Below are 212,622 nucleotides of genomic sequence, written 5' to 3'. Positions count from 1 at the left end.
CAAACTTGGTGTGGCATAACATGACTGTATGAAGAACATATATGACTAGTCACACACATGAAAATCATGACATGTATGTCATGAATGTCATGATTTACATTTCATGGTCCTGCAGCTCTTGCGGTGGTTTCGTTCACATGGCATGTCCCAAATATGGTATGGCATGAGTGCATGGCGAACACAAGCGGCAGACGCTTACATAAAAATCATGACATGCGTGTCATGTAACAACATGACTACATGCCACGCTCATGATGCGCTGGCGGCTGTTTCGCTAGCTTCACTTATACCAAATTTGGTATACGGGACGTGAATAAATGACGAAGGTGTGATACTGGTGCAAACATAATAAACATGATGCATGTCATGTAACAACATGCCTACATGCCACGCTCATGATGCGCTCGTGGGCGTTTCGCTAGCTTCACATGCACCAAACTCGGTATTACGTGATGCGAACGGACTACATAGGTAAATGACACATCCAGACATGATAATCACGAGATGCGCATCTTGTAAACACATGACTACATGACACCTGATAATGCGCTCACAGCTGTTACGCTAGCTTTACATATGCCAAATTTGGAATTACGTGATGTCAATGGATGACAAAGGTATGTTGCTGGTGCGAACATGATAATCATAAGGTGCGTGTCATGTGAGAACATGACTGCATGCCACAGTGAAAACGCCAATATATTTCGACGTGACGCGGTGCGCGTGCTCGCCGGCGTCCATTTCGCCGGTCACGCCGGTGTTGCTACGCCAGGCACCGGTCCTCGCCGGCGCGCGCCACGCTGCGTTGCTTTGACGCATGCGCGTTTCAGCGCGTCCGGCGTCCCTCCGTCGCGTAAAGAGGGAGACGCAGTGTTGTCTGGGTTAGGGAGCCTACATGAACGGCCGTTTTTAGGGTGGAGACATCTTAATAAGTGCCTTCAAGAAACTCAGCCAAAACCAGCGGGCAACGGGGCACGCTGTTGCCAGCTTCCACCAAATTCAGCATATTTTTCTGTGCGCCGCCATTTTGAAGCCAGCCGCCGCTTCCTCCAGCTACGCGAAGTACGGCGCAACAAAAAGGAGCCGACCGAGTGAGAGCGGCGGTTCTTGTTCTCAAAGTGAGCGCACGGAGAAATTCGCAGCCCACACACAAACACTTGCGACATAATACTGAGGTTACGCTGACACGAACGCAAGCGTGGCAACAGCTCAGACTAGCGAGCGCGTCTCCGTACGAACGCGCGGACGCTTCCCGTTTGTGGGCTTCCTACTCGCAATGCGTGGACGCAGCAACGACAACTTCGGTTATATACTCATTCGCGAACACCGCGAAACACATATACGTGTGCCGCAGGAAAAAACAGTGAACGAAATACGCAGTACTCACAGAGCAAATACGAGACGCACTGGTGGGCTCCCAGCCGTCTCGCTTCAGTTGAGCCAGCCATAGTTGTCGTCGGCCAGGGCTCGCTGGGAAGCGGAACATTCGCACCCCCTTTCTGTTGTGGTTAGTGCAGAGCGGTACGCAGCATCCAGGCATTCTAAGGCTTCACCGGCAGCGTTTAACACGCTACCGCAACGTTCGACGCCGTATTATTTAGAACTAGATGCAACCGGGCGTAGACGCAGTGCGGGCACCAAGATGAGGCGACAGCGCGGCGTTGCTGTCTGGCAACATTGTGTTTTGGCGGGCGGCGGTGCGTTGGTGGCATGTAGTGGGTCAAAGGCTGACATCACCCTAAAAACGGCCGTTCATTTAGGCTCCCTGGTCTGGGTAATGCATCGGCGGAAATGCAGCATGTCGCATTTCGCGCCGGTTGCTGTCGGGCCGCGCCGACGGACGCTGGTCGCGCGTGGCGTCAGTCTATATAGTGCTCGCGTTTTGCTAACATAGCGTCGCTGTGTCCAGCGTGCGTGCGCGTCAACACTACATTGGAGTATATTGGGCCCTTCGTGATGCACTAGCGGGCGTTTTGCTACCCCACATATATCAAATTTGGTGTTACGTGACGTCAATTGATGACGAAAGTATATCAATGGTGCAAACATAATAATCTTGGTGCGCGTGTCATGTAAGAAGATGACAACATACCATGCTCATAGCGTGCTCGCGGCCGTTTCGCTAGCTCCAAATATGCCAAATTCGGTATTACGTGACGTCAATGGATCACAAAAGTATGTAAGTGGGGCAAACATGATAATCATGAGATGCCTGTCATGTGAGAACATGACTACATGCCACAGTAAAGGCGCCAATACATTTGGAGGTGACGCGGTGCGCGTGCTCATTGGCGTTCATTTCGTCGCGTCACGCCGGCGTTGCCACGTCAGGCGCCGGTTCTGCAGGCGCGCGCCGCGCTACGTTGCTTTGACGCATACACGTCTCAGCGCGTCCAGTCCCCTGCGTCACGAAAGAGGGAGCGCATCGGCGCGAAATGCAGCATGTTGCATTTCGCGCCAGTTTCCGTCGGGCCGCGCCTACGGACGTTTGTCGCGCCTGGCGTCAGACTGTAGAGTGCTCGCGTTTTGCTAACGTTGCATCCCTGTGCCCAGTGTGCACGCGCTTCAACACTACATTGCATGCAGTATATTAGGTCCTTCATGATGCGCTCGCGGCCGTTTTGCTAGCTCCACATATACCAAATTTGGCGTTACGTGACGTCAATGGAGGACGAAATATATGACTGGTGCAAACATGATAATCCTGACACGCGTGTCATCGAAGAACATGACAACGTACCACGCTTACAGCGTGCTCGCGGCTGTTTTGCTAGCTCCACATTGACTAAATTTGGTATCACGTGACGTGAATAGATGACGAAGGTAAACAACACATCCAAACATGATAATCATGACACGGAAGTCATGTACTACATCATGTACCTCCAACTCGTAACGTTGTGCAAATTTAAAGTGACATATCAACATTTCTCATTTGTGCTTCGCATATCATCGATTCCCACTGTACGTGGGATCTGCGGATTTTTTCGCATTGTAAACTCAGCGCTGATATTAGTAATCTACCGTAGAGTACTATAGTTTTCATGAAGTTGCAAAAATAATGACTGCTAGATTACTGGTGGTGAGTTAGAAGTACCCGGGCGTCCCGGAAGTGTAAACGCCATATAACTTTATGATCAACGCAGCACGATTCAAGACTGATTTTTGATAGCACTTAGCGCACTGAAGCTTTTGTGTTTCAGGCATGAAAACAGACACGATGAGCCCCTTCGAGCTTGCGCAAAGAAGCTTTATTGTGTGCTAACATATCTCAGGTGGACATGACCTGCTCTTTGCGCAAATTGTGCATCCTCATCATCAGCTCTCCGTCAATGTTAAAATCATGGCACGCTAAAGATGTAATGAGGTGTTTTGTATGAAGAAGGCCACAAATAGTCTCAGTGCTCTACTGATTCCGCAGCTTTGTTTTCATGTTGTTGACGGTAGAAAACACTCATTCAGCAGCCGCACTGGAATGTTGCAAACACAGTACAGCCGACACGAATTCTGTCAATGCCGGAAAGGCGGCGCTTCTATCACAGTGTTTCTGAGTGAACACTGTTCCCCAGAACTCGTCAATCGAAGATTCCTTCCTTGCAGGGATACCAGCATCCCTGCAAGGAATTGGAAGTATGTACCACGTTATAGCCAATCTCCCATTGTGTTGCAATGCTGTCCCATTAAAAACATTTGTGCACAGAATTATTTTCTCCCTCTACGTCCATACACCCCTCCACATTCCAGGGAGAGCTGCCTTAGAGCCATAGAGGCTTTTCGAAAAGCGCTGCCTGAATGTCACACCAGTGAGCGAGTTCTGTTAATTTTGTGTACTCAGAAAATGAGAGAAGATAAAGAGAGGAAAAACAGGGGAGCCTAGCACAAAAAAAAGTCTGTTCTATTAGTCCGTGGTCTAAGGCTGCTCGTTTGCAAAACTTCATTTGCTCACAAATATGCAGTAAAATTCTTGCGAAATGTCAGTGCGATTCCAAAAACCTGCCAGTGACTTTCCTGCAAGAATACTTCACACACACAAACACTGGCTCACAGGCTGGTTTAGCGCTCTAAACTTGTTTAGTGCTTGTTTGAACCTTCCGCATTCCAGCGAAGGTAGCGCATACAAGTGCTTGCTTTTTAATGTCACTGCGGGATCGTACAGAGCAAAAGTAAAGGTAGGGACGCGTGTTGATGAAAAAAAAATATTTTTTTTCCGCTATTCCATCGCCCAAGCTGTTCGTTCGGAAAATATACTTGCGGCATGCATTCCTAGCAAGCATTTGTCTTTTGAGCGAGCTGGTTGCTTTCCCTCTTCTTTTGTTCGTCGCCACATGGCACCACGTCAAACCAAACTCTATGCTGAAAAAGTAGTAGCTTTTGCGATCCTTTCTGTAGAATAGGCAGAAAGTCAATAGATTCGGACACTTTATCACTAAATCAGCAGAAAATTCAAAAAATCAGTAGATGTACTGACAGTTCAGCAGCCGTGGCAACACAGGGTGCAGCCAGAATTTTTTTCGAAGGTGGGTGGAAGAGTTTGCAACCTTACTTTACGTATGTTTATTGTGTGTGCGTTTGTACGAGTGCGTCTATATACATATACGCAAGCACAATTGAAAATTTGGGGGGGGGGGGTTGAACCACGTTGAAGTCCCCCGCACCCCACCACTCCTTGGCTACGTCCATTGGATTGGATAAACTTTTATTTTTATTGGATAAACTTTTATTTTGGCTACGTCCATGGCTCGCAAAATATAGATTTTATCATCACACGGGTTGCACAGATGCCACAACCGGGAACGAGAGGACTGAAAGTCTATCGCATGCAGTCGAGAGCTTTTCAACGGCGAGACGTATTCTTCGGACGTGCCACCGGCTTCTTAATTCTTAACTATTCGCGCTATTTTCAGATACTGAACAAGAAGCGGAACTTCTTATTCGAAAAACAAGGCAGAGCCACGCGTTAAAATGTGTACCTTGCCCGCGATTATAATAAACCAGTGCGTGCGAAAAAAGATCGATCTCCGAAAAGCACCATACCTCTTGGCTTGCACGCATTAATGAAACACATGCGTTGCTGCAGTCTTCACTTCATCATTTTCAAGATATGTCCAGGTTTAACACGTTTAATTACTGACGTGATTACGTCACTCCTCCAGAATTCAGCCTAGATATTCACAGCGATGCACAGGCGAGATTTTCCCCTTGAATAAACGCGTCTTGAGTTGCTAAGTTTGGCCTAATGGTACAAAATATGCGAAGGTGTTCTCGTTAATTTAATTAACGACGCGAACCCAGACTGAGCATCGAGCTAGCTGCTGGGCCACGGCATTATGGCCGAGCTACTGCCGGAGCAACTGTACGTTTCCACCGCTGTAAAAAAGCGATGAAAGAGAAAAATGAACGCCGTTGCAGCTGGCACACCGTCTACGGAACCTGGAAGGGGGTGCAAAAGGGGCATTTACGCCTCAACAACACTAACACTTCCCCCCCCCCCCCCCACCGCGATGCAACGCGAATTCGCACCCTTCAAGACTAACTCCTGTCGACGCATGTGCGTCTGAACAAATACGACGTTTTACTTCGACCATACTTGTCCTAGGAAGCAAAACAAAACAAGCTTCGATGGTAATCTGAAATAACGTCACTCATTTTGCTTAGAACAACTACACGCTGCGATATAGAAGCTACTTTGATTCTAAGCTTTCCTTCCTACCGCTATTGAATAAGTAGCGGTGGCCGTCCAACGACTTGCAATCCCCGCCTGTTTAAGCGTGACGTGACTTGCTGGAAGCACCAAATAATTCACGAGGTTGCCGAGTGTCAAAGCAGGCAGCAGATCGACATTCAGTGCTTGCGTAGTTGCCATTGCGCAGATCGCCACGGTCGATGCTATCAACGTACTCGAATCTGCCCCACAAGCTTTTCAAAGTACGGTGGTCAAATCTCCTGAACGTTTCATTTCGCCAAGTCACGCAGAATAAATCGAACGATGCCGACAAGATCCGACGAGGTGGTAAGCTGCATGCGCAGCACAACTCAGTGTTTCTAATATGGCATTCAATTGCTTTGCAAGCCGGAAATGACGTCACGGGCAATCCATGTATACTACCTCTCCCTTACCATTATTTCCCTTTATTACCCTATACTGTTCACCACTCGCCTGTCTGCTAGCTAAGCAGTTGATGTAAACTGCTTCAGGATGGCTATTTAGTTTCTGGTAGAACAACCCTTGCTGAACACAAGCTTGCAAGCAAAAGCACTGTCGGTGTTAAATTGCACAAGTCATTTTATTTGAAAAACGCTAAGCACTTAACATCTCATATGTTGTACTGACACTACAGACCCTATTTGGACCCAACATGCGCCGTAAACTCTTGCGCACGTATGTGAATGTGCCCAGCCTAAGCACGAGAGCGACAACAGCCTGTTTACTCCACCAGAATCATGTACATGATAATATAGTAATGCAATGAGTTTGTTTACACTATTAGGCACTATATGCATGCCACAAAAGCAGCCGTGGTTACAAAAGTGCCCATCCTTTTTACTGAACGCTAGTACTGAATGCAATGCTTTAAAACTCCCACAGCGCGCGCGTGCGTGGAAGGTTTGCGCAGAGAGTGTACACACACACACACACACACACACACACACACAGACACACACACACATGCGCGCGCATGCGTGTGTGTGTGTGTGCACTTGCAAGAGAGAGAGACTACGCGCTGAAACCACTCTAAATCGTAGACGGCCTAACAGAGATTAGTGGCGAGTAAAAACACACACACGCACGCACATGTGTGCGAGCATGTACGGAGAGAAGTGTCGGGTAACGCTAATTCCCGCACCTCGGGCCTTCTTCCGGACGTTGCCAAAACATCCGTGACGTCGGACTCTTGGGGCTTCAAATATCTTGTTCTGGCAAGTAAGGATTGCTGCGTCTTTCAGTAAATCCCCAACGACAGTTCGCCGCTTCTCTGCATCCTCTGCCTACCGGATCTGTTGATATTCGCTGTCCAGCAAGTGCAAAATTCGTCTGCATACATCTGACAATTTTCTTGTTCTAGCCTCTCTAGCCGGATGTTAAGTCACAACAGCCGTCTCGTTTTCTTTTCTTGAAATCTGACCCTTCGTCCTTCTCCGTAAGCAAACAAAACAACAAATGTCTGCGCAGTTCGGAAAACAACACACACACACACACACACACACACACACACACACACACACACACACACACACACACACACACACACACACACACACACACACACACACACGCACGCAAGTGTACCGAAGCAACATTTCAAAGTTAAAAAGCAACGGTAATGATGTAGATCCGTTAATCATCGTTACTCCTTTGGCTATAAACCTGGAATGAATATGTAATGAATGTGTAAGCCTTATTAGTACAGTAAGTTCTTCCAGGTGTTAACGTGAATTTCGACAATTTGATAGTTTATTGCAAAGGACGCAGAGTGTCTCTGTTACTACGACATACCTACACTACATGGTAGAACAGTTTTCATAGCAGATAACAGTAGCGCGCAGTGTTCACTGTTAAATATGAATCAGACAAGCGCCCACTGTGATTACGAGATACTATGAATAGGACATATGTTTGTAATGTTTAAAATGATATATTTTGTCTTCGCTACCAAGCTACTCTTTATGAGCTCCATTAGATGTAAGGAAATATGTGGGTATACGTCACTGATCGCGGCAAAAAAGAAAGTGACGTTCCGAGAGCCATGCAGAATTAGTTTTGTCTATTTCTTAACAATCAAAATATAGCTTTTCTATCACAAGAAGATTACATATTGAGAGCCTTTTTCACTGAAAGAGCTGAAGTAAAATAATTGAACGTTTACCATGAAACGTAATCCGCAAACTTGTATATACAATGTTACTATCTTTCACTGTAAAGCTGCTTTTGCTGCGCGCAGCCTAAAAAAGCGGAAAAGCCAATACTCCGGTTCTTTTGCCCTTAGAGTTATAGCTCGAAATGACTTAGGTATTTTAGTGGTTTAACAGAAAAAAATCATGCATTTCAATAATGCCATTAGTGGAGTCCTGGTCCCAAAAGCTTGATGACTTGGGGAAATAAGCAAACTGTTAAGCTAAGAGGCGTTTCAATTCTTCTTAACGCCGTGTTTTTTATTCAGTTGCGTAGTCAGAAAGTGGTAAACCGGGCCTGCCCCCCCCCCCCCCCCCCGATTTGTTTCCCCATTACATGCATAACCCGTTATGACCATGTGCTCCTTGGGAGGAACTGCCTTTCCTCCCCACCCCCCTCAAGAAAAAGTCTGCCTACGCCTCTGTTTGTTATATATTACTCCGTGGAAGCTCCCTTGGTACATAATGCCATGTGATAGGGCTCATTCCGATGTCTAGGAACTGCTTTTAGACGTTTTTTATAAGGGATTATTTTTAGTAGACGTATCATATTCTTACAAGAAAACGTATATTTACAGATATTTACAACGATTACACGCGATGACAATGCCTGGCGCACTGGCGGGCTGGAACCAGTCTCTATCCACTTCGTAGTCTTTTCTTTCAGCCTGGGACCCTCTACCGCTTTATGCCCCGATCCCACTACTGCCTTGTGGCACTACCCCGCGGCATTAAAGCGCCGACCCGGCGCTTGTCACGAAAGGGGAGTGTTGGGTGACACATAAGGCTTCAGTCTGACGACGTGCACAAGAGTGGATGGTGGTGGCATTGAGTGCGCTTCGTCGACGACTCGCTGTATCTCGTAGGTGAGGTTGGTGATCTTGCGAAGGACTTTGTATGGTCCGTCATAGCGAAATAAAAGTTTTTCTGAGAGGCCGATGTGACGACATGGGGTCCACAAGAGTACGAGAGAACCTGGTGCATACGAAACTTCACGGTGGTGACGATCGTATCGATCTTTCTGAGAGGCTTGAGAAAGCATGAGTCGTTCTCGGGCAATCTGTCGTGCTGCGTCGGCTCGCTCTATGGCATCGTGGACGTATGTGACAGGGGAGCTTGAACCAGCGGGAAGGAGTGTATCAAGAGGCAGAGAGGGTTCCCGTCCATAAAGAAGGTAGAACGGGGAATAGCCTGCGGTGTCATGTCTGGAGGAGTTGTAAGCGAAGGTGACGTAGGGTAACGTTGCGTCCCAGTCACGGTGGTCTGGAGAAACATACATTGACAACATGTCCGTGATAGTGCGATTCAGGCGCTCTGTAAGTCCATTAGTTTGTGGATGGTATGCCGTTGTGAACTTGTGGTTCGTGGAACAGGAACGTACGATATCCTGGACGACGCGAGATAAAAAGTATCGGCCTTGATCAGTAACGAGCTGTCGAGGAGCGCCGTGATGCAATATGATGTCATGTAGCAGAAAGTCGGCGACATCGGTAGCGCAGCTGGTTGGAAGAGCGCGGGTGATCGCGTAACGTGTCGCGTAGTCGGTCGCCACGGCAACCCATTTGTTCCCGGATGCAGAAGTGGGAAATGGCCCGAGAAGGTCGAGCCCTACGCGGTAGGATGGTTCAGCAGGGATCTCAATAGGGTTAAGAAGGCCAGCTGGAAGCCATGTTGGTCGTTTTCGACGTTGACAAAGGTCGCAGCTGGCGACATACTTTTGCACAGAGCGATATAGGCGTGGCCAGAAAAAACGGCGCCGGACGCGATCATAAGTGCGGGTGACTCCCAGGTGACCAGCGGCAGGTTCATCGTGAAGCTGTCGGAGCACATCTACACGCAAATGGGAAGGCACGACGAGAAGGCGGTCAGGACCATTAGGGCGCATGTTGTGGCGGTAGAGAACTCCTTCATGAAGGAAATACAAGTTCAGAGAAGTGGGTGGAGTAGCGGAACTCAGGCTTTCTATGATGGGAAGTAAATCCGGGTCGCGCCGTTGCTCAGAAGCGATATCAAGAAAGTCTGATATTGATAAGACGCAAGCCTCCGTAGCTCTCTCTGTGGCGTCTGGTGGATCCACTGGATACCGTGACAGGCAGTCGGCGTCTTGATGGAGGTGACCAGATTTATAGACGACCGAGAAGGTGTATTCTTGTAGGCGTAGAGACCAACGACCGAGAAGTCCCGTGGGATCCTTTAGCGAGGAAAGCCAGCAGAGTGCATGATGATCAGTTACAACCGTAAAACTGCGGCCGAAGAGGTACGGGCGAAATTTAGCGACAGCCCAAACAAGAGCAAGACACTCTCTTTCGGTGATGGAATAGTTCCTCTCGGCAGGGGATAAAAGGCGGCTGGCGTAGGCGATGACACAGTCACGTCCATGCTGACACTGAGCTAAAACAGCACCAATTCCGTGGCCACTCGCGTCCGTACGAACTTCTGTCGGGGCAGTCTGATCGAAGTGGGCTAATATTGGCGTAGTCGTGAGGACTTCAATGAGCGCCGAAAATGCAGCACTCTGAGGCGAATTCCAAGTAAATGGGACGTCTTTGTTAAGAATCTCGGTGAGAGGCCGCGCAATATCAGTGAAATTTCGGATGAAGCGGCGGAAATAGGAGCACAAACCAAGGACGCTCCGGACATCCTTATGATAAGAGGGCATGGGAAATTGAGTCAATGCGCGAATTTTGTCCGGATTGGGCTGTACCCCAGATGTGTTAACGAGGTGACCAAGTACAGTTATTTCGCGACGGCCGAAACGGCATTTGGAAGAGTTCAGCTGGAGACCAGCGTCGCGAAATACTTGGAGAATACTGGACAGTCGCTCTAGATGGCTTGCGAACGACGGTGAAAAAACAATTATATCATCTAAGTAGCATAAGCAAGTGGACCATTTGAAGCCGCGCAGAAGGGAGTCCATCATGCGCTCAAAGGTGGCCGGCGCATTATAAAGCCCAAACGGCATTACTTTAAATTGGTATAACCCATCGGGGGTTACAAACGCTGTTTTTTCTCGGTCCCGTGGGTCAACAGCGATCTGCCAATAACCAGATCGAAGATCAATGGACGAGAAAAACTTTGCGCCATGAAGGCAGTCAAGGGCGTCATCTATTCTTGGTAAAGGGTAAACGTCCTTCTTAGTGACCTTGTTGAGATGTCTATAGTCGACGCAAAACCGCCATGTGTTGTCCTTCTTCTTGACAAGCACGACCGGGGATGCCCACGGACTAGATGAGTGTTCGACGACGCCTTTGGTGAGCATTTTCTCGACCTCTTTCTGGATGACAGAGCGTTCGGCAGCGGAGACGTGGTAAGGGCGGCGATGAATTGGGTTGGCATCGCCGGTGTTGATGTGATGGGTCACAACTGATGTCTGGCCTAAAGGGCGGTTGTCAAGACCGAATATGTCCGCATAGGATGTCAACAGACGGTGGAGGTCTTGTGCTTCGGAGGGCGAAAGATCTGGTGCTATCATTTTGGCAATGTCAATGCTTGACAGGTTGGGCGCAGTAAGCAAGTTGACGTGCGGAGTAGGTTGCTGAGCCGACAGTTCAGAAATATCACACTCTTGCAGCGACGACATGACGCCTAGTTTAATACCAGCAGGCAGCACATGCGTGGAGAAACCAAAGCTCAAAAGAGACAGATGGGTCTGATTGTGGCATACTCTCACCACAGTGTGCGGGACAGCAATGGAGTGCTTTAGCACAACGTCGGTAATAGGTGAAACGACATATTCACCATCGCGCACAGGCGGATCACACACGAGCTGCACGTAAGTCGCGGCTTGCGGCGGAAGATGCAGGAACTCGGTGGCACAAAGGCGACTTTGAGCGTCATGGGCAACAGCGGCGTCAAAAGGCAGTTCCAACTGAAGAAGACCCGTCGAGCAGTCGATAAGGGCGGAGTGCGCAGAGAGAAAGTCGAGGCCAAGAATCACGTCATGTGGGCACTGCTCAAGCACGGTGAACAATACGACGGTCTGGCGCCCAGCAATACACACGCGAGAGGTACACATGCCGAGAACGGCAGATGTGCTCCCATCGGCAAGCATTACTGCACACTTAATAGGAGGCGTGATCACTTTTCGCAGTTTAATACAGAGTGCAGCGCTCATGACTGAAATGTGTGCACCAGTGTCTATGAGGGCTGTAACGGTAACGTCATCCACCAAAAGGTCCAAAATATTGCGGCGTGTAGGAATCGTCAACAGAGGATTTGCAGAATGGGTCGTTAATGCAGCGTCACCTCCGGGAGCTGCATGGTCTAGTTTCCCGAGGTTGAGGGCCCAGGTCGTGCAGGGGACCTGGATCGAGAAATCATCGGCGAGAGAGATCGGTGGCCTTGGGGTGATGGTGACCGGCTGAACCTTCGGCCCTGAACGTTAGTAGGAGCAGGCTGTGGATCGTATGGAGTAGAAAAGCGGCGAGAACTGCCTTCAAAGCGACGCCATGTCCCAGTGTTCCAAGATGAATTGGATGACCAACGATTGCGACAGTAGCGTGCAATGTGGCCGGCGCGAGAGCAGTGAAAGCAGATCGGTCTATCATCCGACGTTCTCCATTCAGCAGGGTTCCGGTAGCGGGCAGGGTAGCGTGAAGGGTACACCGGAATCTGGTTAACAGAAGCCGAGCTCTCGGTGGTGCGAACGGCGCAAACAGGTGTGATGCCGAGATTTGCTATTTCTTGGTGAACGACGGCTTGGATGAGGGAGACGGTGGATGCGTTGTCTTGAGGACCGTCAGAGGCGATGGCTGCAGGAGCCATTGCTTCGAGTTCACGACGAACGATTCGGGTGACATTTTCGGACGATGTAGCTTGCGTGAACTTGGGGCTGTCCTCACAGGTCGAAGTGGCTGCAGTATTAGGCAGACGCGCAAACTGGCGGGTTATGCGACGGTTCTTGGCGTGCTCGAAGCGCTGACACTCCTTCAAAACCGCGTCGACGGTGGCGCAATCTTTAACGATCAACAAATTGAAGGCGTCATCGGCAATTCCCTTCAATATGTGAGCGATTTTGTCAGTTTCGCTCATGTTATCGTCCACCTTTCGACAGAGGCCCAATACGTCCTGTATGTAGGATACATATGATTCTGTCGATGTCTGCACGCGACATTCTAGGTCTTTCCTCGCGGCCTGCTGTCGCCCAAATGGCCTGCTGAATAACTCGAGAAGCTTCAACTTGCAAACGTCCCAGCTGGTCAACTCCGACTCATGCGTCTCATACCAGGTGAGCGCCGTATCCCGCAAGTAAAATACAACGTTGGCCAGCATCAACGTAGGGTCCCACTTATAGTATTCGCTCACGCGCTCGTACAAAGCGACCCAATCTTCAACATTCACCTTGTCCTTGCCTGTGCCCGAGAAGGTTCCGGGGTCTCGTGGAAGCAGGAGAATCAGAGGAGGCAGCTGGTGCTGCTGCAGCTGCGGCTGCTGTTGCTCTTGTGGGTGGGCCTGTTGAGCCATTGCAGGAAAATGAAGGTGGCGACCACTCCGAAGTTCCGTGTTGGTTTGCCGGAAAAGCCAGGTAGGCGTACCCAGCACCTCCACCAATAATCTTACAAGAAAACGTATATTTACAGATATTTACAACGATTACACGCGATGACAATGCCTGGCGCACTGGCGGGCTGGAACCAGTCTCTATCCACTTCGTAGTCTTTTCTTTCAGCCTGGGACCCTCTACCGCTTTATGCCCCAATCCCACTACTGCCTTGTGGCAATATAAGGGCTTATTAACAGCGCGAGTAAACAAACTAATCAAGGTTCGACGTGCATTGGTCTTTTTGTATGCGCGACTATACGTCCTGCCGCTCCTGCAGAGGGCCAGACTCGGGTGTCCTCAACGTTGACACGAGCAACAAGCTGCTATATACTAACGTACGCGCTGCATGAGTCAGGGTTTGAAACATGGTGGCGCCAAAGACAGCCGTTAAGATTTACTAACCTTTTGCAAAGGGTAAAGGCACCCTAAAGTGAAACAAATAATAAATTTAAGCTGATAAATTGTTCCTTCGAAAACCATACTCTCATTTATTTCCCCAACATGCGTTTATTAATAGCAGAGGAAAGTAACTATCTGGGCCGAAGTCTCTGCTCATGAATGTCACAAAGTATCTGCTGGATGATGTCACAAATTCTAAAACGATTTTCTCTCTCTCTTCTTTTTGACATTTTGGCCACAATGATTAATCAAAAATGTTTGTGACTTTCTTGGTACGCAAGTTCCCTGGCCGCCTAGGAGGACAACGTACTTCATTTTCGTCGATTAAAAGTAACGTAGGCCGTAGAAACGTACTATGCCGCAGCGAGTTGGGGAAGAAACTTGGAGATGACATAGCCACAGGTATTTTTGTTGCGCGTTTTTTCCCTTACCAAGCGTCCTTTCGAGGCGACAGTTGTGATTTTGAAATTGCGAACGGGTAAAATACTACTGCTAAATTTTTTTTCTAGAAACCATTTCAATTTTACTAGAGCGTCCAATAACGAAGTTGTACAGCATTCTATAAAGAGAAAACACCGAACTTGCGCTGAACGCGCTGCAGTCAAAGCAAAAGCTGGGAGAGTGGCTTTTTCAGGGCCCTTTGCAAACTTCACTGGGCCTATAGTAATACAAGTAAACGCGCAAGGTGTCCACTACACTATAAATCTTAATTTTTGTGATGTGGGGAAGCATTCACTAAGCCATTTTTTTTAGATGCGGAGCATCTAATACTCGAGGCTTGTAGTGCGGCGCCGTCCGCAAGCTTCCTCCTCCTTCTTCCACCATCTGTGCATCCCTTCCTCCTCTACACACCGCGCGCGCTTCACTCCTCCACCATCTGTGCACCCTTCCTCCTCTACACACCGCGTGCGCTTCTCCTCTTCACGAACATTCGCTAGCTGTATAATGTAGCGCGCATGCGCCGTCACACTTCGAGAACATCGGCAGCTGACGCGCGCGCATGCGCCGTCGCGCTTCGAGAACATCGGCAGCTGACGCGCGCGCATGCGCCGTTGCGCTTCTCCCCCTTCTCGAACATTCGACAGCTGACAGTGCATGCGCCGTCGCTCTGTATATATACTCAAGGTCGGCGCTCGCTCGCTCAGTTGCCGCTCGTCGGTTGGTTTGTACGGCGCGTCGACGTCCAAGGTCGCGGTGAAATGAATTCCAACGAATCCACAAACACAATGATCGACGTCCCTTCGACCAGCGCCGCCCTTTCGCATACGTGTGTACGTGTTCACTCATTCAACACCCCCTCCTACAACCACGTTAACCAATTTAGCCATCGACCCAAGTAAGTCGCAATTTAACACCCCATTTTACAACCACGTAACCAATTTAGCCATCGACCCAAGTAAGTCGCACTTTAACACCACGTTAACCAATTATATGCTCCGCATCCTCCTCAGTGTTCCCCCGAGGGAAGCTGCGGGCAATTTTTTTGCGGATAAGAGAGCCACCGTCTACACTTGTGTAAGATGTTATGTGCCCTTTGTTGATACTGCGTGTGGTCGATGATGACGAAGAATTTTGGCGGAGCACTTCGAAATGGGTTGAAACCTTTAAACCACGCGCTCGTTGCGCAATTAGCATTGCGTGACGCTTGGTTGTTATTTTATACTGTAGGAACGTGCTTCTGCGTAATACAAAATAAGCTTTGCCCCCGTTTACTAAATACAGCTCACCAGGTCGCAAGAAGAGAAATAAAACAGACTATCCGTTGAACTCGTCATGACCCTGCTTCTCTCGGGCATACCGCGCTTGACGGAAAGAGAGAAGAATTAATCCGCTTGCCTGCATAGGTTGGTGGGGTGATAGGCATGGTGCGCGTGTAACTTAGGGCGCTGTGCAGTCAGTGACCGAACTTAATGATTCTTCAGAGTTCATTATCTTCTGGCTGCTTATCACTATATTGTTGATCATTCTGCATGTATTTTTGTTTTGGCACTACCAGACAGAATGATTGATAGCCTGTATTAATTAACGCATTGTTATTGTTTATTTATTTATTTCTAAAAGCAATTACTTACTTAATTAATTAATAACTATTTGTTCGTTTATTCCAGCTGCCTGAAGCTGCATGGGGCTATTGCAGCAGCACGGACAATACACCATCAACGAACACAAGCCAATGCAAAAGTAAATGGATCTACTCATAAGTGAGTATATATACTTTTGATCTAGGGATTCGTTATATCATGCTTTGAAATGTCGATCGGGTCATGTCTGTGCAGGGTACACATCACATATGCGGATTGCGACATTTGGTAAACGCTTTCACCAAGAGCGAGATGGCCCCTCACTGTGGCAGCAGGCTGTGCAAATTACACATAATTTACAAACTTGCCAATGTTCTTTTCTGTTGAGCTTTATCAGTATTCGCGCGACACGAGAACTTACAGTATGCATCTGGCGACACAGTGACGTCATTCATTTGCAATGTCACTTCCTCTCGACAGAAAAGCACTCATTCTGCCACGGGCTACCATCCACCAACGCAAAAAGGAAGCGACCTCGCGAAACCTGGCTTATCGGTTACTCATCTAACGATGCCGTATATAAGTGCACACACTGATTGAGCAACGCGAGGTTCCAAAGTTGAAACTTGCTGTTGCAACGCTGCGGCCATGGAAACAAAAACGCACTGGAAGAATGAGTTCACACTTGCGTCACAAGTTCGATCGTCTGTAATGACGGCGTCGTTTGTCCTGTCTCTTGATAAACGTAAACCTGCATACTCCTCACGCTGGTACACGCGTGCTGACGTTCTGAGCCCGCTGAAAAAGCTGAGCTGCTTGCGTCGTGAACCATTAGTGTCATGAACAAAGTACACAGCAATATTTTATCAACAACGGTGTGGTCAAGACACGTTTTAGCATACAAAAAAATTGTGAACAGAGAGCTACAAATTCAAAACATCTGTGATTAAAACGCAGAGTTGAACCATAGCAGACCCTCCAGTGCCCCTTTGGCTTATGGGCTTGTCGCACTAGCGGTCAGTATCAACATCGGTTATTTTAGATCGCCTTTCAATCGACCCGCCACGGTTGTCTAGTGGTCATCATAACCACTAGGTAACCTCGGTTGTTGACCCTCAGGTAGCGGGATCGAATTCCGGCCTTATGGCAGCCGCATTTTTGGTGGAAGCTAGATATCTTGAAGCCGGTGCGCTGAGGTTGAGAGGCAAGTTAAATAACGCCAGCTGGTCAAAATTTCCGGAGCCTATAACTGCGGCATCTCTAATAATCATGCGGTGGTTTGGAGACGTTAAATTGCAGCAACTATACTAATAGTCGCTTGTTGGTCTACAGTCGAAGATGGTCGCTCGACGTCAGTCAGTCGAAGGTGTGGATCAGTAAGAGAGTACGTTCTAGAGATAACGTGGCAGAATAAGTTTTCCTGTGTATCTGTTGTTGCGCTTAAAGAAAAATAAAAAAAAATTTGATGGGGACTATCGTTGTTGACAATTGATATCTATTTCACAGCACACACTTCATAAAGGGCGTTTCTTTTTTAATCCCATAGAAGTGAAGAGGATTGACATTTTTAAAAATATTTATTGGTGGGTTCATTTACTTCGAGCTCTAAAGCGGTAACGCAGAGAAATAATATTAATTATTGGTGTTCAACGTCCCAAAACCATGATGCAAATATGAGGGACACGGTAGAGGAAGGTTCTAATTTTGAACAGCTGCGGATCTTTATGGCACACCTGAATCTAAGTACATGGGCCTCAGGTATTGTCGCCTCCATCGAAAATGCTGCGGCTGCGACCGGGTTCACATCCCACGACTTTCAGGTCAGCAGTCCCGTATCATAACCATTAGTCCACCGTAGCGGGTTAGGCAGAGAAACCGACTTGCGCAGTTTGGAGACACTGCTGTATTTAATACTGCAACGGTGAAAATTGTTCCGTAATGTTTGGTAAGGGAGTAGTATGCAATGCTGAAAGTACAGGAGAAACTGACTCAGCCAATGTGCCGGTGTTTCTTAAGTGTGAGACATGGCCTCTGTGAATTCTCTTTAGCCTAAAAAAAAACGAGAAACACGTCGCAGAAATTTCGGCGTTGTAGTCGGCTCTAACGCGGAAAGCGTGTTCGACATTGCATGCTGCCAGTGCTAACATACGGAGGTGTAACATGGGGGGATTACAGATAAACTCGGGAAATAGTTGGGGACTACGCATCTTGCCATGGAACAGAAAATAGGAGTGACAATAAGAGGTCAGGAGACCGGAAACTGGATTATAGAACAGAGGTATTCTAGCGGAGGTATTGGGATTAAGTGGGAAAAAAATTGGACTGTAGTATAGTCACATAACGCGTAGGACAGACATTCGACAATCAGTCGAAGAAACAGAATGAATACCAAGAAATGGGTAGCATATTCGACGAGAGGAGAAGAGTAAGTGGAATGACGAAGTGTATGAAGAATGAAATTGAGGCCGCTCACGAAATAGAGGATCAGTTTGAGGTCTTCAAGGAAGACGTGTGCGTAGCAGGCGACATGATATAGACTGATGATGATAATGAGGATGACGATGATGATGTGGTTGCTCATAAAGCTACCTAATCAAGGAAGTGTATACTGCGAATACGTGGAGCAGAATTAACCCTGAGGTCGAGCGCTCAGTGCTTTGCAAACGCAAAACCTCTTGGCCGCGTTCAGAATGTTACCACGAATAAGTGGCTAACTTCTATATCATCGAGGGTTTAAAACATATCAAAAAAAGAAGAAAATGTGCAGTTATAAGATGTCTAGGCACGGCCGCTTGACAGTCCTCGCTTCTGAAGCTTGTGAGTGGATATGTCATTTGTCACCCGCACAATACCGAAACGACGACGTGGCGTCCCGGAACCAAAGTGCAAGACGATTCGAATTTTGTAATTCTGTTATTCATAGAGACGACGAACAAGGGAAGAGAAAAGGGAAAATAAAAATATAGCGCTTCCTTTTGACTGATGGCGACTTCACGGCCTTTCAGTGTCGGCTTTTTTTTCCCCTTTTTGTCTAGCCTCTCTGTGCCACCTTTATCTCTTCCTCCCTTTATTATTTCTCTCTCTCTCTCTTCTTAAGTTGTCTTCCATTCATATACACAGTTTTAAGGTATTCATAATGTATGTTTTTACCTAAATATTTTCTCCTAATTTTTTTTATATTAAGTTTTTTTATTTTCTCTTACTTCACTGATTACTCAGTCTTCTTTTTTTCCCTGATTTACTCCTTCCTCTCTTACTTCTTTTCATACCTCTGCCACTTTCTTACATGCTCAACGTCAGCAATATGGCACCATTTCAGCTTTTTCTTTATTTATTTTTCCCTAGCAGTCCAGGGCTATGCGAGCAGAACGGAATGCGCCTGCACGCTTTTTGCCACGACAGCACTATACCCGTATACCGCCTGCATCTGCATTTTCTTTCTTTTTTGTGGGTGGGGGGGGGGGGGTATTTTGTGAATTCCGCAACTGTGAAACAATGAACACGCACGTTAGTCACTGGAATTTCATTTTGCCACCTTCCAGATATTCTTTAGCAAGGTTCTCGTAGCAAGGACGGAACTCCAAGGTTTATGGAAGATGCGCACCATCGTCATTTACATCGTCTGCGTATTGGAGCTATATGACAGGGCCTCCTCCTATTTATACCTTCTTAAAGGGCCACTCACCACACCGCGATTATAGACGAGTAGGTGATTTTCTCCTCTCCTTCATACACACGATGCATCCTCCTCGCCACTTAGTTCTTGAATGAACGTGAACAATATCAGCACCGAGCGCTAGAGCCTGTCAGTTGTAAACACAAAAAAATGAAGTTTGATCGGTTGATTGTGGACGATATTCATGTGAGAAAAAGAAGAACGGATGGGCGGCTACATGGCAAACCAGTGCAGGAGACAAGTCACGTGTGATATTTCGTGTATATCAACGAATCGAGAACATGTACGCTATAGACGTCACGGGATCTACTGTCTACGTCACAGTAGTGCACCAAGAGGGACGAGAAATATGAAGAAGAAATATTGCGCCCCTTTATTGTATATTAGGATTCTGGTGAGTGGCCCTAGATGTGGACGTTATCTCGGCTTCAACGTAAGGAATATCGGTGGGACAGCACCACAAGCACTGCGCTTCAAACTTACAGCTCCGAAAGAGTTCAGTAGTCAGGTGTTGCCAAGTCAGGAACCAATATGATGGGCAGTCATGGATTAAAATAAAGAAAGCACATGTACTTTCTTTATTATAATAGACTTTAAAAGGCCGCTCTTCTATAGCTTTAGCTGAGACTGCAGTCACAGCGAAAGCTATAGAAGAGCGGCCTTTCAAAGCCTTTTCTAAACACTCATTGGGTAACTACTGCAAGCACACTTGATTTATACCCACTACAGCATTAATAATAAAAACTTCAGTGTAGTGGGCCAGCATTCGCTATACGCTATTTTTCGTCATTCTTTTGAGAAGCGTGGTATACGCTAAACACTTGCAAAGACTATTGTGTCAATTGTTGATGCAGTGGCTAATAATGATGAGCAATTGTGCCTGCAGTGAGTATGCGCCACAGTTGATAGCTGGACAAGAACAAGCTCAGAGTAATGGGTTGGAGCATTGGACGACACACTCGTTACGCTATTCGCATTGTGTGACGACTGGTTTTTCTTTCGTTGTTTTAAAGCGCTTTATAGGTCTAATTAACGCGATTGATTTCCCGACATTAAGCCTGCCTAAGGCAAGCTTGCCAACAAGTCCCGAGCACCAGCATGGCTCAGTGGTAGAATGCTGTGCTGGCACACAGCGGACCCGGGCTCGAGCCCCAGTGTGCCATGGTACTGGGTTTAATTTCGTGCGATGTGGTTATGGACACAGGCGGCGGCGGTGAACAACCACGCGTGACCAGAGTTGTGATCTCATGACACCTTTCGCTGTAAAAATAGTTAACGTTTGCCACCGAAGTCGCTGAGCTGTGCCACCTGTACTAAGTTATAAACAAAAATAAATAAAGAAACACCGCGAAAAATCTGCTTCATACTTCGTTCGAGAAAGGACACCACATTCACGATATTTCAGCCGTGGCCGAGTGATCGTGGTAGGATCAGTCAAGACAAGCTCGAGACAATACCACTATCAAGGACGGGTGCTGCTAGCCGACTTCGAGTGGCCGTACAAGAAGTATACATATCTTTCTCCACTTGGAATACAGCGAATAGACGCCGCAACCAGCGCCACCGCTGCTCAAACACTTGTCGCCTTCAGACACCTATACTCGGCAACGTCGAAAAGATAAAAAAAGATGCCGCTCTACTTTGCCGCTTACGGCAAAGAGTGGCTTTCACGAAGTCATTCTCCTTTCGAATCGGAAGGACTAACAACCGCTTTTTGTATCAACTGTGGTAGCGATGAGACCATTACAGCACATCCTTCTGCGACTGTCCTCGGTACAATGCGCAGAGAAAATCACTTGCGGTCGCTCTATAGGTCGCACAGATGACATAACAATGACGGTGGAAACCATTTTGCAATGTTGTCCAGAGCGGTGATTATGGAAGAAGAGGACGAAGGTACTGCAAAAGTTTTTGAATGCATCAGACTTGCACCGGCAGTTACACACCAATGGCGTTATCATGGTTGTGGGGTGCACGATAGTGTGTGTATGCTCTTCTCTCTCTCCAGCTTTATAACTCCCTCATCTCTTTCCTCAGTGTAAGGCAGCATACTCTTCTGTTCCTTCTTTCCTATAACAAGAACACTGTAGGTCATCGCTAGAGGCATACAATAAATTAGTATGATTTATTACAAATCAGACCTTTGATGGCAACCGTAACCCTGAACGAAAATATGCGCCGTAATAAAGTTATTCAGTGTAAATTTTTCCTGTTCTACACTCATCTTCGCAGTGTTTGTTTAGGGCTCGATTCGCCCACGAATAACTACTGCGTGATGGACATCATTTCTGCAGACAAGCCACTTCTCTAGGGATACTGACAAATCTAACACGATAGTATGTCGATTTATTAGTTTCTTAATATTCTGAATTATCAAATAATGTTTAATTATAGTTGTTATTTTGTTTCAACAGGCACGACAACGAGCAATATGAGGCATATTTACCAATGTAGTACGTCACCTCTCAAGCAAGAACTGCGATCAAGGCTGCTCCCGAGATACATGATCACCTTTGACAACATTTTGGTAGACTTTCATGTTTTGTGTAGACATTTCAGTTGCGTGATTGCTTGTGTGTTTACAAATTCTGCGTGCTGTGGACAGATTTTTGTATTGAAAAACTTGGACTCAGTGCGTAAGCGTTGTGTTTTGTACCAATGTATAGCCTTGTGTTCGTTATATAATATGCGATGTCGGCTGTTGTGCAACAGCAGAGGAGTACTCGGTGCCAAGGAACCTCTTCTTGTATACAATTAATAAGAAAATTATTTGATAAGGCTGAGTTGGTCCATTGCAGGAGAAACACGACGCAAAAAGAAGATATGGACTATGCAAACCCGGCACACTTGAAAAGCTACTTCTCAACATCTTGAGTGAGATACATGGTTCTTTCACTCCTGCCTCCCAGGTCAATCCATATCAGAAACGTGACTCGTCGAAACCCGTGTGCACACCTTTCACAGTCACCCCTGACAGAAATAAATCTCAAACTCTAAGTACGCAATGTACGGCTGAGAATAATTTCTGTTTGGAAATTAACTTTCACTCCAGATACTTAGCACCTCCAAATGGCATGCACTCTAAGAAAACAAAAAAAAAAAGAAGCTGTGCGACTCTTTTCGGAGGATCCTGACTAGCGATGCATGTGACTGCCGTTAAAGAGACACGGCAAGGCTCTCGTGGGTCACATGACTCTCAGAAAAGAGCACAATGATCTACAAGAAGAGTTGACTTGTCTCTTCAAAGGGAGTCGTATACGTTTTCGAAAGGACTCCAATGACCCCTTTCGGAAAGTTCTTCGATTTGTTCCTTCCTCAAAGCCGTGAACAGTTTGCCATCGCAGAGTGGTGCCGGCTACTTCTTTTAGAAAGCCATTAACAGAAAGGAAAGCAAAATACGAAATAAGTACGTCATAGCTTGCTTTGGAAACATCATGCGACTACTACGAACCAGTAGTGCTTTGACCGGCAGTTCACTTTTGCGAGCGGCCGGCTGTTATAGGAACTCTGGTATTTTGCGCGGGGACAATTATAGTAGCCACTGCATGTTTCCAGAGCAGGCTATGGCGTGGTTAACTCTGCCGGCTATTAACTCTGCCCGCGCAAAGTGCCTGCGAATTCTTCGCTTTTTGACGACAGCCGCGCGCGAAACAGAGCTGCCGGTCAAACTGCTACTGACGGGCAAATAGCTGTACCGGTTTGCACTTCACGGGTGCTCGCGTAAAGAACAGCTGGCAAAGCGTGTTTTGCTACATGAAGCCGCAGAAACAACCCTACCCGCAGCAGGGCACAGCCACGTAGTAAGACTTTCGCTCTTCAACTTCTCGCTATAATCTTATGCCGCATTCCTTGAGACGTGTCTACATAAGATCATTCACTGCGAAGACTCGTTTAGCTTTGAAGAAACACTGTGATTCGACGCCAAAGTCCAGAAACGTGACCACAGCGTTTACGGTAGTGCTTCTGCGCTACGAGCGACGAACCATTTTTCAAAACAAAACGATATTGAGAGAACGAAAACCTACTGCGTGCGCTGACGTTTTGGTCACGTGTTGGGCCGACTTGGTGGGCTTCAATCGCGTTGCGCAACACTCCCTCTTGTATGTTTTCTTCCTCCATGCAGAAGAACGCGAATAAGCGTCTCAGTTGTTACTTCACTGTGCCTGAAAAGCGCGCCCTTTTTGCAAACGGAGGCTGTGCAACGACTGCAGTGGCCTTTATGTGAACGGTAACTACAACAGAATTGTTCCGACGAAACCCAAAGGCTAGCCAAGACGTACGATTCTCCCCACTGCAAGATAAGGGCGTGCGATCGAGCGTGCACCCCCTTATTATCTACGCGGGCCAATGTACGCGTGAGAGAGCCACCGCGCGCTTACTGCGCCATCTTGCAGATAATGCTGAAAACACGATAGTCCCCCACCCCCGAGATGCCCGCCAACAGCGGTAAGTGGCAAGTATGAATAGCTTGCCGTTTGAACGTACAACGAGGTACCTCTCGGTGGCTCAGTGGCTAACGCCTCGCATCCACGACGCGGACGTCCCACGTTCGATTTTCAGGGATTTTCTATCTTTCTTGCGTTTTCATATATACAGATACGTGTACATATACGGTGCATGACATCGACGCCAGCGGCGAAATCTAGCCGAGAGTCTCCATATAATTGAATAAAAATGTGATAGACACTAAGGTTTGCACGAACATTCGCGATGTGCTTGCAAGTTCAACCACGCGAAAACGCTGCTCGTGGTCACACCTTTCGTCGCGCCTCCTGTTCGTAATAAGAAACAAAACGAAACAGTCGCAAATAGTTTCTCGGCTTTGACAATCCACAACTGTCCAGCAGTTTTGTCCTTTTGTCGTTCGCGGCTCCTTTCCCTCAAAGCTCCCGGTGATGTTCTCTTCAGGCGCGCAACAGCGTGCTCTGACGCCTTTCTCTTCCCCTCGGGGTGCTACAAAACGTAGGCGGCCGCGGCGGGAGAGAGAGAGGCACCTGGCTTTCCATCAGCAGTGTGCGGTGGGGGGAAGACGCCCCTCCGGTGCGCGCAGGAGAAGCGCACCCGCGCGCTCCCTCGCGCACCGGGCCGTCGAGCTCGCGACCAATGGGAGGCGGCGCGGGACGGGACGGGACGGCGGCCCCATTCGAAGCGGCCGGCAAACAGCGGCCGCGGCAGGCAGTATGAGGAGCGCGCCGAGAGCGCGGCACGCCGCTTGTCTCCTGTGAATGGGGGCCCCCACCACGACGCTCGTGTCCGGCGGCGGCCCGCCGCTGGCCCTGCTCCTTGTCCTGGCGCTGGCGGCCACGGCAACCGCGAGGGCCGCTTCTTCGTCGGCCTTCCTCAGTTCCATGTTCGCCGCGCAGACGCAGCAGGACCCGTGTTTCGACGAGATGAACAACCCGCGCCGGTGCATCCCGGACTTCGTTAACGCCGCGTTTGGAAAAGAGGTGCGCGTCAGCTCCGAGTGTGGCAACCCGCCGTCGCGCTACTGCGCCACGGCCACCGACGAGAAAGGCGAGATCGTGCGCAATTGCCAGATCTGCGATGCCGGCAACCCGAAGCGCCGGCACCCGGCCGCCTACCTGACAGACCTGAACAACCCAAACAACGTCACCTGTTGGATGTCCGAGCCATTCCAGCAGCCGCTGCACAACGTGTCCCTGGTTCTGAGCCTGGGCAAGAAGTACGAATTGACCTACGTGAGCCTGCAGTTCTGCGGCGCCAAGCCGGACTCCCTGGCCATCTTCAAGAGCACCGACCACGGCCGCTCCTGGCAGCCGTTCCAGTTCTACTCGTCGCAGTGCCGCAAGATGTACGGCCGTCCGAACCGCGCGTTAATCACGAAGGCCAACGAGCAGGAGCCGCTCTGCAGCGACCCGCAGTCGAGCACCGAGCAGCTCTCCGGGGCTCGCATCGCCTTCTCGACGCTCGAAGGACGGCCGTCGGCCTACGAGTTCGACAGCAGCCCCGTGCTTCAGGAGTGGGTCACCGCCACAGACGTCAAGGTGGTCTTCAACCGACTCACCAACTGGGCGCTGCCGGAACCCACCGACAACGAGACCCTGGTGCCGGTGCGCGACGCCTCCTACTACTACGCCGTCTCCGACTTCGCCGTGGGCGGCCGCTGCAAGTGCAACGGCCATGGCTCGCGTTGCGTACAGAACAGGGACGGCCAGCTGGCCTGCGAGTGCAAGCACAACACCGCGGGCCGTGACTGCGAGAAGTGCAAGCCCTTCTACTACGACCGGCCGTGGGGGAGGGCCACGGCGCACGATGCCCACGAGTGCGTCCGTAAGTAAATACAGCAGCATGACTTAATCCAAAGCACCTTTTCTCAATACGTCTCCTTTCCAGATAAATGTATTCTGCCGTTTAAGACGTTTGCACCACAGAATACTTGGGCGTGAGCTCTCGGACTCATCCACACAGGAGCTCTTCCTGGCGTGCGTGGTATACGGTGCACGTGTGATCGAGTGAGCTGTCATGTTGGTATGTTGCATCGTACGACGTGTATGAGAGATGAATAATACGATGATGCTCGTGTAATACACGAAAAAACACACTATTGCAATCTTATCGCGTTCACGTGGGACCGGTGTGCGAACCTGATAACGCGAGCACGAGAAGGAACCTTGTCTTTCCGTTTTGGTGGTTGGATTGCCGACTCACTGGTTACTTCTCCACCATCTCACCGCGATTTGTATGCAGATTGTGCGCTATCGTTACTTTGACTCTTAAGCATATGTTTACCAAGGCACGTGCTACAACAGTCGTGCGCGTGCACTGCGTGTGAACATCCTCATCCACCCACTCGCACATCGCGTACGTGCCCAGGTCAAAATGTCTTCCTCTATATACAGAGTATTTCTTACGACATGTACAGCCTACACGCTTGCAAAGATAATGATACACTTAGACTTAATATTCGCTACAGTTAAACTGATAACAAAAGGAAAAAAGGACGCTTTCCACCAGTGACGTCTACGTCTATTTTTTATGCTAGTGCGCGTTTTCTGCGAACCCAAACACATAAACAAATGTAGGTGCTATATTTTCAGGCACGTTCTATGCAGTGCAGGGCCCCTCGAAAATTCCCAAGCCGCGCTGCCTTAGCAATGGATGGGATAGGGGCCTGGGAATTTTTGACGGCCCGTGTACATCTTTAGAAACCAAGCCGGATATATGTATGTCAGCAGTCTTCAATCTTACTACCACTGTCGGAACTAGTAAATATATAATTTTGTTTTCTAGCCCTAATCACAGTTGTCGGATTCGTGCTACAGCGTTGCATGCATGCAGCTGCGCGCTTTTAATTATTACAATTGTATGTTCTAGAATTTTATGGGACAGAACTGTGACATACTTATGAATTACGCCGTTGTGGGATATTTCAGATTACTTTCGACCCCCTGGAGATGAGTGTGTTTTCTCGCATTAGCACCCATTCAACAAGGCGCTGTGGCGGGGAATCCAACTCACGTCCTCCGTCTCAGCATGTACATAGCAGCTAAGTTGTCATGGTAGTTGTGTGACGGTTCAGTTTATTAACACGATAGCGTTGAAGAGCTCGTATCGCATAAATTCCGGCGTCGGTGTCGGCGTGCCTGGTGACGAGCGAAACTTGCATCATCTTGTCTGGTACCGAAAAAAATCGCAGCATATCCACGGAGTGCATGATGATGAGTGGGGTGAAGCGTCCGCACCTCCATCCGTCTGTTCGTTCTTGCTTCCGGCCGCCCATTCGTCCGTCTCTGCGTCCGTCCGTGCGTTCGTACGTGCGTCCGTCTGTGCGTTTGTGCATCTGTCTGTCCGTCAGTGCGTCCGTCCGTCCATCCGTCCGTCCGTTCATGTAGTTAACACTCCAAGTACCACCATCTCGCATCTTTTCATCATACATTCGTCATATATAAGTACCGCTATCCAGCGGACATTCCATCGACTAAACGAGAGGTGGTACGACCGGCACGCATGCGCGCTCTTGCGGCCTGCGCTTCGTGTCTAGTTCCCACCTTTCACCGCCGCTAGTTCGTGGCACTGCGGCCTAACCTCGCTAAACCTTGTTAAAACCGAGAAGGTTACGCCCAGCGAGTTTAACGTGGCAATTTATTCTGGTCAGATAGTGGTCAAAGTGCGACCTTCTGTTACTAGTTTTTCTTTTTGGGTAAGCATCAAACTCAAGGCGAATTTTATTAGAGATTAAGTCACCGATACTAGTCTCGGTAGGTTAGTCCATCAGTAACAACTATACTTTAATTTTTGATTAACTCGCGTGGGTTTTCTCCTCGATTCAAAAGAGTGCGCTGGCCGATCCCCTAGTCCGGCTGTGGAGGTGGGTACCTCCTACTATGACGATGACTACTACTACTACTACTTCTACTACTACTACTACTACTACTACTACTACTACTACTACTACTACTACTACTACTACTACTACTACTACCGTCCCATACATCGCGAACGCACGACCTGCGGCTTGAGGAGCTTCGCCCCTAAAATTGAGAAACAATCAAATAAAGCATCATTTTCGGTTCAAAGTGAAAATCGAGCCCACGCCGTCTGCGTGGCAAACAAGTGTGCTGCCAGAGCCACTTCATTGCTTCGAATTGCTCCGACAAAAAAATAAAAAAAAAACTACGTGGATGTCAATCAGTGGAACAAGCCTTGTTAACGCATGTAACATTGCCTGGAAGAATCCTATATATAGAACCGCACCAGGCGTCAAAACATGTGAATTGCTCAACTGGTGGTTCAAAGCTGCCCACACATTACAAAGTGGGCTGGTACGCACACGTGGCAGCTTATGGACGAGTAGTGGAATTGTGACGCAGCAGGCATTTAACAAATGCACATCAGGGGGGGGGGGGGTGAATCTTAAAGAAAGAGAAAAGTGAGCCTTGTAACTGTCTCTCAGGGAAAGGACACTCCAACAGTAGCTCACGAGGGAAGGGGTAAGGAGGGATTAAAAGGATATGATTAAATGGTATAGAGATAGAGACAGAGGAAGGAGAGAGCGAGGCGCAGGGACAGCCACATACGGATGTAAGGAGAAGATAGGAAAGATGGACACGGTCGCAGGAGTCCGAGGACGGGGCACCACTCGGCGAGTGCTCTTGTCCGCGTCAGGAGATGGCGTAGGGCGAGCCCATGCAGTAGGCCAGAGCTGCGCTGTCGTCGGAGATCGCGGTGGCACAACCGGTCGGCACGAAATCCAGTGAGCGAGTCCACATCTACTAGATATACTTAAATAGTTTGGAACGGCGAATGTTACGTGCCCAAACGTTATTATCTCTGTACGGTTGAAGGTGACATGCGCGAGGCCCAAATACGCTACCACGTTCTGCACTTCAAGGCGAAGCTGAAGCGTTAACCAAGCTTTTTTCACAGTAATCATTGTGTTTCTATTGCTTTGTCCTGGATTTTTGTTCACTTGACTCATATAGTTGCCTGTCATTCACCTGACCAGCTTTAAGCATACGCACCATGCTAGAGCTGTCCTCGGCAATATTGAATATCTTTTTGAAAGTTTATACTCCTGATATACTTGTGAAGCTGCATCAAAAAGAGATTGACATGTTATCCACGGATACACGCTTAAAGCACACGAAATACGTAAAATGTTAACTGGGCCAAAGAGTGCCGTTTAACCGGACAACGGCACCAACACTTGTATAATAATTAATATAGAGCAAACCGTAGCTTAAGATACGGCGGGTGGCGTTAAGGTATTAACGAATTTAATTTACTTTGCGTGTTTTACGAAGCAGATTACAAGCTGTTGTAATGATAAGAAACAGGGCCACCAGATAACTGAATTGAACTGTGCCTTACATTATTTCTGTCAGTATACACCAACGCGTCGAGCTTTTTGGTTTTTAAGTGTATATGTTTACCATAAAACATGCTCCGTTTTTCCCAATTTGTCTTCTGAGTGCCTTGAGCGTTGATTGGAAACACTAATGGATTGTTGCTCGGAGTATGACTGATGACTTTGGGACACTTGCGCGAAATGGATCACCGGCATTCATCTTGTTGGGACAGCTTAGAATTGCAGCCGGCATAAGCGAAAACTTCATGGCTTCAAACACCTGGCACGGTTCAGCATTAATTGGATAAACCTGTCGCAATCACCAAAGCTAATTAACGAAAGCAGATCGCATTCAATGTATTTTATTCATCGTGCAAACACCTTGCACCTATTTCGTGACGATGGTCGCACCATTTAATAAGCAATTAAGAATACATACTGAAGCACGTGAAGAATCGCCTGCCCCACACGCGAAATAACCGACTTGTAATGGTTGAGCAACATGCTTTTCAGAGCTCAACAGGTAGCGTTCACATTCCTTTAAAGAAACCCGATAAAATTGATATAAAGAAAGATAATAATTAAGGAAGCTGATGAGACTTCAGTATCAAGACACGTAAGTGCGGTATAATGCGCAAGATACAGTAGGTAAATAAATTTCGGATAAGCTAAGAGTTACTCTGTTTCTTTGTATTTGCTAAACGTGTATTGACATTTGTCAAAGGGTGTCAATTTTCGTTTGTCTGCACACTTTTTAAAACAAAACAAAACAAAAAATTCGTCTTTTCGATTTCAGTGTATATGATCCATGGATGGCTTTGCGCGATTGTTCTTTATTTTTTACTAAACTGGCAGCGGCAAAACTTCAGGGAAGTTTGCTCTACCATTAATGCTTACCATTAATTGTTTTACCATTAATTCAAATTCATCCCTTTTGAAATATGAAGTTGCTCTACTACAAACAAGGTGTTTGGTCTCAGCACTACCCTATTGCATTTGTACGCGTTAATGCTCTCTCTCTCTCTCTCTCTCTCTCTCTCTCTCTCTCTCTCTCTCTCTCTCTATATATATATATATATATATATATATATATATATATATATATATATATATATATATATATATATATATGCATTCACCTACCTTTAACTAAACCAACTTCAGCCTCCGCTTGAAACGCAGCTGCCGGCAGAGTTTCTGTAAATGTATACGGCTCACTTAACTTTACGCGAGGTGAATTAGTGAGTAGCACACGACAAATACAACGCGAGAAATATTCCCCGAAGCAATCCGCACACTGTTCAGTCTTTGTATTTTGTAAACCTTCATCGCCGACTAATAATACTACGCAGACATTTGAAGGGGACTCTATCAAGGGCTCGTTTTGCTTTGTTAGACTCAACCTAATGGAGCTATAAAAAGTACAGAGGACGTTATTTGTATTTTTTTTACTGAACAGTAATTACAATAATATAAATGTAAAGAACTTAAAGTGGACGAAGACAAAATGCTGCCGGTATGCGTGAAGAGAAAATGTATACAACCTCCGTAATGTGTACCTATAAGGGTGGTTGTCCTCTCATACACGTTATTGGGTATTTATATGGATAAAAAAATCTGGTTGTGTTAGTGCCTCTCGTAGCTATACGACCAGTCTGTAAAAATCTTTGATACTATTTGGCGCCACGTGATCATTCCTACGAGCTCTCTTTTCATGCTCTTCAGTTTCTTTGCATTTATACTCACACTACAGTAAAGTTAAAGAACTTCAAATAACTCGTCCTATATACTTTCCTCCGCTTCGTTATCTGTTAGTTTAATTAGATTAAGCGTGGATATACATAACTCACAGTTATTATCCTCATAATATCCAGCTCTGCAGCCAGCGACATATGTTCAGTGAAGCTTCTTAGCGGATTATCCTTAAGAATACTTTATTTCATCGATGCTGCTAAAGGGTGCACGGTGAGAACGAAAGAGTCAAAATGGTCACCATCAGCACTACCCGGAGCAGCGCGACAAGTCCTTCCATGAAGTCGTGTGAGAACGTGGTTACGTTCGTCGTCCGTAAAGATAAATCACTCATGGCCAAGCCGCTTCCTCGTGGAGTACATATATACCACAAGAGAATACTGTCCTTTCTTGGCCTTGGGTGTCATTTGTTTCTGCCGTTTTATGACTCGCTACTGAGAGTCAGAAGTATGAGTCACAAACCACGGCGCCTTCATCACCGAGTGTATTTCTCTTTTTATTGCTGTCTTCGTCGACATTTCTTTCCTTTTTCGCCAGAACATCATCGCAGTGCCGCGCTGCCTCTGGGCAGATAACGAATAGTATATGTGGTGCCAAGTTTACGAGCAGCAACAGCAACTCGCCCATTGTCTCTTTCGGGCAGAAGCACTCGTAAGTCAGAGAACACCGCGATGAAACTGCGGAACCATAGGAAATTTTTCCTACTACTGCGCGGGCGGGAATTGTCTGGCATCTCCCATAATCTATATAAAAAACTATTCGGCCGGCGTTCTGATATCCCTCCTCCACCTACACACCTCTGACTCCCTTTCTTTTGCGTTTCATAAGTCAACTCAGAAATGGTCATTGCAGCCTAGTCAGAGTGTCAGCTATATAGCGGAATATACGAGACGAAGCGCGCGGGCCAAGCGAGGCGCGAAAGCACGAGTGAAGTGAGGTGCAGGTACCCAGGGTTTTGCAACATATCTCCCCGAACAAGGCTTGTTTGGTTGCTGTTCTCTGATGCCCCTCTTGTATGAGACCGATGATTGGCTGCAAAACAGCGGCGGGTGAAAGCTGATTGGTCGTAACCTTCTCGTATACTTCTTTTTTTTTTTTCATGTACTTGTATGCCAGTGGAACCGAATAAGTTTATGATTGCTACAAGAACGCAATGGCGGTGCCTTTGCGTGTACATCGCGAATTGTAAAACCAGTAATGCAGATACACGCACTGAACATAACGGAGGGGGAGGGGGGGGGGGGGGAGGGTGATAAGGTGGTTTAGAAGTCACAGGCTTCAATCACACAGGCACAAACAAAAAAAAAAGGCTGGGAAAGTGGCGTTTTAAAAGCTATGACGAAGGAACAAGTTCTCGGGAGTTAGACATTATGCTTATGTAAATCGATATCGTTTTTTTTTTAATAAAACGATCGGTCGCAAAATCTTATAGCTGTTTCTGAAACGCCTAATTTCTAGTGAGGAGCAGTGGGAGGCTGCCTTGCGCAGCTCGAGGCCCGCTATCCAGGAGGCCATCCTGGAGTGGGCTGAGAGGGTAGAGGAGGACTACTTCAAGTAGTTCATCCCCACCACACCCTTTCCTGTTGCCCCCTTCCCTTTAACAAGGGATAAATAAAGTTGTTCATTCATTCATTCATTATAGCTGTATATTCACTGAATGTGTGCTGTTCGTATTTCTAGTGTGCGTACTAGGTTGAAAAAGCTGCATTCTCTTAATCGATTGTATAGCTGCTAAATATTTATGCTTCTTTATACTGTTGTTATGCTTGACTATATTTGCTATGGCACTACTGCTAAACTTGCGCTAATTTGCATTCCGAAATTAAGTAAACTTTCGAATAAAATACCTTCCCATCTCGTTTACATGTACACTGCTGCAGTGGTGCCTCACCGCACTGGATATAACTTGTATTTGCCCGTAACCGCTGCTTCACTGATTATCTTTGCAACACTCTTACGAGGCAGCCGAAGGGGGACGAGAATTCTCGTTCGCAATCACCTGTTCGCGTCTCCGCATCCATTTACGGCAGCACTGTGAGTCCACCTCCGGGCCTGCCTGATGCTTGCAGGAGCAGTGGGCTTACAGAGACATCTTTCTTGGCCCGTCTAGCCCTCTTCCTTCCCCACCACCACACACAACGCGCTCACGCTCGGAGATACTATAAAGTAAGTTTACAAGCGCGACTTGGTTCGGAGTAACCAGCCGGCCAACCCAGAAGAGCAAGTAACCTCGAAGCGGCCTTGCCCGTCCTCCAACTTTGGAGTGTATACGCACACTGCAGCCACGCGAGGCAGCGTAAAGCCGGTTTAGCCGCGCACCAAAAAAATAATAATAATAAAAAGAAGCGCACTCACGCGCTGTTGTGCGATCGGCACTAAGCAATTGAGCGGAGCCCGGACCAACCAAGTGGCCGGGCTTTTAATGATACTGTCGTGGTTTGTACGTACCCCCCCCCCCCCCCCCAATCCCTGCCCTTCCCTTTTTTTACCCTCCATCACTTTCTTTTCCTACATCTTTGTAATACCTTCTCTCTCCCCTTCTTCTTCTTTTTTTTTTTTTGCTTTTATGTGAGGCCCTGTTCTAGGCTGTTACACCTGCACGAGCGGTGCAGGCCGTGACGGCCACTTATCCAGGAGGGAGCGCTCAGAGTGCCTTAAATATCTAGCCGGCTTAAGCGGGAGGGAGGTGCCGTTTTCATCTGTTTCCGGAGAGGAGGATTGTATCAGAGAGTGAGAGAGAAGGACCCGATGCTACGCTGCTTCGCAAGTGCGTTTTGCACGGTTGATCCTCTAACGACGACCGCGGTGCTGGATTGTTGCCCTCACCGGCCGCGTGTTCAACGCCGAGCGTAGGCAGCGGTCTCGGCGTAGCACAATGACGGATTCGGAAAGATGAATGGTCCAAGCCGCCCATGCTGTTGTTCCCTTCGAGCAGTTGCTTCCTAGCACTTATTTTTTTTTTTTTTTTGAATGAGAGAGGCCAAGCGCTAACGGGTAGTGCGTGGGGGACTCGTGTTCGCGATTTCGCGCGCGCGCGCTTCGCGTTCAGGTGAATGAAGGGCTGGCGTTATTATACGCCGTAGCGAAACAGTTGCCTCTTGTTTTTGTTTTTTATGATGTTTATTATGCCCAAATATAGGATATGACCGCGATGTGAGTTGGCGTTTAGCCGAGCTGTGTGTGTTCTCTCGCAGCTTAATAGAAGAGCGTGCGCGCGCATCTTGTGTGGGATGATGACCACCGGAATTCTGTCCTGGAGAGATGAAACCGCGACTCACTCTGACCAGATAATGAAGTCTAGAGGACAGACACTGTAATATGACATTGATTCCGCATTCGACTCTATTGAAACGGCTACAGTTGTTTAAGTGTGTCTGTAATGGTCATCTTTTCTTTCTGCGAGTGTGGCCTTCGAAGATACTTTCTGCCCGAAAATATCAGAGAGAGGAAAAGGCGAATGAGAGGGAGCGAAGAACAACCGGGTTGTACGTGGTTCACTAGCTTGCTCCTCTCTAGTAACCTTGAGCATTACGCCTCTCCTGGATTCACGTTTATACTCACGTCTACTCATACGTAGGTATTCCAAAGCGCCGTCGTTCATACACGATTCCTATGTTTATTGATAAGAGGCGTAAATTACATAGTGGGTGCTTTGACCTCCTCCTCTTCGACCAACTCTTCCAGGGAAGCTCTTCATAAATTTATCTTATGCTATCATATCTCCCAAGAAAAAATTATCTTGCTCATATTCAAGCCCTCCGAACTGGTGGCCGAATATACTATGCCAAACGGCATCAAGGAGAGTACCGATTGCGTGAGATATTGGTGTTAAAGGACATTGGTACCATGCTCGAAGAAGGTAATTAATTCTGGACCAGCGGAGTCAACTGACTTGGCTTCACTCAGACTCGCATCGAGCCTGCAGTCTGTGCCTAAGTGAGCCTGAGTGAGTAATGTTTCGGTGAGTTTGCGTCCGAGTGAGTCTGGTTGGAGAAAATTTCCGTGAGTGTGAGTTCGGCTCAGGAAAATTTTTCCTGTCTAAGTCCGAGCGAGTCCCAAGCTCAAAATATATTTCTTGAGTGAATATATGAGTGAGCTCCACCTGCTTTGCCGCTATGGCTTACTCAGGGAAATGGGAAAGCGACCATGACTTTACCTCTCAATAGGCCCTTGTTTACATACATACATACATACATACATACATACATACATACATACATACATACATACATACATACATACATACATACATACATACATACATACATACATACATACATACATACATACGCGCGCGACACATTAACGGGGAACATTTAGGTAAAATAAGCTTCGTGTTCCCCGCGCCGGGGATGCGGAGAGCTCGAGTTCTCGTTTTCCGAACGGCTCGGTTTCTTTCTTGCCGACTGCGACAAGGAGGGAAGTCCCCACGCCGCCCCTCCGGGTCTCACTTTCCCCGAACGCGGCAGGCAGCAGCACGCCGTGATGCCTGCAGAGAAGGATCGAACAAAAGATGCGATTCAGGTGCACTCTGTAGGCGGCGGCGGCGCACCCGTCAAGGACGGTACGTCCCCGTTGCGATGAGTCAGCCCGCGCGAGGAACGGGAGGAGAGCGGAGGTTCTCCACTTCGCGACGCCGCTGGCTGCCCCGGCTCTAGAGGAGAGGACTTCAGCCTTCTCCCGCGTCACTCACTACTGTCTAGCCAGCGGTGGCACGGTGTCCCTTTCGCCTAGCCACGCGGCGACGGTCGCTGCGAAAGCGCGTCCAAAGGTAGCAGAACGTGTTAAAAAGGGCGACCGGCACGTGCCCTGCTGGGCGCTACCGTTTTGGAGTGGCGCCAGCCGAGTCGCCGGGCGTGTGATTGCTTCTGGCGAGCTCGCCGAACCGGCTCAACTTTCTCGGGCACTGCGCGATCATAAATAGGCAGGTGCCGGCTTTTCTTACGACTCAAGGATCACCCTTACCGCATTCCCCTACTTAATTGGTTTTACTTCTCAACACATTTTCCTCACGCAGCGTATCACTCGCTTCTGAATCCTACACTCTTAGAGCCGTTTGTCTGCTCATAAGGCTGCGACTGTTGGGAATAACTTCACGCGAGATCCCAGGGCAAGTTTCCATAGTTTATTTATACAGTTAAAGACCTATTTCCGTTTTGCACCTTGAATACTTCTCGCAGCTGAGTGACCTTTTACAGAGAGGAGGCAGCTTGCAATAGTTTTCATAGATGAGAAAGAGATCAAAATAACATGGATAAAAAAACATTAAAAAATGAAGCCTGCTTCGCAGTATTGGTTCAAAGCCTGAAGAAAGTGAGGAGCGGGGTGACCTTCTTCACTTCTTTCTATCTTCATCTCTCGCTTTTCTTCGCCCTCTGTAGTAATTCTCTGCCTTTCTTGTCAGTCTATTCCTTTATTTTCTATCTAATACTTCTTTCTGTTTTTTTATCGTGCTTTGGCTCTTTTCTCTTTCTTTTTCTCTCTCTATTTCCCGCTTCCTCTTCTTTCCATCTCGTTCTCTTTCTTCCCCTGGTTATTTTCATATGCGCCTTTGTGTCTCTATCTGTCTTTCTATTCTCTCTTTCTCTCTCTCTCTGTCTCTACTTCTCTGTCTATGCCATGCTTTACTCTATGCCCATATCCTTTGACTACTTCCTCACCACCACTTTCCTTTGCCAGCCCCTTGCTACACTACACTATACAAGGCAATCGGTGCAACTCTCAAGGAAGAAGCTCAAGGGCCCCGCAATTTTCGTCTTGGTTTTCGCGCGCGAAGCGCGAGAATTGCTGGGCTGGGGTGCCTGGATAGACGAGTGGGTGTATTTTCTCGTGAAGAATTTTTTACGTCATTTTTTTTATTTCGAGCTCCGTGTTCCTCTTCACTCCTTCTCCCGACCATCCGAGTTTTTGCATCCCACGCAGGACAAATTCACACAGCTGGAGAAAACTGTCCGGCTTCACATGTTAGGGGAGTGCAGCCGAAGATGGTGAAAAAAACAAACTAAAATAGCACGCGCATGCCTATTGCGTTTTACGCGCTAGGAGGGTAGATTACATTAATGATAATGATGGTTTATGCGAACGCGTAACGGCTTAATGAAAGGTATAACAGCTCCGCTGTAAAAAGGCAGACGATATGGGTTTCAAGACCTCAAATAGGTAGAGTATAAGGCACGAATAACAAAGATAGAGACGCACACAACCCAGCGCAGCGCTTGTGCTGTCTACGCATCTGTCTTTCGTATCCGCTTTTTATGCGCTATTCATTCGAATTTATGAATCTTTACCAACTTGGCGCACGTAATGGAAGTTTTCGAATCAACTAACAAGTTAATTAGTAGCATGGATTAGTACAGCTGGAAAGTGTATTCCACACACTCAAACAACTTCTTTTTGTTTTATATTAATTCTTGCTTGTTATCGTACAAGTTTGCAAAGGCAATAACCATCGCTTCATTGTTTATTGCCACGTTCAGCTGATTTGGATCTACAGTTACATCGATCTAACTGGAAGTGCAGTGAACCTACAACTGCGCGAAATAATATGCAGCATGCAGAACTCACCGCACGCAAGTAGCTAAAAAATTAACAAAGACACGTAATTCGAACTGCATCTACTGCATCATTCGTTGCGCACCGATATGAGTTACTTGGCAGGGCAGAAAAAAAACGCAGTTAATTCGAAACGACGCGAGTGATTCAGCGCTCAATTTTACGAGCGCTTTCACGAACGGTTGTATTCTTACGTGCTTCTGTAGTCTCAGAGGAAACGTTGTTCCGTACGAGCAGCATGGGCCGCATCCATATAGGGCCCTGCCATATATGGCTCGCCATAGATCGTGCCATATACGCCACCCGAATTGATGACATGCACGGGTCGTGTTCCGGCTGCTACGTGGCACCACCGTCGTCGGGGCTCGGGCTTCATAATTCAGGAGGTGCGCGGACAAACGACACGACACGCGCGAGTATATACGAACATACGTCCGGAAATGCAAACGATGCGGGGCTAAACTCTAGCGCCGCTGCGGATCGCTAAAGAAAGAAAGAACACGCGTGAACGTCCATGTTGCACTTAGACAAACACGCTCACATATACACAAACAACACGCACGTCGCGCTAAACAAATACGCGGCGTGAAATGTGCATATCAGAGAGGGAACAAGCAAAGGGGAAGGGATCCCCTGCAGCCGGCTAGAGCGCAACGGGACACCCTCGCACGCAGGTAAATCAGTAAGAGGACTACGGCGCCTGCTGTAAACACAATCAGTGGTAATGAGCCACGCGGGGTATACGAGTCGGCTTTGCCCCATAAGTCAGCCGGCCGCGACAACAACGGCACGAGGACGCTCCATTTGCATGTACTGCGCGCCGGAGCAGCTTCCTTACGCGAGCGACGGCCGCATGGGGGCGCGTGCGAGCGGAGGCATGGCGGGAAGCACGCGATACCCTTCCTCTCAGCCCGACCTGTTGCGATGGCCCTTAAATTCCCATCACACTTTTCACGAAGCCTCCTTGTTTTGCTTTGTTGCGTGCATCAACCTTCATCAATTACAGCTCGCACTCGCGCGTACTCTTGCATGCCCGGGCGACATCTGCTGCAGTGGCGCTCACACATTCGTTGCATCTCCTCTTTCTGTCTCACTCTCTCTCTCATCATTTTCATTTTTCCTACGCTCGGCGTGTCGACGTGTGCAGTGGTACTCCATGTCCCACTTAATCCATAGCTAGTACAAAGAGAATACTTTTTTGCCAACAAAGAGGCTAACTGCAATAGTGTATATATATATATATATATATATATATATATATATATATATATATATATATATATATATATATATATATTTGTGTGTGTGTGAATTGCGTTTATGTGGCCGTGGCCATACACGGTACTGAGTCTACATGAGCAATGTTACTTATTTCGATGGCCTATAATTGAGCTTCATTTTCCTCGATTCTGGCTGTAGAGAACAGTGTAGATGGTCTCCTATGTGACGTTGTATGACGTTGGGGCGTTCGTGCGTATGTATGTGTGTGTGTGTGTGTGAGAGAGAGAGAGAGAGGCCAAATGGTACTGTCTCTGGTACTGCAACTGTACAATGCCCATTTCCAATTGCTTCCTTATGAGCACTATACGCTGTCTTTGCCCTTGAAACCGGATTGTACGTCTCCTACAACCCCTCCCCCCCTCCCCCCGCCTCTCCATGATGCATTAATTTCTTCTATATCTGCATTACGACTCTTCGCGCGAGCTAACGATTTTGTCCCTGGCAGTTCTGCAGTACGACCGTCTACACAAGCAGCCGGCAGGCGTCTCTCTCGCGCGCATGCCTGCATGGATCGCCGAAAAGTCCGAGGCCGTAAAAAAGAAGTCACTGCACGCCGATCTCGCCGTTTCCACGTGCGCACCCCATCGCGCGCCGACTGGCAGTGCACGCTTCCGCAGTGGGAAGTATAAAACTGTCTCGCCAGCAACGGGAGTGTAGTGCGTGAAGCTAGAGATTCTCCCCGCCCTTGCACACACCGTACAACGATACTTACGCTCACATTTATTACAGACGCACATAAGTTTCCTAGTCGTTTGGGTATGTGATAGCCTGCACACATACCTTCAAACTGCCTCCCTTTATCTTGTCTGCCGGACGGAAAAGCATACGATAAGAAGAAACGAATGATTGAAGGGGTCTTTCTCCGCTCTATAAGGGCAGACCGGCCGCCGATTCATGGCTTTACCCGCGAAAGCTCGAATTAACGTATAAATGTAAAGCGAATTCCGGCGTGGGAGCAGACATGGGCAAAACTTCCTAGAGCGTTTTGCTATGGGGCTCTCTTATGCTCATGCGGCGAAATTTACGACTCGGTCCATTCGGCAAACGGCGGCCGAACGAGCGACAAGCCCATGACGCGAGATATCCGCCGCCGCGCAGAAGCGTGTTTCCGGCTGTTGCAGTGAGCAACGTATATCATGTACTGCGTGAGGTATGTCTAGTAGAGTTTTCGGAAATTCTTGCACATCACTTGCGTGCGCACTGCAGCGCTTGCAGCACTGAGCCTCCTTTTTTTCTCCATCGTGCATTTCGGCTACCGCATGTGCGGAGATTTTTTTACGCCTACCGCCGTTCTGGGTGTTGGACACGGCGAGTAAGGCAATCGCGAAGATTCCCAGTGCAAACAGACAAGCGTTTTGTTCAGTAGGCGTGACTTCACTGCCCAAACAGACGCGTGTTATCAGTGTCCGTGTGCACGCAAAGCTTCTCTTATGCGGAAACGTTTCCTTGCTGGCTGGATGCCCCGGAACTCGTGTTGCGAGCGGCATTGTAATGAGATTATCCCCGCGTTGAAAGGCAATCCCGCACGACATTCGCGTATTAAAGACTTTTTTTTGTGACTCCGTAGACGTCTTGCATGTCAACGAAACCTTGGAAACCTGTCGGCGTCTCTATACTGGATTTCAGATACAGATTGAATATGACCCATTCAAGGGGTAGAGCATCAAACCTTATAAAGGAACAAAAGGATTCGTTCAATGTTTCACAGTGCATGTAAAGAGTACGAACAAGCAAGAGACACCCACAGCGACACACACTCGTCTTTGTTTGTGCTCGTTTGCATGCGCTGTGAAACATTGAATTATGCTGCACCAACTAGCACAACGCTCAACGTTAGTAAAGATGATTCGAAGATTAGTTTCATGAAAACGTGTGTGTGTGTGTGTGTGTGTGTGTGTGTGTGTGTGTGTGTGTGTGTGTGTGTGTGTGTGTGTGTGTGTGTGTGTGTGTGTGTGTGTGTGTGTGTGTGTGTGTTTACTTATCTCCAACGCTTTCCTTTCATCATTCTCACTGTTCAAAAAAATCAAAGCATTACGCGTCAGAGAGTGAAAACTAGAGAAAAAACTGTGAGGTTAACCAAATATAACGTCCGGTTTGCTGCCCCGTACCTGGAAAAAGAAAACGGGGCGACAGAGAATGCAAGAGAAGCCAGTCCACGACATGATTATAATACACGTCGTTGTGGCGTGCTCTGGATAAATCTTGACCCCGTGAGGTAATTCTGTTTCGAGAACTTATATATAAACATACTCGTGTTTTTGCTTTCCGCTCCAATCGAAATGCGGCCACCTTAACTGGAATCGTGCTCGCGTCATTGTGAAGCAGGGTGATGCCTTTTCGATGTGGTGGGTTTGTTTCACACTCTCTGATCCTCTAACCCTCTAATTTTCAGCAGAAACTAGTGTACATCCACAAAGAGCACTGCTGCAGGCGAGGCAGTACTCGCCCGTGATAGCGCCTATATAAATGAATCGTGTGATTTTTTTATGCATTAATCCGAAAGGCGCTCAGGTAATGATAATAGCCTTAAGGTGCAGCGAATCGTCAGGTGAGACTGCTTGCAAGGTAGTGGAGACGGTAAGGAAATGGGATGGGTTGGGAAACGTACACACAAAAAAGAAACAAATGCAAAAAGTAACAGGCAACGCGCGATGGGGAATGAATGTGAGGCAGTAGCCGACTGCAAAGTGTAATACGAGCTCGCTAAAATTCGTTGGGGGCCTGAAGTATACTACAGTGGGGCACCGGCCCCAAATGGAGCTCCAAGTCGTTAAGACAGCTATGAGAGCGAAATGTACGATTTTATTTTGCACCTTTCAAAAAACCACTAACGGCCTCGTGGCGGGTGAGTTGGAAATGTGTTCGTTGATGACTGAATAACCAGGTCGCGGCGCGTATCCGGTGGCCATTCCTCGAATAAGCCATGAACGTTAACCTTGGGATAAAACATTTCGGACTATCATTTCGTGCTTGATCATTATTCTTTTTTTGGTGTTTCATAAAAAAGTTTTTTTTTCCTAGCCTTTTCGCCATACTGTGCAAGTATAATGAAGGACCTGTTTGTTCTGTAAAAAAAATTACTCCATGAGATCGCTACATAAATAAATCGTGAGGCTTGCTGGCTTGATACAGCGAAGCTGGCCAATTTGAAATTTGGCGTGGTTTTTTGTTTGGTTTAGTTAGGTTACGCTACAGGTCTCAATTGGCATAGTGGTGCCAAGCTCGAAGAAATAGCGCAGGGGAGAAGGAGCGGCCTTTGTTGTTTTTCTTTATTTGTTCTCTTTACCTCTTTGTTTCTTGTATCTTTCTGCATTTATTTCTTTTTCTACCTCCATCTATTGTTTTCTCGTTGTCGCTGTTTGTATATTTATTTCTCTTTTTCGCCTTTCTCTGTATTTCTCTCTCTCTGTCTGGCTCTGTGTTTTCCCAATCACTTTTCGAGTCTGTTTCTCGTTTCTTTCCTGATATTTCTTTTTCTTTCAATTATTTACGATTTTTATTTCCTCTCCGTCTAGTTTTTCTCTCTTTCGCTTTATTTGCTATCTTTATTTCCTCTCCATCTAAGTGTGTTGTTTCGTTATCTTTTTACACCTTCATTCAATTTTTTTCTCTTAGTTTCCTCCTCTTCTTGCTTCCCCCATCTCTCTCTCTATTTTCTATCTCAATTTTTCTCTATATATATGTTTTCTATCTCGATCTCTCTCTCTATTTTCTATCTCTATCTTTCTCTCTCTATCTATTTTCTATCTCAATCTTTCTCCCCCCCCTCTCTCTCTCTCTTCCACGTGTTGGTTTTCGTTTGACACCCGTGTCTGCTGTATACACGTCAGTGGGGTTTTGCCAATTTTTCTTGGCGCATACCTACCGGAAAAGTTTGGCACGACAGAGCATCACTCAGCGACAAATTGCCCAGTTTCACTCTGAAGAAAATGGAGAGAGTGCGGGTCGGCTCGTGATGATATTTTTCATGACGTAGCACTAGTTACCGACACCCGAAACAGCATATTTGCGCTTACATATGAGGCTGCATGAAAGAGTGCGATATTACTGGAAGCCTATAGAGTGAGCTTTTCTAAAGTAATCATTTTTTGACAAATAAGCATTGTACTCGCTATTTTCATGTATCCTGTATCCTATATTCATCCCAAAAGCCTTTCACAGTGTGAACTTCTGTTTAAATTTACTCCTCTCAAAGATTTTGACATGACCTGTATTCTAAATCTCAGATTGGATTCCTGCCAAGAGATGACAATTCTCGTCAACGGTGCTTGGTTCAAGAACTAATATAAAATGGGGATTGAGGGAAGAGATAATAGACATGATTTTCTCCGTACAGGGCGCTTAATCGCTGTCAGTATGCTCCGTCGCATGTTTATTAAACAAAACTCAGCTGTCGTCATATCGCTGTCGGGTCGCCAAAATTAAGACTAGAGAGTGTCGCTCTGTTTACAAAAGTTCCAATGCAGAGACCCACCCTGTATTGCTCCTTGAGGAGTGAGAGGTTTCAGCCTCACTACTCAACCTGCCTTGGCAGTCAGCCTGACTGAGCTGTCTCTTTCCTGCTGAAAAAAAAGAAAATAAATAGAACGCAGTCTTCCGGCCTAGGCTTCAACCGCCTCTTCTCCACCCTCCTCTCCATAGCTGCTGCCACTAAATTAATTCTCGCACCGCTGGACCGTGCCGGCTTCCTCGACGAAAACATTATTAAGCGCGCGCAATGGGTACTTACGCGAATATAGAAAAAAGTATACATATAAACACAGGTGATGGGGGAGGTGGCACGAAGAAGATGCGGGCCTGAACGAACGACACGACGTTGCCCCACACCGTCGCATGCTTGTTTCTCTGTCGGACAGGGACCGAGGAGGAAGAGAGGAGTGAGAGAGAGCGTTGGGTCGTAGTTCAGCAGAGCCGGCCATAGTACACGTCGTTTGTAACGTTTAAAAGATTAAGACGTGTCAGTGCGTGGACGGCGACCGGCGGCGCGCTATGAGGGGTGTTGAGGACGAGAGGGAGCGCACGGTATGATAAGAGGCGGGAGCAGCTCGGACCGACAGGCAGCCAGCGGATGTTCGGATGCTGCCCACCCTCCCCTCTATATAGTTGCTGCTGCTGTTTTAAGAGCCGTCGCGGAGGTGGCACGGTGAAGAAGGCCGCGGCCTATCCTGGCCCCCGTGTCGCTTTGGCGTGCCCCGCTCTGGTGTCTGCGAGCGGAGGCCCCATGGGTGGTCCCCACGCGCCTGCATTTGTGCGAGCTTTCTCGGACCGCATAAACGCAGTGCGTGTAAGGGCCGCCGCGTGACGGCGTCTTTGGTTCGGGACGAGCCGCTGGCCCGCACACCGATCTCGCCTCCCAAGGAGCTGGCTCCTCCAGGACTGACGCGATGAGTTTCGATACGGCACGCTTCTTTCACTTATCGTCATCGTTCTTTGAATTATTTCTAAGGCAAAAGCGACCAGCAAAGCTTGCATTCTCTTTGGAGATGTTGAGCCATAAGAAGAAGAGAATGAGAGGAAGTACCCCAGCCCGTGCCGCAAGTGTACCGGGCTCATGCCTCGTAGACAAAACTTGAAAATACGTTGCCGAGAAAGCAGATTCAAGGCACGTTTGAGATGCGACACAAAAGTCCCCTTAGGTCTGCTTTCTGGCTGCTGTGAAAACGTGGGTAAAATTGTATCGCGCGGTATCTCTGCTAAAAAGGCAAGATAGCGTCTGAGAATGCTCCACAGGGGATTATCTCGTGCTTCTGAAATATTATATTGCTGGCGGCTGCGACACTGAACGTCTTAGAGCGTTGTCTTGCGCATGTTGCAATGAGCAAAACGGATAACGCTTATAGCGATTGCGGTCCGCGAGAGAATTCATCGTTGCGCCTTTCTCGGTATCCTGGCTTTGGAGCATGTGTCCGCCTGTTATGTGGGGTGTCCTGTTTCTTATCACCATGTTCTAGATTTAAAAGCGTGACTGGACTTCTAGAGCTTCCATCAATGCTAGATGAAAGTCGAACATGAACGGCTGAACGCAGTGTCCTGCTAGAACTGGGAAGTGGAGGACTCATTCGTACTGCTGTTTGTTTAATTTAGAGGGCAAAAGGAATGAGAAAGTCCAGAGGTCGAGCTGCAATTGGCTGCCATGTCGTGACATCTGAACTCTCGGCTTCGCTTATAATCGCTTTCTAAATGTATTTCACAGCGCCCGAAGTGGCATGCATGTTGATGCTTAGATAATGATTGAGACGTGCTCGTTGTGGTATACGAGGGTATACAAAAACACAGATTATCTATCAAGTGTCGAAAATGACAAAAGGATTATTTAAAAAGATTGACTCTGTGCAAGGAGATGCTAGTGCCTTGTTTGCACTGGCTCCTAATCTTTGCAGGTCAAATAAACTACTGAGAAAAATAGAGTTACAATAGATCTTTCCGATTTATGAGATATTCAATTCTCTGTAAATTCGGCACAAGAATGACCAGCTAGGTGGAATTCCACCAGGTTTTCTTTTTATTTTTTCGAGCATGTGTTTTATTACTCTGGGCTATGTGAATATTCACTGACATTCTCCTCTTTTACAAAAAAAAAACAGATTGTCGAATTGGAAAACAAACAAAAACAACATAGGCAAATGTTTTGCCTGATATGGTGACAGCAGAATGCTTTTTTAAATACCCTTTCACAAATCGGCTATTTTACGTGGAATCAGCTCTCCCTACTCCCTGTTTCTCATTGCAGGGTAGCAAGCCGTATGCGCGTCTGGCCCACTTCCCTGCCTTCTCTTTTTATCGCCCCTCTCTCTTGTCCTCTACGTATACTATCAATGTATGAACACGGAGAGGTTGTACTAACCACTGAATACCGAAGAAACTACAGGTACATGTCGAAGTTGCTACTAAATGTGATCAGAGATTGGTTAACCTCATGGACCACATGCGTTCTCGGCTTCTGTGTGATGGAGAAAAAAATGCAACAAGTTGCACCTAAAGAGATCAAGACGCAGAAAGTTTGCATGAAAACTATTACGTAGTAAATATTTGCGTGTTACGTCACTCCTCTACAGCGTCACCACAGTACGTGGACGGTGGGGTCCCTACCCTCACAGAGAGTAGGGAGAGCAGACTCGTGTCACACGAGGCACATACATCGGCTCGTGGAAGTCTGGAAGAGACATACGTTCCGCACAACAAAATTGGCGCTCTTCCGAGACTACACACACAAAAAATAGAGTAAGGGGGGGAAGAAAAACGCCTGACAAATTTTTTGTCAGACGGGCGTCGCTGAGACAAAGGGGAGCTCCTGCACGGGGCATCCGTCTTCGGGATCTTCGCTTTCGCGGTCGCCCGAGTACGTTCCTCTTCTTCCTTAGCTTCATCTCCATTTTATTTTGATCTTTGAAGCACTACATCCAACGCTACAAACGCGACGTTCACTCTACCTCACTAAAACAGTGCAGTACAGTGCTGCAGACGTCGTAGCGCTCCATACCATACGAAGGGCTGAGTTCATGGAACATTTTAACGCAAGCGATCTTTCTGACTTATTAAAGGCATACTGTTTCGTGGAATCGAGAAGGGCATTCCTATGCTACGAGTACTCAACACCCGTGAGTGGATGATGAACTGTTCATTAAGCGAAAGTATGCTACGTAAGTTTTGCTTGTGGTCCGCTATGATACGCTGGGCTTCCACAATATTGCACCCTTTTCACGAGTGAGAGAGCCGGGGTATAAACGTCCCCCGCGAGCTTTCCTTTTTGCTCTGCAATGCCTCGTGCGCACGTCGAGGCAATCTTCAACGGAACAGGACATCCATGGAAGGCGGCCTCGCGTTGGCTGTTTCGCGGAACAATTGTGCAAGGTTTTTCGTTCACGTCATTAAAGGACACCGAGAAAAGAAAAGCCGTGAGCCGCAAACCCTTTGGTTTTGCTTCTTTAGAGAGGATGATACGCACACAAAGGGGGGATTCCCGGGTCGTTCACGCCTGAGCCGTTCGGTTCTGCAGGTATTTCACGCTCCCTTAGTTTCAATACTGCGAAGCGAATCAAAGCAGAAAAGTGGGAGGCACGCGCGCGCAAGGCGAAAACGGTGAGAATAGCGGCTTCCGAGAATCGTGGTGCGATTCAGACAGGCTGAATAAGTTAGCCAGGAATTTAAATTTACCAAACAGGTAAATTACCCGGGCACCACATGAAGGGCTAAAAAATTTACAGAAGATCCGCAAATGAGTGCCCGCTTATGGTGGCAGAAAATGATATTACTATAGAAAATGGAATGTCGCGGACAATGAGAGAAGGGGAGCTACTCATATGAAGCGCCTATGCACGCCACTCATTACTTGCTGACGGCTTCTGCTTTACAACGTTTTGCATAATGAAAGGTCGAGTTAACTAACGTTCGTCCTCTAGTGTCGCAGGAATCCGGGGTTGAATGTTTTGTTTTAACATGACAGCGGAATCGTTAACCAACGGTTAACCAGGGTCGTTCGCGCTTGACCGATCGACGCTAAAAATAGTTTTTCGGTGTTTTTTTTTTTAATAACGGACTGTAGATGGCAGGGCTACGCTTCTATAAACATCAAAATAATATCTGCCGAGGTGCTGCTGCTTGGACCGACGTGGCAATTGCCTCGTCTTTCATCCGTTAACCACTCCCCTCCTCCTTGCATCCCTCTCGCTCTTTATTTTTTCTCTTTAAATAAGAAGCTCTCTGTTGTAAGTCCCCCTTTCAAAGCCGAGTCGTGTCGCTTTGCGATGCAAATTGTGCATAAGAAAAAGAAAGCTAAGGGCACCGAATTTGCAGTGCCTGAAAAATGTGACACGACACTCAGTCATTTTTCAAGTTTACAATTGATCAGTCCATGCAACGAATATTTAGGCTGAAGAATACAGTACGCACGGAATAGGCGTGTACGTACAGAGTAGTGTACCATTAGTACGTTTCTCTTACCGGAAGTTCCCCTTTGTTTGCTTCCTTCCACACTGAATTTCTCCCGCGCTTGTGCAGCCTTTCCGCCTTCTCGCCGTCAATGCGTCGAGCGGTCTCGCGTAGCGAGTGCTACGCGCGTTTCGAGGAATGAAAAGAGCGCACAACGAAGCACACAACCCGGTGCAGAAGCTTGTAGAGAGAATTTCGCGTCGCATCCGAACATTCCATCACAGCGATTCGATTCATCACCGGCAGTGACCGATGCTACAACCCGCATTCTTCAAGAGACTGTGATTCTGCACTGCCTCTCGGAGTAATAACACGAAAAGAAAGCAGCTTTTTCGCGAAGCATCGGACCCGCCACGTAACTTCAGCAAAGATTCTTGGGAAAAAGGCGACGTTCGCTCGCGATCTATGGCCACGTATAGCCGAGTTGACGTATATAGGGTGCGGCCGCCGCCGCCGCATCTCATCGGCCCTCTTTTCTCCGGCCGCGCGCCCGACTTATTTCGACGAACTGTGAGAGAATTCCAGCGTCCGTGCGGCAGGTCTGGTGTGTTTAACAAGTGCGCGGGACGATGGAATCTCGTCCGGCTGTGTCGAGCCACAACCGCGGACTGAGTGCATACCCGTATAGAAACAGTGGGCTCCGTCGAATCGGCGAAATCCCGCCGCCATCTTCCAATGAGACGAAGACGCTGTGAGCTTGGTGAGCTGAGATGATCCCGAGTTACATATATAAATTGCTCTTGCGGGAGAATAATACCCGTGCCATATGGGCACATGAAATGGCATTCAGTAGTCCCCGACCGGCTTTTTTTTTTCTTCTTTTTTTTTTCAGCAAAGGTGCCTTGCGTCTGCACATAAGGGCATTTTGCCGGATAATGTCGATGATAGTGACTTTTGAAATCAGTATTAATAAGAGCTAACCGACATCATTACCAGGGGAAGTATAGGGAATGTTAATACAAGCATTTGTAACGTAATTGGAAGGAAAGAAAACTGGAGGAAAAGATAAATCGCCACCGGCAGGATCCGAACATACGACCATAGAGAGTCTTCTTCTTTCTCTATGATACGACCCCGAAAGCTACTGTATACTCATTAAAAAAAGTGAATTATTGGGAACGTTTCTTGTTTTTTTTTTGTTAGACACAACATTACTGAGAACTATCAGACAATAATGCAGGACAACAGACAACTTGCCACCGGAAGTATCCGAACCTGAGACCTTCGAGGGTTCGGTGCATATGGTGCCAGCTTTACTATCAGCTTTATTTGCTTCTATTAGCTTTATTTCGTTTCTGCCTTTCACAACGTTGAAACTGATGACAGAAACTCCAGCCATTGCAAGTTGAATCCGAAGCCCGGATTCCCACATTGTGCCGGTCATGACGAATAGTTGCGATTCCGAAGAGAATGTCGCTCAAGTGCAACTAGGAAATAATGCGCGTTTTTAAATGCGGTGCATCTCTTAGACGCATTATGTCGCAGGTCTGGTGGTGGCAGCGCCGTCCACACCCGCACTGCGCTTGCTAGCGTCTCGTGCCAACTCTCGCTCCCCAACCCCCCCTTTCTAGCCTAGCAATATCGACGCGGGCAGCGTCTGCTAGTAAAAAAAGAAAAAGAGAGAGAGAAAGAGAAAAAGAAAGAAAGAAAATTGAACACTGAATGCATCACTTTGCGGCAACATGAAAAATCGCAGAATATCCACGGATAGAATGATGAGTGGGGCGGAGCGTCCATCAGTCCGTCCCTGCTTCCGTCTGTCCGTTCGTTCTTCCTTCCGTCCGTGCGTCCGCCCTTCCATCTTTCCATTCGTGCGTCCAACCGTCCATGCGTCCGTCTGTGTTTTCGTCCATCCGTCCGTGCGTCCGTCTCTCCGCGCATCTGTCTGTCTGTCCGTCCGTCCGTTCACGTGTCCGTCCATCCGTACGTCTGCTTGTCTGTCCGTTCACGTGTCCGTTCATCCGTACGTCTGCTTGTCTGTCCGTTCGTGCGTCCATCTGTACATCCATCTAGGGAACACTCCAAGTACCCATATAGAAAGGGCAGCGCAAAAACTCGGGAAAAAAGAATGACAGAGACAGAGCGCTGACTAACAACTGAAATTTTATTGCCATCACCTGTGCATAAATATGTGCCTAAAATGTGATTGAGAGGACGTTTAGAAGCAAGAAAAGAAGGCCGGTTTTAACCAGCGATAAAACTGCAAACTATACTATCTTCAAAGGAACTCGCGCAATCGTGATGAGTGAAAGCATCAGGTCCTGATAAAGCAAACGACACGGAAAATCAAGGCAAGCCTCTAAGATAACTAATTTCAGCGTCAGACAAGGGTATGGAAGGCCTGCTCACGTCATTGTCACCTGCTTCATGAATGAAGAAAGCCTCAACAATCTCGCGCTCTATCTTATCCCTCCCCATTAAAAAAAAAACGAGTACTATGAAAGACAGGAGAGCAGCCACAACGCCTGCAATGATCAGCCAGAAAACCATGGCTGTATTGGTCGTATTGCGTACATTATAGTCATGCTCCTTCGCCCTTTCAATAAAACACCTGCCAGTCTGACCAATGTACACAAGTCTACGACTTAAAAGAAACCTATAAACTACATTGGAAATGCAATCTGTGAACCTGTTCCTGTATTGGTGGTGCACCCAGGGCGTTTTCCTCTGTAGGCCATGCCATTTGTAGGGCGCGGACAGTACAACTTGCACGTCATGCTTCGATTCGATTCTCTAAAAGTTAGGCGAGAATTTGTGAACATATGGGATAACTTGCACATGCTTCTTTTTTTTTCTACCATCTTTTTCTTTTGTTTGATCACGTTTCATGTTCCGTAGCAGGGTCTCACACACCGCAGAAATTAATTCAGGAGGGTAACGCGCCTGCTTCAATCTGGTAACCTGTGCATTAAAGCTAGATGAAATGACATGTACACACGACTTATTCAGGGCTGAATGCAGGCAGTTCACTGCAATGCCTCGCTTAACAAGCTTCGAATGGGCGCTGTCATGACGCAACAAGGGTTTCTTGGATCTATGATTATATTTCCAACAGATGTGATTATCGCCAAAAAGCAAGCCAATGTCAAAAAATTGCAACGCTCGTTTATCAGGCTTTTCATACGTAAATTTCAGGCCCTGGATTTTACTCTGAAACACATGCAAAACGTCATGGATGACTATGTCAAGGTCATCAACGTCATTAAATATTGCAAGAAAATCATCCACATACGTAAAGATCTTGACAACCTGTGGTACTTGCAATTTATCCTGAATGCGGCAACCAACTACCGACAAGAAAAGATCACACAGCACAGGAGCCACAGCTGAACCAATGCATATGCCCTTTCTTTGAACATAAACTTATCATCAAAATTCACAACTGTAGAAGACAACTAGAACTCTAAGAGTCTAACAAAGTCATCAGCAGAAACACCTGCTTCACCTGAAAATTGAAGTTCACCATATTCCTGAACCCTATCTCGAAAAGCCTGCAGCATGTCTTTCATGTGGCACAGAATAATAAAGTTCTTCAATGTCGACCCAAAAGCCGTTAAAGGAGCCAGATTTCAAACTTTGTAAATGCAGTATGAAGTCCTCAGACTTACCAAAGTACTTCTCGAGCAAATTTCTTATACAATGGGCCCTTCCCTGTCTACTACTACTACTACTACTACTACTACTACTACTACTACTACTACTACTACTACTACTACTACTACTACTACTACTACTACTACTTATATTGTGGACGCACGACCCACTGAATAAAGAGCTATGCCCCTAATAACCGACTGCGCGCGCTGCACACCGATTCACTGGCCACCCCGTATATGTAAGCCATGGCCTTTGAGTTTGCGGGCGCGCGGCGTCGTTCAACCGACGCGCGCCCGCACTCTCGGAGGCCATGTTTAAGTTCATTAAAGGGCGTTTTTACTTGACTTTCGCATCATTTGACGCGTTGGTTGATTCGAGATGACGCGATGGAAGCAAGAGTACATTCAACCAGTAGTGGGGCACAAGCAAGTATCAGCGTCCCACCACTCGTTGAAGGCAAGGCTTCTCCTTGATTCAATGAATAACGAAGACAAACACAAAATAACAATTAAGCATTCCCAAACCATACCTAACTACGCAACGTTCACGTGATACCCCCACCAGTCTGCGACGCATTTACTCGAAGTCGTACCGTGAGAAGATGACGTTTTTTTTTTAGCAATCATGTATAAAAGAATTTGACGTGATTAATACTATCTAAAATGTTTCATGCATTCTGCAGCGAGCAAGTTCTGAGTTTTGAAAGCAGGCACTTCTTAGCCAAATGGGTTCTAGTGAAGACATTAGGTGATGAATTGCATTAAGGCGTATGTCATTTGATTTGCCCATAGGGCATCACGCACATGGCGTTTCATGGCATTCGGGCGTTAATGCCGTTTTCGGCACTCATGTGACACGTGTATAGTGCTGCTAAGTATATCGAGAAATGAAACTAAAACGATTCGTCCTATGTCTGATGTCGCAGCGAAGTTTATGAGTGCCAAAGCTTTAGATGCAATTTCGAATGGGAAAATTCACCGTAGGCGTCCAGTGGCGTCAGCATGAACGAGTGATGCAAACAAACAAACAGAATTGGCAGATCCAACGTACAGTGGGAATCGATGACATGCGAAGCACGAATGAGGAAGGTTGATTTGTCACTTTAAAGTGAGCACAACGTTACGAGGCAGAGGTGATTTAAGCCGTACATGACGTCCATGTCATGACTATATCATATTTGGACGTGTCACTTACCTTCATCATCTATTCACATCATCTGATACGAAATTGTACATATGTTGAACTAGTGGAATGGCCATGAGCACGTTATGTGTGTAGCGTGTAGTCGTGCTTTACATGAAACGCATATCATAATTATTATGTTTGGACGCGTAATTTACCTTCTTCGTCCATTCACGTCACGTGCTACCAAATATGGTATATGAGGAGCTAGTGAAACGCTCGCGAGCGCATCACGAGCGTGGTATGTTGTCATGTTCTTAGATGGTACGCGTGTCATGATTATTATGCCGGCACCAGTCATATACCTTCGTCATTCATCGACGTCGCGTAGCACCAAATTCGGTATAAGCTAGCGAAAATTCCGCGAGCGCATCATGAAGGGTACAGTATACTACGTCGTAACATTGACGAGCGCGCACGCTGGGTGCAGCTATGGTACGCTAGCAAAACGCGAGAACTCTTTAGTGTGACGCCAAGCGTGACCGGCGCAACCGGCGTCCGTCGGCGCAGCCCGGCGGCGAGTGGCTCGAAATGCAACATACTGAATTTCGCGCAGATGACGTTACCCAGCTCTACCCAGACCATAGAGTTTCCTGCAATACTTACTAGAGGGAACTCTTGTGGCGCTAGTGTCCATGGGAGTTGCAACACACGGCGCTTCAACGAGCATGGGAATGATGGGTAGTACACACATTTGACTAATTTTCGTACTTATGTCCTGCTTTTGGCTCCGCGTGTGTGTTCGTGTGGCTTGGAGCTGTTTTTTCACGAAAACATAAATTAGCAAATGTTCACCGTTTGCGCTTCACAACCTTATTCTTTTAAGCTTACTATTTTGAATCAAGTCCCTAGGTTCAAAAGGGTTCGTTCTTTCTTTCAAAACAAAACCGTAACCAGTAATAAGAGAAGCCGCGAGTACAATTCGCCGCCCGCAAGTACGAAGACTAGGGAAATTTGTGTACTACCCATCATTCCCATGGTCGCTGAACGATCGCAGCGCCAGAGTGCCCTCTAGTTAATTTTGGGAAACTCTATGACCCAGACTGTCTCTCTTCGTGATGGAGAGACGCCCGGCGCGCTCAAACGCGCATGCGTCAAAGCAACGCAAGCGCGGCTATATAGACAAGCCGATCGGCGCCTGGCGTTGCATCGCCGGGTGTGACGCGACGAGATGAACGCCGGCACGCGTGCGCTCTGGGTCACGTCGAAGTGTATTGGCGCCTTGGGTGTGGCATGTAGTCATGTTCTCACATGACACGCAACTCATGATTATCAGCTTCCCACCACTCACATACCTTCGTCATCCATTCACGTGACGTAATACCAAATTTGGCACATTTGAAGCTCGTGATACGGCCGCGAGTTCGCCATGTGTGTGACATGTAGTCATGTTGTTACACGGCACGCATGCCATGATTTTAATTTTCGAACGTGTCATTTACCTATGCCATCCGTTCGCGTCACGTAATACCAAATTTGGCGCATGTGAAGCTAGCGAAGCGGCCGCGAGCGCATCATAAGCGTGGCATGCACCTTACATGATGCATGACAAGCACCTTTTCATTATTATGTTTACACGAGTCGCATACCTTCGTCATCCATTGGCGTCTCATAGTATAAAATTTGGCATAAGTGAAGCTAGCGAGACGGCCGCGAGCGCGTCATCAGCGTGGTATAGTCATGTTGTCACATAACATGCATCTCATGATTATGATGTTTGCACCAGTCACATACCTTCGTGATCCATTCAAGTCCCGTAATGCCAAATTTGGTATATGTGAAGTTAACGAAACGGTCAAGAGCGCATCATGATCCCGGCATGTAATCGTGTTTTTACAAGATCCGCATGTGACGATTTTTCATGTTGGGGTCTGTCGCTTGTGTTCGCCATGCGCTTCAGTCATTTCATATAATATCAGTTTTGCAACATTTCGTTTGAACGAAACCACCGCAAGAGCAGCAAGACCATGAAATGTAAATCATGACATTAATCACAAACATGTCATGTTTTTCATGTTATGACCAGTCATTCATGCTCATCATACAGTATAATGTAGCATACCCAGTTTGGTATGGATACCATCATCGAAACGGCCAGGAGAGCTAACAGTCGTATAAGCGGCTAGATAGATATATATACGCTCAAAGCCGCCGAAGTTCACCAAGAAATGCTTCGCATTAAAAAAAATTTAGTAGATAAAGAGCTAGCGAAACGGCCGCGAGCACACTATGAGTGTGGTAGGTTGTCATGTTCTTACATGACACGCGTTTAGGGATTATCATGTTTGCACCAGTCATATATTTCGTCATCCATTGACGTCACGTAACACTAAATTTGGTATATGTGGAGCTAGGAAAACGGCCGCGAGTGCATTATGAAGGGCCCAATATACTCCAACGTAGCGTTGACGCGCGCGCACGCTAGGCACAGCGACGCTCCGTTAGCAAAACGCGAGTGCTCTATAGTGTGGCGCCAGGCGCGACCAGCGTCCGTCGGCGCAGCCCGACGGCAACCGGTGCGAAATGCGACATGCTTAATTTCGCACCAATGTGTTACCCAGACAACAATGCGTCTCTATCTTTTTATGACGGAAGGACGCCGGACGTGCTGAAACGTGCATGCGTCATGGCAACGCAGCGCGGCGCGTGCCTGCTAGTATATGGCAGGACCGGCGCCTGGCATGGCAACGCCGGCGTGACGTGATGAAATGAACGCCGGCGAGCACGCGCTGCATCACATCAAAATGTATTGGCGCCTTGACTTTGGCATGTAGTCATGTTCTCACATGAAACACATCCTATGATTATCATGTTTGCAACAGTCACATACCTTCGTCATCCATTCACGTACCGTAATATCAAATTTGGTATATGTGACGCTAGCGAAACGGCCGTGAGCGCATCATGAGTGTGGCATGTAGTCATGTTGTTACATGACACGCATGTCATGATTTTCATGTTAGGGTCTGCTCAAGGAGGATTTAAAAAAATTCCTTGAGTGGAACTGACTGCCCAGGAGTGAAGCCGTTCCACTGGCAAAATGGCGGCTGTGGCGGCCATCTTACTAGGGGCATGATAAATTATCACCGTTCAGCGAATAAAAAACGAAGCGTTTTCCTCGCACGCCCAACAAGCCTAATGTGGGAACTTTTTCTGGTCACATAGTGCTCCAAGTGCGTCTTAAAGTTACTAGTTTTGCTTAGTGAGCCTCAAATCGAAAGCAAAGTTCTTTGAAGATTCAGTCATCTATACTCGTTTCTGTGTGTTATTTCGTCGGGAACAACAATCTTTTAACATAGAACTAACGTAGCATTTACATAACATATCAAAGCCACTTGATCTTTAAGTGGGCACCATCAGAAAAGAGCATGTTTCCGCCATTTTGGCAGTGACAAAAGATGGCTTCACTTCTGCTGGCAAGGCATTGATGGAGCTTCCACTCCAGCAATTTTTCTTTAATCCTCCTTGGGTCTGTCGCTTGTGTTCGCCATGCGATCATGTCACATCATACCAGATTTTCAACATTCCGTGTAAACGAAAGCACGGCAAGAGCTGCAGGACCATGGAATATAAATCATGACATTCATGACATACATGTCATGGTTTTTATGTTATGACTATTCAAATACGTTCTTCATACAGTCATGTCATGGCATACCAAGTTTGGTAGTCATACCATTATCGAAACGTCCAGGAGAGCTAAATGTCGTAGGCGGCTAGATAGATAGATAGATAGATAGATAGATAGATAGATAGATAGATAGATAGATAGATAGATAGATAGATAGATAGATAGATAGATAGATAGATAGATAGATAGATAGATAGATACGCTTTGAAGTCGCCGAAGTTCGCTAAAAATGCTTCGCATTTAAAGAAAAACGTGCCTGTTCATGACATCACACCACTCAGAAAGTCTTGACGTCATCATGTCACTTTGACGTCACATAAGTCACATGATGATGTCATAACATGACGTCACCAATCGATCGTAAGTGGGCTGATCAAGGACGCTGTGCTAAAAGATGTGAAGCGCAGGAAGCTTGCAATGGATAGAACAGGTTGAAAGCGATGCGGACGGGGCTATATGGAATACGCGTCACGTTCTACTCATGAAAATCAAGCTTAACTGAGCTTAAAGTTTTGTTTATCTTTTAGTTTGCCTAAAGAATGAAACCGCAAGTCCATTCTTTTTTTCTTGAGTACCTCTAATTCAGTAGGTTGCAAATGTTACTTGCAGATAGGCTGCCGAAGTCTGTAATGTAGCCAAATCCAGCATGGAGGCTTTTCAGGATGACTAAAACTAAATGAGCAATTCGCTGTGTAGTTGAAAAAGCACTTCCTTGAAATCTGAGAAAGGTTAGGCGTGATTGAGGCCTACGGAATGGCCTTGTGCTCTTCCATAGTCGAGTACCAAGTACTCTAAATCGATCCCCAGTTTTTTTAATGCGAAGCATTTCTTAGCGAACTTCGGCTACCTGTGTAGTTGAAAAAGCACTTCCTTGAAATCTGAGAAAGGTTAGGCGTGATAGAGGCCTACGGAATGGCCTTGTGCTCTTCCATAGTCGAGTACCAAGTACTCTAAATCGATCACCAGTTTTTTTAATGCGAAGCATTTCTTAGCGAACTTCGGCTACTTTGAGCTTATCTATCTAGCTGCTTACGTTTGGGTGCTCTCGTGGTCACCCCCTTAACTTGGCTTGAACCAAAATTACCATAAGTAAGATGGTTTGACGAATATGACGCGCTGTCAGGACATGAATAATGTCACAATGCCGTCGCGTATGTCGTCAAACACTTCCTTCCAGACAGTGGCACAAACTCACGGGCGGGTATGTGCCGCTGGTATGCGGGTATGTGCCGCGGGTTATTGACACTTGTTATCTACCAAGGAATGACGAAAACACACATGGGCAGTTTTAATGTGCGAGCGTTAAGAAACACCCGACATCGGTAGTGTCGACCCGACAAATGCAAAGTATAAATGTGAGGGTCCCAGCTGGAATCGAACCCAAGCATTCTGCGTGGCAATGAAGCATTTTACCACAGAGTTACGCCAGGTCTCGAAACTGCTTTTGAACTAGACGCTAATCTTCGTGAAACGCCAATAGTTGTTGCAATGCTGCCTATGCAATTTTATAAACGTTACATATATATGAACTCCTTTGGTACAGACGCGTCACGTCGGGTTAACGTTCATTGTGATTAGCTGCCATGCGCTGAAGTTGATTAATGTAGCACTGTCCAGGCCTCGCATACTCGCGAGCATCAGCGTTTCATATCAGCTTCTGTGGTTGAATGCGCATGTTTCAGTTGGCACCTTTGCGCAAGTGCAAACAAGTGGTTACATAAGCATCTGCAACCCTTCAACATATGTGCCTGCGTGCAACATCGGTACATATATTTAGCGTCATTTAATGACGTGTCGCTCAATAAAAGAAAACTGCAACATGGTCACATTCCCTAAGCATGCTTCGCATAACGTCGGTTCCCAGGTACGTAGGATGTGCCGAATTTTTTTCTAGACACATTCACATGCTCAATGAGACAGCTCGCTGCTATCCCATAGCTGCGTGCGAAGTACTCAAAATTGTTAACCCCCTTTTTAAAACACACTTCTGTAGCCACGTTCATGGGACAGCTTATTGCTCTCCCATGGTAGAGTACTTCGTACTCTAAACAGTTTAACCAATGTAGCGAGATAGGGAGCCTCGACGGAGGTGGCACGCACATAAAGGCTCCCTATTCTAAATACACCAAATCGCGATTAAAGCCTGCGGATAGCGTACTACGTCAGTATACGTCAGCCGTTCCCAGTTCGGTCCTTGGGACCGATTCGTGAAACAATTGAAGTCCAAATGACTGTCGGGATCCCCGGGAGCCAATGCCGAAATATTACTTGTAGCCTGAATTTTCCCGTGTCCTGTGAATGCTGGCTTCGGAGGGATCCTAATTACGTCATGCACGTGTCACGGGACTGACCCGTCCGCGATCACGTCCTTCGTTTGAACATAGCTTTATCCCCATTTACAATCCACAATGAAGTTTTCCTTCTCATTCGATGATGGAAATTACCCCGGGTACAAACTATTAACGTACTGGAGTAATGCAATTAAAGGAACTTCCACGGCAAAGTTCGTACATTGGGCCGCAAGCCGAAATTCCGCTGAAGTGTTACGGAGCTGCTAGTGACTTGAAAAGAACAGTCGAATGAATAGGTTCATGCAGCCTGGAAGATGTTTCATCACAGGAGATACGTGAAGTCGTGACAAGTAGCACAATGAACAAAAAGGAAGGAAAAGAATCTAGCAGGACAAAATAGAAACGATGGCTTTCGCAATCGCGTACAGTGGGCGAGTTCGACTGGTTGAGAAGATGGAGACCATTGCCTAGGCGTGAGAGGTTAGCACAATGGGGAGTCGTTCCAAACGACCACTGTCCGAACTGCGCCAGAAGGGAGACGGCACTACATGCTATCTTCGAGTGCTCGGTGACGAAAGGCGTCTGGCACATGGTGCAACACCTCTTTGGCTTCCGTACAACCCGCATGGAAACAGAACGTGGCCTTGTACGTAGTACTGTGGTGGCTGCGCTGCTAGCGAAAGTACGCCACAAGCCTAGTAGATGCGCCTATCCCGCACTTCTGGAAATATGCCTCATTGTGTAGAATCATCTCGATGAGCAGCTGGAAATAAACAGCGACGAGGCTTTCCTTCGCCGATGGCACGGGCATTTCTTGGGTGTGAGGAAGGGACAGCTGGAGTTTCTAGTTGTTCCGCAGCAACAAAGCGCCGACCCAAGTATGCGTGCATGCGTGATACATTCTATGAGTCTCGCACTCTGGATTTCGTGCCGACCAGTTGTGCCCCCGCGGTCTCCGACGACAACGCAGCTCTGGCGAACTGGCTCGCCCTACGCCATCCCCTGCCACCAACAAGAGCTCTCGCTGAGTGATGCCCCGTAGTCGGACTCCTGCGACCGCGTCTACCTTTCCTATCTTCTCCTTGCTTCTGAGTGTTACTCCCTGCGCCACGTTCTCTCCTTCCCCCTCTCTATCTGTATACCTTTAATCCTATCCTTTCAATCGCTCCTTACCCCCATACCTCGTGAGCTACTGTTGAGGTGTCGCACTCTTTACGGGCTCACTTTTCTTTTCTCTTTAATAATCACACAAGAATCACAGAATACATTTTACGAGATGTGACCAATTAATTCACTCCATTTTATTGTTTGTTTAACTGGTTTGGATACACAGAAATACACTGATGTTTTAATGTCTATGTGTGAAACGTATAAGATGTTTTTACTTGTTTGTTTTGTTTGTTCACGTACGAGTTACATGTGCAATAAATTTTTCCTTTCTCTTCTGTTAGGCCGCGTGCCAACATTGCTTACTGCTATCACGCGCATACGTGCTGTTGTACCCACAGTGTGAGGCACAGTCTCATCTATCACCGACTCGTCTACATTGTGCTTTGAAATAGTTGAGCCGACAGCCATGTGTGCATGCCTCATCAAACGCAAAAAATGACCATCAGCGCGATCGAGCGATGCGGAAAAAATCTTCATACCACGATTCCGTCATCATACGACGCCACCTGACGTGACGGTTTACGATGACGTCTTAACACGACACCGTCGCTTGATCAGAGGTGATCCGATCATGGCGGCAGTGCGAAACCAGGTGAGGGGCAGAAAGTTTTCACTGTCATAGCGGAAGCATTTTATGTGCAGAAATCTTTCGTCTTTGCTGTGAAAACTGTTTTGTGACCCTACACTGGGGAAGTTGGCGAGGAAGCTTGAAAGTTAGAGGTAAAAGAAAAAGAGAGAGTAATAAGAAGAGGTGCAGTTGTAGTGCTCCTATGCGGAGAAGTATTTAGGGCGCCTAAATATGCTCATCGATAGAATTTTGGAATCTCAATAAGAGGCATTTCCTTCGCTCCTCTGCGGAGCTGCAGCCTACGAAATGCGAGTTTTCATTTACCCCGAGCAAAGCACGTGAAAGCGATAGGATATGAGGAAGGGATATAGGCTATTTTAATTGAATAAAATTTCTTAGGATGACTAACTTTTTTTTACCAAGTGTCGGATCGTATACCCTGTCTCGACTGGACAATGGCACACTCATACGTGCGACCCACATTGCGCACGTGCTTTTGTCCTTACGGGATTGAAAAGGTTGACTCCTATTCCCCACATATCGTAATAGCCTTTAGGTATAGCTAGAACGCATAGAGAAGCGCGCCCCCTCAACAATCATATGTCTCTGAGTACTGCTTGACGCCTCACGCGTAAGTTCCAGTTTACAACTTGATCTTGACCTCACATATCTTACGTTTGTCGTAGTATGTTTGTTATTCGACTGTTCAGGGAAAAAAATACGGATTTTAAGCAACTTGTGATAAGGAAGCTGCATGCAACTGTCCCGGTAAAATAAACAACCAAACGGTGTTTGCAGGCCATTGGCTATCCATCGTCAACCAATAAGAAGCTTGAAGGACCAGGACAAGTGAGGCTATACAAACACATCTGCTACTCAAAACATACAGTGCACAGCACTGCGTTTGTATAGCTTCTCCAGTCCTTGTACTTCGAGGTCTTTCTATAGATTAACTGAACGTTCTGTTAGGCACAGTGTAACGCTGGCTGTACATATGGCTTCGCTAGCCATTGTACGAGGGGAGCTCAAGAAGAATCGAACTTTTGGTCAAGAGAAACACGTTTCCCGAGTAAAGAAAATACAAAATCCCGATTTCATTCAAGGTAAATAGATTCCTCGACGATCCACGCATCTCTCCCAGTGCTTCCACCATCGAGATAACACATTTCTGGAGCGCATATTTCGGAAGGGTTATCAACCGGCCCGTTCCATTCCGTGTGATGCAGCCCCTTAAGACAAATCGGTTTCTTCACAGCAGAATTTTCAGCTTGGGAACACAGGGAAGTTTATTGCATATGAGTATCAGCTGTTAAGATGAGCACAACTGCGCCGGGCAACAAAATGACTTCAGCTGGACGTACACACGGAAGAGCATGTTTAGAAAAAGTTTATTGACACTCTACAAAAACAAAAGTTTCAATACATTCCGGTAATAAGAGGCACATACACAACGGCACATTTATGTGTTGTGTGTCTAGAATAAACTGTAACGCTTTACAACACTGTACGCATTCTACTATGGGAGAGCAATTAGCTCTACCGAATAAGCAGATGGCTTAGGTCAAAGCTTCTTACTTTTGAAACAGACACCGTATTCGTGCGGACTGGCGACCCTTTTCGAAAAAGGGCGCCCCTAGCGCCGTGGACGCGAACTACAGTCTGCCGCCATCGTGAGGGCACCACAGCTAGAGTGTACTAGAAGCTTTCTAGTACACTCTACCACAGCAGACGAAGACGACGCTGACGTGCGTTTCCTGCAGCGCACACAGACACCTCTTGCGTTCCTGCAGGACGCGGACCACGTCGGGAGGGCACGCCGATGAGAGTCTCTTGCAGGCCGGATCCATGCATTGCCAGTCATAACAAGCCAAACTGCTCGTCCAACCCGTTGAAGGGTATAAAATATTGCTCATTGTGCAGCGGAAACAGCTGAGAAAGCATATCGGAGAGTACTCGTTCAAGCTAGAGCTCGTTCAAGCTAGAAAGCGGTGCGATTGCAGGGGATGATACGAAGAACTAGCCGCCAACTCAAACTTCACAGCACTCACGCATTTGGCGGCTCGCTTTCCATGCCATCATGATGGCGCTAGCTATTCCACGCTTCTTTGCGAAGCGAAACTAACGAAAAGCTGTCTATACATGCGAGTGCAGCCAGGCAAGACTCTCCAGTTATTAGTAAATATATCATCCCCGTCCTTTGTTTCCCTATGGCTCTGAATGCGCAAGTGATATCACATATTGGTACTGACAATCCTTCGCCTCATCCTTCTATATCTCTCTTTTATGGCACGGGAAAGTGGTCCTGTGACTACATGCTTCTAGATGGAGCGAAGTTGTATGCGAATTTAAGATTAGCCCGCAAGGCTTGTGACGAAGAGATGGGGTCGTGTGTAAAATGAGTGAGCGTTTTATACAGCACATGTAATTGCAATTCTGCCTCAGAATTATTGTTTAGCAATGCATTGTTGCCCCCCTCCACTTCATATATATATATATATATATATATATATATTTATATATATATATATATATTTATATATATATATATATATAAGGGAAAGAAGTGTATACCTAAGGGCTCGTTTTTCACGTGTTTTAACACAATATTAATAAGATATAACAGACAGTAATGCCAAGGAATGTACAGGGGAAGTTATTAAAATCAATGGAATGTAAATAAGAAGAAAGAAAAGTGGATGAAAAAATTACCAACTGTGAGCAGGAATCGAATCTACGACCTTCGAATTACGCGTTCGATGCTCTAACCCACTGAGCTATCACAGCGGCCCTCCCTCCATCCAATTTTTTGGGTTTATCTGTGAATTTAGAAGTAGGAGCGACAGTCAGCGCCATCTATATATATATATATATATATAAATATATATATATATATATATATATATATATATATATATATATATATATATATATATATATATATATATATATATATATATATATATATATATATATATATATATATATATATATATATATATATATAAACACCGTCATCACGACTATAGGCCAAAGGGTAATGAACACATTGCGCGTATAGACATAAAGTCCCTTGCCGATGCAGAAACAGCTCAATCAGACGTGCCAGGAGTAATAGGATTCGACATGGCCGGTATACGGTGGCACTGTATTCAACCTTAGGTATATATCTCAATCATCACGCGTACATGAATCGCGCAGCCAAGTCGTCCAGGCGAGGCAAAAATTAAGTATGCAGGGCATGCGCATATTCGCCACCCTTCGGCCGATACTCAAACAATGCAGCTCGCTGTCTACCCCCTCTATCTCATTCCGACGTCACGCTTCATGCGGCTAGTATTAAATGGCCGCGCAACAAGTACGCGTGGCCGCTTCGAAATGCTAAAGGGCGGGCGTACGCAACAGACCTCGTTATTACCCCTATACATGTTGTTCAGGCGTAACAAATCAGCCGTGGCAAATGAATGCCGAGTTTTGCTTTTTTTTTTCTAGCACAAGCACGTATGTTCTGTCTGGGCACGTTGGTTTCCAATGGGTGGTGTCGCACGTCCCCGCCACAAACACCACAGCCAGCAAATGCGTTTGTGGTAGAGGAAACACAATTAAAATACCTCGCTCTCGAAATGCGTTGCTAACTGCGAAGCCACTCCTTCCCCTTTGGCAAACGGAAGCGGAGTCGTTCGGCAGCTGTCCTCCGCGAGGATAAATGAGCGAAAGAAAGCCAAGGATCGCGTATACACGTATAAATTAATTAATGCGCGCCAGTTTTCAAGGTGAGCTATGTCGTTTCTCAATCAGGAGAACCTAATCGTTCGCGATATGCTAATGGCTCTTTCATGTGTGTATGTCTCTCATAAACTCCTCATGCGAGTTACATCGAGTCGGCAAGCGCCGTCCACTAACGAGCAGAGAAAATAAGCTGGCCGGCCAACCGGCACGTAACAGTCGGTATATAAGTTTTGCCACGATGAACATCGTACCACCGCCGAAGGCTGTGGCTGCCTGTGCCACGGCGCGTTGCAGAGCGTACGCTTCTCGGCGATAGAACACATTCGCGAGGAACTGACCCGAATGTGAAGTGCACGGAAGTCGATACGCTGATGGGCGTCGATTTGCCAAATGCCCGGTCATTAAGTCCGGCTAAATACTTAACGAGGCAGCAGGGCTCGTTTGCTAGTTTCGGTTTGTCGTTTACTTGAGGCGCGAGAGAAATAACTTGTACTACTTAAAAGGTTTTTCACGGCCATATAAGAGAAGGCTCGAATGTTGCGGAGGAAATATACGAGGCGCGCCATAAATACCATGGCCCTGAGAACGAACGAGGGACGTTCAGTTGAGGTTCTATAGGAAGGGGCCGCTTATTGATCAATTGAAAAATGATGTGCATCGTGCGTCGTGCAAAGTGGCTGCTGTCCTAATATAATTCGCGGAAATATAGGTATGATTGTAGGTGCGCGTAATTGAAACGTCTTCGCTATACTACAGGACTACGCATCGATTATAAGAGCGGTAAGTGACGAAACCACGCATACTTATGCATACAGGCCCGGAATGCCTTAGAACACACCAAACCACCCGCTTGCGCAAACACTTCAAGATGTTGTATGCCTGAAGAAGCTATATAGCTTTGACCATAGCTAAAGAAATGTTGTAGTTTACTCAGACTCACTCACTTAAGTAATATACTATGCGCTTATGAATCACTCGGTCTACTCACCCAAGTTTCCCTCAACCGGACTGATGCTCACGAGACTATCATTCCTCTGCACTCACTCAATCTCACACTCACGGCTTGATCTAAGTGTAGGTGAGTCGACTTCTGAGTAAGTTCTCCGACCCTATAGGGCATTGGTCGTTCACTAGTGTGCTCGTGTGACCGCGCGTCTTCCTCCGCGTCAGTCTGGACAATGTAGCAGACGCACAATAAATTTTACATATATGTAATCGAGACGCAGTTACTTGCGCCGTGCTTTAGACGCGGGTGAGAGTGAGGCAAGTCACGCTTTAACGAACGTTACGAGACTATTTCAGTCCACAAGACGGTTCCTGAACACTTCACGCGCACAGGCAACGGCACAGCTTCTTGCGTATGCGACGAATAGATTATTCCGTTTGTTGCCCGCGTTAACAGAGCCATCGAGAGATCCGAGCTGTCCGCAGCAGGATGCGGTGCGCGATTCCTTGTTTCGATGCCACGCCTGCCTCGCGGCTGGCGTTCAAAAGAATTCGAGGGCGCACGCTTTTGACAGAGCGTGTTCGAATTGCAGGTCACGCTTCTGTATACTCTCACTCCTCGACCGTGTGAAGCGCTTCAGAGTGCGAGGCCACTGCAGAGGCGGAACGCTCTTGCCGGCACGTACTGTGCAATAGAGTAAACCAACAGCACAACTTACTTCGCCTTCCAGATTTTGTCTTTTATACACAGTTTCCACCGAGCTGTCGCTCGTCTTTCGGGCGCGAGAAATGTTCTGTAATAGCGTAGTGCGTTTCTATACGTTGAAAAGGAAATCTGTCACTATTAGGCAACAAATAAAGAAAGAAGTTCTGCAAGAGGCCTTATGGCGTAACTGGGCATCGCAAGTGCAGTTCTCCCTCTATATCTCGTTCTCTCATCGTCACCATGCAGTTTGGCATACTAAAATACCCCCAAGCATTCTGTATTCTGTCAAAGGAAAACAAAAAAGAACGTATATTTCGATATAGTTGAGGCGTAGGTTTTTGTAGAATTTGATTGTGAACCATACGTAGACTATAGCGTTAGAGTTGCGGAAGGCTCCATTGTGTCGGACATCCGTTCTCGCCTGTGAGATGGTCAGTGAGAGCTGCAAGTGGAACAGGTGCGTCACTTTCGTTTCAGTGTTTTGTCTCCTGCTCTCGAGCAGCACTTGTACTTAAAGAACATCGTTTTTTTTTGTTATAATTCGATAAACAAGTCGTTTCGTGCACGTTGCTGGAAGCACACCAATTTGGAAGGTCTCGTAGTTTTTAGGAACCATTGATGCTGTCTGACGAAAATCAATTGCTAAAGGTGACCAAACAAAATAATGTTCATTTTCAGCGTTTCTTACGCCAACTTAAACAAAAGAACAACTGAAGACAGCGAGACGAATGTCGTACAAAACACACCACCGCAAAATTATGTAAAGGTTTTCCTAATGTTTATTTAACATGTGTTTTTGCTTTGGAAAGCTGCATTTTCAGGTTGTGAGGCAGCGAATGACTCTTTTTCTCAATTTGTACATTGATTGAATTAATTGAACACACCTTCAGAATGCATCGCAGTGGTATTGAACGCAAACTAATGACAGGCGCAATGAAAGAATGCATAAAATAAGCATCCCATCGTTGCACCTTTCCGATAAAGAAATTTTGTTTCCGGCATGACACAGACACGGGGGTGGTCATATAAGTGGCTTACGTAGACTTGTGTTTATCTTTTGTGCTCATGTGTAGCTGGCACTGCTCTTCAGCTTTACCCGGATATTTGTTTTTATTTCTTGTGTGGTTATTTACGTCTCTATTCATATTTATGCACTTCCCGAATAAATTTTAGCTCGAAGAATGTGCTGCGTCTTTGTCCTTTCGCATGTCCGCAGACTAGTGTTTGCGCTCAGCGCAAGTGTGAATGATATGTTACAACCCACCCAACTCTGCAGGTCGCAGGTTCGAATCCAGGTGGCGGCGGCTGCATTTCTGATGGAGGCGGAAATGTCGAGGCCCGTGTGCTCAGATTTGGGCGCACGTTAAAGAACCCCAGGTGGTCGAAATTTCGAAATTTCCGGAGCCCTCACTACGGCATCTCTCATAATCATATGGTGGTTTTGGGACGTTAAAACCCACATATCAATCAATCAACCCGCCCAACTAGCAACGTTGCTCAAAACGAAGCTATCAACGACAAAGTAGTATATTTTATCGTTGATGGCTTTGTTCTAAACAACGGCCCCGCTGTTTACATAGGTCTAATATGGGCACACAAATCTGCGCCCTTTGGTATACACTTCGAGACACACAGAAAATATTGCTATGGCTAAATCACGATTACAGCAATACCATCAGTTCATTGTAATGAACTTCTACAAGACAGACCCTCACATAACAATCAGGCTCTATCGGGTTCAGGAACATGTTATGTGCTGCACGGTATATTAATGGTTGCGATATTTATTATGCGATATACCCAGCCGTTGCATAGCGGAATTCAATGGTGTGTACACGTGAAAGTGCACACCCGATCTTTAGACGTTCTGAAAAGCTTATCGACTTAACGCACTGTAATGATAATAATTACAGACCACCCTCCCCTTGCGACATGCATGTCAAATGGTACAAGACTTTTACCTTCCAGAAATAGGTATACGAGCGCACGGCAAGGCATGCACAAAATGCATCGCAGCACACGCTGGGTGAAAGGATGAACACAAATGAACGGGACACACACAAACGTTGAACTGCAACTAAAGTTTATTGCCAAAAAGTATAGTACTCATGGATTTAAACGTGACATCCTTTATTTTTCCAATAACGACGGGTATGCATAATTGCTCGAGATAACCACATCATGTCACAAGGGGCGAATACTTGAAGAAACACCGGAGGAGGGGGGTTGGGGTCCTGACTCTTGTTTTTAGTAGCACGAAAACCCCGTCGTAGAATAAATACTGTTAATGTATGATCACACTGGTAGCCCTCGTTTGTTCTAATCGGCGATAGGAGGTGGATGACAAGCACTGAAGAAAGGGGGTGGGGTGCTACACAGGCATCAGGGAAGGGGGTGATCGCCCCCCCCCCTTTGATCTGCCGCTGCATGTCACGATGAATCTGGTCTTTAAATGCAACTTTGCCTCTGATTGTGCGTTTGATTGAAAAATACGCTCATATGACCCGTACGGACGACGGTGGAAACGAAATTACGAGTGCTATACTCAGTCTTAAGATGTCTTGTTTCAAAACGTGAGCGTGGTACATTTTAAAATATTTCATACAATGCGGGCTCAATCTCTTCCAAACCAGCCACACACACATATAGACACTGTCACCGCCATTGTATCCTCCTGCAGTCTTGTTCGCCTCCGAAAGATGTAGAGGCTGCCTGTACACTATACGACCCTCTACGCACATGGTACAACGAGGCAGGAGCCGGCAGGCGATATGTTTTAGGGACGCTTGAGGTGCTGAGACGGGCACTTATTGGAGATGCGCCGCCGCCCTGCGTCTCCTCTCTCGGCACTCAGCCGTAGCGAGGGCCTCTTCTCCAGACTTGTGCGCTACATAGCTACCGTCATCGGAGTTATCTCGTACAACGCGCTATCGAATGACAAATTGGCCGCGGCCGTGTCTTGTTCGCCCTCGTACAAGCACAACGCGTCTTTCGTCCATCTAGCGGTCGGATAATCTCCCCGTGGCTGCAATGACGACACCGCGTCTCCACCGCCTGCCTGCTCGTGTCGAGTGCACGGAAGGCCGCAAAACCCGCAGACGGCCACTCTCCGAGCCTTGACGGGAGACTCTATATAGAGCAAATGGAGAGCACGACAGCGATTTCCGCGCTAACGCTGTTGCAGTGGCGGTGAGTGGTCGGAAAGGGTTCGGTGAGTGCGCCCTGTCCCCGGAAGAATACACTTCTGCTCATTCTCAGACTGTCATTGTCAAACGCGTTACAGGGCGAGCGGTGTATGCGTCGTCTGTATTGCGCCCAGCGTGCAGTTGTTTCTTGAGGCACACGGTTCGCGTGTGGATCGCACAACATTAGCGCGTCCGACGGTTGCCGTCACTCACAACTCATACTGCACGCATCCTGATTGAAGTGCGCCTATATGGCGACAATGTGCGAGTTTGTGACGGTGAACATGATGGCACTGTGTAACTTATGCGCTGCGTGGCTCAGCCCGTAAGAGATGGCTTTGTCACAACGTCATTCCGATCAAGAAAACTCAGCGAAACTCATTTAAGAGTTATGGTGCAGTGGCTTGAGAGTGTTAGATAAATTTCACCAGCGACTATGCTGCTGCCTAATGCGGATTCTGAGCGCAGCTTCGCATCGCCTACCCTATTTGAAATTTCGGCTCTCCGCTGTTGCAGCAATGTATACATATTGTCACAAACAATGTCAGCGCTCCAGTGTTACGCACACCGCTCTGTGCATTGCAGGCATCGCGAACGGTGCAAAACACTGACAATCCTGTTACTGCAAGCGAAGCTATAGCCGCGACGCACGTGCCAGCTCAACATGCGCACGCGCTCTCTGACGAAGGGACCAGCGCGTGGGAAGGAGGAAGAAAGATCGACAGACCCCACTTTCATTCTATTTCGTCATCGTTTGCACTAACGGTTACGCCGACGCCTGCCAATGGCGGCACCATCCATCGCAAGAATGGTCACTTCAACTCTGCACTACAAAAAGATTCTCAGAACTTGTCAATCTCTGTAGCCCTTTACTTGTGAGAGCAAGTGGCACGCAACAAAGCCTATTCTAAAGAGCGACTGCTTCTTCGCAATGAGCGAGCACAACATGGTCAAAATGAAACCCGGCAAGTCTGCCTGCAGGAACGGTGTGTATACACTTTCTCTGTTAGCGACCACAGTACCTTAACGATCTTAGAGGGAAGAGAATCTCGGCTTAAGGAAATACAAGATGGTGATCTGAGTTTAAGTATACAAGCTTTTTCTCATTATTTATTTGCTTCATCTTCCTGTGACCGCGCCCCACTCCCAGATCACGCAGGCGAGCAAGAACAGGTAGAAGAACGCAGGACACGAAGGAGCGTGATGCATGCCCCTGTTGGTCTCTCTCGTCACTCTTCCACCCCCTTTCCTCTTTTCGTTCACTCCGATATGCGATACGACCAAAGATGTCTCAAGAAAAGAAACACGCACGATACAAGCGAGTCTCTATAGCTTGAACCAAACATCCATTCTATAAAGTGTTCCTCCGCGTTTACCAAACCACGCACTACAAGACGCCCCCTATTCTCTTTTCATCTCTCTCCCTCCCCGCATCCTTAGAGTGTCGCTCGTAAATTATTCACCCGCAAACAGATCGAGATCGGAGACGCTCCCAGCAGCGCCTGAGGACGCTGCATGCGACCCTCGCCGAATGTGACGCAGCTGGACGAATACCGTCTCTTTGCTCTGGACTTGATGCCGCGACCCCGGTTCCTATATCATCTACTCCTGGACAGTCAGTAGAGGGGGGGAAGTGCCAGACAGAAAAGGCAGAGGAGGGCAGCTGTCCTCTTGATCTATAGGCATAGCGAAGTGCGCGTGAATAGGTGACGTCAGAGAGGGAAGTCGAAATGTATATCACGCTCTTGAACTTCCACATGAGTCGTTAAAGAGAGACATCTGTAAAGGTACACTCGTGAGCAGTAATAAAATACTGGGCTACAACGCTTCCGAGTTTTAGACCTTCCGGGATTAAGGGGCGGAGGCTAAGGGTATACAGTACAGTTCAGCAGAACGAAACAGCGTAGGAACGAATACGTAACTCTCTCTTCAGCAACTTTTTGCTGTCCAGCAGAGACAAGTTGTTCCGTAAGCACGAAATCACGCATCTATGAGGCATTTCGGGCATCTTGATCGTAGATGTCGTGCTGTCTTTGCGGTTAAGACAGGCCGCGCCCTCGACAGCAGTGAATTATTAATGGCCATCCAACAGCTTGCGTATAGAGCGCGCAAGCCTAAACACTAGCGGGCGAGCCCCGCCAAAACGAATTGGCAACGCCAGCGTGCATAACAAAGCAGGTGGTGGTCGGGCTGTACGCGGCAAAAAAAGCAGGAAGGGCTGTATGCAGAAACCACTCGGCGATCTTGGCAGGCGTAGCTATATAAGCTGAAAGGTATGTGTACCAGGTCTCGAGCCGTGGACGCCGGGCTCAGCGATTCGAGCAGCCTCCAAGGAAAGCCACCTCAAGGGCTTCATTCTCCCATCTCTGCAGCGTGAACGATTGGCGGGGTGGCAAACACACAGTCACCGTGTGCGTGAGTGTGTATGCGGATCGCCACTCTCCGGGCCATCTTCTCCCTGCCGAGAACCGCGGAGAGGAAGAAGTCGTCTCGCGCGGTGATGCGGAATGAAGACAAATCATTCCCTCCCGATGAGCGTATCTGCCCGCACGATTTCCAGCCCTCATCTACCGAGCGCACCCCGCGCGCTTTTACTCCCGCACGCTCGCGTGCCCGCAACAAAACAAGTATAGTCTCTCCGCGCGGGGGTGTCATTTCACTCCGTCCCGAAAGCGTGCTTTATGTGCTCCGTATATATGCATATGAGGATGGCATGCGCATGCGATACGCAAGTTAACCGATAGCCCTTTAGGACGGAGGCAATTTTCGGATATTGGAAAGGCGGGTTCTTCTTTCGTGAAGTCCATCGCCAAATGTCACTGTCGAGAGTGCGTCGTTCAGATATGATCATCATGATTTTGTTGGGAACATGCTGCATGGTTGAATCGGTGAAAACCTCTCAGCGATATGGCTACTGATTGCGTAGGTATACGATAAGGTACGTTACAATTAAAAACCCATTTGCCTATCTTCTTATTCCTCAATGTTGGCTGTTACTGAACTGTGCAAGCCTGCGTTTCATTGAATTATTGGGTGAAAACAACGTGAAAACAACAAAAACAACTACGCAACTAGCAGCAACAAAGACGTTAAGCCAGGGACTTCTAGGGAATAAAAACGGAAAACAGGTGGCCACATGTCCGCAACGTCACTCAATTTTGATATTCGCATGCAACCCCATCACGAATAAAATTTAACATGTCAAAAATATGATCTTTAAGGACCACGATACAAAAGATATACTAAAGGATGTCCGCACACACATGTCTAAAAACTGCGTACACGCTGTTGAGCTGTCTAGCGGTGTCGCAGTGTTTCATCGGCAGTGACATAACTCAGCGTATGGCCAATCGACTTAGCGTCATTTCTAATAGGCGATGTTCACATATTAGAAGCGCGTGCTGTGTTACAGTAAGTGGCGTAGGCTGCATGGTTCTCAGCGCTCATCACTATATATGGACAGAAGAACGACCTTTGTGCGGTAATGTTGGCATCAAATACTACTCCGGCGGCCTCCTCCCTTCCGTTAGATTTAGGAAGAAAAGTATACGACGGGGTGCACGTTACTTGAGTCGGCCTCTCTTATGCGTAACGTTTGTACCGTGATTTCCGCAATTCACTCCGCGCGTGTCCTGAGATTCGCGTTTTACCGGGGGCAGTAGCTGTTGACGTAGTTAAAACGGACCACTCGCCATGTGCGTTGGATGATGAGTAATAGATCCGGTCTCTATGCCGCCAAGGTGACCAAAAGTGCGTTCGCATTACCTTGCCTCGTCCATGAAGTGGTGACAGTTCAAGCTGTCTCCACTTTTGAGCGACGAAGTGTGAGCTCACTTCAGTGACGCACAGTAGGTACTGTGTAATCTAGAAAGGGCAAAATAGAGCCCCATTATTGCCTGTAAGGATTATTACTTGTGCATGAAAGGTTGGATTCATCAGCTCTAATAAATGTACAATGAAAACACTGCTGTCAGTTCAAAGCAAAATCTACGTGTAGTCTTGACTTTCCTACGTATTTGAAATGATCAGTGCGTCTTTGTCTTCCTGGAAAGGAAAACTTCGAACTTGTTTATGAAGACGTTGAGATAAGATTGCAGCACGAAACACAACTGTTGAGCGAGGAAATGATGGCGAAAAGGGTTATTCTATCAAGGAGAACAGTCTTATGCTGTTTGCCTGTATCCGCGCAACCTTGACGTTAAGCCAGTAAGTATACTGACAGAGCTAGCGTACCGAAAAGTGTCAAACAGCTCTATTTGAGCGTTCTACCGCAACGGAATCGATAGACACTTTTCTTGTTAGAGTTTGCAAACGTAAAAAGCTTAATTTATCGATTCGCCCTTTTTTATTTTGTTTTCAGCTCAGACATTCATGGAAATATACCTCTGGGATTTTCCTAAAAAGGTATCTTTGAATGTTATACATTGTAACCGCACTCACGGAGAGACAATGAGACTAACAGAAACGAAAACATGCAGCATGTTGAGAGGGAAAGAAAGATAGAAAAAAAGAGCGCAGCAGTACATTTGCAGAAGATATGGAGTTTATATTTATTATTTTAATTGTATTTATTACTTTTATTTATTAATATTGGTACATATGCCTGCTGAATACGCGTGGAGCATCGTAAATCTTAGCACTACGTGATTCTTTTCTGGGAAAGCACGCGGAAACATACATTTTGAAAAGAAGACGGTCGGGTTAATCGGTCGAATCTTGTTCCAGCGTCCCCAACAAGATAAATCATAAGGTGTATTGCATATGCAAATGACATCCGCTGTAAACCAAAGGATTGCCTTTCGAGATGGCGCATACCAGTATTCGCGCCAGGCAAGTCATTACTCATGCCACGTTCCAGAAGAGGATCGGCACCTATGCCTGCATGTAAAACATGGCACCCTTGTCATAAACCAGTATCCGTACCGCTGGTGCGAGGAAAGATATATCGCTGGAGGTCACTCTTTTTCACTTCGTGCGGTTCGAAAAGGGCGCGCTTTGGAAATTGAGGGTGTTTTTTTCTTCAAAGGAGTGTGTCGTGCGAGCGATGTGTGTGTTAGACGATTACAGAGCAGGTGTGCGCGTGATAGATTCCTTATGCAGATGGCATAAAGGTGTTGTGATTAAAAAGAGCCAGAAAGACAAGTGGCGGGGGATCTTGTTCCTTTCCTGAGCACGTACTTTCGTACACTGCCAAAACTTTCCTGTTGTTGGAGCCCTTGTCTCGAATTGATACGGGCTCTTCGGAGAAGCCTCTTCCTGTTGTTTATTATATTCGGTTCATTATGAATTATGGCACTCCCGCTCGCATGCGGTTGCATGAAGCTTGAAGGTTTGAGGGACAGTAAAAATGCTCGCGTTATTACTATTTTTTTTTCTTTCCAAGTCCGCACGTTTTTTCCTGTTTCTCTAAAAGGAATGCGTATAATTGGAGATCCTCAAGTCGATTCGCTCTAATCAAACCGCGTGAACATTGTGGTGTGCTACTGGACTCGCAATGTAAAGGCCACATAATGAATACATTCGAGAGAAATATAATAGGGTGAGAGAAAGGCAGGGAGGTCAACCAGAAATTTCCAGCATCTGGTTTGCTATATTATGCACTAAAGGGAAAGTGAAGAAATATAAGAAAAGAAAGCGATGAGAAAAGTAGACGTGCTAAAAAAAGAAAAAAAGAGACCGGGGTTGCTATAGCCTATTAAATTAGCCACTATATATGTATGCCACGCAAGAAGTTCAGTAAGGCTTTTTATTTTCTTGGGACGGCTTTCAGCTCTCCCATAGTAGAATACTCAGTGCTCTAAATCGTGAACCACTTTTTATAAACACACATGATTTGACTGATATCATGTGCGAAGACAGATCGTATCGGCTTTCGAGCACAAACTGTTCTGACAAGAGTCTGCCATCAAGGCGGGCTAACGCGGCAGCTATAGTGGGAGTTTGTCCACGCTGTAGCTATAGGGCAGTGACACAGAATGTGCTCTATCTTTTTATCGCGGCCGCAATGATCGCAAGCAGTAAGAATGTAAAAGACTGCTGGCCTTTCGTATGCGAACAAATATTTGTTATTATGCCGCGCTATGCCGTCACGTGCGCAAATTTTAGTGATAGCGAGATGGTCATCTTAACTGCGGTAGAAAAAAATTAAGGGTCGATTGCGAGCGACACCACCATAAACACAAAATGGAGGCGCATTACCTTGCCTATAGCGAGAGAAAGTGAAATGTATGAAATCGCACCCTCTAAACCTTTGATCCTCGACCATGCAAGCGCCATTATTTTTAAACAGTGACGTGCGTGATGCAGCGTTGACTCACCGATCACCTTGACCTCTAAACTTCGCCCATTAGGATTCATTTACCGTTCACTCAACAAGCCCGCAATTATGTCCCACACGAAGTGTTGCCCAAGACTCGAGAGTCGTAATTTGCGTTTCCACGTGCTTTGGGGCCTTGTGGGCTCGCTTAATGAACTTGTTAAAGATGCATTACGGCATGAGTCTCAAGCTGCAGGATCTTCTTGAACAGCGCCGCGTGCGTCCATGGTTTGTCCGTGTACAGAAATGCCCTTAGCGTCCTGCAGCTGATCACAAAAGCATCAATGTAAGCATAAAGACCCGATGGAACAGTCTACAAATACAATTCTCGATGGTACAATTTCCAAATGCCTCGCTTGCTGTTGCATCATCGTACGCATGTATTTGCGACTGTTTATATACGTAGCTGGTTCTCTTACTCTCCGTGTACATTGTTTAACAAAACATGACGCCTATGAAGCAGCGCGTACGCCATGGTCATCACTAAGCTGGCCTTTCCAGTTGTACACTTGCCACTCAACTCGTTGCACATTCTCGCTATACTACATTTATCCGTGATTTTAACATGACTGGGTACACTTGTTTCACGCAAGCCTTACGTGTAGGCCATCTCAAGAACGGAGCTCTTTAAGCTCTTACGGCGTCGCCTATAGTGTGGACAAGATTCATCATCGTCGCTAACCGACACCTGCTCGCTTCGTCCACTTAAAATGCTCTTTCACTCCTACAAATCATGCGCTGGTAGCCATAATTAGTGGCTATCGATAGCAAATATTGTAGACTTTTCTTACAAGACTAAAAGTCACCTAACATCACATAACAACACGTAACATCCGGTAATGTGGCTGCAATCATGTAACATCACGTACCAGATAATCACGGGACTAAACATCACGAAACACCATGCAATCAGGCAAGTAAATAGAATCATTTATCGCGCACAAGCAGCTAAAATCGCGCAACTTCGCGTAATAGCTAGTCATGTGACATCTTCCCGCCCAAAACCGCTTTACAGAGTCCCGTGAATGAAATCAAAACCTTATAACAGGTAATCACGCGGTATGTCGAGTCATGTCTAACTTATTTCTATTATCAAAAACTTGACATCTCTAGCAAAAGCTTCACATTCCAAGCAAAAATTAGGTCGAACACTATATAGCTGCGCTGAAACACTCTAAAAAATATCGAGTAAAAAGGGTGTCGTTTTGTCCCACAACAATAATCGTCATCAGGCTTGCGTGCGCTTCTTTTCTTGAAAGCTCGGCGCTGGCCACTCTCCTATTGAAAATGCATTGTAACCCTGATAATGGGCATGTCGATCGTGACCGGATCGTACTGGCGCAGGGCGATAGCGCAAGGATGGAACACAACATACATGACGATTATTGTTGTAGGACAAAAAGACACCCTTTTTCCTCGCTCTTTTTTTTTCAGTGTAGTGCCAGCCTTTCGCCTGTGTGCAAGGTCCGCCTTGTTTTCTTTTTTTGTTTGTTTTTTGCGTGAAACTTTTGAGTTGCCATCACATTTAAACGCTAACCACTTTATCTGGCCATGGCTGGTTTATCTATTGCCCAAAAGTGAGATAAATTATCAACCACACCTATAGTCAGTTGCGCATCAAAATTTTACTACAATAAATTGATACACCTTATTATCTGTCCTAATGGATAATTAAACGAAGTCAATGAATCCATAAAATAGTTATGTAAGGATTACCTCTAATGCTACATAAACGTATACGGACAAGTTAGTACAACCAGAAATGAAGTGACAGCTCATCTTCACCCAGACACCCGTACAACAATACAGGTTTCTGCTCCGCCTATACACACATCTTTACCGACGACTTCATAAAGCATTCGTGCATTGTGAAGCTTCCTTTGATCGAATGACTTTACTTGTTATACATAGTGTGCACGTGCGTCACGCAGCGCCACTTCATCACTTCCGAAATGCGCCACCGACATACCCGGGTACCTACAGACTCCGTCGCCTACCGCTGCCGTGTTGTCTCCTCGTGCTTGCGCCCGTTTAGTTTTGCCTCACGACGCAAGTTTCAAGGCTGCTAGTGAGGCAAGGTGATTTAGTAGTCCCCGAAGAGGTAGAAGAGCTTCGGGGTGTTTCTTCGCCGAAAGTTATTACCTGAAATTGAGAACGCACATCGTGATTTTCCTAAAAGTACCGACGTGTTTGGCAAGCTCGGATTAACAACAACAACAACAACAACAAAAAAACTACTTGAAGAAACTCGGTGATATTTGCGTCTTGAGGTGTAACTTCATTCCGGGTAAGTGCCATAGCCAAGCACTTACCTGCAAACAGAGATAGCTTACCAAGATACTGTACATACAAACTTGTCCGCGACCACTGCGTGCACAATCAGCGTGTCAGGGAGGCGGTTAAAATCGTGATGGTGATCGCGGAAATTCGGGTATTGCAATGAAACAAACTGTGAAAATGAATGCGAAACAATATTAGTTCCCTTTGAAGTACAGCCGATCGGTTCAAGTTGGGGGGTCAGGATTTTGAAAAATTGGTCAATTAATTTCCTAACACGATCTCCATCATTTTCAGTGACACCACTGTACATTAGCGTACAAAAAAAGTAAAATACAAGGTGGAACAGGTGTCAAAACATACGCGAGAAAAAGTGATGACCGGAAATACCGCGGCACGCACCACGCGAAGTCTCTATCTGCCTCGCATAATTTTCCTCGGCGGTTTCTACTAATTTCAATCAAAGAAGCTAAACATCAGCACTGTTTAAAATACTTGGGGTGGGGTGGAGGTGGAGGGCGCTGCTATTTTGGTGGCGTGGGCCGCAGCAATATATCAATAATAATACTATATCTCTTGTAAACTTGCCTAGCTCTGCGCGACTCGTTTTCGATGGGATCTGCTGCGCTTACTTCATCCACTCTTAAAATTGCGGCTCGAGATACTTTGGGCTTTCACTTGTTCTTGGGCCACGCAATTTGTAGCGAAAGCGAGATAATGGCCCTCGTTGGTCGTGGCGGGCAGCCGGTGTACGCGGTGGCTGGTATACGTGTCGCACATCTGGATTTTCTGGTCTTGTATCGAGTGAACAAACGAGGCCTTCGTGATCTGATGAGCTCGTTAAAGTACGACAACAAAAAACTACAATGCTTCCCTTTCAACATCGTACACAGCAACAGATGACGAGCCCCGGCCCAACACACCACACTGCAGCACGCGTACTGCCGTAGGTACCCAGGAAGGTACCCGGCCATGGCGGGAGAGGGCGACAACGGCGGAAGTGACATCACATGAACACTATGTATTGATTTCTTGTGACTATATACTTTTATGAATTCACGTAGATCTATTTCACTTTGAAACGCTAGCACCCATTTATCAGCGCTATGTCCTTAGTTTATAAAAGAATCCTGAGCACTGTTGCGTTTTCTCAAGGACACCGGCCTGTTTCATCGTTTTTGATGTGAAACTGTCACGCGTCAGCCTAGTCAGTGACCTTTTTTCTCTTCCTCTATAACTTTCCTTCCCCTTCTCCCCTTTCCCAGTGCAGGGTAGCCTACCGGGGCTCAGCCCTGGTTAACCTCCCTGCCTTTCTACTTATGTTCTCTCTCCCTGTGTTCACTTTCACAGCACACAAGAATGTGGTGTCAATCAACCAACGCGTAACGAATAGTAGAAAGGGAAAAGAGAATGCAGAGCGCGTGCTGTCACGAAAACAGGTCGACTCGGAACAAATGCGACATTCCCCTTAATCTTTGGTGCAGGTGTCCTCGCTGCGCCTTCGCGCCGGTCCAACGTTGTTAATTACCCTTTACATCATTGAGCTCGGCGCCCGTGGCAACAGTCGTTTTCAGCTCAGGAAATGCCACGCAAAGGAAACTGTACAGAAAAATAAATACCGAAAAAGAAAAGCAGTCCCATTTATACTGGCTCTCCTATACGCCGTCTTTCGCCTTGCCTTCTCTTGATGCACTTTCTGTGTCAATCTGTAGTATATAGTGCATATACAAGGGTCTCATAACGCCGTAATTACGACGCATGTGGTGCTAATTAGAAGGCACCATTAACCGGCCCCCCGCTCATTACGCGGGAAGCGCCGGTAGGGCTGTCCTTCAATATAGGAGCTGATGCCACCTATTCCAGTAAATTGCATTAGCGGGAGCAACTGCACGCCCATTTGTTGCTTCTCGCTCCCATCGACGATCTGCGACACATTAGGCGCGAACTGCAGTGTCGAGCAGCACTGGTATATAAAGCATTGTTATAGAAAAACGATTAGCGAAATTCCTGCTCCCTGCCGGTATACGTCTTCCGTGCGTAAAAACACCCACCGCGTCGATAAACACACACATATATACATACACACAGATGCGCGCATGAATGCATGACACTGCATCACTGGCTCTTATATGGCAACGTTTGTGTTTCTGACATGCAGAAAATTGGCATTGTTCTTTTGATAAGAATGTAGGGCAGGACAGTATAGAATAACGTGCTCCATGCTGGCGATGCATTAAGACTGACAAAAGGTAAAGAAGTGGTACAGAGGCGCATGCTCTGACAACTTCATCAGCCCACATCGGAGTGGTAGCGGCTTGATGTGCGTGATTTAGTAATAGCATCCCCTCTATTCCCACAATGTTTTCTGATTTGGCCTTTGGTGGTCTATCTATCTATCTATCTATCTATCTATCTATCTATCTATCTATCTATCTATCTATCTATCTATCTATCTATCTATCTATCTATCTATCTATCTATCTATCTTCAACATCAGAGCAATAAATCAGCACTTTACCAGGAGACTTACGGGAAATAAACGTTGATACCTTCATTCATGCCCGCTATTTCTGTCGTTTTTCGCCTGAACTTCTAGTATGATAAGCCGTACTTGCGAGTTTCATATGCAAGAGCACTTCTTTCATTTACGCAGTTGCAGAGCTCAAACAATTACTCGGGCATCGAATGCGTCACTAGTACTACTGTAAGACTTGGTCTAAAGAAATCTTAGAAAGAACATAGTTAGAATGTGAAGGAAAACGTGCGCATGTTTCTTTTCTTTCTACAGCTACGACGAGCCTGTTGTGACAGATGGTCATATGGAGTGTTTTTCGTGAGACTCTCGTACAGTGCTCCTAAACACTGAGAGTTCAGTAAGCTTATGCGTTCACGCGAACGCATGATTCATAGAAAGTTATTATCCTGCTCATAGCTGTAGGTACGCAGCTACTTCAAGTGCGGAACAATTTAGGGGCTCATTCTGTCGTACGCTGTTGTGTGCTGTCATCGCTTGGCGTAACGTTGGCAAAACCACGTATAAGACGGTTAAAAAAAGAACGTTAGCTAGAAATGATAAGAGAGAAAGAAAGGGCATAAAATAGGAAGAAAAACATAAATCAAGAGAAATAGAGAGAGATAGGTAGAAATAAAGAAATAACGGAAGAGAGAGAGAGAGCAAAGAGGAGACTGCCAAGCCCAGCCCTTTCTTCAGGCTTGGTGCCATGCACTAGAGTGAAGCTGCCTTAATTTTCCATTATACTCTGTCTTTCTCTCCACTGCTGCGCATGCGTATTACACGCCCGGGTTGCCCTCAAGTGAGCGTTGTGTGCAACCTTGACGTGTCCTCCAATTAATCAACTGTAACTGCTCATAGTATCACGGCCCGTCCCTGCCAAAGCGAGAGAAAGCGAAGACCCGTGACGCTTGGTCTTCCTTCTAGAGCCGCTGCACTTTCACCAACGATCGTAGGAGCCGTCTCACGTGCAGCTTCCGCCACACCTACAGCCAATCAGCGGGGTGCAGGAGCGGAAGGCTTTTGATCCAATAACGATGTCTTCCAAAACTCGCTCCCATGGGCCCTGACGTGCGTGAGGCGGCAGCCATCTCCCATCGTGCGACAGTTCTGGCGGTGTACTGCACACACGCGCACACGTGATGCCCGTGATCGCACCGATTACGTCACTGGGGAATGTAGTAGCGCCAACAAGCCGACAAGTATAGTGGCGTCACATTTTTTTTTTTTTGTTTTTAGCCCTGCAGTATAACTAAAGGCTGACAGGGAGCGGGGTTGAGTCAGAAAGCCACGCTTTCTCCGTAGGATGACCGCGATCGCAGTTCGTGCGTGCTTGTATGGCTATACACGGCCTGCATTATGCGCGTAGTTCGCGGTGGGGAATTGATTACGCTTCACCGCGGGGTTTCCACCTGCGCATATAGGGTGCGCTCGCATGATCAGGCGCGGGCGAACGCTGCCGCGCTGCAGAGTCGCTTGCCCGTGAGGATACGGGGATGCGACGGGGCTGCGCGCTGCTTGTCGCCCTCGTAAAGACGGATGCTGATGGAGTGCCAAGGGTCCGAGGTGAAGACAAAGCAAAAACAAAGTGAAGAACACAAAGGGACGTTGCCGCCAGGGCAAGCGTGCCGACGCTTACATGTCTTCGCGGGCTCGCACTTTGCCGCTTAAGTCTGAACGTGCGTAGGAGTGTGCGTATACAGTCAAACAACTTGACTGTCAGTGGAGTCAAGACAGAAGTGTGGCTGCTAAAACACCTAAGTGTACGATTGACGCGGTGACGTTTAACGGAGACCCGAATACGTATAAAGAATGTTTACGGGATAAAAACTCTACGAGAAAGTCGAGGGCCACAACAGATAGGGTCCACTCATTTTAGCTTAGCCCTGCACTTGAAGGAAGAGAGATTCTCCACTCGTCGGTTGCTGTTCTGGCGCCGTTATAAAGGTCTGCACTGGACACGCGCATTCCACCGGGTGCGTGTTTACACCGGCGTCGTGCGGTTGCAGGCTGGGCGGCGATTGCGGCAAACTCGTACGTGCCCGGTCGCAGGCACGCGGGGAAATTACGTCGCATTCCTGTGGAAACTGAGAAGTGCTCTGTCTGTGTATATATACACAACGTTGGCGAAGGAGCGCCGCACGAAGCAGCCCTGTTGCGAAAAAGCCTCTCCGGCGGTCTGCGTCAAACCCTGCTCTCGGGAGAAAACACTCTCTTTTATGAACCGACCCGCTAAGTGAGTGAGTACGTTATCGTGCCAGAAGGGCTCGCGCAGCGGAGAGCCCGTCCACGCAAGCAAATGAGTCACCACTGACGTGTGCAAGGTCCATTAAAATTGCAAACTTTTTTCTGTGTCCAGTAAACACGGCTCGAGTGCGAAACGGCACCAACGATTTCAGCAGACGTCAGGTTCGGTGAACCTTCATTAAGAATACCTGTAAAACGGCATCACAATAAGTCCCGCATTCACTTTTAGGAAGTTCGATCATAGTTAGGGCAATGCCAGTGTAGCTCAGCGAGCGACTTCAATAGACCGGCACAATAGGAACCGAGATTCGTGGGTTACTGATTGGCTCATTGATTGATTGATTGATTGATTCATTCATTCATTCATTGAATGATTGATAAATCATTTGATTGATTGATTTAAAAGTCCTACTAACAGAAATAGCCTGCTGGAGCAAAGATGCAGATCGCTCAGCTTCTTCCTTACGAAAGCCAGAAGCGGTTGGTATACTGCATTCATATGTGTACTTTTTTCTCCTTATGTTCTCGTGTTTTGAGTCGATTTTTTTTCTCCCACATACTGCAACTCGTTTTCTTTTTTGTTACAAACTGTCAACTTTTCGAGGAAAATTGTCATTGAGCTGGTTCTCTGTTTTTATACATTTGTTTTTCGCACACATTTGCTTTCTTCTTAAAGCACATCAGAGTGAAATAGAATTCAGCGCTTGTTAGCGCCAACGTCTAGTTACGTGACTTATTATTACAGAACGGCTGCTCGGTATCAATGTTTCACTATGGCGTTCTCGCAACTACGCGAGTCCTATTACAGGCGAACTTTTTGAAGTGAGCGTACCTCGAAATAAAAGGCTCTGCTGGCATTCTTGGAACTGGTGCTGCTATATTAAAATCGTTTGTTGCCGCAATAAACTCAGTTTGCAAGCTAACAAACAAAGATAAAAAATGGAGACTAATCTTGTTTTTGTTTTACACATTTAAGGTGTCGACCTCGCCTGCCTCGTATAGCATAGCGCATGCCATATAGCTCGCCAGGCATGTGCGAGTGGCCAATTGTTATATATATTACAAAAGCATACGCGCTCACACTTTATTCATAGTGGTTGCGTTGAGTTCGACCGAAGAAAAAAATACGGTATGAAAAATTTATTTATGTTTCTCGATGGGTTGGGACAGCGTAGACTAGTTTGAGGACACCCTTTCAAGAAAATACCACCAAAACATTATCCTTCTCATCCTTTTTTTCCCTTTCGCCTTCTCTGTATTAGTGCCGCCCTTCTTTCGGCCGCTGATTCGATACGCGAAACGAAGAGAAGCACCTTAGCAGGTAATCCCGTTTACTAGCTCCACAAGATCATCGCTCCCTTCCGGTGAGAGTGATATAATTTAGACCACTGCATCTTAATGCTTGGCGCTCACTTCGGGATAAAGGCGCCATACTGACGCACATTTATTATAGCGCCAGTGGAGCTCTCAAAGGTTCAATCCCGCATTTTAGACCAGACTACATGTTATACTTTGCTTCGTCCACCCTATGTGTAATATTTTACAGGGCCAGAGGAAGTGGTCTCCTACCTTGAAATTACAACCTGTATCTCATCCGACCACATGAAAAAGGTTGATATCTGATATATTATAGCCATAGTCCTTTCAAAGCCCAACAGTGTGTGTGTGTGTGTGTGTGTGTGTGTGTGTGTGTGTGTGTGTGTGTGTGTGTGTGTGTGTGTGTGTGTGTGTGTGTGTGTGTGTGTGTGTGTGTGTGCGTGTGTTCGTGCGTGTGTGTGTGTGTGTGTGTGTGTGTGTGTGTGTGTGTGTGTGTGTTGCAAGTTGCATTCTTTTTTAATTAAAGCTGCACCCCTCAACATTCTTGGCGACGATGGTCACAGCGCGAGATGAGATTCTTGTCTCTGTGTCATCGTTCTTTTTTCGCGCTATAACCATCGCCATGTCATACCAACTAGCCCAAGCTGCCACACTTCCAAGTTCTTGGCGAACTTATCCGGCTGCTTCAAACGCAATCACAAGTTGAAAATACGAAGATAAATGTGCCCGAACTTACGAATCACGACAACATTCGCTGATAAGATAAACTTGGCATACAGCGCTTAGTAAGCACCCTTCTATCTTTCTTGTGCACTGTCCTTTGCATATTCATCTCTCCCTGGCAAAATGACTGAACGACAAGAAGGTATAACGTTTATCTAAACTTCACGAAGGAGGAACATAGCGGATAGAATTACGTGCACGATCGAGCGTACATTTTGCTTCAATTGTATTTAAGAGATACGCAGCAAGTTCTTTACTTTCAGAGTTGTCGTCGCATTCAAACTTATACACTGGCTAGCCTGTCGAACAACCAGTTTTATCGTGAGTATCGATTGCAAAGAATGCGCCTCCCATGAAAGTCAAAGTTATACGTATAAAAAGAAGTAGTGTGTGTGTGTGTGTGTGTGTGTGTGTGTGTGTGTGTGTGTGTGTGTGTGTGTGTGTGTGTGTGTGTGTATCTGAGGAAGGGTTGAATGAAATAATAACAAACACAAATGGTGAAAGCCGTTAAAAATTAAAAAAGAAAGACAAAGTGGTGTGGAAAAAAGGCAACAAAACTTATATACGATCTTCATTCTGCGAGGCTTCCAGGAAGCGCATCATTAGGGTTAAACCGGTTAGTGCGCTCCGTTCCGAGTGGCGAGTGGGTATGCGTAGCAGGTACTCGGAGCTCGATCGAAGCGCGTAAGCTGTCAGAACGATCCTCTTTAAAGCCCGAGATAAGAAGACGACCACAGCGCCGCCCGACGTGGAGTCACGCGCAGCCGTGTAACTCAAAAACTCCCTCGTTCCACACTGCCGTCCAACGCGCAAGCGCCGCTGGTCACGTGACCTCGACCAGACAAACTCGCACATAAGCGTCCGTGTGCGCGTGCCTTGCGCTTCCGCAACTGCCGTTGCGTGCGTTTCCCTACCGCAGCGGCCGTAAATCGTAGTACGCGGCGGTATGCTCTTACTCGAGTGGTCTTTAATGTGGCTTGCTGACGCTTGGTGCGTGCTCCTACATCCCTGTAGTACTTAGCACATACGTTCGTTCTCAAACATATCACGTTCTCGTCAGAAGTACAAATAAACACGCAATCGTAACTCAGCGTACGGCTTTGCACCGACCAACCCTACAATTTCACGCCGGTGGAGTTCTACTTGTTTATGTTGTGTAGGCGAGGGCATTTCAAGAGAGAGAGCAGGATTCGTCGTGAGGGATGAACAGAGCCTTCTCGGGAGGTACAGCTTGTCTTCCCATGCTACAGGTTATGATAATAACTGTGGTTGTGATGAAACAAATGGCGATAACGATGATAATATTCATTATTTTATAAATGACGTATCTCCTGCGCATGCTCAGTGGCAGGTGCGTACTTTTCAGTCTACTTTGACCCATTGAAGAAAGACTGTTCTTTGAAACAACCTATTGAGAATTTGTTACACTGATACAGTTAAGCGTACTTAACGAGGTGAGAATTGTGATATAAGAATAAAATGGACTGAACTTTATTTGGAGCAGACACTTTTTGTAGTTCACAAGAGTGGAAGCTTGGGCTAGTTGGTGCGTAGTCATATTTGCAAGATGTTTCAGCGCACGAACGAAGGAAAAAGGACAAGGTAGACAGAAAGAGCGCTCTTTCTGTCTACCCTGTCCTTTTTCCTTCGTTCGCGTGCCGAAAAATCTTGCAAATATGACTTTTTGTAGTAGATGGATTTCTTTTTTTAAACATAAGTATTCTCTCTCGAAGCACATCGTTCTGACAAATTGTTTTACAGCGAAGCTAAACTATCCGTGGAGTTTTGGGGTGCATCAGCATAAATGTACGTGCCGCACGAACTGGGCAAACTTCATCACTCACAGCCGGTACATTAAACATAAAGAAGGGAACGCACTGGCGACAAACACGCATCAAACGCCTCAGCAGCACTCGTGTCTTCCGTGTCCTTCTCGTCTCTGTGTCGTCGTTTTGTTCTCGCGCTATAACTATCGTCATGCCATACCAACTAGCCCAAGCTGCCACACTTCTAAGCGTGCGGCAAGCCAGACAAGACGTCGCCTGTATACTGAGACAGAGAACGTGGTGCTGAAAAAGAAAACTTTGAAGAACCGTAACTTAAATTCAGAATGGACTTCTTCAGCTTAGGCATTTCGGATTTTGATGCAGGTTGTGGCATAACCGATGGCTCAAAATTCTTGATTTCTTGTCGCCCCTGTGTCGTGTGCTAAATATATTTCGCTGGTAATTGCCAACCGCCGAGGGCAATATGGCTCATACTTTTTCGTTGGCTTTTTAAAGACAGCTACAGAATAAGAGCCCATGTTCATCAATAACTTTTAATGCTATATAGCGTCACATTAGAATAATCCCCGGCAAATCGTCGTAATCGCGAACATATCTAAGTGCTCCTCTTTAGCCCGCTAACAAGCTGCGATATCGTACATAGATGTATGGCGTTGCAGTGATGAGACCAGTGCAACAAGTTTGCGAGTCCGACACTGTAATAGTTGGCCAAAGTTTGGGTTGAAGTTCAACGTTTGACGTTCATTTTAACTTGAACGCGCCGGCAGCAAGACGATAGGCTACAAAACGCGGACATTACCACTAGAACTCCATTGTTTTGGGGGCTTTTGTTTTCCTTCGCTACGTTCTCCCCATAAGCTGTCTTGTTTACCATTACGTTCAGTGGTGTTTTCGCTAGAGCGTATGAAAACATCGTGCAGTGTGAATGGAGTAATACACAAGCAGCGAACACGGAGCAGCTAAGACTTTAGCGGTATGATCACAACTGTGTGTAGATGGCTTTATATTTACTTTGTTGATCTTGCGGGTTTGTTAGTTTGTTTTGTCCTGTTTTCGCTATATACAGCGGCTCTAAGTTTCCAAGCACAGCCATCACCACTGAATAGAGAGCTTTTATTTCGCAAAAAATCCGTTTCTCTGGCGTGCAGGCAACTTTGATAATACTTTACCTCCCTTGGAACGTTCCAGCACATGCCTTTGCTCAAAGGTGTATGAGCTATTTTCTTTATCTCGCCTTTTCATTCGTGCAGATTGATGGTAATACATCCAATGATCAATGTAAAAACATTGAGAACAAACAAAAGAGACCTTTCAAGTCAATGTCGACTCAACTGAGGGCGGCTTTGCAGCCTTTTTCGGCAAAAATGCCCAAGCATTGCTTTCTCTCTCGTCCCGTCACTGCCTGTGCGCTCGTTCAAGCTGGTTCCCACGCGTTTATATAGAATTATTTCTCTCTCTCTATTTTTCTTTTTTTTTTGCTATCTACCACCCGCATCGCCTTGAATAACAAATAAACTGATCACCAGTATCGGTAAATGAAAGATATACTGTAATTGCGAGCGAACCTAACAATCCATAGCCGCTAAACGTTAACTGTATAGCTGATTCCAACGCGTATATATAGAAGTAATTATTTCTCCCACTATCTCTCTCTCACTTTTTTTCTTTTTTGCTATCTATCACCCGCACCGCCTTAAATGTCAACTAAACTGATCACCAGTATCGGTAAATGAAAGATCTACTGTAATTGCGAGCGAACTTAACAATACATAGCCGCTAAGCCAAGTTAACTGTATAACTACTTTACCAGCCCCTAAACGATCGCATGCTCGTACGCTTCATCAAAAGTATCGCAATGAACAATTCCGTCCCCTTCGTCCTTCGGAACGCCCTGAAGTTCACGTGGTATGCTTGTCCCATCCCCCACCCGACACACACCTTCAAGCTGCTTATCTCAATTCTGCATGAGGAAGGCTACAAGGATAAAAAAATATAGCAAATAAGGTTTAATAAAAAGCGAGCAGACCGGAACTGCAGGGAAAACCGCTTGGTGAGACCATACACACACCGGCCAAAGAAGAGGCGATGTCTGGCTGCTATAGCGCGCTTGGGCCTCTCTTTTATAGTCGTGCTTCGCAGGAGCGATCGCTCGAAGAGCGGGTGAGGTGAAGCATTTATCAAGGAAGAGATCGCGCAATAATCTCGCCTTAATTGCCTCGCATTTATTGCGTTACGGGGCATCGTCTCTCTTACAGCTAGTTCCAGTCCATCCTCAATGTGCGCACAGTATATATAATACGCACCCGCAGTCTGCACATTGGAACAAGGCCGTAGTGATACAGCTCTGTTCTGCCCATTAGATGCCCTTCGTTCTTCTGATTCGTTGCGGTGCTCCCGTCTAGATTTTCCCCCTCAGCTTGTGCGTGTGTGTGAGGGGTGGGAAGAGGGGGTTCTGCGTGCGAAGGTGTGCACATTTTGCAATCCGTCCATTTTCTTGGCGCAACTTCTGCCTCTTGTTTCCATGCGCGTGGTTTCGCACTGACAACCACTGATGAGCGCCGAGCGCGCCAGGGAGAGATAGAAAGTTCATTTGGAAGACAAGCTGGCCAGTGTTGCAAGACGAGGCACTGTTAGTAGACGTTGCCCGCTTATACGGAGAGAAACGGGGTGTGGAGGCGCACGTGGATGGGAGAAAATGGAAAGGACGATAAATCAGAAAGCTCGCGGTGATTTCATTAGCCACGCTGGAAGTGTTCTGCGCACGTAATGCATGAATTGCACAAGCTTAACGTGTAGGGGCAATGAGATTACGCCGTTAAACAAGCTTGAAAATGAAACAATATCAAGGATGCTTAGCCCTAAGTGAGTTTTATTTAATTCTTTGTTATTCTGTGAATTTAATCTTCCGCAGCTCAATTAAACACGGTGGTTTTTTTTTTAATTTTTAACTGCATACAGTTCGCGCTTGACGTGACCATATTCACAACAGATAGTGCAATACATGGTACAGATGCGCCCTGCATTTGCGCGTCACACCGGACAGCGCTCGCTTCCGAAGGCTAAACGCTTGCCTAGCGTTTCTTTGATGGGATGTGGTGTGGAGGGCCACGGTGAAGTTAAGCCACCACATCACTTCTTTGGTGGGATGTGCTGGCTTAACTACACCATGGCCCTGCTTACCACGAGGTCACGGGTTTGATTTCGGACAGCGGCAGCCGCGCGTCTCGAAGGCGTTGAGCTGTAAGGACGATCGTGCAATGTATGATTTAGACGCACCTATAGGAACAGGCTGAAACGCACTGCAATTTGGTGTAGTTTGAAGCAACTCTTTGGAAGTCTTCAGCAGCATAATCCGTCCAGGTGTATTACATCTGCGACCACCGTACAGAGTAACCAACAGACTTCAGGGTAGTTCTCGGACAGCGGCACTTTGTGACCATTTGGGAATACGCCATAAGCGTGTTACCCATCACAATGGGGCAAAGGTTGGTCGCTGTGCGCCTCCCGCCTCCGTATATATCAATGTATGGGGCTGTATTTGCACCCCTCTTCTTAGGTGACTAGGGGGGGGGGGGGGCACCCCTCCTGCTCCCCCCCTCCGTGCGCACGCCTATGAAATATGCCACGAACGCTGCTGCATGGACTCGCGATTAGCTCGCTCGCTCTTGTTTTTTTTTCTCATTTTGTTATTCTTCTTCCACCTCTTGTACGCCGCGTTGACGGTGTAGCGCTTACGATGCCTGGCTACGGACTCGAAGGTAACGGGTTCGATCCAAGTCATGGCGATCGTATTTCGATGGAGGCAAAATGTTGGAGGCCCCTGTAACGTTCGATGTCAGGGCACGTTAATTAATTGAACAGCACCAGATGGTTGAAATTTTCGGAGCCCTCCACTGCAGCGTTCTTCATCCTCATATCGTGCTTTTGGGACGTAAACAGCAGTTCATCCATCCATAAATTCATTATCATTATTATCTTCCAGCTTATTTTTCATCACAACTTTATGACTGCAAATAAGTGTCAACTTCGTTGTCCTCCTTCGGTTTCTATTGCTTCCTTTCTCTGGTCTCTTTTTTTGTGTGTGTGTGTGGTCTGCACTAGCTCTGCCGAAAAAAAGATGCTTGAAGTGAAGAAGTAACGCCAACCGTGCAGCAGCTCAAGAAATGCAGCGCAACGAATGTCTCCGCCATTTCTTACATGCATTCTCTTTCGCAAAACTTTCGCAAAGTGGGGGAAATGGAGGGAGTAAAGGGGACGTTTACCACACCCGACAAGCTGATAGAAATGAGTCGGGTGGTTAGCTAAAGAAGAAGGACTCTTTTGTGTGCGCAAAAATGACGTTTACCAGTGTGGACGAAATTATTACGAAATCGACCGCCACGGAGCGCCTCAATGATCATATTGAGGTATCCACTCGCAAGACCCCAGGAATTTTCAGAATGCCAGTGCAGGCGGACATTCGCGTAGCGTTCAGGGGTCAGAAACTGCAGCGCGTTTGAGAACTACGTCGCAAGTAGTCTTGTCCTGCGCACGTGCAAGGTTCTCCTCCGCGTCACGCAGCGAAGCTTCCCGAGCTTTTTCGTCGGTGGGTGGCCACGGCGGCCATTGTGCCGAGGTGGCGCGCACGAGCGTGCAGGCGCCTTTTTTCGAGGTCCTTTTGGCGCACCATACGGCGGCGCGGACGGCTAGCCGCTACGGACACTACGGGAGACTCAACGACGGAGAAGCCTACGACCCACACCCGTGTTTGTCCCTCGTCCATTCACCGTGTCTCGTGCTTTTGCTGATGCCTCTTTTTCTAAACTTTATATATATTAGTCCTCTCTTTTTAAAGATACTTTGTGCCTCTCTATGGCCGTCACGTTCTCGCTTCTACCTTGCTCCATCTTTCTTTCCTTCGCTCCCTGGAAGCACCCGAGGGTTTCTGTCGAGGGTGTAGAGTGGAGTGGCCTACCGAAATGATTCCGAGAAACGAAGCTCGAAGACGGCTCAACCTAAACATAAGTGTGGCTTTCACTCACCGTGCTCGCTGCCGAACGCACGGACGACAAGAGATGTCGGATAGCTCGTTCGTTAATGTCTCCGGTAAGGCATCATTTGGTTTCATTAGCACAGACCTTTTCAGTCGGACAGACTACTATTGAGCGCTCGCATTCTTTCGATTTATAATCATTACATGTCATACTTTCGAAAGGAAGAAAGGTACACAGACATACCTACTCGCACGCAGAAGAGCTATTGTGTTGTCTTGCCGATATCATACATTCAGTGCTTCACTGCCGTATACTGCTACCGCTACGTATGTCACTGTTTCGGGATGAGCTTGACCTAAAAGTAATTCCGTGTAAAGCACACAGAAAAGGAACTCTACCGCTGAATGTGAGCCAGAGATGGCGTTATCGATAGCGTTCAAATGGAAGCACTTCGGACACTTGCACAGAGTCACAAACTGCGCACTTTTCATTCCATGGCAGCAGAGTGAGATAGGCGCGTGGCACACGAAAAATTAAAGGCAGCCGCCGTCTCTTTACAGTATCAAAGCGTAGTTATCGGTAACGCACTGTCCGTTGCAACACGATACAGAGAATTGCGAGCATTCTCTGATGCGTGGTAAGCGGGACGAATGCGAGCTCGGAAACGGTTGCATGCAAGTAAAGAAAAAATCTAAGAGGGGCAAGCGTCGGTATACGGCCTCTTTTACGGCCCCGTCGGAACCTTTGTGGCCAAGGCAGCTTCGTTTCGCGCCGCCCGCGGGCTTCTAGCTCGGGACGGACCGTTTCGCAGGTGTCCCCACAATGGTGCCAGTATGGCACGGGTAAAGTGTAGTGCGGAAAAAGAAGCATCGGCGCTGAAAGGCGATGAGCAGTAAGCGCGTTGGGCGCACCCAGAAAATACCACGCGTCGAATGAATACTCGAGCAAGATGCTTTAGTAACACTTCATTCTCTGCGTATTAGAACGAAACAGAAGAAAAAATGACGTAGCAAGCCTTCATTGAATGGGGGTGGATGGTCTTAATCTGTACGCATCAGTGGCAATTCTAACGTATGTCGCAAAGAAACGTCCACGGCCATGAAAATGATGGTTAGAGAGAGCTGAAGGAATTAAGTGATGTCTTTGTAAACGCTCAGAGGCTCCGAAGCATGCATGCTCCCGCAGAAGAGCAGTGCAAGTTGCGCGTGTCACGCTTTGGACTGAGTATACCGAACACGTGCACGACGCCTCACCATGGTTCCGACGCCTCAGAATAGTTCGAGAGGAACAAGCCCGCGGACGAAGATTACATACAGCGGCGATAATGCTTGCGCAATGAAACTCGAAACGTTTCTAAAAGCAGGCTGCATCTCACAAGACCCGTACATACAAGGACATGCATTGTACAAAAAAGAGAAAATAAATCATGGGTCTCGATCGATCCTCTTAGAACGTAGATAGTCTTCGTGTTCTTTATGAGAGCTGACAAAGAAAAAAAAATATTAGGTAGCCTTTTTGGCTTCGCACGTTGTCATCAGCAGCGCTCACTGCCTATTGGCCTCATGGACATACCGTGGCGCCACCTACGTGATGACGTCACTCATAGGATGCCGGGTTGTGTTGTCTGCTAGAACAACACATTTCCTGAGCTTGTGCCATAGACACCGTGCGTGCTTCTGTTTGTTTTGAAGCTCAGTGCTTAAAAAAGCGGTAAGACCTGATAATACGGGCAAGCAAATTACGAATCGGGGCCCCCGGCGACACTCTCGTGTCTAATTTGCATCTTAAAATCGCGACTAAGAACCGGTGCAGCCATGGGGGAGGATGCAGGTGCTGTCGCAAAAGCAAAGCTGCCGTATTCCTCAACTACGCATCCTATGACGTCAAAACGATCGCAGCGCTGGCCTCTCTAGTGGTGGCCCTCGCGGCCAATAGCGTCTAGTTTTACATTACTCCTTGTTTCTGCATGAGCGCGAATGAGCTTCACGACTTGCAATCTCACACAATCTGGAATTTCTTCTCCTTCATTGTCTTTTTGGTGTAGGCATATCACGTAACGCTAAAAACGTCCGGACAGATAGTGGCTTCTACATGTAGTACGTTGACTATTTAAGTAATCAAGTCACAGTGAGCGCGAGATCATTTAATCTTCGATGCCGACCCTAGTAACCACGACGCGACAACATAATGGAAACGCTTCTCTGGCCACGTGGCCGTACGCACAAGCACATCAAGCTGTGACAAGGCCACTACCACCCATGGAATAATTTTTTTCCGTTTCGCATGAATATATGTACCAACACCCACATAGCGACGCGCACGCGAACATAAACAAATAAAAATCAATAATTCCCCCCCCCCCCCCCCAAATAGTATTTCTGTAACTGCGGCGCTGGCGTGGGAGGTGGATCGCAAAGGTTCCCGTAACACTTCAGAGGCGCCCGGGCTTGCATCTACTGGCTGCACTTTACAGCCTGGTCAATACTATACAACCAGCCTAGAGGAATAACGCATTGTGACGCCGTGTCGCGAGCACCACGCACAGACATTTTGCGTTCAGAAAAAAAAGGGTAACGATTTAGAGTACAAGGTACTGTACTATGAGAGATCATAAAGCTATATTGTGGGCCTCAATGGCCACACCTAAACAGTTACCAACTTATGCTGCGTGTTTAGAAAAAGTGGTTAACGATTTAGAGTACATTGTGCTCTACTATGGGAGATGTGTGTTTAGAAAAAGTTGTTAACGATTCAGAGTACTCGGTACTTTACTGCGGGAGAGTATAAAGCCGTCCCTGGGGCCTACTTCATTGCTATAACAGGATTTCTAGTTTAAGAGAATTTTATTTACAGACATATCTTTCATAGCTTATGTGCACACAGAAAGATGGACAATGATGATCATGCATATGTACAGTGCAAGCTGTTATATAGAGCGAAAATAACTTATGTATGCAGTGTATAACAGGACAAGAAAGGAACACTACGAACGCTCCATGCCCTGTCTTTCGCGCTGCTTTACAATACAAAACTATGCCAACCAGCCCAGCTGTCGATCTTATATTATGCTTTATACAGGAATTAAAAACTTTTTTTCTTTCTGTTCTATCATACCCCTCCGCACAGTCATTCACGCTGATTTACAAAACTTTTAATCTGTCGGCCACCATTGATGCTATACACTTTTGCATAAAACATTCATACAGCGTGCGGGCGATATATATTCCATATATATATATAATATTTGAAAATAGCAAACCACTTTTGGTCATACGTTGTTGCGAGAAATATACACCGGGTAGAACGTTGTGCAAGTCGCTGCCCTTCGCGAATCCTGCCGCAGAGAACGCGGCTGACGTCAGTGATGCGGACCTGGCATGGTCTTGCCATTCCCGCGGAAAGGGAACAGTTTCTCGACCTCTCGGACGTGACCTGATATGACAAGAACGTTCGCTTTTGCCTCTTGCGAGAGTGGTCGCCGGCAGTGAGCGACCCTTCTTATTTTATACCTTTTCAGCATCCTTCAATCAAGGTTTCCCTCGTCGACACGGGCGGCCTTTCGCGGCGCATCAGACCGCACTGCACTTCGACCTCCAGACACGCGTTTAACATCTTTATTATTTCCCCCCCCCCCCCTTTACTTCCTTTTTTGCAGGAGCCCTCTGAAGCGTAAAAAGCATAGAAGGATTTGTACAGCAAGATCTGTCGCAGAGCAGCCAACTTCGTGTCAGTTTGAAGAGGCCATGCAGTCGCAAAATAACGTCATACTTTGCATCCTACATATAGCGTTCCACACTTGTTCCCAGGTGTGCCTAATTGTTTGAGTTTCGCTCTTCAACACCTATACATCTGCTGTAGTTCCTTAGCTCCCAAAGCATCACGCTTTGCACAAGGACATGGGTTTTATTCACGACTGAGGGGAATGAGTTTCGGTGATCTTGAAATGCAAAAACACCAATACGCGTGAATCAGCACGCGTCAAAAAAAAAAACGACAGGTAGAAAAATTTATCCAGTCATTAACTGCGGCGCGCTTCATAATCGCATTGTTTGAGAGTGTAAAGTGTCAAAATTTAATTCTCAATACCCATGGTCTACATCTCTAAACGATACGTTATATTATAAAATAAATTTTGTTTTTATGACCAGACCAGAGAAAAAGAATCATTCAGCGCTTCTCGTGACATCGTTTATTCACAATCACGCACTGACAATAAACTCGATAGCTGCAGTCGCATCGTGTCTTGAGCACCGATACAGTTATCACAAAGAAGAACAAAAGGTCATAGGCGAGAAAACTTGAGGCATCCGGTTATAGGGGGAAACGCACTTGACAAACAAACTGACAATGGGTGAGGGGGCGTCGGCAGGAAAATTTCGGAAAAAAAAAATCAGGAACTCTTCTCCTATCGGGGGCAAGCGAAACAACTCGGCGTCTGCGGACCAGATCTCATTCATTCATTCATTCATTCATTCATTCATTCATTCATTCATTCATTCATTCATTTCTATCGCACCACGCGGTTCTATCAATAACTATTTCATTCCTTCATGCCGGCTATTAAATCTTTGTGTTCATGGGCTTGACAGCGCAACACAAAAGTGCTGCAGGCAAAAATGACCGTCATGTGTTCATATCCAGCCAACAATGAAATGTGGCAACGTGAAATGACAAGCGACGCCGATAAAAGATGAGACTGTCATACAATATTCCAGAAGTAGCTGATCACCAATAGGCCTACAATCGAGAAATAGTTAACTGTTGAAGCACGCTGCATATAAACATGCATGTTACTGGCGCACCTTCTCGGGCCGAACTTTTATTTAGGGCTGCCGACGCCGAGGTTTTCGCATAGGACGCCGCCACCAAAATCTGTAAGGTGTAAAGGAGGAAGAGGAGGAAAGGCAAGAAGGTACTGCAAAGCAGGCGTGTTAATGCAAAGATACGATATGCTCGTCATGAATGCTGTTGCTGGACTTCGAAGATCGCAAAGCTGAGTAACCACATGTGCACACTGCCGATGTGAGGCAGCTGCTGTCCGTGTGATTTCCACAGGAAGCTGTGAGCAGACTGTGTCGAGGAAGTTACCAGACTTAGGAAAGGTCCCTTCGAACGTGAGGAGCATCCCTTCCCGTTTCCAGAAGGGTTTCCGCCGAGATCGAGTCGGAGGATGAGAGAGGTGCGCTGACAGTCGTTCATCTTCATCCCAGTCAGCGCACTTCAAGGCCAGACGTTTCGACGGCAGCTGCTGTCAGCGCGAACGCCCGCGCGCAGGACGCGTGAATTGAAAACTCGGCTGCACTCTGTCACACTTACTTGCACTATCTGCTTTTTGTTCTCTTTTTTTTTACTGTCGCCAGTTTGTCTTTCCTTTAGGTCAAATACTGTGCTGTCGCGTAATCATTTACGGCCGTAAAAGACGCTCGACAGATTGTTTTAGCAGTGACAGCAAGAAAACGCAGGGTTGCCCTATTCATCGAGGTTGAGGTTGAGGATGTTGTAGGTAACCGGCGGATCTGGCCTTGCATAATTTGTAGGCAATTGCCCCGCCCGTGCCCTATTCATCCCGATGTCGGGCTGTGCAGATTCCACATTTGTATGTTTCCCCATCGCTACGGAACATGTTAAATCTGGGGAACCGGCCAGGATTTCGCCACCTTAACGTTCCATAACAAATATGTAACGTAACCTCTTTTTTTTCTGGTGAATATGGTGTGCTCTACCTCACGTTAATGAATTACCTAACATTCGTGTAATGGTTGCGACATTTGCACACCAATCACTGCAATGGTCCTCGCTATGATTGAATTTACCGAAGAGGGCTTTTCCGTATATACATGAAATTTTCTGGGTGAAATTCAAGGGGAAAGCGTTGAAGTTGAACGACACCTTTCGAAAGTTGTGGTGCGACGAATTGAAGACGACATGTGCGCCAGCTCCTCATCTTACAACACCCTTAGACACCCGCCCTACTCGGGCACCTCATTTACAAGCCTCTTTTAGAGTAGCCGCCTTCAACATGTAATTAGAAAAATTCAGAAGAGGCAATGCCCAAATACCCCATTTTCCACTTTCAGAGTAAATAGAGACAAAAAAATTGTATCGGTCTCATGCTAAATCAAGCGTTTAAATTTTTTTTTTCAGCCTGATATGAGTTACGCAGCATGTCTAAGACGTAGAATCATAGTATAGATATATATAGCTATTGAAGAACAAAAAAAGAAAATGTGAATGAATTGGTGCTTATTTGCTCCAATTTTTACGTGAACCGACTCACAACAGCGTAAGAAAGCCACCGCCATGATAGTAAGTAATTATTGCTTACTGCCGCGTCAGATCGGCCTTTCTGGAAAATTTTGATTCTACGGGGACAAATAGGTTGTTTCTACGTCGCGCGCAGTTCTCCCTTTTTATTTTCATATTACACCACCATTACCTTTTGTCACATCTCTTGAACACAGAAGCGCTCTTTGAGCAACAGATATTCTAGTTAGAAAAGTACTGTAAATCATGCAAGCCGCGTTGAAAGATTCTGCTGGCCTACAGTGATGGGCTTCAAACGCGTACACGCCCAGCAGTGGGCTAGCAACCTCACCATCTAAAATGTTGAGATGCATCGTTCAGACTGCGGTAAACAGAGCGTATATCGTCAAATGAAATACGAAAAAAGCCACGGAACGAACAACTGAAAGCTATAGAACGCTATAGGAGCGGATTTGATAAATCTCTAGAGGGCAGATTCACCGGCTCTCTACATCCGGAAGTCCACCTCGTTTTCTATGCAGCTTCCATGGCTCGCTGTGCAGCTTTATTTTCCCTAGCCATTCAGCGCACGCATGACTAACAACGAGCAATATCTATCTGCAGCACATGCAGCTTGCGTAGATAGACGTAGCACCTCTCTCCTTCGGGTGCGAGAAAATTGCTTTCTAAAAGAAACAATCCGTCTTTTCCCAGCTTGAACCTCATTGCCGCACCTTGAATGCTGGCCTTTTCTTCTCACACACCATTCTCCGAGTCTTGCTTTCATCCTTCTTATCTTCTTCTTATCTCTTTTTTTTTTTCTGCTTCATCTCAGCCTCTCATCTAGCGGCAACGTAAGCGTGGGTGGTGAATGAATGCCTGCAGCGTTATCTATAGCCGCTGAAAGGAAAAAAAAAAGAGACGGCACGCGAGACGAGGGGGCCGTAACGCCAGCGCCACGCGTGGCATGCAGAGAAAGTTTGTGGCGATCCCTGTAAAGCTTTGTTTGCTTTCGCAGCCGTTTGTTCTCCCACTCCAGCTGCTGTGTCTGCCGCTGTCCGGTCTGAGGCGAGCCCGATTTCAGCGAAGGAGCTGGTGAGGCCGTCCTCGTACGCGCCAGTCACTGTAACGACGAGAGCACGTGAACGTTGTTGATTTTTCAAGCTGTATGGAGCACACGCGTGATCCCCCGCCCCCCTTTTTTGTCGCTTATTTAGAGTTAGAGAGAAAGAGAAAACTTGTTACACAGATGCGAAATAAGCATCACGTTTACTGGAGAACCATCCGCCGTAAGGTCAGAGGTGGTTTGAAATATAGTTTCAATTATACATTTTACTAGGCGACAACTTCTCTTGACATCAGAGCTAAGTTTACAGAGGCAGGGCTTCCGCAGATTATTTTTGCTCACCCGCATCGTTAACGCGTTTAGAAAAACCTACACAAGAAAATTATGAATAGGAACGACACTTCGATTGTTCAGCATACATTTTAGGGTCACATATATACGAGTACATTCTTCTCGGAGAACTACACAGCGTGTTCGCGGCCGCACACTGACATCACGGACGCCATGTTTCCTTGGAAAACGAGTGGGCTGGAAAAGTGGTGCTGTTTGAGAAACGGATAGAAGAGTAAGGCATTTTTGCAAGGGGAACAATAGCGTCATTTTGCCCACAACTTCCATCAATTGTTTCGGTTTCGTAATAAATAAAACAGTACTTACATCAGCAATGAAAATGAGGAAAGTTATCACTAAATTCGAGTACTAGATATATTTTTTGGCGTGGTAGCAGGCATACGCTTTGGTTCTGTAGTTTCCACAAACCCTGGCACTCGATTGTGTCTGCGGGAGCTGCAGGGCATGTCGCTTCAGCGAGCACGGGAACGACGGGCGGTGCACGGGTTTGTCGAACCTTACTTCCCTTGGCTCCGTTTAACTCCGTTTGGCTCCGTTTAACTCCGTTTGGCTCCGTTTAACTCCGTTTGGCTCCGTTCGGTCTGGAGCCGCTTCGTCGCGAGACAAAGTTCGGCAAATGTTAAGCAGTTCTACTTCCTCACCGTAATCCCTTTAGGCTTACCAGTTCAAATCGATTAACGAAGGTCACATTGGTACATTTTTTAATACGAAAATGAACCCCGAAACACAACAATAGACAAGCATGTAAGCACCAAGATTCGGCACATCCATGTACCACCCATTATTCCCATTATGACTGAGCAATCACTATGCTAGAGTTCCCTCTAGTAAGAGAGAGAGAGAATAAGGATGAAAGAAAGGCAGGGAGGTTAACCATGGCTGAGGCTGGTAGGTTACTTTGCACTGGGGAGAAAGTAACTATAGTAAAAGACTCTATGGTTTAAAAGGCAAAGAGCGTAAGGAAAAAAAAAATGATTGGGGGTATATTGAAAAAAGAGAGGGGAATGAAGCGCTTCTGAATATCAGAATGATCGAAAGAGCATCAAATTTCTTAAAATTCTTGATTTTTATAATTTAGTCAATCAGTACACGCGTCCATTTTTTTAATGACAAACACGCATGCGTACATATGCGTGCCAACACACGCCCATGCTCAACACAAACGCTTTCATAATGGAACCAATGCGTTTACTAAACACATTGTATAGTGGCGCAAAGTTCGGAAAAAGAAGAAAACATAAGAAGAAGAGAGAGAAAGACAGGTGCTATGCTCACAGGTCGTGAGTGCATGGACATCTTAGTCGAAATTCAGAAAAGATAAGCTAGTTCAGGTCGATAAGACAGAATAATTGCTGGTCGCTAAGAATAACAGGTCATATCCACGCACAGTTTAAAATACACCAGTGTATAGAAGATATGGTGTATGTTACTGCGTAACAGTATACTGAGACAGCATGCAGTTAAAGAAGCTGTTCATGTATGGTATTTTTTTTTTTCGTGACCTCAACCATCGCGCGCAGTGCTGTCAACCGTTTTTAGCAAATACACTAAAAGAGAGTGCTCAGTGCTCTCTCATAGAGGCTCAGAGAGGCTCAGTTCCCTCCCATAGTTGAGTACGAAGTACTCAAAATCGTTAAACATTTTTTCTAAACACACAAGCTAGTAGTACATTGTATTCAATGTAATTCTCTGTGAACTTTTAGTGGGACGGCTCAGTGCTCTCCCATAGTTGAGTACGAAGTACTCGAAATCGTTAATTTTTTTTCTAAACACAAATTTCGAGCTAAACGGCCGTGCGTCATTTCCCGCCCATTTTTCGCGAACGCGAAAGACTGCGCGTGCTGGGCCTGCGACAGGCCGCGCCACGCTTTCGTGGTGGCGTGCGTTTGACGACGAAGTCGGGTCTATTTTTCGCCCTCGTGCCCGGCACTCGTCGCATTCCCGCCCTTGCGTGTCCGGACCACATCTCTTCAACAGCTGGATGAAAACTCCACTCTACAAACACGCCGATGCTCAGACATCTGCCGACTCCTTGCAGATTCGCTTGATTTCTTTTTTCTTTCTCTCTTTTTTTTTCGGTTAAATCAGATCCTGAATTACAAAATCTAGACACATTCTCGGAAGTCATCCGACCTTTACCTCAACTGGCCTCACCTCTACTTTCTTCATGTGCCTCTAAAAAAGGACGGCCGACTATGAGAGTTGGCTGAACTACACGCTACTTGAAAGAAAATGCAAAAGGCGAGAGATAAGTGGTAGAAGCGTTTTGGCATTTCAAGAAAATGAATGCATTGCGTTAGCAAGCCTCCTATAGGCTTGTCTAGCAAAGAAATAGCTCTGCTAAATCAGGCATAACGTCCGGCCATGGGTGTGTCATGATCGAATAATAATAATAATAATAATAATAATTATTATTATTATTATTATTATTATTATTATTATTATTATTATTATTATTATTATTATTATTATTATTATTATTATTATTATTATTATTATTATTATTATTATTATTATTATTATTATTATTATTATTATTATTATTATTATTATAACCGGCACAAATTCCGACCATCTGACGTTCTTTAGCGGTTCCTTCTCCATGGTTTTCCTCCTCTCTTGATCCCTTCCCCAGTGCAGGGTAGTGAACCGGATGTGCGTCTGGTTAACCTCCTTGCCTTTCTTTGCATTTTTATCTCTCTCTCTCTCGTACAGGCGTGAAGAAGGGTTGTAAAGATGAACACTCGCGCCTCGCATAGTCAGCGTTTTCATCACCTTTCTCGCCTTGCCAAAAGCAGTATACGGTCCCCTGTTAAAGAGAGCGTTCGAATGCACATCCTTTGCGGTTATGCATAGTGGCTCGCTCCGTGCAGGCGGATGCGGTAACATTGTTCATGCGCCGAACGACTCCGTCGAAGGGAGACGGAACTGTCCACAACCAGTATCCCTAGGCAAATATGTACGCTTTCGCAAGAAATCGACATCCGCACATGCCCGCACCGAATTCCTGTTAACATTGCACCCGCCTATGCACAAAACCTTACAGTGATACCCATTTCTGCCTTATTGTTCAATGAGTAACGCATTCTTTGTGTAACAGTACAGCATTTTAATATAAATTTTGGCACAACGCTGAAAAATATATTCTGGTCAACTTTTATATTTTCTGGCAGTTATTTTGTACGTTTGTGTCATGTAAGTAAATATTATGACGTAAATAAATGAAAGTACATGCTTTGAATATGTTTGTAAAACTTTTGGTAGACTGGTATGTTCTCGCAAAGATTGGTCTAGTAAACTCCACCATGAAATTTGAACGGCCTCTGAATGTTGCTTCCTTCATTACTCACTTTTCTTTCAGTTATTTTTTTTTTCTTTTTTGACTGCCACTGAAGGTCGTCGTCTTTGAGATAGCAGCTTAAATATACTAATCGACGCTACCGAATTCAATTACGAAGCTCTATCCCACTTTTACTCTCTCATTGCGCCTTCATTAAGCGCTATAAATACCGCTGGAGAGACGTGCGCGCTCTAGCTCAGGGTGCCAAATTTGTCCCGATTGCCGGTAATTAGGGAGAGAGAGCGAGCGAGTTGCTGACTTCTTCCTTGTCCACTCAGCTCTACGCCGACTTCCATGGAAACGCGCGCGGGCAAGGGCGCTGGATCTGGTCAGGTCAGATTTGCTTCGCGGAACTATTTCATTTATTTCGTTTTTTTTTCCATCGTGGAGTTCAGTAACCGCATCCCAATTTAGAATCGGCAAAATTAGGTGTCTGTTTTTTTGTGCTTTTTTTTTCTTTTTTCTTTTTTTTCTTTTTTTTCTTTTATTCTCTGTTTCTTTCCTTTTTTTTTTTTTTCGCGGCTCAAGTCGTTCCACTCCATAGAGACTGTGCATATCGCCGTGACGTTATGTGGACTTCACAACACTGAAAAAAAAAACAAAAAAAAAAAAGGATGAGACGCTCGCTACGCTCACAAATGAATTTACTTCAAAAGAATACGTCTATACGTGCACCAATTCGTTCTTTGATAAGAATGAATTTACTGCTAATTTCTTTCTGCACATGCCTCGTCACTTGAGTTTGCGCTAAACTAATCACGCTATTTATTTGATCTACATGCACACATAGTCAAAAAGGAAAGAGGGAAAAGCAAGCTGGCAACTGCCACCTGGAGGGGCACAACGCCTGCTTACTCGTTCAGGAGTAGGGAAGAGACAGAGGAAAGGAAGAAAAAAAGAGGGAAAGATGAAAGAAGCGAGGAAAGTAAAGAAACAAGAAAGACGGAGACTTCGAGAAGCATGAATGAACAAAATGCGCTAAATTCGTTCTTTGATTAGAATACATTGACTCTTTAATTCCTTCGCGTGTCTCTCGGAGGTGCATGCGTGGGTGCACATATACGAAGAGTGCTTTCCGAAATAAATTTAGTTGCGAGAGCAGCGAGTGTCATGTCCATCTTGTCCCCTTCGTCTCCGTCCAAAATGAAGTATACTTCACCATAAGGTATAATGACCAGGTACCGAAAGTGTAACACTCAACAGAATTCTCTTTCTCACTCTTTGTTACACCCGCTTTGCTGCCTAATTGATTTCATCCTAAATGACACACGTCCCCATCCACCCCTACCCTCCGAAACCTCAGTGTCTCACCTCTCGGTACGGTGTGGCACGACAGCTGTGAGAACATGTGCGGATAGCGCGGGCGGCGTCTTCACAGACGGGGTCGAGCGGCGCGCGCGGGGGCGCGAAATTGCCTTCACCTGTTGCGGCCGAGCGCGCGTCGTCTCCGGTGGCGTCGAGCCAAACTGGAGCAGTGTCAAGAACCTTGCAGCGTGGCGGCTGTTGTCGGTGCGAGATGCCTCGTCGCACCGCCACGACGGCCGATGTCTTTTTCACGCTACGAAGCTCGCGGAGAAGGGATACACGCTGTGTACGGTCGACGCCGGTGTGCCCGGGGGGCCCAGAATAGGTGGGACTCGTGCAGCCCGACGTCGGCCGGGCGCTCAAGAGGTCAGGGAACGCACGCGCAACACGGCGATATGCTTCGCGCCGCGTTATATTATACGTACTATATTAAGTGCGCTTTCTCTTTGACGGCGTAGCGGGTCGGGTATATATCCGTGTAAGTTTGCGCGCCTGTTTGATGTGTAGATGCGTCGGCGCGAGTCGTGCAGCGAAAGCGTGTGACCGATGTAGCGCTTCGCTGACGCTTCCGGAAGTCTGCAGCCAAGCGTATCGTTCGCGTAACGCGACTTACAGCATTGCCATGGCTTCGTTTCTTCGTTTATCAGTCTGCTCTGGCACGGCGGCTCGTAGTTTATCATCATGCTTGGATAGAGGAAATAAAAGCAGAATGTGCAGTGTCTACTCCGCGGTATTGCTCTGGTATGCATTGTTAATATGTTTCAAGGAAAATAAAACGAAACTTCTGGGGATCAGTGTGTTCATGTGGACGCTATACCAACTGGCCGTCTTTCGATTATCGGAGATAGCCGCGCTGTCCCAGAGGTTTTATTCCGAGAAAATCTTGTGGATACCGAGAGTGTATAATACTCCACAGAATTTCATTTCTTACTCTTTGAGATTTACTGCTTCACTCATACACTATTGTCAACTATCCTTTCACCGACCACGTTTCTTGCAAGGTGTACACGCATGTTTACCTGAGGTTTATGCATGTATACGCGTTTAATTTCTTTTTCCAGCATTTAGGTTTCTGTCTTACGCAGTCGTTCGCGAAAGTCATATGGCGAAAAAGTGGTCGACTTGCTGGCTCTGTGGTCATATGCGTTAATTGACAACGCTGTAATATGCAAGCGGCTTTAACGGCTTCAATATTCGGCGTATTAACTTTGCTGGTAACTACATAGTTCGAGAACGTCGAATGACGCGACGTGGTATAACATGGTTATATATTTACGGGGGGGGGGGGTCACAGCACAAATTATGCTGGCTGATATCGCGGGCTGGTAATTTTGCAATAAAGATAACATTCTCCCACTTTGCGAATGGCCATTCGGACACTTATTCTCCAGCTAATAACCTTACAAACTTGTGTTTATTTTCTTCCCTTCGACTCAATATAGATACCTTCTTGAGTTCCTTACACTACAGGAAAAAAAATCACAGCATATCCACGGAGTGAATGATGATGAGTGAGGCGAAGCGTCCGTTCATCCATGCATCCGTGCGTGCGTCCATCCGTCCGTCCATCCGTTCGTCCATCTAGTGTACCGCATTCTAGAATATTTTCATCATATATTCATCATATACAAGTACCGTCATCCAGTGGACATTATAAAGACTAAACGAGAGGTGGCTACTCTACGACGACACGGGACGTTCGACCCACGGCGTAAGAAGCTTCGCCCCTAAAAATTTAAGCGCACCCTTGTGCTAGTCGATTTCAATGACGCATGCTGCGCACTGACGTTTTATAATATGCGACACGCAAGTACCGGCGTCAGTCGGTGCTCACTGCCTGTAGACCATGCGGTGTGCTGGAGCAACAGGCCTAACTGCACTGCACCTCTCCTCCCCCAGTTGCTATCTCTCTCTTCGCCTTCCTTAAAAGTCCGTGCTTTCACGTCCTCCTCCCTCCTGAGCCACATATGGCTCGTCCCCCCGTTGTTGTTGTTGGTGCGGCTCCTATTCAGAGCAGGGGAAAGGAGAGCCCATGATGAATGCCCCAACTAGACGATACACGCCAGTTCTAATTACCTGTCATGCGACGGCCGAAGCAGGGTGCGGGGAATTCTTTGTGTCGGAGACGAACTCTCTTTCTCTCCTTTTCACACTCTCTCCAACCTTGCGGTGGATCGAACCTTTGTACCACTACAGCCGTGTCTCCCTCGCTGCATGCATACACCTTCATCCGGGCACTCGATAAAGCGAAGGAACTCCTCCTCTTCCTGGCATGGAGAGGAGCTACGTCACGTTTTGGCTTTCCTGATTAAGTACTTACGCGTCTCGGCACAAGCCCGTCCCATCTCCGCTGCCCAGCTATGGAATGAGCCTGCGTTGGAGAAGGAACACTGGCGCGGTCGTGGGCCCATCCCTCCAAAATGTCTAGCGTCGCTCGGTAGGCCCATCGACCCTATCACGCGCTCCTTTTCTCGCATCGTGTCACTTTGACCGCTTATAAGCGATCAGCGGTTAAATGGGGAAAGCCGAAGTGTGGCTCGAGTTATGATTTCTTTTTTTCTCATTAATTCATTTTTTGTTTAAGTCACTGTGTCATCCAAACAGGAGTATAGCCGATACGGTCGTCACGTGGTGCGCGCCTCGGCTGGTGAGAAACGGCTGCCCTCTCACTCTGAAAGATTGATCGGCGAGGCGTTCTCATATTTAATCATTCTTGTCGACGTTAATCAGCTCTACGGACATGACACTTCGCGGGTCGTGACAGCCCGTATAGCTTGACTGTCTCACGAAGCGCCTTCGAAGAGCGCGCGCAGCTGCATATCCCGGAAAAAAAAAAAGCTGAAATCCGTAGCTCGTCATTTATTTGGTGATTTCCTTGAAATCCCGCTCTCTTACTGTTCACGGAACGCCGCGAAGCGTGCTAGTAGTCGGGCCGACCCTCGTGGCGCTAATCGCCAGTTCCGTGAATGGCCTTTCAGGGTGTTGTTTCATGTGTGAGCGTAAATGCGTCAAGTGCTGCACTTTTGACAGATTTGGCAGCGGGCAACCGCGCGGAGAGTTTGGAGAGCAGGATTGATTGCGTCTGTAAAGCAGTTTCTATGCTTATCCGCTTGTGAGCGATATGTGTGCGCACAGTGGATCGCACTTGAGAGGCGGAAGTTACTTAGGCATTTTGGCAATACACAAGAGTTCTTGGACGTGTGCAAGTTGGCTTACGAACTTTATGACACAACAGTGGTTGTGCCACTGCGGGCTATAGAGGACGCTACTAGCCGTAGACCAGGCTGAAGTGTCTCTAGAATAAAACCGATGGTGTCGCACTTGTCTTAGTGCGTCACCGCTAACCCTCTTGCATGTTGTAAATATATTGTGAACGCTGCAACTCTACGCCTAACAATATTATGTCCAGCACTTGGATGCCTAAAGTTTTCTCCCAAGGTCACTTTTTTTTCTTTTTTTCTCGCGAATCCTTTCTTAAGAAGAAAGCAAAGAGGGAAACCGACGGATGAGAACACGATACAAATTGTCTGAACAAGACTAAGTTCTTCAGACAGGTTGAACACGTTTGCAAATAGGGACTCATATTCATAAAATGTGACTTCTTTATGACACCCACGTGAACTCTTGGCGTGTTGAACGTTCGGTGTGATGACATACACGTGATCATAATAAATTAAACACTCTCCAGAGGTCATCATTTCTAGTTCACTCACTGACTTGTGTTCACGATATCGTTTGCCTCCTACACGAATGACAGGTCATCTCCGGGACCTCGGTCGCCAACTCGAACAAAGTATACGGCCGAAGAGTCACGAGTGCAAATGTATCTGGCGTTGACGATGCGATAAGCAGGCGCCCGCGGTGCCACAATAAAAATCCCCGTACAGAGCATCTGCAAGGCGACGTTCATAAGAGAGCTCATAGAAGAGGCATCGCAGAAGACGGAAGGGAAGGAACAAGGGAGGGGTCCGCCGGCGGTCGTTTCTCGGCGGGACCGACCGATCCCACCTGCGCGCAGACCCGACCGCGCAACAAGCAGCGGACATCGCGCGCCGCCACCGCCGCTGAACTTCGAAGGCTCCCCCCGTCCGGCTATAATAATTCACGCCGCCAGCGGATTTCCAAGAACGGGGGTCCGCGTCCCGCGAAGAACAGCCGGGACCGACAGGCCGGCCAGCCGCTATCTCCGATAGTGTACACACATGCCGCTTGAAGCCAGAGCTGGGAAACTCTAAACTCCAGACCCATTGGTGACTGTCCACAACGGAAACACCGCGACGACTGTGCTCGTCTTTGCCGTGTGTCCATCTTCTCGAATGTAACATGCCACAAATGTGAAGTAACAAGTAAATAAAAATTGAATCAAATAACAAGAGAGGGGGAGGAGGAAGGGAAGAAATGAAAGGCAGGGAGGTCAACCAGACGCACGTCTGGTTTGCTACCCTGCACTGGGGGAAGGGGTGAGGGGATTAAAGAGAAGAGAGAGAGAAGTGAAAGGCAACGTGTGTGTAGATGTGCCCTTGTCCATTGCACGCTTATAAGCGGTCGCGTAGTCCGGTCGCCTTTAGAAAACTTAGCAATGCCCGCGTCACTTTGCTGGCCTGCGACGCGTAGAGCCATGAACCAAGGAAAAAAACAAGGTTGTGATGCTGGTGATGATGACGACGACGATGCAGTCAGGGTATAGAAATTCAGGGCTCTAGAAAGTCGCAATGGTCGGGAAGGATCATGGTCAGAGATGGACATCAAGTAAGTGAATTAAGTATTTAAATAAAGTAAATGAAACCATTGTCTGGCATTCGCTTGATTGTTAAGCGCGTTAACAAATCGGGTGTAAAGGTTGGCAACACGGATTTCCTGCTAGTATATTTTGCTTATGTATAGGCTCAAAGGGTATATAAAATGGGAATTACTGGCGGACGTTGAATGGTAGGCGTTGAATGGTAGGCGAATGGTAGAGTTCCCCGATATGCCGAGCGACTTGCAAGACATTACTATGCGGCATCTATGTGTGTGTCTCTGCATACACGCCCGCATGCAGTGCACCTACACTACCGCGCTAGGACATGAGGGAAAAAAAACAACCAAGTAAGCCATACGGTGCTATGCTGCTGCTTGGTGGCACTAAAGAAAACGTGCGAGCCACTGCATTTATTCGATTGTTAATACAATGCTTTATCGGGTGGCAGGCAAGAGAGCTTTCCGAAACTTTACCGACTCAACGATGTTCTTGCACCTTTTCTGTTCCGTGGCCGCAACACTGAGTGAGTGAAGTCACGTCCAAAGAGAGCGAGAGAGAGAGAGATAGAATGAAGATGAAATAAAGGCACAGAGGTTATCCATAGCTGAGGAGGCACGTCTAAGCCGCCCAGCCCGCCTACGGCATGGCCCATGGACATCAACCACGTATACGTGATTGTTTACGCACCGTGCATGTCAGGGACAGTCGTGGCGTTCTTGTTTGACTTGCATGTTTATCTCGCTCTTTCGTTTATTATACGTCGTACAAATGCGATCTACGCTTCGGTAACTATATGTGACGTGCCGATAACTTAGGATGTATACAATCCTCACGTACACGTCTGCCGTCGATCCGGAGAAGCCAGCTGGTCCGTTCTGGCATCTGTCCTTCGCTTACGAGGCTGCAGGATATACAGCAGCTCCGCGTATAAGGCGGCACGTCTGAAGGTGGCGCACGTCTAACTGGGGCTAATATTCGTAAGTGCTTATTTTGGTAAGCTATATCAGCCACTTCCGGTCACCGGAACATATGACTCCAAAGCGACTCGCTTTGCTTCGAAATTTTGTTCCTTCGCTTTTTGTATGCGGGTGAGTCATTTACATATGAATGGTTCATCCCAACATTTACAAAGTTAACTTTTCGTTAAGAATGTATACTGCTCAAGTCAACGCAACGCTCACCGCGCAGCAACTGCATGACAGCTGGTGAAATATTAATTTCCAGCCACAATGCAAATTCGCTGTATTACGGCTCGAAAGAAGTATTGAGCCAGCAAAACTAAAATACGACCACCCTATGTGCGCAAAAACTCGTATGCTTGTGTGTGCCAGAGAAACTGGGAAATCCTCATCGCTGGGACACCGGCATTAAGCACAAATCAAGATTTTTGGATACACTTATTTATTAATTGAGGAAAACTTTGTTGAACCGTCGACATTAACCAAGGTTAATGAATACCGGGGTCACGCATCTCAGCTTCGCTGGGTAACCATCAGTGCAGAGTTCTTGCGTGGGGGACCTTTTTTTTTTAATTTATACGAGGTTTGAAAATCGGGGCGTCTGCCTATCTCCTGTACGTTCGATGTAAATAATCGCGCCATTTTTTTTTTCGAAGCTACTTTGCTTGCAGCATTAAGCGTGTTAACTGGTCGTTGACAGGAACACCGCCTTGGCATTACAGTGTACAAGTATAATTATTCTGTTTAGACGGCCTGCTCGCTTGGCGTGTGCACCGTTTCACGTAAGCACACCGAATAGTTGAGGGAAGTGTGCGGCTCCTATAGTCGCAGACGGACCAGCACGCTTGCCGTCTTGCAAAGCGGCGGCTGGGAAAATAAACGCGCAGGAGGCCGATTGCGTGCGTTCTCGTGCGTCGCACCCCGTCGCCGGCTCGGCGTTCGAGAAGCCTACGCACGCGCGATGTTCCTGCACTTAAAAGTACACAAAGCGCGCAAGCAGACGTAAACACGTGTTTGGGTCGTGACCCCCTCGATACACATTTGCGAATATAGACAACGTTTCTGTAACTCGGGCACTCGTGTTGGGAAATGTGTGTTTTCGTGACCGTTCTATAAGTCGTCTTTTCTGTTTGTTTTTGTACGAGTTACACACGTGAACTGGCAGCAGCTGCTCCTTCTTCTTCACTCAGCAAATTGAAATTGTATCGGCGGGCCAGAGCTTGCGAGGTGTGTTTTTACTAATTAGTATACAAAGCTCAACGTGACAGTAAGGGTGGTCTTATTTCATTCATGAGTCGAGTAAACCATCTTGCTCTCTTCGTTGAATTCTTGTGTTGGTTTAAAATATGCTCATTTTTCTCTCACCAATAATCAACTGCTAAAGACGAAAAAAAAGTGGACAAAGCAATCGCACTTTTCACTATAGTAAAAGCTCACTTGCATGTCATCCATTATTTGTTATTTATTTTTTCCTTAATTTATTACTATGGGGAAGTGATGGTAGAACAATGCAACCGGATAGATTCTAACGAAAAGAAAAAAGACATTGACTGCTTTTTTTTGTATCTAAACTATGTTCAGTTTTATACATTATTTATTTGCTTTCCAAACTATATAGTGCCTTTGCAGCCTTTGTATACATACACACACATATACTCTCACCCCTTTTCTCATTCGCAGCTATCAGTAGCTGAGCTAATTATATTCAAGCTTACACGTGGCACAATATCGTTTTTGGGGATCCGCATTCCATGGTGTTACAACCAGCATCAGTTCCGCCTATAGTTCATTCATGATATCGTAGCATTATCTTGTTCCTGGCTGCTACGCGAGTGAATATGGTATATAACACATTCGTACGAACTGCTTTAGTGGAGGAGAACTTAGCGTCCACTGTCGCTTTATTAAGTGTTGGTATCCATCACTTAGTACCTGGCCTGCGTTAGCAAAATCGTAGTTGATAATAACAATGCTTAGAAATATGAAAACGTGATGTTCTCGAAAAGCCTGCTTCCGAACGAATTATCAGCAAGGTATTCACAAAACAGGGCAAGAAAAATGTCGCAGCACGCAAATTTTCCAGAAACTTAAAAGTTGTGGTTCATCTGGAGATGTTCAGCAACTGCAGAGCGCAATACCTGTAAAACAAAGAAAAGAAAACAAAGAAATGCTAAACACAAAGATTCAAGCAGGCAAATCCGTAGGAGCGATGAATCGTCCTTCTATCTCTTTTCGTGTGTAATATATATCTCAACACTAATCTCGATACATAGTTGCCTTCTCAAGACTATTAAGCACTGGCTGCGTCGAGAAGGTAAGACACCACAGCTAAATCAAACAAGAACGACCAAAAAACAGTCTTCTTTACGGCGCAAGAAATTCGACAAACGTATACAGCATTCCCAAATAAAGGGCACAAGATGCTATGAAAATTTTGCGTTTCGACCGGATGGCACATAAGACGTCCTTCTATCGGCGAAAAGAGTGGCAAAAAACAACCTAATGACTTCTTCTGGACGAAGAAATCGTAAAGTTCAGCAAGAAAATGAGTTACGCAATACTGGCCGAATTACTTTCGCCATCTCCTCGTGGACGCGCGCGCGCACACGCACACACGCGTCGAGAAGGTAAGACACCACAGCTAAATCAAACAAGAACGACCAAAAAACAGTCTTCTTTACGGCGCAAGAAATTCGACAAACGTATACAGCATTCCCAAATAAAGGGCACAAGATGCTATGAAAATTTTGCGTTTCGACCGGATGGCACATAAGACGTGCTTCTATCGGCGAAAAGAGTGGCAAAAAACAACCTAATGACTTCTTCTGGACGAAGAAATCGTAAAGTTCGGCAAGAAAATGAGTTACGCAATACTGGCCGAATTACTTTCGCCATCTCCTCGTGGACGCGCGCACACGCACACACGCACACACGCACACACACACACACACACGCACACGCGCACACACACACACACACACACACGCACACACACACACACACACAGAAAAAGAAAAAGAAAAAGACACGCGCACGCAAAGGAAATTATAACACACTGAATGCATACACGACTGGCGAAAACTACACACACTGGGCCACGTCAAGTATACAATACGATTACCACACACGACGTACAAAACGTGCCGACAACACGAGGCAGCTAGAGCTCATTCAAATTTATTCCGAGTCAGCAGTCGTATAATAGAGACAGACGCCGCCTGCCATTACGTTCCGTATACGCTCTGACGGGCCTGGCACCGACTCTTTCTTTACAACATTCAGCCACGGCAGCGATGCGGCGCGGGACTCGTGCAAACAAACAATGAAGGTGAGAGAAAAAGAACAAACAAGAAGCCTCCCGTGCTGCCGCCGCCTTGAGAAGCGTCCAAGCACCGATCACGTGCTGGTTTTATCACTGAAGTGGACGGGCTCTGGGAGTGGTAGTATTGTTTAACGGCCGTAGCAGATGTGTAATGTATGGAGCCTACACGACAGACAGAGTGGCGGCGTCGTAGATTGTGTACTACGGGAGTGCCGAAGGACGTCTTCATCGACATCATGTCCGTCTAGATATCAGGAAGTGATTCGATTGCCCGAGCATTATTTCTCGTGCTATAGCTCAGCCGTGAATTTTGTTTTATTTATTTATTTGAGAGAGGAGAAATCTAGCGAAAACATCTGGGAGTTGTGAAAATCGCAAGTATCCAACCGTATAGTTGGAAATCACCCTGTTGACTGCAGGTGTATGGTGACAGAATAGTGCAGCCGCATACATATTGAATATCCTTTAAATTGATGGCTTGGGTCTAGGCCGCACCAGAGACATTATAGACGCCTGTCTGTATGTAGCTTCCCGGGTTCGCTGCATTGCCGAAAGTTGGTCCTAGTCAGTAGTCAGCTAGTTAGCGCGGCTTTTTAACGCCTTTCTTGTTCATCCTCTGCGGTAAGGGAGGAGGAGGATAGCAATCCGCACTATTTCGCAATCCCGTAGTGTATGCACTAGTGTGGCGCCGTTATCATCACCCAATCTACATTTGGCTTCAGGGTATGATTCCGCAAACATGAAAGTAAGATATACCTGGCTGGAGTAAATTTTGCTTTCAAGGCGTCTCCAATCAATTACCTGAGGCCTCGTCCAACCTTGGGCTAGGAGGTGTACATACAACATACACGTGTACATACAACATACACCTCGACTTCATATATCTGTAGAATATGGTAATAGACGCTGTAGCTGAACGTCGCTTACGCTCAGCACCGTACAGATGCAGCATTCCGAAAAAGTGCAGAAGACTGCATATATTTTGACGAGCGCGTCTTGCCAAAACAGCTTGGCTGCAAAACAACGGCGAAATCAAGTGGGCACACGTTCACGTTGCACTCAGCTGACACCGTGAGCGGAACGAGCAGGAGCGTAGCCAGGGGGTGCACACCATGCACGTGCCCCCCCCCCCCCCCCCGAAACTTTTTTTTCCCTATTACATAGAAAGCGAGAAATGGCCACGTTAAATGGGGGGGGGGGGGGGGAGGTCCTCCGGAAATCAAAGTGGTGGCCCCCGCTCCCGAAAAAAAATTCTGGCTACGCGCCTGGGAGCGAGAGATGTGTTCTGCGTTCCGATGCTCGTATGATCGTTCTGAGCACGCGCACTAGAGTTCCTTCTTTGCATTTGTGTGTAAATCGTTGGCATACGCAGGCCTTACTGGAGAGGATCTACGCTTAGCTACGCTTATTCTCCCCGTAACAATATGCCTAATGTCACTGTATGAGAAAAGTGTAGCCCCATTCTTCCAAGCTCGTGTTACTATCGTAGATGGTGATTTAGTCTTACTGAGAATCTTATAGCAGCCGAACGTGTTTTGTGGATTGCACTGCTCAAGCTTAGCCATGCGAATTGTCTTGATCTGATTTCTCTGTCTTGCTTCTTTTGTTGTTGTTGTTTTGCAATAAACGATCGTACGTGACACAACGTCACTTCACCAACTAGTGCAACACCGTTTTATGATTGATTGATATTTGTGGTTTAACGTCAGCAAACCACCACATGATTATGAGAGACGGTGTAGTGGAGAGCTCCGAAAATTTGCACCACCTTTGGTTATTTACCGTGCACCCAAATCGGAGCACACGAGCCTTCAGCATTTTCGCCTTCACCGAATATTGGTTATGAAAGCGACATTGAAACAACTACAATTCGATGTGATATCTTATTTTGTAAGACTACGAGATATTGTGAGGGAGAAACAAGGAATTTCAGGGAAAAAGTCAAAGAACTACGAGTGTGCCTATATAGCTTTGCCTACAAGTTCCTTTACTACGCGATAGGGGCGTCATTCAAGAAGCAAAACGTAAAGATAACCAGAATAAGAAATTCGATGAAAGGTAGTGTTAATTTATTATAAACAGATATGACAGCCGAATTCAAAAGTTCGTCTTAGGCATTTTTTTAAATTTAACGGGTTTTAACTTATCCTAATAGATATATGCAGAAATTAAAAAAAACAATATGATGCACACTGTAGTGTAACTGGAATTCATCGAATATTATTCGCCAGAATATTACCTGCTGAAATATATTGAAATGTCATCTTTATGCGCTTCCTATTGTGCTGGCTGCAGCGTCTATTTAGGCGCATACACTTTAAGAGTAAAACCACTTTTCGCATCTCTTCAGGGATAGCCTCTTAAACAAAAGCCGCTTTATCACTGAAATCTATCTAATCATGCCGAATATCTAGCCATTTTAGTGCATATTTTGAAGAGTATGTCAGCCTTAGACTCACAATAGCTGTCTCGCTTATACTCGCGAAGGGGATGTCAAAGAGGCTCGAGATTTACACATTGCAACTCAGAATCTTCGATTCCGTCTGACATTTAGTTATCATATCGAGCACACGGTTTCATTTCAACTTAAGCCGTCTTTCAAACCGTCAGACATCACTGAAATTGGCGGGGACTATGGCGATTCAACAAACACAAACCTTACACGATTCTACATAAAAGGGCTGTTCGCTGTAAATACTCACTTCGAAAGAAAGAAAAACACTAGACCAATTGCTTTTTTTAAAAGCGAGAGCTGCGATGATATCAAAACTCGGGTCAAGCGCGGCGCCGTAGTTGTCCGCCGCCGCCGCCGGTGTCCGTAACTACTATCACAAAAATAAGAGAGAAAAAAATCGGTACAAAGGACACAGTGGGGCACGAAACCGGGTATACGCTGCGTGCCAGCCCAGTATTCTACCACTGAGCCAAGCCGGTGCTTGGGACATGTTCGCAAACTTGTCTTAGGCAGGCTTGATGTCGGTAAAGAAATCGCCTTAGTGTAAGTAATAAAGCATTTTAGGACAGCAAAAGAACAACCATGTCATCACGCAAGGCGAATAGCGTAACGAGTGATTCGTCCAATGCTACAACCAATTACAAAAGCTTGTTCTTGTTCAGCTATGAACTGTGGCGCGTACCCACTACAGGCATAATTCCTCATCGTCGTCAGCCACTGCATGAACAATTTGCACAAAATTCCTCGCAAGTGTTTAGCGGATACCACGCGTCTCAGAAGAATTACGAAAAATTAGCATAGCGAATGCTGGCCTACTATATACCCTAAAATTTTTATTATTAATGCCGTAGTTGGCATCAAGCAAGTGTTCTTGCAGCAATTGCCAATGAGTGTTTAGAAAAGGCTCTGAAAGGCCGCCCTTCTAAGCTTTCGCTGTGACTGTGCTGCGCCTCCGCGCAGGCCTGGTTTTTTTTTCTTCTTTTTTTCCCGCTTTGATCCTAAAAGTGGTCCGTGCAACTTCTTTTTTTTTATGTTGACGTCAACTTCTTGAAAGACTCCTGGCCACAAAACAAACAAGGACTCGAGATGGAACGCGCACGCTGTCGGTACCATACTCGGGCATCAATTTGACAGCGCCGCCTGTAATTTTTACCCCGTTTTATAAAGTATACCAGCTCTTCCAAATTGCTACAGTTTAATGGTGTCGTGAATCTTGGCGGTAGATAAGGCCGAACTCTTTTAACATTTCCTTAACTTTTGCTGTTGCCACATACCGTTTTGCGCAGCCATTTGTATCCGCGCAACTAATCAGCAACAAAAAAAAAAGAAAGAAGAGTTATAAGCACATGGAGAGTTTCCACGCCTGTCCGCGCCCACCGTGCGGGCATAACTTTTCGGCAACGAACGAAAGCCGCTCGCCCGGCATGAAAATGACCTTGCAGCGCCTGCCTGTAATAGATGGCAATCACGCGGTGAAATATTGAGCGACTACGTTTCAGCGAAAGGGGTGCAATTTTCGACAGGAAAAAAAAATTAAAGTACGCCAGAAAGTGTTTCACCTCCTTCGAGCGACTCGTAAGCAAGCCGCAGAATGAGCTCGTGTGCACACAATGCATGATGTAATGTGCGCCACACCATTATTTACGACGAGACATTTTTGACCTCGTGCGTTCGACGCGCTTACAGATTTACGGTAAAGGCCGAGATCCTGGTCTGTCTCTCTGAAGGACAGTGTTCATAAGTGTACGTACACCTTCTCGACCCCTGTTGTAGGGCTGCTCCATGTAAATTATGAAGCCTAACCAACTATCCCAGCAAAGCGTCCTTGCAGCTTGGTGAGTTGTTCCTTTACGTTACGATGCCCTTCTACAGGGAGCTGCAGTGCACGTAACTTATGGTTGCGTACGAATGTGTTCGAGCAATCGAACAAGTTGCGTGACACTGCGCCATGTTCACGTATGCGTCCGCCGCGATGGAAATGCACTGGCGCACTCCCTTTCCGAACTGTTCGTTTCTCGCAATGACTGAAAGCTTTTAACCTTATGAGTATAGGGGTCACTTTGCACGAAGTACTTTGCCCGTCGTGAGATGTTATCACGAGCAATAATTTAGTAAAGAATGAAGGGTAAGGCAGCATTCATTCGGGGATGTACTAAAAGGAGAAACAAAGGAACTCACCAATTCAGGGTACAGTTGACGCCTTCCCTTCATTCATTGTTCTACAATGAGATTTAACGAGCCGAGTCGAAAATGCTTCGGTGCACAAGTACTCCTCGTATGTCTCCCCACATAGGTTGTCACCTTCCATAATCCGGATTACGGTCGCTTCGAATTGTAGACACATTTTCTAAAGGGTCGCGTAATGTGTGCCCTGTACAATCTTTCTCGATTTCTCTAAGAGCAAACTCATCATTTACTAGGTCATATCAAGGCACACGATAAGGTGGTCGACTCGGCATGGTTTCATCACGATGAACACGAATGCGCTACTGGTCAAGACACAAGCACAGACACAGTGTGATCCTCCCAAGGCAGCCGGAAGGAGGCACTGATCTTAATGCAACCTGCATGTCTAAGCTGTCACACTGTTCTTTGATAAGCAACCATCTTCTATCTTTGAGGCAGTGCGAAATGTTTGCCCTAAAGTACAGCGTTTGCAAACATGAACAAAAGACGCCAGTCCACAAATGCCGACTAACAACTGAATAGGTGCAAATTGACGGAAAAGAAAGCGGGCACAAAAGTTTACGTGCGAATGCCCGTGGCAAGAGGTGACACCCATCAATCTGGCGCTCGTGGGCGTCTGTTAATTTATCTGAACTGAACAGTCATTTCTTACGTGGACCTACACGCATGCCGGATTGATGGGTATCCCCTCTTGCCTAAGGCACGCGCGGATAACTTTAGCGCTTATTTTTTTTTTCACCCACTGTGCTCCTATTCAGCTCAGTCGGCATTGTGTCTCATTCCGTTTTCCTTGCTTTCTTGTCTCCCCTTCCGCCTTTCCCCGTGCAGAGTAGCAAACCAGATATTTGCTTTCCGGTTAACCTCCCTGCCTTTCTTTATATTATACCCGCCTCTCTCTCTCTCTTTCTTTCTTTCTTTCTTTCTTTCATTCTTTCTTTCTTTCTTTATTTGGAGTCTTGACTTCTATTTTCTGTCCATGCTCAAACGCACTCTTTTTTTTTTAAACAAGAACACGTAGTCACTAGCTCAGCTATGCGTTATTCCAAGCAAAATTCTCACTGCAATCCAGAATCAATTTCAACAAGCGTTCTCGGGTTTACATCCTCGTTGTTCCCATAACAAAAACGCTTGAGGATAGCTGCGTGGCAACTGACCGTTCCGAGACATATCAGTTTCAAGTTTTCTTTTTCCCACAAAATCTTTCCAGGCGAGCCACTGAATGTATTCACAATTCGGAACCTACGGACTTTCCTTTCCGCAAGTTCTTTGACCTCCCGATATCTACGCATAGAGAAAACATTCGCAAGTACAGGTAAGAAGCAACAAAATAGAATTGTAATGGGAGTGTTGACCTTGACAGGAACGATTTAGTTCACACCACAAGAGAAACATTACGCGATCTAAGCTTAGATTGTTGCTGTACCGAACCTCACGCATTGGCATGCTCACACTGTACGTATGCGTACGACGGCGTGTGGCCACGTAGCACCCACAATTTTCTTCGTCCCCTCTTGAATATTCATGGCGCCTTCTCGGCCCCGACATGTAGTGTCATTCGTCGAGATCTTGGTGGCAACGTGTCGAGGCGGCGCGTCTCGGTCGCAAAGGAGTGGTCCGTATGTATCTCTGGCGGCGGGCTGCCTCGGTCGTTCATAAGAAGCTGTCGCTGTTCGACCTGCGGCTAATCGTTCTCATTTTCCCGTCTTTTCCCCCCTTTATTTCCTGCGAACTTTTACGAGATCGCGCTGAGATGCCACGGCCACACAAGCCAGGGCAACTGAAAGGACTTCCTTCAAACTGGCTGTTTGAACCAAACTCGCAAGTTTGGGATTAGTCTACCACATTTTTTTTTTCTACTTAATAGAAGATAAAGCCACGCTCACACATATCCCCAAAGGTCGTACAGTGAAGACGACTTACAATACGTAAGGCGAGTTTCATTTGCTATATTTGTTTGCGTCTTGCTGATAAGCGCTTTTTTTTCCCACATGCCAGCTTTTCAGCTATGTTTCTGGAATGTGCGTGTAATACTAGCATACGAGCCAACTTCAAGTTCTTCAATGTGCATTGAAATGAACGACTTCGGTGTAACCAATGCTTCCACTTTTTGAACGGTCAACTCAAGCCGCTGAAGTACGTCGAGAACAGTGAAGGCCGTCTATGCATAGTACCGGGGTTTTGTCGACTTTAAAGGATACACGGCATCAGAACTTCTGAGCGCAGGTAATGACTTGTACTTATGAAGCCCGGACAGCTTTTAGAGTGAAAGTGTCTCATGCCTGGCTACACCAAGAATTTCCCGGACACATTTTCACCACAGAAATGGCGTCACTAAGAAAGCATGCTAGAAGGAAAGAGAAAATTCGCAAGACTTAGCAAAACAGAAACAGCCCCGTCTACTTAGATGCACAGGTTCACTGTTCTTTAGTGCAAAGTACGACTTTCGTTTTTTCGCAGGGGTTGAAATGCTGGGAAAACCATTTCAAAATACCTACATGAGCGCTTGGACTGTGTGTCAATTTACTGATCATCCACAGACCGCCCTTGACGCAGCCTTATGAAACATTACTGTTGTCAGAGTCCTTCAATACTTTGCTATTTTGTTTTCCCGCCTGCGCGTTTTCTTATGTGCAGCAGCTGTAGTTGGCATATTATCGATAAGCCCGAGAAATGTGCTGCATCGAAATGACATGGCTGGATGTCGGAATCGTCAAGGACGTCCAATAATATTGCTTACACCAGTGGGAGGCTGTGGATTGATTTAACTGTGGTGTGGTAGTCCCAAGACTCAACATAACTGTGGATTCAGTAGCAATCACAGATCATGAGAAGGCGCAAGATTCGCTGGAGTCGAAGTAACATTGCTTATTTGTTTATAAATTATAACTAGATGCTTGCCGTTCCCATAGCAGCGAGAGTTCACTTCCAGTTGGAAGGCAATTGGAAGTCAGCGCTTGACCCATGTGTTTCCTGTTTTTGGCGAAGTTTTTTTCACGCTGGCAACCTTAAGTTCCCTTCCATGCGCACGACCGTATGTCTAACCACGTCACAAGCTTACAGATAAGAGAGAGGGAGAAAAGCAGACTTCACCACACAACTATTTTTTGCGCAGTGTAGCCAGCTTTAGCAAACTTATATCAGAGATACAATCATTCGCTGACACCACAGAAATAGCATATTGATTCGAATAGAACTTGCACTGATTGTAAAGAAAAAAATGGCGCACTGGTAGCACCTAGAAGCTAATAGATGCGAGTTCGTTGGTGCGAATCCATCTGAAAAAAGCTGCGCTAATTCAAACCCAGACTAAGAAACATCACACGAGGTAGCACCTGTTTGTACGGGGCCCTCAGAAAAGCGAGGGAAGGCGAGAGGAAGGGACAGAGATGCAGTGGCTCTTTGTTTTTAGTGATCTAATTTCAACTTCTCAGCACGGTGCGGAGCTTATCTATTGCGTAGTTAAGAAGACGTATGCGTACTACCGTTGGTAGTGTTTCGCAACACACCCGCCGCTCTGAACGAAAATGAAACACGATCCGATGCTGTGAGGTTATCGGTCTCATTGTCTGCGTGGATCGTGCCATCGATGAAACGCTCGGCATGCTGCAGATCGCATTCCGCCCTCCCATGGCCACACAACGTGTGACTCACCTGTTTACACACCGACGCGTCATCATGGAGTTACCTATCGCAATGCGCCCTCTACGAGATGACCCCAGGCAGCCAGAGATGGTGTTTAATTCATTTACTTTTCAGCCTTCTCAACATAGGCACCCGGGAGAAGGTGATGGTAAAGAACGTCCTTGAAACCGTAGTGGCCCTCAACGGGGAACCAGACACGCATCGCCGAGCGTCAATCCAACCGTGCAACGAGCAGCTCGGCCCACCAGCCGAAAAGAGCCGACGCCAAACAGTACACGCAGTGCAGTGCTCACAAATCAAAGACGGGAACGAGACTGCAGAGCCGCTACGCTACCTGACGTAAGCCGTTAAGCCCGCGGAAAAGAGAAGAAGGTACCCCGGTAGGGGGCGCAGGGTGATATAAATGAGTGCCAGGCGATAAGGAGGAAGAAGCGCCGTGTTTGATGAATGTTCGGCGCGTCGCGATTGGAGAGGCTCCTGGCGGTGCATTAAAGGTGTTGCCGCGCGCTGCGGGAGACTGGCCTTGTTTCGCCCGCGGCCTTGAACCGCTTATGGCAGTGCTTCGATATTTCGCGTAACGCTGGGTACGCTACTACCGCCGATCATTTCTCCACGCACTTTCTGTCTTACTTTCTTCTTCTTCTTCAGCCTCTCTCTTTATCTCTCTCGTTTTTTAAATCGGGTAGTCTGTGTTGTGCATGACTTCTCTCCCCCATGTTTAGGGCATGGACAAAGCGTGTCTGGTTGCGCTAACGTTCCGAGACAAAACGAACCAAGGTCAAAGCGGTGGGAGCTTCTTCCATTCCTCAGCGCTGTAGCTTTAATGAAACGAGTGAAAAATTATCTTGGGAGGGTATGTTAGATTGTTGGTGAACTTATTCGGCACGCAAGTACGCAAACTAGCCATCCCATTCGGATGAGAGAGAAAGATGTATGGTGTTCGATGATAAGTTGAGAGCAACCACCTGCAAACAGGCTTCGCATATCGCCTGCTGCTTCAAGTCGATTACCGTCACACAGGATAAAGATTGAAATACCGAAACTATGCACATGCAAATATTGTCTATCTCCCCTTCACACACTCTCTCTCTCTCTCTCATGCATGTACACTCACGCGATTATTATGAGCTCGGTAGTGTCCGTATGGTATGTTGTCATCACCTTACAGCTAAATTGTTAGGTGTCTTATTGTAATATGTATGTGCGCAGCACGGAATGAATGTGAAAGAAAAAAAAACTGTGAACTGTGGTACCTCACGAGTCGACACTATCGGCCGCGATATCTAGTTATATAAGACGGCACTGATTTCGCACATTTCAAACAAGTCATGTACATATACTTGCAAAGTTACAAAACAAACGTTTGGCAAGCTCAGCAACGAAGACAGAACTGGCACTCAGCAGAGCGTTCAATACGATCGTAGAAGAGAGACCTGATTGTGTTAAAGCTCAGGAATGGCGGCCTGAATTCAGAAAATTCCATCCGCGAAGAGGCGTTCCCACGCAGCTGGTGTAGACAGAGAAATGGGGACGCGCGCTCTATGCGCTATATACTACATCTTATCTACACCGAAGATCTGGTAATTCTCATGCTTGCTTTTCTGAGAAGCATGTTGATGTACGCACACTCTCAAGCGGACACCGCCCATAACACGCTGGTAAGAGGCCTCGCATGTTCTAGTGGTATACCTATATCTCTACTTCGCATCAGTGTTTGTGCTCTTTTGCTTCTGACCTGCAGCTTCGATTACTACATACAGGAACCCGCTTGACTAGCCTCGGTGGCGTGCGACAGCCGGGTCTTTTTTCACTTGGCTGCATTAGCAGTTTCAGTACGAGAACACTAAGCTCTAACACATGCGTGTATAGAAAAATAGCACAAATAAGGTGGCAGGAAGAAACTCCGGGAAACGACTTCACGGTGTAATTAACGCTCTTACGTTCACACACACACACACACATACATATATATATATTCCTCTCTTTCTCTCTCTCCAATCTTTCTTCTTTACATCTTTCCGAGTGATGACTGTCTTACTGAAGTAACACACTGGTCACCGAACACAGTGCCAAAGAAATGCTAATGTAAGTGGAAGTGGTGACCATTCAAGAGATGCGACGCATTTGCAGCCAAGCACCTAAATAGTGTGTGCACCGCAGAAACATGAGCAAAAATAAAGGACCCACGAGAACGGACGCTGATTTACAACTTTCTTCTGTTGCGAAGAAACCTGATAAACTGGCACCGCACTCGTGATCACGCCGCGCTCTCCTGTGCGGGCCGCAAGTGTTAATATAGTACAACAAAAACCACCCCATGAACCTATAGGCACGACGGTGATGAAGTTGCTGGAGTAGGTGAATTCAAGTATACACCATTTCTTTGTAGGTCAATGCAAGAAAACGCTTCTTAACGCAGTTACTAGTTACGACAGCTGCAGCTTCAATGATTATATGCATTTTATCCTAGCTGTTTATATCTGAATAAAGTGCTCGTTTTTTTTTTAAATGTTGGAACACATACGCATTGAGAATAGCGTATCGCACGAAAACGTTTTGTTATTTTTCTTCTCGCGTGTGTCCTTGCAAAAAAAAAAAATTGGTTTGGACTCAGCGCTAGTCCCCGTATGTCTTAGACCTTGAACCAAATACTAAATTTTGCATTCAACAATGCTCGTTTGCACTTTGTGACGAAACGTGCCGCAGCAGGCATTGTGTTTATGCCCGTAAGATTGAGTTGCCCTGGGGGTATCTCGATATCCACCTAGGTCAACATGGGGGGACGACCCCCAGCAGCCTCAACTCGTGCTCTAGAACCATGCCCCACCTGGCTTGAGTTGATTTCCGCATATAATACACGGCGAGAGTTTTCTGCTCGAGATTTGGGCAGTAGACGTGGTTGTGTCGTAAAATGTGCTCCCGTTATTAATAGGGGAAAAACATGTGCTCTCCCTATACTTGAGCCCACATTTGCACTCGTCGCTAAGGCTTTTTTCGTAAAAAGGGAGATGAGTGATGGTATTCAAGATTAGTTATATACCTCGCTTAAATTGAACGACCGGTGCGAATGGACATTTCCAGGACAAAAAAAGAAATGTTCTTCGCTCGCTGCCCACGCATTCTTCGCCTGCCCTCTCAAGGCATCTGCGCCGTGCGTGCAATCGAGTATAAAAGCTTTCGTGAGAACTTTAAAAAAAAGAGAAATGTCCAAGTGCCCTGACTGTGATAGATTGAAAGCCACTTCAGCGGCTTCTCGAGGTATTCTATTCGAAGCATTATATAGCAGCTAAGACGTGGGGGAAATTTCCTCTCGTTGAAGCACTGACCCGAGGTGCTGAACGTCGCCCTTCTAGTGAGAGTCTCTAGTCGTCTCATAAAACGCTTCCACTCAGATGTCACATTAGGAACTCGCCATTGGCTTAGCTGCCGATCAATTATGTGCACTGATTGCGAGTTAATGACAACGAAAGAGTGCACGTTTCTGCAATAACGTTGAAGCAAAGGTTGTCGTACGTCTCATTTCATCTCGGTCATGTAGAAGAGCGTGTAAAAGCTCTTTTTCAATAACATGAAAATCTGAAATGTCGAAGTAAGCTGTAAATAATCGCCTTAAACTGAGCAAGACGAGTGAATTATTAATTTTTTGAGAAATCCGAAGCTGAATTATGAGACTCGTGATTACTTTATGCACAGTATACTACAGTTAAAACCACCGGAGTTGAGCAAGGCACGTGCGGATTCTAAACTTACGGTAATTTGTCGTGGTACTATAGGTGAAAATTGTAAATTGCTTGCTTCTTTGTTTGTTTATGAGTGAGTGAGTGAGCGAGTGAGTGAGTTTTCCTTTGTTCATTTAGCCGTGAACATATTTAGATAATTAAGATAGACGGAGTCCTTTGAGTTATTTGGTACCAAGTGCTTTAGATCAATTTATGGCCAGCGTGCTTGCGCGATTTCGTTGACATACAGTAAACTCTTCTATGTTCCCCTGAGCACAACGACCGCATCGTTACACAAAGCCTGCACCAGAGACCACTGAGCTTTCAAGGCGAAAGCCTGAGATGTTTCATCAAACACGGAACTCAACCATCGGCCCGATGGTTGAGATTTTAGAGTTTTTGCAGTTTTTTGCAGATTTTTTGCATAACTCGTCACCGATGGCATCGGTGACGAGTTATGCAAAAAATCTGCCTCACATCATGACTTAATCACACATGGAATAATAATAATAATAATAATTATAATAATAATAATAATAAATTGACAGAACATCAATACACAGAGATTATTTTGGGTAACACAAAAAATATTTGTTGTTGTTGTTGTTGTTGTTGTTGTTGTTGTTGTTGTTGTTGTTGTTGTTGTTGTTGTTGTTGTTGTTGTTGTTGTTGTTGTTGTTGTTGTTGTTGTTGTTGTTGTTGTTGTTGTTGGCGGCACATGTAAACAGAGAGCCGTATGTGCCATAAAGTTTCCTATAAATATTTTACAGGGAACTGTGGCGCTATAGTGTCTACGGGAGCAGCAACGCACTGCGCTTCAGTGAGAATGGGAATAATGAGTAGTTCACGGACTAGCCTTATCTTCGTACTTTTGGCTGTGTTTGACTTCGCATGGCTGAAGCTACTTTGTTGCGAAACAAAAATCAGCAAATGATGCAATACACTTCGCTACTTTAACCCATTAGGCTAAACCAAAACACATAAATAAAGCTATAAGTGTGATTGGACGATCACGAAGACTTGGCAAATCCGTTTATACTACCCAGCATTGCCGTGGTCGCTGAACGATCTAAAGAATGATCGCAGCGCCAGAGTCCCCTCTAGTTAATTTTGGGAAACTTAATGGTGTGTGCCGCATCCTTGCTGAGTCAAATGTGGTCCGATCATGGAGGCAATGCAAAAGCAAATGAAGTACCTTCGATCACGGAGGCAATGCAAAGGCATGGGAAGTGCCTCCGACCGTGAAAACAATGCAAAAGCAGGCGAAGTGCCCCCGATCTTGGAGACAGTTCCACACCACGTCAGGTGAAGAAAGCTTTTGAATGGTGGGGCGGTACAATGGGTACAATCAATACGTGAACTGGAAAGGAAGAAACGATGCCTTCCGCCTTCGTGCCTTCTTAAGTGACGCATAAGGGACCAAATGAGGTGTTTTTGTTTTTTTATAGCACGTGAATTATATTATCCGCTTTTGTATTAGCGTAAAGAGGTCCTGCGGCGCGTGTATAAATAAATACAAAGTAAAAAAACAGCTACGTCCACGCGCCTGGGCTCACGATCAGGGTTTGCGATTCATTCTGCGCACGGTAACGTGTGACAGCACGAGGAGAAGAAAGCGTGCTAGTCTTATTTTGCCGAGTGTCCCACGCTCGTCCTGCGATGCCGTACACCCGCAAAATGTCACCGCGTGGTCAACAGAGGGCGCTATCTATGTCGCTACACTGTTGTCGTTGCGGAAGCTGTGCGACATTCGAGAACCCTGTTCATGGCAATCTACGGACAGAGCAGCCGCCGTGATCAATGCTCGTAAATATTTGAGAGACGCGTTACGCTTGTACGCGAAGTCGAACACATTCACGACGTACGCTTCTATCGCTGTGCTCTTCTTTTTTTTTTTTTTTTGTGACAATCTCATTTTACGTATCTTGCACTAACATTTTGTAGATATATTTGATGACAACTCGATTTTATGAACAATATGAACAGACAAGAAGGACGACTACAGCAGAACATTAACTAAAAGGCAATCAAAACAACAAATGAATAAAAAATAAAAATGTGCATCGCAGCAAATGACATGTCACCAATATTAATTAAAATCTAACATGTGAAATAGTTATTATTGAATGTCAACAAAATGACTGACTTGTCTACAATCGTTTTTACTTAAATAACGACCGTCATTATTTAGTATTTATGTGAAAAGAGCAGATGCTGGCAATAAAAACAAAGTGCCGGCCAGCTATTAATAGGTCGAGCATAGAACATGCCGGGTTTAAAAAGCAACGTTCTCACGGCAACACCAGATCGTAAAACAAACCATTGCGCTCCTTCTTCGATGACTTACTGTTTCAACGGTGACCTAGACAGACAGGTAACAGTCTTTAATTATTATCCGAGAGAGACTAGCCTAGTTCATCGCCTGACTTTCTACTTCAGGTATCGGCGTGATATAGAGCAAGCTACAGTAGCTTTAATTAGGGAAGAGGTAGTGTAGGGGTGTTCTTTAAAAGCTTGTTTTAGCCAACACATATTCCAGATACGTGCTATCAAAGTCTTGTTCCTTGCATCTACATCGACAAGAAACCTCCGAGACCGGCGCAGCGGTGGACCAAGCTTACGGTGCACCAGGGGTAGTTAAGCTATGACAGAGTGGTCGCTGATCCAGCGCGGCAGGTGCACACCGCCTACGCCGCGGTTTTCAGGCTTTCCATTTGTCGCGAGAACGAACTGCACAGCGCGTCGATTTCTTTCTGTCGCAATAACTCCTGCTGCTCGTCGTGTATACCGCGGTCGCCGCCGCTGGCTTTCATGCGATGAGAGACCTGGCTTGGCTTGACTTGGCTGCCGCTGGCCTGTCCACACGACGACGCCACCGGTGCAGGGAGGAAGGTTGGGCGCACGCCCTCACGCGTCGCATATAAATGGCTTCATTTTGCCAGCGCCGGTGCGTTCGCACGCAACATCGCCAAAACCACAAAGTTTCACCGCGGGGCCGGTGAAAAATCGTGCACGCAACTTTTAAAGCGAGATCAGTCTTTTACAGCGATAACTGTTGTACGCTATTTACGCCGTGCTGATATAGGATATACGTTTTCGAGAGTTTTTGATATTGAGAGTTTTTTGTTCGTACTGGTGCTGGCTGAGATATAGAAGAGCCCGCAATTTATTGAAGTTGCGTGCAGTCTTTACGAGCCGACTTTCTAGCCTAGATTTACACGGTTGTGAAGGCACTCCCATTGCATAATGTGATTCCCTCAACTTTGTATCTCGCTTTGCGTGCTTGCATATCGGAATAGCAAGAATTTTGGCTTAGAAAGGTCACAGTTCTCACAGACGGGGACACAGCGAAATAGAAACAAGACACAGCACCGTATCTTTTTTACTGCTTCACTCTGTCACCACTTGTGTGCGCTGTAACACTTCTAAGATGTGATGCGAAGTATCCCACCAAGATATCCTCGTAAGAAGTATGCTGCACACATTCCCCTAGTGTCATGGCCCTTGCAACAAGGTAACTTCAAGACTGATTTTTCATGTATATACTTACTTTAGTGCGTTGGTGACGCGGGCGTTTGTACACTCTTGAAAAAAAAGTTCGTAAAAATGTAGCACATGCAAGCAAGTAAGTAGTAACTGTAGCGCTTACTACCTTTCTTGGACCATTACTAACCTTTCGCTAGATATTTACTACCTACTTTAGTAAATAGTTACTGTATACCTGCAACTGTTACTAACTTTTTGTTGGCTGTTTACTACGTATACGTTAGTACAGAATTAGTAACTGGAATGTAATAGGTAGTATCTACAGCCGTGACTAACTTTGTTGCCCCGTTACTACGTTATTGCTACTCGGCCGTTGACTGTATAATTTAAAATAGTAAGTAATACCTATTGTAATAGTTTTTAAAACGACTCATTTCGACGTATCATCTTTAAACGAAAAAATGATGCACAAGATATCTATGGATCAAGAAAAAGAACGTTTCTTTTGCATTTTGCAACCGAGATATGTGAGCACCATTTTGCTATCAGTGTCAAAACAGAGGAGTACCAGTTAATTAACAATAAGCAAGTGCTGCGTGTGTTGCAACGTGTTGCGACATTTTGTTGTCGCAACAAAACGATGGCGCAGAGCTAAGCCATCATCATAGCTAAATGATAATTGCTATACTCGCGAATTCTCGCTACACGCTTTCGGTGCTTCTCCTTACTTTGGTTGTCGATTTTCATGCCTTATAGAATTGTTATAACGCAGCGTGTATCATTGTAGCTTTTTGCTATATTTTATGTTTTTGTGTGATTCGCGACATGCGTTGGCTTGAATGATATTTTTAGACCTTGTCGCGTTTTTCAAACTGCCATTCATGCAATATACTTCATAGAAGCACCATTGATGTATTTACACCACTTTGCAATGACATGCTCCTGTCGCCGTTCATTACTCGCGATACTGCAGTAGATAGCGTACCAAACCGGACGCTCATCTGTTTAACCTCCATGCCTTTCCTCTTCTTGTTTCTTCCTTGTTATAGTGATAGTTAACGTGCTAAGGGGCCCCTTACATGCCATATCTACTTAATGAGAGCGCATTTTTTGTATCGTGTTTTCCCTGATGAAGGCTGGTCCATATATATATATATATATATATATATATATATATATATATATATATATATATATATATATATATATATATATATATATATATATACGATGCCACAAGGTCACCGAAGCGTGATGACGACCATCTTTAGTTTCTCCATCGAAGTTTCACTAAACGAAATCCTATGCATTATTAATATTATTACTATTTTCCTTTCGCAGTTGGCGTGATTTTCAGCACCTGTCGAGGCGTGGCTTTTTTTTTTCTTCTTGAGAATTTTTTATGAGAAATGACACATGCTCACATGCGTACATGCACGCACAGACACGCACACACGAATAATTTATTGGTGCGAAAAAGAAGCGCGCGGTATTCAATTACGCGCTTGCAGTCCCGAGATACGAATCTCGGGTGAGATAGCTCGCTCCGCAGGCATTCCGGCTTCCTTCTACTATATGGCTCAGTGCATTACCTTAACGGCTCACTGCTTCACGTTCGGCAACAAACTTGATTGTATCTCGTACAGAACAAACACGCCCTCCAATGTGTAAACAGCCATGTTACGAGCTTCCACTTGGTTTCCAGCCGTAAGAAACGATGTATCCGTGAAAAATTAAGAGAAAAAAAAAAGAAGAAAGGAAGAGAAAGAAGACGTCTGGCCCTGAGTTTCCCTCTTGACCGCTATGCTTCTTACAGGTTTCACCGGGTGTATCTCTGACTTCCAGTATGAAATTGTGGAAATGAGTGCATGGCACATAGTTTTTTTTTTTTTTTGCACGCGTGCACAGATGAAGCATACTCAGAAGACCTGATCGCAAGGTCAAGCAGGGGGTCGTATAGTTATCAGTACAGGCGCCTTACACAGGCACCACGTCCCCCGACCATGTTATACTTCGTTGCACACTTCGCGCCTGTTCTATGCAGCGTCACGTAAGCCACAACTTAACTGGGACGCGCTGTCTTCTACTCGGGTCGAAAACAAAGAAGATAGGAAGATCTTGCCTAGGTGAAGATCTACACATACATATACGTATTAGACTTGGATAGAAGAGAAAAAAACGTAATAAATAAAACTGCTTCCCATTGCAGATACATGTTATCGAATACAGCTTCGAAGAATGCTACAACCAGCGGAGGTGACACGTACTACCCCAATCACCTTCGTTCACGTGGTCACGAATGTACAGATCGCACTGCACCGAATTAGTGAGGCGATGTGCAAGCTTTACGCCGAGTGGGAGCGTTGCGTGAATTGGTATTCGCCTCGTGCTCCGCCCCCCCCCCCCCCCAAAAAAAAAAAAAAACAAGTTCGAGGCCACTCACGAGCATTAACGTGTATATAGGATGCGCGGGCGCGTGCGCGTATAGTCTGCGTATACCCTTGGGAACAATTATTACGCGTATATTTAAGATGAATACTCACTCCGGCAAGCTCAACGCTGCTTTGAATGCCCTGCTCCACTACGTTGTGCTTGTGGTCTGCATTAACTTGCATGCGACCAACTAGCTATCTATATGACAGGAACACTTGCGATGTTTTACGACGCATGACCTAATTATTGCGTTTTACATGTAGATGAGGAATGCCAGGCCCCGTGCAAGCGTCAGCTGTTGAACTACTACTGTCTGTGGTCATATTGAGGTCACGCCTCGTTAAACTCTTGTTCCGCATAATTTTGCACCGCATCGTTGCAGGAGAAGTTGGGCCTTGCAGACACGAGACAAAACTGTGTGAACAAGAAGTAAGTAAGACCAAACATTGTGAGCATTATCTAACACTACGGGCGCATTCTTGAAGGCAATTTATATGCGGCGTTCTTAAGCTTCGAATCCTCTGCTATTTTGATCACGAGTCAAACAAAAATGTACCTAGTAAGCTGCGAAAAAAAAATCTGCTCAGATTAATATTGTACCACAAGTTGACGTGTGCGCGTGCAAGCACTCATTTGTTTTAGTTAGTGCAAGCGGAACAAGCAAATGATGCATCAGTACATCTTCCTTACTTCATTAGTTCACGTGAAGCATTGGTCTTAATAAATAATGAGGGCTGTCAGGCCGCACTGGTATACAACTATATGCCTTGAGCGATTTGCCATTGTAGATAAAGTGCGGGTTATCAATCTATACTTGCACCGAATACTTAGTCTTTGGATTTGTCACTTCTTTAATTACCACTTGAAGTTTCAGACCGATCCCGTACTTGCTCGCTGGATTTCGTGCCGACCGGTTGTGCCCCCGCGATCTCCGACGACAGCGCAGCTCTGGCCGACTGGCCCGTCCAATGCCATCTCCTGACGCCGACAAGAGCTCACGCTGAGTGGTGCCCCGTCCTCGGACTCCTGCGACCGTGTCCGTCTTTCTTATCTCTTTACTTCTGGACATCGCTGTCCCTGCGCCTCGCTCTCTCCTTTCCCCTCTCTTTATCTCTATACTTTTTAATCCTATCCGTTTAATCCCTCCTTACCCCATCTCTCGTGAGCTACTGTTAAGGTGTGTTCCCCCTCCCCCCTGAGAGACAGCTACGGGGCTCACTTTTATCATCATTTCATTCGAGAATCACTTAAGAAGACAAAAAAAAAATAACGATCTTTACTAAGCCTTTCGTGAACTAACCATCGGATGAACCTAACTGCGTCCTATTGGATCGCGACACGTGTTATATATGCTGTATTTTTTCTGAACCTTCTAGCACTCTCTCCCACTGATGTTTACTTCAGAAAAACTGAACAGGCGGAGTGATCACATACTTACACTGCATAAGCATTCTTACGCCTTATTAAGCTTCGGTGCGCCGTTTCATACTTACGCTCTCATAATAAGAGCCTGCCCGGCTAGCGTCTTCCACGAAAGGTATGCACCACCGCACGTCGTGCACGCATATAAACACGTAGTCGATCGGTAGCCGTGTACACACGCGGCTATCTCGCTACGCAGGGGCCGCTGTTAATCATCGTTTAAGCGCGGCATCGTGCAGACCCCACCTCGGCAATCTCCGCATGGCATACACGCGGACGACCGTAAAGAGATCGCGCCCTTAAGCCATCGAATAAGTCTGGGCTCCTTTGTCTCGGAGAACCCTCGCGCTGGCGGCAAGGTGTTATTTTCCTAAGAGGCCCACGCGAGTTCCGTCAGGAGAAGGCGTTCTCCAGGGACCCGTGGAGACCGGCACCTCTTCGTTCCGGTCTGTAGATCGTCGCAACGCGCAGTCAAGAGCAAAACCGGTGGGTGTACTATATATTTGTATTAATCCACGTTGTATACATCCGCCGCGCCCGAGCCGTCCCATCACGACCTTGCCGAGGTAGCCGATCGAAGCGAGGCGGAGGCAGCGAGCTGCCGAGTTGAACTCCTACTAATCGGATCTGATAAGAAGTTGAGAAGTGGCAAACCGGAAAAAAAACAGGGCCTCGTTGCGAAACTGCTCCATCGCGCTTCCCTCTGATCTCGACACCGGTGCGGTAGCTACGCTACTGCTCGTCTATTTATATAGCGATCCGAGAGAGGAACGCCGCGTTGTGGTTTCTCGCTTACACCGAGAGTTATAGATACGTGTGCCTATTGCCTAAACAGAGTGTTGTGCACTTTGCGGTGAGGAAGAGTGCACGAAGTGTGGTTGGTGGTTGCGAATCGTCTCTGATTTGAGGAGGATCTCCAGCGATGGGCTTGCGAGATAGATATCGCTAATCGCTCACGATAGTACGCATGCAGTGAAGATGTTGAACGAGGTTTTGTGCCTGCAATCGTTTCTATATGACGGCCTTTGGGCAGTCATGGGAGCGTCCTTCCAAGGCCGTCATTGAGAAACGATTGCAGGCACGAAAACTCGCTCAACAGCAAAGACGCTCCCGTGACTTGACCACCTTTGCAAGTTAAACGCAGATGAATCAATTTATGGCCACGTTTCCTCTGTTAAACGTTGTAAACATTCGTTTATGAAGCCAATCGCGCAGCGCATCCTGCTTAGAAAAATTTATTCTGTGCGCTTAGGACAAGCGGAATCGATTTAGATCGCTGTATGTGTATAAAAATGTTTAACGATTTCGAGTACTTTTCACCCTAGTGGGGTAAAACAGATAGACGTCCCAGTGATCCATCGATGTAAAAGTGTTGTATGACAGGGATCCTGTGTGTTTAGAAAATGAGTTTAATAATTTTGAGCACTTGGTACTCTACTATGGGAGAGCATGAAGCCGATCCCGTGGGCCTCACACTTGATGAGGCCCTGTTGACAAAAATTACGAGTACGTGTCGATCAGACCAGTTGCCCAATCCTCGACTATCGTTTGAACAAAATGTCAGTATACATCTTGAAGTGCGCACATTGGCTTTGAAGTACTTAATCGGCACGTTATGCACCAGCTAGATTGACTCTTCTATCCTTAATATTCCTTAAAGTTAAGTGTGTTATGGTGAGTAACCATAAGAAAGACTAATCCTCACACCGAGGGGCGACTCTTTATACGAACCACACTTTAATGACATTTACCGAGCATTTGTCTGGTGGCGTGCTGTCTTTTCTTTCGTTGAGGGCCGTGCACATGTTGTAACCAAGTTTTAACGCGATAACGTTAAAGAGCTCGTTTTGCAGAAATTCCGGTGTCGGCATCGACATTTTAATTAAAAGGAACCTAATAAAAAGTAAAATGAAACTAACGTAAGAGTTACGGGCCTGCAAGTGGCACCCGCACTGAATCTGTGTCATTAACTGTGAGCCGTTTAATTTCTATTTTCGGTTGATATATTCATGCTTGCTGCACACATCGAACCTGCGACACCTTAGTCCGAGTTAGATTATTCTTTCTGGCACTGTTTCAAATGCTCTAAACACAGTTAACTTTGTTGGCGAGGTCAAATGTAGCTATGAGTTATACTCTTTACGTTGCTGCCATACATACCTATAGTTGCGACACGGATCACATTGGGCAATGCTTGAAACTTGTGCGGTCTGAAGTTTGAATTCAGTCTACCTTACGTGGCCGTGGTGGTCTCAATCAGATGGGGATGTACAGTTAAAGATCTAACCTACTCACATTTATGTAGATGTCAAAAAAATCATGGGTACCCAAAATGAAGTCTAAGACAGTGTCTATCTCTCGTGTACTCAGAACTGTTACGGAATATTATACGTCGTTCTTCTGGTTTGATTTCAATTATGTTTACAGATATACTGCAATACAGACTCATCTCTTAAAAACGTCGGACAGTTAGGTTCGGTGTCATTGGAAAGTGGATTATTTGCCCTAACATCATTCCTTGTAGTTAGGTTTTCCCGCGAACTATGAGATTCGCTTGTTCTAGAGCTTCAAAGTCCAGCTTCCAGTTTATGAAACTGGAGGGTGCGCTCGCGACGTGGGGGTCATGACATACCGCGGATAGCTGAAAACCGATCTCGAAGACAATGTAGGATCCTGGGTACACAAACGAGATCGGCGTCTTTAGCCATGAGCTTTTATTCTGTTTGGGGCGCAGGTGTAGTAGAGCAGAGGTTTGCCGTTCCGGAATACCACTTAACCTCCAAGAGGAACAAAACGCCTTGGACTCTCCCTTGTCGGCGAAAAAGATTTACGGCGTTTCTCTTCCGAGGCGCGCCGTCTTAATTTTGTTTCTCGCGCCGCGCCTCGCGCACTCTGCAAATAGCACGCCTCTCGTGACTGCCTGCTCGGTTTCTGCGGTTTAGTCTCTCGTGCTTGCTCGGAAGTTTTGAGCTTGAGGAGAGAGGCGTAGGTCGGAGAAGGCGCGAAACCTGTGGCGTCAAAAGTCAAAACAGTCCTCTTCCCGTATACGGCGTACGCAACAAAAAAAAAAAAAGGGGGGGGGGGGGGGGGCGACCGCGCGTGCGCATGTGTACGCACTTGAACGCGGAGTGAGTCGGGAAGGGTCGAAGGCGTACGTATCGGGGGCTCCGGCTCTTTTCTGTACGTGCCAAAGACCGTAAATTACGCGGACGTCCGTTGTTAGCTCGCACACGAAAGGCAGCGCGCCTTGCGGCGCTCGCGTTCATCACAGCAGCCCTTGACTCGCCGCTGAAACGTGTGACCGTGAAAGACGGTCCGCACCCCTGTCAAAATAGGCGCAGCTTTCGTCCGTGCGGCCGTGGCACGAGTCGGGGACGTTCGAATGGGAACCGAGCTATTCGTCAAGCTCGCCCGTGTTTTCGTGGCCGCGTGGACTGGGCGCTGCGCGGTCGCACGGGCGTTTCCGTATATTTAGACGTTGTTAATTGCGCTGCACGCTCGCTTCCCTTCTCCGTTCCTCTCGCGGGCATTGCGTCATGGATCATTTTGTGCGCACGTCGTCCCGGATTTAGATCTAAAAGCCCGCCTTACGTTTAATAACAACCCAAGCTTGCGCACCCGTTTACATTAAGGCTTTTGCAAACGCGGATGTACCCTGCTTTGAAAAGGTTGCACTTCATGTACCCTGACCTTATAGCCAAGTAACCTTTGCCCACATTGTGGGGAAATAGCTTCATCAGAACATATGCTCTGGTAGTTTAGCGAATTCGCTCATTTATCGAGCATCACCTCTGCCGGATGGGACGCGGCAATCCGCAGAGGCTCGTCCTTGGCAGATCAGCTCTGGCCTGTCCACCAAGCCCGCGAGGCGGCTGAGGAGCTCGGCATCTCAGTCCCCACGTGGGAGCTGCCCGCAACACAGTGATCTGTGTTTTGGAGGACCCGATAAAATTTTATCCAATCCAATCCAATCCAATTGCGCACGCGTAGAATATATTATGATCATGCACGATGTAAAGGTGTTGCTGCATTCGTCACAATATTTTTGAATCTTACGTGGTACTATTGTAAGGTACCGCATTGTGTTCGTATGCAGCTGCGCCCATCGTCATGTCGCTGGTCGAAACAAACACATACACGAACTTACACAGGCTGCATGTATTCTACCCCACAGTATACAAAGATATATGTCCGTGGAGTGGGGCCACACCAACTCTGTTTCACATCACGTGGGAGTGTACGCATCACAATGAAGAACACTACAACATGAACACCACAGAGGAACAATGGGAGGCGCTGCTGTCCAGCTCGGCCATTGTTGATCAGCGTTGGCTGGTCCAACGGGTAGAGAGAATGGCTAGGGCCAGCAGAGCCATGGAATAGGGGCCCGACCATTTGGATTGCTCCGCGTTATGCGCAAATAAAGTTTTCTTTCTCTCCCTCTCGCTGGTCATGTTAGCGTGGCGCGCGAGCTAGATATGCAACGACTCCCGCTGTAAGGATTTTCGCACTTTATGCAACAGTTCGGATTATTCGAAGGAAGAGCAGCGCCTAGTATAATATTGCGTAATATTGATGAAAAATATATCTAATGTCGGGAAACTCGGCCTGTCGTGCCCTTGCTTTTGAAAAAAAAAAAACGCCTCCTCTGTTTCTGTATTACTGGCATGTTATTGTGTTGTAGCGCTGCAGTGTAGAAAATTGTTCAAGAAATCGAAGTTCTGTGAGTTTTAAGAAGCGTTATTTTATACTTCTCTGAGCGCAATGGTCCCATTTCGGAGTTTTTTGCGAATGTTTGCGAACGTTTGTTACAGCATCTTGACGTGGCCTACACTGAAGTGAGTCATGCAGACAAAGAACAAAGAAAACCACGATGTGTTCATGTTTTTTTTTCTTCCATCCATCGTCCGAGGTGTTTTTTGATAGTTGAGTCCAATGTTGACAAGCGAGCGTGTTGATTCGCGCCCCAACGCGAACGAACTATAGTTTCTCTGTTCGAGTGTTTTGTGAGCTCAAATACGTCATTATGCGTGAGTTCGCACTTCTTAGTTGAAACAGTACTGGACGCTCATTTTCAATATTCTCGCTCACAGAAGAAATGCGCAGCGTGTGTAGATGAGAAAGGCACAATCTTATACAACGCTTCACGAGCAGCTTGTTGCTCGTGAAGTGACGTTGTCGTCGTCGTCGTCGTCGTCGTCGTCGTTGTTGTTATTGTTGTTGTTGTTGTTGTTGTTGTTGTTGTTGTTGTTGTTGTTGTTGTTGTTGTTGTTGCTGTTGTTGTTGTTGTTGTTGTTGTTGTTGTTGTTGTTGTTGTTGTTGTTGTTGTTGTTGTTGTTGTTGTTGAAAAGCATTCATGGGTCGACAACAAAAACAAGACAACCAGAGGAGAGAAGCTGGTTATGTCTACACTCCAGAAGAACACAAAACGAAAGCTATAACAGAGGACGTGATTGCAACTACTAATAAGGCAGCAAACAACGTGGTCACTCGTTCAGGCAGCAAAGGACATCGGGAAGCGAGCACACACGTCAAGGTGTTCGCGCTCACCACTGACACGCGGTCTGCAACCAGCCTACGTGCTTTGCGTTGCGTGTGTGGCTGTGTATACACGTGAGGCAGCCGAGCAAGCGTTTTGCGGTCCGACATAATGCGTCCAGCCTCCGAGACCGCTGTCCGTTCTTCCGAACCGAATACCCGCTGAGAGATGCCTCTTTTCCAGCGCAGACAGCCCCGCGTGTATACGCTCGCAGAATACAGTCACTTTTGTTCTTCATCCTTGCGGATACTCCCGGCAGCCGCACTGCAGTATTTTCTACCGAAGTGCAACAGAGCGCCAGCTGTTAATGCGGTCACATTCTGTCTCCTTAGTTCTGTACAGTGTCAATGAGGCCGTGTGCTCGAGAAGGTGGTTCACCTGTACACTGCGTGCAACAGGAAACTCTCAACCTTGAACATTGTTGCTTTAGGACAAGGCTTAGCCAAGCTACTTTCGACGGACGCTGGCACCTTTTAAAAATGGTTGCCGCGGTGGATTCTGTGGTAATGGTGCTCGGTTGCTGGCTCGGAGCTTCGCGTGTTCCGTGCAACCTGCGACGGTCGCACTTCGATGGGGGAGAAATGGTGAGGGCCCGTGTATCTAGATTTAGGTGCACGCTTAAGAGCCCCCCAAAATTACGAAGCCCTCCGCCAACTGCGTGCCTCACAATCATGTTCTTAAGACACGTTATACAATTGAAGTCATTTATTAGTTATGGATACTTATTTAAGACTTATATTTATTTAAAACAACTGCTTGAGTACGTTCCTAGAAGCGCCGCGAAGGAACTAAAGTAAAAAAAAAATATTCGAGGCCTTGAATTAAGTTCAGTTTGGTTGTCTACGGCCAATAACACCGAGATTTAGTGTTTCGACACAGTGCACGGAATTAGCGGTGCGAACGTATGACACGCAGGAGCGGGTGAAAACGAAAGCTCACCGTGTGTGTACGTCACCCCAGAGTCGGCCGTGGCATCTCAGCTGAGAGCTGACAGCATCCATTTACTGCACCGCGCCTGTGTCGACGCTTCACCCATGCGTGGGGTGCCGAGACTGTCCCCACAGTTCTTGGCGGCGGCCGTCCTCACTGTACTGCGTCTACGTGGTGGCCACTCGACCGCTGGGAACGCATGGCCGCCTTCGGAACACTGATGTCTTTCGCACGTGATAGAAATGTAATAATTGTCTGAGCATGTTCTGGACGTAGCGTGGCATGGTATATAGAATGCATTGCTGTCCGTGTAATGGTGGTTTCGGGACGTTGAACCCCATGTATCAATCAATGTTGAAAAAAGTCATCATTTGACCGTACTTTCTATGAACTTCGACTTTCTTTTTAAACAGGCGAGAGTCACATGTGTATTACTTTCTTTAAAAGGGCACCTTGACTCTCTTTAGGAGAATGGTGCACTGACTTTCTTTTGGAAAGCCGTGCGTACCACGTCAGAGTCGCATGTGTATCGCTCTCTCTAGAGAGGCACGTTGACTCTCTTTAGGAGCATCATGCATTGACTTTCTTACTGAAAGTCGTTCGCCCCAAGTGAGAGTCGAATGTGTATAATTCTCATAAGAGAGGCACGTTGGCTATCTCTAGTGTGACGCACGACTCTCCAAAAAAGAGTCAATGTATCATTCTCTAAAAGAAAGTCAGCGTGTTTCTGTAACGAGAGTGATATACATGTTACTCTCACATGTATAAAAAGAGTCAAAGGACATCTGTTTTTTAGAGCATAGTATAAAACCAAGGATGTCAAAATGAAGTTTGGTTCATCATTCATCACAGATTATCACATTTTGAAAGGGGCTGTGAATATAAAAAATAGCAGCAGACAAATGTTACGCGCTCATTATTTCGGCCGTATCTGCATGCTCAATCAGTAACGTCATCCCACCATTCCACGTCTAATTAAAATGAAATGACCTAACTAACAAGACGAATCGGGGCATTGGCAATATTCCCCGGTCACGTCACACTTATCAAGGGGGATTTATAGATCTGCATGGCTATTTCATATTACGCCAAAGCCATTAACAACGTTACTACGGCATACTTTTGGTTTTATGTCCCAGAACCCCAATATTATTACGAAAGAAATACGGTATACTTCAACTATAGCTAATATCTGATATTATGGGTGCAAGCTTGCGTAATGTACGAACACGAACAGCTCTTGATGCTGCAGGAATATAGCTCAAATACAGCAGATTTAACTCCACGAAATGTTTACTTAGCGATTGCACAACCACGCTCTTCTCGTAAACATCCGCCTAGGACCTGTCGTCTCGCGCGAAGCGAACAAATTATGCGCGCCAGTCCAGTTATACACGCCTTTCAAAAAGAGCCACGCGCGAAACAAACGAGCCCCAGAACGGGATGTCGCAAGCCGGAAGCCACGGAACTGCGTGTCTCGCGTACCTTTCCGAAGCAGAAAACAAAGATTACGAAGGTTACGTTTATGGAAGACCAGGATACTCCAGACAGACGTGGCGTGGTCTGGCATCGGATGGGAGTGCGGGGGGGGAGTCGCACCCGAACGCGGAAAACCAAACGACATCCATCATTATGTCACCTCGCCCCGTTGCCGCGGCCCGCGCCGGGCCCTTCGCCGCGACCGCCTCTTATTGAAGCCCACTTTGCCGGCAGAGCTGCACTGACCATGCCCTCCAACGCACAAGATGGCTTGGCTGACGGCGCTTTCCGCGTCGGAAGCTACAGCCAGAAGAGCACAGGGCCGCATTATTGCCTGCCTCTCCGCGACCGCCACTTGATGAACGATACCGGTCCGCAAATGGACCCCAGGCACACACACGCAACGGTCCCCGCCGTGCTTGTAACGAACCGTCGCTTCGGTCGCATGCAGGCCCAACGATTCACGTCAGGTCGGCATCGTGCCACACAAGTGGACCGCCCCGCGGTATATATACGACATTGAATGTTATTGTAAGTACACCGCAGGCCGAAACCGCAACAGTGTCCGTCTTTCCATGCTTGGCTATTTCTTTCTCCGCAGGATTTTTGTTTTCGGGAATTCTCTTTGCACTATGCGATTGCATATTTTACTTGCTTGTCGACCCGGCGAGGCGCGTTGGTATCATATTGTGGTCCGTCGTATCGCGTTGCCGGTCCGGAATGATCGCATGCATGCGGAGCCGTGGGACGGGCCTGCTATCCTCCCTGTCAGGTCATCTCTCCCGCGTGGACGCTGGCAGCCCTGCGCAAGGTTCTTCTCTCGGGGATTCTTGATGCGGTAGGACAGATTACGCAGAATCGGAAACGGTGTTTGTGGTGCTCTCGGTGTACGCGTTGGAGCCGCTTTGGAGCGCCCTAAGTTTGTGAGCACGAGATCAAACAGAACAAGAAGTGAGCGGCAAAATAATATTAGTGAGCACTGAACAGAGCGACAGATAAGAGTGATCTATAGTTGTTCGTATCTATGCTAATAACAATCATCAGTCCACCTGCGTCACTGTGACATTTGAGCAGCTTGTCCGGGAAATTTGTTTTAGGTAATCGGTCGAAAAGTTATATAGGGTCTATTCTAGTGAATTACCCAATTACTTTATACGACGCAGAAAGTAGGCAGGTTATACCATCGGATGCTCCTGAACAAGGCCCTAGTTGTTCACACACGGAGGTCGGTAGAATTCTCTTTGTATGCATCCACAGGTGATCGTATCCTGAAAGGTTTTCAAGAAATGTATTTCCCGTAGTACTTTGTGTCGCTTGTAAACTAGATGCAGCCGATACTACGGCACACGATTCAAGAAGTAGAGACTTGAAGACGACACATATCTTCCGAGAAATAAAAATCAACCGTGTGCTACCATGCAATCAGTACAGGGCGGTGTAAATATATAGACTTTCTTGCTACATTCGTGCCGGCGTGCAGTTCGGCCAGCTGTTTCAATAAGGCGATTTATTTATTTATTTATTTATTTATTTATTTGTTTATTTATTTATTTTATTGAAAACATTGTGAGGAGCTTGGAATACTTCCGAAAAAAAAGTTAACAAAATCAAAAGGTGCATGGTCTAAGCCTTCGTTGGCCACACCAGGCCGACGAAGGCTCCGCAGCGCACAACCAGGGTTGCCGTTCGTAGCTACTTTGCGCCAAACTGGCTACTTTTGGACCCGTTTGGCGATGAAAATTTCCAGTTGGTGCCATGGATATTTACTGGTCACTTATACATCTCTTGTTTTACTTATTGAAAATTGTTTATTTATTCATCAGTAGTAAAGACTCTGTTCAAAATACGACTCCTGTTTTATATGGCTTCAAATTTGGCGATAATAGTATATGACATATCTACTTTGGGTACGTTTGGCTTCAGTTCTGGCGCCTTTTAATTTACTCGCAAAGGCAACCCTGCGCACAACGTGGACCTGATTTTAGATTAACCAGGGTGATTGCTTCAGAACACTTTTGTGGGGCCACATCAGCCACAGATATTTATTTTATACCCTCCCTCCAAGCTTGACTATGAACGCATGCATACCTATGCTGCTCTTTGTAGTGTGGATGAAACGTACACGGTTGCAAATGTACTCACACAATAACTGCATCGATTGATATTTTATTGAATACGCACTTTACATTGAGCACTGTTTCGCAACACCGATGTGATGATTAAACGAAGGAAGACTGCGCAGAGGAAACGGTTGCTATACTATACTATACTATATCCGTTGTATATGACTATACAATGGATATACAATTCATTGTTGGGTGCATTTCTTGAATTCAATTTATAGACAACGCATTCAAGAAGGCGATCATAAAGCGCTCTTCTTTCCTGGGGCCACGTGGTTTATTTTTAAAGCGTGTCGTGCTTCCGAGTTGCTCACTTTGTGGTCCGCTTGTCACATGATGCTTCTCTGCAAAAGTCATCACCGGACATCATAAGCAGTGAAGCACGTCGTAAAGAATCTTCCACAAAGCAGACCGTTGAAGAACGCCTCAAGAACGTATAATCCAGCCCTTTTCGCAACACTTATCCACGCGAAGGTATAGATATCAGAGCTTGTACGAGTGATAGATGTCGGAGACACGGGGGCAGGTGTTCTGTTGCGCGTATCTTGAGCTACTAACTTCCGTCGAGAAACCATCGCAACTTTGCCGCTCCCTCCAAAGGGGACATTTTCGTTGTCTATAGTATACAAACAAGAGCAACGTTATGCCTTCAAAACCGCCCACTGAACTGCAGCGCCACGATGCGTATCGCCGTGTGCCCATCACTTCAACCGCTGGGTGGGGACGCCCGCACGTGATGCAATACACACGCTGAAGCTATAGCACACCGTGCATTGAGACACTCGAGGAGGATGGAATCAACGAGAGATGGCGAAGGCACCTTTCCTCCTTCCTCGCCGCAACAGCCGTGGTCCGCCGAGGCGAGGGTTCATGACCTCGTCGGACGAGGAAGAAGAGAAAGGCGTCGGCTACACGATGGGGAGTTGAGAGCCAGCCCGAAGGAGGCGTTAAACCTGCGCGGTAGTGGCTCACGGAAGAACGGGTCGGATCCTACGCGCTTTTGTTTTCGAGAGTTCGTTCGCTCTTTATTGTAAACTGCGTGTCGGGAGCGAGCGTACGCGGCTGGCGCGCGCGGACGCAGCGGCGCCGGCTCGCGTTTCCGCGTGGGCGTTCCAGAGCGCCGCGAGTGTAAACCGTATACACTCGCCGCACTATACAACAACGAGCCCCACGCGCCCGCTATACAAGCCTCGCAGCGCCGCGGCATGTTTCTTCACCTTGCGTGAAGCCATGCTCCCTCGACCTGCGCGCAATTCGTCACGGCTCGGCTGTGGCTGCTCCTTTCTCCAAGGCGTGCAGCTCTTATCTCAGCGTTTGTTTTTTGTTTGTTTCTGTTTCCTCCCCCCCCCCACCGACGACCACACCTCGCGCTTTTGGCGTAGTTCTTGTTTCGTAATCCTCCACCGCAATATGTGTGTTCCCGCTGCTTCGCGCCTCTTTTTCATTCGTTTCCTCCGATTTCAGGCGCCCTGTGGCAGCTGTAACCGTGCCTCCGACGCGGGGTCGCCAGTGGGGTGCGCGGATAACTTCTGGGCTCAAGGTCGCGCGTACGCTGGCGCCTTCTCTGCTGCCAGTGCATCGTATAGCTGTCCGCAGCTTCGATTAAGCGGCCCGCTTGTGGAAGTGGCTCCTCCGCGTGCTCTTCGCGCCACCCGCGAGGCACGCCAGTTTTCTCACGTCCTGGTGCGGCGCCTTGGAGGATCATAAATATAGAAGCGCCAGCAGAGAGGAAGCATGCGCATGTCTTGCAAGAGTGAGCAGCTGGTGGATGGAAACAAAACAACCCGGTCCCTTAGAAGGAAGGTTCGTGTTTTCTGTTCATCTTCTCGCGTTACCCGAACGTATGCGAGCCACTCTTCTGCCGAAACTGACTAGAGGTCTTCCTCACTCATGGTATTGCGAGCGTCACAATCTCATCTATATAAGGTGTCCCTATCCCTGTCAATTTTTTTTTAAAACCGTAATCGCCATTTTGCCGATCCATCCATATGAGGCGACTTTCGGTTATTCGGTCAAGTAATGTCTCAATTTTACCTCGGCGGCCTTGTTGGTATCTTGCCATCGCATTCGGTTATCCAGAGCTGCCTATCATCCTTCTTCATTTCTCATGTCCTTGAACATTCGCCGTGCTGGATTTATTTTATACGAAACTCTACAGTCAAGCTTAACAACGGCTCACGTGAGTAGAAATGTGGCCGGTACTCAGGAAACGCAGATGTTCTGACAGCCGCGTAGACACATTGCAAAGCACAAAATGAGCACAGTCGACATATGCGTGTAGGGCTAAAGCACAGTTTAGGGTAAGGTGATATGCGTATGTATTGAAACTATCAAAGAGACAATAAGGTTTCACGCATCCGGAGCCCAGTGTAAACTGCGTCGGTGTCCTTGATGCTTAGTGGTTCTGGTTTCGAGATACCCGCGCGAGTCTTTCGTAATCGTGATGAACGCTTTCCGAAACCAATGGCACAGGTGAGTTCATTAAACACGAACGATGGATGCGCACGTGTACGCAAAAGGCTTCGTCTTGACAAATAAGTGAACATACTTCGTTCTTCGGGCTCGAAACGTGCATTGCTAAATCACAGCGTACAGTGGAAAAGGCACTGTTAAGACACACAGCGTCACCTCCGTCAGCTATAATATCTCCTCGATGAAAACACAAGTACCCATCTTACTCGCCACTCGTGGACCCCCTGTCCTAACATCCCGTAGAATTCGCCAAGTGGGAATGTTGCGCTCTAGCTCAATACTTTATCATGCCCGGCTCCTAAATGGCATTAGGAGCCTGAAGGTGTGATCTGTGGATCCAACAAGGGTGGTCGTGAAGTTCGTGCTTCGTCGACGCGACAAAGGTGAAGGTTAGGTTTAGGTCATGGCCCGTCGACGACCGAGAAACGGTAGTGATTGACTGAAGGACATCACAAACCCACTGTTGTGCCACCGCAGGCCGCAGGAAAAAGAAACTATACGCATTCACATCAGAATAAAAAAAGAAGCGTCGTAACTCACCTCGCCCTCCCGGATGCGCACCGCTATTTGTGACGTGTAGCCACCCGTCAGGAGTGCAGAATTCTTTTCGAGACGAGGAAAACCGCGCGTCAACCTCGATCCCCTGTTAAGTCCGGCAAAAGACCGCGATCCCGTGCCCTAAAACACCGCCAGAGGAACGTCCTGCTTCACCTCCCGCGAAGCAGGATCATCACCCTGCTGTTATGCCACGGTGGAAAACGAGGTCCCACGATTCGGCTGTATTTTGCTGCAAATATGCGTTCGCCCACACCCAAATCAAGCGTCGGCCGACAGGCACTTTGTCAGCAGAAGAGTGCGCGCCAGCTAGCGAGACAGTGACGAAGCGTCGCAGAGAACAATCCAAGCGCAAAGGAGCGCCGTCTCAAGGCAGCGGCGAGGGACGCCTTCAAGCTCGGACAGCCGCGTGTATTCACGCTATACATACATCCAGTAAGCCCGGACGAAGCGAGCATCGGTTATATGCGTGCAGTGGCCCTCCCGGTGTGCGCCGACGCTCCAAGATGAATGAAACACAAGCAGGGGCCCCGATGGCGGCGGCGCACGCACGCGTGTGACGGCCCTGAAGCGTCAGTCCCAATGTGTGAATGTCTCGGACGCTCTCTTCTATACGGATACGAGGTGCCGTGCATGCCGCAGTGTGCCTTGTGCAAACTCACGCGTTCTTCAAAGCTTCGGTAAACTCGGCGATTGTATGCTGGCTCCTTAAACGCGCACGTGCCTCCGACTTCTTGAACTCAACTGGTTATTTGGAATTGTTCTTGTATTGATTTTGCGCCCTCCTAATCTATCTATCTATCTATCTATCTATCTATCTATCTATCTATCTATCTATCTATCTATCTATCTATCTATCTATCTATCTATCTATCTATCCATACGTATTTTCGAACGTGGCATGACCATGTCCGATATGTGATGTAATGTTCGGGCCCTTTCCGTATACGCAATGCAGCTCGGTCGCCGGCAGGGGAATTCGAAATGGCCACTTGCCCCTTTCAAGCCACGTACACTAGAACTTGGCCCCACTCAAGCCACACTAACGCTCGCCCCATGCCCCAGCCGTGATATGACACGGGTTTGCACACCCCTCTCCCCCCACGGCAGAATCCTGCTGACAATAATGCAACATGAGTGTCACCTGCATGCCAGTCTTCCCAGAACAGTCTAACGAAAGCCGCGTGACTTCAGCTACTGCAGACAACCACTGCTCGTTAGCACTGGATAGTGTTGGCTAGTTTATGCCAAGTTATGGCTAATATTGGTTAGAGTAGGCCGAAGCTGGCTAAATTCGGACTAATGTTGGAGACCAGTGATATAACACCGATATTAATTGTCTTGATTTGCCATGTCTCACTCCAATGGAAGTGCCCATTTGCATCTTTTTCTCTAGGCGTTTCTTCTTGTGTTACTCCACACTTGGAAGTAGCATTGTGAATTACTTGATGATAAAGCTTGTACAGGGGGTAATCAGCTTTGACAGCAATTCATTGCGAACCACACTGGGCGGCATGCTCATGATGGTAACACATTCTACTTAGCCAATTTCGGCGAGTGTTTTGAAGGAATGTTCGCCACACCGAGGTGCTCATCCAAATATCAATATTGCATGCAGTCTATTTCAACCGCAGGTAGGGCTATTTATCGTGGTTTGGTCATCGATGAGGCTTCGATATAAAGATGCCGTTGACGCACTGTGAACCCGGACCAGAAAGCCTGCATATAAATTTTCGCACAGAACGGTAACTGGCTGTTGTGACGAACTATGAGCCTTTATACTAAGGTGTACACCGTTCGGAACGCGTTGCGAAGGAAGTTTTTGAACCTGGCGTGATCAAAGGGGTTCAGTGTGACTTATATACAGAGCACAGCCAGGCACATCACCGCAACACGGAGACGCCGCGATACGGTCGACAGTGGCAGTGGATTTGCGGCAGGGCGGGCATAATGACGTTTGATTCGTGCCGTCTCGCGAGCCGCTTTCAATACCTCCTCCGCCGCGACTCGGATAGAAGACTCACGGCGGCGTCGACGGCGAAGTGAAGGGAAGATGCTCCGCGGCCGCGGCTTTGGTGGCTCCGCCGGTGCGGGATTGTATGGCTCTTCTTCCGTCTTCCTGACGAATGCCCGAACGTGTACGGCGTTTGTTCGAGGCTGTATAAGACCTGCGTACCACCAGGGTCGTCGAACTGAGTACACGCATTGAGGAAGAAGGCCGCTGCGCGGGGCATGCACCACGACCGGAGCGGCAGCAGACAGAAGCTGTCGATAAGCGCGCGAGCGGCGCAATTTATTTCTTTCTTTGTGCGCGACTCCCAAGAACCGAACGAGGAGGCACAGGTGCCGATACCCATTCCTTGGGATCACCAGCCATAACAGCAGGGAAGACGTTATAGGCTTTGTGTTCGTCCGTCGCACCCGCGTCTGCGTGTGCTGTTCCCACAACAGGAATCACAGTGGCGGCTTCGCTGGATATTCATTCAAGAAATGACAGACGGGTGACGTTCGCGAGAGTATAATGTGATTACGTTCCTCTCGTTGGTTCAGGATGTCAAAGCACTCGAGAAGCCTACAAGGCCGACCCAACATGCTGTGGCGGAAGTGAAACAGGTCCCCAAATTTACATAAAGAAACTCACACAGTCCCATCTGCATTCGCCTAAAACAATTTAAAGGCGAAATTCACTTTCTTTTGCATCTCAATCGATACATTGATCCTCCTCCGCACACTTCCGAAAGTTTTAGGCACCTAAGGTGGCTTTTTCCTGTCTCCACGCAGGATCGGAGGCATTCCAAACTTTCTGAACCTCTTCTGGTTTTCCATGGCCTTCGTGATCGGCGTACCTGTTAACGAGCGACGATGTCATGCGATGACGTCGTCACGTGACGCCGTCGCTAGGTCAAAGGCGCGCAAGATCCAAGATCACGGAGACAGTGCAAAACCAAGTGAGGTGCATCATGACGTGACGTTACATCATGTGGCGTCAGAGTGGCGTCAAAGTATTGGTGATTTACGACGTCATGATGCCGTCATATGGCGACATCATCCCGTGTTTGTTGCCTCACTCGTGTCGACGCCAACGTTGCAATTTAGCATCCGATAGGGCATGTAAGGCTGTTGATTTTTTTTTTAATGTCTTACGACTGATTGCGATTAATCGTGTTGGTGATATCGACAGCGAAGGCTGCCAGCCTCTCGTCGAAGTATTGATACTGAATTGAGACGTCTCCAATAACTTGTTATCCGATAATTCCTTTTCAGCAGCATTTTTGGGTCATCTTCTCTTCATTTTCTTTTTTTTTTTCAGCGTATCAGCAAAACTGGCAGTAGCACCAGTACGTGTTTGGCACAGATGCATGTTGTCTGCAGTTGCAATTAACACAAAACTCACACGCAAATATCTAAAAATAATTTGCAGTGGCTTACGGTTAGGTTCTTACAGCTAAGTATCTATCTCGTTTAGTATACCTTGTCTATGCATCCGTCTCTTCACCATAGATGAGCTGCGCGGTACAAACAGAATAATTTATCCGAGAAGCGCATTCTGAGATTGGTACGCGTCACTCTCAGCACGTGGAGCACGGTGTCGCCTGAGCACGTCACAGAGGCGTAAATCAAACGCTGCTGTAAAGCCTCAGACCATAAAACTTGCGCAACCGGTCAACTTTGCGTCGCTATGCCACTATGCTTACCATCCCGCTAAGAGAAACGTCTACTAAAAGGGTTGTAAAAGAGCGCAAATAAGATGGACGTGATGCGCGCATTCCCAGGGTTATCTGTGGCGACGTGAGTTCTGAGATAAAAGCTCATTGGTATAGGGACCTAAGTGAATAGAAAATGGCAAAATAAGGAATGTCCTTGCTCGCCCGCACTGCTTTATCGGCCATTGGCTCATATACGAATATAGCCGCAATAAAAAAAAACGAAGCGCGCATAAGACTATGCCTGATTTTCAAGAACACAGGAATGACGAATTCACGACTGCACTCACTTGAAGGTGCAAAAAGTGTTTTGTTGTCAAGCGGAATTCATTTCACGTAGCATCCACGGATCGCGCAGGTGCTTCACTCTGAAAGCCATCGCGCGCATGACTAGCATTTCGAATATCACTACGCGATCGGTCTCGAAAACGTCTGAACCGGCCCGTGCGCCTTTCTCGACGCTTCCTCGCGCGCACCTTTATACGTCCGTCGTCGGCTGCTCAGATATGCAGGCCTGCTATGCCGGCGTCCGCGTAACATGGTGGTGTGCTCTCTGACAAGCGTGCTGTCGACTGAACCGGTTGTGACAAAGGAGCAGTTGGTTTGAATAACTCCCGATTTCGTGTGTTTCGTTTTCTTCCAATTTATATTACAGCTTTTGAAAGGCTCCTCGGAATAGATTTAAAACGAATGGTTGATAAATAAAGTTGACGATGTTTTCCATAGGAAGAGAAGATACAAAAAAAATAATACCGGTCCTACCTCGTCCTGAGTAGCAGGTGCATCTGTAAAATTCGCGTTTCACAAACAGAACTTGTCCATTGGCTTAATACGTTGTGGAATTCAAACGCGTGTTTCACTGAAGAAAAGCAAAATGCATTTTATCTGAGGTACCTCTTTGTCGTCTTATAATCTGTAAAAATAAAAGTTTCGGCCATTAAAAATTACTTTCACGATTACGTTTGTGACTGCGTTCACGAATAAATCTGTACGGCCACCACAGTTGGGATGATTCAATTTCATACCCATTTTATTACGATTCTATCGATTGTGGCTTATCGACACCGAGATTAATGCAGCAGTGCAAATACTCAATGAAATATAAAGTTTGCAGTGTCCATTGTAACAGTAGTATGTCAACATTCTAATAAGAAAATACATCCTTTCTTCGCAAGGCACGAATAAAGGGGGGGGGGAAGCTTTGCGTGGTGTTATTTTTTGTTCGCTTTTTATTGAAGCCTTGGAGTAAGTCACTTCCAGAGGTAGCAGACGAACAATCGGCGGACATTAAACTGCACTACTTGACAAACGTCGCTTCATATGCACTAAAACACCACCTTAACCAACTACAATTAAACTAACTTTTCAGTTGAATGAAACTTACCTAAATACTCCGCCGAAGGCGCCATTGGATCCACCTCTAACAAATTTCATTTCATCAAAAAGATGGTGCAGAGTTCATTTCAGTTATACGAATATATTTCGCGACAAAATCCATTGCTTCCCGTGTCATAAAGGTTATAATTTCAATCGCATTTTCTGTAGCGTACCTTTGTCGTAGCCTTCGCGAGTTCCACCAGCGGTACCTCCCGGTGCTCTTCACGGAGGCCATTATTTTTTGCCGGGTAAGGCACTTCATGCCACGTGACAAACAGTCGAACCCCGTGAGCTTAGAAGTGGACTGACTGGTTACGTATTTGGCGGCGTCAAGATATGCGCCGCTTTGTCTACAAACAAGACTATATAGCGAGCGTCCTATCTCGTGAAGAAGAAGAAGAAGATTTATATGAAGAAGTAACCTTTGCAGAGGAAGTACTGTGATCTTCAGCTAAAAAAGCACTGATGTAATTCGAAAAAGTGAAGACCTTTGCTGTCCAGCAGAGTACTGTGCCGGAGAAACTTTCCGAGAGCTTGGACACAGTGACTAAATTCATGATCACTGCAGCCCAAAGTGTACAAGTGCAGAAAATCATTACTAAATTCTTCAAAACATGCTAATAAAGCTGAAAATCACATTCGATTAAGCAACATTGCAAATAACGAGGCTCAAATTTCATTTCAGGAACTGATTTCTTTTCTTATAGCTCCTGGTAACAAGTTGCAACATGGCTTTTTCAGCTGACTGAACATTCATTTTAACGAACCACCTTTTCCTTGGTTCCCTTGAAGTTCGGTCGAGTGGAATTTCATTGCATAGCACTTATCCCCAACAAGTTGTCTGCCACGTCTCCGCCATGCTATTACACGTCTGTGTCGTCGTCCTCCTTGCCGACCAGTAAGACCTGATCATCTCAGCCGTGCTGTTAGCAGTGTGCTCTAATTGAAATTTGCATAACGCTGTTGACGCCAGCACAAATAAACAAAATTTACTCGACGCTTTTACAAGTGGCTATGCACTACAGATATCTTCTCTACATTCATTTTCTATACAGAGGCGTCACCGCCGTTAACTGCTAAAAGCATTTTATTGAGATGTCTTTCATACCTGTACTGGTCTTGTCTAGCGTTATGTCGGGATATCAAAGCTCTTTTTTTTTTTTGTCTTCAACTAGCCTAAAAATATGCATCACTGCGCGAGTGCCACGTGGCTCTTTTTTAACCTTTATAAGTCTTCTAGTGGACCGCACTCTTTACAGCCTCGACAAAAAAACTATATTCGCGACAGAGGAGCGTGGGACGACAAGCAATCTGCATGTGCCGGAACAATCGAAGAAAATGCGATTAAGTGGTGAGGGAGAAGTGGAAGGAGGGCACGTATGTATTATAATCAGGTCACTTCAAGCGGAGGCTTATGAAACAGAGCAATCAACTATCCGAGAAGCAAGCACAAACACAAAACGCTAATAATCTAATGAAGTGATTACAGAAAAGCGTATAGGTACAGGTGTAGAGTAAACGACGAAAATGAAACAAGAAAAAAGCGAGTGCTGTCGCTCTATCTCCAGAGAGTCTCCCGACCCACCCAGGCGTCGCGAAGGTCGTAAAGGCATGTCCTCTGCGTGTGCACGGATGTGAACCGTGCATATTCGAACTTAAGCGAACGCGCTCACTCCTGTCTAATGGGTCCCCCTCCCTTCCAACCATGGCTGCTGCAGCTTTCGAGGTTCCGTCTCATTTGCCTTCAAAACTCGGCTCGCTATCAAGATCACGCTGCCTGTTCTTGATATTGCCTGTTCTATTGCCTGTTCTGCCTGTTCTGCCTGTTCTTGACGACGGACAGCTTCCAGCCTAGTCACCAGGCTTGACAGTACTGCAGACACTGATATCACTCCGAACCAGACCAGCCGGCTGGTGCTGGAGTTCCTGAAAAAGAAGATTTGACTCTCTCTTCACGGAGTGTTTTTGGCTGAGCGCCTTTTCTGGCCACGGTTTGTTTATCTCTCCTAAAGCCGAAAATCCTCGTTCTTTTTCTCCACTGATTCACCAGACGTGTGGGCCCGTCTTCTTGTGTATTTGTTTTCGGGCTCTTGCTTTGCAGGCCTGCAGGCGCGCTGACCGTAAATTGTGGGTGCCCGGTGCCTTCTGTTGTCATTCCTCCGTTTGTTATCACTGGCCACCGGTGGTGGTAGCTTGGCAACGGTGCATTTTCACTCCGGAGCGCCTGCACAGTGTCTACGAAACGTGTGCATGAGGCTCCCGAAGACCGGACGTGTATGCATACATGCGCTGAAGAACGCTGGGCGTCGTCTAAGAGATCGCACTTCTGTCTGAGACCACGTATACCCTGCTGCGCGCCGATTCGGCCATGTGATTCTGGCCCTTCGGGTTTTCCCCTCGTTACACATTCTTGCTCTTCTTTGTTTAGTTCTCAGATTCTATGAATGGATGACACGCCTGATCATTTTTACAGGAGGGACGTTCGCCCGTGGCTGTAAGCGCCATTTAGTAGCGACTTGACGGGCGTTTTATATATTGCTTGTTGCTCAGCCGATGTCAATTCATATTGCTTGGCTCAGCTGCAAAATAAGTCAGGGAAATGATGAAGTTTCCGCTTCCGCCAGATGGTCGTCTTTGACAGCCGACTGAGGATGATGGCATTCAGCGTGAATGGTCTGATGAGGCTGTTATCGCAATGTAAAATCATCCTCATAGATACGTGGACATTCTCAAGCTGCATTAACCATTTTATTCATTTATTTATTTATCTGTATGTCTATTCATTCGTTTATTTATTTTAATGACACTAATCACGAGAAATGCTTCGTCACTTCCGAAGCATTTCTCGTTAAACCACATATTTGATTTTAATGTCAAGAGACGAATGTTAATGCAATATTCCAGTAACGGACACCGAGAAAAGAAATTAGCGGATATGCTATAATAAGTCACCGCAGAAACGCGTGTGTACTTTTTTATTGCATAAATGTCGAGAAAAATGATGAAGTCACGCTCTTTTCCTTCATTTATGAGTACACGCATGTTTGCGATTCGCCGGCTGCACTCGCTCATAAAATGCCCAACAATAGCATTGCCTGAAATTCAGCCTAAAAATAATTTTAGCGTAAGGACTTGCTGGGAAGATGGGTTTAGAGTGTGTCAAAGTTTGTCATAAGTATGCCTATTCGTCTTCTTGATTATGCTGCACACGACACGGATGTGCAAGCCTGGACACTCCCACAACGGGACCACGTGGTCAAGCCTTCTGGCTTTGCCGTGGGCGTACTGGACAGCCACGAGTCGATTGTAAAAAGTCGGTGACCTGATCAATGTTTTAGAGTGATACCGCCGAATACACGGCCCCGGTGAATGACCTCTCGTTTTTTCGTACGAAATACGTGCGTCTTCGTACGTTCCTTTGTTGTCTAAATGTAGATGCCTCTAGCACTTGAGACCCTATCACGATCCGTTTAGGTCCCATTAAACAAATGCGTACAGAAGCTCTTTTTTGCACACACCAACTAACGTGAAATTTGCGTGCGTTAACACGATGAAGACAACGGTATTTCCTCCATAATATGGGGACGCCGATAGGAAGTCTCCTCCGAAAAAAAAAACTAGTAAAAGAACAGAATAATAAAACTGGGATACCTCAACGTAGTGAGAAATTATAATTCAGAGCGCTGTCTTTCACTAACATTAGCGTGTCTTCGGTCGCCCTTTGGCGTCTGACAGCCACTTAACGTGGCGACTCATACAATTCCTATTTCTTTTTCTTGCGCAGCTTGCAACTGCAACCTGCACGCCAGGCGATGCCGCTTCAACATGGAGCTGTACAAGCTGTCGGGTCGTCAGAGCGGCGGCGTCTGCCTCAACTGCCGCCACAACACGGCCGGACGCCACTGTCACTACTGCAAAGAAGGCTATTACCGGGACCATTCCAAGCCCATCACCCACCGAAAAGCGTGCAGAGGTAAACAACGCTGTTCGCTTTTCTGCATGCCCATCGCGCACTCTGCCATTCAGTCCTCCCTCTGTGAAGGCAAGCTCGTCGGCCGCATTTATCACTAAATATAGCGACCCAGACGTCATAGATGCCTTCCTGTTCGTAGGAGACAAACGCACAGGCAGAGCTCGCTGCTCACCTTGGCGCCTTCACGTCCGCTCAGCGCGTTCGTGCATTTTCCCTTTTTTTTTCTTTGACGTCAGTCAATTGTCTAATGCACCCCGAACGAGCAACGAATGTCAGTGGAACGCGCTACCCGTCAAGCTAACCGCGCCGGCAGTTTAAAAGAAGGTGACCTTTACAGTTCACGATAGTGCTCCGTTTCTGTTCTTGTTGATACCCATGACAAAAATTACCGGGTTGCAGTATGGCCGTATCGCGTCGCTGCAGTACTGCGTATGCTTGCGATGGGACGATCTGTAAACGCATAAACGCGCCTCGAGGTCTGGGTACCTGTACAGGCATACTCTGGAATCCTCTAAGCGCCCCTATAGAGAAGTTGTACGTGCCACGTAACAATTGTCTTAGCCGGTCGCGATCACTTGTAAACTTTCATGATGATGATGATTATGATGATGATGATGATGATGATGATGATGATGATGAGGAGGAGGAGGAGGAGGAGGAGGAGGAGGAGGAGGAGGAGGAGGAGGAGGAGGTAAGGCAGCATGGTCAACCAGGCGCGCGTCCATTTCGCTACCCTACATTGAAAGGAAGGAATTTTAGAAATAAAGAAGAGGGGAGAAGGTGCTATCAGTGTGGAACACGTGCGCTTGTCCATTGCGTGGTCTTCTCTGTACTAGAATTGGTCGGTCGTTTGTCTCAGTGGTTTTTGTTTTTCCTCTAAAATTACTAATTTCGAAAAAAAAACTTGTACGGGGGCGTGCTCTGCCTCAATTCTTACGTAGTAATGACTTCCTTGCAGTTCATGCATCATAGCCGTTTGGAGAGATTACAGTTTTCAAGCTGGAGTGCATTTGGCACATTCAGAAAAGAATCGGTGTAGAACTGAGATAACGAAAAAAAGCAGAGGCATCAAGCTTTCTGTCGGGAAATTTGTATCTGGCTGTAGATGTCTTAGTAGTGTCATCATCGGTAAGCATCATAACTATTTTCGTTTGGCCATTGAAGGAAATAGAACCAGCTTGGAGGACATGCTCTGTCCGAGCCACATATTTTCACAATAGCATCAAAGAATACCAATCCATCTCACGGCCTTCGATCGAAGGATGCCGAAACTTGGCGTAAGTTCAACAAAGCCCAGTTGAATAGTGAGCCATTCGTTCATAAGTAACACCTTCCAGCATCAGATATTGTGCCTGTTGAGCCATTATCCGGAACTAGCTCATCCAGAATCACTTGTTGAATGTCTCTATGGAAAAAACTCAAAACCCTAACGAGTCGTTGAATTGTCGTGTGGGAATGCACTCTAAAAAACAGATTCCTCGGACACCAAGGACTGAAAATATGCACTCGGGAAGTTGTGTTCACTTTTAATTATAGCAATATAGCGCGTGTGAATATACTTGACTCTTTTGGAATTCCGCTAGGGCACTGCACAGTGCAAGGCCTATAGGTACCCTCGACCTACGTCGACAGTATACATTGCTGACAGGGCTGAACAGCAGGTGACAAAGGAGTCTCTCCAGGCAAGACGTTTGCACCCAAAGAGAATAATTATCATGGTGATGAGTACCTGGCTGGTGCCTATAGAACGGGCCCGTCAGTTTGCTCTTGTCTCGTTGTATTTTCGAAATAATTCACATTTTTAACTTCAAATGCGGTTATCTCAAAACATTTTTTGTACATATGTTGTTTTATCTAAGAAACCACAGTATATAGAATCGTATACTCCAGCCAGTATTTGTATGACGTAATAGGCAATATGCTGAAGAAGACTTATTGTTGTGTGAGAAGAGCCCTTCTTCAATACATCTAATAGATATTACCGAGCGATAATTAAGTACCAGAACTGAAAAATTTACATAGAAATAGCATTACAATTTTCAGTGCTAAATCTGCTTAAGAAAAAAATAAGAATGTCTTATGATCACAATAATAGCAAAATAGTAACTAACTCTTATGGTTATGGAGAAAAATGTACATAAACTTCGCATAAAATACATGTCGGGATTACCGTGTTCTCTTCACCCGGCATGTATGCCCACGTCACTTTGCAACGTGTTGGAGCCATGGTCCGAGGATAGTTTCTTTTGAAAACGGCTTGTTTCTTTAGTTCGTACAACGCAGTGTGAATGACAGTGCGTTTCGTTACGGCGATTACGAAAACACACCCTGTGTAATATTGTCTCGCAGCAGTCACAGGAGTCACATAAGGAGGCGTCTGACGTGGATATATGCGAAATGAGTATGCTGTTGTGAAAGCCACTCCTGTAGATATCCACAGGTGACGCAGCAATGTTCGCAGTTTCTTCGATGGATCGAGTTTGCGCTGGCGACAGTGGGGTCACTCAACAAATGTTGTGACACTCGTGTCAGCAAGCGAACTTTTTGAAATGTTTTGTCCTTTACAACTAGAGAAAGTTCCGGAATGTTTGACCTGACAAACTTTATAGCGCCAATCGTCGCAGAGACGCTCGCGATGAGTGAAGGAAAGAAGTGTAAATTCAAGGGCCCGTTTTTCTTTGCTAAACCTAATAATGATGAGAATTTTTCATGGCGAGGGTCTCGTTCTGGCACACTTGATGCTTACATACAGTATGCGAGGGATTGTCGGTCAGCTGCCAGCTCGTTATGAGATCACGTGCTACGGGATGCCAACGGACAAAAATAACGATATATATATAAATTGTATAAATATATAAACATATAATATAATAAAACTAACGTTATATAAAAAATAACATAGATAGATAGATAGATAGATAGATAGATAGATAGATAGATAGATAGATAGATAGATAGATAGATAGATAGATAGATAGATAGATAGATAGATAGATAGATAGATAGATAGATAGATAGATAGATAGATAGATAGATAGATAGATAGATAGATAGATAGATAGATAGATAGATAGATAGATAGGGTGGGTGGGTGGGTGGGTAGGTAGGTAGGTAGGTAGGTAGGTAGGTAGGTAGGTAGGTAGGTAGGTAGGTAGGTAGGTAGGTAGGTAGGTAGGTAGGTAGGTAGGTAGGTAGGATGGTAGGTAGGTAGGTAGGTAGGTAGGTAGGTAGGTAGGTAGGTAGGTAGGTAGGTAGGTAGGTAGGTAGGTAGGTAGGTAGGTAGGTAGGTAGGTAGGTCAGACCCATACAGAGTGGACAGGGGAATGACTACCACCACAGCTCAGCGGTAGAGCATCGGACGTGCTATGCGAACGTTACAGGTTCTTATCCTGCCCGTGGCAAGTAATCTTTTCGTCCACTTTTGTTTCTTCACATTTACATTACAATTACTTCTAATAGCATCCCCCTAGACTTTCTTGGCTTCATTGTCCGTTACTTCTCAATATTATTGAGTCTAACCAAGAAAAAAAAAAGAGCCCATTACACTTTTTTTCTAACTTCTGATGAAGGCTTCTTCACCCTGGGTTTTTATCTGTTCGGTAAGGTACCGAACCATAATCATTCTGATATTCTGTAACGCTGGGTATGCAGCTCGCTGTGGACGTCAGCGTGCCTCGATCGGCTAAACAACACCGAAGCCACAATACGATTATCGCGACGTAAAATATGAGCTGCTCAAATAAACCCCTCTTGCGCTGTTAGCCCGAAGAAACAGGGACTCCGAATCGACGCCACACAACGTGCCACACACTTTTCACTGCCACGCATTCCAAGATAGTTTGTCTTTCGCCATAGTTGGGACAGCGATCATTGTTAATTACGCCCCACTGTGATAGCCTCTGATGAGTTGGCCATGCGTGCCACCGCCGCAGCCAATCAAATTCTCTAATGACTTCCGGCATGTGGTTGTTCCACCATCTCTTGCACTTGTTAGGTCCCCATCTGAGTTCCTCTTCGTCGATGTTTACAACCAATGTTCCACTAATTAGAGTACGATTGTACACCATATACTAAACTATGGAAGAACTATCTTTGAGAAAGGGAAGTTTTGTTCTACACTTAACCTGTACATGCACAAACGAAATATCGAAAACAAGTTAAACAGTGTATACATCTTACAATGGAGCACCAAAATCTATTTTATGCCTGTGGATTCGAATGTTACAAGCTGAACAAAAATTAAAACAAATCTAGTTAATCACATTTCGCAATACCACGTATGAATGCGTGCTAGAGTGGGCGCACAGAAGCACGAATGAGGAAGTATGACATGGCACTTCAAAATCACCCCAACGTTACGAGGTGGAGGCAAATTATGCCATACACGACTTCCGTGTCATGCTTATTATGTTTGAATGTGTCGTTTACCTTCGTCTTCTATTCACGTCACGTGATGCCAAATTTAGTATATGTGAAGCTAGCGAAACGGCCGTGAGCATGCTATGAACCTGGCATGTTGTCATTATCTTGCATGACACGCGTATCATGATTATCATGTTTGCACTAGTGATATACCTTCGCAATCCATTGACGTCTCGTAACACCAAATTCGGTATATGTGGAGCTGCCCAAACGGCCGCGAGCGCATCATGAAGTGCCCAATATACTCCAATGTAGCGTTGACGCGCGCGCGCTGGGCACAGCGACGCTACGTTCGCAAAACGCGAGCACTCTATACTCTGACACCAGGCGCGACCAGCGTCCGTCGGCGCGGCCCGTCGGCAACCGGCGCAAAATGCGGCATACTGTATTTCGCGCCAGACAACACTGCGTCTCTCTCGTTTCGTGACGGAGGGACGCCAGACGCGCTGAAAGCGCATGCATCAAAGCAACGCAGCGTGGCGCGTGCCTGTGAGTATGCGGCAGGACCGGTGTCTTGCGTGGAAACGCCGGCGTGATGCGACGAAACGAACGCCGGCGCGCACGGTGCCGTGTCACGTCGAAGTGTATTGGCGCCTTGAATGTGGCATGTAGTCATGTTGTCACATCACACGCTTCTCATGATTATCATGTTTGCACCAGTCACATACCTTCATCATCCACTGACGTCACGTAACACCAAATTTGGCATCTGTGAAGCTAGCGAAACGGCCGTGAGCGCATCATAAGTGTGGCACGTAGTCATGTTGTGACATAACACGTAAGTCGCGATTATCATGTTTGGATGTGTCATTGACCTATGTCGTCCGTTTGCATCACGTGATACCGAATCTGGTATATGTGAAGCTAGCGAAACGGCCGCGAGCGCATAATAAGCGTAGCATGCAGTCATGTTGATACATGACACGCATCTCATGTTTATCATGTTTGCACTAGCCGTCATCATACCTTCGTCATTCATTCACGTTCCGTAATACCGAATTCGGTATAAGTGAAGCTAGCGAAATGGCCGCCAGCGCATCATGAGCGTCGCATGTAATTGCGTTGTTACATAACACGCATCTCATGATTATCATGTTGGCACCAGTGACATACCTTCGTCATCCATTCACGTACCCTAATACCAAATTTTGTATATGTGACGCTAACGAAATGGCCGTGAGCGCATATTGAGCGTGGCATGTAGTCATGTTGTTACGTGACACGCATATCATGATTTTCATGTAAGGGTCTGTCGCTTGTGTTCGCCATGCATTCATGTCATACCATACCAGTTTTGCAACATGCCATGTGAACGAGACCACCGCAAGAGCAGCAAAACTATGAAATGTAAATCATGACATTCAAGACATACATGTCACGATTTTCATGTTATGACTAGTGAAATATCCTCTTAATACAGTCATGTTATGCCATACCAAGTTTGGTATTGATACCATTATCGACACGGCCAGGAGAGCTAAAAGTCTTAGGCGGCTAGATACATAGATACGCTCTAAGTCGCCGAAGTTCGCTAAGAAATGCTTCGCATTTAAAAGTGATTAACGATTTAGAGTACTCGGCACTCTACCATGATAGAGCCGAAAGCCGTCCCCTGGGCCTCACACTTCATGAGTGCTGTGTTTAGAAATACGTGCTTAACGATTTACAGTAGTGGGTACTCTAATATGGGAGGGCAGAACGCTGTCGCAGTTTCGTACAACAGTGTCCAGTGTTTAGAAAATGTGGTTTACGATTTAGAGTAGTAGCTACTCTACTATGGAAGAGCTGGAAGCCGTCTCTTGGGGCTCGCACAGTCGTTTAAGAGAATTTTATTTCCAGACATATCTTACATAGCTTATGTGCACACAGAAAAATGGACAATGATGATCATGCGTATGTACAGTGCAAGCAGTTGTATACAGCGAAGCAACTTATTTGCGTATGCAGGGATGTACAATGCAAAAACTGTACAAGGTTAGGACATTCATGAACATCGAGATGATTAAACTTATATAAACAGTTAAGATATATGATCAAACAAGGGGATCATTCACAGTGTGTTTAGAGAAAGTGAATAACGATTTAGAGTACTAGGTACTCTACTATGGGTGAGCTTAAAGCCGTCCCGTAGGCATTTAGTTAGACTGTGTGAAGTTGCTCCACGCCGACGCATTGTCCATAAATCCGAGGTTAGCTCACCTGTGTTTGAGCATACTGTACCAAACAACCTTCAAAACTAATCAGGCAATATCCTATACTTTTGACAAATCGTTTCAAGAGTACAGCGGAATTCTATAAAAAGTTTGGTTACTTAGGATGAGTGCCGCTTACAGCACAACTTCTTTAAAAGGCAATGCCCAAAACAAACATCAAAAAAAGAAGAAATATACGTCGAGCTCTGCACAAGTTTACCTGGACTGACACACTCGCACGTGCGTACAGGCTGCGACAAAGCATCTTTTGGGGGCATGGCGGTAATGCTCGATCGACCAAGATAACCAAGATGCAGAGACGAGCTCTATGGACATGGCAAGTTTCACGTACGTCGAGGCTTTGCGTACGTAGAGCTTGTACGTGTAAGCGTGTAAGCAGTGCGCATACGCTGAACATAGCTGCCACGCGCTGGTCTCACGGACGTATGTATACGTGAGATTCGATTCTTTGCGTGCGTTTTTTTGCACACAGAGACAGCTCCGCGCGGGCGCTCGAACGAGGTAGCGTGTCGAGCGCGATAAAAGGGAGTTTCCGAATAGCGTACTGCAAGCCTTCGCGTTGCGGTCGCTGCCACTACGCATGCGTCGTAACGCGCCGTTCGCGCTTGCGGTTCGCCCGCAAGAAATTTGAAACAACGTGCGGCCCGCAAGGCCCGCAAGGCCACTTTGCGGTGAGAAAGCTTGCTGCGAGTGTTTGTCAGCATTTGAGAGACCAAAAGCTATTCAGAAACTAGTACGGCACCCGTATATATGCAAACGCTATGCCCGCAAAGCCCACTAAGCATACACCATTCGAAAGCTCCCGAACAAAATAGTGTCTCGAGATTTGGCTGCCGCAGTGTTCATAATTCCCAGCAGATGTAGCTACGTGGCATCGCTGACCATGCGTCACGTACGGGAAGCTATATTCTAGTTCACTAGCGCCGCAGATGGCGCGGAGTACAAACATCTTCTGGATCGCAGCGACGTTGGAAAGTCGGCTTCTCGGCAATCGCACCGCCGCGCCGGGTTCCGCCTCGCCAGAGGCTGCTCTGTCACCGGCAGCATCCAGACGCGACAGCTATGAATGTACAAACGGAAGGCGAAGACGGCGACCCAGCAACGCATGAACTCAGCGAATGGTCTCCTAATATTCGTGTGTACAAGCGTAAACAGCCAAGCCCACAAACGCAGGTTCTACCCTCTCATTCATTCTCAGTATTCTCGGTGTCCGCTAAGCCTAACGCGCGCCTCCTGTCGGCATTCCGGCCGACGCTGCCCCTGCGTCTTTCAAGCCGAACTACCGCGCTCAGCAAGAACAACTGCGCGTGGCACAGGCGGTCGCGCTGCGACGTAAACAACTTCCTTTGCTCCCTGCCGGCACCGTAAGAGTCGTTTTCCGACCAAGCTGAGGACTCGCCTTGAACGGATCCATGGCGCAGCCACTCATGCAAGCTATGCAGATCACCGCTGCTGGCAGGGACCTTGGAGAGCTACACCTCTGGATACACCCTACGAATAACACCTTCACGGTCACTACCTGTCACGCGGTCTTGCTCGCTGGATTCCGTGCCGACCGGTTGTGCCCTCGCGACCTCCGACGACAGCGCAGCTCTGGCCGACTGGATGCGTCCTACGCCATCTCCTGTCGCCGACAAGAGCTTTCGCAAGTGGTGCCCCGTATTCGGACTTCTGCGACCGTGTCCATCTTTCCTATCTCTCCTATTCCTCATATGTCGTCGCTCGCTGTCCTAGCGCATCTCTCTTTCTCTCTATACCTTTAATCCTATCCTTTTAATCCCTCCTCACCCCATCCCTTGTGAGCTACTGTTGAGGTGTCGCACGCTGATGCAGACAGTTACGGGGCTCACTTTTCTCTTCTTTTCCCTCTTATAACCACAATCCACCTGTCACGCGACAACCGCCCTACACCTCGTCTGACCCAAAGAATTGATTCTCTGAAAGACCAGCTACACCTGTCGCCACCTACATAGCACCGCCACCCTCTGCAGTGCGTGGCGTCATCTTGCAAGCCTACCGGGAGGACACTCCAGTGCAGATGCTAGAGGACCGTCAGACACGTAAGCCAGATGCTGATATCATCGCTGCCCGCAGAATGAGTAGGTCCCTCTCCATATTGATCCCCTTGGCGCACGGACCAGTACCTCACATCATACGCTACATGAGTGTAGTGTATAGGTGCACCCAGTACAAGGGAAGCGCAGATGAATGCACAAACTGTCGCTGACCGGGCCACAGGTATGCCGTGTGCCCCCCATCTTAAGAGTCGCCTTTGCTCACGATGCGAAGACAAGCATGACCGGCAAGATTTTCCCACCTGTATCCCAAGCTGCATTCTCTGTGGGGGCCAGCACCTCACGGGCACTGGATCGTGCAAGGCGAGAAATCCTTCCACAAAACTACGCATACCATCACCTCAGAAGACAACGTTCCCTACCAAAGAGGACTTTCCCCCACTCGGCAATACCCACCCATCTACGTCTGCGTGGTCATCCGGGGCCGTCGGAGCGGGCGGCACGACCTCCCAGGACACGGAAGTGCAGGCTCTGTGGGAAGACGTAAAGCAGCTCAGGGCAGTCTTCTCTACCTCCACCTCCAATTTCACCGCCCCAATCTTTGCCCACCCCATCTCACCAGCCTCCTCAGAAAAAAAGGAGGCCTGATGAGAGCCCAGCCGAATGCATATACTTGGAAGCAAAATTTCAGAATTTCGCAGAAAAGTTAGAAGCCAGGTTCACAGAGCAAATTACGGTACAAGTCACTGGACAGTGTGAAATTGTAATAGAAGCCACCATTAGTTGTGTTATAGATAATGTCCTCTGGAGTATTATGGCCAAAGTAAATGAGCGTTTAGCTCAACTTACATCTGGGCTCTCAGCAGCCTCTACTCCCACAGCCCCACTTCCAAAACTCCTGCTTCACCCTTCCGCATTACAACATGGCTCCTCCGACGGGCCGTAATTCGTTAAAAATTATCCAATGGAACTGCAGGGGCTTTCGGCGAAAGCGTGGCCCTCTGCAGCGAATCATTCCCAATTCTTTGTTACGACCACATATTATTGCAATTCAAGTGCGAATGTTTGCAGGCAACTGCCAGGCTATACTGTTATTCCATAAGACTCAACAGACGTTCCTCGCGATATAACATACGTCGGTAACTCCTCACCTTACGTGCAGCACGACATCACTTCTTTTATCGATCACGCTTTCATTAAAATCTTACCCCCCAAACCTGCACAGTCCCCCCTTTTTGTTCTTAAATGTTATCTTCTTCCACGACAGCCTGTTCAGTTACTTCCTCTTCTTCTCATGTCCGCCGAACAATGGGTAGAAATGAATCCCCTATTCATTATGGGTAACTTTAAATGCGCTCACGTGGACTGGGGCTACCGACGCACAAACCACAGGGGCACAGTCCTATACAATGAAGCGTTGATGCTCCATCTGACAACTTTTAATGATTTCAGCCTGCCTACTCAGATTGGTAATAGTGTCACAGCTGATACTAGTCCAGACCTCACGCTTGAGAGAAATATCGCCGACTTGCGATAGGAAAGAACGCAAATCACAGTGGGCCGTGACGACCACTAAATTCGCATTGCAGTGAATTATCAACAGCCTCGACGTAAATTAACCGTTAAGTGAGTTAAGTGGGACCAGCTGCGAAAATTCAGGGAATCGCGGCCAACACAGGCCCCATTCGACTATGACTCCTCGGTTATGCCGTTACAGGAGGACATTCGCCACAGTACCCAAACGCTAAATACAACCACAAAAATCCCCGTTATCGACAGTAAGCTCGTCCATCTCCTGGAAGCTTTGATTGATTTGTGGGGTTTAATGTCCCTAAACAACCATTTGATTACGAGAGACGCCGTAGTGTAGGGCTCCGTAAATGACAACCACCTGGGGTTCTTTAACGTGCTCTCAAATCTGAGCACGCGGGCCTCAACCTCTCCATCTCTATATCTCCTGGAAGCTCTTAATATACATTACGCGAAGATGAAGAACTCAAAAGCACAACCGGAAACCGAAATTCAGACTCGCGCAGCTTCAAGCGCAAATAGAACAGCACAGCACAACACTTTGCAAAGCTAACTGGGCTCAGATTTGTGATAATCTCCACGGAAATCTCTCCACAACCCGTGCTTTGCATCTGTTGCGCTACATGCCTGACCCCACGCAATATAAAAAAAAAACAGACGCGTCTTAGCATTCGCCGCCTCACTCATAACTCATAACCATCGGCAGGACACTGATGACTTCCTCACACAGGTGAAATGCACCTATACCACATGCCTAATCGTCCTACCAAACACCCCGAGTGCACTCACACAGACCAACCCCAGCTTGATGCCCTTAATACAAAATGAGAATTTCGCGCAGCCTTACTAAAATTACGTCATACTGCACCCGGTGAAGATCACATTACTAACGCTGCCATCCGAAATCTTGATGATGCTTCCAAATCTGATTTAGTGAACTACTTTAATGATTGTTAGGAAGCTGGTATTGTCCCTGCCTCCTGGAAACACGCGAAAATCGTATTTATCCCTAAACGTCACAAACCCATCACTATCGACAATATTCGTCCCATTTCATTAACATTCTATCTTGCTAAGGTCTTCGAGCACATAATCCTTGCAAGGCTGATGATGTACATGGAAAAAAATCAATTTTACCAAACAATATGTTAGGATTCCGTGCGCATCTTTCTGCGCAGTATGCCCTGCTCCAAATTGCTCACGACGTGCTTGACGATACCATTCCCCAGCTTGCTAAAGCTATGCTGGCGGTAGACATCACTAAGGCATTTAATAGAATTCGACACGATGCTATCTTAAGGCAATTGCAGGCACTACAAGTAGGCACCAGAACTTATAACTATGTTCGCGCCTTTCTCTCTGGGCGTACTGCCTCCCTGCACATTGATAACCTGAGCACGGCCTCTTATACGCTCAGAGAGGTCGGAACTCCTCAAGGCGCGGTCCTCTCCCCCTTCCTCGTTAATATTGATCTCATTGCCTTAGCCCACAAACTAAATGTCATCCCACACCTAACGCATACCTTGTTCGTGGATGGTATAGCGACATGGACTACGTTAGGTTCTGACGGGCAAATAGAAGAAACTCTTCGATTAGCAGCTGACACCATCTCAGCTCATGCGTCATATATTGGGCTTAAATGCCCCCCCCCCTCTCTCTAAATCCGCGCTCCTTCTTATGAGACCAACATCAGCTGCTAACTCGCCCACCGAAATCACATTACGAGGAACCGCTATTCCCCTCGCGCCCACACTGCGAATCCTTGGCCTTTACTTGCAGGATTCCGGACAGAATGACCACACCCTCAAAACACCCAAGGCTTCTACGCAATCTCTATTGCGTCTTTTACGCCGCGCATCTTCTATGCACAAGTGTTTAGACGAAGCGGACAACATGAAAATCGTACATCGTTTCACGCTTAGCCGCATTCACCGCACAGAAACTGAACGCGTGAATGCCATGATCCGCCTTGCAATTAAGGCAGCCCTGAACCTTCCTCGTAGCACAAGTACAGCCAAACTTTTTGAACTGGGCATGCGCAACACCTTTTCTGAGCTAGTTGAGGCACATCTTCAGGTACAATATTTAAGACTGTCCGGTAGCGCCACTGGCCGCCATATTCTCGCCTCCCTTCACATAAACATACCCGCTAATCAACCAACCTGCCTGGCCATTCCAAGGCACATTCATGCGTCTATATTAGCCATACCCTTTCCTAGTAATGCCCACCGTCAGCATCATATCGCTCGTTGCGTAGCTCGCGCAAAAGCCCTTCACAAGAGTTACGGACAAGCTGAGGATGCCATTTGGGTGGACACCGCTTGTACAGCACAGGAAGCTGTGGCAGTTGCCTACAACCCTATGCTCCCTCACTCCTGATTCACCACCTTCCCTCGGGCTCTACAGCTGAGGAGGCAGAGGCGTCCGCCATCACCTTAGCCCTTGCACAATCCGGTGCACAGTACGTCTTCACTGATTCAAAAGCTGCTCTGTACAACCATATATATGCCAGGGGCAGAATACACCCCTCTGCCTGGCAGCTGTTGAACACCCCCACACAATATTTACCGCGAATGGTAGAGCTCCAGCGGGTACCAGCTCATTAAGGGAACCCCGGAAATGAGGCTGCCGATAAATTGGCTCGAGGGTTGATTTGCCGGGCTCAGGACAGCCGCGATTCGGGTTTCTCGAAGAAGCTGCCGCACACTTTCGCAGAGCTAACGCAAATACCCCGTTTGAACCATCGGATCTACCCTCCTCCAAATCCCTCTCTTACGCACTCCCAACAAGTCCTATGGAGACGTCTCCAGACTCGCACTCTTTCTTCCCCTCAGCTGCTGTCCCACTTCTGCGGCATTTCCCCAGAATGTTCCCTCTGCGGTGAACCTCCCGCCACCCTTTGCCACATCCTATTTGGCGGCCCTGCTGATCCTCCCCCACAGGGACAGCCTGCCATTTCAAGCTGGGAAGACTGCAAGGTCCTGCTCTCCTCTGGGATCCGGCATTGCAGCTTGCTGTGGTGACTAGGGCAGCCGATGTCATCGCGGCGAGAGGCTTGGCCATGTAGACGTGGCGCGGGACAGCGCGGTGGTCCAGGGACCCCGGGAGGCATTTCCGATGGAGGCGGAAATCTTGTAGGCCCGTGTGCTCAGATTTGGGTGCACGTTAAAGAACCCCAGGTGGTCGAAATTTCCGGAGTCCTCCACTACGGCGTCTCTCATAATCATATAGTGGTTTTTGGACGTTAAACCCCATATATCAATCAATAAGGGACCCCGGGAGGCCCAAACACACTTGCTAATAAAGTTTATCTGTCTGTCTGTCTGTCAAATGGCGCGCGCCTCACCGCGGCGGTGTAGTAGCGAAGGTACCCAGCTGCTGACCCGCAGGTCGCGGGATTGAATCCCGCCTGCAGCAGCTGCATCTCAGATGGAGGCGAAAATGCTGTAGGCCCGTGTGATCATATTTGGATGCACGTTAAAGAACCCCATGTGGTCGAAATTTCCGGAGTCCTCCACTACGACGTCTCTCATAATCATATGGTAATTTTGGGACGTTAAACCCCACATATCAATCAATCAATTCAGGTGCCATGCATGTAACGTACGTGAACTTTTCAGGTTCGCGTGCGTGAAGTCTCTACGTACGTGAAACTAAAACTAAACCGATTTAGTTGCGCGTCCGCAGCAGGTGTACGAACGCAGCCTGCCCGCCTGCCCGCCTGCCAGCCACTCGCAATGAGAGGCTTATAGATTGATATGTGTGGTTTAACGTCCCAAAACCACCATATGATTGAGAGAGACGCCGTAGTGGAGGGCTCCGGAAATTTCGACCACCTGGGGTTCTCTAACGTGCACCCAAATGTGAGCACACGGGCCTGTATTTCCGCCTCCATCGGAAATGCAGCCGCCGCAGCTGGGATTTGATCCCGCGACCTGCCGGTCATCAGCCGAGTACCTTAGCCACTAGACCACCGCGGCGGTGCCACTAGGAGGCTGCGTCCGTATACGGCTGCTGCGGACGCGCAACTAAATCGGTCTACTATCTAATGTTAACATACATGGTCGTTAGCTACGCAAGCGGACGATACCGCCGTTAGGCGACATAGGGCACATGCGACACACTAAATTGTAGTCTGAACGCTGCTTTAGTCTTTCGCGCATCCCACATTCAGACAAACACGTCCCATGCGGTTATCGTGAAGCAACATGTGTCCATATAGAGTTGTCAATCTTTGCTACACATACTTTTCGTGAACTCGACATTTCTCTCTCTCTCTCTCATTCTTTCTTATCTCTCGAGTTCTCACGTCCGTTAATGTCTGCCCCACAAAGAATAATTTGAAAGCAGGAAGGTGCCCGTTGCGTAACGCTTAGATTAAATAAATGCCTCCGTCGGAGCATTCGCGCCAGCCTCCGCGAGCAACAAAAAAAGAACACAAAAATTAAGCGATGCTTGGTTGCCAAAGATTCGCGTTCGGGCGAAATCCGTATCGGACGATGCTCGGCAACCCTGGAAGTAAGTCCTCTTGATTTCATTTTCGGGCATAGCATTCCGGACCCTTATTTTGAGCGTCTATATATAAATAGAACTGTGGTGTAGCGGAAGAACAAAGATAAAGGTAAGTTAAAAAAAAGAAGGTGTGCGGATGCTTTCCCGCCGACAAAGCGTTGTGTTCATTCCTGTCACGTATAATGGAGTACATAGAGCAACGCCCCTCGGAAAGAGGTATACGTGACAAAAATTACAGTCCAGAATCAGCTTATTGCCCAGTAGCTCCGCCGTATTTTTATACCTTTATTTATTACATGTGATATTCGCCGAGCTATACAAAACAGAATTCTCAACTACTTCGAAGGTGTTCTTTCAAAAGCGAGCCGCCCGTAATGAGTGCAAATTATCTGCTCCCGTATCCTTCCGTCCCGCTGACTTTCCTGGTTTGCGTTACTCTCTATTTTCGTTCATTGAAACTTGCTTTAATATCTGAGGTCTTTTTTTTTCTTTTTTTCTTCTCTCTGTACGTATTTATTTATTATTTATTTCGCTCCTTCTTTCAACTTACCCACTATAACAAGCTATCCACCGGGTTAGCTCTCCCAAATATCGAACAACTTCATGCGCACGATATGCAAAACACAAGACGATTATCTGTATCCAAGCATAGAACTGGTAGGTTTGTAAGAACATAGGCCTACGGCGATTTGATGTCTTTCGTTTACTTTTTATTTCCTAATGCAATATTATTTGCTCTTTATGCTCCCTCCTCGTATGCCCTGATAAATATAAACAACAAAAAAGGCTCATTTGCTCACTCTTTTCCTCGTGTCATCTATCCCTTGTCTCTCTATCTCCTCATAAGTTATGACACTGCCTTAAAATACCATTACTACGACTTATAGTGAAGTAGTATACAACTAGCATAATCAACCTTATAGCCAGTCCTTTTAGTCTAGAATCAAAATAGGTAAATAAAAACGAGTTGAATGTGTTAAGCACGTTGTTCAGTTTTGTGTTTTTTCCCTCCTCTCATCCCCTTAATCTCTAATTCCTATCTGTAACCATTATAACAAAGGACACACCGCTATATATATGGGTGGTGATGATGGCTCTATTTTATTTCGCGCCAATGAAGAATGATAAGCTAACCTGACAACAGTGATGATGTTTGTTGGCATCGCTTTCTAAATGGGGTGGGGGTAAATAGATAGCCTGTTTCTTTCTAACGACGTTTCATCATATCTCTTGCAGTCCGGCATTTTCTCTATCCCTTTACCCCTTCCTCCTTAATCAATATGTCTATTTTTATATTGTATAGCCACACGTACGCCCATTACGAAACCAGTTACGTCAATGTATTCCGCACTTTTTTTTCATCGATACCCTTTAGGCGTATTCGGTTATCTCAGTTGCTATACTTTACTTCCATTCATTATAAACTGCAGCTTCTCTGAAAGGTGTATAAAACCTTCCAGTGCAATCGCTTGTTTAATATCATGGCGTGTAATTGTGCATAGTGCGGAACCGTTCCTGGGATTTTCGTCGCTGCAGTCGCCTGCGTCGTCCTGTCGCAATTATTTTGCTCTGGCATGTTTCGTACAACCTCAATTCGAACATTCACGCACCCACACTATGGTGCAGTGGACCTGGGAGAAATGCGGAACTTGCTTATATCGTCCATCAAAAGTAGAACTGCATTGAAACCTTGTACTTTTTAGGCACTCATCTCTGCGTTTTTATTTTTGTTTGCCATAAAAACAAAGATGATGATGATAATAATAATAGTAACATTAATAATAATAATAATAATAATAATAATAATAATAATAATAATAATAATAATAATAATAATAATAATAATAATAATAATAATAATAATAATAATACAAGGAAACGGGCCTGTCTAAGCCCCCAGGACTTGTGCGACTAGGCCCGGCAGAGCCGGTTACAGCGATGTGGATACAAGGTAACAAAACTATTGTTGTTTCCTTACCAACGAACAGACAAACGATTAACACCATTACTTTTTTACAGGCAGTAAATAAAAAATAGGAACAAAGGAGGCACACAGAGCATACGTGGCATACAACTAGACCATGTTATTTTACAGCTCAGTGAGTAATTTCTTTAACTGCCTTTTTAAACTCGCTGAAAAAAATTCGTCAGGTAGCGCATTGAAAATTTTTGGAATATATACACTTCTACATGATTCTCCATATCTGGTAGAGAACCGGGGTACTATAAAACGCTTTTTTTTCTCTCAGGGGTCGAAGCGTTACATATGGCACTTCAATGTCATCACACCAATTGTATCCTAGAGCAACTGTCTTAATAAACAAATCCTGGAATACACAAAAGCCCAAATCCCGAAAAATTGTACTGGCATCTATCTTACTACCGTAAGCTACACTTTTTGAAATATTTCGAAGTAAACTATCAATGCGTGTTTTCCAGCGTTCTGAGCAAAATGCAAAAACTGTTATCCCTTATCACTGCATTATATGCTAACGAATGAACTATCATTTGTTTTTCACGGGTAGATGTACCAAGCTTTTTATATTGAAAAGCAGACATGCCACACTTCTCAGTTAGGAACAAATACATGCCATGTGATGTTGCCAAGACATACCACTATGAAAAACTACACCTGGGTATCTGAATGTTTCGACATTTTCCACTGCAAAACATGATGGAGGCGGAAATGTTGTAGGCCCGTGTACTCAGATTTGGGTGCACGTTAAAGAACCCCAGGTGGTCAAAATTTCCGGAGCCCTCCACTACGGCGTCTCTCATAATCAAATGGTGGTTTTGGGACGTTAAACCCCACAAATCAATCAATCAATCAAATCCACTGCAAAACATTTGCATGGATTGCAATGTTCGGTGTGGATAAAAATTGGTATATTCATTTTTTGTGTTTTTAGAGAGCTTCGAAAGCAGATAAGTTTTGTTTTCTTCAAACCATATCATAGCATTATGAATTTCACTCTGAAGAGCATTAATCGCCCCTTCATAACGTATATGACGTGTTAATAGCACCGTATCATCTGTATACTGGTACACATTGGCTTTACGAATTCCCAAGGGGAAGTCATTCATAAATAAATTAAATAGCAATGGGGACAACACTGATCCTTGTGACACACCAGCAGTAATATATTTTCTATTGCTAACCACCTCCCTACATCCCACCCAATAATAATAATAATAATAATAATAATAATAATAATAATAATAATAATAATAATAATAATAATAATAATAATAATAATAATGGCTGAGGTTTAACGCCCTAATAGCATTATACGATTGTGAGAGACGCCGTAGTGGAGGGTTCCGGAAATTTAGACCACTTTAATGTGCACTTAAATCTAAGCACACGTGCCTTAAGCATTTTCGCCTTCATCGAAGATCTGCCTTTTGATCTTCGATGCATGCTCGCCCTCATCGAAGAATATCAAGAGAAAGGAGGGAATTTAAGCCTGTCTGGTGCTGTCAGTGTCAAACAGGCCCAGTCGAAGAGGTGAAAATAGATGCAGCCGAAACAGGAAAAGAAAGAACGAAGGGTTCAGGATCAGCTGTAAACTAATATTTTAGACAGGCTTCGATATGCTCAACACATACGCTATCTTGTACTCCATTCCCGAAAGGTGCTACCGCCGCTGCCGGGAGCCGGACCCGTGGGCTCCAGGTATTGATGTACGAGGTCTGCTTGTTATTTATTTCTATTCATTTGGTTTCATCCTTCCAATACCGATTCATGTTCGGGTGGCCCGTAGCCACCCTGCCGACTTCCGTAGAGCATGTCAAAATAAATTTCTTCACCTCCTTGCTCTTTCGCGCCTCGGCGTATTCCACGGCGCTTTTACATACCGGCAAACGAGAGGTGTGGCACCGAGGCCTTCAGGCACTTCGCGGAAGGACCCCCCACGAGGCTCATTGCCGAGAGCCGTTGCGAGTTCTTGAGGTGAGGGGAAAAAAAGGTGGCCAGAAAAAAAAAGAAAAACAAAAACGTGGGATTTCCGGCCGCCAACGTTCAGCTAGCATAGGCATTATCATTTTTACGCGATATCTTTTTTTTATTCATGTGCTGCTATTTTTAAATGTCTCGCAGCATACTTTCATTCATTAAGGAAACTGTCGTAGTTACGATTCATTGGAATCGCAGATCGAAGGCCTTCGTTATGAACATGCATGGAGAAATCTTACCAGAAGAAATGGCTTCCTAGCAGCATATATACGTCCAGTGGACCATCATCTAGTCACCGGAATGCATCGAGCGTTACCCGTGTTTGCATGCCGAAGCAACGAGAGTGACACAATAAGTGCCTATGTCGCTCATCGTAGCTACAGCCTTTACAATTCGGTTCTGAATAACCACTCCTGAAAGCACCTCCGGATCACACAACTTACGCGACCAACGGCGCTAACTCAAAAGCTGCAATACTAAATTCAAAGAACATTTTTGGCCATCGGAACGGCTTGCTGTCGCACACCAAATATTTTCGCCGGGTTCGCTTGCGCTTCCTTTCCCGAAAACACGGCGTTCACGACTTCCAGCGTGGTATGCCACCCTCCTGTCAATCAATGCAAAGCAGAAGTTCAGGAATAAAAGAACGTTTGAGGCGAGGAAAAAATCCTTAAAGAAAGTGTGTCATTGCAGCCAACGTTTCAACAGGTGTCTCGAAGAAGGCAACCTGCGCCGAAGGAGACGAGAGCACTCTCCAAACAACGTTTTCTAAAACAACCCCTGCTCAAGAACTTTTCCAACACTCACGTAAAAATCGTGAGCTGGAAGACCAGGCCCGTGGCTTCAAAGCAAGGAAAAGTACGCGATACGGATTACAACATGCTTGTATTATTTATTATTTTATTATTATTTGGTTTGAGCGCATAAAACAAACGAAGGCAGAAGAAATAGGGAGGGAACAGGCTGACAACTGCCACCTATAGGGCACAACGCCTGCCTGCTCCTTTGGGAAGGGGAGGCATAGATGAAATGGGGGAAGAGATAAGGAGAGCGAAGAGGAAAGTTAACAAGAGAAGAGAACACACACACAAGCAAAACAATAAATAGTCACACGAAAAATGTCTATAAACGTGACGCCAAGTCCTTTTTTGTTAAGAAAATTAAAGGGACTCTATGAGTCTGGTTACGCCTAGGAGTACATCCGCCTGGAAACAAACAATCGTTAAGGGTCGTGCATCTAAGTCCAATCAATCCACAGTCCTTTTTGAGTAGTACTCGCTGTACAACAAAATTAGGGCGCTCTAGAATGATGTCTCACAGGAGCCACAAGACGAACATATGACTGTCAGCACGTCCTTGACTGTATAATCGCTCGCGCACTGACACAGAAGCAACACTTAGCTTGTATAACAGGTCTATGTGACAGGAAGACGCATTGAAGCATGTAACAATACTGATTGTTGGCCTAGTTGGTTCTTGCTTAATGACATGCTTTGGCCGCAAATAACACACACACACAAAGTGAAGGAACACTTAACGACTAGCACAAGCACAGTTGGAAGTACCGCTTGTGCTTGTCGTTGAGTGTTCCTTTACTTTGTGGGCGTGTTATTTGTGGCCAAGGCATGTCATTAAGCGTGTAACTGTTCTCTCAAACGTGTAGCAAAGTCAAGGTGTAGGATCGTTTGAGCGTTCCTCTCAAACACGGGTTGAAACCACCAATACCACTTCTTACAACTCCCCTGCCTTCCTTGGGTAACCGATATTTTCCTGCTGAGTAAATCCGTGACTCTTTAAGCTACATGGGCACCCAGAAAACCGGCCATAGTTTAATTAAGGAGAGGGTTCGAAGTAAACTACAAAGAGTTCTCCAACTACGTGGCAACAGTGTTCATGCATGCTCCCGCATTTATACCAACACGTTCTCGCAGCAACAGCGCGCAATGTACCGCCCTTAGGAAACCGCACTCGCCCGTATAGTTCTCGCGCGCATTCGCCTACCAACTTCCCTCTCCCTCTCCTGTCTCTCCTTCCACTTCGCCTACCAACTTCCCTTTCCCTCCCCTCTCTCTCCTTCCACTTCGCCTACAAACTTCCCTCTCCCTTCCCTCTCTCCTCGCATTCGCCTACCAACTTCCCTCTCCCTCCCCTGTCTCTCCTTCCACTTCGCCTACCAACTACCCTCTCCCTCCCCTCTCTCTCCTTCCACTTTCGCTTGCCTTGTACAGCGTGGGATCGCTCGCGAGTCGAGCATGCGCGCTAGTGATGCCGCAGCCGTAACGTCCGTAACCTGGCGCGAAATATATCTGCCTCCTCCCGGTGTCAAGCGAAGCCGCCGCATAGTGCGGACCACACGCAGGCAGCAACGGACGCGGGTGTGAAGAATATTGCGAGCGGCGCCCGAAAGGCGGCAAGTGGTGGCGCCGATACTATACGCAACACGTCCTTGATGAATTCGCCGCCTGGCCCCAACTGGATGATACTATCGCCTCCACTTGGCAAAAGGGGGAGGCAGGGGGGAATCCAGGCTTTCTCTAACGCTGGCCGAACTCGCATTTTCACGGTATACACTACACTCGGAGAAGCCGAGCAACCTCCCGATTCGCGGCGGCAGACGCTGAAGTTGTTTTACTTTCAATATTTTCTTACATACTCATATCTTCTTTTCTCGAAGAATGCTATTAGTTTTCGGTCGCGAGCTTTTTCTCCGCATGTGTTTAAACTGCGGTAAGTGGGCTCAATGATAAAATAAAAAAAAAAGACTTGAATTAGGCGTGAGATGGCCTTGAAGTACAAGCGCGAGGGCAAAAGCGTTGGCGAAAGTAAACTTCTAGAACAGGGAGAGGGTAGGGAACACGTGAAGCCACGGAAAAGACAAATGAACATGTTTTGGCGAGAGACGCAGAAGCTTCGAAATTGTGTTCGAGCGAGTTGCGAAATTCGTCACGGTGCTTCCTGTAAATGACGCGGCTCCAGCCGGTTCTTCTGAGGTCAAAAACGCGAGAGCTACGAGTTGCATCTGTTGGATGTGTCCTTGAAAATGATTCCTTCAAAATGTTTTCTACTTGCTTTTTTTCATCCTCCGTTATACGATCTACGACGTGCGCATGTTACACAAGCGCGCCGATTTCTCGAGCGTTGTGTATACGCTGGGGCGTGTCTTCCGTGTAGATCCGACAGTAACAAACAGTAAAGATGTAAATTTTTCTATTCACTTCGTATGAAAAGCATTTGGGGTAGCTACGCACTGGGGTAGCAAAGGAGCAAGAGGAGGACGAGGAGGAGGTAGAAGAAGGAAAGGCAGGAAGGTTAACCAGTCGAGCGTCCGGTTTGCTATCCAACACACGGGGGAAGGGGATTGGGGGATGAAAAAAGAAAGATAGAAAGAGGAGAACATGAAAAAAACAAACAAAAGTATGTGAACTGAAACTAGACTGCTGCGTTCTTAGTAGCGGACGCAAGACTTCAGGCGTGTCACGTTCCACCGTAGGTCGTCGGCTCATGATGCCTACTGAAGGCTTGCAAGCACTGGACGTAGCAAGTGCAGTGCCTGTTGTACAGCCTCAGTGCGTGGCGATTTCAGCCTGCCGACGAACACTGGAGTTGCGAAGGCTAAGGAAACAAAAGACCTGGTGGACTTCCCTTCCCCACCCTCACATTATGCCTCATCACCCTCAATCCGCTTTCCCGTCCACTTGCTGTATAATAAACCATGCAGGCGAGATTATGCTACACTTCACTTTCTCTCCTCCTCCTTTCCATTCTTCTCGCGTTCATTTCCATTTTGCACCCCTTGCTATATCACACAATCGTAGGTCGGCAAAACGGGTGGAGCTCACTCAGACTTGCTCAAGAAGAATATTTTGAGCTTTGGACTCACTCGGACTCAGACCGACGAAAGTTTTCGCGAGCCGCACTCACTCAGACACAGACTCACGGCTGCCCCGCCACGGTGGTCTAGTGGCCAAGGTACTCGGCTGCTGACACACAGGTCGCGGCATCGAATCCCGGCTGGGGCGGCTGCATTTCCGATGGAGGCGGAAATGTTGTAGGCCCGTGTGCTCAGATTTTGGCGCACGTTAAAGAACCCCAGGTGGTCGAAATTTCTGGAGCCCTCCACTACGGCGTCTCTCAAAATCATATGGTGGTTTGGGGACGTTAAACCCCACATATCAATCAATCAATCAATCAGACTCACGGCTTGAGCTGAGCGAGTCCGAGTGAGTCTGTTAGCCTAGAATCAGCTTCTTCAACCATGGTGTCTGTGCTCCTTAACATCAATATCTCATGTAATCGTTGCTCTTCTTGGCGCCGTTTGACATAATATATCTCCGAAAACGAGTTTTGAGTACTTGTAAATCAGTAATGTCTTTTCTATAGATAACAGGATAAGAGATATTTATCAAGAACTTCTCTTGAAAAGCTGGTGGGCGGGAGGTGAAGGCACCCACGTATACGTAATTTGCGCCTCCCATCAAAACGTTTTGAAATTGCGTATGCATGACACTGCTTTGGAATACCTGCGAATAGACGCAAGTATAAACGGGAATCCACGTAAGACTGATAGCCATACTAAGACTGACTAGATAGGACCTTAGGTCGGCAAAAGAAAGTGCAGCTCACTCATACTCACTCAAGAAATGTACATAGCGGCTCGTACTCACTCAGACTCACCAAACTTTTTCTGAGGCGGACTCACTCGAACTCAGATTCACGGAAATATTACTCACCCGGACTCCCTCTTTCCCTCCTTCTCAGTCTCACATCGATTCTCCTTACCCATAGTATCCTTTCCCACCCCCTTGCTATACCTACGATACACCACCATGCTATGCTCAACAACGTTGTTCCATGCGGCCTCTGTGTGACGTGCGTCCTATATATGCTGGTATGTGAGCTCGTATATGAGGGGGAGGGGTGTGTGTTCAAACCCCCCTTAACACCCGTGGCAACGCCAATGAACGCTATGTTACTGAGGTTTACTGTAAGGACTGAGCCAACCACTCAGTACTTCAACTGTCTCCTGAGTCTACAAACTAAAAGGCGGGCTCTACACGAACATTCTACCCAACTCAGTCTTCGCATGTCAAAAGCATATTCTCTTGCGTGGATACTTTCGCGCAAAGACACGCACGCCGGGACACACTTGCTCACGAGCGTATAAGCGTCGCCCGCTTGAAGCCGTTCTCATTTTCCGAGACATTAAAGAATGCCGTTCATTACTGTCTCACAGGCTGTAATAAAAACGTAACACAAGAAACGACAACAAAAAAATAAATAAATGCGAAAAATAAAAGTACGGGGTGAGCAGCCGGGGTGGGTTGAACGCCGTCACGGCGGTCGCTTTGTACGGTGCCGGCAGGCGAAAAGGGTGCCCGTGCGGCTATGCTTCACGCTTCATATACGCTCTAAGAAGCTCCATATCTTGTCTGACATCGCCCAGGAATGACGCGGTGGCTTAGGAACTGTCGTCACCCCCCTCCCGGGCTCCTTGGAAGAAAAACAGAAGCAATGCAAAAGAACAAAAGAAATAAGGCATGACTGCCCATGTGCGCGAAGAAACGTACCTCGTGTACACGTTGGTGAGTGACTTCTTAGCGGCACCCTGACTTGTATAAAAAGAAAGGGCAACCAATGGCAGACGAGCGTAGAACACGCGACGCAGTTGAGCGCGCAGCAATTCGCTTCTCTCCTTGTGCTTTTGCGAACAGCCGCCGCAGTAGCGACGGGCAAGTTATCTTAGTCTTCCAGTATATAGGGGGAGCGACCGCTTGTTCTCGATAAAGCGTTGTCACAGCTTTTTCTTCATTCTTTTCTTAAGGCACATTTTAGGGCGACGAGCGTTCTATTTAAGAAAAGATCATTAGGGTTTTCGATTAAGCACTTTTTTTCTTTCTTACTTTTACTCGTTAACTGCGTCTCCGTATAGCAGACACGCTCGAAACGTGGTACGCCTATTAATGTTTATCGCTCGGTGTATGTTTAATGAAACGAAACTGTCTTTCGTGTCGAGACGTTACATGACACCCGAAGAATGAAGATAAGTCTCCCCACCCCCTTTTTTTTTATTAACTCTCGCTTAGTGTTGGAACGGCTCTGCAGCAATTGATAAGTGCTGGCGCGTGACCTTGTCCCAGGTAAAAATGAGTATTCGCATGACGCTGTCTTAAGTAAGCGTGACGAGTGCTTCTAAAGAATAGAGATAATGTGCGTGCACATACGCACACACTCAACATACATAATTGATATTGATTGATATGTGCGGTTTAACGTACCAAAACCGCCATATGATTATGAGAGACGCCGTAGTGGAGGGCTGCAGAAATTTCGACCACCTGGGGTTCTTTAACATGCACCCGAATCTGACCACACGGGCCTACAACATTTCCGCCTCCATCGGAAATGCAGCCGCAGCAGCCGGGATTCGATGCAGCGAACACATCATACATAAGCATACCGACTACACACACACACACTCAAACACACGCGCTCATATAGGAGGATAGTTCTACGAAATGTGCTCGCCATTCATGAGAGAGATCTATATAGTAAAAAATTGTAATTATACCTTAACAGGCTAGCCTACAGTGACAAGACTGACACGCTGCTCTAAGCAAGTAAGTAAGGAATGGTTATAGGGATGAAATGCAGTACGATAAAAGCAAAAAAGTATGCTCACACCTTAACACAAGACACATAACGAATCCAATAACACGAATGTTATTTACAGAATACCTTGAAAGCATTTTCATTGAATAAACCCTGTAAACGCTTCATGCTGTACTTCGTTCGTGCCATGTTACCTCTTCGTCCTATTCCCTCAACAATTTTCCCTTGCAAACCACGGCTTCTTACCGCTACCTTGACCTTTACATATCTAACAACTTCTCATGGAAACATCACGCTCATTACGTAGTAGCTAAAGCAAACCAAACCTTAGATTACTTGAAAAAAAAAGTTATATCTTACCCCACCTCCACTAAGACTGTTGCTTTATACTACACACGTTTGCGCTCAGCTATAGAATACGCCTCATCTGTCTGGGATATGCATTGCTCTACATTAATACAAAGCATTGAGGCAGTGCAAAATCGCTCTGTTCGCTTCATCTCATCTAACTATGACCGCAATGCCAGTATCACAAATATAAAAGCTGCTCTTAATCTCCCTCCCCTAGCAACCCGTAGAAAGTAATCACGCATTTGTATTTTTCACAAAATTTACTACCACAACCCCACTTTTCGTTCCTTGTTGACACGCCCAGCTCCATTCTGCTCACAACGACTCCATCATCATCATAAGGTTACCATACCACATTTTTTCAAGTACTGCAGCCTCGCAATCATTTATTCCCAGAAGAGTAGGTGATTGGAATAACTTACCAGCCTTCGTAACGGATATAACTCATACAACTGCATTTAAAAATGTCTTATCAAGCCTTCTGTAGCGCTACGTGTTTGTTTCTTCTGCGTATTGTACGTTACTAAATTTTAGTTTTTTTTTGTATTTTTTGTAATTATTCTGTATAATGCTTCCAGTTCTACTTTCATTGCTCATGCTCTTGTTTACTATGTACACCCTCACCCCCTCTATAATGTATTTATACCCTGAGGGTACTATAAATAAATAAATATTAAATAAATAAATAAATAAATATGTTCCACACATTTCCACCATTTAAGAACATTTTACGCGGCTGAAGCGCTCAAGTAGAACTTGTACTAAAAACTGCGCTTTCAATTTCCCAGATGCTTTGAAAATTTCTTTCATTTTACTGGACGGTTACACTTTTGAATGGAGCAACACTTGCGTGTCTGTATCACACTCGGTTCCATAGAAATTACCGCCATCAAGGTTATATTCCAGTAGCTCTCCGATACATTCGAGTACACATAATACGCATGCTTTAACCAGACACAACTTTTGCAAGCGCGAAACACACGTACTCTCACTGGCGGCTACAGCAGACGCTACCTTCGCTGGTGGCTACACCTACATATTTGGTGTTACTTTCCATTAAAAGTTTCTGTTGAAAGTAGCGCTTTCCTTGTGTACTTTGCTCGTCTAACGTACCCGTCTTCCGCACTGACTAGAGTTATGAATGAGTACCAACTAGCCCGATCTCAGCTCCTTTAACGAGAGTTCAATTCATAAACGCAAGCGAGCAAGTGTGCAAGCGGTACCGTCTTAGAAGTAAGCAACAAATCGACCACTTTGATACGTCTATTATCGTACACTGAACATGAACGGTCTTCAGGCAGCGGCCTGTGTTACTGCGGACGGACATTTCCCCGGGCGTGATCTCTTTTTCAAAACGCGCAGGGTGCGTCCACGACGAATAGTTGCAGTCAGGAAAGCCGGAGTTTCGCGAGAGAATCCCAAGAGCAAATACGGATAGCCCTAGCGACCTCCATGTATGCATTCAGTCTTTCCGCCGGACAACACGAAGGGTCTGCGCTCACTAAGCACTTAAGGGAATCAGTTGTTCGGCCTCGTTTTGACTGTGAGCGCCACCATGCATTGACGAGACGATGAAGGGAGGTTTCCTGACAAGCCTCCAAGGCTCCCGCCCCCCAACTCGGACAGTCACTACCGCCTCTTTCATTGTTGCGCGGGGCAACGGAACCCCGCGCTGCGCCATCTATTGTGGCTTCGCAAACCGCGGGCATGTGCACAAACTCGGTCAGCGAGTTCGAGGAAGTCACGATGCGAAACGCTCAGTTTGGGTAGGGTCTGTATTCACACCTCTCGAAGCTTTGCCAGAACGAGACACTCTGTATACATTCAGTTCCCTAGCACCATGGCGAGGGCGTGTAGTGAATGGAAAGGGGGTAAATAAAGATAAACTAGCGACATTTATCACAAAAGACCAACGCGAGAAGACGACTGAACCGACAAGAAAGAATCGGGGTTATCGTTATTCTGTATCTATCAAAGTATCTAAAAACGTTGGTATCTATCGCTCGGCGAACGAGACACGAATGATGGGAGAGAAAGACCGTCTCGGTGCGCTAATTTTGTTGCGCCGTGTGTGGATATGAAAAGGTAGCCCAGGTACTGCATAGTGAGGAACTCGGCACGGTGAGGGCGCATACGGCAGTGCTCACTGGGCGTGACGTTGGTAAGTACAGAGGCTCTGTCGCACGCGCCGAAAAAAGGTGACGGGGACCGATCGGAGCAGAGGGTTTTGGCTGGCGGCACGTCTCGCATGCGTGTCACGAACTAGCACCTACCACGTTTTGCCTTGCGTAGGGGTTCCCAGCACAAAGCTCCAGAAGTGAGGATTGGCCGTTGAGGAATACAAGAAGCAACTGTGAATTGGACAATGACATTGTCAGCTGTGAGACAGCTTTCGGTCACAAAAGCCATGTCGAGCGCACCGGAGGACGAGCAAGAAAGGTAGAAAACGAGTCCCCGAGCCAATGTAACTTTCTTTTTACACGTCTTGACTTATTGGGGCATTGTCAGCGCAGAGACGACTACGTAATCAGTAGCAATGCCTGCCTCGGCATACTGGTGTTGCCTCCCCCCCCCCTTTTTTTTTTCCACTGCGAAGTCTCATCCCTCGCGCTGGGGGCACGCAGGTCCCACATTCGATACGCATAAGCCAAGCAGGTTGCACGCTTGGAACGCCATCGTCGCCGGAGGGCTGATTCGTCCGTCCGAGCCAGCGAAGCGTCAGAAAAACACCAGCGTGGAAAGTTGGACGCACCGCGCCCGGAACAGAAAACAGTAAAAAAAGATGACACAACAAAACATAGATAATCGCAAAATAAATTAGTGCAGAGGAATAAGAGAAACAGAGACAGTACCCTTCACGCCGGCCGGCTGTTCTAGTCTACCCTTCGCTGTTTTCGTCTTTACCCCGTGTTCCTCTTTCTCTATAGCCAAGCCAGCGCCCATGCCCGAGCACAGCTTTGTCTTCATTAGACCAGATAACCACAAAAAAATGGCCCCGGATCTGCATGGTATATTGCAAATGCCAACGAAAGACGATAGTCTTGCGTCTGGAGAGAGTGAACAAAACATTTATTTGAAGTTCTGCTCAAAAAATCGGTGAAAGGTAATCTGGAGGCGCTGCGTTAGAGTGTATCGAGCGTGCAGCGGGGGCGAACGAGCGCATCGAAGCACGTTAGACGCGAGCGCCATCTGCCAGTGAGCTTCGAAAACGAAAGAAGGCATGCGCGCCGGCGGAGAAAGATGCGTGCCTGTCTCGGAGGCGATAAGGTGTACAACGCAAGGCGACGGGTAGGTGCCACCACCATGTCGTTTCAGCAAAGCGTTGGTAACACTTGCCTTTTTGAGCACTGCGTTGCACTGTCAGCGCAGCGTGTGTAACGCTGCGCTCCTTAGAATTATGCTAAGGAACTGGCTAACCTCCCAGTCCTTCCTCATTTATTCCTCCTCCACGTTGCCGGCTAGTTGGTTGAGATTCATCATTTTCACTGGTATAGCGCACCACGACAAGGACACACACAAAGGAGGTGTGTGTGTGTGTGTGTGTGTGTGTGTGTGTGTGTGTGTGTGTGTGTGTGTGTGTGTGTGTGTGTGTGTGTGTGTGTGTGTGTGTGTGTGTGTGTGTGTGTGTGTGTGTGTGTGTGTGTGTGTGTGTGTGTGTGTGTGTGTGCATCTCTCCTTTGTGTGTGTCCTTGTCATGGTGCGCTATACCAGTGAAAATGATGAACCTTAAAATTAGTTGTGTGTGCCTTGTGAAGGCACACATACAAAACATCGACGTGCTGTTATGGTGACTCAGATAGGCGCAATGATTGCTTTTTAATTGACAATCGCAAAAACATGAATGCTGAATCTTGAGCAATACTGGTGGGCGCTGCGGATGGGGTCGGCCGTTTGAAGTATCGTTAGGGCGGACAAACAGACAAATGTACAGACAGACAGACCAAAAATTTTCCGTCGAAGGTCCCCAAGAAAGACTGTCGTCTTTAAAAAGCAGAAAAGAAAAAAAATTACCCCATCTCCCACTTAAAGGAACCATGTGGGGATGCGAAGCAGCGCTGATGTTCACTTGTGTTTCCATTTTTTATTTGTATGTTTACGTGTATGTTTCACTTGTGTGCGGAGTTGTTGTGTACCGCTCATGATACCCCCCCCCCCCTCCCATTTGTGTGTATTACCGTGTGTGTCTGTGCGCCGCAAAGTCAACACCCAGTGCTGCTAAGAAAGTGCAACAACGCTAGTGAGCGCAGCTGTATATACGAGCGCACAGCTGTGCCGGAGCGATAAACGGGAGAGGATAAACGAAGCGGAGGCAGCGCTTTGCCAACTCCTCCCTCCACTTCATGCTTAGGCGATGAGAGGGGGAGAGTTGGCGCATGCGCAGTGGGAGGGGGGGAGGGTGCCTAGGGACGGACACAGCCCCAAGAAAAGATGCTTCCATCTAAAAAAAATCACAGCATATCCACGGAGTGAATGATGATGAGTGGGGCGAAGCGTCTGTCTGTCTGTCTGTCTGTCTGTCTGTCTGTCTGTCTGTCTGTCTGTCTGTCTGTCTATCTATCTATCTATCTGTCTATCTATCTATCTATCTATCTATCTATCTATCTATCTGTCTATCTGTCTGTCTGTCTGTCTGTCTGTCTGTCTGTCTGTCTGTCTGTCTGTCTGTCTGTCTGTTTCTGGTGTTTCCCACAGCCGGTGTTTCCCACAGCAGAATAATTATCCTTTACTGCTTTACTTGCCACTGGTCCACTAACGCACCATCATTTAGCAGATATGTTTAAAGAAGTGATGTTCAATACTTTACAGCAGACATCCATGTTTGTGTAGCTGCTTTTAGATAAGAAAACTGAGCGTGCATTCTGAGACTACCGTTATGTCGAAAATAATGTTTTAGGCGGTAAAACGTTTAGATCGTAATACACGTATGGACCGGTGGGGATATGAGAAACCGTGACGGCGACGTGACACGACGACAAGCGCAGACCCTGACGTGTTTCACCCCCTAGTACAGAATGTCACGCGATCACACGAAAAGAATATAACATCGCCGATAAACACAAGGCAAGCACAACGTGAAGCACAGATGGCTCAACGCTTCGCAGTTCGCACAGCTTTCACGTGGGGTAGTACTGCCACTCCTTTTTTGTTAGAAAGACAATACAAATAGCTCAAAGTACGTTTTGTGCATGTCACCAAGCACCTGAGCAGCGACACTGAATTACATTTTCGAATCATGTAAATACCCTAGATTTGTCGCTAAGCGTCCTGGGATGGCACAATGGCGGCACGATCGCGTTCACTTCTACGCAGTTAAGTTCGATTGGCTCATCTGTTTGAATGCATCCGATATCCTTTGTTGGCTCCTTTATACGAATGTATTCTGTTGCTGGTCGCCAGTCGGAAACTGTCCACGTTAAAATTCCCACTGAACGTCTTAGCCAACCATGCAGAACACGCATGCATGAAGAGTTGATGTCTGCTTGCAGAAAAAAAAAAAAACGGGGTCAGTCTGGGATCGAAATTGAAGGCAGACCACGGAGCGCACGAGCAGCAAGCGAATGGGTTCAGGTCGGTGGCCACTTTGAGAATATATGACATACGCAGCAAATTACATTACGATCCAGAGTATAAGACACACGCGCAAGCGTATTTTCGGGAATGATGTTTGGCTGCGCACGTGCTCTAGACGATGTGATTCGGAAAATTTGTTTAGGGGTATGGATACAGACCGCAGGCTCAAGGTATACCACACGTCGAAATGGTCACAAACAGATATCTCTAGCCGAAAGTTTCGTATATTCCACGAGTCTCAAAATTCAGACGCGGCTAGCAGCAATAAGATATACAGATGCATGTGGCGTTCATTTCAGCAATGGCGAAGCCCAAATGTATGAACACGTGTGCCACGCAGGCGGCACGTTCGAATGAAGGCGCACTCTCGTAGCGGTGCGCGAAAGCTTTCGGTCGTTCCGATATGAAAAGGCCATCACTCGATTCGCGTAAGCGTTCAGCATGCCGCGAGGTCTCGGAAACATGACTACGGAGAAGATTTACCCTCGCTGTCTTTGTTTTAGTCATACTGAGGCTCGTGTGTTGTACATATTATACATAGAGTATATATGGTATATATGATGTGAGCCTCATTGAAACTTCGTAAATAGTGTAGTCAATTTATGTGCCTGGCTGTAAGTGTTATGTGTTTATCAGTGTACATATCACAATCACCGAGCACCTGGAGTAGCATGCCAGACGTAAAGCGAGGGAAACATCTCCAGCCATTCGTTAAAGTATCTCTCTCTCTCGCTCTTTCTTTAGTATACGCACTTTTTTCCTAACTCTCATAGCTTTTGAACAAAACATGGAGCACTAAATGTATACTGCGTAAAATTTTCCTAATAAATAGAATACGCATTCGCGTTCCATTTAAGGGTCTCTGTTGAGGTTATCACAAACAAAATACATTTTTAAATAGTATACTTACAACATTGCTACAAGGCAACAACAAAAACAACAAAAAACTTATAAGGCATGTTATCACTGCCACATCATGACGGCATGGGGAGAAACCGAACGAAAAATTGCCATTTAAAACCGTGACCTAGGTCCTCGTACTGGAGCAAGGTGGCAAGTTGTGCTAGTTGGATAACGTTCATGATTGAAAATTTTTGTTGAAGCGCACTGAAGACAGACGGACAGAAGAGAGAAGCGCTATCCTTGTCAACCTCTTCTGTCCGCCTGTCTTCAGTGCGCTTCAACAAAAAATTCTCGTACTGGAATTAGAATGGGCATGGGCATCGAATGGCACTGTTATTACAGAAAATTGTGATCAGAGGATTCTGCTGCCAAAATGCAAGGTGAATCAAACTATGGAAGTTTAGCGGAGAAGCAGAACATACCAGATTATTGTGTGTTTTGCCGTGTATAGGTGCAGCCCAAACTCTCGAAATGGAAGAGCACAGAATATTCCCGTTTTGACTCCGTGCAGTGTGTTGTGCTTCCTCGGACGTTTGTTGAGGTGGACGACAGTGCAGCAGCTGTCCCGGATGAAAATCTGCATAAGCGCGACGGCGGGGAAGCTTGTTAATTGTTCTTGCGCGTTGACCTGGTTAAGGGGTCTCACCACGGTATTTATACGTCAGAGACATCTCTTTGTTCGCGGTCGGCTTCGGGATCTGCATACTTTAATGAGGGAATCGGATTCCAAGTAAACTAGAGGAATTATAAGCACTTTAAGAAACCCTAAAACGTAGTCGTTTTCAGTGGGCGTGCATAACGTGTAATTTGTGTTCGCCATACCGTCGTACATGCATAGTACATGCCTGTGCATAATAATTATTACACAGTAATTATGGCGGTAATATTTCCTTAGTGCCTCAGGTTTTTTTTTTTTTGGGGGGGGGGGGGTTGTTGATTTAAGTGATTTACACGAGAGCTGGTTCCGCATATAGTTCAAATGTTTGACAGTTTTGCATGATGGCATTATATAAAACTCAAGACTATTGCATTCTGCCAGGTGATAAACCAGGCTACCGTGTTCTGGAATATAATTAAATATTTTATATCTCTAACCCAAGAACAATTGCCCAATCGAGAAAAGCATACATTAAAGCAAGCAAGTGTGAAAAGTTTGCATCTCACACAAAAATTCCGCGCGATCATGGCCGATATCTTTAGATTTCTCCACTCTGCTCCTTTTTCTTGAGACTCTCAGCCATGGTCATCCTTAAAGGTACGTTTACCAGCTCCTCCTTCGGTGAATTCACCATTCTGTGCCTCACCTCATACCCACGAACGCGTCCCAGTCCTCCCAACTGTTCTGCTATATCCCCGCTAATTTATTCTTCTTCGCACACAATGCTGTTCGGCTCGAGCATCGAGGTCCAACGCCGGGTCATACATGCAGCATCCGACTCAAGACATCGTGCGATTATCTGGGGTCCTGGACTAAGTATACTACCAATCGTAGAGCATCACCTAAGCCTTGCAAGATGAATGTTTTCTCTCTAAGGCTTGCACCTCGTTCGAATCAGTCGTATCACCCGCACATGCAGCGACAGGATGCATGGTACGAAAGCAGCTGGGCACAGATATAATGACACTTCGTTTCATCCGAGCAACCGTTAAAACCTCACGCGGCATCTTATGCATTTTTCATAGAAGACTCGAAGGAGAAAGCCTCTTTCTTCTCAGTCAATAGTATCAACCCTTCCCCTCACCATGAAAAGCTTTCTGTATCTCTCTGGTATTGCATGCAGTGTCTCTAGGCCCACCTTTGGCAAAACGATGTTGTCGTGTGGTGACATCATGTGAGTGTGACGTCACCGATTTCTTCGACCTGTGACGTCGTTATCAGATTATCGCTTGACGATGATTTTTTCTTTACTTCGCTCACATTGGTACCGACGCCGGCATCGGTCATTTTTCTCATTTGATCAGAAATCTAAAGCAACGGTTCTCGGCTGTTGTCGTAAGCCGGAGTTCATCAGGAAATATTCACGAAACAACCCTCTCCTACATCCCTCCCCCGCCGATATTTCATAACCCGCACAAGCATGGATCAGGCTATTTTTTCCCGTGCTCAACCTGGCGCGTCTGGAAGCCCCCTGCGCGTGCATACTGCCGAGGCGGCATCGCGGGAAACGTCGTCGGATCGTCGTCACTGGGGTTGTCCTCGGGTCGCGCGCGTATAAATTGAAGCGTGTGACTAGTGGCCGATTCCTGGCGTCCCTTTGTGACGGCGTCTATACCCCCCCCCCCTCTTCTCGAGAGCCATATGGCACAGCTGACAGCTCCTACAACAATATATGCGACGTCACGCCGTGGCGTGGGCGAGGTCTTGCACATTGGATGCGAACGAAGTTCGCCGAGAGCCATCGGCGGCACCTCTCCCTCTCGTTGGGGTGGCCCCACGCGGCGACACCTCTTTGCCGGGCAGCATAAATTGGCGCTGGATACCAGAAAGAAGCGACGGGCGTGGGAGCTGCCGAGGAGCTCGCAGGTTAGCCCGACCCCCGAGGAACCCTCGTACGTGTCCCCGTGAAAAGAAATTCCTGAGCCCCAGTGGACCTCCTCCTTTCCTAAGGATGCGTTCCTCGCGCACGGCACGTCTTTGCCCGTTGTCCCTGGCTTTCGGGACCCCCTGCGTAACCCCCCGCACCCCCCTCTCAGCACACTTGGAAGCCGTGGGTTTGGCCTCGCGTTTGGATTGACGGAGAGGGTCATATTTAAGAAAAGGAAAAGGGACGAAAGGTACCGAGGGTGGTTCGCGAAGAGCCGGGCGTGCATGCCAACGCAGCTTCCCGGGCTATTTACGCTGCTGTCACCTCCAGCGTGCCGAGAAGCTGCGCGACAGTTGTGCGTATGTATGTCTGGGTACGTTTCGTCGACGGTTGCCGTTTTTTCCTCCGCCGCTGAGGCTGCCAATGTTTGAATGAGGGAGAGGAACGGCGTGTTCATCTTCTCTGCTGCCGAACGCCGTCGAAGTCTGCACGTACTGCTTACTATACGAAGGCTGTATACGTTTTCGTCGCGATCTCGTCTGCGGTGGATGACGGCGGCACAGTGGTTGCTGTTTGAACAGTGGCGAGCGAAGACGTGGCTGCAAACATCCCTCCTAACGTTTATGTTTGCTTGTTTTTCTTACCACCGCGTCTCCGCCCCAAGCTTGTTGGTTTTCTTACCAGGACGCGCCTCTGCGAGACCCGAGGAAAGGGTTTGTACATAGGGATGACGTCGTCTCGAAGTATTTCCATAAACACCGACAGAGAACCAAGCAAGCAGTGGACTAAATCTTGTCATCTTGTTGTGTCATAGCGGCTCTGCAAAAGGATATCGATAATTGAATTCTGTTTGCTGTGAGAAACTATCGAAAAATGCAAACGAACATTCGTAGCGAGAGAACAAAAAACAGGAATGGGAGGTTATGAGAACTTGGCAAAAAAATTCGTCGACAGTGCACTTTGATACCACATCAGCCTCCGATAAAGAATAGGACTCAATTTGTAGTCCCGAGGAATCCACGTCTTCCGAATCAGCAGAGTTGTATGCCGACTAGCCACTCAGTTGTGTATGGGTGCTCACCTCGGGAAGTAGTCCCACGAAGATTTGCGAAGTCCTCGGGGTGCACATCGACCGACCAAATCTTTTACGAAATGGTTCAGCATGCAGCCCCCACAGCAGTGTGATACGAATAGGTGCAAGCAAGCTTCCGGACCTGCACTCGCCAGAACGAAGTTTCAATATTTAGGAGCAAAGCTCCTTAAGACCTCACGACGTCAAATGAAACCCGAACAGCGGCAAGCCTTCGCGACGGTATAGTGCGCGCAGTCCTCTTATCACCGCGGACAAGCACGCATATACGCGCAGAGTTTCCGAACCGAAGATGCGCGCGCCTCTTGGTGGTGATAACCGGACGGCACGCACTACACTATCGCGAAGGTTTGCCCCTGTTCGGAATGGTCCGGCTTTCATTTGACGCCGATAGTACATCCGGCTTTAATCCTTCCGCGCGCCGTGCACAGTCGAAGCGCAGGTGCAAAATATCTGTGCACAGAACAATCTACAGCCCCGCCGTGGTGGTCTAGTGGCTAAGGTACTCACTCGGCTGCTGACCCGCAGGTCGCGGGATGGAATCCCGGCTGTGGCGGCTGCACTTTCGATAGAGGCGGAAATGCTGTAGGCCCGTGTGCTCAGATTTGGGCGCACTTTAAAGAACCCCAGGTGGTTGAAATTTCCGGAGCCCTCCACTACGGCGTCTCTCATAATCATATGGTGGTTTTGAGACGTTAAACCCCGCATATCAATCAATTAGAACCATATACACAGCGCACATAGGGTGTAAATATAGACTGCCCGTGCGTCCTTCCATCCGTCCGTCCATCCGTCATATATATCAGTCGGTGACTTTAACATAGAGATTATAGGCCTTAGGATCTGGCTTTCCATCAAGAACGTTCACTTTGTGGATATGCGCGGCCACTTTTTTTTTCTTTTTTGTCTGGGTGAACATCATACTGTAGTATATCGACGGCGTTGGACCACCAGAAGAACTAAAATATGAAATTTCTACCTCATAGGTGTAGTGGCAGCGTCCTACGCAAAAAACTTCACCGACGAGCGCGCCCAAATGCTGCCTTCGAAGGTGTGCTGGTGGCATGCGTTTGCCTAATAATTTATGCTCTCTCGATCATGGCTTTGCCGACGATCAGCCGTTTGTGATGTGACAATACAGTGGCTTTTTAATTGTTCACAAGATATGAACGCACGATCACCGTTGTCAGCTAGCAACAACTGAACTGTTGCGCTGCTAAGCACGTGGAAGTAAAAAGCTATAGGAGGCAGCTCTGTGCAAAGAAAGAAAGAAAGAAAGAAAGAAAGAAAGAAAGAAAGAAAGAAAGAAAGAAAGAAAGAAAGAAAGAAAGAAAGAAAGAAAGAAAGAAAGAAAGAAAGAAAGAAAGAAAGAAAGAAAGAAAGAAAGAAAGAAAGAACGGCAGGCAGGCAGGCAGGCAGGCAGGCAGGCAGGCAGGCAGGCAGGCAGGCAGGCAGGCAGGCAGGCAGGCAGGCAGGCAGGCAGGCAGGCAGGCAGATAGATAGATAGATAGATAGATAGATAGATAGATAGATAGATAGATAGATAGATAGATAGATAGATAGATAGATAGATAGATAGATAGATAGATAGATAGATAGATAGATAGATAGATAGATAGATAGATAGATAGATAGATAGATAGATAGATAGATAGATAGATAGATAGATAGATAGATAGATAGATAGATAGATAGATAGATAGATAGATAGATAGATAGATAGATAGATAGATAGATAGATAGATAGATAGATAGATAGATAGATAGATAGATAGATAGATAGATAGATAGATAGATAGATAGATAGATAGATAGATAGATAGATAGATAGATAGATAGATAGATAGTATACAAGGCACGCATAATGCCAAGCTTTGTTTGCCCTTGTTTCTGTGTGGGGCTCCTGATCTTCTTTTTTTTTTTTTTTTTTTCAGAAGGTTACCCACACCTATGCATTACCAATGTACTTAAGTTCCTGACAGTTTTCGATTAGCTCGCTCTTCATCGGAATAATTTCTCGTTTCTCTCCTTCTCCTTGTGACGTTCATTTATCCGTTGCATGAGCAGTAGTATACAACCGTATAACGAAACACACGCCAACGCCTGTTGGAGCTGACGGGCTCAGTTCTCCTGCCCAGAAAAGTGTCTCCTCACTGGAAAGCGTACAGGTGTCTACGCCTTGCAAAGTTTTACGATCAACATGTCTTTGGCACGATCTCTGAGGCGACGTTTAATACGCGATGGCACTTGCGGAAGACTGTTGTAAACACGTGCTTTCCGAGCATCGCCTGCGGTATTTCACGACTGAAGTTGCGTTAGCAAAAAAAAAAAAAAGCGATATAGACTTCACGAAGGTACATACCACTCTAGTTGATGCCTCTCCTGAAAAGTGAGCTAAGTTCCTTTTTTTTTTTTTATTTCGGTAAACAAACATCGGCATTCCAAGCCGGTGTAGACAGAAGCGGAAAAGCGTTTCTTCTTCGGGTCCCACAAATTTCGGGCTCCCGTGGTACACCCGAATTCGCTGGGAACCCTGCCAACCGCCGCTCGCTTTTTCGGTGATCCGGAACGCCACCAAGCGGGCATGCACGCCGGCGGGCGTAAAGAGCAAACCCACGACGAAGGATCGCATCGCGGAGAGGGGATCCCGCTCGAGGGCATTTTCATCGATGGTGACGACGTCCGAAAGTTTGTTTATCGAATGCCTGTGGGGGCCTTCGCCGCCGCGTTCCGAAATAGCAGGTCACTCCTCTATTCCGGGAGAGTGGCCACCGTCGCACGATGCCGGTGCCGGGACTGACTGGAGTAGCGCGCGTTGTTTACCGCTGCGCCATTAGCGGACGCAACGCCAGCGCATCGAACCACTCCGACGGGTTGTTCGCACACTCCTACTGCATCGTCGTGCTGCATGCCTGCGCTCGAAATATACGCGCGGGCGCAATTTTAAGCTTCGGGACATTGCCCAGCATAGGTAGACTCCGTGTGCTAAAAGCTGATCTTTTTTTTTTCCAGTTTCCAGTCGCGTTTGCATGAGAACGGGAAGTTATTCTAGCGTGAGATAGGCGAAGAGATCTTGGCATATCGACTCGCGTGTCGCTACCACATCAACACTTATAGAGAGAATATCACGATGCATATTCGCCGGTGTTTGGCAGTCGTCGCTTTCTCACCTGGTTGATCCCATCAGGAGTTATAGTTGCTTACCTGAAGGTCGCGAGTTCGACCCGACCGCGACGGTCACGTTCCGATGTAGGCGAAACGGTAAAGACCGGTGTACTATGCGATATTGATGCACGTTAAAGAACACCACATGGTCGAAATTTCCTGAGCCCTTCACTACGGCGCCGCTCAAGGTAATATCATGATTTTCGAACGTAGAACCCCGTATATTATTATTATTATTATTATTTGTGGATATAAGTACAAAAAGAGGGCATCACCATATTATGAACAAGTGTGGTCAGTCACATCACAATCTCACGCTTTACGCGGATTCTGAAACGCAAACCCGCTTTTTTTTTCTTTTCTTTTTTTTTTTGAGAAGGAGAGTGACCTGCACAGAAAGTAAGGAAAAAAAAAACTGCAAGTCCACCAAGCTACAAGGCGCGCTAGCCTCCGCGGCACTGTTTTCCAGCATCGCTATCTACTCGACAAGTATCTGCACTCGCGGAGAAAGTGGCCGCTTTGCCGACACATGACTCTCCACAGAAAAAAAAAAAGCAGGACGAGGGAAGAATACGGCATTTCATCTCTTACATTTCGAAGACGATGGGCAAGAGCGAGTACGCGTAGAGACCTCCCTCGGGACCAATCGCGGAAAGGTCAACTCAGAAAAAAAAAAAAAAGATGAGGCATTCACACAACCCACTGCTACGCGCGCGTTCCGGACGCGTCACGCGAACCTCCCCGAGGGGACCGAGTTAACCGTGAGGCCTGCGCACCACGTTAGAAACGGCCCGCTGCCTGCCGTATTCGGGGTACACCTACAACGGGGCACGCGCGGCTACAGCGGCCGGTAGAAAAGTGTGGCCCCTCCTAAATTTGAAGTTACGACAGGCGAGCTCATGCTCCCCGGCCACTGCTATACGGGAGCGGCCGGTCGGCACGAATCTTTACGGTCTTGTTAGCCCGCTTCGAAAGAGACAGGTATGGGGGTGCCGCGGGAGGATGTACGGAGCCCGTTGCACGCGCCTTGCTATAGGGCGCCCCGCTGCGCCGCGCCGGCTGATCGAAAGCAACCTGCCGCTTCCGCGAACCCCTTCCAGCCAGGGCTTCGTTTCTTTCCTCCATCTTGTTTTTTTTTTTTCATTGTTACTCGCATTGTAGTCCCTAGGGTCATAAAAACTGCGCGCGCAGTTAGAACCCGAGAGTATGCTTCGAAGGGCTGCAAATGCAGATCCCTACCAAGCTGGCTGGCATTTATTTATTTATTTATTTACAATACTGCTAGCCCTTGCGGGCTGTAGCAGGGGTGGGAGGTGAACAGATGAACAATACACAAACAATGTTAGGCAAAAAACAAGTCCAGCCGTCGTTGAAAATCCTGTGAGGATCTACATCCTGTAAGTACCTCAGGAGGAAGCACATTAAGGCATGAGTAAGTGACGCCACTGAGAAAAAAAATACATGCAAAATGAATAAAACCTGAGTAAACTGGGTCCTAAATGACCAACTGCACCTTTCGATATTGAGGAGGTTTCGGTGTAATTTTGCAGAGCGTCGCAGTCATACGCGAGCGAATTACGGGGAGAGGAACAAGGTAGTAACCTTAATAATCTATAGGGGCGCAGAACTACCTTACATCTTTACTGAGTTCGATCGGTCCATTCATTGTTCACGGTAATGGTGATGAAGTTTTTTTTTTTTTACAATAATGACAGTGTCGGACCTCCGTAGTTGTATTTTTAGAACTGTTTACCAACCACCTTCGAAGAATCCTGGGCCCCGAAGCAGGCCACTATTACAAGCACCTCAACGTTTCGTTTGCATTCTTGCAAAGTTTGTTTTCTTTCTGACTCGGGGAAGGGGGTGTGACGCTAAGGTCAAGCATCCCCCCCCCCCCCCCCTGATTGAAAAGCATGTGGATGCCCATGGTCACGCTGGCTACTTTCTATACAATACAGTTGCTGTTTGACGATTGGTCTAGTGTTATGAATCATGAGTAGCATTTAACGAAGAGATTGTCGACACAATCTTGTATCAAGCAAAATAAACGAGCCCTCAAAACTTCCTTGCTTCATTCAATAGTATTTGGTGAAGTGACAGAACATTGCGACCAATGTGATGGTTTCACTGCGCGTTTTCTGTCACCACAGCTCTTGTGTGCTTAGAAAATAATGATTAATGATTTAGAGTACTTGTTACTCTACTATGGGATAGCATAAATCTGTCCCGCGGGCCTCACACTAGATGACAGCTGCGTGAACTTCAAGGACGGCGTCGGTGCAGCACCAAAAGGCTCCACGCAGCTGCTCGACGGAGAGAGTGGGCGCGTATCCATGCGCCCTCTGTCGTTATCGGGAGAAGGCGCGGCGCCGCGTCAGAGAGCCCCGCGCCGACGCGCTGCGACGCGTACGTGTGGTCAGGCCTTCACACGTAAGATGGCGATAACTCACCGTTACGAGCCAGTACCTTCTCAAGTAGAACCGTTTGCGCCATATGGTTCCAGAATGACGAACAGCGTCTGCATGCAATGTCGGGGGTTACAATTGAGGCTTTGCAAACTAACTCATCTTGTTAATTAGTTTAATTTTTTTCTGAGTACTAAAAATTTATAAATCGCATGGCGATGCATTTTAAACATAACTGATTCAAACATTTACTGCAGGATAAATTCACACTACTTTTCGATCGTAAGTGTGCTTTGCGAAGCCCTGCAACACGATTGGCTGAAGTTTTGCCCTAAGAACAGTTCTAGTGTAACATACTTTCGCAAATACGGGGCCCTGTATTTTAAGCGATCCATGAAGTAGGAGTATTTTCGCGATGATTTTAAGCGATTCACGATGGTGGGGTATTTTTGCTCCACCTTCGTGGAGCAAAAGTACCCTTAACAATTCCTTTATCCCATCTACTAAAGTCTGTGCTTCCGTAAGTGTGCTTTCTCCTAGTACTTTCACACATGCAGCGAAGCTCGCGGCCTGTTAGCGGGACTATTTTTAGCTTTAAACCGCGAGTATTGAATTAGTAGCCGACAGCTGCGTCTAAGTACTGTAGGTACACAATAATCAACAGTGATTACTCCAAGGTATACGCTCTGGCGAGTTGGTGATACATTTTTGTGTACAATACAAGGAACGCAAGACGCAGATGGGTGGGCTGGGATATGGCGGTACATTTTAGCGCCTTGTCCTCTTCATTCACCCGCGCCCTGTGTGTTTTTTTTTTACGGTGTACTCAAGCGCTATTTATCTGTTCGCAAAATATACCTTAACCGACATACCTGTTTGACTTGATTATGATGCCTTCATTGTTGAGCAGTGATCGAAATCGGCAACAATGAGGAGCTGTAGCACGCTTTGAACATCACCTGACTTACCTTACCTCACCTAATCTAACTTAACCTAACCTGCCCTAATCACCGGCACGTTGCCCATCGCCACTGATGAGTTCACGCCCGTACCTCATGCTGAAGATCGGGCAGAAAACGGCCAATCTGACTCTGCCTTCGGTCATAAAAGTGAACTTTCCTTTGCAAGATGTTTGTTAACGTCATCTTACATGTATATGCACATTTTGTACACGTCCGCAGCGTGCGACTGCCACCCAGTGGGAGCCTCGGGGCGCACCTGCAATCAGACCACGGGCCAGTGCCCCTGCAAGGACGGTGTCACCGGGACCACGTGCAACCGCTGTGCCAAGGGATACCAGCAGAGCCGGTCACCCATCGCACCATGCATCAGTGAGCTATCTCCTTGTGCTCTCATACTTAGTTCGCCCTCTCCATCGAGTGCGCATGAGCAAGAGGCTCACGCTCGAAGGCCGACAATGGCCGTTGTGCCCAACTTCATTGTTGAATCCGAGATATTGTGTCAAAATTAATCCTCTTTGTGGATTAGCTCTCATCATAAGTTCACTTATGATTGCCGTATTTTACCAATATGCCGTTTGTACTCATCTCTAACCATCAATACTTTGTTGAACGTAGGGCCGTTGTTTTATAGTTGTTTTAATGCTGCTTCAGTGTAGTTTTGAGATGGCCCTCTGTCAAGGTCTTGTAATTTTTATTTAGCCTTTATAGCTTCGATCTACTGCGTGCTCTCCTTCGGCTTAATTTTTGTCTTGTTTTGCGGACGTAAGTCTCATCATTAGTCACGTTATCGAATAGAGAATAGATCATTAAACAAAGTAGCGAACTATTCGTGGACATGCAAGCTCAGCTTTCACACGCGCAGTGAGCATTACCTCGAAATACCGGCTGCGGCGGCTGCACTTCCGATGGAGGCGGAGATGATGTAGGCCCGTGTGCTCAGATCTGAGTACACGTTAAAGAACCCCAGGTGGTCGAAATTTCCGGAGCGCTCCACTGCGGCGTCTCTCATAATCATATGGTGGTTTTGGGACGTTAAACCCCCCATATCAATCAATCAAAGCTTACCTCGAAAGCTCCGAAGCATGTCCTGAAACAGTTTGTTTATAGTGCTAGCGCCGCGTAGCTTTGGGATCTGTTGCCGAGATTTATACGCAGGAAAGCACAAAACTGGGCGAGCTGGTATGTATTTATTGTTACCGGAGAGCGCGCATTGACGACGGGGAAAGAGAAAGAAGAACACGACACCAGCGGTCACTTTCAAACTAAAGTTTTAATGAAGAAAAACTAAAGTTTAATAAAAGAAAGTAACATACAGAGTACTACACATTCGCCACTACACAGAAAACACAACTGAGCGGCATACGTGACACATCACTCGATTATTAACCTGACAACATGACCAGGATATTTTTATTTATTTTATTTTATTTATCATATACTGCGAACCATTTAAGGTCCAAGCAGGAAAGGTACAGCAAGTTCAAAGGTAAAACAAAAGTACAACAAAGTTACAACAAAATTGATACTGGTATACACGAAATGTAAGAAAAACATAGCAATCACCATCAAATTATACTCGTTTCCAGAGGGCTGAGTACACCCACTGCAACACAATCCATAAGCAAAGCACCACACTCTTAGGCACACAACAAATTGTTAAATCAAACAAGTATTGTGAAAGCCAGGAAACAAAAGGCGCATTTCATGGTGAAAAGGAAAGAAGAGTAGAGTTTCGGGGCAACAAATTCCACTCAGAGATTGATTTCGGAAAAAAAGAGTGTTTGTATAAATTAGTTCTTGCGAAAATTGACTTGATGCTACAGCTGTGTTTTTGACGGGAAGGCCTGGAAGAATCTTTTACCATGCATACTTTTCTGGCTTTATTTCGAGTTTAGAAAAATATATTAGACGGAGTAAGTTAAGTCGAGCAGCTCGTCGTCTGTCCTCAAGAGGTTCAAGATTTGCCAACTACAACATCGCAGAGGGGGAATCGCGGCGTCTATACCTACTGTAAATAAAACGGGCTGCCAGGCGGATAAAGACATATCTGCCGCTTTTATCACCTGGCGACGTTGTCAGGCTAAGTTTTTTAAGCAATGCGTAACGTATCTCATCGAGTAATGTTTTCTGCGTAGTGACGCGTACGTCGTACTCTGTGTGTCGTTTTCTTTCTTTTTTTTTTTCATTGAATTTAATTAAAAGTAAGCACTTGTGTCGCGTTCTTCTCTCTTCGTCGCCGTCGTCAGTGCGCCCCTCCCCCCGGTAACGATGTAATATTTATCCGAAAAGTATTATGCACACATTCTAAAATATAGAAACTGTTTAACACGCTAGCCTCTCGCTGGGTTCACAGTCCCAGTGCACACGTCGCTGACGCGTAAGTGCTTTCTGCCGCTGACAGGTAGGATGTTTCCGCAGTTTACGGCATTTTTTTTAATGAACTTCGAGAGAACTAAATGGCATGTCACCATCGACTATCGTTTCCGCATTGCGCTGCATTTTCAAAGTTACGGAATGCGGCGGAACGGACCTCCATAAAGATGAGGGGGTGGGTACAAAAAACGAGAGAGTGAGAGATGGAACGCGAGAAGTGAATCAGTACGAGCAACAGGAGTGCTCAAGTTGCAAAGAAAGAACGTGAACCTGTAGGCTACATCCAGAAAGTACACACACAAAAAATAATTGAAACAAGTGTGTTTGCAGCTACGCACACCAGTGCGATATGGGCAGGAAACACCGCGGCCACTCTGGAGTCCTTCCCGCACCATTACCTCGTCTCCCCCGCCATTCCTGTGGCATACAGGCCTCACTACATACTTTCGTTTTTCTTTTTCCCTTCTTCCATTTCTTCTCCTTCCGGGCAAAAAGAAAAAAAAAAGAGAACCATAAGTGTCCTGAAATTTCACACAGTATGATCTCGTCTCTCTAGGGAAAAAGAAACGGGGAAAAAAGAAAGCCTTCCATTGCGCGTGTGGGCGAGGGTGGGGGAAAGTCCAGGATGGAGAGGGAATTTATATGACACGGGAGTACAGCGAGGGAAGAAAATCGGGAGAGTACGGGGCGGCGGCCGTCACTAGCGTGCCGTACATAATGCGAACCACGGTACGCGTCGCCACGCTGGCATACCGACCACTCGACCACTTTGGTCTAGGGAAAAAAGAACAAAAAGGAAAGGCAGCATGCGCTAAGGCCTCCCGCACTTTTCCTCGTACGCGTTCTCTAACGCTCGCCGTCCTACGCGTTTTCTGCTCCCCCCCCCCCCCCCCCCCCCCAATGCAACACCTTTTCAACTACTTTCTCCTATGTTATATACGTTCCATCTTTCCGCTATCCGACTTGCATTTGCTATCCCCTCACTCAGCCCCACGTTAACATTATGGAAAGTGAGCGAGGCTGACGCGGGGTGGCGAGATCGCAGAAAGCAGGCCGGCGAATGGAGACCGCTCACCACCTTCCGTTTATGCCTTGATTTTATTTCTTTTTTCTTTTTTTTTGTATCATTGAGTATAAACCGTACCAACACATAAACACGTCACGGTAAACAGCCGAGACTGCGTAGCTACCCCACGTTCCACGCCGCTGTTCTCTATTACGGGAGAAAATCACGGGGGAAAAAAGTAACGAAAGAAAAAGTAAAGAAAGAAAACAGGAGGGGGAAAGAAGCGATGGTGGCGGTATAGTGAACGTCAGCGCACTCGCGGGAAGGTTTGAAGGCATTCGGCAAATTTGCCCGAAATACGTATCAATCACGCTTCCCTCACCGGGCCGCCGTTGGTCGCTGAGTTTCACCTTTTACTGTCCCCCTTTCCTGCCCTCTTCCTCTCTTTCTTCGGAACAGGGCTGTTTCTATGTACGCAACGCATATGGAAGACCTGCTTGCGGGAGCGTTACGCTTTTCTGGCTGGCCGGCACACTAAACGACGCGAGGTTGAGAAGTACGGCGAGTGAGAGAACAAGATAGAGAAAGAGAAAGAAGGGGGACAAGAGAGAAATCATAAATCTACGTTAGCCGCGCGATTCGCTATGCGCAACTATTATGGAACCCGCCAGCCACTCCCCAAGAATGCCGCGGCCTGCAAGCCATGCTTGCCTGCCCGTTGCTAAAGGGCCGACCGGCCTGTTAGAAGTCCTCCCCTGCTCGCCGTTTCACTTCTCTTTTATCGAGATTTCTTTCTTTGCCACCTCTCCTTCAATTTGGGTGCACTTGGGCATAGTCGCATATAAGAGCCCCGAGGCGAGATATCCTGAGGTAAATGACGCGGCAAATCCCAGTGTGGCAGTGAAGTGCCTATGCGGCTCGAGACGTCAGCCATCGCGCGGAGAATAGGCAGAAATCGCGGGGACGCTGGGAGTCAGCGGTGCGCACACGCTGGACTCGTGAACAAGATCGAGCTAGCTCTTCAGGAACACACGCCCCATCGAGGCCTATATAGGTTGTGCTGGCGACAGGGTAGATTGATGGTGAGACATATGCGAATGACCACGGTACACTTATGCTCTTTCGTTAAGCGAATTTTTTTTACAAGTGCAGAAACAGCAATTCACTCTACTTAATGCATTGAGGTGTCTGACCATGTTTTAAACGATCCCAATAACACGAAAACGACACGAAAGTACATTCAAGCGAGCCCATTGTAGCCATAAAATTTCGGTATATTGCAACCACGCGTACGCCCTGTTACGTTGTGTTCGGACGCTGTGCGTCACACGTGTCGTTTCCACATGGAAGACCAGTATTAGTGTGCAGAGGCGTCGGCCACGGCCGCAGTCGAGTTTTTTGGGGCAGAGAGGGGGGGGGGGGGGAAGGAAGTAATCACTCGTTTTGTATGTTGGTGCGTGCGTTGGTATGCGCGCGTATGCGTGTATACATGCACATAGATTTCTAGGCATTTTCTTTTTATTTTGGGAGATGCCGAAGCCCTCACCCGCCGAATTAACGCTGGCTCCGGTGGTTCGGCTAACATAGGCACTGCATGCGCGAGGGAAAACTCGCACTTCATTCGGCAAGTTGCACTGTAATCTGCCTACACTCAAACACTTGAACCGACAATTCGCGCGTTGAAAACAACTGCATGCATTAGGACTGCAGACGGGTTGACCGTGGCTCGAAATACAATGCAAATAATTTGCGTCGTAATTATTGGCAAAACCCGTAGGATATGATCACGAGTGTATTCCGTAGAGGAACAGTTCATAATGTGCGACAAACAAAAGCGCTGCAGGAGCAGGCAACAGCTACATGGATGGCAAAGTGAAAGACGAGCGCAAGAGTGTAGAACGCACATACACAAATAAAACACCTGTGCAGTCATAAGCAACATCATACAAGCAGCGAGCGCATAGCAAGAAGTTTTTTCCGAGATGAGAGAGGGCGGAGGAGGAGCTGGACCATCTTTCTCCTCCGCATTATGCCAATTACAGGCACGTGTTTTGTTTGTTGTTGCTACTATCGTGAATGGTAGTAGCTGCTTTATTTCTTCATCGTGCATTTGTCAACGATTCCCCACACAACATTTTAAATGCGCGCGTTATAAAGTAATTAACTAAATATAACCCAAAAAGAAGCGCTTAGTTTGACTACGTCGGCCTTGCGATTGTCCCTCCATTTCGATGAAAACTCTTGTTCCCTATAAATACAGACGGAACAACCTATACAGCTAGGCTATAAAAACTGTTGCGTTGATGTACTTCTACAACTTGTTCGCAGAAATACCTACAGTGGACCATTCGATTATGGCAGCTGGAGGACCTGGTAAGTTCGCTTCACTGTTCGCTTCCGTTTCACTGGGACAGTCATAACTTGAACAGGAAATGTTATTTGCAACATTCGTGTGGGCCATATCTGATCATCCTTCCTATAAGGTTGATGGCGAGATACTACTTCTTTGTTTCTTTTTTTCCTTTGAGAGCTTCTCATGGGGCGCAGTGTAACAAAGTGTCAAAGATACAATGATCTTATCATCACGTCCACCACATAGCCCTTAAATAGTGCAGATCTTCCTGGAGACAGTTATAACAGGAACCATCTCGCTGAAATCGAAATAGTCCTTACGTATACTATCTCGTCAGCTAGGGGACAGTCCTCCGTGAATAACGCTCTGCGTCTAAATTAACGAAACGTTCTTCGATTCCGGTGATTGGTAGAGAGTTCTTTGAGTTTAACACGATATTTGTGGCACGACTGGGACAAGGAAGAAAAAACAATAGAAGACACTAGGGCGCCTATTCTGCCCCTTAATGCATATTGTTACCTGTATCTTTACCTGTCTGTTGTCGCAATAGCGCGGACATATGAACTGCGTATATAGGAAAGCTGAACACACGACACGTTCGCACGAGTCCGCAAAGGCCGTCTGTTTCTTGCTCTGTCTAGATTTCCTCAAGTAAATTATGCTTTCAGAAGGGGTGTAAACGCACAATTCTTAATCTCTCAGTATGAAAACCACTTTTCAAACACATGTTCCGAACTTTGTGTGCTATCCCAGAAAAATGTTCGTGGTTGTTTAATTGGCCATTCGTCAAACTTGTACGCAACGAATCATGATGTTCCGAAATTATATTTCGATTGACCTGCCGAAATCCGAAACATATAGATCGACAACGAATGTGGTATTTTTTTTTAATGCAGCCTATGTACGCATATATGGCGCTAATTCATAACTTCCGTGCAGTGCAATATCAGAGTTTGACCTACCTACCTGACCAGGCGCTGCCACAATGGTTGGTATACCATCTAGGTTTTCACTACACGACGTATACTGACAAAAATAACGTATTCTAATATACGACGAATATTTCAATATATATATATATATATATTGAAATATATATATATATATATATATATATATATATATATATATATATATATATATATATATATATATATATATATATATATATATCGAATGGGTGACAACCAAAATTGCAGGGCGTGAATTCGAGTGATTCACGAAAGTTTTTGTTCCCAAGTACAGTGGCATTCTCGTTATAACAATTTCATAAATGCGTATAGGTATTCATATATGTAGATACAGGCCCTTGTGATTGAGTGTTGATCAACACAAAACAACAAGGTCAGTGACATTCACAATCTTTTTTTCTTTCTTGTTTTTTGTTTTTGTTTTGTTGCAGAACAATGCTCTAAATGCAAGACAACTACAAAGAGAATCAACCAGAGGAAGTACTGCAAGAGGGACTTCGGTAAGATGCCTGAGTCAGCCAATTCCAACTGTCTGTTCCCTTTACCAATCAGCGAAAATCTTTTATCTCATAGAATTGTGGCAGCTTGGGCTACTTGCTACGACATGACGATAGTTATAGCGCGAGAACAGAACGACGACACAGAGACAAGAAGGACACGAAGGACACGAGCGCTCGTGTCCTTCGTGTCCTTCTTGTCTCTGTGTCGTCGTTCTGTTCTCGCGCTATAACTATCGTCTTGTATCTCATGTTTGGTATTTATCTTGCACACTCCGAAAATTTCTTTGAAATGTTTGTAGCTTCTAAATTGAGAAACAGCAGCCGATAAACCTGTCGAAAGAAACGTCATTTTTGAACTGAATTAGCAATGCTGGTTACGTTAATAGTTACGTTGAAAAAAAAAAACAAGGTTTCCGTACGAATAGATAGTACTCACTTACTGAGTGTCTGAGGCACTTGAGACGACAAAGTCTGCGTTGTTTACAATTTAGCTGCAACTCCACAAAGCTTGTTCCGCCAAACTTGTCATTTCATCTCAACTCTCTTATCTTTAGCCATACCAAACGGTCGCAGCAAAATAAAGTGGCACATCAAGCACTTTAAAATGAACCCGTCTTTAACGCTGTACTATAGTGGTACCGCAAAATTACCGAAGTGCCGAGTTGGAAAAGTATGTGTACTTCTCAGCAGAATTTATAAGCACTCCGTCGGACAGGAGGGTGTCCGTATATTTCTTATCTCTCCACCACACACTCACAAAACACAAGAAAAACGACCAGCAGATGTAAAATGATGTAAGAACCTAAAACGTATAAGATGGGAACCGTCATTTCTCCGCGATCACAGGATCGCAGCTCGCGCCGTTTTCGATATCGCAATCTCAGTACACTGTCAAGTAGCAAGCAGTCGATGTACATAATAAAAAAAAGTACGCAGTTGCTGTACACGAAAAGCGAGAGAAGAAAGCATGAAAAAGAGAGAGAGAGAAGGAATATAAATGTGCGAATAATTGTAACGTTTAAAAAAAAGAACGAAATATGTGAGGGAGATCCGCAGGCCAGATACGCGCGCCTTTTTTTCGTTTGCTTCTTTTTTTTCTTGTTCTCTTTGCATAACTCTTGACAGTACCGTGGCCCTTCTTATCGATAATCTCGTGAAAAAAGGAGAATTCGCGAAAAAGACGCTGTCCGTAGTGATCTGGCGTCATGTCGGTGCTTTATCAAGGACTGAAGCCGTCGGGAATGGGAGCGGGGGGAGGGCAGACAGGGGAGAGGGTAGCGGGAGCTTTGGAAGTGGTACCGACGCATGCGTGCGCGTCTAGAGCGAATCCACGTGGTGGTAGCCGGATAGCTAGCCAGCAGAGAAGACGCGGGGCAGTCGGGAAAGACCTCTTCCGACCACCCGGTCACACCCCCCCCCCCCCTTTCCTCCGCTTCCCATGTACCGCGAGAATAGCGAAGACACCACCGACCCCGACTTCTTTTGGTCGCCCTTGAAAAGGAAAGAAAGCAAGAAGTCGGTGTGCGGAACGGAGCCTTCGATAACAAGCCCCAATAAAACTCTCCGTGGTCCTCGTGACTTAGCGGATGGAGCAACTCCGCGGACTCCTTTCCTATCTGCCCGTTTGGCTCCGCTGCTCAACAAGCCTGCGCAACACAAATTCCACGGCAGGTCGTAAATAATAGAGGCATGTCGAGAAGTGCAAGTTGACGGTTCGCTCCGGCGCCCGCGGGATGCGCGCACGCGCCCGACGATAAGTGTGCTTGCAGCCGCCTCGGCGTGTTATACAGGTGCCGCCGCTAGGGGGGGCGGCGGACACATACGCGATCGAGGTCATCACTTGAACGGGATGGCCACGGAACAGACCGGCTCTTTTACTTAAAGGGGCGCTGAAAAGGGACGCGGCAGGTTAAGCTGCGATGGCAAATTACGTTTCTACATGTGAAATATCGACAGCATTTCTCGTCGTGAGCGGGAGCTTAGCAAGCAAGAAAATGTGCGGAAACGACAGGCGCATGTGGGTGACCGTGGTGGCAGCTCGAAGTTGTCGGGCCGAGCTTCCAGCGGTGTCATGAATCCTAGCCGCATCTATTCAAGGCTCGTTAACTGTTTGATAAAAATAAGTAACAACGCTGATTCTGAGGAAGTATGTAATGCTTAGGCTATACAGCAGGCTCCGATGACATGCCTGTACAAAAACGCTTCCAATGCACGAAAAGAAAATCTTCTATTTACATATCGGTGCCATTGAGCATAGAGCTTAACAGCTGCGATAACACAGCGACTTACAGTGATAATATCCAGTAATCGAACGTGATACAATAACTAAATAAAGCGATTAACGAAGTTCCTCAAAATTATGAGCAGATTAAAAAAAACATTGGATGTGAATACGTTTTTTTTTTTTTCATATATACAGCAATGTGATCCTCATCAAAATCTAGCACGAGCTCGGAGAACAATAGGTGAAACTGCTTTTGCACACACGAACACGCGGAAAGTGGACCGATGATCTACGAGCGGTTCCGTTCGGCAACCGAGGCTTTTTCGTTCACAACATACACACTTATGTAAGGTAAGCAGGGATGTCACAACTTTTAAGTGCGCGGAACACGTTAGGGGGGCTACATTTTGTCGCATGCTGTCGTATGTCGTATACTATGCTGTCTTGGTCGCTTGGCTTAACGCTCCATGTGTAGAATAATTTAAGCGCGTGCTCGCGCCAGAGAGAAGTCTTCTTTATCTTGTTATTCGAGCGCCTTCATGACAATCGCTTATAACGACCAGCAATAAAAAAAAACAGTGTGCTTGACAGAACGCAGGCAAAACACCGTATGAAAAATTTTTAAAACGGGGGGGGGGGGGGGGGGAATCAGTCGTGGAATAGAAAGAGAGAGAAGGTAGAAAAAATAGAAATAAAAATAGAGCAAGAGAAAGGCTTGTATAAATAGAGAATAAACAGAGGAAAGAAAAACAGGAAACAATACTGAAAAGGAGAAAAATAAACAAATAGAGGAGGAAAGGAAAAGAGATGCGAAGAGAGACTAAGAAGACTGCCCCACTCCGCACTTCTCTCAGGTTTGGCACCCCTAGTGCGAAGCTGTCTTAATTTTTTTTCTCGTGTAAGGCCTAGTCAGTCTCACAAGTACATGAAGGACGTGGTCCATTGTTCACTTTGCAATCGCTACAAACATGGAGGACTGCGCTTTGCGTCAGTCATTGGCGTAGCGGCAAGAAAGTGGAAAAGCAGGAGAAGGGGGGCAAGACGAGTTTGATTCTAATCTTCATAGCTGGCTCATATCTCGAGCGCCACTGTTGAATCCACGAAATGTGCTTCGACGTGGCCTCCGAGACGTCGCGTGTAGACAATAGCTTTCTGCTCGACCACGCGAACGCCCTGGGCAGTTTAGCGCGAGATTGCGAGCACAATGCGTGGCGACGTTTTGGTCAAACTAGACAAGACTGTCTTAAAACACGTGTAGCCAGCTCCAAAATGACGCTTAACCGAAGCTGGCAGAATTGTGGCGTCGACGTTTAGCACGTGTATATGTGCTGTTCTGTCCCGTCACTGTTGCTGTCGCAGCCATCCAGGCCAACGTGCTGTCCCGCGAGACGGTGGGCAGCTGGGTGCGATTCAACATCCAGGTGGTGGACATCTTCAAGTACGGCCCGTCTAAAGTGCGGCGCGGCAACGACTTCCTCTGGGTGCCCATGGCCGACCTGGCCTGCAAGTGCCCTAAACTAAGGCTGAAGAGCAGCTACCTCGTTCTCGGTGAGAGCTACTACATACATAGTAAAAAGACGGTTAACTTTTGTTATATGCTTTTCCTGACGTACGTCTCATTCAGTTCTCAATAGGTGACTTCAATACCAATTTTGTATTTTAATTTCAATAGAAATTATGTGAACTCGTCGCCGTCATAATGCGTATAAAGTTCAAATTAATAACATCGCGCCATGCGTCGTTTGTTCTAACTGCACGTAAAAGCTTGCGGAGGCTGCAAATGGGTGCTGCTCAGGCAGAGATAAAACGTGTCAACCAGCTCCGTCGAGCGAAGGCGCACGAAGGGGTCCTGGTGGGTGGGGAGATGCGTGGCGCGGGCAGCAACGGCAATGTTTTACCAAAAGGTCGCGGTCATGCACACAATATATCTCGATAGACATCAAATATGGCTCCCACCGTTGCATACTCAGTGGTCTCACCTTTTACTTTGCGTTGAGGCAACGGACCGAACGAAAACACGCGCTTCGTTCCCTGTAGCGGACGTATTTCCTTTCGCCACCGTTTGGTAGAGCTGCGCGTGAGCGGATCTTAAAGGCTGCGAGAAGTACATCGTATGACACTTTAATTTGTTACTAATAGCATTAATCGATTTGCTTTTGCGCTGAAACTGATTTTAAAAATCGACATGAGTTGTTATCACACCGAGAATGAAATTTTATGCAATGGCATAGCCACGTATTAACTTACATTTAATTTCCTATTATTATTTGATTATCACGCGCCGATCCAACGGGTCGACAACTAGGACAAAACTGCGGTACTATTCAAACCAATGACTACGTTCATAAGGAATGAAAAAAAATAATAATTCGGAGGTTTTATGGGCTGAAACCACGGTGCGATTATGAGGCTTGCCGTATTAGGGACTCTAGAGTAACAGTGACTGGCCGGGGTTCATCACCATCATCGTCATCTCTCTCTCTCTCCAACACGCAGGAAATGAAGAGATGCATGACGGCCAGCCGGGCCTGACAGCGGACAAGAACAGCATCGTCATCGACTGGAAGGATGAGTGGGGAAGGAGGCTGCGAAAGTTTCAAAGGCGGCAAAGGAAAGGCAGGTGCAAGAATTGAAAGTAGCCGGGCTGAACGAGAACCACTCATCCCGCCAGCCGACCCGTTCTTTCATTTATTTGTGCAAAGACCCAAGCGGAATGCGATGACGCACGCGCGCGAAGTCGTCTTGGGGGCTTTGACCTGCACTGTTCTGTCTAGACGATGCATCGTCCGGACCGAAGACGTATTTCACTGGAACAGCCTGAGTGCAACAATGATGTCATTCCGTGAACCGGTATCCGGATAGAGTTCACACTTTGTGGGTTCACTCATCGAAGGAACGTACGTTGCGGGAATGTTGCTACAGTAATGTCGAATTTTCGCATCGGAGTTTGTACGGGCTACCAGAACTGTAGTTTTCATGTATTACATTAACGTCAAGTTCAATGTATCTTGCATTGCCGGATTGTGGCCTAAATATATCCCGAGAACGAGCTCTAGGGCACCCGCGTACACATGGGAGACTTACCTTGGACAGTGTAAATCCTATCACGAACTTGTTGGCCTTTTTTAATCGATATTTTTGAGAGTTCCAAATTCAGGGCGGTGGTTAATTCGTCAACGTCCGCAATCTGGTAAAATCCACGCAAGCGCGAATAATGACGGGAAATGACTCCTCCCAGAGATGCAAATATGAACGATGGTTCTAATTATTATGTCACAGCATCGCTTCTTAATGTTGACCAATTTAACCATAGTGCATGCGGGAACATCTCAATGAAAAAGCAGAGAGAGGTGGCCCGAATGACTCGAGGAAGAAAATGGAACGCCAGTGAGTGCGAGACGAGTGCACCAAGACAGCGTGTCTGTTTCAAACACAAGTTTCATTTTTCTCTTAATATAAGCAGTGCTGAAAGGTTCGAAAGGTGAAGTGCCGGAGTTCGAGCGCATAGCCATGCCGCAATTATAACATATGTTTCCCTTATGGTGCCAGGCCAGAATTAAGCGGGAAATCGCATCTTCGCATAGCAATAGTTAGAATCGCACCACATAAATTGCGGATGCGACAGTTATTCTGTAAGAAAATTTGTTAAATGTCCTCTTCTTTCTGCATTCGCCTTGACACACGCATGCTACGTTGGAGAGAGAGAGTTTCTCAAAGCTGGCTACTCCACAATATGAACTTTTATGAGGGAAAGCCTACTATTCAAATTTTTCGTATGTTTTTTTTTTTTTTTTGCGGCAGATAGATAGCAAGAGTACCGGGAGTAACTGAGGATGTTACCATGGGACTGAAAAAAAAGTATCTTAGACAAATACATTGCCACCGTTCGAACCAAGGCCAGACTTAATTACACGCTACTTGCGACCAGGCGACTGAGGTCTGGTGATTATGCGTACCCACTCATCACTACGCCCGAGAGTGCACACAACTATTACATGGAGGTTGAAGGAATCGGGGGCGAAGTGCTGGCATGGCGTAGGTAACACTGGATGTATGGCGGGTGAAGTAAACACAATTACGGTGGTATCATAGAGGTCCGCCTTGGTTTACCCACGTGTATGCAGGTGAATTTCTGGCTCATATCAAAAGAGCTGACACGATGTTTTCGGAAGGCATTTATACAGAGGTGAGATAGCATGCTAATAGGAAGCGAATTCTCATGGAAGGAGATACAAAATTTCACATATATTAATTCACATTTTTCAAGCCACTATCATGCAATAAATATATTGTCTATTGGTGAATTGCCTATCGCATACATGGTATAGATGCGTATCTTGTAGACCACGAATCATAGGACAGTGAATCAGCATTGCTAGGTCACTTCAAAGAGTTCGAGGCACTCAGCCGAATGTTGCACTCAGGCTGTCGCATATTGGCAAAAATGAACAAAAAGGCATGCACTGGTTAAAAAAAAAGTGATGTGTCTCTGGTTTCGTTTTTACTAACAATTTCTTCCTCTGGTGTTACTATCTGGATGCGCTTGCAGGCAGTTGTTTCAACCTCGGCCTGTAACAGCAGCATTCGCTGGTGGTTGGTCGGGCTGTCAAGAAAAGCAAAACAAAATGAGTACAGTGGACGGTGATGTGCTTGTATGGCCTTCCTACTTCTTGCAGCTGCTTTCTTTTTCTCGTCGTGCAGCCGAGCGTGCACCTGCATTCCACTTGTTGTTTGTGAAGAATGCCACATGTATACTCTGGCAGTGCATAACCTGACTAGTCATGTGAGTTGTACGTGCTCTTTCTTTCTGCGGACCTCCATTCCATTCTCCTCGCCAGTAAAGGCAAGTGAAACGGGGCATATGAGTAACATCCTTTTGTTGTGCTCACAAACTATTGCTGTGCCAGACACGGCTGTTGCCAGCTCGCAATTTACTTGTGAAAGTATATGTATGCCATATACAGGTTGTTTGTCATATGTGTTCACATATACGTGTGTACTTACTTACTGGCCCGCTACTATACGCTTCTGTGAGCCTCAAGACATCGAAAATTCAGTGTTATACGGCGAAAGAATTTGCTTGTGCACTACTTGAAACTTTGTGCACAGCTTCGTGACCACTGTTTTCACACCAAGTCTAGATGACGCTTAATGGACTGGTTTACGGTGGCCTAAATTACGTAGAGGAGGCGGGAAACCTACATATCACTTGTCGGTGAAATCTTCTCACCCTCAGAAAACAGAAAAAAAAATCAGCACTGATGTTGTTTTCTACACAAAGCTTGTCATCATTGGTCATTTTCTGCACTGTTTTTTTATTTATTTGATCATTAGAAAAGTGTACTAAGCGAACTTACTGCATGTTTTTTATGGTTACAGTCCTGTTCTAATGACTGTGTGATGCATGTGTCTCGTTATGATGTGGAGCATGTGTATGATGTATTAACTCTATAATCTGTGCTTGTGATATGCTAATGCATCCCCCCTTAGTGTGTGTGTTAATACGTAATCGCCTGGTACTTAGTGTTGTATAGTGTAATACAGTTCTACTTTATCTTTAGTTTTCTCGTGAATGCACTAAAGGTTCACGTTTTTAAGTATGTGACACCTTATTTTAGAAAATGAGAAGTTACTGTTCTAAGCATTACCTTCCTTCTCTTTTCTGTTTTCAGAATGGTCTGAAGAAGGCTATGAGGAGCCCTCACACTTTACGCAGTGTCTAATGAGCATTTACCACAATGAAACTGTGTCCTTTGATGTAGCTGACGATGACATTTTGCCATCCTGATAGTAAGCTACAACCATGTTCAAATACATCTTGCGATTCCATCAGTGAAATAGAACTAAGAAGTTGTCAAAGTACCCCAGAATCCTTAGTCAAGGTGTTTTCATGTTTGTTTGTCCTTAAAAAAAACATTGCTGCTGGTACTCGTGAATTTCAAGCAATGCACACTGAATCCCAAGAACTGTCGCATCATAGAGTGAATGAAACGAGTATATGCACTTGAAATGCTGTCACAGCTGCATTCGATGCTTGTGCAAGTGTGGTAACTGGTACTCATTGCCCTAAAACTAATAAATATGCAGATATCTACGACACATGACCTTCTTGCACATTAGTTGATGAGGAACGTTGCTGGAATTTATATAAAACTAAAGTACGGCACCATTAGGCATGTCAGTTAACACAAAGACCAATAAAATAGACTGCAAAATCCAGTCTCCATTCACAGCATTTAGTGTTAAGCATGCCTGCATAACGACAATAAATGTGTGTGCACTAAACCCATTCTTCAAAAGGTAACCACAAGTATTGTACAATATATGGAATGTGACCACACAATTCTTTGTCAGTATTAGCGAAATTGATCCAACAGCCCAAATGTCAATGAGCCACCAATATAATGAATATGTCACTTTGACAAGACTGTCACGCTGCACGTTCCTACAGCAAGATACTGCTACCTCACAAAGTTGTAAATTAAGAATGAGAAAAAAAAAAGCCTAGCAACACTGTTTTCTTTCTTTGTTTTATCTCAGTTTAACAAAGATGCTTTGTATTCTGCCAACATAGAGGTTAAAAATAGAAGCAACAGGAACATAAAGAGAAGTACTTAAGCGCACAATTTCGGGCTTGTTGGCACAATAACATTGCATGACATACTATGTGCATGCGAGTAGTCACCCTAAATACATAAGGTATTGAAGACCATGTACAGTGGGTCAATATGTAGGAGTGGGAATAAATATGCAGCCATATTTTACAGCCACAATTTACAGCCCTGACAGTGCACACTGAGTCAAGCCTGCCTTGTGCCGAAGCATTCACTACATGCAAGAACCCATGCAAGTCACATTGCAGCGTAACTTTAGTAGTTGTGTTGTCTTTAATACCAGCCATAACTCTGGCAAGTCAGCTGAGATGTTTACGCACACGATCCATGGTTGTGAGCTGCAAACTAAGCAGTGGCATTGTACACACTGCAGACATCGCACTACTTGATTTTTATGAGGAACGCAATGGGTCATACCAAAGTTGCTCGATACAGTAGCAGCTGGGAAACCTTGGCACTAGACAAAAATGGTTGAGTTTGTAGGGCAGCACCAGTTGTCAAAGGTTATGACAATGTACAGCCATTGAC

The 212,622-nt window shown here is 46.6% G+C and overlaps 1 protein-coding gene across 1 annotated transcript; it reads left to right on the top strand.

Annotated features, from left to right (window-relative positions):
* Nucleotides 1-24,665: 24,665 nt before the first annotated feature.
* Nucleotides 24,666-211,765, top strand: LOC119178382 (netrin-1-like). The gene is made up of 8 exons (XM_037429585.2): nucleotides 24,666-25,819; nucleotides 153,637-153,825; nucleotides 196,273-196,422; nucleotides 201,761-201,805; nucleotides 203,188-203,256; nucleotides 206,840-207,028; nucleotides 207,977-208,096; nucleotides 211,153-211,765. Exons 1-8 carry the CDS (start codon nucleotides 24,754-24,756, stop codon nucleotides 211,266-211,268), a joined length of 1,944 nt encoding a protein of 647 aa, XP_037285482.2. The 5' UTR covers nucleotides 24,666-24,753; the 3' UTR covers nucleotides 211,269-211,765.
* Nucleotides 211,766-212,622: the final 857 nt, after the last annotated feature.

Source organism: Rhipicephalus microplus, chromosome 1, assembly GCF_043290135.1.
Source record: "Rhipicephalus microplus isolate Deutch F79 chromosome 1, USDA_Rmic, whole genome shotgun sequence".
NCBI lineage: Eukaryota > Metazoa > Arthropoda > Arachnida > Ixodida > Ixodidae > Rhipicephalus > Rhipicephalus microplus.
This window is presented reverse-complemented; position numbering and strand designations above follow the sequence as displayed.

What these genes read in the sequence shown, in the direction of transcription:
- LOC119178382 (XM_037429585.2), top strand. Translation starts at nt 24,754, where the DNA reads ATGGGGGCCCCCACCACGACGCTCGTGTCCGGCGGCGGCCCGCCGCTG. An exon ending in CCACCGAAAAGCGTGCAGAG is followed by an intron (nt 153,826 to 196,272) that starts GTAAACAACGCT and finishes ACACGTCCGCAG; the next exon opens with CGTGCGACTGCCACCCAGTG. An exon ending in GAGCAGCTACCTCGTTCTCG is followed by an intron (nt 207,029 to 207,976) that starts GTGAGAGCTACT and finishes TCCAACACGCAG; the next exon opens with GAAATGAAGAGATGCATGAC.